This window comes from Miscanthus floridulus, chromosome 16 (assembly GCF_019320115.1).
Source record: "Miscanthus floridulus cultivar M001 chromosome 16, ASM1932011v1, whole genome shotgun sequence".
In the NCBI taxonomy this organism is placed as follows: domain Eukaryota; kingdom Viridiplantae; phylum Streptophyta; class Magnoliopsida; order Poales; family Poaceae; genus Miscanthus; species Miscanthus floridulus.
The window spans coordinates 31317768-31606125 of NC_089595.1; the positions used below are offsets into that span (position 1 = coordinate 31317768).

A 288358-nucleotide genomic window follows, 5' to 3' on the forward strand; every position below is an offset into this window, starting at 1 on the left:
TACTAGTGACAGTGACAAAAGCTACCATTACATGTTCACTGGCAAAACAGCAGATTAAGGCATCATATACAAGGTCTCCACATGTAAATCAGAAATGTAGCCTGCTCCATTCCCTACTATACCTGCCTCCACATCACTGTATTACTTTTTTTTTCATAAGCATTTCAATTTGTGCTACATTTTTCCGTTCTGTTACCACCTTTCTGAGACAATTCAACTTGCTTATTTCTTACAGTCAATGATGGGAATATAGCCAAGGTAACGAGTGATTCCAGCTACTCCGTTCTTGTCAGCCACGCCTCGTCTGAGCTTTGCGAAGCCCCCATCACCCCACCAAGTACCCCAACTATTCTTAATCTTCCAGAATTTGTTTCCCTCTTTGTCGGTGCCATACCCAACTACCCGTACAGCATGTGAGCGCGCTCCACGATCACCATCAGCAGCAGGGCGGCAGTTGTGATATTCAATTATGCCATCACCTTTGAATCCTCGAAGATATGGGCAAACATCAATAGGTACTGCTACGGGTTGTTTCGCCACCGCTCTCATCAAAGCCTTTTCATTTGAATTTACATAATCGTAATCATCGATCTTCAAAACTACATCTTTCTCTCTCGAACGGCATTTCCCATGCCACAAGAGACGCGATGGGTATGCCTTGGCAGCCATGAGTCCATGATTTTTGGCATAGTCATATGCGTGGTACAGTTGGCCACCAGCACTGCAACCTTTGCCAAGGATAACCCGGACATCACCTTTATGCCTCATGACCCTCTTAGCACAGTCAATGTTAAGATAATCTACTGCTACCTTGTGTGAACACAATAAGAGAAGGCGGCGCCGAAAAGGCCTCCTGCTGTGATACTATAGCCGCTGCAGGTGCAGGCGCCGCACGGCTCACCTGCAGCACCGTAGCTACATGCAGAGGCCGGCGTAAAGTCAGTCATGTATGTTATCTAGTTACTGTTACAGCATGTGCGCTGTCCTAAAACTAGATAGATAGAGTTGTATAAATAGACTACTACGGCAACTCAGTAAAGAGAGCTCAGATTTGCCATCTTCCAGACAAGGCTTCAGCAAACGCTGGTGTCTTGTACTGTGTGTGTATGCTCTGTTCTCCCTTCTTCTTCTAGCTCTGGCCATAGTGTGTGGGGACGATCAACGCTTGTTCGTGGTCGGCACGGCTAGTGGGTGCTCGGCAACACTAACGGGTACTCGGTAAGACCGGTGAGTGGTTCACTCACCTGAGCCGGTGATCCTATGGGTCAACAAGTGGTATCGGAGCCGTACAAGCGCCGTCGCCAGACTAACTGCTAGCGATGACGGGCGGTTCGGAGATGGGCGACAGCATTGGCACTACTGTGGCTACCCAGCCACGACCGAAGGTCGTTGTTCGCACGGTGCGGGAGGTCAGTGGCACCAATTGGCCGACGCTGACTCGCACTAACTATGGAGAGTGGTCGGTGACCATGAAGGTCAAGCTCAGAGCTCGACGGGTCTAGAATGTTGTTGATAAGGGCACCGACAATGAGAAAGATGACATGTCAGCGTTGGAGGCTATCCTCGTTGCTGTACCGGTGGAGTACAAGGAGCCGTTGGGGGCGAAGAGCTCGGCTAAGGAGGCATGGGAGGCTATTGCGGCGATGCGCGTCGGTTCCGACCGCGCAAAGAAGGCGACAACCCAACTTCTGAAGCAGAAGTACGCCAACCTCAAGTTCAAGGATGGTGAAACGGTGGAGGACTTCTCCCTCCTGAAAGGTCCTAATGGCTAGAGGGGGGTCAATAACCTAATAAAAATTTCTACAACAATACTTAACAAAATGGTTAGACAATTATGAGGCAAAGCAAGTATTGCGCTAGCCTACTCAAAATGCAAGCCACCTATCACAATTCTAGTTTAGATAGTGTCTATTCACACAATAGTTATGACACTACCCTATGTTAATGTGCTCTCAAAGGCTAACTAAAGAGCCACACCGAGCAAGCTCTCACAACTAGCTACACTAAAGAGCTTGACAACTAGTTTGCGGTAATATAAAGAGAGTGATCAAGAAGGTTATACCGCCGTGTAGATGAAGGAACCAATCAATCACAAGGATGAATAACAATGAAGACCAATTACCTCATAATCAATGATGAACACAATGATTTTTACCAAGGTTCACTTGCTTGCCGGCAAGCTAGTCCTCGTTGTGGCGATTCACTCACTTGGAGGTTCACGCGCTAATTGGCTTCACATGTCAAACCCTCAATAGGGTGCCGCACAACCAACACAAGATGAGGATCACACAAACCATGAGCAATCCACTAGAGTACCTTTTGGCTCTCCGCCAGGAAAAGGTCAAGAACCCCTCACAATCACCACGATCGGAGCCGGAGACAATCACCACCCTCCGCTCGATGATCCTCGCTGCTCCAAGCCGTCTAGGTGGCAGCAACCACCAAGAGTAACAATCAAATCCCGTAGCGAAACACGAACACCAAATGCCTTTAGATGCAAACACTCAAGCAATGCACTTGGATTCACTCCCAATCTCACAAAGATGATGAATCAATGATGAAGATGAGTGGGAGGGCTTTGGCTAAGCTCACAAGGTTGTTATATCAATGTAAATGGCCAAAGGTGTGAGCTTCAACCGGCTATGGGGCTTAAATAGAAGCCCCCACGAAATAGAGTCATTGTACCATTTCACTAGGCACAGCGCGGGGTGACCAGACGCTCTGGTCCGATCGATCGGACGCTGGCCCTCAGCGTCCGGTCACGTGATTCACGTCACGTGTCCCCTGCTTCAAATACTGCCTCATGCACAGCAAGGCCGTCGCATCGAAGAAATTGGTGAGCCGTTCTACGGGGTTGCCGGCGCGCCGCTGCAGCGCGGCATCCAGGCGCACCAGCGCGACGCCGGCCTGGAGCCTGTCGGCCGCCATCGATGGAGAGGACACACACCTCTCCCGTGTTGGCGGCTGCCCATGGGGGCCGGAGGCGGAGCGGCGGCGCTCGCCCATGGCAGCCTGCGCGTGAGTGGAGCGGCTCTTGTCCGCAGCGGGCACCGCATGAGGTGGAGCTCGTCTACGGCAGCCGGCGTGACGGTAGCGACATAGCAGAGAGCGACGGTAGGCTCATTCTAATGGAGGCTGCTAGGACTTTGACGTCCATACACAGTTATGTATGTGTACTAGTCTGACAGTAGGCCCATGTACATTGGAGATGTAGGAAATGGCATCGACGAAGGATAGATAGAATTATAATAATAATTTTCTAGATAGACAAATTGTAATAGCGTATCTTCAAACTTGAAAAAATTGCAATGGCAGTGGATTCAAAAAGCCCTTTCTTCAAAACAACTACACAAAAGGTGGTTGTAGGAAATGTGGTGCCTACAAGCATGTGATCGTGATCCAAAAGGGAGGTGCATGAATTGGGTTAGGTAAAACTTTTCTCCTATCGCTTTGTTAGGCTTAGTACCAACACTGAAATTTGATGGTGGGGAATAACATGGAAGGTGGGATAACCCTACTTATGAGGCTAGTATTTGGGTCAAGTTAGGTCCAATGCCTTGAGCTCCTGTTCACCTCCAGTCCTTTCTCAAGTGGCCCTAAACCATCGCCCTTCCATTTGGCAAATTATCAAGGAGACATGGGAGGTTGGTGGCCAACTATGGAGACCGGAGACGGTAAAGTTTAGCAGAGTTTAGAATAATTTATCTCATGAGTTGGCGCAGTATGCCATTAGGTCTAGGAAGTGTCAATCCTTTTTTGCTTGTTTTTCAGAGTGGGTTTCTTCACTCTCTTGTAAGGATGTTACTTGAGGTTTAATAATTTTTCCCATTTGTAAAAAAGTAGAGGTAATACAAACCTCCCGGTGCAAACTACACAAGTTGGGAGTTCCCAGGCAACACCTAGCTGGCTAGGGACAAAGCCCCAAGAATAATAAACAAAACCGCATAGGCTTAGCAAAGAACTCAAGTGGTGAATCTTAACTTTTCTAGCGAATTCCCTTCCCTTCTCATAATCTAAAGCAAGATCTCACTTAGAATCCAAAGGTGAGAAGAGAGGGAGCTTTATGAATTCTCTTCAATGGCTTTAGCTGAAGTTTGGTCCAAGTAAATGAAGTGAGCAATGGTTGGGAGAAGAGTATATATAGTCCTCACTCAAACTACTCGTTTTTCTGAGAAAGTCAAAATTTTCGATCAACTTCCAACCAACTTCCGATCACTAGTATAAAAATGATTTTTAGCGTCAATCAAAATCAATCTTCAGGGGCGGTTCAAAAAACCGCTACTATGCCATCGATTGTAAAGATAGGTGTTTGTAGCATCGGGCATCTAACCGCCCCTGGAAAGTATTTCTAGAGGCAGTTCCATTAAGATATCTGCTCCTGAAAATTGTATTACCAGGGGGCAGTTGCAATATGAGAACTGTCCCTGTAAACTTATTTTTAGTGGCAGGTGTTGCACTGCCACCGTCCTTGAAACTATTTTTTAAAGACGGTTGTGGTAGTCCAACCGCTTATAATAACACATTTTTAGGGGATTCTACTAGCAAACAAATAAGTCCATCAATATTTGAACAATTTTAAGCTAGGCACCATAAGATATAGCATTTAAAAAAGACCGAAAGTAGTTTCATAATTTTTCCGAGCTAAAACAATTTTTCTATGAATTTCTAAGAGTAAACTAGATTTTCATTTTTTTTAATTGCATTATTTTTCTACATAAAAATATATTTGATTTTTGAAAATTTATTTCTATGATTTTTAGATTTTTTAAGTAAAAAATATTCTAGATTTGGTATTGGTAATTGAGACAGCTAATGGGCTAACCTTTTGCTAAGTGTTGATTAGCTAGGTTAGGTCCTAGAGCGAGGTGGTGAGCAAGGCTTGGACATGAATGAAGGGTGATTAATTCAATTGGAGCAAGCACATACTTGGAAATGAAGAAAGAGAAAACAAAACCCTATGTTGAAAGCAGAGGTGTATACTAGGGATTTTGTTTGCTGGCCGAGAGCAAGTGCATGATCGGGTTTAGGATAGATAATTGTATTATTAAGAGGGGACTAAAGCTTAATCAGTTATCTAAGTGCCACTAGGTGTAAAACGAATTTGCATATGCATTGGACCTAGTGACGTGGTGAGATGCAAGTGAAAATCCTTTAACTAATATTTGAAAAATGCTAACTCAGGGCCAAAGATATTGTTGTCATGTTGCACAATATTTGGAAAGTTGGTGCATTTGAAGAAGGGTTTGAAATGGAGCTTGGGGAAGTGCTTTTGTAGGCACTGGATTGGTCTGGTGTTAGCCTAGGCAGAATGCACCTAGACTATGACAGGTTGTGCTGACGGAGCTAGCTAGGGTTTACCGCTGGATTGGCCAAGTAGTCACGCACTGGCAGGGCACCTGACCATGCATGGTCATTGTTCACAGAGGGGGGTTCTCATAGTACTCATCGGATTGATTCGGTGTGAAAGCACTAGACCAATCTGTTGGCCTAAAAACGTTTCTAGACCTTCTCTAGTGAACATCGAATTGGTCTGGTGGTGCATTAGGGGTCACCACTAGAGCCGTTGGGGAGGCAATGGACTACTTTTCTATGGTCCAGCGGTTGCGTAAGCTACCGGATTAGTCTAGTGGTGGTAACATGGGGCACCAGACTATGAATTCTACAGGCGATACACGTAGTTTATAGTCCGATGGCGAAAGTCTGGCAGGCACAAGACCAATCTACAGCCTATTCACTTAAACTTATTAGCCTGGCTTACCAGCCATGGTACAACATTTTCTCTCACAACAAAACAACCGTAGCTAGCTTATCAGCCGCTAAAACGATCAACCGAACGGTCTGCTAGTTCCTATGCAGGCTGCCCATCTTGAGGTCTATATATATGGGATGGCCAGTACTTTGGACCTCTCTCTTGGTTCTCCTAATATTTTAAGCATCCTATAGCTTGTGTGAGCATCCAAGAACAACTTCCACTCATCTCCTTGCTAGTGATTGATTCAAAGATTAAGAGAGATTTAGTGCATTTTCTTTCTTGATTTACATCTAGTGGCACTAGCTCTTTGATTGAGCCTTGGTTTTCTTGTTACTCTTGGTGGTTTCTACCATCTAGATGGCTCGGTGGATTGGAGATCATTGAGGGGCGGTGATTGTTGTCAGCCTCTGATCAAGTGACTATAAGGGGCTCTTGTACTCATCTCCTAGTAGGGTCGAGACGATGGACTAGAGGGGGGTGAATAGTCCTTTCTTTAAATTAAATGCACCTGGCTAACCGAAACAAATACGGAAATAAGACTATCGGTCTAGCCAAGACTAGACCCCTCTATCTAAGTTCACAAGCACCTTATGAAGATCTTAATTAGGCAACAAAGGTGTCCAGGCTAGCTAGAGCTCACCTAAACAATTCTAGAGCAAGGTCACACAAACCTATGCATCTAGTACTTTGCACAACCGAGGGAGCTCCTACACAATCTAGTAAGCAAAAGCACAAACCTTATAAGCTCACTAGCAATGCTTAATAACAAGGCTACACAAGCCTAAATTATAGAGCACAAATTACTTAGCTACACAAACTAAGCAATGTGACTAACAAGGTTACTCAAACCTAAATTAGCCACGTAAGGGAGCTACTTCTATGCTACACAAGCAAGAATGGTAACTAGCCAACTACACAAGTCAATTAATTACAAGAGCAACTATACAAGTACAATGTATATGAAAGTAATTTTAAGCTTGTGTAAAGGGGATGCAAACCAACGGGAAGACAAGGATGACACGGTGATTTTATCCCGAGGTTCACGTGCTTGCCAACATGCTATTCCCCGTTGTATCAACTGCTCACTTGGTGGTTCGGCGGCTAATTGGCATCACCCACCAAGCCCGCACATCGGGCACCGCAAGAACCAACCCTGAAAGTGAGGGTAGCTCAATGACACTCTCTACTAGAGTTGCTCTTCGCAATCCCCACGAGGTGTGCACAATCCCCCTCACAAATCCTCCTCTAGGATCACCGCATAATCTTCTCACATGCTTCAATGGAGTCACAAGCCACCAAGGCATCTAGGAGGTGGCAACCTCAAGAGTAACAAGCACCACCGGCTTGTAACTCAATCTCACAATGCAATCGCACTAGAATCACTCACTCGCAATTGATTCACACTCTTGCAAGCACAAGTAAGTTAGAGGCTTTCCTAGCACTCCCTAAGCATGGACACCAAGTCCCAAGGGTGCCAAGCATATGCCAAGGCCGGCCACACACTCCTTTTATGGCCCCAAGGGCTAAAATAGCCGTTACCCCCTTCATCCTGATTTCTGCGCACTGATCGGACTCGCTGACCAGACTCACCCTAGAGTCTAGTCCAGAGTCTGGTGGCAGAGTCCAGTCGCTTCTCAAGCGCCACGTGTACTAGCCGTTCGAAGATGACCGTTGCTCACCAATGGCTAGCTCCCGCACGTGCATACTCCTTACCTAACGCGCCTAGGTCCAGCAACCGGACGCGCCAAGGCCGAGTCCAGTCATCAACACGCCTCTGCACAACTGACCGGACTCCCTTTTCTACTATGACCGGACTCGACTCTCCCAGAGTCCAGTCACTTCTAGAAAGGTTCTAGAGAGCTCTTTTGATGACCGGACGCGTCAGTTCATCACTGACCGGACTCTCCGTGCGTACGGTCATTCCTAGATGTGTTAAAAACACTGACCGGACTCTCAATCGGACTCATTGGTACTGACCGGATGTGTTCGGTCGTAGAGTCTGGTCACAGACCTTTCATCGCTAAAACGACTATAACTCTTAGCTCTAAATTCTGATTCGATGATCTTGGACATTTTCGAAAGCTTATTCAGAGGGCTACACAACACACTTGCATATTTGATCGAAAGCACAATGGATCAATGCAGAATTCCAAATCAAGAGCCATCCTATAGTTCGGAGTAGACCAAAAAACCTCTCTCTCTCTCTCTCTTCTCCAAATTGATCTAATTCAACTCCAACAAGTTCTCCTTTGCAAATCTGCCAATACCACCAAGTGTACACCACCAAGTGCAAGTGTGTTAGCATTTTCACAAATATTTTTCAAAGGATTAGTCACTCAATTCACCATGCCACTCGATCCTAGCAATGTCGCAAAGTTAGATCGCTCAAGTGGCACTAGATGACCAATATGCAAACAAGTTTGCCCCTCTTGATAGTATGGACCATCTATCCTAAACCCGGTCATCAACTTCTCTACACGCCTATGACCGGTGAAATGAAATACCTTAGGTTATACCTTGGCCTTACGCATTCCATTCCATCTCCTCCATTGTTGATGCAACACATGCACCAACTAATCACCAAATGATATGATCCACTTCATATCATCACGTGACCATATTGATTCATCGATCTTGACTTCACTTGCTCTTCACCATTGCTTCGGTCCATCGGCGCCAAGTCATCACTCAACTTGCCCTTCACACTTGCAACCGGTCCATCGAGCCTAAGTCTTGTCTTGATCTTCTCCACCTTGATCACATGACTTCATGTCATGTCTCATATGCAATGAGCTCCTCAATCACATGTGTGAGCTTTGCAACATCTCCAAGCCATTTCACCTCCATGGCAAAGGTTGCTTACACATGATGTACCTGTGGACTAATCACCTGTGTATCTCACATTAAACACTAATTAGTCAACCTAGGTTGTCACTCAATTACCAAAACCAAACAAGGACCTTTCATCCCCACAGGGGATCGTGAAGAGAAACTATAGTGGAATGCTCGTGACTTGTTGGAGTGCTCCTCGTGCTTGATTCTTGTAGCACCAAAGTTGTGGGTCTAACTTGTCACACTAGTGAGCGCGCGAATCGTCACCTAGGGACTCGCCACAACGTGGACTTATGTGGCCGGCGAGCAACTGAACCATGGTGATAAATCATTGTGTTCATCTCTCTTTCCCTTGGTGGTTTGCTACTACTCACACTTGTGTGTGTGTCTATATATATATATATATATAATAATATTGCTTGTGTGGTAGTTGCTAGCTAGTTGTTCTTGTTAGTAGTAACTAGTTGTTAGTTGCTCTGTTAGCTGTTGGTAGCTCTTGTGTGGTGTTTTAATATAGATTAGAAACCATTGCTAACAATTGTGTAGGCGATTGCTTGGGTGAAGCAGAGCTAGAGCTTATAGTTGCCATTAGGGTCAGTTTGTTATACTAATCAACTTTGCTTTACTCTTGTGCTTTTGTAGAAGAATTTTTTTATAGGCTATTCAAATCCTCCTTTAGTCATCTAGATCCTTTCAAGCCCGCAAAGCAGTAGCAGTGAGCTTTGGCCCGTAAAGCACCAGCACGCAGCGCAACAGTCAAGTCCTTTGCCATCTATTCTCTTCTTTGCCGTTGTCTCTCTCACCCTCCTCTCTTTCTGTCGCCAGATTGCATAGGCTCAGGTTGGCATGTTAATATTTCACTTGTCCGAATTCTTATGCAGTACTCCATCCGTCCCAACAAAAAGTGATGTTCTAGTGATTTAAAATTTGTCCCAGAAAAAATGATATTCCTGAGTTTTAGACACGTTGTTGGCCCACAAATCCGACACCAAATTACCAATTGAAGATGCGCTACTGATTGTTGCTTGCCTCGGATCTCTGCATGCTTGCATGCATCGCATGTTAATTAGGAAGTAAACCACGCGACATCCCTTCTTTTAAGGGAATCATGTGTGACATACTAAGGGTATTAAGGACATTTCTCTTCTCCACTAATCTGTCTGAAAAAATCCCAGAACATCACTTTTTCTGGGATGGAGGGAGTATGTTGAAGCAGGTGTCTTTGAACTCCGTAACTATAGAAGATACCCAAAATGAGCAACCAGTTTGGTGATGCTTGTAATGTAACAATTGATGATTCTTAGAGAAATTTTTCTGCCTAAAAAATTCCCTTTTCATCCTGAGAAGAAAAGGCCATAATAAGAAGACGAATGTTATATTTGTGCTCAATTATTGACCTCAGGTTACAATGGAAAGTATGTGTGTGTTTTTAACAGGTGGGCACAGGAGCCCCCTACCTATTTTTTTTCCTTTTCTATTAAATATGGTTATGTACGAATATACAGCAAACAGGAAGTACAAGGCTTCTAGGCCCAAAAAGGGAAAAATAGATGAAACTCTAGCTGTAACTCTCTCTCTCTCTCTCTCTCTCTCTCTCTCTCTCTCTCTCCACAACAAATGGAAAGTATGTCTGATTTGCTCTGATAAATTGTATTCAGGCATGACCTACATCATGTATCCATGCTTGCTTATCAACAAATTATATAATAAAAACTCGCTTTCCTGTGCTCCACTTCCTCCATTGAATATTCACCTTTTCAAGTGCTAGAAAATTAAAGGTAAATTTACCATGCTAACATTTATTCTTCTTTCTGTTGAGAAATTTTATAATAATTGGAATGTCCACACTAGGACTAGGAGGGAAGCAATCCAGTCACTCTTTCATCTCCTCCCTCCTCAGGCTCCGTTTCACACCTTCTAAGCAAAAATCAAGGGAGAATGAACCCAAGGAGGCATTTGGTTGATCCCCAACCCTGCAATCAACCCCCTTCCATGCCGGGGTTTCAATCCCTTCGCTATTTAGCTTCATTTGGACATAACAATGAGGGGGCTAGATTGGATTGTGCTTCTACACAACTCGGTGGCTATTGGAGTTGGGCATCTCTCCATTATAAAATCTTGCTTGCTTGGAGCATGAGTTCTTATGGAACCAATATGGCTCCAATATAAAATATGTCCAGTACTACTAGCGCATCTGTATACTCTATGTCACATTTCTTCCACGCAAAGTGCAAGCAGATCAGCCCTTTGTAAGGTTATTCATGTTTCGACTTCAAATTAAATAAACTTCAGAAGGAAAAGATCTACAGGTAACTGGCATCCCACGGGGCAGAGCAATGCTTTCAGGAGTAATATGTAATATGTAATAGGGTGTTGCCGAACCAGCGACCACACATGCAGGATTCAGAGAATCCGAATGGCCCAGGTTGCATTGTCCCGAGTCCCAAATATAGATACTAGAAATAAAGCACGGCCCAAGAGCAAAAGCGAAGTCTGCTTACATGTGCAAGTGGCTGCTCAATGTCACAGCCTCCAATGACTTGGTTTTTTCGATTACTATTAATAAGGAGCACAAATATGACGGTCTCCAACATTCACAAATGAATGAATATATCCAAACAATACAGACTCATAGTACTTACGAGACCAGATTTCCCCTTTTAAGGATAAACAAAGTTTACTTATGAGGCCTCTCCTCTGCTGCATCTCATCTAGCAACACAGTTACAATCTTCACGCGTTCAAAAGCAATAGGCAAATTCGAGATGATGAGCCAGGTTACTTTTAGCGTCGTGTTACTACTCCTAGGCAACAACTGGACCTCTGGCGCTCAGAATGAATTGGAGGGCATGCTCGCACCGTAGTAGTACGTTCTTGAGACAGACATGTCCTTTCTTAAATTGAGTTCAAAATTTTTGAATAATCAAGCCAAAATCTGGAGCAGTAAAAAATCTTTGGATGATAGCGAAGCTAAAATTTTGGCAAAATTATAACTTATAAGTATGACACAAAACGAAAAGAGAGAAAAAAACCGCAAAGATCATTGGCAGCTTATGTCAACCAGTCACCGTGGTTTTTTCTTTTGAAGGCAGACACAGGGGAGAGAGAAACGGTGTGAAAGATCATATACGAAGTAAAGCCTGGCTACGATTAAACAAAGTTTTTTCAAGTCTGTTTTTTTGATTGGGACGACGACGCAGCGTAATCTTTCAGGATGGACTCGTGGTGAAGAATGAATATGGAGCTGGAGAGCGACGAGGTAATTGATCACTTCACTGTTGTTCCTGACGACCTCCTCCTTCTTGGCATGATGAAGATCCTACATAGAGCCTGATAGTTTGAGTTTCTGGCAGAAGACTAGCTTAATTATCAGAAAAGCTACCAAGGAAGTCTGCTTTTGAGGAAAAAATATTTTTGAAAGCCGCTTGCTTTTCAAATAAATATATGCAACTTTTGCAACTTGTTTCTCAGAAAGGTTCTTTTTTATTTGACCACTGCTTTGGAACTTGTGCGAAAGCCACTATTAGAAGCCCGAACAAGCAGGGCCAAATGTAGACACTATCAATGGATCAATGCTTAATTTGGTTGTTATTCTCCTCTGGAAGTTTTCAAATGCACACCATATTTTTCTGTTCTAATAAACAAAGATTGTGTATGCAGAACTTTCTAAAGCCCTATTTGTTTTAGCTTAGGATTTTGGGTTGTACTACCTTCTTACAATTCCAAACAAACGAGCAGCTTTCTACACAGATTTTAACAAACTAGCTTGCCGGGTTAGGGTTATTGCAATCCACTCTCCAATGGCTTCTAACAGACTGTAGCATAGTACATATTTATCCCTAGTACTATTTATTAACAAGTGCCAGGGGAGTGGGGTTTGTGTTCTCTGCAATATTCTCACTTTAGAGAGATAAATGGGCTACGGTGCAAAAGTAAACACATCATATATATATATATATATATATATATATATATATATATATATATATATATATATATATATATATATATATATATATATATATATATATAGTGCTACTAGTTTTAAGATTTCGCTTGACTGCATGGAAATTGGAATATATAAGCACATCCCATAAGTCAAACAAATGCAGCAAGGAAGAAATGTGGCCAGTACATTCAGGACAAGTGGAGAATGAACTGCCAAATAATTTACTTTTCAATGGATAGGAGACCCAGAGCGCAAGCAGAGCAGAGGAAAACATTACCGGTGTCTGACGAGGATACTTCAACAGCCGTGGCAACGGAACCAGGGTGGTCGTCACGCAAGGAAAGGCTGTTGAAGGCGCTGCTGAATGCATTTGCAAGGCCGTCATGTTGCGACGGCTCGTAACAGTCCATTGCCTGTCGTTCAGCTTCAGCATTGGGAGGTGATCCAGAACTGAATGTGAAGCACGGCGGCACGAATGGCCCCTGTTGCTGAGGAGCAGCGATGAGTGGAGGCCCCAGAATATCAGAGGTTGGGGCGGCGGCCCCTGCCAAATGATTAAAATCAAGTCAATGGCATTATCAAGTTTGGAGCATGGACCGTGTAAGGCACTCGACAGTAGGAGTGTAGGACATACGAAGCTGAAGGAATAATCAAATAAACGCGCCCGGGAAGAGTTTGTTTGGCAGCGTCGGGTACCGTAAAAAGGGGTTCCCTAAGCAAGAACCGAAAAAATCACTTATACCCTGTAAAAATCGAAGCCAAGGGACAACTACCGGCAAACCCCCACCTTATCCGAGGCTCGGCTGGACCGCCCGGCCCACCTCGAACAATATCTGGGCTCACCCGAAGCGGGCTCGGCCCAAAATGAGAACGTAAGGCCTCGGACGAGGTACCGATTCTCCGATTCGCCCGAGGCTCCAAACGTAAGGCCTCGGACGAGGTGCCGATTCTCCGCCTCGCTCGAGGCCTCGCCCGTAAGACCTCGGACGAGGTGCCGATTCTCCGCCTCGCTCGAGGCCCCGCACGTAAGGCCTCGGACGAGGTGCCGATTCCCCGCCTCGCTCGAGACCCCCGCACGTAAGGCCTCGGACGAGGTGCCGATTCTCCGCCTCGCTCGAGACCCCGCACGTAACGCCTCAGACGAGGTACCGATTCTCCGCCTCGCTCGAGGCTGGCTCGGCAACTACCCCCGTCACCGCCGCCTCGACCGGGACGTCACGTCCAACTAACGCAGCCAACCACTCCCGCGACGTCAGCCGAACGACGGCTCGACACAGCGGAGTGACCGACGAGGTGGGAGTCGCATCAACGCCATGCCGTCCGGGACAGGACGGGGCAGGGGTTACTTGCTGTTGTGCTCGACAATGTGCCCACGACTGACACCTATGCAGCACTGTGATGCCTAACCCCACCTGCTCCAAGGACGGCGCGGCGTGGGGAGTCAAGTCCGGGTCCCTGTAGCATCGGAATCAATGTACAGGACCAACTGTTCCCCCCGAGCCTCGGCTATCCGCTTCGGGGTCTCAGTAGCCTCGGGATTCGCGCCCGTCGAGCCCCCACAATGGTTCAGCCTCTGCACCAACTGGGCCTCGGCTCTCTACGCTGTCGACATGCAGCGACCGGCACGTCATCCACAGTATGCGCCATGCCCTGCGTCAAGCCATCACAGGAACTCCCACGTCGCACAGGATCGGGCGTGACCGGCGCGTCGCTCCAGTGCGTCAAGGACAAAGACCGCTCCGTCGACCATGCCGCCATAGTGACAAGCTACAGGACCCGGACACGCCACCACTACTCACAAAACGCCACATAGCAATCCATGTACCCGCCCCCGTGCCTCCCTTTAACTATAAAAGGGAGTGACCGGGACCGCTTCTAGGGACGGGGAGAACACACGGACACACGCACACACAGACGGAGACATCACTCAGACAGACACACACGCGCAAGCAACGCGCAACGCTCTGTAATTCACACTCCTCCTTGCTACAAGAGATCAACATCTCAAGCAACCCACGCCGCTCCACGCAGAGACCTAGGACTAGCTCCCTCTCTCGTCCAGCTTGTAAACCCCTACTACAAGCACCTCGGTGCAAGGAATACAAAATCGCTCTCTCAGACTAGACGTAGGGCACCCATTGCCTGAACTAGTATAAACCTTGTGTCTCTTTGCATCACCATCCGGGATTATGGGCACGCAGTACACTTTCACTAGCCGGTTGAGGGCCCGCCGGTCCAAAACACCGACAGTTGGGCGCCAAGTAGGGGCCATACTGCGTGTCAGCTTCGTCATCCCAACAAGTTCCGGATAGCAGACCCCGTGCGACCACTGCGTCTCGGCATGGTGATCTAGGTTCGGGAGCCTAGAGTTCATGTCTCTAGGATGTGAGTACGATATGGTACTCTTCACACCCAGAGCCCCACCAACCGACGACGACACCACGCACCAGCAGCCCAGGCACAGGCGGCAACCGGGCCGCCGCCCTCGTCACGCTCGCCAGGCACGACGCGGGTGGGACCACCCTGACATCGCACAAGCTCAGGGCGACGCACTACGCTCCGCCGGTGCCCCATGCCTGGCTGTTGGTACAGAGTCCCTGGTTGGGGACCTGTCCAGCCTAAGCCTGGGCAAGGGAAAGACGCTGGTGGCACGCAGCGACGCCCCGTCATCAAGCTCTACCCCACCACCTCCTGAGGAGTCGCCTCCGACGGAGCGGAGCCCGGCGATGACACCATCCCCGTACCCCTTTGAGTTTGGCAATACCGCCGCCGCCTACCAACATTTTGCCCTCGACCTCATCACCACAATGTCGACCCACACCCACGCTGACTCCTCGGAGGAGGATGAGGCGTGGGTCGAAGCGGACTTCTCCAGGCTTCGTGACCCTGAAGCCATGCGCCGCTTCCTAGCCGGGAGCGACTACTGCTTCAACTACTCTGACTCCGATGACGAAGACACTTATGACCCCACTCGTGAGTGCTTCCATGTTGAGCTCAGGATGCTGAGCATGGGTGATGAGGATGAAGGGGCAGGTGCTCACTCCCCGACCCCCGAGGGGGCGGGCGACGCCGCACCTCCACGCATCGAGCCCCGGGCAACGTGGAACGAGAACCTTGCCCCCGAGGAACTTTGATGTCTAGACCTAGAGCAACTCCATGAGCTTCAGGCCAAGGTCGAACAAGACCGACTCCTTCTGCAGCAGCTCCGAGACACTCTCGAGCAAGAGCAGCGGGGTCGCGGTGATGGCGGAGCAGCCCGACGAAGGGCTCACGACGTCAACCGCCGCATTAACAACGACGAAGGGGACAATCAACCCCCTATCTTCCATCACGCTAGCCAGAACGTCGCGGCAGCGGCGATGCTACTCCGAACAATGCCCGAACCCTCTACCACGGAGGGGCGATAGGCCCGCGGTGAGCTCTGGGACCTCCTCGAGACCGCCACGGTACAGCAGGCCGAAAGTTCCGCCTCTCGACGGTGCGGAGGCGCCTCAGAACTTCCCACGGCACCGCCTCGGCAGGATAGGGAGGCCTCGGTTTGTCCCGAGCCCGCTCGGGCACCGACAGCCAACAAGGCCCCCTCGGTGCACGACCGCCTCGGCAACCGACGCGAGGCGCAAGGCGACCACGATGTGGTCAGCAGGCGACGGCGCCACAACAACGAGGGGCCCGCCCAAGGCTACCCCCGCACCTAAGGCGGTTGCTACGATAGTGAGGAGGACCATAGTCCTTCTCCTAGGCCACCTGGCCCTCGAGTCTTTCAGCAAGGCTATCCACGGCGCTCACTTTCCTAGCCCAGTTTCGACAACCGGCCAACCTCGCAAAGTACAGCAGCGAGACCAACCCCGAGCTTGTGGCTGGCTGATTACCGCCTAGCTTGTCAGCTAGGCAGCGTGCGGACGATGACCTGCTCATCATCCGTAATCCTCCCCTTGTTCTTAGTCAGACTCGGCGTGAGCCTGGCTCGAACACCTCCCTCCCTTACAGATCCACAACTGGCGTGACTAGGTAAAGGTCTTCGTCGGGAATTTACAGGGATACATACATGCACCCCGAGAACTCCTAGGGACCTCAAGAGTTGTCGCTAGAAGCCGGGCGAAGTCTCTCTGAGACTTCATCCGACTGCTTCTCTAAGCAGTGCACCGAGTTGCCTCGCAGTCGATGACTCAGGAAATTGTCCTAGGCGTTCCTCTCCGGCACCTCATGCCGAGACCTGGTCCGAGAGTTAGGCCGGAATGTGCCGACCTCGGTGGCCGCGCTCCTCGATATCGCCACCAACTTCGCTTCGGGCGAAGAGGCTGTCAGGGGCCATCTTCCCCGACAACGACGCCAAGGGGAAGCGGAGGGATGAGGCCCCTAGGGCCTCTGGCCCCCCACCTCCCCAAGAAAAAGAAAAAGGGTGCCAGGGGAAGCAGGAGGTCCTCGAGGCTGGTCTGGTCACTGACCGCAGATCGCAAGAATCCCCGAGGCCCCGCCAGAGGCCCCTGAGCTCTTCGACGACATGCTTAAGAAGCCCTGCCCTTACCATCAGGGCCCAGTGAAGCACACCCTCGAAGAGTGCACCATGCTCTGGCATTACTATGCCAAGCTCGGGCTCCCCAGCGACGATGCCAAGAGAGGGACGCCGGCGATAGGGACAACGACAAGGACTGACTGGATTCCCTTGAGGTGCACAACGCCATCATGATCTTTGGTGGGCCTTCGGCGTGCCTCACGGCGCGCTAGCGAAAGAGGGAGCACCAGGAGGTCTTCTCGGTTAAGGTGTCCACTCCCCAGTACCTCGACTGGTCTCGGTAGGCGATCACCTTTGATCAGGATGACCACCCCGATTATGTCCCAAACCCCGGGCAGTACCCACTCGTTGTCGACCCGATCATCGGCAACACCCGGCTCACCAAGGTGTTGATGGACGGAGGCAGCGGCCTCAACATCCTCTACGCCAACACCCTAGAGCTCCTAGAGCTCGACCAGTCGCAGCTCCGGGGTGATGCCGCGCCTTTCCACGGCATCATGCCGGGGAAACGCACGCGACCCCTCGGGCGCATCGACTTGCCCGTTTGCTTCGACACTCCCTCCAACTACCGCAAGGAGGTCCTCACCTTCGAGGTGGTTGGGTTCAAGGGAACCTACCACACCATCCTAGGGCGCCCGTGCTACGCCAAGTTCATGGCGGTCCCCAACTACACCTACCTCAAGCTCAAGATGCCGGGTCCCAACGACGTCATCACAGTCGAGTCCACGTACGAGCATGCATACGACTGTGATGTTGAATGCATCGAGTACGCCGAGGCTCTCGTGGAGGCCGAGACCCTCATTGTCACCTCAACCGGCTTGGTAGCGAGGCGCCTGACTCCAAGCGTCGCGCTGGGACTTTCGAGCCCACAGAGGTCATCAAGCTCGTCCCGGTCGACCCCACCTACTCCAACGACCGGGTGCTGAGGATCAGCGCCACCCTTGACAGCAAATAGGAAGCCATGCTCGTCGACTTTCTCTGCGTGAATGCAAATGTATTCGCGTGGAGTCCCTCGGACATGCGGGCATACCGAGGGAAGTCGACCGAGCATGCCTTGGACGTCCGGCGGCTCCAGACCGGTGAAGCAGCGCCTAGCACTGGTTCGACGAGGAAAAGTGCAGGGCCATCGGCGAGGAGGTGCAGAAGCTTTTGGCGGCCGAATTCATCAAGGAAGTGTCCCATCCAGAGTGGTTGGCTAATCCTGTATTAGTTAAAAAGAAGAATGGGAAGTGGAGGATGTGTGTAGACTACACTGGTTTGAATAAAGCATGTCCAAAAGTTCCGTTCCCATTACCTCGAATTGACCAAATCATCGACTTCACTGTGGGATGCGAAACCCTATCTTTCCTTGATGCGTATTCCGGTTACTATCAAATCAAGCTGACAGAGTCCGACCAGCTCACGACTTCTTTCATCACCCGATTTGGCATGTACTGCTATATGACTATGCCATTCGGCCTTAGAAACGCAGGGGCCACATACCAGCGGTGCATGACCCAGGTCTTTGGTGAGCACATCGGGTGAACCATTGAGGCCTACGTGGACGACATCGTGGTCAAGTCCAGGAAGGCCAGTGATCTCGTCGGCAACTTGGAAATAGCCTTCAAATGCCTTAGAGAGAAGGGCATCAAGCTCAACCCCGAGAAGTGTGTCTTCGGGGTCCCCCGAGGCATGCTCTTGGGATTCATAGTCTCGAAGCGTGGCATCGAGGCCAACCCAAAGAAGGTCTCAGCCGTGACCAACATGGGACCAATCCGAGACCTCAAGGGAGTGCTAGAGGGTTATGGGATGCCTCGCGGCCCTAAGCCGCTTCATCTCGCGCCTTGGTGAAAAAGGCTTGCCTCTGTACCACCTCTTGAGAAAATCTGAACGCTTTTCTTAGACCCCCGAGGCCGAAGAAGCCCTCGCCAAGCTCAAGGCACTGCTCACCAATCCTCCTATCCTGGTATCAGCCGGCCAAGGGCAAGGACCCTCTTACTCTACATTCACCGTAATGACCCAAGTGGTCAGCGCGGCCGTGGTAGTCGAGAGGTAGGAAGAAGGGCATGCTCTACCCATCCAATGACCTAGTTTACTTCATCAGCGAAGTGCTCTCCAAGACCAAGACATGCTACCCCCACATCCTAGAAACTGATCTACACCATAGTCTTGGCTCGACGCAAGCTGCGTCACTACTTTGAGTCCCACCCGGTGACCGTGGTGTCGTCTTTCCCTCTGGGAGAGATAATACAGAATCGGGAGGTCTCGGATAGGATAGCCAAGTGGGCCATCGAACTCATGGGGGAAGCCCTATCTTTTGCGCCTCGAAAAGCAATTAAATCTCAGGTCATTGCCGATTTTGTGGCTGAGTGGACTGACACCCAACTGCCACCTGCTCAAGTCCAGGCGAAGTGCTGGACCATGTACTTCGATGGTCCCTGATGAAGACCGGGGCAGGCGCGGGTCTGCTCTTCATCTCACCCCTCGGAGTGCACATGCGCTACATGATTCGGCTCCACTTCGCCGCCTCCAACAACGTAGCCGAGTACGAAGCCCTCGTCAATGGCCTATAGATTGCCATCGAACTTGGAGTACGGCGTCTCGACGTACAGGGCGATTCACAGCTCGTCGTTGATTAGGTGATGAAGGAGTCAAACTGCCATGACCCCAAAATGGAGGCATACTGCAAGTTGGTGCATCACCTAGAAGACAAGTTCGACGGTCTTGAACTCAACCACATTGCGCAAAAATTCAACGAGGCCACGGACGAACTAGCAAAGATGGCGTCGGCATGGGCCCCGATCCCCCTGAGCGTCTTCGCCAGAGACCTCCACAAGCCTTCCATCGACTACGCCTCAGCAGCGGAAGAAGGCCCATCGGTTGAGCCCATCGCAGGGCCCGAGGCCCCCTCTGTCACCGAGGCCCCCGCGGCCGAGCTCGAGGCCATGGAAGTCAACGCGGAGCCTCCCGAGGCCAACCAGGGCACGGACTGGCGAGTCCCGTTCCTTGATTGCCTCGTTCGAGGAGAGCTTCCTGCAGACAGGACCAAAGCCCGATGGCTTGCTCGACGAGCCAAAACTTACGTCCTCAGCAACGGTGAGTTGTACAGACAAAGCCCATCTGGCGTCCTCCAATGATGCATCACCACCGAGGCAGGCCAAGCCCTACTTTGGGACTTGCACGTGGGGACCTGCGGGCACCATGCGACGCCTCGGCCGCTCATCGGAAACGCCTTCCACCAAGGGTTCTACTGGCCAATGGCGGTTGCTGACGCCACCAAGCTCGTACGCTCCTACGAGGGAAGCTAGTACTATGCGCGACAGATGCACCTCCCGGCCCATGCCCTCCAAACCATCCCCATTACATGGCCATTCACCATGTGGGGGCTCGACATGGTTGGGCCTCTGTAGAAGGCCCCCGGGGGCTACACCCATTTGTTGGTAGCAATCGATAAGTTCTCCAAGTGGATCATGGCTCATCCGATCATTCGAATCAAATCTGAGCACGCGGTGTTGTTCTTCACTGATATCATCCACAGGTTTGAGGTTCCAAACACCATCATCACTGACAATGGGATGCAATTCACTGGCCACAAGTTTCTGACATTCTGCGATGACCACCACATCCGTGTGGCCTGGTTGGCCATAGGACACCCTAGGACAAACAGCCAAGTAGAACGTGCCAATGGCATGATCCTACAAGGCCTCAAGCCAAGAATATACAACCTGGCTTGAAGAAATTTGGCAAGAAATGGCTTACCTGAACTCATGTCAGTCATCTAGAGCATGAGGAACACTCTGAGCCGAGCCACTGGGGTTCACACCTGTTCTTCCTGGTCTATGGAGCCGAGGCCATCCTCCCCACTGACTTGGAGTACTGGTTCCCCGAGGCTATAGGCCTACAACGAGCAAAGAAACCGCACTGCCCGTGAAGACGCCCTCGACCAACTGGAGGAAGCCCGAGACGTTGCGCTGCTACACTCGGCCAAGTACCAGCAAGCCCTACGACGCTATCAAGCCCAGGGCATTCGAAGCCGAGACCTAAAGGTGGGTGACCTGGTGCTGAGACTGAGGCAGAGCAATAAGGGCCGCCACAAGCTGACCCCGCCAGTGGGAAGGACCGTACATCGTCGCCCAAGTGCTAAAGCCTAGGACCTACAAGCTAGCCAACGAGAAGGGCGAAATCCTCACCAACGCTTGGAACATAGAACAGCTACGTCGCTTCTACCCTTAAATTTCCAAGCATTGTATACATTGTTCCTTGAAATACAATAAAGAAGCGTTCTTTAGTTACCCTAATTTTTTGAGAAACCCCCCGAACCTATCGATGGGGATCAGCGTTACGATAACGCTACAAGGGAAACTCGGCTCTGCCTCTACAGAGGTGCCCACCACGGGGCTCGAACAAGACTCAGCTCTGCCTCTACAGAACCGAGCCTCCCTCGGGGCTAGAAGGGGGGACCAGGCACCATTTTTTAGTCGTTTTTTGAAAAAAAAATTCTACGCCAAACTCTCTCACGTACCTTGACAAATCGATTGTAAAAAACCTAAGGACCAAAAGTCTGCCTCAGGGCCGAAAGGCCAGCCGAGCCGCGAGAGGGCCTACGCCTCCGGGCTACGGCAACTCCCTCACCACCTTTTGCCCGAGGGGCAGCTTAGGCTCTGAGAAAGTTTTTTGCAAGTGATATGTTCAGAGATGAGACAGAGGGCAGAGGCTTGGAAATACAATAAAAAATGATTAAAAAGCATATACACATGAGCACTTTAAAAGGACTCGATGGCCACAAGCGTTATGATACAGTAACATAAGTCCTAATCCAGTTACATGGCCCCTTTGGCCCAGGTCAAGACTTCGGATCGCCAACGTCGGCGGATGGCATGGGGGAACCACCTCCTCTTTGAACCGCTTGGCCAGCGCCGTGCCAGGAGCCTCAGCCGCCTCCACCAGCTTCATGACCTCCTCCTCGGCCTCCTCGTCATCCTCAACCAAGACGTAGCCATCGCTGATGGCCTCGAGGTCGATCGATGCCGGCATAGTGCGAGGAGACGACGGCCAGGGCGAGCTTGACACCCATGTGCAGCACCCCCTAGAGTCGCTCGTGCACTTGGCCGCTCAACGCGATCAAGCGGCTCCCAAGGGAGCTGCCCGACTCAACCCCCTCAACCTCCAGGGCCTCGCAGGCGGTACGGGCAGCGCTCTGCAGTGCGTTGTGCTCCCCGATCTCGGCCTCGAGCACCGCCTACACTTCGACGGAGGCCTCAGCTGCTCGGGAGACCTCCTTCTCCAACCCTATGCCAGGACAAGTGGGATGGGGTTAAACACAAAAGGAAATAAGCCGAACAGGGGCGAAGGCCTATGGGACTCACCCTTGGCTTTCTCTTTCTAGCTTTGGACCTCGACTTGAGAGGCCTCAGCCATCCTAGAAGCCTCCTTCTCTAGCTCTGCATCACATCGGGGAGTTAGGGGTCGAACGCAAGAAGAACAAATAAAACAAGAGGCGCGGCTCAATAGGACTCACCCTCGGCCCTTTTCTTCCAGGCTAAGGCCTCGACCTAGGAGGCCTCAGCCACTTTGAGGGCCTCTGCTAGGGCACCCTTCATCAGCAGGTGCGCGCCCTGCTTTGCCCCTAGCTGCCCAGTGATGGCCTTGGCAGAGGCTGTCGCTTCTTTAGCCTGGGAACTAAAGGTGTCCTGCTCGCTGGCCACCCAGGTCAGCTCCCTCCTCCAGCTCCTTGATCCATGCCGCCAAAGGGATGGCCTGCTCCCAGGCCGTGGCCGCCTTGGCCTTCATATCAGCACAGCGAAGGCAGAGGTCCTCCACCTCCGTGCTCCGCGCCAATAGAAACTCATTAGCATTGGTGAGCAAGTCCTTCTGCTACCGGAGCTGGTCCTAGACGTCCCTCTCCCACTAGAGGAACAACGACTTCCTAAGGGACCGGGCCTCGAGCTCCTAGGTAGGCAGAACAGGGGTCAAGTACTATGAGAAGACTTAGACAAAGACAACACTGCACAAGAAAAGAAGGCGCGTACCTGGACAATGTTGGGTAGATCATCAGCCACGATGGACAGCGCTGTCCGTAGCGACTGCTCCGCCAGACAGCGGAATTGCTCGAAGGAGTCCCAGCGCCCCCCTCGGCCGCATCCTCAAGGGCGAACAGAGGCTCCCCCTTAGGGTCATCCCGGCTCCGCCACAAGACACATGGGTGATCCCACCCGTGGGGCTCGGGTTGTACCCGGACAAGGGCCGAGCTTCCCGCGCCAGAGGTCGAAGCTGGCTGCTCCACGGTGCTGGCCACCTCGGCATCCACCACCTCCTTCCCCTAGGAAGTATCGTCAGAGGAGATCGAATGGACCTCTACTTCCCGGGTGCTCTCCTGCGACGGCGGCGGGCCTTGGACCGGGAGGGGTACTGAAGCTTGCCCCGCCTCCGTCTCCGCTTCCTAGGTCACCGGCTCCGCCGTGCCCACACCGGCCCCCGCCACCTCGGCCTCGGTGGTCCTGGACGTCCCGACCTCTGTTGCCTCGGCCTTGGAGGTCTTAGGGGCCTCGGCCTCACCCTCAGTGGCCTTAGTAATTGAGGGCGCCTCGGCCTCATCTGACTCACGGGCCTCGGCCTCGAAGGACGTAGGCGCCTCCTCCCCCGCTCGCTTAGTGGCCGCCTCGGTAGCCTCTCCTTAGGTGTCCGGATCCTTCAGGTCAGCCCTGGCCAAGGCCGCGCCACGCTGTATGGCGGCCTGCTCCTCCACCACCCATTGGGCAGTGGAGCTGGTGCTCACCTTGAGCGCCTTACGTGGCGCCAGGGCAGGCGCTTTCGCCTGATGCTTCCGGCTGAAGGCAAAGCACTCACAAGGTCAGCATATGACTGAGGGATGAGCGGGAGATGCTGCAAACTCCACTGACAAAACACTTACCTCGAACGGGGATACAACCACTTCCGCACCGCGTCCCTTGTCTTCTACAATGGCGGTGGCGGCGGCTGTGGCACGGCCTCCGTGTTCACCGGTGCCGGCCGGCCCTCGCCGGACTTTGGTGCCCCTTGACCCACAGTGAAGGTGGTTGCGTCGCCCCCACTGCCGCCTGCTCCACCTCCGCCGTCGAGCCCATCGGGCTAACAGCGTGCTTCCCTAATGCCCGTGCCTCGGGCGCATCGGCCTCAGCCCCAGGGCGGGCGATCGCCAGCCCCGAGGCATCCTCTCCTCTTCCTCCTGGAGAAGTCAGGCCGCTCGCCGACGCCCCGGGCGCAGTCCCCCCGACGTCAGGGAGATGGTTCAGGGGACCCCGCCCTGCCTCGCTCTCGTCATCACCGCTCGAAGAATCCATCGACGGAGATGGCTCCTCCGGGAGACCATCGTGCCTCTGCTGCCGGCGATGTTTCTCTAGCTCCTCACGCTCAAGGTTCTTCCTCTTGCGCCTTGCCTCCTCGGCATCCTTCCGCTTCTTCTGTGCCTCGACATGTGCCCTGTTCACCGCCCACCGCTCTACGTCCTCGGGAACGGGCGGTGGGGAGGCTCGCACATCCCTCATCCCCTGCAGGAACAGCGAACACAAATAAGGGAACATGAAAATGCAAGGAGCAAGGAGGCCTCGAGGGCAGCAGCGGCGCGTGACTCACCAAAGAGATGTACCCCCGCGTCGGGCGCATCGGGAATGGGGACAGACCACTGCTCCTCAGCTGGCCCTCCACCGTCTCTCTCACCCGACGTAGAATCTCCTCGTCGGAGAGGGCGACGGCAGACAACCGGACGCCATCGATCGGCTCATCCGATGTCATCTTGAACAGGCGCTGCCGCCGAGCCATCAGTGGCAGCACCCTCTGGTGATGGAAGGCCGCCACGACCATAGTTGCCGTAAGGCCACGGCTACGTAGCCTCTCCAGCTCCTCTAGGAGCGGCCACAGCTTGGGCTGATCGACCGTCGGGACACCGTACCTCCACTTCTCCGACTGGCTCTCCACGACCCGCCCGATATAGGGGGGAAGTCCGCCGTCATCATTACGGAGGTAGAACCAGCTATTGTACCAGTGACAATTGGACGACGCGAGCTGGGCCAGGATGTAGAGGAGCTGCCGGTCTTGGCGCACTTGGAGAGTGCAGCCGCCAGCCCTCATCGCCTTCCGCGTGCCCGCCGTGCCCGTCGGCTTGGTGGTGAGCCCTGCCCGAAAGAGGTGGAGCCACAGCTCCTAGTGGGGGCAATGCCCAGGTACCCCTCGTAGACGGCGACGAAGATGGCCGCCTGCGCGATCGAGTTGGGGTTGAAGTTGTGGAGCTCCACGCCGTAGTAGTGCGGGAGCGCCCGCATGAACCGGTCCGCCGGCAGGTCGAGACCACGCTCGTGGAAGGCCTCGAAGCTCATGATGTAGCAAACGCGTGGCCTCGGCTCCGGCTCGCCCCCCGGAGCAATCCACTCCGGTCTGTTGGGTTCGGTAACCGGGCGGAGGAGGTCGTCGTCGATAAGCGACTGCAGCATCGTCGGAGACACGTTGGACTGACCCCAAGGGTCCGCTGGGACGACAACAGTGCCGCCGGCCATGGATGCGGTGGAGAAGGCGGCTATGGTGGTAAGGCGAGCTCTCGCTATCCCTCTCTCTCTCTCTCTCTTCCTCCTCCTTCTCCCTTCTTCTCCCCGACGCTCTCTCTTCTTAGCAACCGCTCGAGGGTAGAAAAGTCGAGCGTATGTAGGCAAGGTAAGGAGGGGAGGGGCGAGGCTCATCACGTATTTATGAGGGAAGGAGGCGAAACAGACGGGCGACGAAACCGGGGATGTTTCCCTCAGATCTGGCACAGTTAATCCTGGTCCGATTAAACCGCCCACGCATCCACCTTTTCCTTATTAACCGCGCACGCACAGTAACGTCCCATCCGCAGACATCGCGTCGCATCCGACCGCAGGGACGGCAGGCACCGTTCCGTCTCCCTGAGAAACTGCCTCAAAAGGCGCGCCCGCCGTTGTCAGCCGATGGGAGGGGAATATCCTCCACCTGATTCCTTTCATACTAAGGAACTGGGCACTGAGCCCGTTACGGTCCAAGGGTTCGAAGGCTGGGCCCCTGAGGGTCTCGATAGCCGCCCTAGGACAACAGAGTCAGGGATGACTATGGGCGAGCATGTACATGGCTGAGGCCCGAGCAAGCGATCGCTCGGGATGCCCTAAGTCATGTCCGAGACCAGCAGGGAGGTCTCTGAATGGGATCCCACCGTAGGGAGGCACCGAGCCCCCGGGGCCAAACGAACAGCCCTAGGACCCACTAGAGAAGCCCTCTGGTACTTTTGGAGTGCGTCTCTAGACCACTTGCCGACCCCTATTGAATGGGGCATGGGCCTCCACTTGGACTTACCCGATAACAGCTCACCGGAGGTGTCACTGCTCGCACCCACCGAGGGTAGCCTGGCATACTCCACCGCTCCTTCCGAACAAAAAGGATGTGTGAGGGCCACACAAAAAAGATAGGGAAACTCCTGATCGCCCTCTTGCTTTGTGCAGAGGCTTGGGGGCTCTTCCTGCATACACGCTGAGGCCTAGCAACCTGAACTCGCACTCGGGGGCTCGGCAAAACGCGAAAAAGGGCACCGAGCCAGTTATGGTCCAGGGGTTCGAAGGCTAGGCCCTCGAGGGTCTCGACAGCCTCCCCAGGACAACAGAGTCAGGGATGACTATGGGCGAGCCTGTACATGGCCGAGGCCCGAGCAAGCGATCGCTCGGGATGCCCTAAGTTGTGTCTGAGACCAGCAGGGAGGTCTCTGAATGGGATCCCACCATAGGGAGGCACCGAGCCTCGAGGCCAAACGAACAGCCCTAGGACCCACTAGAGAAGCCCTCTGGTACTTTTGAAGTGCGTCTCTAGACCACTTACGGACCTCTATCGAATGGGGCACGGGCCTCCACTTGGACTTACCCGATAATAGCTCACCGGAGGTGTCACTGCTCGCACCCACCGAGGGTAGCCTGGAATACTCCACCCCTCCTTCCGAACAAAAAGGATCCGTGAGGGCCGCACAAAAAAGACAGGGAAACTCCTAATCGCCCTCTTGCTCTGCGTAGAGGCTCGGGGCTCTTCCTGCATACACGCCGAGGCCCAGCAACCCGAACTCACACTTAGGGCCTCGGCAAAATGCAAAAAAAGGGCACTAAGCCCGTTACGGTCCAGGGGTTCGAAGGCTGGGCCCCCGAGGGTCTCGACAGCCGCCCCAGGACAATAGAGTTAGGGATGACCATGGGCGAGCCCATACATGGCCGAGACCCGAGCAAGCGATTGCTTGGGATGCCCTAAGTCGTGTCCGAGACCAGCAGGGAGGTCTCTGAATGGGATCCCACCGTAGGGAGGCACCGAGCCCCCGGGGCCAAATGAACGACCCTGGGACCCACTAGAGAAGCCCTCTAGTACTTTTGGAGTGCGTCTCTAGACCACTTGCCGACCCCTATCGAATGGGGCACGGGCCTCCACTTGGGCTTACCCGATAACAGCTCACCGGAGGTGTCACTGCTCGCGCCCACCGAGGGTAGCCTAGCATACTCCACCCCTTCTTCTGAACAAAAAGGATGTGTGAGGACTGCTCAAAAAAGACAGGGAAAATCCTGATCGCCCTCTTGCTCCGCGCAGAGGCTCGGGGCCCTTCCTGCAACCAAGCCGAGACCCAGCGACCCGAACTCGCACTCGTGGGCTCGGCAAACGCGATAAAACCCCTCGATCAACATGAGAAAAGCCCCTGGAGGAATAAATCCACTCCTCCAGGGCCTCGGGGGCTACACCCGGCGGGTGCGCTCGCGCGCACCCACCGAGGCCTCAAGTACGAAATGCCATCCCGCCAGGAGCTGCCGTGAGCCAAGTCTCGTCAAAACCTCAGGGAGAGCGCTCACACTCTCCCCAAGGCTCGGGGGCTACTGTCGGGTACCATAAAAAGGGATCCCCTAAACAAGAACCAAAAAAATCACTAAGACCCTGTAAAAATCGAAGCCAAGGGACAACTACCGACAAACCCCCACCTTATCTGAGGCTCGGCTGGACCATCCGGACCACCTCAAACACTATCCGGGCTCACCCGAAGCGGGCTCAGCCCAAAATGAGACCGTAAGGCCTCAGATGAGGTACCGATTCTCCGATTCACCCAAGGCTCCAAACGTAAGGCCTCGGACGAGGTACCGATTCTCCGCCTCGCTCGAGGCCTCGGACGAGGTGCCGATTCTCCGCCTCGCTCAAGGCCCCGCACGTAAGGCCTCGGACGAAGTGCCGATTCTCCGCCTCGCTCGAGGCCTCGCCCGTAAGGCCTCGGACGAGGTGCCGATTCTCCGCCTTGCTCGAGGTCCCACACGTAAAGCCTCAAACGAGGTGCCGATTCCCCGCCTCGCTCGAGACCCTGCACGTAAGGCCTCGGACGAGGTGCCGATTCTCCGCCTCGCTCGAGACCCCACACGTAAGGCCTCGGACGAGGTACCGATTCTCCGCCTCGCTCGAGGCCGGCTCGGCAGCCACCCCGTCACCGCCACCTTGACCGGGATGTCACGTCCAACTAACGCGGCCAACCACTCCCACGACGTCAGCCGAACGACGGCTCGACACAGCGGAGTGACCGACGAGGTGGGAGTCGCATCAACGCCATGCCATCCGGGATAGGACGGGGCAGGGGTTACCGGCCGCTATGCTCGGCACTGTGCCCACGACTGACACCTATGCGGCACTGTGCTGCCCAACCCCACCTGCTCCAAGGACGGTGCGGCGTGGGGAGTCAAGTCCGGGTCCCTGTAGCCTCGGAATCAGTGTACAGGACCAATTGTTCCCCCCGAGCCTCGGCTATCCGCTTCGGGGTCTCGGTAGCCTCAGGATTCGCGTCCGCCGAGCCCCCCACAATGGTTCAGCCTCTGCACCAACTGGGCCTCAGCTCTCTACGTTGTCGACATGCAACGACTGGCACGTCATCCACAGTATGCGCCATGCCCCGCGTCAAGCCATCACAGGAGCTCCCACGTCGCACAGGATCGGACGTGACCGGCGCGTCGCTCTAGTGCGTCAAGGACAAGGACCGCTCCATCGACCATGCCGCCACAGTGACAAGCTACAGGGCCCGGACACGCCACCACTACTCACAAAACGCCACATAGCAATCCATGTACCGCCCCTGTGCCTCCCTTCAACTATAAAAGGGAGTGACCGGGGCCACTTCTAGGGACGGGGAGAACACACGGACACATGCACACACAGACGGAGACATCACTCAGACAGACACACACGCGCAAGCAACGCGCAACGCTCTGTAATTCACACTCCTCGCTGCAAGAGATCAACATCTCAAGCAACCCACGCCGCTCCACACAGAGACCTGGGACTAGCTCCCTCTCTCGTCTAGCTTGTAAACCCCTACTACAAGCACCTCGGTGCAAGGAATACAAGATCGCTCTCTCAGGCTAGACGTAGGCCACCCATTGCCTGAACCAGTATAAACCTTGTGTCTCTTTGCATCACCATCCGGGATTAGGGGCACGCAGTACACTTTCACTGGCCGGTTGAGGGTCCGCCGGTCCAAAACACCGACAGGTAGGCATAAATAAATGCATATAAAACCATACCTAAAGTTCCCTTGACGCGATCAGGAATAAGTGGTGCACCCTGAACCAATTCTCGGATGGTGGCGCTCTGGCGAGCTTCCGATCGGCGCCGCCGTGGCTGGCCATGTCGACTGCAAAGTTCAGGGGAGGTGCCGTGATGGTGGATGGTGAAGGAGAGGTCCGCGGGTAGAGTCAGTGCTGCAGTCCGTGACTGGCCGGAGTTATCGTCCGTGATGGAGGAGCCCACCTTGTCATCACCACCTGCAAATTTGCATAAACACACGGCGATTTTAGTATAGGAGCAACAAGCAAGCTAGCAAGTTCTTGTTTCTGTGACTGTGAGAATGAAGAATCCATACCTGAAGCGCAGATGGCAACATCGTCTGCTACCTCCTGAACAACTTCTTGTTCCGACAAGTCAGCTGTGGAAGGAGGCTTTGGCTGTGTTGTGTTAACTGTAGACTGGCTGCGTCTTCGCGGCCTTAGGCGTTCTCGGTGGCTCCTCTCGCCTTCGGTTGAAAGGAAATCACGCTTTACGAATCGTGGAAGCTTCGAGTGGTTGTCAAGTGCTTTCTTAATGGCAGTTTGTAAAACGCTTCTGAAAAGTAGATAAATATTTTTTTTTATATTTCCGTTGCAATGTAAAAGCTTATTATCTTCTAATTAAATTTGAACCAACGGGAGAATTGAATTTGAAGAGTAGTCATTTTTAGTCAGTAAATTATAATATTGTTTTTTTTCTGACCAATGTTGATAATAGCAATATTATAATGTTTATTCATAAGTTTTCCATGCATTAATTCTATTTCTGCCCAATGGTGATATAGAATTAGTGTATAAGAATGTTGTATGTTTTAATTTTGACCAATGTTAAATTAAGGCATGCAATTATTATGTCATATTTTTCTCACTATCTCTGACAGTGTTTTTCAGAACTCAACCTAATGGCTTTTATCTCGCACATACCGCCTCTTGAAGGGGCAACTACAGGGTATGGCGAGAGAAGTATGAACTAGCAATTGCGCTGTCTGAAAATGACCTAGCGCTTACCTTCCCGTGTCCGACTGAGCCAGTGGACCCGGTGAGGGAAGATAATGAGACTGATGCTGATTTCACTGCTCGGCAGCGAGATCATGCCGAAGTGCGGATGAAGTATGATCTCGAACGCAAGAAATGGGATATTTTAAACTACAAGTGCTTGATGGTGGCTAAGTCCATAATTTCAGATGCAATAAGAGGGTCTATCCCAGATTGTGATACCGCCACAGAGTATCTTAAGAAGGTGGAGAGTCAGTTCACTGGCTCTTCAAAGGCTTATGCCAGTACTTTGATCAAGAAATTGTTCAATGAGAAGTATAATAGTGGCGGTATCAGAGAGCACATACTGAAGATGAGCAACACGGCTTCGAAGCTGAAGCCAATGGATTTGGGGCTCAAGGATGAGTTCCTAATTCATTTGGTTTTTGCTTCATTGCCAAAGGAATATGAAACTTTTGTTGTTAATTACAATATGCAGCCCGATAAGTGGGATATAGAGAAGCTCATCGTAATGTGTGTTCAAGAAGAGGAGATGCTGAAATCCTTACAGGGTGACTCTGCTAATCTTGTCAAAGACAACAAGAAGAAGAACTTCAATAAGAATGCCAAACCTCAAGGGAAAGCCCCTCAGAATGACCACCATCCGAAGAACAACAATGCTCAAGTTGAGAAGGATCAGTGTAAATGGTGCAAGAAGCATGGACACTACCAGAGGGACTATCCAGACTTTCTGAAGAGGGGTGAGGATTTCATTATATTCATAGATGAATTCTTGTATTTAAATTATGCAAAATCTACTTGGTGGATTGATTCAGGTGCAACTGTTCATGTTGCAAATTCATTTTAGGGATTCTGTACGAGGAGGACCCTGCAAAGAGGAGAAAGAAGAATTAAAGTAGCAAATGAAGTTGAAGCTGAAGTTGAAGCCATCGAAGATCTCTCTCTAGAATTAGTTGATGGTTTTGTACTTAAGCTTTCAGATGTTCTATATGTACCCTCTTTGCGAAGAAACTTAATAAATGTTTCACGTTTAGATGACGATGAATATAATTGCCACTTTGGAAATGGCAAATGTCGGATTATGATTAATAATAAGTGTGTTGGTCTTGCCTTCCGACAAGACAAGCTTTATTTATTATCACTTTCTGAGAATGTGAATGATGTGAGCACTGAGCATGAGAATGTCTCCTCGTCTACGAATGCTAATAATAAGCGAAAGGGAGTTCATGATACATCATCGAAATTATGGCACTGTCGTTTAGGCTATATTTCGAGGGGAGAATAGAGCGATTGATTAAGAAATCACTTCTTCCGCCTTTAGAATTTTTAGATTTAGAACAATGCATAGATTGCATAAAAGGAAAGTATGTTAAGAAAATAAAGAAAGATGCCAAATAAAGCGCATGAATTTTAGAAATAGTTCACACAGATATCTATGGTCCTTTTCCTGTGAAGAGTGTGGATGGTTATGATTCATTTATAACATTCATAGATGATTATTCTCGTTTTGGTTATATTTATTCAATTAAAGAAAGATCAGAAACATTAGATAAATTTAAGATATTTAAGGCTAAAGTAGAAAATCAGCACAACTTAAAGATTAAGGTAGTAAGGTCCGTCCATGGAGGAGAGTACTACGGTCGACACACCCTATATGGCCAAGTTCCTGGACCCTTTGCCTTACAGGAAAATGGCATAGTAGCCTAGTATTCTACACCAGGCGAGCTTCAGCAGAATGGAGTAGCTGAAAGACGCAACCGTACCTTAATGGATATGGTGAGAAGCATGATAAGTTACTCTACCCTACCGATAAGTTTATGGATGGAGGCGTTAAAAACCGCCATTCATATACTTAATCGAGTGTCAAGCAAGTCGATGCCCAAAACACCGTATGAGTTGTGGACAGAAAAGGAACCCTCACTTAACTATTTACGTGTGTGGGGTTGTCCAGCTGAGGTAAAAGTTTTTAACCCAAACATAGGGAAGCTAGACTCCAAGACAGTCAGTTGCCATTTCATTGGCTATCCAGAAAAGTCAAAAGGTTATCGCTTCTATTGTCCTGACAAATAAACGAGGGACAAATAAACGAAGTTTGTAGAAACAAGACATGTTGTTTTTTTGGAGGATGATATGATCTGGGGGAGCATGGCAACGCGATAAATTAGTTTTGAAGAGAAACGGGTATACGTGCCCACTCCTATGGTTCAGGAGCCATTCTTCATGCTACCTGTTGTTGTTGTACCAACAGTGCAAGACACTGTAGTAACAGCACCTGTTGTTAGTTCTCCTGTGGCAACAATGAATGAACATGATGAACCTATCCTTCAGGATCCCCAAGAACCCATTGTCACACATGAGGGAGAGCAACAATAGCCTCATATAGAACAAGCGTCATCTAACGAGGCCCCTAGAAGGTCTCAAAAGAGTCAGGAGATCAGTCATTCCTAATGACTACGAAGTTTATGAATGTGAGAAATTTTAAATGGAGGGTGATCCCACCTCATTGAAGAAGCCATGAGAAGCGCTCACTCATCCAAGTGGCTTGAAGCCATGGAAGATGAAATGAAATCAATGAAAATCAACGGTGTTTGGGACTTAGAAATAATTCCTAAAGGAGCCAAGACAGTAGGTTATAAATGGGTCTACAAAACCAAACATGACTCCAAAGGGAATATAGAAAGATTCAAAGTGCGACTTATGGCGAAAGGCTTCACGCAAAGAGAAGGTATAGATTATAATGAGACATTTTCTCCAGTCTCATGTAAGGATTCTTTTAGAATCATAATGGCGCTTGTAGCACATTACGATTTAGAATTACATCATATGGATGTAAAGACGGCGTTCCTAAACGGGGATCTGGAAAAAAATGTTTACATGGCACAACCGAAAGGTTTTGTTGTGGAAGGAAAAGAATGTATGCGATGCCGCCTGAAGAAATCCATTTACGGATTAAAATAAGCTTCAAGACAGTGGTATTTGAAGTTTGATAGTACAATAAGAAAGTTTGGGTTTCAAGAAAATGTAGAGGACAATTGCTTTTATGCAAAGTTCAAGAATGGAAAATACATTTTCCTAGTCTTGTATGTGGATGACATCTTGCTCGCTAGCAGTGATGTTAATCTACTACTAGAAACAAAGAAGTTCTTGTCCTCGAAGTTTGATATGAAGGATCTCGGTGAAGCTTCATTTGTTCTAGGAATAGAGATTCACCGAGATAGAGAAAAGAGAGTTTTAGGATTATCACAAAAGACATACTTAGAAAAAATTCTAAAGAAATACAGTATGTAAAATTATAAGTCTTCACCTGCTCCCATTGTAAAGGGCGACAGATATGGGGAATTTCAATGTTCCAGGAACCAATATGAGATCGATCAAATGAAAGCGGTTCCATATAATTCAGCTGTCGAAAGTTTACAGTATGCTCAAGTGTGTACTCGCCCTGACTTAGCATTTGTTACCGGGTTACTTGGCAGATATTAGAGTAATCCAAGAATAGAACATTGAAAATTAGTAAAGAAAGTTTTGTGTTACCTCCAAAGTACAAAGGGTCTCATGCTAACGTACAGAAGATCTGATTCCCTGCACATAGAGGGGTATACAGATTCTAATTATGCGGGAGATGACAGAAAATCCACGTCAGGATATATATTTACTCTCGCAGGAGGAGTTATATCGTGGAAAAGCTCAAAGCAAATTGTCACTACATCGTCCACAATGTATGCCGAGTTTGTAGCATGTTATGAGGCCACGGGGCAGGTGAATTGGCTGAAGAAATTCATGTCCGGGTTGAAAGTGGTAGACGACATACATAAACCACTCAAGTTATACTACGATAATAATCCAACAGTATGTTATGCTCACAACAATAAGTCAAGTGGTGCTGCCAAACGCATTGACATAAAGTATTATGTTGTGAAAGACAAAGTCTGGGATCATATAATTAGTCTTGAGCATATAAGAACAGAAAAGATGCTCGTAGATCTGCTTACAAAAGGCTTACCACCTAGCGTGTTCAGAGAACACTTAGCCAGCATGGTTTTAAGGGAAAGCATATGATTTCTGGACAATAAGGGTCTAGTTGAGAATCTGTTTCAAAACAAAGAGGTGCATTGTAGCTGTTTAATCTAATGGCAACTGACCGTGACGATGAGGCACGCTCTATGCATTGATCTGTGATGGAATGGGAACAAGATAAAGTAAGTAAGTTGAGTTTAAGTCATAAGGTGAGGTCAAGGGGAAGAATGTTAGATGATATCCACCAATTGGCCGGTCAATTGGGCCCTTGGATCCGCGCCCTGATCGGAGGTGCCCAACCGTTCCATGGTTGGTGGACCCCCGTCGCACAGCGCCATAAAAAGGGAGGTGGGGGCTAGGGCACAACACATGAGGTTCACCTGAGCCACCAGACGCCCCACCTACGGTCCCTAAACCCTAACCGATCTAAGTGGGGGTGCTGCCAGCGACGGGAAGACCGCCATCGGACACCGCCGCCTCTACACCGCCGTCACAGCGATAGCGCCCTCACCGTCGGTCTTCACCACGCCACCGTCAAGCAAACCCCATGGCCAGTTCGTCTTCCACGAAGGCGGCTGATGGTTTGCACCTCCTCAACCCCTATCTCTCTCTCACTCTATCTGTTAATCTCGTACTAGTACATGTTCTAGGGTTTACACTTCATCAAATGTCAGTAGGTATGCTAGATCTATGGCTAGTGATCCTGTAACGATTCTATCAAATGGATGTGGGTCAAGGACAGTGTCCCACACATCATCCTCTTCTCTTCCCTTCTTTACCAGCTTCTCTTGTCTCCTACTAGCTTGCTCTGCTCACCACCGCCGGAGATCCACCACGCCCCAGAGCTCCACCCGCCGGAGCTTCACTGCACCCCGAACCTCCGCCGGCCAAAGCTCCGCCTGCCGGTGCTCCACCATGCCCACAAGCTCGGCCCCCTAATCACCGCCCTGACACCACACCCCACAGCTTTGCCCCCGAGCTTTGAGCCCAACACCGTGCCCCAGAGCTCCTCGCCCCGATGCCGCCCAAGCACCGCCCAGTCCATTGCCGAGCGTAGCCGCTCCGCCCCCGACGCCCGACCCCGATGTCGCACCCCCGAAGCACCACTGCCGACACTACGCCGCCCTCAAGCATGCCTGTTCCGCCCCCGACATGTGCCTCCGAGCTCCGGGCTCGATGTCAAACACATGCCAAGTGGATACATCGAAACTAGGATTTGTAAAACTAAAGCTCCAACGCTTAGAAATTAAAACCTACATAAAATTTATCTAGATACGCTCTAAGATATTCTAGTGTATCTATTCTTACAAGGAGGTGGCAAAGTTTTGCAACCTATGTTCCTATTTGACAATAGTTTCTTGTATTATAGATTTGTAATGACAACTCACTAAAGAACCTTTAGAACGTACTTAGGCAAAACAAAACTATAGCATATATGCACTGCTACTTGTGGATCAAAACTTTGGTACATTTGGCCCCACAATTAGTCGTGCGGAAACTGTACTATTATATTTATATTACAGGAAACTGGTAACTTGTTTTCCAATTTTTAGCAATATATTGGGAGAGAAATACTTAGTCGAACTAACTTATTATAAGTGAAAAGTCAAGTTGCGCCTTATAAATGCTCTTAGTTATAATCTAAGGGATTTTCTCCTTATCAAGTGACTAATACTTTGTATGTGTACTATGCACATTTTCAAGCCTATCAGACAAAGAAAAAGCATTTATGATAATTTAACTATCTCTCTAACCATCCGCTTCCTTCAACGGCATGAGAGCAGCCAATTTCTTGCAGAAAAAAAAGAATGATGCCCAAAGCTTTACTAGAAGGAAATTAAAATAGGTTTCTTAACCGAATGGATGTGGCATGCTGAAAGTATACACCCGTGTGTACCTTTTTGTCCGAAGGAATTCATTGATTTCCATGATCAGCTGCTGTATGCTCCCTGCTTCTGTCATATGATAAGGTCGACCTGTCACCTCGCTGAGAATGGTTCTCAAAATCTTAACCATATCAGAAGTCCGTGACACCGACAAGAAAGCACGGCACTGGAACTGATTCTTCAACTCTTCATACACTCTGTTTGCAAGGGTTGTCTTTCCAATTCCTCCAATTCCCACAATAGAGACTATCTTCGGTTGCTGTGATGAAATACCACCATCATCCTTCGTGAGAAATGAAATTAACTCTTGTTTTGCTTTATCGATACCCACAAGCCTTGAAGCATGCTCAAATATGGCAAGAGCTCTCGGATCTACGGTCACTTTGCTTGTGTTCATGACAGTCTCACGCATCTTGTATCTCGCATTTCTTTCACTCACCTCCACTTGGACTTTCAGGTCTTGAATCGCCTTGGCGATTTGACGGCGGGCCTTGGTCTTGGCCAGTAGGTTCTTGCATTTGCCGATGAAGCCATCTGGTTTGGTTGACTCCTCATGGATACGGATTCTGAACTCGTCGAGGCTGTCCTCGATGTCATAGGAGAGCTCTCGCACCTCCTTCATCCACGCCCTGTCTTGCACATCAGGATCCTCCCCTTCCGACTTCTTCAGAAGGAACGCGTGCATAGCTTCCAGTTCCCGAATGAGGAACTTGACCTCACCGCGCACGCCTTTGAAACGCTTGTACTCATCGCTGAGCAAAGCAGCAAGCTTGTCCAGGACGGGGCCCAAGGCCCCGTCGCTGCGCTCACCAGGAAATCCAGCATGGCCGCTAGTAGTAGAACAAGCTCTAAGCTTTTGTTCGGTTCAGTTGGCGTGGTTGCGTGGATACTGGATAGGATGCAGGGAGTAGCTCTGGTTCCGGTCAAGCGTGGGGCCCTCATTTCTCCATACGCCACTCATCCATTCCACCTACAGTTCACTAGTCATTTGCGCGCGCCCTTGGCGCGAGTGATGATGGAAGATGTTTTTTATAAAAAAAAAAAACAGATGGTGAACAATAAAACAGCGAGCACATATTACATGAAACATGAGGGTTGTCCAGACAGCACGTAAATGTTCTAGGAGGTAAGGCCACGGCAGGACCACAGGTGTCTTACATAATTATACATAAAAGTGCTAGGAGCAGACTGCCAACGAGGCATACACCCCATTCGCTTGTTGGTTTCATCCAGGCTTATTCATCCAGCCAACAGTATTTTTCTCTCACAACAAATCAGCACCAGCCAGCTCAAACCAGTCTAGAAACCAACCAGCGAAGGCAGGTAAGGCAAAGCAGCGCATGCTTAGATAGAAGACCGAAGAAAGAGGTGCCAGCTTCTGAGGTTTCACCCATCTTTGGCAGCTTCAATAAAGGTGCCAGCTCCGATCCGACTCAAAGCCACGAGCGGGTGAATAATCTGAGAAGTGTGTGTATAGATGTTAGTGTGTATCATGCTATTGCAAGCGTGTTGGTAGAAAGGCAGAGGTGTAGCTGCTGGTATACCTCAGGGTAGGTAGAAAGTCTCCTACGAGGAAACGCTATAGGAGGAAGAGCTGCTGTCGGATGCATATCCGAGGTACCCTGCACGTTGAAGCCTTGCATTGGCTGCAAGCCATATAGAAGCATGATCACTAAACTATCAAGACGGCAAACTCTTAGTTTGTTATGAATGTTACCTCTATGCTGCCAAGCATAGGCCTCTTGAAGCACTTCCCTGTCGTAGCCCAGCTTCGCGACTAATTTAAATAGTGGAGGAAACAGCGATGAAAATAAGGCAACAGAAAAGGCAGTAATGAAATGTTCTGTTAGTGCAATCAAAGGTGGAACACACGATTATCACCTGTGTCAAAGGATGCATCAGAAGCAGCTGAGCCGAAATTAGCTGGATTGGCATGGACCTCGTTCTCTACAAATTCTGGTGCCTCAGAATGGTTGTAGGCCGACATTGTGACAGGAAACACCACGTTGGTCACCTCGTGCGGGCCTGGATACTGTAAACCGGCCTCACCAGATTTTGGGATAGAGTCTTTGTTGAGTGCGTATGCATCGACACGGCATACTGTAATCAGATAGTGAGAAGATACAGAATCTTTGCAAACTATAACCAACTACCCAAAACAGCATGACCAACAAAACCACATCTCTGCATATTGAGGTTGCAAAATGAAGGCAAAAACTTTCTAGGCCACCACCAAAAAAGTCAATCTATGTTGTGTAAATAAGTAGAACTAAGCACGGGCGACAGCCGGGGCCGCCGAAAATATCTCACGGTAAACAATGTTCTGTGTCTCATCTGTGCATTCACCGTCTTTGTCCTCTATGACCATGACCATGTTTTGAAGTAACTCGGGAAACAGCAACATATAGCTGGCCATGGCTGAAAACTGGATTTTTTAGGTAGATGCCAACATTGGACAGGGTCTGTCCTTGACTCTTATTAATTGTCGTGGCATAGCAGACCTTGATCTGAAACTGACATCGCTCTAGGGCAAAGGGTAATCTTGTGTTCTTAAGCGTTAGGCAGATCCTTGGTATATGCACAATATCCCCAGTATGTGTTCCAGTTATTATTCGTGCCTCTATCAACATGTCACCAAGATTTGTGACAATGAGCCTAGTGCCATTACACAACGTACCCACCAGATTGGTCAAGATTTCTAAGCATCATTATGGGGAGACCTTTTTTAAGTATGAGCCTATGATGGGGAAAATTGTTGCCATTCAAAGAATTCAAGAACTCAATGGGATATAACAAATCATAAGACTCATGGGTCCCCAGGGATTTAGCTATTCTATCAGAGCTTAAGTATTCCCTCTCTTTACTAGGTATCAAGGACACAATATGCGAGTTTATATTTTCTGCAGCTTCATTGGTCGGAGTCAAAATAGCACGGTTCTGGAGATAGTGCTGGTCAGAGTATCTTGTAGATAGGTCTGGGTACACAGCCTCAACGATGGAGGCAATCTTGTCTCCCTGTGGCATAAGCAACAGGTCACGAGGTATCCTAACACACGATGCCTCTGTCTCGCTGTCGTTTCTAATGGCTTCTACACTGCCCTCACCAATATCTAGCACCCACTTACTGAATTCAGCAATCTCTTTTTGTGCCTCTACGCTCAAGTCTGGACAGCGAAGCCTCATATTTATAGTTAGAGACAAGACCTTAACATGTTTCCACAGTGGAGAATTAACGATGGCAGCATGTACAACCTCTGCTCTTCCACCACCCTCAACAATAGGGAGTATTTGCCTCAAATCACCGCCAAGCACAACAACCTTGCCACCAAAAACCAATTTTTCAGCACCCTCTGCCCCACGCGATAAAAGGTCTCTAAAGGTTCTATCTAAAGCTTCAAACGCATGGCGATGCGTCATTAAAGCCTCATCCCAAATGACCAGTGATGCCGATTCGATAAGCTCACAAAGCATAGAACCACGCTTGATGTCACAACTGAACAGTCATCTAAGTCACATGGTACCTTAAAGCGTGAATGGGCAGTACGACCACCTGGTAACAGCAAAGCTGCCACACCAGATGAAGCAACAACAAGAACAATTTTCTGGTGTGCACGCAGCCAAGCAACTACAGCCCCCCAAAGAAAAGTCTTACCGGTACCCCAGTAACCAGACACAAAGAAGATGCCTGGCCTATCATTCAAAACAGTTTCTGTGATCGATCTAAAGGCACTAAGCTGCTGTTCATTTAGCTTGCTTACTAAATCCTCGACCTCACCCATCAATTGATCTGTACCATACGGCAGTTCTTCCTGTATGAGTCTATTACCAGAAGCAGATTCTAAGTTTACAGTCATCTGAGGTAAATTACGGTCCCTCATTCTTGCCCCATTTCTCGAAAAAAGATCCGAAAGCTCCTCAAGCAAGTAGTTTTTAAGGTCTGCATCAGAAATCTGGTACTGAGTGTTACCTACAAGCTCTCTAAAGCGGTACTGTATGTCATCAGCTAGAAGTCACCAAACCTTTTCAAAAAAAGCATACTCATCATTGACCTCGCAGAAAAGTAACATAGTGACAAACAATTTCCTAAGTAGCGAAGATGTTGCCCAGGCAGCCGCTTCGTCGAAGGCATCATACCATTCCTTATCATCGCCAAGAAGGCCACGAGCGCCACAGGCCAACTTGAACGTAGGATAAAGGACACCGTTGTATCTCCTAACGTCTTCATAGCTCTGCGCGCCTCTAACTACAAGCAGCAGCATCCTAAGGAAATACCTTTCACCAACAGACGGGTGAACATAATAAAGACGACCTATCTTGACAGTGGGCCACCGCCTACAGTCCCAGGATTTAGATGAGGAATCCCGCTTCCACTTGGAAGGGAACTCACAGTAGGTAAGCTGCCTGCCTGCATCGCTATTTTGGTTGGCCACAAACCATTCAGTTAGCATTGTTTTGCGCAAGAATTCCTCAGAGGCAATATCTGCTACATCCGCATCTGGGTCATATACTATGCAGTTGTCATCTGGAAGGTGCACCGGCAACCGCTCGACAGATGGAGTGTCTGTGGATGTCAAAACCAAAAATCCGCCAACATGCATCTTGTTCACATATATATCTACAGTCCAAATATTCTTTGACCTCATCAACTGGCCTAGGCTGACCATCACAGTTGGCCGCCTCCCCGCCTCTCACTCTCTGTATATAAACCTTGCCACGATCAGCGCCTTTGGTGACACATTTGAATAGGTATTTAATAAAAAAATCCTTTGTTGCACCACTCTACATTGATATGAGCTTGATATTTTTTAAGCAAAAACATGTTATAAGGCACAACCCAGGCATTGTCTAGTTTTGTGTTACCTTTTTCAATGTATCTTTTATTATTGGACCTTTTATACACAGCAAAACTATTCTCTTCAACGCTTGTCTCATTCTGATATGGTTTTGGAAATCTCTTTGAACACTTACCATTCTTCATGCATGGACAGGTCTCATGGCCTGGACCACACAGGCCATGGATCATATGTTTAGCAACTAAAGCATACACAAGAGGGTCTCTTCGTGGGTCGGGAATCTCAGCACTTATGAACTCATCGATGATTGCGGGCGATGGGTGTGAGGTGTCCCGAACAAGCCACACGATAATATGGGCATGGGGAAGTCCACGCTTTTGGGACTCAACAGTATGCAGCACTGGGCAAGCAAAAAAAACAAGCATCAAACACCTACAAATCCACTACATCGTATCCCAACAGAGCCTAAATTTCCAGGTAGCAGTAACACATACCAGCAGCGCTTACGGGACCAAAAACGGAGCCATTTCGTATGTCACCGAGAAGCTCTTCAAGCTTCATATTGTACACCCTAACCACTATATCTGCTCTATCTGTTGGTTTCTGACCAGGTTCAGACGATAACGCCCCCGCGTTCTTGCCACGTGCAGTAACACCGTTGTAAACCACACCAACCTGATAACCACGCTCACCATAGGGGAACAGAAGCGGGTATTGCAGGGACATAAACGCAGGATGCAAAGAAGAAATATGCTGCAAATGGCCGGATTTTGCCTGTATAACTATATCACGTTGAAAGGTGTCTAGGGAGAAATCACCAACAACAAGCATGGCCAGCTGTTCGGTAGTGGGCAGGTTGTACTGAACAGGGTCCCCCTCCCTCGCCCCTATGATCCTGACTACGAACTCTTCATCGCCATTTTCTTCTAGCCTATCTCTTGCCAATCTAAACTGCTTAGCCAATGGGTTGTGTGCGTCCAACATTTCGAGCAGGTCCCCTATAACCGCAGGCTCCAGAGGCTCAGAGGGGCGTTCATCCGGGTGCAGTGCGCGTATCCTATTCCTGACCTCGTTAGCAGTATCATATATATAGAGCTGGATAAACTTCGGACGCTGGCCACTATCTGGAAGAAGCGATCCTATACGATGGTGAACCTGGCCAGATATCTTGAAGGCAGGGAGACCACGTCCATCATTCATCGACCTATCTATGTTCGCACCCATCGATGTAAATGCAAATAGGCAGTTGTATGGTCGTATGTTTTTTAAGAATTTTCTACACCGAGAGTCACCATCGAATCTGGCAAGAGATGCAATTGGTTCGGGCCGCTGTTTATAAGGGGGCAGGACAACCTTCCCACCCTTACAGCACCTATTATAAATAATCTGGCCACCTCTCACGCTGGACTCTGATTTTACGCATTCATGCAACCAAAACATAGCATGGCAATATCTACATTCATAATCCGGTGTCCCATAGTCAGAACGGCCAGAATACGTTGCTACCCACCCCAAGCAGTCGAACCAGGCACATATAAAACAAAACCAACAAAGAGCAAGCACACAATTAGCAAACAGCACCATACAATACATGGCTGACTCTATCACAAAATGAACAAACCTTTTAGCGCATCGATATAATCCTGCGTGAAGCGACCACAGCCCTGAGCAGCATTAGAACAACCCACCAACCCTAACACAACACACTCGACAATACAACGAGAAATATCAATGCGGACCGCACAGGAAATAGAACAGCCAGAAGGAACACTATTTTTTTCTGGTCTAGGTACTTTTTCCTCTTACAACGTGCCTCCGCAGGCGAGAGGATGGCTGGCAAATAGCAGGCACCTTCGGCTGTTCCAAATAAGCAGTTAACCTACAGCCCGAGACAGCGAACTGCATAGACAAGACACGCTAGACACTACATACCCTTCCTTTTACGGGATCGGGAGGCACCGACCGCCACGTTAGGCTGCGAAGAAGCTATGAATGGTAGATAGTGAATAAATCAAAATAGTTCTATCCGCAACAAATAGATCATAGAATCCTTAAAAGCATCAGGCAAGGCAACGTACAAGGACCTGCATGAGCACCATAGGCACCAGGCATCACACCAGCTGTCCCCACCAGAAGACCTTAACAAGGACAAAGCCAGGAAAGACTGTTCATTCCTGTGTCTCAGAGCTGGAAAAATTGGACGCCACACACCGTCAGAGCTACACACTCCCCAGCACACAACATGCTGTCAAACAAGGAGACTCAACAACGACACTTCCTTCATCAGGCAGTCAGACTGCACAGCCAATTCTTGTCGCTCTCTTGCCAACCTACCAACCATCCCTGCTGCCCTGGCAGCAATCGAAACGGACGCGCTGGAAACCTTCCTATACATAACTGTTAGATTTATAGGATCATTAAGAGCATAGATCTAGCCGGCAGAATGGTTCTATTCGGGATAAAAGATGTAGTGCATCTTAGTACATATAGAACTATAGAGAAGGGTGAGAGGTGAGACGTCACCGGGCATCGGAGGGTTTGGCGGTGGAGCTGGAGCCGTCCATGGCGATGTCGGTGATGTTGTGAGGGCGGTGAAGTCCGGCGCAGCGGTGGCGATGCAGAGACGACGGTGAAGTCAGTGGCGGCTTCCCGTCGCTGGCAGCACGTTCTCTTTAGATCGGGTTAGGGTTTCTCTCCTCGGAACTGAAATAATGTGGTGATGAACAGAGATAAGACATGGATCCAAAAGGAGCAATTTGACGGGGTCGTTGGACATATCCAGCATCAACAAGTTCCTCTGGAACATAAATCTGTGATCCAAGTGCTTGTAACTCAACGAGCATCTCAATTGTTGTGATACAACAGATCTGACGTGATTTTTCATTCACATTGAGTCTCTCGAGATTAATTTCACAGTCAACCAGCCAACCTTGCTTGCCTTGCAGAATGGTGTTTTTTTCCCGAGGCAATTCTACCATCTAATTTTTCATTGTGATAAAATCCAATGTCCCTATAAAACTTCAGCAGTCTATTGTTGAGACTGAGTATACGACCTGAGCCAGTAGAGAACCCTTCCGGAAAGGAGAACTTGACAGGGAGGGTTCTCTACTGGCTCAGGCCGCATACTCAGTCTCAACAATAGACTGCTGAAGTTTTATGGGGACATTGGATTTCATCACAATGAAGAATTAAATGCCAGAATTGCCTCGGAAAAAAAACATCATTCTACAAGGCAAGCAAGGTTGGCTGGTTGACTGTGAAATTAATCTCGAGAGAGTCAATGTGAATGAAAAATCACGTCAGATCTGTTGTACCACAACAATTGAGATGCTCGTTGAGTTACAAGCACTTGGATCACAGGTTTATGTTCCAGAGAAACTTGTTGATGCTGGATATGTCCAACGACCCCCTCAAATTGCTCCTTTTGGATCCATGTCTTATCTCTGTTCATCACCACATTATTTCAGTTCCGAGGAGAGAAATCCTAACCCGATCTAAAGAGAACGTGCTGCCAGTGACGGGAAGCCGCCACCGACTTCACCGTCGCCTCTGCATCGCCACCGCTGCGCCGGACTTCACCGCCCTCACAGCATCCCCGACATCGCCATGGACGCTCCAACTCCACCGCCAAACCCTCCGATGCCCGGTGACATCTCACCTCTCACCCTTCCCTCTCTGTCTCTCTATAGTTCTATATGTACTAAGATGCACTACATCTTTTATCCCGAATAGAACCATTCTACCAGCTAGATCTATGCTCTTAATAATCCTATAGATCTAACAATAACTACACCCTGAAAATTGTAATCAACGACAACAAATCCATACATTGTCTGCAAAAAAGCTATAGCCTGTAGCGCAGCCTGCTCGTAACCAGGGCCAGAAAAATTATCCCCGGTGCCTAAAAGAAAAAAAATGTGGCATGGCGCTACAGCTCCAGAGCAAGGCACGTCAACTTCGACTCCATAGATAGGTGATCCATCGCCGGTCCTCTCGAACACCACCGACGCATATAGCAACCCGCAACGAGCTGCCACAGCCTGCAGCGGCGCCAGATATGATGCACGCACAGCAAACATCGCACCGCTGCGTGTAGGCTAAGAAATGGGAAAATCTGAACCGAGAAAGAAACGAGAAACGAACAAGCATCACAGCATCCGCCCAATGTGGGGAAGAGAGAGATAAAAAAAAGGAAATAATCACAATGTCAGACACATCTACGGAACTTGAATCCCAAGGGAAGGACCATACCTACACGCAAGCCGTCAAGCGCAGCCCCGGGCGGACTTCCGGCGCAACTCCGGACGAGCTCCTCCGAGGTCCGGTGCACCTCGAACCGAGTTCTTCCGAGATCCGCCGCAGGCGCACGCTCCGCCGAGACCCAAATCCCACTCCAATACCTACGAACCAACCAAGACCATCCGCGCGGAGGGGAGGACCATCAGACGCAGAGGAAAACCGAGGACGGAGAGAGGCATAACGGAAGGCGAGCCGTAACGGAGGCGTTTTCCTCGCCTGGTCTCCGTCGTTCGGGGGGCGGAGCCGAGCGGGCGCACGGCGCCTGTAGCGCGCCGGCTCGGCCTAGCCCCAAACGTGCAATGTTTCACTGATCTGCGGGCCATCCCCCGTACGTCCCTGTACATGGGGCCTCCTCTACAGCCTTCCAGGGCCGCGGCAAGCGGGCCGCGAGGCAGACCGTTTTCTCCGGCGAAAAGTGTCGACCCTTTTCCCCGATGGAACGGCGCAGGCGGCAGCCGTTTGGCCCGCTGCAGGTGGGCCCCATGTACCCCTAGCCAACGGCAGCTCACCTGCACCGTTCTCTGCCCTCCGGTGCAACGCAAAACGAGGCAGACGTCGCACCACTGCTCGCGGGACCGGCGTACTCTGAACCAATCGCAGGTCGACAACGGCCAGCAGCGGCCAATGGGAGAGGAAGGGAGTCAGCGGCACGGGGCCCGCCTTGGCAGCAGCGGCCAATCCTGAAGCTAGGATTCCAGCAAGACGGGTCCCGCTTGACCGTACCGACGACGACGGCCCACGGTCAACGAAACCACCACCGTCGATCTCCAGACAAACGGCCGGCACATTCGTCCATCGACGTGGCCACCGTGAGGCCGCGCTGGCTCCAGATATTCTCTTGTCTTTAGATATGGGATGGGATTGGGATGAACCGAGCCCATAGCATAGTGCGCACTACACGCAGCAACAGGCGCCTTGGGCCCACCTCTCAGCTTCATGGACACCATGCCCCCAAAAAGTGGCAACCAGAAGTCGATTTTAACCCTTTTCATCATCATATCATAATAACAAAAGATCTCCAAAAGTCCCATAAACTCATAGGAACCCATCTAAACACTCTTTACACTTAATCCAAAAATAAATTCGTATCCAATTCACGGGGATCCTTTTTTTGGTGTAGACAATAATTGATCTTGAAATTCTTTATCGATCCTCTACCCTAAACCTTTATTTTAAATTGGATTAAGTCCTTTTTTAGCTCCTCAATTTTTTCCTTTGTCTAATTCTAACCTCCAACTATAAAACCATCTAAATTTGACACCTCAACTATCAAAATCGTTTAATTTTGACCTCAGCGCCATGTAAAACCACTCAGAGCTGCCTCATTGGTCAAAATTGAATAGTTTTGATAGTTAGGGTTCTAAAGTTAGACAAAGGCCAGAGTTGATGGGTTAAAAATGGACTTAATCAGGTACTTTGGTTTTTTAAATATTTATAAAAAATTTATATATTTAGATTCTCTCACTAATAAATATTTTTTTGAACAAGTTACTAATAAATATTTATATGTATTATTTTTTCTACACATTATTAGATTTTTTCATGAAAAGAATTTAAAAAAATATATATCATAAATTAAACTTTAGTACCAAACTTTTCTAAGAACATAATCTGTTTCATCGATATCTACAACTTTAATTTGAGTTATGTCTCCATCCAAGTTCATTCAAAAAATTTGAATTTCAAAATATGCGAACTTGAAACAATAGTCAACTATAAACTTGTAGATCTTATTATCAGGATCTACAACTTTAGTGTTGGTAATTTCTTCATCTGAGATGTTTGAATAATTTGAAATTTTTGAGAACTTTAAATAGAATTTTAGGACCGTAAATAATTTTAATGAAAAGGTTGTCAATTGCAAAGTTATACATCTCATCGAGATGTACAAGTTTGTTGTTTGTTATTTCTCCATCTGAGTTCGTTCAAACCATTCGAAAAAATTCAATTTTAAAATATGAGAACTTCAAACACATATATTATATATTAAATAAATTTTGAATTCATATTTATAAAAAAAGTCTAATATATGAAATCCAATAAAGTGTAGATAAATATTATAAAGCATATAAATATTTATCAATAAGTAAATCTGAATATATAAAAATTTTCATAACATCTAAAAACTAAAGCACTTGATTAAGTCTATTTTTTGCTCTCAACTCTTGCCTTTGTCTAACTTTAGCACCTCAACTATCAACATGTTCAATTTTGACCCTCAAGACGGTTTTAAGTGGTTTTCAGATGGCTTTGAATCAAAATTAAATGATTTTGATAATTGAGGTGCAGGTGCGAAAAGTTTGACAGTTTTCTAGTTGCGGGGTAAAAATTAGACAATGGAAAGAGTTGGAAGAGCTAAAAATAGATTTAATCCTTTTAAATTATGTGTGTGATTGTTTGTACACTACTTCCTCCTTCCTCCATCCTAAAATAAAAGAAATCCAGAGTGAGCATATAATAGATGCCAAAGAAGTGAAAGGTTCAACAATCCTGACTATGAAGAGGAACTGCTGGCGGAGAACATCATCGAAGAGAAATTCTAACAATATTCCTTAATTACGTTGATTCTATTGAGTGAGTGAAAAGGTAGGAGACGAAGAACCCAAAAATAAGTCTCTGTAAATGAGAGAGAACCAAGGGTCAGTAAATCAGATCCACGTTACAGTACCTCAGCTGCACAGGATGACAGGAGGCTCATCCCTTGTAAACACACACACCCCGAAAAAAAAACACACGCGCGCGTCCGATTTTTTTTATTTTTCAGCCTTTTAAAAATAAATTCAAAATAGACCCTGGTGGTTTGATTAATTATTATTTTTGCTTACTTAGTTATTACTAACGTTCTGGGTTCCACCAAACTTTGTTATTATTAACATGAGAGAACACTATTCACTAATTTGTAATTTGTTTTGGATGAAGGATACATCTCAAGGTGCATTTATTTATATATTATCTAAATCCAAATCGTCCTTATATTAACATAATCATGGATGTATTTATTTATTTATTAGTTTATATACCTCGGTAGTAGTGTTTTTCTTATGAGGGGGAGATCCTCCTCCGTTCCTCACCAAATTTAGTTGAACAGTCCAAATAATGATAATATGGAGCTCTTAGTTAATACATTAAGCCCATTCTTCTTGTTAATTCTATTTCATGTAAAATAGGGAGGTATGCAAATTAAAGAGCTCAATAATGAAATAGGGAGACAAAGAAAATTACACTTACTTAATGTAAAATAAATTATTTTATTTTTTTACTTCTTGTCTCGGAAGCCTTAACTTATATATGATGACAAAAGCCATATGCATATAAGTAAAAGGACGGCCAAGCAACAAGATATATATAAACACGTCACTCAACTCAACTTGGTCTAGGTACGTAAAGTTTTAAAATCAAATAAAAAATAAATTAAATATACAGTGTATGGTGGAACAATGGAACAATAATATACCGTGTGCGGTGAAACCCAGGACCCTAATAATAAAGAAATAATATTTCTTGTTGTAATTGCTTATAAAAATAAAATTTTAACAAAAAATATTTGCTACTTGGGTTCGAGCCCAGGGCTGTGGGCTAAGACCCGTGCGTCCAAACCAACTGGACCACTATGGCCCCGTTCGGCTTATCTTAAATCCGGTTTGTTTGACTTCTTTTTTCAGCCACAACAGTGTTTTTCAGCCAATTTCAGCAAGCCAAACGGGGCCTATGGGATCATTGCATGTTCCTCGAAATAATTTTTCTTGTTCTATTGCATATAAAAATATAGCAAAAAAAGATTCAGCGCACGAACCCAGGCCTTTGGGCTAAGTCAGCGCGCGTCCTAACCAGCTGAACCGCAACAGCGTTGTTGCATGTTCCTCGGAACAATTATACTTGTTTCATTTCAAACGCCAAGATCTATGGCATCGAGGCCTTGTCCACGTCGACACCAGGTCACCGCCACGTCCGACGCCTCACCAAGACCTCAGCACCATTGGCCATGGCGCAGAGATGTGTTTTCTCGGCGTCAAAAACCATGGCGCCAAGGTCAGGGTCCATAAGCAGAGCTCGGATGGCTAGCTCAGCCGGTGGGTAGGCAGCCGACGCGAGTTCGATTCTCTGGAATCGCACTCGCGTCTCTCACCAGGGTTCGTCCCCAAATAAATTATGTTGCCTCTCGCGTGAAGCCACAAAGGGAATGCAACGCACCTCGTCATCCACAAGTTCATGGTTGGACCTGGTAATCTCACAAAGGACGCGATCCAGTGATCTGAGTATAATTGTAGGTTTGCTTGTGGACATGTGGTGTGAGTTTAGTGTGCGTGTGTAGGGTTGATGTGTATGTGTACATTATACCCAGATGAGAGGAGAAAAAAAAACCAGCAGGAGTCTATTTGTGAATATTTTTCAAAAGATGGGCTAAAAAATAAAAAATTCAGCACGCACGCGCACACACCAATCTATCTTCCTGTTTCGGCAGTTTACACTGGGAGCATCTCCAACAGATTACTCCTTTTATCCTCAGTACCAAAAACATGCAATATAAGAGATTATATATAGTTGCCCCAACACTCATCCTACACATCCAAGAGGGATTATTTCCAGATGAAGCTGAAAACACATGGTAGTAACAGAATTGCACAGATGTGCTGTCGTAAAGTCAGACAGATCACCGATTTTCAGATTTTATTAACTACATAATTTAGTAAGCGGATACAGTTCGGCAATTTCATAAACTTCAGTAATCAAAAGTAGACGATGGGAATCAATACTATAGCTTTTACAGATCCACAAGATGGAGCTATTCCACCTTCATACTTCTATGTGACCATGTCCCTCTTTAAGAGCAAATGCTCTCTTCAGGGAAAACACTTCAATGTTTACAAACCCACCAAGCTAAAACATTGCCAGAGACGAATGCATAGCATGACAGGACGGAGACCAGGCCCACAAACTAGATTTGACTAAAACTTTCTAAGTCATCAGAATTCAGCAAGGAACGCTCGGCACAATCGAAACTATCAGCATCAAAGTCTCAAGGGCATGGAAGACATTGTCATCACCACCAAAGAGCGCAGTCACAAGACATAAGGGGAAATGAACATGGCCAGAGGAAGTGGGTTTCAAAATATACATAGCAGACTAAAAGAGAGACAAACTTCAAGGTCGAATAACTTCATAACCCACTTTGGCAGCACTCCAATATGATCTAGATAAGCAGGCGGCGTCAAACTGAAGACTACTAGATAGTGACAGTAGCATCTTTGGATGACCAACAGGATCTGCATGTAGAGAGCCTTCCTCAGTTGTGTGAATTGCTGGAACAGTACAGTTTCCAAAATTATCAAATTAAGAAACATGGTAAGTACCGAGAGAACATTATAGCTCCCTTAAAAGAAAAGTAGAGCCTTACAGTGTGAAGCTATTATTTGCCAGCAATATATACAAAAATATGCCCAGGGATCTAGCAGTCATTTTCAAAATCTAGCAGAGATTGTGAATCATTCATAATAATTTATGTAGTCTGCATGGTTGGCAAAAGAAATAAAGGGTTCAAGGTTTCAAGTGGATGGTCAATTCAATATGATAGGGCATCAAATTGTTCTGCATAAAAAGTGCCTGACTGTGAGATGGTACCTTTATATTTACACTACCAACTTAGAGTCAAGTGCTGCTGCAACGTTTGCCTCTCCAGGGTCCTGCTTTGGAACAGATTGCTCAGCATTTTATATACACAGGACAAGATTTTGATTGCATTAAACTTACCTCCATTCCCCATTTAATGTAGTCTGGTGACTCACAGGCCTTGTATTCATCAACTAGGCTCTCTATTATCTCTCGAGATTCATCAAATTCAGAGAGATCATTGTCCTGCATGCAGAGGTCAGAGATCAGCATGTCGCATAAAAGAATGAAGTCATCCACAAGGTTGTACACAGTTGAAAGTACTGTTCTCAAGAAAATTTACATATGCCTGTCGTTACCAAAGGAACCATGTTGGCAATCATAGTCTTTGTAAGTAATAATGACACAGTACCTAAATTTCTTTGCAACTGCAAGATTAGAGTTTTAGTTGAATCGGCATCGGAAAGGTTCCTGAACTTGACAACGCCAACTAAGCAGGGAATAGAGTACTTTCCAAACAGACAGCTAAGTAAGCAGCTCAAAATATGCATGTAAGCTAAACAATTCAAAGCAATGAGCTAGGAGATTAAAAACTTGTTGAAATATGTTCTTACCGCAAACATTGGGAACTTCCTGTAGTTGTCAAGAAAAGCCTGCTTTTTCCTTAGCTTCTCATATTGCCCCAGGCATTTGCTGAATAAGTGACGGATGCTCGTATGATTTGCTAACATCAGACCGCTAACCTGTAGCACAGCGTTAATTAGTACAGCATCATCCATTTTCTTCAAAAGAAATAAAAGACTGGAATCCCACCACAAGGTGAGGGAAGGAGGGAAGGTAGGAGGAAGAGATCATTGTACCCTGTGGGTTGTTTGAACATATGGGGATTTTCTTGACAAAGCAACCTGTTGCAGTTGAGATGCTTACAAATTTTAATGACAGACAAGGAAACAAAAAGGTATTTAGTTGTGCGATAACCTGAATGGTTACAAAAATAAAAGGAGAACCTGAATGCTTGCAGGTGCCCAGTCTATAAAGTTAACAAGCTTCCTTTCGCGTATTCTTTGCAGGCTCTCATGAACCTAAATCCATGACAAGACCAAATAAAATAAGACAGAACAAACAAATAATTTCATGGTACACAAAAGGGAAAAACTTAAACCATATCTTACTCCAACTAAAAGTTATTAACTAAGAAATAACATGCCACCATGCTAGTATGTATGAAAATCCGTTTACGGATTTGTAGTGAAAGTTCATGTTGTTTTCAGCCAATGTGGAGTATATAGGAGAGTATAAGGAGAAAGGTGGATACAAATGTGCTTTGTTTGATGTAACGATGAAATAACACATCATAAACTTTCATATGTTTCCAGCAACTTCTAGTAAAATGGGAAGAGAATGAATGGTATGAAACTACCATGTTTTATCATGAATTCTTTATTTAGAATTTCAGATGACCATTCCAAGTATGTAACTCCTAAGTCTCACTACACTTCAGCATTTGGCAAATCTTATCTCATGATGCCAAATGCGTTCGGAAGGTTGCTTCAAAGGTGCTTGGAGTGACCAAAGGGAGCGGATGCGACTCGAAAGACACTTGGTGGTGGAATGAAGATGTGCAAAAGGCAATTAAGGAAAAGGAGTGCTATAAACGCTTGTATCATGACAGATGTGCAAACAACATAGAGAAGTACAAGGTGGCAAAGAAGACTGCAAAACGAGCGGTGAGTGAGGCAAAGGGGTAGGCCTATGAGGACCTTTACCGACGTTTGAGTACGAAGGAAGAAGAGAAAGACATTTATAGGATGGCTAGGGCTCGTGATAGGAAGACAAAGGACTTCAACCAAGTCAAGTGCATAAAGGATGAGAGGGAGCAACTCTCGGTGAAGGAGGATGAGATCAGACATAGATGGCAAGAGTATTTTGATAAATTGTTCAATGGTGAGAACGAGAACACCACCATTCAGCTAGACGACTCGTTTGATGACACTAACAGGCGCTTTGTGAGGAGGATTCAAGAATCGGAGGTCAGAGAAGCCTTAAAAATGATGAAAAGGGGCAAAGCGATGGGCCCTGATGGTATCCCAATTAAGGTGTAGAGATGTCTCAGGGATATAGCTATAGTATAGCTAACCAAGATGTTCAACAATATCTTTTGATCGAACAAGATGCTTGAGTGGAGAAGAAGCATATTGGTACCAATTTACAAGAACAAGGGAGATATCCAAAGTTGTACTAATTATCGGGGAATTAAGTTGATGAGCCACACTATGAAGTTATGGGAGAGTCATCGAGCAACGCCTGCGAGGAACGACGTAGATATCAACAAACCAATTTGGTTTCATGCCCGGAAGGTCAACCACAGAAGCAATCTTCTTAATAATACAAGTTATGGAGCGGTTTAGAGAGCAGAAGAAGAACCTCCACTTGGTTTTTATTGACTTGGAGAAGGCTTATAACAAGATAACAAGAAATGTTATGTGGTGGTCTTTAGACAAACATAAAGTCCCATCAAAGTATGTGACCCTCATCAAGGACATGTACAACAATGTTGTGACTAGTGTTCGAACAAACGATGGTAACACAGATTACTTCCCGATTAAAATTAGACTTCATCAAGGGTCAGCCTTAAGCCCGTATCTCTTTGCCTTGGTAATGGATGAGGTTACCAGGAACATACAAGGGGATATCCCTTGGTATATGTTGTTCGCTGATGATGTAGTGTTAGTGGACGAAAGCCAGGCGGGAGTAAATAGGAAACTAGAGTTATTGCGGCAGACCCTTGAGTCTAAAGGTTTTAGATTGAGCAAAACTAAAACCGAATACATGAGATGCGACTTTGGCGGAGTTGTACAGGAGGAGGGAGATGTGAGTTTGGAAGGTCAAGTAGTGCCTAAGAATGATACCTTTCGGTATCTGGGATCGATGCTACAGAGGGATGGAGATATTGATGCGGACGTTAGCCATAGAATCAAAGCAGGGTGGATCAAGTGGCGACAAGCTTCTGGCATTCTCTGTGACAAGATGGTACCACAAAAGTTAAAAGGCAAGTTCTATAGAACGACGATTAGACCGGCTATGTTGTATGGAGCAGAATGTTAGCCTACAAAGATTCAACATGTTCAACAACTGAGTGTTGCAGAAATGTGTATGTTGCGATGGATTTGCGATCACACAAGAATGGACCGAGTTCAGAACGATGATATACGTGATCGCCTAGAGGTAGCACCAGTTGAAGAAAAGCTTATTCAACATCGGTTGAGGTAGTTTGGCCATGTCCAAATGAGACCTCCAGATGCACCAGTGCATTATGGAGTCCTAAGCCAAGCTAATAATATGAGGAGAGGTAGAGGAAGACCGAAATTAACATGGGGGGAGGCAATAAAAAAAGATTTGAAAGCTTGGGATATATCTAGAGATTAGAGATCTATGTTTAAATAGGAGTACTTGGAAAGCAGCTATTGAAGTGCTTAAACCGTGACTTGGGGCTCTTGGTGGGTTTCAACTCTAGCCTACCCCAACTTGCTTGAGACTGAAATGCTATATTGTTGTTGTTGTTGTTATCTCATGATGCCGTCATTAAATTTGACCAAGATATATCCACACTTCAGAAGAAAATTCATTTGACAAAACTGTACCTGTGTAGGGTCCACCTCCCCTTGAATGATGTTCAGTATGGAGATGTATTTAGCTTGGCTAGCTTCTTTTGTCCGAGCATACGATGACACCATTATATTCTTTGTCTGCAATATTTCATAAATAAAGGATTCAGACTTCATGAACACTTGATAGTTACCCCCCCCCCCCCCTTCTACAGTAGCAGGTAATACCTGCAGAAGTCTTCTCATAACATCCAATACCGTCGTTTTGCGTATCATGTTAACCTGCCACATAGCACATCCAATATAACTGAATTGTTCAGCAATTCGCCCAAAACAAACACCAATTTTACTACTTTCCCTGTTTATTTTGATGAAGTGTCCCAAAATTGCAGTCAATGGACAAGCACAGGTAACTACAGATTCCACAAAGGCTACAAAATGTGACATAAAACATGCTACATGAACCAATGTAACAACTGAGGCAGAGGATATCAAATTACCTGGCGCTCAACAGTCAATGGAGTATAACCTGTCATCAAAAAATGACACCTTGGAGTGGGGATCAGGGAGGCAAGAAGGCCAACCAGATCATTGTTCATATATCCAGGATACCTCAAAGTAGTTGTGCTTGCAGACATAACTGTGGAGACCAAAGAGTTTGTTTGTGCAAAAGTAGGATTTGATAAATGAAGACGCTCGACGGCAATCCTATTAAGAGCCGTATTGTCAAGAACAACCACACAGTCAGCATTCAGTGTCAGCCGCTTCAGAGTTAAAAGTGAGTTGTAAGGTTGGACGACAACATCACTTGTTTCCATCTGATTTGGGAAAACACTATATGTCTGCACAAGCTTTTTACTGTATCGATCATTCAGTGTCTCCAACAGATAAGAACCCATACCTGAATGAACATGGGCAACAGGACAGTTAAGACAAATGGTAGGAGAATAACTGTTACAATGTTTCATAATAACAAGGCAATATCCAATCTACAGTGAGTCAGATGGTAGGCACCACGAAATACTAAGTACAATACGAAGTCATCAACAGAGAAGTGAGAGTAGAATAGAAAAGTGAAAAGAAAGGAAATCAAAATATGAGAGCGAGATAGCCAACCTGAACCAGTTCCACCAGCAATAGAGTGACAAAGGACAAAACCCTCAAGGCTATCACTTCCATCTGCTTCTCTGTCAACCATGTCCATGATATCATCAACAACTTGTTCACCCTATGAGAATATCAAAAGGCATTTGAGCATTTTTCTAAAACAAGAAAAAGGAGCAATTGGCCTAGTGACAAAACAAGCAAATCTACAAATCCTGCAAGATTGGTTCATCCGGTGGAAACTGCAAACCTTAGGTGCAAACAGAGATACATGGCGCAGCTATACCTGATGATACCCACTGGCCCAGTTGTTCCCGGCACCACCACCATGCTCAGCAACAAATATGTTCTCATGGTTGTATAGGTTCCTGTACTCGCTGTTCTGAATTCCATTGATCACTCTAGGCTCCAGGTCAATAAGCAGAGACCTGGGTATGAAGTGCTGATCATCAGCCTGGTAAAAGAAGACGTCCTTCCTATCGCCCCCCTGCAGGTAACTTAAATTAGAGCTGGCTCTTGCTTAATTTAGCCTTCCCAGATAAACAGAAATGGCAAATCCTGTATCCACCCAGTACAGACTGAAATGTAAGTGTTACAGTGGATGCTTTTAAGGGCTGCACAATTAGGTCGGAGAAGCAATTTCCAGCATAATGAGCACATGATACATGGGTGTTGTAAGTTCAAAATGTTCATTTAATTTCTTGTATGCAGTTCTCGTTAATTCCAGCTAAATCTATCACTATACACCGATACCAAAACCACTTAAACACTAATCCATTATGACTGAAAAAAAAACGTGTTCACACTTCAATGAAAGCTAAATTTCGCACCAATACCAGTTGAAATCTCCGAAATTTTCACAAAGATTTAAGCATGACTTGTGAGAATTCTACTAGTGCGCAACCTACAGCAGAGGTCTGAACACAAGCCACCTGGCCTCGCCGCCATATCCACAAACAACACAGATCAGTGCACCCGCGGCGCTGATCTCGGGCAACCCAAAAACCGCCATCAATCCACTCACCGAGGCCAGCGCGTGAGGGAGAGGAGCACTCGGACAGGTCACGCTGACGTAGGCGCAGAGAGCCGGGGAGAGAGGGGAATGGGGGGCGTGGGACGTACCTGAGTGGCGAAGTCCTCGAGGAGGCCGTCCTTGCCGATGCCGTGCTCAAGGCAGAGCTGCTTCCAGAACTCCATCCCGATCTGGTTCCCGCATTGCCCCACCTGGATCGTGATGATCTCGCGCGGCATTTTTTTCTCCCCTGCTCCGGCGGCGGCGGGAGAGGGAGAGGGGAAGGGGAAGGGGGTAGGGTTAGGGTGCTGCGAGGCTAGGGTAGGCCAGGGCCGGAGGGAAGAAGCCCGGCCGGTGGCGGAGGCTAGGGTTTTGGGGGTTTGCTTGGTTTGGACGCGAGCGCGCGCCAACTGCGAGTGCGATTGGTGGCGGTGGGAGCGGGAGGTGACGACTGACGAGTGACGAGGCGGAGGGGAAGCAGAAGAGGGGCGGACCCGGCGGAGATTTTGGAGGAACGAAACGAAATGGGCGCAATTTTCGAATTTCCATGGGTTTTATGGAAGCGGTCCAAGCAAATTCATTTTTTGTTGGGTAGGGCTCCGATTTTTATGGGCTCCGGTTTAGCTCCTAGCAGCTTTTTTTTAAGCTAAAACCGTTTAAAAAACATTTGGTAAAACAGTACTACCGGTAGTTTTATAATAATTCGCATTCCATTTGTGAGGAGCCAGGAGAAGCTATTTATTTTGAGTCTGGCTCTTTTTTAAAAAAAAATAGCTCTAACTTCTTCAGACTTTTTGTAAGAAACCTTTTTTAATATTGTTTTGTAGGACTCTTTGTAAGGAGCCGAGAAGCCGGAAGCCTGGAACCGAAACCCTACCAAATGAGACCTCATTTGGTTATATCTGCAGTTCTAAGTTTCCATTGCCCCTTTTCATATGATTCACATGTATTTTGCATTTTGCCAAAGCTTCAGCAATGTCCCACGTTTGTCTTGGCACAAAATTCTTTAGAACATCCAAAAAATTATGTATATATATTACTTCCTCCATCCCAAATTGTAAGTCATTTGACTTTTTTGACACCAAGTTTGACCACTCGTCTTATTCAAAAATTTGTGCAAAATATCACTTCTTTTGTCGTGGCATATTTTGTTAATACAAGTTCTTCAAGAATGACTTAAATATGACTATATTTGCACAAATTTTTTGAATAAGACGAGTGGTCAAACTTGAGGTAAAAAAAGTCAAACGATTTATAATTTGGGATGGAGGAAGTAGTATATATATAAACTAAGCACTCGCATCGTGTGGACCGAGCCCTCTCTCGGTTAGTTGAAGGGTCCATCCAAAACTATGCTCATTTGGACTCTAGCCGAGGAATCTTCATGCTTCTTCAACAGAGATCATGCCATTGTTGTAAAACATCATTAACAATGAATGTCTCTGAGTCAAAGATACTATGCTCGAAGGTCTTGTTGAAATTTTTATAAAATTCGATTATGTTTATAAAGAAACATTATAAACACTTATAACTTTAAATAGATGTATACTATGAAATATTTTTTGCGACAAATCTAGTGGTATGTATTTAGTATGATAAATATTAATATCTTTTATATAAATTTGATCAAACTTAAAATCCTTTATGATAGAATTTGCATCATTTCTAAATGGAGGGGGCATTGTTTAAGAAGTAACGCCAGTGTGCAGTTAAGGTAATGATCGATTGGATCTAGACATCTTGAAACACATTCTATATTTACCACATCACGTTCTTGTTACTGGATCATGTCTCTCTTGCATTTTGTAGCCCTGGTTGTTTGGTTCATGCTTTGGTTTGTCGGACCTTTTGAAAAAGTCCAAATTACTCCCCTCAAGTTTGGTCTCTCCCTCCCACCTCTGCCGCGGAGGTTGTTGTTGTTGACCTCGATCAAGTGGTCGACGAGGCACTTGAGCTCTTGCAGCGGGAGGAGGACGACATCGGCGAGGCGCTCGACGTGGTGCATGCGCGCCAACAGTGCCGGGGTCGAGTACACGGCGGCAGCTCCTACGCCAAGCCAACACTACCGCCTCAGGTCATCCAAGGGCAATTTTTTATTTTTAACACTTTTTTAAACTATTTTTAAATATGTCACTATTTATTTTTTTCAAAACTAACACTTTTGGACACGCCTATTGCCGTGGCGTGGTGAAATAACGCTGCCACGCCATGCATGGAGGCGCGGCAGGAGCGGCGACGTGGCAGCGAGCAGGGCCGCTGAACGCTGACATGGCCGGGCTGACGCGGCGCGGATCATGGCGCGGCAAGGCCTCCTCTTCCCTTTCTCTCCATTCCTTTCTCTTTCTCCTCTGTCTCATTCGCCGCCGCCCAACACCGCCGCCACCCGCCCGACCGCGCCGCCACCCTCCCGTCGTGCCCGCCCATGGCCTTGGGCCCTCCACCGCGCCTCCATCCCTCCCTCTCTCTCCCCATTCCCCTACCCAAGCAAGGCCGCACCCCCTCGATCGCCCGCGCCCCTCCTTTCCTGTTTGCCCATACGGGCACGACTAGCAGCCGGCGAGGCCGCCGGGAGGCCTCTCCGTCTCTTGGGGTGACCCCCAGAAGGTCCCCCGTCGTAACTAAGGTATTTCCCCTCTCCAAGACCCTAAATTTCGTGATTTTGGTTTTTTTTATTAAACTAATTATGGTTAGTGATTTAATTTAGTTAGTTAGTTAGGTTTTAGGGTTTATGTTATATGTTGTAGTCTAGTTAGGGTTTAGTGTTTGGTTAGGTAGATTGGGTTTAGGTTTTTGTCAGTTAGGATTTAGGTTTTAGGGTTTTAGTTAAGGTTTAGGTAATTCGTAGTAGTAATTGTAGTTAGTATACATAATATGTTTTTAGTGTTGGTACTTAGTTAAGGTTTAGGTAATTCGTGGTACGACGATTTTGACGACTTGATGAAGTTTGTTGAAATGCTTTTATAGATGGATTGATGTGTTAGAGTTTTTTATGGAGGAAGTGTTAGGAGAGAATATGGTATATTTGAGGAATGGAAGAAGAATTGGAATGGTTTGATGAACCTCTTGGCTTCAGCGATCATTGTGTCCGTTTGAAGGGGAAGTTTGGTGATGATTTCATACTAAAGGAGAGGTTTAATAGTGGAAAGACTAGGGCACGCTACATGCTGATGCCCTTACACGACCATGCTCACTGGTCCCACTACAATAGGGTAATCCAAGGTTCCAATGTGGCCATAGCTGAGGTGGTGGTGGAGAATGGGTACAGGATGCATGGTGTCTAGGAGGGGCTGTCCTTCGACGGTGATACTCAACAAGAATGTGGGGTCCATGTGGAACCAATTATGGGTACTATGGATTTAGACGGTCAGTTGACGCAGAAGCAGCTTCATTCAACTCCAGTAGGTTGTATAAGCAATGACTTCGATGTGAACGGGTTCAAACGGAAAAGAGGAGGAGCAGGAGGAGGAGGACAGGATCGGTGATGTAGTTAGCAGTGATTCAGACGATTTAGATGATAACTAAGGAGGTAGAGATGATATGCCAACACCGGTTGATGCCATGCCAGTACCGGTTCATGCTATGCCATTACCAGTACCAACTAAGGTACTTCATGCTATGCCGGCTCAGGGTAAACTAGTCACAAATTTGTCAGAGGATGATACCCCTATGATTTATGGGCTAGAATTAGCGAAGCACAGCAGTACGTTTCACCACCACCTTACACAGCGACATAGCTTATGCAACTGAGGTCGATGAACATACCTTTCAGTGGCGTTCCGAACTATAGAGATGTCAGCATGACAGATATGGTAGTTTGTGACACCGGTTTGTAGATGTGTAGGAAATCATTATATGACCATGAGAATAAAATCCTTAGCAAGGGGATGATATTCAATATAATGTCAGAGATGAAGTTGTTCCTTCAGGACTATGCTGTCTATCACCATAGGCCATACACCGTCACTCATTCGGATCAGGAGTTGAGGTACCACATGATATGCAAAAATAGTTGTATGTGGAGGTTAAATGCACGAAAGAGATAGAATGGTACGCCCAGCTCACGTTCTGTGCTCATGTAACTTCTTTTCCTGAAACCTTGCATGAGCCACCTCTATGGCATGGTCCTCGCTGCATCTAATCCCTTCATGTATAAAATACAACCAGTTAGCAACGCGATTATATTACATTTAAAAGCAGGCAACGAAAATAATAAGGCTTTCAATCACTCACTGGCACATAATGCAATAACATGGTCGTTCAAGACCTACATCTGTACTCTTGCCTCTTCCCTTGCCTCCTTCCTTGCCCTCTCCTCCTCTGCCTTCCTCTATCTCTCCAACTCTTTGTCAAGCCTAACACCGATCGGGTTACGAAAACCGCGCTATCTAGCAAACTCACGCTTCTTTTTTATGTGGTCTTTAACGAAGAGGTCGACGAACTAAGGTCCATAACCAAACTTCTGTGTAATTACTTGTTTCGCCTTAATTTGATCCAGGAACTTAGCTTGACCATCATAAGATTCCCACTTGCATTTTCTAGTGCTATGTTCAAACGAAAAATTAGATTATAAGTCTTCATAGTAGAAAAATATGATTTCATGTTTTCCACAACAATAATCAACCTCGTCATAGTCAACCATATGGCCACACCAATGGTCTATTCCAAGCTCCGAAGGGACTAGGCCGTAGTTGGCTTCGACACCACATTCACACATGATAGGAGGTGCTTCGATGATTATCCTTTTTTCTTCCTTTCCTTTGCCTTTGGCGGCTTCGGCCATTGATTCTTAGGACCATAGAGCCACTCCTTGAAATGACACTTCGTAAATCCAAAGCGCTAAAAGAGAATAGATTAGTACATGCACACATAGAGCTAAACATTTAAATAGATACACTTTCCATTTACTTCGTGCTTATTGGGACACACAAACTCCAACGTATTCTCATGGTTTATCATAGCTCTATCTCCGCAATCGCACAGAGAAGATTCCTCGCGTCGTCATTGGCGAGGGGTTACGGGGAGGTGGAACCCACCGCTCAAATTGCTCACGTGGATGTCTCCCTCTCCATCAATCATCGGAAAGGAGGTACCTTGGGTCAAACTTGTCTCGATCGTCGATCCACTGAAAGAAAAATCACCTCTTATGGTCCTACACAACAAGATTCCACCAAAATATTAGTAATCTACTAACACAAATGAAGAAACAATGATACAGAGACAACTACTTACATAAAAACGACTGCATGTGTAGAAGCAACGCGCAGCTGTGTCTGGAAGTCTCTATTGAAACACATCGGCCGAAAAAAAACATAGTCACAGTTTAGGACAGGGAGGTCAGGTGGGACGGGGCATCTTTGCTAGACACGTCGGGGTATAATTCTCTAGGATGACCCCATTTTCGCCACAACTGCTCCCGACACATGTTTTGCATCTAACAAAACGGTTGAAATTTAACACCAATAAAAACATCAAAAATTAATGTAGCATCACAAATAAACAAAAAATAACCAGCACTTACGAACAAAAATATACCTTACACTAAACATGGTAAACTTACTTCTAACTAACTAAACCTTAACATTGATAATCATGATCCTTATCCTTGAATCCAACATTCTAACAAACTAATATTTTCCTATAAACCATAGCTACCAATTCAAATCCTTGAATCCACCGTTCAAACAACTAATAAGAGTATCATTACCTTGACCGAGGCCGAGGAGGAGCTTGGGGAAAGGTAGGGTGGGAGGCGGCAAGGGAGGGCAGGGAGGGCACCGAGCTCGGGGGAGTCGAGAGGCGTCAGCGTGGCCGCCTCGAGTAGGCTCAGCTCCAGTCGAACAAAGGCAGACAGAGGGAGAGAGCCTGCGACGCAACAGTTAAGTCGGGCCTTGTCGCGCCATGATCCACGACGCGTCAGGATGCGACACGTTATCGGCCACAGCGCAAACCCTCGGCAAAAGTAACTGAGAACCAAAAACCGAACCGAAATAACCGAAACTGAAAGAACCGGAACCGAAAAATTCGGTTCCTGATATTGAGGAACGGAAATAACTGAAAAAAATTCGGTTCCTACTCTCAGGTAACCGAAAGAACCGAATTACATGAATATACTTCACTTACTTATATTTTTTAAGTTTATATTTAGTTTATATGTGGTGTTTTATATTTGACCTGCTATATATTTGTGTTACTATATTGCTATTGTTTTCTTATAAATTATTATTATTATTATTAAGAATTAATATAGTGTTGCATAGATTTGCCTTATAACACATATATTTATTGTTGCCTTGAGGTCTTCTCAAAAAGTTCGGTTAGTTCAGTTAGAACTGGAACCGAACCGAAATAATTGAAAACCGAAATGGGGTTCCGAGAATTTTTAAGAACCGAACGATTCCTATTTTCTAAGAACCGAATTTCTTTTAAAACCGAGGAACTGAACCGAACTGAAACCGAAAACCGAATGCCTAGGCTTAGCCAGCGTCTCGGCTGACTGCCACGTGGCCACTTTACCGCGCCGCCATGTATGGTGCGGCAGTGTGATTTTGCCGTGCCATGCGAATAGGCGTAGCCAAAAGTGTTAGCTTTGAAAAAAAAATTAAACAGATAATTTTAAAAAATGTTAAAAATAAAAAAAAAATCACCAAGGGCGCCCTGATGCGGTGCGTCCTCGCGAGCGCGTCGGCGACGAGCCCGCGGGCGCGCGCCGCCTGGCCCCACGTGAGGTGCACGAAACCGTGGCTGCCGGGGAGGGCGACGTCGAGGTACCCGAACCGCCACCAGGCGGCGCTCTTGGGGCGCGGCCGCAGCGCGCCGGCCGGGTCCACGGCCTCGGCCACGTTCTCCGTCATCTCGTGCAGCGCGCACGAGAAGCCGTACGAGGATGTGGACATGACGCCGCAGAGGTCGGGCGTCCGGGCCCATCGCCGCCGCCGGCGCCAACGCCCTCTCCACCCACCCGTGTTTCTGGCGGTGGTCCAGCCAGCGCGACTGCTGCACGGCGCTCAGGTGGTGCGACAAGTTGGTCAGCCTGACCGCGCACACCGGCACCCAAGAGTACTTCTCTTCCTCTGCGGCGCTGCTGCCGCCGCCGGCGCCGCCACCGGCAGCTCGATCTCCTCCTTCCATGAAGTCGAAGCCGACTCCAACAGAACGCGCGAAAAAGAAGAGCTTCTCGATGAAATCGATTGATCGGATCTCGGGGCAATTGCACTCGATCTGCCTTTACATACACGTACGCCGCCAACCGAACGTACCAGTGTCGGATGTCATGCCGATTGTTTAGGACCCGTGTTTTTCAAACCAAACAGTTTTAACTCTATGCACATGGTTTGAGAAAAAAATGTGGAAATATAAGAGCACCTGAAGAGATGCTTTTTGGGTAAAGCTGCTCTATGGTAAAGTTTGTAGAGCAGGGTTCACGAAGCAATCCCAAACACACCCTGATTCTGGTCCCAAAAAGAATCTTGACCCCAAAAAGAAACATTTGTGTGCTTGTATGTATTTTCGACACTGATGAATAATTTCTTTCCTCAAATCTGTAACCTACAGATACTACCTACAACAATACCCTCCCCCTTTACAGTTGCCGATCTCGTTTTGGGAAAGAAAACAGGGTCGTGAGGAAGCTGAGGACCTTCAGCAGCGGTTGGGGTGGCTACTTGGCTTGCTATCCCGCCCTTCTCTAGGCTGCAACTGGTTCATTTACAGAATGAGAAACACCGGAATTAACCTGTTGGAGACAGCGTCGCTTGCACTTGTTCAGATTTGTGGGCCAAGAAATGTGATAGCAACAAGAAATGAGGGCATCGATCAATGTATAATACCTTGGCTGCTTTGAAGAGCTCATCCAGGACCTCGGACAATGTGGGGTGAGCGTGAACAGCAAACTTGATGTCCTGCAACACAAACAATTTGTACCGTTCAAGATGAACTAGTTAGTATGACAGAATCCAACAAAGGTGGATACTTAATAAAAAAAATAGATTGTCAGCAACACTCACTTGCACACGAGTTCCTAGGGCGATGGCATTGGACGCCTCGTGGATGAGATCAGCAGCATGCAAACCCAAAATGTGAACCCCAAGAATTTCACCCGTGTCAGGTCGGTAAATCAACTGCAGTGAGGAGCACATATTGTCAAATTCTGTTAGTGCAAAATTGCGAAAGCACAGGTGTCAATTCTGGAGAAAACACAAACTTGAAGTAGCAAACAGAATGACCTTAGCAATCCCATCTCCTTCATTTTCTGCCAAAGCTTTAGTGTTTGCCTTAAAGCTAGTCTTCACAATATTTACCTCAAATCCTTCTTTGTCTGCCTTCTCTCTGGCTTGTGGCTGAGAAAGTTTAAAAAACAGTACATTAAGCAAAAAAAAATAAGGCGTTGCCTATTTATAGCCTTTCATATGTATACTATTAATTGCAGTCAAATGAGCAAAATACGACCATTAAGAAAATGATGCCCAAATATTCAGCCAATGAAATTCATGAACATTGATTAGACGGGAATGCACGAAAAGGACATGTCTAACAACTTCAATAAGAAGATAACTTACCTCTGTCAGTCCAACCATACTAATCTCTGGATGAGTGAAACATGCGGCTGGGATGCTTAAATGATTTAGGATGTGATCCTTTCCAGAGATTTGTTCAACAACTACATTTGAATAGGAATTCAACATAAGACAAGTACACAAATAAGCTTGCTCCAAGAAACCACAAGAAAAAGGAATTCTCAAGTACCTGAAATTCCTTGTGCACTGGCAGCATGGGCAAGCATGAGTTTGCCATTGGCATCTCCAATGCAATATAAATTGGGCACCTATATAATATTATATGTGAATTATGCGGAAATCTTGAGGCGACACTTGTTCTAAAGAAAGAAGTCGCGCAATAAAAGGTGCAAAGAAGTCGCGCAATAAAAGTTGCAACATACCACATTGCCATCTGCATCCATGACTCGCATCCGTTCATCAACAGGCACAAAACCACGTTGTGTAACGACATTGATCTGAAGAAAAGGAAAATAAGCTTCAGCATTCTTGTATTTTAAAATGTAGTAAGATCTGGTAGCTACTAGGTTCAATTTCTAGATACTCACGTTTTCCAAGCCAAGCCCTTTGGTGAATGGTGCCCTTCCTGTGGCGATAAGAGCTGCATCAACCTACACAAATTTCCAACCTCCCCAGTGAGCCATTGTGGTTAACTTATAAAGAATCAAATGGTAAATTGGAAAGCTAGCAGAAATGTTTTATGTGCACTCCAATGAGATTTACAGAATTACAGTGCACTTGGTCTTGCTTACCATATTGTTGCTTCTGATGACTATTTGCATTTGCAAATAGACTTATGACTTTGAATATCTTAAATTTATATGGATTGACATTACTACATTCATTATAGAAGCAATTTCATAATATATAAATGTGTTCTATATAAAATAATATATGTTCTATAGATGCTGTTAGTCAAAGTGTCACCTTGAAGATTGTGTCAATGTCCTAACGGACATACATTTCTGTTCGAATGAAGTACAATCATAAAATATTATTGATACAAAACATTTCTACTACTTGATTTTGATTACAATGCTTGTAACAAGTAACTGTAACAGCATTCGTGCCCAACCAACTATACATATGGCAGGTATAGGACCAATGAAGCATTCACTCAGTAAAGCCATGCAGCTCTAGACAACGAGATAATAAAAGATTATGTTTGTTGTACTTGCACCGGTGTACCATAACAAAGAGATGACTGGCAAAAGTAATCCACAAGAACAAAAGCAAGTTGCCAAAGATTGAAAGATATCAGAAATATTACCTCAAGGGTTTCTTTGTGCTCCTTTGTCTTTGCATCAATAAGCTCGATGAGCACAGGTTTTCCGTCCTTTGCTGGAGTAATCTAGTGAAAATCCATAGACCATTCAACATACAGATTATTCAACCATGTAAAAAAAAGTCTGGAATACTTTCAGAAAGCTAGACCAAAGGTGAACCTTGTTTGCAAAAACACCAGTGTGATAGTCAATTTTCCGAGGATTGATAAGAACTCTCTGGGCTAATTTTGCAATTTCAGGATCAAATCCAGGCATCAGCTGGTCAAGAGCTTCAACAAAAGTAACCTGCCCAATTTTGAATTGAGTAAATTCAAGTGACAATTAACTCACAACAACCATGTTCAACAGGCAACTGCAGATGATGTGTAAGGAGCATCCTAGAATCCATCCAGCTTATCTGAATTATTTAGCATTTACTTTGGTTCAAAATGATGGAATCATATTTTGCACGATAGCCAAACAATCAGTGGAGTAAAGATGAAAAATCAGAGAAAATAACAGCAGATATATTTAAAGAACACCAGAACACTGCAAGTTTCATAGTTTCTCTGGTGCTGTGGACAATGGTTCTTGGAGAAAGCAACCTAGCAAATAATTTCAAAGCAAGAGCTTCTAATGTACCTCACTTCCAAGAGCTGTGTATACATCACTGAACTCAAGTCCAATGTAACCACTTCCAACAATAGCTATCCAGTCTGGAACTGACTCAAGTTTCAGTGCATGATCACTGGTAAATACAGTTTTCCCTGCAAATAACCATCCGGCAGAATTTTGTGAGAACAAACAGAACAAGGAAAGTACACCAAAAATGACAACTAATACACCACATGTTACAATAAAGAATGCACCCAATGTTTATATCTCTAATGCACTAAACTTCTAGGCTTGTTTGTGATGTGACAAAAATTGTGCCAGCAACAACAGAATGGTCACAAGGATCACATATCCAGTTTTCGCTCTCAAAATATGAATTCAACACTGAAAAATCTCTAGAAACAGGCATATGACTGTATGGATATTCAAGACATAACAAATGGCACCTTATGCTTTGCTTTTTGTCCCTCGTGATTCCAGATCCAACCTAAATCAATGTGGTGGGATTGGATTCTTGGTGCTACAACATTATAACATTTGGGTCTTTCTAACTGATGAAAAGCAAAATAGCCAGAGTTGAATTAAACAAACAGACAAGCAAAACAGCATTTCGTGTAACACTGAATTAGGAATGACTGCATCAATATGAACCACCAGAAAGTTTTGAAAAGCAGAACAGTGCCGAAAGTCACAAGGTGCATTAAAAATGGCTATCACACTACAATTCACGGCCATATCTATATCCTCCTCATTATGGGTATTGAAGTTCAATAGAACTGAAATGAATAGTTTTTTTATAATAAATCTCCAGCAGGCACCATAAGTCCATAAGTTTCCTAAAGTAATGAGTTTTCAAAATTCAAAGAGAACTCAAACAGAGAAGTGTTTACCATCAATCTCAATCCCTTTGGGAACAAAAGGAACTGAACCAGTGGCAATTATGATGTTCCTGGCAGTGATTTCTTTATCTGGGAAACCGGCTTTTCCATATCGTACCTTTTGCTTTCCCTGATCAGGACATCAGTGAAAACATGTTAGAACATGCACTTTGTATAACTACAGAGAGCTCATTTTTCACATTCATAGATAAGATCTTGTTACACATTATCTCACTGGACATAATTAATGTCATAATCTTCACCAGAAATATTCAGGTTGTTTCATTTCTGGTTAGGTCATGCAGTTAACTTTTAACTGATCCATACCCAACTAGTCTTCAATCTGCTCATAGATTACAGATATGTGATTTTGCTTAAGTTTATGCATATTAAGAAAAATTCAACATAATTGATTTTTTTTTAAAGTAGGGACAAACATAGTTATTAACAAATTAAAAACAGTATATAGGGCACGCAAACTAAATATTTAGCATTAACAATTGGAAAAAGTCTACATAACCCCCTCAACAATTCAGGGTGGACTACACCCCCCAAACTATAAAACCGGATTTTCTACCCCCTGAACTTTCCAAAACCGGTCAAATAACCCCCAAGCGGTTTTGGACAGTGGTTTTGGTACAGTGACCGTGGTTTTATCTTTATCTTTTTTATTTATTTGTGCTGAATCTTTGAAAAATCATAGTAAATCACAGAAAAATCATAAAATGGAAAATCCAATTTTGTTGGACTCCACATGAGTAGATACACAGTGAACATATAATATGGTATGCTTTAGTATAAAGTTTTTGCTGTAACTTTGGATCTATGCTTTTCTGTAATTAATTGGAATAATTCATACCTGCAGCTTCTATGGACCAATTGTAGTGAAAGTTTTATGGTGGGCTAATTATTGTATGCTTGAACTGTAGTAAAAATTTCATATTCATTCGATCATGTATAACTTAGTTATAGATTTATTTAGGTTTATGCTTGTTAAATCTATGCTTTATCTATAACTAAGTTATACATGATCCAATTAGTACGAAATTTTTACTATAGTTCAAGCATACAATAATTAGCCCACCATAAAAATTTCACCACAATTGAACCATTGAAGCTGCAGCTATGAATTATTCCAATTAATTACAGAAAAGCGTAGATCTAAAGCTACAACAAAAACTTTGTACTAAAGAATATTGTATTATATATTCACTGTGTAAATCTACTCATGTAGAGTCCAACAAAATTGGATTTTCCATTTTATAATTTTTTTGTGATTTACTATGATTTTTCAAAGATTTAGCGAAAATAAATAAATAAATAAAGACAAAACCAACGTTACTGTAGCAAACCACCGTCCAAAACCACCTAGAGGGTTATTTGACCGGTTTTGGAAAGTTTAGGGGGGTAGAAAATCCGGTTTTATAGTTTGGGGGGTGATGTAGTCCACCCTAAATAGTTAACGGGGTTATGTAGACTTTTTCCATTAATAATTCCTCCAAGTGTTGTCGAAGTTCAATAGTACACAGCAAAGTTTATATACAATTTTACAAACACATGCAACTCTGAATTATCAACCTCCGGCGAAAGAACAGGGACAAGATTCTCATGTACATAACGGTTTGTTCCACATCAATCGAGGACTATAGATAACTTACCACAATAGTGCCAACACCTGTCAATATATCCACTCCCAGAGCTTTCATTGAGTTAGTCAAGTTGCTACGGATTTTCGAGGCAAGATTGTTTGCGTGATCAGCAACACCTTGCCTGTCATATCCAGGAGAGGAAACCTGTTACAAGGTAATATGCCTAACAATTCAGCATCAATCAGGATAATAGATATAACATGTTCAAGTAAGAACTGCTAATGACCATAGGAAATGGTTGAGACCTTCACGTGTCTCCTAAGAACATGCAGAGTCCTTGTTTAAATTGTTGATTTTTTTTAGTGGGGGGTGGGGGATTACTTTAAAAAAGAGTAACATGGGCATATAGTAACTAAAGCCTTGCATCCATACGATTAATGCATTTGACTAATTCAAATTTAATTGTTAATTTTACACTTGTGGAGGTAAATATAACCAGGGAACCTGAATCTTGCACTGTATGTTCTTCCCTTTCTATTACAGCTTTACTTTGTCCTGTCTATTGGGTTCCGACAAACACCAAGAAAGATTCGACTCTAAATGAAGAAATTGGAATTAACAAATTAAGTAGAATTCTACTAATTGCCATTAACATGGATACAGTTAGGTGCTAGAATGGACAAAAGTACTCAGACAAGCTCCTAGATGTAGTTTTTGTCAATTTTGCACTATATATGAGCCAATTGGAAACAGCAAATCAAGAACTGCTCTTGCACAATTCATCTGACCACATTACCTGTAGACCCATAGACTTCATATGATGTTCATCATGAAGCTCCCGCATTCGACCACTGACAGCAAGGAGTGCTTTCGATGGGACACAACCTCTGTTTACACAAGTCCCACCCACAACATCTCCCTCAATTATGGCTGTTTTTAAACCCTGAACAAATTAGAGCAAAGTGAAACAAGATCAATATAGAAGCAGTGCCAACTCTTAGAAATTCCAGTGTTTTCCTAAACGCTAAACGGTAAACAGTCGGTCACCCACCGTTTAGCCATTATTCAGGTAAAACGTCCCATTAAGCGGGCTAAACGGCCAATTAAACGGGGTAAACGGGTGATTAAACGGAAACGGCGGACCACCGTGTAGCGTTTACACGGTGTTTAAACGGGCTAAACGACCGTTTAGGCGAACAGTGAGAAATTCATTGTATGGTTAATGTTTGGCATCATTCTTCTTTGCTAGTGTCATACGCCCAATGAAGGCTGAAGGGCCATCAGTCCCATGTGCCGGCAGCAGCGGCGGTGCCGCCCCCAAGGGGGCTGCCGCCTAGGGAAGCAGCAGCGCCGCCAAGGGAGGAGGCGCACACAGCAAGCGCGGGTTCCCCGCCGCTCCACTATCCATACCCGGAGGATCTTCAAAGGAATAGGATTAGCTAAGATAGGAAGGAGTCCACATCTATAAGGACTTCCCTCATTAGGTTACTTAGGAGACAAGTCTACTCAGGACTATAAGTAGAGGGGCTATGTAATCATTGCAATCAAGAAAGAACAGCCTCAGGCTTATCCTTCCTCTCTCCTCTCCCCTTCTGTCAAGGGCCTCGACGCCCAGGGTAGCCGGCCCTTGGCTACGGAGGTTGTAGCCGCGGTCCGTGTCGTCTCCGGTGAGGTTTTGCCCCTCCACCGTGAGTTTGGTTAGAGAAGAGAGAGAGATTAGGGATAATGATCTTTCTTAATTTGCAAAGTGCCGGATACAATAATAAATAGCCCCATGGCTGGAACGGCCATGCCTACAATCTAGGAAAGCCAACAAACTAATAGGAAAGCCAAATAACTAATTGATACTTGCTAAACTTAGCCACTAACGGTGGCCTTCCCAGCCGAGAGCTGGGCGCGCTCTGCAGCGCGGCGCACGTCACGCGCACGGCGTCTCACGTACGTGCGCCCCCACATGACATCTCCCCCTTCCTCGAGAGCCAGCGCGTCCTCGAGCTGGAAATCTGGGTACTTGGCGGAGAAAGCGTCGACGTCTTCCCAGGTTGCCGAGGCAGGCGACTCGCCCTTCCAGTGAATCAACACCTGGCGCACACCGCGCGCTAGGCGCGTCTTGACGGCGCGTTCTGGCTCCGGAATAACAGCACCATGGCGGACAGCAGGGAGCGGTGGTGGTGCATCCGGCGGTGAGCCATGGAACGGCTTGAGTAGCCCAACATGAAACACGTCGTGCAGACGGGCACGTGGCGGCAGAGCGAGGCGAACCGCGACGTCGTTGATGAGCTCGGTGACGCGGTAGGGCCCGTAGAAGCGCGGGCGCAGCTTGCCGGTGACGGACTGGGGCATAGAGGCCGTCGGTCGATGGCGTAGGCGGAGCAGCACCCAGTCCCCCACCTTGTACAACACTTGGCGGTGGTTCTTGTCGTATTGATGCTTCTGGACCAGCTGAGCTTGCTCCAGGCGGGCGCGGATGTCGGCGAGGAATTCATCCCGCTCTTCCAGGGACTGCGCGACAGCGGCCACCCTGGTCTCTCCGGGGGATCCCGGCCGTAGACGACGCGGAACGGCGTATCCCGCAGCGAAGACTGGTAGGCGGTGTTGAAGACGTACTCCGCCCATGGCAGCCACTGGAGCCACTGCCTCGGCCGGTCCCCAGTGAGGCATCGCAGGAACATGATGATGACGCGGTTGGCCGACTCGGACTGCCCGTCGGACTGGGGGTGAAAGGCTGTCGTCATGTGGAGCTGGGTGCCCACCAGCCGCATCAACTCGCGCCAGAAGGTGGAGGTGAAGACCGTGTCCCTGTCCGACACGATGGACTGTGGCACGCCGTGGAGACGAACGATCTCGGCGAAGAAGACTTGGGCGACCGACTCCGCGGAGTATGGGTGGGACAGCGGGATGAAGTGGCAGTACTTGCTGAACCTGTCCACCACCGTCAAGATGACGGACTTCCCCCGGACCCGAGGCAGCGCCTCCACAAAGTCGAGGGCGATGTCAGACCACACACCTTGGGGCACGGGCAGCGGAAGGAGGAGGCCTGCCGGATGGAGATGTTCCGACTTGTAGCGCTGACATGTAGGACACGCCCGCACCCAGTCCTGCACGAGCTGTTTCATGTTAGGAAAATGGAAATCTCGCCGCAGTCGGTGCAGCGTGCGTTGAACGCCTTCGTGGCCTTCCGCGTGAACGGCTGCCAGCAGCTCGGGCAGTAAGGGCGAGGCCGGTGGAATGTACAACCGCCCGCTGAACTGGACGAGCCCATCCACCAGCGCCCATGGTGAGCCTCTGGAGCCCGCGGCGAGCTCTTCCTGGAGGGCGACGAGGGCAGGGTCAGAGGCCTGTGCCTGGCGAAGCCTGTCGATGAAGTCAAAATGTGGAGCCGATAGCGCCAGGATAGAGCCCTCCGTTGGTGTATCACGGCGTGACAGCGCATCGGCCACCGCATTCGCCTGGCCCGGCTTATATTCGACCGTGAAGTCGAAGCCAAGCAGCTTACCCACCCAATGGTGTTGAGGTATTGTCGCGAGCCGCTGATCGAGTAGGTATTTAAGGCTGTAATGATCAGTTTTGACGGTGAAGCTCCGTCCCCAAAGGTACGGCCTCCAGTGCCGAACAGCGTGCACGAGGCCGATCAGTTCACGCTCGTAGGCCGCAAGCGCGCGATGGCGAGGTGCCACCGGTCGACTGAAGAAAGCCACAGGGTGGCTGTCCTGGACCAGCACGGCCCCGAACCCGTGGGAGGACGCGTCGCACTCGACGATGAAGGGCTTGGAGAAGTCCGGCATGGAGAGAACCGGGGCGGTGGTGACTGCTTCTTTGAGGGCGTCGAAAGCCGCCGAGGCCTCACTAGACCACAGGAAGCCTTCCTTCTTCAGCAGAGCGGTGAGCGGCGCGGCGATGGTGCCGTAATTATGCACGAACTTGCGGTAGTACCCCACCAAGCCGAGGAAACCGCGAACAGCGCGGGCCGAGCGCGGTGTCGGCCAGTCCCGCACCGCCTGTACCTTGGCCGGGTCCATGGCGACGCCTGCCTCGGAGATGACGTGGCCCAGGTACGCGACGGAGGTACTGGCGAAGGCACACTTGGTGCGCTTGAGGAAGAGTTGTTGGCGCTGGAGCTCGCTGAGGACGGCGCGGATGTGTCGAAGGTGGTCCGCCCATGTCCTGCTGTAGATTAGGATGTCATCAAAAAACACAAGAACGAACCGGCGGAGGAACGGGCGTAGGACGTCGTTCATGAGCGCCTGGAACGTCGCCGGCGCGTTGCACAAGCCGAACGGCATGACCAGGAACTCGTAGAGGCCGTCGTGGGTGCGGAAGGCGGTCTTGTGGATGTCGGCTGGCCGCATCCGCACCTGGTGATACCCCGAGCGGAGATCCAGCTTGGTGAAGAAACGCGCCCCATGGAGCTCATCAAGGAGCTCGTCTACGACAGGAATTGGGAATGCGTCCTTGACCGTAATTGCGTTGAGGGCGCGGTAGTCGACGCAGAAACGCCACGACCCGTCCTGCTTCTTGACGAGAAGGACAGGGGACGAGAACGCGGAGTCGCTGCGGCGGACAATGCCCTGGGCGATCATGGCGGCACACTGCCGCTCCAATTCATCCTTGTGGGCCGCCGGGTAGCGGTAGGGGCGAACGGCTACCGGCTGCACACCGGGTTTGAGGACGATGTTGTGGTCCCGGCCACGCTGTGGAGGTAGGCCAGAGGGCTCAGCGAAAACCCCCTGGAAGGAGTCCAACAGCTCGTCGAGGAGGTCCCCTGCGCCGGCTGTGGCTGCGAGAGACGGAGCCGGGCGCGCAGCCACATCTGACCAGCACACCAGTCGGTCCTGGCGAGCGAACGACAGGGTGCGTGCCTTGAAGTCCCACGTGATCGGCCCCAGGGTAACCAACCATTGAGTCCCCAGGACGACATCGTAGCCCGCCAGCGGCAAGACGAAGAGATCCACCTCGAACGCCTCGCCCTCGACGGAAATGGGCGCCTGGCGTAGGACGCCGGGGCACTGGAGCTTCTCGCCGTTCGCCACAGTGGCGGTAAGGCGCGGCTTGGGCTGGATGGCCAGTTTGCAGAGGCGCGCCGCTTCCTCGGCGATGAAGTTGTGAGAGGAGCCAGTGTCAAAGAGGGCGGTCAGCGTCACCGCGCCCACCCGCACCCGGACTTGCATCGTGTCGCAAGGCGGCACACCGGCCACGGCCTGCAGCGAGAAGACCGGAGCCTCCGTATCGGGCCCGTCCAGGGCGGCGTCTTCGTCGTCGTTGAGCGTGACCCCGGCTATGTAGAAGAGACGGCGGCAGACCCGATTATGGCCGCGGGAGTACTTCTCGTCGCAGTTGTAACACAGCCCCAAGCGACGGCGTTCCGCCTGCTCCTCCGTCGAGAGGCGTCTCACCGGCTTGGGCTCCTGGCGGGCACCCCCGGCGGCCAAAGGCGGTGGTGGCGGCGGTGCAGGAAAGCGCGAGACGCGGAGCCGGTGCTGGGAGCAGGCCGCGGGGTGCCGGTCGGGCAGGAGCCGGCGCCAAGGCCTGCCTGTCAAGCTCCATCAGCTCCACCTGGCGGGCGAGGCTCATGGCGGCCGCGAGCGACTGCGGATTGTGGATTCGCACCGCATGGCTCAGCGGCGGCAGGAGACCCCCCGTGAAGAGCTGGACGCGCTGCGTTTCCTCCAGGGGCCCGGCGCGGGGTAGGAGCGCCTGGAACCGGTTCTGGTACTCCTCCACGGTGCCTGTGCGCCAGCACTCCGCGAGCTCGAAGAGGGGTGCAGAGCGCAGGGGCGGACCGAAACGCAGCTGGAGAAGGTCCTTGAAACGGCTCCACCGAGGAACGCCCTCGTCATCCCGGAGCTAGAGGTACCACAGCTGGGCCACGTCCTCAAGATTATACGAGGCCATCCACACCTTCTCCTCTTCCATGATCCGCTGTTGATGGAAATAAGATTCACAGCGGCTGACGAAGATGAGCGGATCGACCGTACCATCATAGCGCGGGAAATCCATCTTCTGGAACCGCGGAGGGCGATCGTTGTGGTGCTGGCCGTCCATGCCCGCGCCCAGACCTGAGGACGACGAGGACTTGTCCTTGTCCTTCTTCAAGGCCGCGACGTCGGACTGCAGGGAGGCGATCGTGCCGGTGAGGCTCTCGATCATCTTGGCGATGTCGGCGTTGGAGGGATCCGCCATGGGAGATGTAGCGGAGGCGGCTGATGGTGGGGAGTCTGGTGCGCTGGGAATAGGCGCGACAGAGGTGGGCAGCGTGGCAGCGGAGGATGAAGCGGCGGCGGCGGCGGACGAACGGGATCGGTGTGACCGTGATACCAGGTTGTCAAGGGCCTCGACGCCCAGGGTAGCCGGCCCTTGGCTACGGAGGTTGTAGCCGCGGTCCGTGTCGTCTCCGGTGAGGTTTTGCCCCTCCACCGTGAGTTTGGTTAGAGAAGAGAGAGAGATTAGGGATAATGATCTTTCTTAATTTGCAAAGTGCGGATACAATAATAAATAGCCCCATGGCTGGGAACGGCCATGCCTACAATCTAGGAAAGCCAACAAACTAATAGGAAAGCCAAATAACTAATTGATACTTGCTAAACTTAGCCACTAACGGTGGCCTTCCCAGCCGAGAGCTGGGCGCGCTCTGCAGCGCGGCGCACGTCACGCGCACGGCGTCTCACGTACGTGCGCCCCCACATGACACCTTCCCTGCGCCGACTCCCTACCTCTCTCCCTGCCCTAGTGAAAGCTCTAGTTTGGTTTTGGTTAATTGATGAAACCCTAAGTGCTAACCTAGTTTATCAAGATGATTATGAGATAGGTAGCACTACTCCAAGTGATGAAGCAATGACGAAGATCATGACAATGGTGATAGCATGGTGATGATCAAATGCTTGAACTTGGAAAAGAAGAAAGAGAAAAACAAAAGGCTCAAGGCAAAGGTATAAAATGTAGGAACCATTTTGTTTTAGTGATCAAGACACTTAGTGAGTGTGATCACATTTAGGATAGATAGCCGTACTATTAAGAGGAGTGAAACTCGTATCGGAATGCGGTTATCAAAGTGCCACTAGATGCTCTAACTCATTGCATATGCATTTAGGATCTAGTGGAGTGCTAACACCCTTGAAAATATTTGTGAAAATATGCTAACACATGTGCACAAGGTGTTTGCAGGGTTGAGATGGGTTCGGCGCTTTTGGAAAAATGAAATGTCTATTTTCTATTGCGCCGGATGCAAAATTCTTGGTGGTTGGCACATTTGAGCAAGGGTAAAGAAGTTAGAGTTGAAATGGAGTTGGTCGAAATGATGCTGGCGTCGGTCTACTGACCGGACGCTGGGTCACTCAGCGACCGGACGCTGAAAGGCTGCGTCCGGTCGAGCTGTCAGACGGCACAGTGGGTAGGGTTGAGCACCGGACGCTGGTCTGCGTCCGGTCAAGGTGGACCGGACGCGTCCGGTCGAAAAAACATGCCTCGGGGAGCTTACTGGAAACGACTGGACGCTGGGGCTTCAGCGTCCGGTCAGTTTGACCGGAGCGTCCGGTCAGCTTCGTAGCCGTTGAAATATGACGAACAACGTTTGAAGCTGGTGACGCGTGGCGTCCATCGGGCGACCGGACGCTGAGGGCCAGCGTCCGGTCGGTATGACCGGAGCGTCCGGTCAGAGCGTGTTTTGCCTAGTGAAGGGGTACAACGGCTCTATTTGATGGGGGCTCTATTTATAGCCCCATGGCCGGCTCAAGGGACAACTCTTGCACATTTTCATTGACATAGCAACCTTGTGAGCTTAGCCAAAGCCCTCCCACTCATCTCCATCATTGATCCATCATCATTGTGAGATTGGGAGAGAATCCAAGTACATTGCTTGAGTGATTGCATCTAGTGGCACTTGGTATTCGTGTTGCGCTGCGGATTTCGCTTGTTTCTCTTGGTGGTTGCCACCACCTAGACGGTTGGAGCAGCGGTGAAGGATCGGCACGAGTTGGTGATTGTTCGTGGCCGCCTTCGGTGATTGTGAGGGGAGTTGTACCTTCCCCGGCGGAGCGCCGAAAGGTAACTCTAGTAAATTGCTCGTGTCATTGAGTTACCTCACTTGTGGGTCGGTTCTTGCGGTGTCCAATCGTGTGGACGAGGTTTGTGAAACACCTCTTAGCCGCCGAACCACCAAGTGTTGGTCGACACAACGGGGACGTAGCGTGTTGGCAAGCACGTGAACCTCGGGAGAAAATCGATTGTCTCTCTTCTTTGTCATTCTCCCGGTGATTGGCTATATATTCATCTTGTGATTGGTTCATCCCCTACACGTCGGTATAATCACTCTACTCACTCATTTACATTCTTGCAAACTAGTTGATACAAGCTCTTTAGTGTAATTAGAATTGAGAGCTTGCTTTATTATTTACATTCATCTAGTTGAGCTCTTTAGAGTAGCAAGGTTGAGAGCTCTTAGTGAGTACTTACATAGCTAGTTTGTGTGCCTAAGTATTCATTGCAACTAGAATTGTTGGATAGGTGGCTTGCAACCCTTGTAGAGCTAGAGCAAGTTTGCATTACGCTATTTGTCATACTAATCAAATTGCTCTAGTTGATTTGTAGATTTTTAAATAGGCTATTCACCCCCCCTCTAGCCATATTAGGACCTTTCACCTAGCGCCGCCGCCCCCTCTCTCTGCCCGCCGCCCTCACCCCCATCAACCCTAGTCGCCGCCGCCTAGAGCCCCCCCCCCCCCCCCCCCCCCCCCCCCGCCCTGCCGGATTCTTACACTGGTATCCGGAGACCAGACGATCCATGGACTCCAACCCCACCATGCAGCAGCTGATCGAAAACCTCGCCACCGATCTTCGCAAGAACTTCGGAGAGATGCACCGTCAACTCGTCAACCTCGATAATCGCCTGCACGCTATCGAGCGCGCACGCACCCATGGTGACGCCGCCATCACCGGCGTCCAGGCCAGGTTGGACAGGGAAACCACCATCACCGACCTCGCCGCAGAAACCAAGCGAGTCATGATCACCGTCGGCAAGTCGTATCTCAAACGCGAGATGGACGAACCCCAGTCCTCCAAAGCTCCGGAGATTATCCTGGCTGTATCAGACAGCCTGCTTTCGGCTCCACCTCCATCACCACAGCCACCATTGGCGCCGCTGTTTCCCCCACGGGAGGAAACCCCAGTTATCCGTGCGGCTACTCCCCAACCCTGAACGACAACAACTCGGAGCCAGCAACACCTCCAACCGCGTCTATGCCAGCAACACACCACCAACAGTTGGCCATCGACCACCAGGAGCCACTGCCGTGCACGACACCAGCGGCAACACCACCAGCAGTCCAGCGTCAACCACCGCCTGTGCACGCAGCCAGCCGGCTACCAGCTGGCCCGGCGGCCGTACAGTACATCAAGGCGACACCACAGCAGCAGCCGGCCACCTGGCCGTCGGCATCGAGGGATGATGCGCCCCAAACACCGTTGCCTCGGACGACACCGACAACGACAAAACCACCACAACATGTCCCTGTCAAGATACAACTCACAACTCCAACATACGATGGCTCGACGAACCCGAGGCCATGGCTCTCATGCATACAACAAATCTCCAACTTATACCGTCTGCCGGAGACACAATAAACCTGCTACGCGGCCTATCATCTGACAGGTGAAGCACACCAGTGGTACATGCGCGACGAAGGATACACCCATGACCGAGTGGGCGTACTTCACCGACAGCATCATCCGCAACTTTGGCCCCAACCGCAACATCACCAGCGACCTCGCACCACCGCGTCATATCGGCTCTGTGAACGACTACATCAACAACTTCATCGCCTACGCTCTACACATCGACGTCACCAGCGAGCAACACCAAGTCAGCCTCTTCGTCAACGGCCTTCAGGACGCACTCCGAGTGGCGGTTATCCCTCACCATCCGCGCATGATAGAGACGGCCATTGACCTCGCTCGTACCATGGAGACCCCGGCGCCCGCCACCACCGCAAACACAGGACGATCCATCCCCGCTACCGGCAACTACAACACCGGGTCGGCCAAGAAACCGTCACCCCCCCGTGACGGCCCCTACACCGCCTGACAACCCTGCTTGTCCTCAATCAGCCAACACCAACACCAGAGCAGCCGCCCACATCGAACCTGACCAGGAGATCCTTGCCCAACTCCATGTCGCCACCACGGAAGAGCGCGAACTCCAGATTATCTCCGCCACCTTGGAAGTCCAGGCATCAGCAGCTTGGTCCCTACAACAAGGCATCGTCCGCTACAACGAACGATACTACATTCCGGTAACTTCACCTCTGTTACAGGACCTGCTCGAGTCGTTCGGCAGTTCATCTCTGCATCTTCTAGCCATCGGCCTCCACACGGCGACATCTACACCGACAGCATCCTACTCCTCGAGGCGTGGCCACAACACATCCTTCTTTCTGCAACGATCATCTTCTTCGACAACAACGGCCAGCAGTTCCTCTCCATCGAGGACACCTACATCTGCAGGCAGCACGCCAATGGTCATCTACAGGTCTCTCCAGCAAACTACAACACTGACGACCTCCTCTTCGGCATGCTACAACACTTCACCACGACACCTCCGACAATCGTCGCTACAGCATTATGCCGGCGCATAAGGGGACAAGTTGATGCCGGACAGGTGCAGTCGCTGCCACGTCCTCCACAGGTGATGCAGACACTACACTTCCCGAGAACGCTCCCCGGCGCCGCCATCTACGCAGCCCGCTGCATCCATGAACCAACTGATGGCTTAGGGACCAGCAGCTACTACATCTCCGGCCACTTCGTCTCCTGCGGCTACTACTTCTAGTTCTCCGACTACCACATCAACACCAACCAGTTCAATGATACCTTGGGGCACCTCACTGTTGAAATTGTACAACGACCAAGGGATACCGGACCACCACCAGAGGCTGTCAAAGATTGGACAATGATTCAGCGCGAGGACGCGCTGATCGGAGAAGGGGGAGTGATGTCATACGCCCAATGAGGGCTGAAGGCCCATCAGGCCCAGGTGGCGGCAGCAGCGGCGGTGCCGCCCCCAAGGGGGCTGCCGCCTAGGGAAGCAGCAGCGCTGCCAAGGGATGAGGCGCACACAGCAAGGGCGGGTTCCCCCGCCGCTCCACTATCCATACCCAGAGGATCTTCAATAGGAATAGGATTAGCTAAGATAGGAAGGAGTCCACATCTATAAGGACTTCCCTCGTTAGGTTACTTAGGAGACAATTCTACTCAGGACTATAAGTAGAGGGGCTATGTAATCATTGCCATCAAGAAAGAACAGCCTCAGGCTTATCCTTCCTCTCTCCTCTCCCCTCCCTCTGCCCGCCGCCCTCACCCCCATCAACCCTAGCCGCCGCCGCCTAGAGCGTGCCCCGCCGCCCTGCCGGGCTCTTACAGCTAGTCTATCATAAGACATGAGGTTAAAATGGGAAAATATTGTTCTCTTGAAATTGACTCAGACTACTTAGAAGATCAACTAACAACGGTCCAACAACAATGGTATACAGGGCACCAAAACCTCCAAATTCACCCAAGGAACCAATGCTTGTCCCTGAACAAGCACCCAAATTAAAATTTGGAACTGTTTGTAGACTAGGCATAGGTTGCAAATAGCTTACTCTGTGCACTAGCACCAAAACTAACAAGTATTTCAAGTTTTAAATTAACTGCTAGCAAGAAAGTTTGCGCCCCAAATTACAGGTACACGCCTGGGATTTCCACCAACCTCAGCCTAATGGCACCTCACGGCATCATCGATCTAAAATCCTTATCAAATACACAAAGATCAACGATCATCCAATTCAAGCAAAATTTCCATTTCTAACGCCAAATTACCAATCAGGCATCACGTTCTATCGTTTCTGGTCAGTACTAACGCATCTCATGGCAGAACAATTTCGCAGCTCCACTATACCAGGATTACTCGTTAGCTTATGCTTACTAGCCATTCAACATCCTAACAGAACACGACTCACTAAAGCACCGTGTTGATGCTACACCGAGCACTTAATAAAAAAAACGCAGACCTCTTCAACGGCGTGGAGCGCGGCGCCGTGACCTCCGACGCCCGCGCCGATGATGACGAGGTCGTAGTCGAAGCCGCCGCCGCTCCCCGCCACCGCGCCATTGGTCGCCGCTGCCGCCCTCGCCACCGCCAGCCTCGCTGGCGCCTGCGAGATCCGCAGCGAGGGGCACGTGAGGGCCTCGCCCCGGAGTCCGCAGACCCGGACTCCACCTGGCCGCCGCGCAGCCTCGGATCTGGCGCCGCCGCGGGACGCGGTCGCCGAGGCGGAGACGGAGACGGCCGCGGTGGACTGCATAGCGACGAAATGCGACAATAGGCTGGGGGCTAGTGCGCGGTGAGCTGGGAGAGGGAGGCGTATAAGTCAAAGAGGAGGAGGCAGGCGCGGGCGGAGGAGGCGAGGAGGGGTTTATGCGACGGGGCGGAGGTTTCGAAGTTGGCAGATGGCGGAGGCCGAGGGAAGGAGAAGCTGGAGGCGTTGCGGGCTAGCGGCGATGGGACCCGCATGTCGGTGTATTAAGCTGATGAGATGAGTGGGCGCCAGGTCAGCTGCTGGCGTGGCTTATGCTGGTTTATTTACATGGCCTGTCACATGCGTAGTATTGGTCGATCCTAATCTCTAGTCTCTACTACCTCCCGTTAAAAAATAAAGGCACTGTATTTTCCCTCCAAACACATCAGTATAAGCTACTGTATTTTCTCTTCAAATAAATCAGTATAAGTTAAATTTTAGCGAAACGAACAGGGCCACAAGCAATTTTATGTTTCGAACAAGTTGTTTTCTAGTTGATCAAGAAAATCGTATCTAACATTTATGTCTCTGAGTAGCTTTACTAAAATGCAATCCTATGTTTGGAGCAAGTTATTCTTAACCTCGATCAAGTTTACCGAAAATAGTATCAACATGTATGGCCCTGTTCGCTTCTCTTATAATCCGTACTTTTTATCTTGTTTTTTCAGTCAGAACATTGTTTTTCTTTCACAATAAATCAGCCGAAACAGTGTTTCAGCCTATTTTTTTAGCGAAGCGAACGGGACATATGTCCCCAAATAGGTTTATTATAACAATATATTACATAATTGTTTCAATAATGCTTATTTGGTGTTATAAACGCTAGTGTTTTGTATAGATTTGGTCAAACTTAACATTATTTGATGACTCGAAAATAAGAATTGCATTCTTTATGAAATAGAGGAAGTATCTCAGTTTTCTTTGTTTTGTCATCTAAATTATTTAGATTAGGGCATGTTTGGATCATTGGAATTGAATTCATTCTAATAATTATAATTTAGGCATAGATTAATTAAGCTAATATAGTTATATATGGAATATATTTGTATATTTTTTGTTAGGCATACAAGGGACATACGTATATGTTGCATTTCTATTATAGGAAAATGAGTTGAAGAGTATGCTATAAGTTGGAGAATAGAATTATAACATAGTGATATATAGAATCCATTTTCATCTCCCACCCTATTAATTTGAGATAGGCTTATTTGTGAGCTTGGAAATGTTATGGAATATTAAATTCTAAGTCAAATAGCCTAATTTATTATGTAAATTTCAATTCCTCTAAAATGAAGTGATCTAAACGACCTCTAAGTGGATTTTATTTTCTTGGTTCTGAATTGTTTTTATTAAATGAGTGTTTTCCTATTTAATGCTCTAGATAAAACAAAAAATGCATTCCGGACTAGTAAAACTTAGCTCCTGCTACTTCAATCTAGACAAACATGTTTCTAAATTCTCAAATTTGCTACTGCCTAATGTAACTCATGGGTCATCCAACCTATACAACTGTTGGCATCCATTTTGCCCCTATTAATATACATGGATGTTGTATGAAAAATTCCTAAGCTTTCAAAAGAAGCAGAAGAAGTTTCTATAAAGTATTTTTGTTTATTTTACTTTTTATATTTGCAATGGTTTGTTATTTATGGACAGTATGCACCATTACAAGGTATCTTCACCATACTTAGTTAAGATTGATGGTGATTTAGACTTTGTACCTAGAAGTATGTTTGGAAGCAAAAGCCAAAACTGGAATAATTTTTTGGAACCCAATATGATAAAAGAATACTTAGCATTTTTCACTGCTACAGATTTACTTTTCACTGTCGCCACTTTCACTGCCGTAGCGATAAAAGCGTCGGTGTGATACTTCCACCGTCAGTTGGACTGATATGGAGGCCTCGTAAAGAATAAAATCGGTCGTTGAAAACTATCAATGTGACGGTGGTAGTGGGGTTGAATTCCACTGTCGTTTGGAACGCCAAGCCGACTGGGATAGGCGTTATGGCCGCTGGCCCTACATGCCCGTTTAGTGTACTGGCGATAATAAATTCAGCGTGAGTTATTTCCCCATTTCCCAACTACCCACAACACAATTGCATCACCATTACTTTCCTACGGAGCATGCCTTGTCTTCCCTGATGCTTATATTAACTGCTCCTCTCTGTTTCTCCATCTTCAAGGTTGGCCTATTTAAGCCGGGGATGGATGCGCTTCTTGGCAATCCACACACTCATTTCTCCTTAGATACATATAGATACAGACAAAGCTCTTGAGCCAACCATCTATATTTTCTTCATCGCCATGGTGCTCCTTCTCCAACTCCTCTAGCAGCAGCGGCGGTGTTGGGAGAAGGCCTTCAAGATTGGGTACTACCAGCATCTAGGCGCAGCGGGGGCTACTCAATCTAGGTGCTAGTGAAAGTTTTGCGAATAAGGGGGTTCGCTTATTTGGGCAAGCCAAGGGCTACTCAATGCACTTTGGTATCCCTGGTTTGACCTACGCATTTCTTGTGTCGATTCACCATCCCGACACCCTAGCGATCCTCCTTCCTCTGGAGCAGCAGCGACGACGGCGACGCTTCTCTTCCACGCCCTCCTCGCAACCATGAGATGTGAGCACTATAACACCCCAGTGTTAAGCTTGCATTTTTCACTTGCATTGCTTGAGCATAAGCATCATCCATTCATTTGCACTCATGAGCATGAAATGATACATTTACTAATTGTGATTCCTTTCATAAAATGCTTAAATTGCCTTGTGGATGCTTAGTGATCATGCTTGATAATGCAAGTGAGTGTTGGTTGGTCACCAAAACAACTTAGACACACTTAGAATGAAAAATGGAACCAAGTTTATATTCATGAGTTGGTCCAAAAATGCTTCTAAGTGATGGTATTACTAGAAATGCCCTTTATTAGGTTGATTGTTTGACCTGTCTTGACTAATTACTTAAAGGATTGCATGGCAGTGGGACTTAAATAAAAGTTGTAGTTTAGATCATGTAGACCAAACTTTGTTTAAGGGTCAAGAGCTGAATCAGTGCCTAGTTTAGTCAAACAAGGCTCACAAAATTCAACTTCCTGTTGTTTTAGAACAAAATTTTCCTGTCTTAAACTGCTTTATAGTTTCAATGTACCCGCCTTTGGTGATTTTTAGTTTGCAAACTAGTTCGAATTAGATGAAACTTTCTTAAGCAATCTTGGAGTACTCCTGTAGCTCTACCAAGTGGTGAAGTTGGTTTGCCAAAATTCATCATGGATTAGGAGTTCTAGTGGTTCAAAAATCAAGTTTAAGATGTTGTTTTCAGGCCTGAAATCGGACTCGCCACGCGCTATGGTGGCTGACCAGGTGTAGGCCACGCGCACCGCGTGGTGGCCATACGCCGGTGCCGGCCTACCCTATCAAGCTAGATGGGAGAGCACTCGGTCACCCACACTCCCGTGTGCTCACTCTCTCGCTCTCCCTTTCTCTCACCCGAGCTCTCCGAAGCAGAGAAGCACAACGCCACCGCCGTTGCACCATCACCGACCACGCTAGCAACCTACGCCACACTGTCGCTTGATTCATCTTGCCCATAGCTCTGCCATGTCACGCACTACCTCATCGACCCGCTAGCAGCCCCATTCGAGCACAGGTAAGGCGCCAATACGCCCTCGCCATAGTCGCCATGGCCATAGTGCGCCGCCGAGCTCGAGCTCACCGTGGCCAAGCCACCTCGTGCATGCACCGCTCTTGTAACAGAACCAACCAATTATACGAAATTAAGTAAGAAAATCATCCGCCAGAGTAGATGATTTAGCAAACTTAAGCCCGTATAACCCGGTAGTCCATGAAATCACGAAGGATTTCAAACCAACTTCCATTCTAGCCAAGATCATAATAAGTTTAGCGGTCACCATCACATATTACATAAAAGTTCGCAATCTCAGATACATCAGAGTTTCAACATAGTTATTACAAAATAAGTTCGAATAAAAGTAGCGAAAGTCATTTGTTCAAACCACACACACACTCACACGGAGTTTAAATACAGTGCCAGCGAATGATCATCTCCAACAAAAGCATCAGATGAGACGTAAGGAATGACCATGCCCATGGTCCTAAGCATCACCCATCGCATGATAAAGGCAGTTGATACAGTAGCCGTAATACATCTACCCATCTGCAACAAGTGGGAATAAAACCCTGAGTATAAGAAGGTACTCAGCTAGACTTACCCAACATAACCGAAAATAAGTGACACCAAGGATTATGAAGGGCTTTATAGTAGGGTAGCTGACTCATTTGCAAAAGAAGCATTTTTAGCCTTTCAAAAACCTTCCTAAAAGCATTATTGTCAATTTAATTATTATTAACCTGTCGACTAGATTTGCACCTATACTAGAGCAAACATATAATTAAGCAGATAATGATAACCAATGATCATTAAACAACTTCCATACTGTCATATTCACTATAACTATCCAAGTGTTCCATAAACATTTACTACGATGAAGTAACTCAAGTCAAGTGCTCACTATCCAGGAGCGATGGCGATTCGAATCGATTCCTAACCAGCTGGTGATTTATTCCTTACACAAACCTCACTCACCCGCTAAAGTGAGATATTGATCACCGAGTCAACTATCCAGGAATCTCGAGTTTGCCAGGAACCACATGTACTCGGGGGTCGACCGACTGCACTTTGGTCTTATCATCTCGCCCTCGTGTCCTACCACACCTGCTCTGGCACAGTGCGTTGCGGGTAATCTACTCGGCCCGAATAATCTTCCAGCTTCGTGGTCGGAAGGTACTTTATCTGACCAGCTAAATGTAAGGCATGCGTTCAACATGACTCGAGGCCCAACAACGGTCGGTCCTTAATCGACACAGACGGAAACACTACAGTCCAAAACTCTGCAAGTCTCCATCCGGTCTCAATTTCATTTAACACTTAGTTATACCATGACTTCATAGTCATCCAAGCAGATCCAGGTAACCACCTATATCTCGTAGGTGACAGGAAATCACCCGACTTCTACCAGTCTAAGCCAGCTAAGCATTGACTCGACTGCTCCTGATCTCGCTGTAAGTTCATATCAGCCAACTGCTCCTGCAAGCTAGCTATAGCACATGCCTGTCTCTTCTTATGCTTTCTCCCCTTGAGCTTATCCTCACCATGCAAGCCAGTCAAAGTCTAGTAGGTACTCTCGAGACCCTCATACGCTCTGATGGCGGTGAACATAGCACTCATTGCCTGGTTGTCGCTAGCCTGTCCTTCAGCTGGACCTCTGACCAGGGCACTTCCCTGAGGCTGAACCCAAATGGCATCATAAGGATCATTCCTAGGAAAAGTGCCAGCTAGAGCTGCTGCAAGCTCACTGTGAAATCTGCTCATAATGTCCCTGATGACACGGAAGGCTGCTCCCTCTGCACCCTCAGCTGGAGTGCGACCCTCAAACTCCAAATGCCAACCATCCCAATCTGGAGCATCACCGAGAGCAGGAACCGTGATCTCCACCACTGCGAGTCCATCCTCTGCTAACTGGCTCTCATTCCAAGAGTACACCAGCTCTTGACCCTCTGGGTACCCCACATCATGGAGCACTCTCCAAAGCAAGGTTGGCATGCCAAACTCGCTCAAGAAGGTGTCCGTGGTGCGGTGCTCCCTCAGGGCCAACGGACGTCGAGGTGCTCTTCCTCCGGTGGACTTACGGGCGGTCTGCTTCGTGCGGGCCATCTGTAGCAAAAGTTCTTTTATTACCCCAGGGAAACATATTTTAGGTGATACAACTTTTATCAAAAGGAGATAATCAATTTATAAGGGGAGGAATGTATGACATGAATGAAATGCACAAGTAATATGATGTATGTACGTTCTACACGATAGCGTTGTTATGTACCTGCAGAAGATTCATTTTAGCCCAATTCCCAATGAATGCATAAAAGCAGTAAATTTTTATCTACACGCTCTACACGAATCCCCAGATACGTGTACAACGGTAGTAACTACCCGAACCATCATCTTATTGATGGCATCGCCTCCACAGACAGAAGACCCATACATGAGATACCTTTGTAAAACATGCGTAGAACATGTAATTACTCCAGCATCATATAAGCATTCACCCTAGATCGGCGGTGTATCCGATCATGCTCTCACAACTCACACTTACCGAGGCGTAGAGGCAAATGATCCATTCATTACCACTCAAACAAGTGGCACTCATACAATAGCACGCCGTATGATCGACGAAAGAAAAATATGATACAAGAACCCCAAGTCAGTACTTAATTAAGCCACCTAAAGTCCTTAACTGGGCATAAAGGATATGATCAATGGCACACTTTATATTTTGAAAATCACGTTTTCTAAATGCCTTTTTATTTTAAATACACTTGTGAACAGTAACACGCTAAACCATGCTCTGATGCTAGCTGTAACAGAACCGACCAATTATACGAAATTAAGTAAGAAAATCATCCGCTAGAGTAGACGATTTAGCAAACTTAAGCCCGTATAACCCGGTAGTCCGTGAAATCACGAAAGGATTTCAAACCAACTTCCATTCTAGCCAAGATTGTAATAAGTTTAGCGGTCACCATCACATATTACATAAAAGTTCGCAATCTCAGATACATCAGAGTTTCAACATAGTTATTACAAAACAAGTTCGAATAAAAGTAGCGGAAGTCATTTGTTCAAACCACACACACACTCACATGGAGTTTAAATACAGTGCCAGCGAATGATCATCTCCAACAAAAGCATCAGACGAGACGTAAGGAATAACCATGCCCATGGTCCTAAGCATCACCCATTGCAGGATAAAGGCAGTTGATACAGTAGCCATAATACATCTGCCCATCTGCAACAAGTGGGAATAAAACCCTGAGTACGAGAAGGTACTCAGCTAGACTTACCCGATATAACCGAAAATAAGTGACACCAAGGATTATGAAGGGCTTTATAGTAGGGTAGCTGACTCATTTGCAAAAGAAGCATTTTTAGCCTTTCAAGAACCTTCCTAAAAGCATTATTGTCAATTTAATTATTATTAACCTGTCGACTAGATTTGCACCTATACTAGAGCAAACATATAATTAAGCAGATAATGATAACCAATGATCATTAAACAACTTCCATACTGTCATATTCACTATAACTGTCCAAGTGTTCCATAAACATTTACTACGATGAAGTAACTCAAGTCAAGTGCTCACTATCCAGGAGCGATGACGATTCGAATCGATTCCTAACCAGCTGGTGATTTATTCCTTACACAAACCTCACTCATCCGCTAAAGTGAGATATTGATCACTGAGTCAACTATCCAGCAATCTCGAGTTTGCCAGGAACCACATGTACCCGGGGGCCGACCGACTGCACTTTGGTCTTATCATCTCGCCCCTGTGTCCTACCACACCTACTCTGGCACAGTGCGTTGTGGGCAATCTACTCGGCCCGAATAATCTCCCAGCTTCGCGGTCGGAAGGTACTTTATCCGGCCAGCTAAATGTAAGGCATGCGTTCAACATGACTCGAGGCCCAACAACGGTCGGTCCTTAATCGACACAGACGGAAACACTACAGTCCAAAACTCTGCAAGTCTCCGTCCGGTCTCAATTTTATTTAACACTTAGTTATACCATGACTTCATAGTCATCCAAGCAGATCCAGGTAACCACCTATAGCTCGCAGGTGATAGGAAATCACCCGACTTCTACCGGTCTAAGCCAGCTAAGCATTGACTCGACTGCGGATACCCGGGTAACAAGGATATAGTATAACAAAGGTAGACAAGGTATAATGCAGCAACGATTGCAAACAACTCCTGAACGTAATGCATCAATTAAAGTAAAGCATTGAATTAATAATTGCAAATCGGGAGAAAATGCTCCGGGGCTTACCTCTCTCGAAGGAGCTCGGACGGTGATCGGGGCACTCCGGAAGTTCCTCAACGTCCTCCTCGTCGGCTTCTGGCACTTCCTGCGGCTGTACCTCGAACTGCTCCTCGGGCTCCTTGGGTATAATGACTGGATTCTCGGTTTGCGATCCTGTATGATGCAATGTGCGTAAGTGCTTATGCAATCGGTGCATCGGATGAGATGAATACAATGGATATGTTTGAATGCGAGATAGTCAACATCATCCAAGAAAATATACTACAAGCACATGTCATCTACTGCATTCTCTTCTACTACTAATATGTTAAGTCAACATATCTTATTAAATGCTTCAAAGATACACCAAAGCGAACATTATTAACTAACTTGCATTAAAGAGGATTATTTTATTTCATTTTAAACTAGGGCTACAACAGCAACCTATATTTCTGGTGCTTATAAAAATCTAACAAAATTACAGTAGCATAATACTACTCTAAGTAGACTACCATAAAATTTTCATGGCATTTGGATAAGTAAAACAGTCTACACAAAAATGACAAGGCATAAGTGCTTAAAAAGGCATAAATAGGAAACCTTAGTTAAAAGTGTCAAGCAACAGATTTCTCATTTTTCCTAGTATCACTCTAGTATAAGAATAGCACTCACCAAATTTTACCTTTACTGGATCTATAGAAAAATTATGAAAATTCACACAAGTATTAATCAATGATAAAAGGAAAATCTATAACTCAAAAACTACATATGCACTAGATCTGAAATTTTAACTAAAGCTTCTACTAAGCAAGACTAGCATACCCACAAAATTTCATAATTTTTGGACCATAGAAACTCAAGATAAAATTTCAACAAGTTTGCATGCATCTAAAAACACATTTCAAAATCCTATTTAATTCATCCAAAATTTCTAAAACCTGTGCTCATATAATATTTTTATTAAATACTAGACATTACCAGGAACTCAACAAAATTGGAACCATAACATTTGGATCTACCAAACTTGATTTACACATTTTTGAATCATGCACACAAATCTGTGAAAAACAAAATAAACAAAACAAAAGGAAAACCTAATCAGCTACTGGGCCAGCCCGAACGGATTAGGCGGCCCACGACTACGCGCACACATAGCCCAGAACAGCGCAGCCCAGTTCCGTCTCCCTCTCAGCAGCGGCGACTGACAAATGGGACCCGCGCGTCAGCGAGAGAAAACAGGGGACGGAGAAAGACGACGGCGCGACAACTACGAAATTCGCCAACAGCGATTTCTCCGGTGGAACCGAGGGCAAAGGCATGCCCACCTCGACCTCCCGCATCCATAGCACTCCTAAAACTAGACTCTAACGGACTCCAGGGACATCGGCCATGACCCACGGCGGCTCGGCCATGGCGCACGGTGGTGCTCCGGCGAACCCAGGCGGTTGGTGGCCATACAAGGCGCGCGTAAGCTTTTAGTGAACAAGACGGACCTTCCTATGCTACGACTACCGGCTATGGTGAAACGGTTAGGCGGGACCGCGTGAGATCACCGGCGGCGACCATGGTGGCCATGCCGCGGTGGCGCATGGTTCGGCAATGCCGCTCACCTACAGCTTGGCTGGCTCCGTGAGGGCGCTGACGAGGTCCGTGAAGCGATGGCGGAGCTACGGGTGGGATGGTGGTGGCTGTGGCACCGCAGCGAGCTCGAGCGAGCTCAGCGGAGCTGATGGCGTCGGTGGTGCGCTGCGGCTATGAATGGGGAAGGCAACGGAGGAGTGGATGAGTGCAGAGCGCGTGCGGAGGGCAGCAGGGCGCGCTCCTCTTCAAGCCAGCCAGCGCGCGGCGTGGTCAGGGCGAGCCGAGCGCATGGCGGACACGCGGTGGCCGCCATCTGACCTCGATCGGCCATAACAGGTCTGAAGCCAAAACACTGTAGCGTGATTCAGATAACAAGAAACTGACTGACAGCGCCAAATGGTGATGCTCTATCTCCTAATCCGTTGATTGTTAGCGAAAGAAATCAAAACATAAGTTGTACACCTACATACCAGCTACAAAACTCATTTAGAGGTCAATGTCTAGTTTGCAAAGGACAGAGAGTAAAATCATGCCAAAGTCGTGTTCAAGAAACTAAAAAGTGGAGTTTGTACTTAGAAAATTTCTAAGTGTTGAACCCAACCTAATTTCTGACTTGTGGGACCATTTAGAGCATGTTGTGCACATTTTCATGTCTTGGTCACAAAATAACTTTTGTTCCTTATATAATTTGCTACAACTTTGTTTTAGGTTGCTCAGACATGCAAACATTCTAAGTGGTACTTTTTGAATAGTCAAACCAAAAAGTCCTAGGGTCAAAACAAGTCAAACCATGACTTGAAAACTTAATTAGGCAAAATAATCAACATGAACATTGTTCCTAATGACCTTCTAAGTATAGCTAAGTTGTTTAACAATATATTTAGCCATACCACACGTTTGTCATACAAGAATCAAGCACTGAATGTACTGAAACGATGAAAAACAATTGAAATGTTACTTTTGTTTCATAGTCATGTTTCACATGTTTCATGATCTTGTTGCATTACAATAACTAGCTAGGTTCCACTAAAGTGAGTTGCACATGTTGCACTTGGGTGTTGCACACTCTTTAATTCACAAAAACAACACTCATGAAATATACAGTACATTGCAATGTTTCGATAACATGTTTCATGTGATATATGCTTGTGAATGGATGAATGATGCTCATGTTCATGAAATGCAAGTGTAATTAGGCAAGCCTAACACCAGGGGTGTTACAGCTCTCTCTCTCTCTACTATTCCATGGTCGCTAGGTCTAGTGGATGTTGTAGCCATTGGCTTTTAGCTAATGCTGGCCGTGTCAGAGGAAGAACGCTGCATCCACCACCATGAGCCGGTTGTGCTGCTACCATGTGCGCCACTGTGGCCGTGCTCGCTTTGCCTTCTTCCTCTCTCTCTCTTTTAGGTGCTAGGGCATCGCTTAGGGACGGTGAAGCTCATGGGGAAGATGGATGCATGATGTTGTCACCCGGCTCACCGAAACATCGTAACGCCACCGTCGCGCTCACGCCGCTATGCACGCGGTCGTGCTTCACCGGTGCCTCCTAGAGCCCAAATCCTAACCCTATATCTCTGCTAGGTCACCCTCAAGCTATAGCCATGCTCGTTCGAGCTCGCTGTGGCCAGAGATAGCCAGAACACCACCATGCGCCGCCATCAAACCACCATTAGTGCCGCCACCATGCCTAGCCGCTGGTAGAGCTTCCACCATCTAGCTCATTTGGTGCAGAATGAAGAGGGGAAGCTAGTGGTGAAGACCGCATTGCTGGAGACCTCACCATCGGTGACTTCTTCGCCGGTCAAACGCTGCCCCTGCGCTGTGCTTCTGACGAGTGGGGACGGGTTGACTGTAGGACCCTAGTGTCAGTCATAGTGGGGTGTACGGCGCCGGGTGTGCTTAGCAGTTTAACAGAGTTTTGATGATTTTCTTTAATTGTTTTTTAGAAATTGCTGCAAACTTGTAAAATCCATAACTAATTCTAGGATTGTTCAATCTAAGTGAACCAAATTTTGTTAGCTTCATCTTAATGAGTGCTATCTATTAAAAATATGAAACTTGGTATGTGCTACAGTTTTATACCTTGTTTAAATTATCTTATTTATTACCTATTTAATCTTATAAAATGCATAACCTGAGTTTAGAAGATGCTAAAAATATGATTCTAATTTTGCTAGTCTTGTTTTGACATGTTGTAGCTAGGAAAAATATTAAACCTACAGTAAGCATGCTTGGAATATGACTTCTTGCTTTAGCTTGATTAAATGCTAGTTTCTTGTGAAATTAATTATGGTAGATTTATGTAACCTATGGGCATGAATTAATTCCCAAAGTATTATTATGTTATGAGGACTATAGGAAAATAGTAAATCTGTTGCTTGACACTTTTCACCATGCTAAACATATTTAAATTGCTATAAACCATATAAGTTGTCATTTTTGTAGAGGTTGTTTTACTTGTCTAAATGATATGAAATTTTAATAGTAGTCTCTTGGGAGTATGTGTAGGCTGCTGGAATTTTTCTAGAATTTATTGAACACTAGAAGTAGCAGTTCCAATTTTCATCTAAATTAATTGATAAATTAATAAAGGCTTATATAAAATTGATTTGGGTCCAACTATCATACTTTTTAACATGTTGGTGATATATATAACCTGCTGGTACAGTTGGTTATGCCTAGTTTTGATTGGTTGTATGCACATTATTTATTGCTCTATAATTCACTTGAATCTAGTTTCTTGACTTGATTGCTTTGTGTGAGCTTGATGCTTGTTATTTAGATGCTTAGGCTAATTAAGATGAGTTGTTAGTTATAGGTTTTAGGCCTCTTACTAATGATGAACAACTTTATCTTAGGTTGCTAGAATGTGATGAGTGTATGTTTACTTTGCTAGAGAAGAGATATGCACCTACTCGGTAAACAAAAATTAATCTACTAGATATGAGATATGCACCTACTGCATAAAGCAAAGTAATCATGTCATCAACTTGTTATCTTGTTGCTAAGGATGTGTATGTATATGCATTTAGTCATACCATACTTGCACTTCATTCCTTGTGCATTCTCTGTATTTATCTATATCTTCATGCATATAGGATTGCCAGAGGGAATAACACTTCTGGAGTTCGAGGCTGTGGGAGAGGACCAGCAGGAGACCCAGCCACGGGAAGTTCCAGAAGGTGAAGAATAGGCCTAGGAAGAACTACCTGAGTGCCTAGACCATAAGCCCTCAGCCTAGTTGAAAGGCAAGCCCTGGAGCATTCTAAGCCTCCTACATTTTACAAATACCAATTTGAGTTCCTTATGTTTGATGCATTAAGTTGTAGGAGTTGTTTGTGAAACACTTGATGCATATAATCTCCTTGTCTAGAAATATCTACCTTGAACCCTATATAGGTCTAGGATCGAATAAATGCTTAGTCATGCTTAGTTCAGTAGAAGTCAGGTGATTTCCTATCTCCTGCGAGCTATAGGGAATACCTGGTCACAGTTGGCTATATCTGCTATCGTGGAAAAGAACCATATGATGATGTAATTGGAGGTCGAACAGAGTATATGTTGTAGGTTGACTCATGTGATTCCATCTGTGCCGCTTAAGGACTGCATCATTGTTGGTCCTCGGTCATTTTGAACACAACCTCTCACTTAGTTGGCTGGATAACTCGTTCTGACCATGAAGCCGAGTAGCTCAACTCAGGTTGGGCCTTGTTCTGTTTGAGTGCGCACACTAGAGATAGTAAGGATGTGCGGGGAGCCAGATGTGAGTCCAAGGGCAGGCCGGGCCTGATCGTCCTAGCAGCTGACCAGTCCCTGAGTGTGCGGCGCTGATCGTACCCACGACATATGACCTGAGTTGTACCAAAGGTGACCTAAGGCTGCCTTGGCGCAAGTATGTATGGCTTTGTGTTAGGATTTCTGCCCAGCTGGTTGCAATCGATTCAAATCGTCGTCTCTCCTAGATAGTGAGAAACTTGACTGAGCTTCCTTCTATCGTAGTGAGAACATGAAAGTGAAATGGCTATGATGATAATATAATAAATGGCTATGGTTACTATTGCTATGCTATATAATTGTATAACACATGTTTGGCACATGATAGTTGCTAATCTAGAGTTGAATAGCTATAATTAACTTGAAGACTGAATTATAAAATGTGTAGTTCAACTAGTGGCTTTTTATGCAAAATATTGTCAAGCTAGCTCCACTTATAAAGTCTTGCATGAACCTTGGTGTCGCTTTATTCTTGGTTTATGATGGGTAAGTCTAGTTGAGTACCTTCTTGTACTTAGGGTTTATTTCTCACTTGTTGCAGATGGTACGGTGTACCATGGTTATTGCAAGAACTGCTTCTCTCCAGCTATGGACGAGGAGTGAGGCCACGTGCACAACCCTTTTGTGTTGTCTTACCTATGATGTTTTTGTCTGACTTGATCAAGAACTAGCATGTATTTGAATCGTGTGTGTGATGATGGTTTCAAAATTATATTGCTTCCTCTATTGTAGTTGAACTTGGTGTTGTAATATTTATATCTGAACTCCGATGTACGATGAACTATTTGTGAGCCTTATGTAACATGTGACGTATATGTTGAATCATGTACGATATTGGTTGTATGTTGACGATTATTCGAGATCCTTTGTGATACTCGACGGACTACCGGGTTTATATGGGCTCAAGTACGATAGTGCTATCGCTCCAGTGGTTGCTATTGTACTTATGCTCTTATAAATTGGTCAGTTCTGCTACAAGCACCACCATATCCTAATCGTTAAGGAAGTTACTACACAAGAAAGGTGGACAAAAAATGGTTTCCTTCATTTTTTTCTACTGCTAAACTTACATGTTGACAATTAGTCATCCTATGCAGAAATACACATGCTCGTGACCATGAGAGGTGGAGATGCTCCTCTTGCTCTGTCTCTCGACCGTGAGAGGCACAGTGGGGAAGGTAAAGCACCTCATTGAGGTGCTCCTCTTCTTGCTCTCTCTCTCGACCATGAGAGGTGTTGATGCTAGTAGAAGCTTTGCAAGGTGTTGCCTCGTCCTTAGCTTGCACTGCCTGTCTCCGGACTCGACTATGGAATGTACCAGTACTCAATAGGTCTTTATTATTGTACACCCAGTAGTCTTTGATAGGTCTTTGTTATTGTACAACTGTGGAATGTAACTGAAATTATGAATAAAGTTGCTGTGATGATTGTTACTATGTCGTTTATATATAGTTTTTGCCTTAAAAATAATTAATAACTAAATGGCGACGCTTGTTACTCTATTTTTTAAGTGTCATAGTATTTGCCTTGGCTACACTAACATGAGATAAAGCACCTCACTAAGATGGTGCTGGGGTGAAAGTATTTGCCTTGGTTAATTTGTAAATTGGTTTGCTGTGTTTGCAAATTGTCATTATTACAGCTCCCGTTGCCGTTTCATACGGTGATTCAGCGTTAGTGTTATATCACAAAGTGCAAGGAATCAAATGGTCTGTGTCATCTTCCCTGCTTCATCGTCCGTGACTCGTAGGGGTGGTCGTGGATGTCATGGACCTTGACTGCCGCCTTCCCCGTTTGTGTTTATTAGTGGAGATGACTTGAATAACTTGTATTAAGAAATTGAAAACAATTGACTATATTGAGGTATGGTCAACTCTTGACTCATATCTCCTGTGAACATTCTCTAAAATGATAATTGCAATATTTGGTCTCATATTGAAGTATTGGTAAATTATTTTCTATTGATATTCTATTTTTAGCTTCCACTACCATGGGATGATGTGAACATTGCTTCACACATGTAATTGGATTTGATTTCTGTTAGTTGATCTCCACCATGGCCTATTGGGCCCTTGGATCTACGCCCTGATCGGGGACGCCCAACCCTAATATGGTTGGTGGGCCTCTATCGCACAACACTATAAAGAGAGGTGGGGATCAGGGCTCTAACTACGAGGTTGACCGGAGCCACCGTAACCCACCAACAGCTAAACCTAACCTGATCTAAAGAGAGTGCTGCCAGTGATGGGAAGACCCATTGACTTCGCCGTCATCACCTCTGCATCGCCACCACTACGCTGGACTCCATAGCACCAAACTACCACGACATCGGCGTTCACGCAGCTACGACGCAACTGCGCCAGGGTGAAGTAGAGGAACCGATTTCTACATCTAAGTAAGATGTTTACCCCTTGATCTATGTTTCAGAGGCACTATGTATGCTAATAATGATATCAGAGCTGGGTTAACAGTGTATAGATCTAGTATGGGGTAGAGCATTGAAAAGAAATCGAAGAAAAGATCAGACGGTTCGATCCGGTTCGAATTGAAACCCTAACCCTAACCGGGTAAAAGAAAATGAAAAGAGACCGGAGAGGTGGCGGGCATCACTTAACTACTGGTCACCACCGCCACCGCGTGGGAAAAGGTGCCGCATGGTCGTCTTCGCCGGCGCGCGGCAAGAAAAAATTAGAGGATTCAACCGAACCCAAACCGAGAGAAAAATGAATCGAGTTAATCCTAACCCTAACGAAACCCTAACCCTAACCCTAATCCCTAATTGGCAAAGAACTAAGAAGAACACAGCAAGATCTGAAGACAAAGAAGGGGAAAAGGGGAAAGGGCATGGGAGGCGGCTCATCGGAGCTAGACCGACGGCCACCGATAGCTAACCCTAATTGGGTGAAGCATAGAGAAGAGAAAGGGTGTCGATTTTTGGAAAGGATCTCAAAGCCGAACCCTAACCCACAAATTAGTCTCAGGGAAGAACAACAATGAACCAAACCCTAATCCCCAAATCAGACAAATCCGAGAAGAAAAGAAAGGAAAATCAAAATGTAGAAGAAGAAGGGGAAAGGGGAAAGAGTCCTACCTCGCCGTGCATCGTGCTGTCGCCTCATCGACGTGCGAGAAGAAGTCGCCGCTACCTCTAGGGCACGACACCCACTGACGCGGCTGCTGCAAGGCCTCTGGAGTAGGGCATCGCGGTCAGGCTGCTCGACAGTGCCGCGCTCACCCGCTAGGGAGTGCGCACGCCGACGACAGCGCCATGGCTCTGCCGTCGTCGCTCACTCTCGCTCAATGTTGACTCAACATGAGAGAGCAAAGAGAGAGAGAAAGGAGAGGAGGAAATAAGGTTCTAGGGTTTGGGGAGGCAGGCCAGGTGGGGGTGGAGTTTTTGTTCACCCTATCGGCGTGCTCGACCGTCTGATCGGAATGGATAGGCGATGATGATAGGGCCGGCTTATGGCCCAGGCAGAGTGGTGCGGGGTGCGCACGTGTGGGCTGATTTCCCGTCCTAGGCCCAGGTTACGGCTTGGGCGTGGGGGCCGCGCGGCACGCGTGGCTGCTGAAAGCTCTAGTTTGATTTTGGTGAATTGATGAAACCCTAAGTGTTAACCTAGTTTATGAAAGTGATTATGAGATATGTGGCACTACTCCAAGTAATGAGTAAATTGTGAAGATCATGATGATGGTGATGCCATGGTGATGATCAAGCGCTTGGACTTGAAAAGAAGAAAGAGAAAAACAAAAGGCTCAAGGCAAAGGTATAAATGGTAGGCGCTATTTTGTTTTGGTGATCAAGACAGTTAGAGAGTGTGATCACATTTAGGTTTGATAGCCGTACTATTAAGAGGGGTGAAACTCGTATCGAAATACGGTTATCAAAGTGCCACTAGATGCTCTAACTCATTACATATGCATTTAGGATCTAGTAGAGTGCTAACACCCTTGAAAATGTTTATGAAAATATGCTAACACATATGCACAAGGTGATACACTTGGTGGTTGGCACATTTGATCAAGGGTGAAGAAGATAAAGGTGAAAAGGAGTTAGTCACTGGTCACGCAGTGACTGGACGCTGTAAGGCTACGTCCGGTCCTACTAACGTGGCAACACACAGTGTTGAAGGTGACTGACCGGACGCTGACTGTGTCTGGTCAAGCATGACTAGACGCGTCTGGTCGTGAAAAGTCGTCTCTAGATGCTTACTGGAAATGACCGAACACTGGGGTTCAGCGTTCGGTCACTTTGAGCTGCTGCGTCTGGTCGTCACTTGGCCGTTGAGATCGGGCGATCAACATTTGAAGAAAGGGGACACGTGGCACACATCGTGTGACCGGACGCTGAGGTCCAGCGTCCGGTCGATATGATTGGAGCGTCCGATCACCCCGTGTTATGCCCATTGAAGGGTACAATGGATCTATTTTGTGGGGGCTTCTATTTAAGCCCCATGGCCGGCTCAAGCTCACTCTCTTGGCCATTTGCATTGACATAGCAACCTTGTGAACCTCCAAGTGAGTGTATCGCCACAACGAGGAGTAGCTTGCCGGCAAGCAAATAAACCTCGATAAAAATCATTGTGTTCATCATTTGATTTCGTGGTGATTGGTCTTCATTGTTATTCATTCTTGTGATTGATTGGCTCCTTCCTCGACACGGCGGTATAACCTTCTTACTCACTCTTATTACATTACCGTAAACTAGTTGTCAAGCTCTTTAGTGTAGCTAGTTGTGAGAGCTTGTTAGTTTGGTTAGTGTTGCTCTTTAGTTAGCTTTTGAGAGCATACTAACTTAGTGTAGTGTCATAGCTATTGTGTGGATAGAAACTATATACACTAGAATTGTGGTAGGTGGCTTGCTATTTTAGTAGCCTAGTGCAACACTTGCTTCGCCTCATAATTGTCTAACCGGTTTATTAAGTGTTGTTGTAGAAATTTTTAATAGGCTATTCACCCTCCTCTAGCCATTAGGACCTTTCAGCTGTTAGGCCAAAGTTTTGCGCTGGGCCACGCTGCGCAACCGGGCCACGCACTGTTGCTGCTGGGCCGGTACCGTAGCTACAGGCCGAGCCACAATGAATAGTAAATAAAGTTCCGAGTTTATTTAATTTTTAGAAGCAGATAAATTTAGTTTTATATCTCTGTTAAAATTTGAAGCAACGAGATAATTTTTCAGAGAATAGTTGAGAAAAGTTTAATGCTTCTGAAAAATAGATAATGAATTTTTCATGTTTCCGCTGCTAAAGAAATTGTTTATTCTCCAGTTATTTTGAACCAACGTGATATTTAATTGGAGAAAAAGAGATTTTGACATAATTATGATGTTGTTATTTTCTTACCAACGTTGTTAATAACAATATCGTAATTTTAATGATTTTATGCATTAATTCTATTACTACCCAACGGTGATGTAGAATTAGTGTATAAGAACAATTGTATGTTTTAATTTTGACCAATGTTGGAATCAAGGCATGCAATTGTTGTTATTATTTATGTTCTCACTCTATATGAATTGTGTTGCCAGGCGGATACATCTTGATGGGTTGTATCAAAGAGATCCCCACTCTCAAAGGTGACAACTACACGGAGTGGAAGAAAAAGATTGACCTGGTCTTCATCTTAGCTGAGGTGGACTGGGTAGTCACCTCACTATGTCCCACTGAGCCTGTGGCATCGGTGAGGGAGACAAATGAGGCAGATACCGCTTGGGCAACTAAAGAGAGGGATTTTGAATCCCAAAAGATGTCCTATGACCTTGAGCATAGGAAGTGGGTCACTGCTAATAAGAAATGTTTGACTATAATAAAGAACACGATTGAGCCTACAATTGTGGGCTCAATCCCAGAGTGTGACACGGTTACCGAGTACCTCGATAGAATAAAGAGTCAGTTCACTGGCTCTTCAAAGAAATATGCTACCTAGCTGATAAAACAATTGGTGATATAGAGTTACTCTAGAAATAGTGGCATAAGAGAGCTCACGATGCGTCGTCGAAATTATGGCACTGTCGTTTAGGCCATATTTCGAGGGGGAGAATAGAAAGACTAGTTAAGAATGATATTCTTCCTCCATTAGAGTTCTTATATTTAGAACAATGCAGAGAATGCATAAAAGGAAAGTATGTAAAAAAATTAAGAAAGACGCCAAACGAAGCGCAAGAATTTTATAGATTATTCACATAGAAATTTGTGGTCTGTTTCCTGTAAAGAGTGTGGATGGTTATAATTCCTTCATAACATTCACAGATGATTACTCCCGTTATGGCTACATTTATCTAATCAAAGAAAGAACAAAAGTGTCACAGAATCGACCAATTTATAAGAGCACAAGTATAAAAACAATCGCCGAAACGATCAAATTCTCGAACTTAAGCCCATATAAACCCGGTAGTCAACTAAAATCTCAAAGGATTTCAAACCAACTTGCATACAACCAAGATCACAGTAATTCAACATAACATATCGTATGTTACAACATTTTGCAGATGTTCACAAATAGATTACATCATCACAGAGTCATTGTTATTACAAAACAAGTCTTGTAAAACATGCGGAAGCAATTAGTTTAACTTACACACCTGAGTTCAAATACAAATACTGGTTTGCTGATCAGAACCCGCAAAAGCATTCAGATAAGAGAACAGAGATCATGCCCATGATCTAGTCTTCATCACCCGCCGGGTGAAGACAATACTTACAGAATCCCTTATATAGAAGGTCATCTGCAACAAGAGGGAATAAACCCTGAGTACGAGAATGTACTCAGCTAGACTTACCCATCGAAAACTAAACAAATGACACCAAGGATTATGCATAGCTTAATGTAGTGGATCTGGCTGACACATTCTTTTTGTAGAAAAGCATAAGTAATAATGATCAACTCTTAACCCATCGAAAACCAAACAAATGACACCATGAGTGCTCAGTGACTTAACCTACCGTTGGGCTTATGCCAATGGTTCCCTGCACATCCTTACTTCCATCCAGATTGTGGACCCCTGCTCGTGTTCCCGGCCTGAACCGAGCTACTAGGCTTCATAGTTGGAACGACTTATCCAGCTAGCTAAGTGTTAGGCTGCGTTCAACATGACATAAGGACGTACAGCGTATCGGTCCTTAAACGACTCAGACGGAGTCACTATGTTCAAACCTACACAAGACCCAGTCCGGTCTTAATTCATTATTCACATGGTTCTTTTCCACGATAGCAAATATAGCCAACCGTGATCCACCTCATCCTAAAGCTCGCAGGTGACAGGAAATCACCTGACTTCTACCGCACTAAGCATGGCTAAGCATTTAACCCGTTCCTAAACTTAAATAGGATTCCAGTGCGATATCTGGACAAGGAGGGATATATAATGCAGCAATTGGTTCCAACCAATTCCTATACTTAATGCGTTATCAACGAATAAAAGATACTCAATGTACTTGTAAAAACATGGGAGGCTTAATATGCTCTGGGGCTTGCCTTTCAGGAACGAGGAAGGCTGGTGGTCAGGGCACTCAGACAACTGCTCCGCGGCGGCTGCTTCGTCGGCTTCCTGCACCTCGGGCTCCTCCTCCTGGTTGGCTCCCTCGAACTCCAGCAACATCACTCCCTCTGGCACACCTATTGCATGAATGCGCAAGATAAATATCATGGATGCACATGAACGAATGTCAGGGATGCTGGGGGAATGCACATGTTCGCTGTAGTTTGCATATTCCAACTTAAGCCCTATTCAAATCACTTTCACTTACCAAGTTTATACAACCTAATGTATAATTGCTCATCTTCAATTAATGACCTAGCACCTGCACCTAAGCATATTCTCAAGTTAGGCTAACCCCTAAACAATCAACGAGAACATTGCATCAAGCATACACTCAAGCATTTGTATTTCAGAAAAATGAAGACTATATAGCGGTACAGTAAACAAGCCATAACTGGAGATTTATAAATCCAAATGACATGTAACAAGACAATATAGAAAGCTTATGAAATTGTCTACAATTCATTTTCAGACCTCAAAGCATGATTCAATACTTTACCAAGTCGAATTCTTTGATCAACAGAACTCTGTCCTCACAAGACAGAGAGTAAGCAAAACTATAACCTAACTTTAAACAGCTGTAGTTTCTAAACTATTGGGCCAAATGCCCTCAAATTTTGACAGGAGCTAGATACATAAATTACCTACAACTCTTGTATTCATCAGATTCACAGCAAATCAAAATATCATGGGGAACTTTCTAAAGTTCCCAGATCTGTCCAGAGGGACATAATGCAATCAAAATAACTATTAACTTATGATGTAAACAAATAATTGGACAAAACTAACTCTACTCACTTGTTACACATATCACAAGAATACCAGAAAGTAGGGTGTTCATCACCAAAACATTTCTTTTAATACATTTCTTAATTTATTTAATTAATTAGAGGAAATGGTAAACATATATGAAAACTACACCATTAAATCTACAAAAATTACAGTAGATACTACATGCTCTAGGTAGACTACCATAAAAATTTCACACCATTTGAGTAAGTATAACAGTCTACACAAAAATAATAAGGCATAATGGCTTAAAATGACATAATTAGGAAACCTTAGTGAAAAGTGTCAAGCAATAGATTTCATATTTTTTCTAGCATCCTTAAGGTACTAAGATACTACCCACCAAGGTTCATGGTCATAGGATTCCTAGATAATTTATAAAAATTCACATAAGTATCCACCAAGGATAAAAGGAAAATCTATAACTCAAAAACTATACATGCAATGACTCTCAAATTTTAACCAGAGATTCTACTAAGCAGGACTAGCTTACCCACAAAATTTCATAATTTTTGGATCACAGAAACTCAAGATATGATTTAAACAAGTTTGCATGCATTCAAAAACACCTTTCAAGTTCCTATTTAATTCATCCAAAATTTCTACATCATGTACTCAAGACATATTTTTCTTAAATACTAGACCTCACTGTGAGTCTAACAAAATTTGAATAACAGCATTTGGATCTACACATTTGGAGTTACAAAATTTACAAAATAGTATTCAAAACTAGAAATTTGAACTATCCTATGGAACAAGCAGTCACTGATGTGTGGGACTCGGTTGTTAGTCGGACCCGCTTGTCAGTGAGACAGAACAGGGGAGGCAGCTTCGACGGCGCTGAACATGGCGAAGCTCACCGATGGCGGCTCCTCCGGTGAAACCACGGCTACCTACTTGCTCTGCGTGAGGAGAGGAACTGATTGGTGCAAGTGGCACGACCTAAGACCTAGCGGAGGGGGCTCGTCGCCAGTGATGGCGGCACGGCAAAGCTCCGGTGCGAGCTGTCGGCGACGGCAAGCCATGGCTGGCTCAACCGAGCTCGGTACGAGCTTCAGGAGGTCACTACCGTGCTACCCAAGCAAAGAAAAGGGGATGGGAAAGCCTCGGTGGTAGTTGGCCACGTGGAGCTCCAACTCCGGTGAGACCCCATCATGGCGGCGGTGGTGGAAACGGCAAATGCGCCCTTACCAAGACCCAATTGGCACGGCTGAGAGGTGGAGGAGATAGAGGAGAACACGGTGGAGCTATGGTGAAGACGTAGTTCACGTTTTTGCGGCAGCGGGCAAGCTCTGCGACGGCGTGGTTTGCTCGGCAATGGCGGAGCGGCTGAGCTCGCTTGCTGCATGTGGTGGAAGGCGACTGGAATGGAGAAAATGAAATGGCGAGTGCGTCAGGCAGGCGGGCGCGAGTTCAAGTCATGGCCAGCAGCGCCAGGATGGCCGCAGCGCGTGGCCTGCACGTCAGGCGACCGGTGACGAGTGGCGCCACACGGCAGTGATTGTCTGAAAACGGTCAGGTACTGTAGCTTTGATTCAGTGAAAATGATCAGCCTGACAGCCAAGATTGACAGCGTTTGATCTCTTAAACCGTGACGAATTAATGGAAGAAATGTACATGAAAGTTGTAGAATTAAGATAGGGCTCCAACAATGCTTGAGAAATCAACAACTAATTGTCCATGGATCATGAGTTGTATCAAGCCAAAATTGGCTCAATCAAACTGAAACTGCATTAAGGACTTAGGAAAAATTTTCAAGTGTTGAATCCATCTTCAATGCTGACTTGTGGGTCCTTTTTAAACATGTTGTGCACATTTTCATGACTTAGCTTCTAAACAAAGTTTGTTCCTTATCAAATTTGCTACAACTTTGTTTTAGGTTGCTCAGACATGCAAACATTCTAAGCTACACTTTTTAAACAGTCAAACAAAAGGGTTTAGGGGTCAAAACAAGTCAAACCACTTTTTGAAATCCTATTTAGGCAACATGATCAATATGAACAATGTTCCAAATGGCATTCTAGGTGTCACTAAGTTGTTTGAAAGAATTATTAGCCACACCACACCTTGGTCACATAAGAATCAAGCATTGTATGTACTGAAACAATGAAAAACACATAAAATGTTACATCTGTTTCATAGTCATGTTTCACATGTTTCATGATCTTGTTGCATAGTATGACTAACCATATTTCACTAAAGTGAGTTGCACATGTTGCACTTAAGTGTTGCACACTTTTCATTTCATAATAGAAACAACACACATGAAATATAATGATACGTTGCAATGTTTCATAAACATGTTTCAGGCAACACAAGCTCATGAATGGATGAATGATGCTCATGTTCATAAAATGCAAGTGCAAATGTGGAAAGCAAACACCTAGGGTGTTACAGCCCTCCCCCCTTATAAAAATCTCATCCCGAGATTTGAAAAGCGTACCATTGTTGATAGAATTCCTTATAACCATCTCTCAAATAATCTTCCCTTTCCCACGTTGCATCAAGTTCACTACCCTGATTACTCCACATGACTTTGTAAAACTTGACCACCCAACTTCGAGTCACTCGCTCACGAGTGTCAATCACTCGGACCGACTTTTCTTCAAAGGTCAAATCTGATTTTAACTCGATATCCCCCAATGGAACTCTCTCTTCAGGGACGCGAAGACATTTCTTCAATCGGGATACATGAAAGACATTGAAGATAGCACTCATCTTAGGAGGTAATTGAATCTTGTATGCCACCTTACCACTTTGTCCAATGATTTCAAATGGACCAACATATCTCGGCGCAAGCTTTCGCTTCACACCAAAGCGTTGGACACTCTTCATGGGTGAGACTTTCAGATAAACGAAGTCTCCAACTTCGAACTCAATAGGTTTTCTACGTCGATCAGCATAACTTTTCTACCTAGCTTGAGCTACGGCCATGTGGGTTTGGATAGTACGGACTTGTTCTTCAGCTTCTTGAACAAAATCAATTCCATAATATCTCCTTTCACCGGCTTCTACCCAGTTCAACGGGGTTCTACACTTCCGGCCATACAAAGCTTTAAACAGTGCCATCTTGATACTCTCTTGATAACTGTTATTGTACGAGAATTCAGCTAGGGGCAACCATTTTTCCCATGAGCCCTTAGCCGAGATGACACATGCTCTCAACATATCTTCTAAGATTTGATTTACTCATTCAGTTTGCCCATTGGTTTGCGGATGATAGGTAGAACTTCTTACTAGCTTAGTTCCTAACAATCCATGTAAGTGCTCCCAAAAACGAGCAGTGAATTGTGGTCCTCTATCCGAGACAATAGTACGAGGGATCCCATGAAGTCGGACTATCTGATTAAAGTACAACTCTGCATAGTCGGTTGGACGAAAGTCTATGCGGACAGGAATGAAGTGTGCAGACTTGGTTAGTCGGTCTACAATAACCCAAATGGAGTTAAAATTCCTTTGAGTAGTAGGGAGTCCAACAATAAAATCCATACTTATCTCCTCCCATTTCCAACCTAGAATAGAGAGTGGCTGAAGTAATCCAGCTTTCATGTGCGCGGCCTTAACCCGACAATAAGTGTCACACCTAGCCACATAAGCGGCTATCTCTTTCTTCATTTTGGTCCACCAAAATTGAGGCTTCAAATCATGATACATTTTGCTACTACCAGGATGAATAGATAATTTAGAGGAATGGGCTTCGGATATGATTTGATTTCTAAGCTCTCTATCCTTCAGAACTACCAACCTATCCTTGAACCATAACATGCCTTCCTCATCTACTCGAAAATGTTTGGTTTCTTGCTCTTTCATCTTACGCTTGATGTGAAACACACCTGCATTTGTCTTCTGTAGCTCGATAATTCGACTCTGTAGAGTACAACTGACAGTGATGTTGTGAAGGACTACAGGATGAAGGAGCTTTGACAAATGGACATCACTCTCAATCAATGAGTGGCAATGAGACTTCCTGCTCAAGGCATCCGCTACGACGTTTGCCTTGCTAGGGTGATAGTGCACTTGGAGGTTATAATCCTTGATCAACTCGAGCCATCTTCTCTAACGCATATTCAACTCTGGTTGAGTGAAGATGTACTTGAGACTTTTATGATCAGTGTAGATGTTGCACACATTGCCAAGTAAATAATGTCTCTAGGCCTTCAAAGCATGAACAACAGCAGCGAGTTCCAAGTCATGCATTGGATAATTTACTTCATGCTTCCGAAGTTGGCGAGAGGTATAAGCAATGACTCTACCCTCTTGCATAAGAACACCTCCTAACCCAATACCTGATGCATCGCAGAAAACATCTAAACGTTTCTCGATATTCGGTTGTGCCAAAACCGGAGCCGACGTTAGAAGAGTTCGCAGGGTGTGGAAAGCCGCATCACATTCAGGAGTCTAGACAAACTTCATGTCTTTTTGCAGCAATTGAGTCATAGGCTTGGCTATTTTAGAGAAATCCAAGATGAAGCGACGATAATAGCCAGCCAACCCCAGAAAACTCCAAACCTCATGCACTGAGATTGGAGCCTTCCAGTTCAACACTTCTTACACCTTGGTGGGATCAACCATAATTCCACCATCGAACAACACGTGTCCGAGAAAAGGTACCTCACAAAGCCAAAATTCACATTTGTTGAACTTTGCATATAGCTGGTGTTCCCGCAATCTAGTGAGAACCACCCGCAAATGTTCAATATGATCTTCTTCATTCTCAGAACAGACCAGGATATCATCTATAAATAGCACCACAAATTTGTCCAACTCGGGCATAAACACCGAATTCATCAGACACATAAAATGTACAGGGGCATTGGTCAATCCAAAAGACATAACAAGATACTCATACAAACCATATCTTGTAGAGAATGTGGTTTTTGGGACATCCTCAGGCCAAATTTTGATTTGATGATACCCAGATCTCAAATCAATCTTGGAAAAGACTTTTGCTTTAGACAACTGATCAAATAAGATATCTATGCGTGGTAGAGGGTACTTATTCTTGATTGTAACCGCATTCAAGGGTCTATAATCTATACACATGCGTAGAGATTGATCCTTCTTCTTCACAAAGATAGTTGGGCACCCCCACGGAGATGAACTAGGATGTATAAGGCCTGTCTTTAGAAGTTCATTCAACTGGGTCTTAAGTTCGGCTAGTTCATTGGGAGGCATTCTATATGGCCTTCTAGAGATGGGAGCTGTGCCAGGAAGCAACTCTATCTTGAACTCCACTTCCCGATCCGGGGGCAATCTAGGCAAATCATCGGGAAAAACATCTAGAAAGTCACACATGATAGGGATATCTGCCAGAGACTTTGCTTGCACCGCATTGGTCGTGCAAGAAGGATTGATGTCTCGGGGTAACTGTACTAGAAAACCCTCCTGATTACCAGGATCTCTGAGCATGACTACCATAGTCGATGTATCAATAAGCACTCCATGACGGCTCATCCAATTCATTCCCAATATCACATCGATACCTAGCCCCGGTAAAACTACCAGGTCAACCTGATAACTTCGCCCCTCTATCTCAAATTGTACGTCCCCAACTACCAGCTTGGTTGGGATAATACCACTGGCAGCCCTAATACAATAACCCTCACCCTCAATAGTATATGTTTTCTGCATAAACTTGGATGCAAATGCTGGACTAATAAAGGAATGCGAAGCACCTGAATCAAATAGTACAATTGCGGGGTGTTGATCAATCAGAAACTTACCAGCAGTCACTACCTCTCCTGAAGGAATCTTAGTAATATTAGTGTGGTTCACTTGCCCCTAACAGCCACCTTGGTAGTTGTTCTTCTTAGGGTAAGGACACTTCCTCGACCAGTGACCTGGCTTGTTGCAGTTTCAGCACGGCATGTTTCTTGGTGGCACACGGGAACTGCCTTGACTGGTAGTGCCCTTGGGAAGAGCAACTGTAAACACCTTGTGAAACCCAGTCTTGGCGGTATTCTTCTACAGCGGTGGGCGAAACTTAGCGGCTGACATTGGAGGACGGAATGGAGCCCTTGGTGCGACTGGAGCCTTGGATTGTGAGGCGCCCACCTCATAGGCCCGCTTACGACTTTTTGAAGCAGCATACACAATATTGTTGTTCTCTTGCGATAAGGCATCACTCACAAACTCATTAAAAAGAGCACACTTGCAATTTCCCATGGTCTTCATCAATTTGGGGCTAAGGCCCCGCTTGAAACTAGCAATCTTTTTGGCATCGGTGTCCACAAACTCGGTAGCATACCTTGCAAGGTTGTTGAAAGCCTACAAGTATTCATTCAAGCTCTTGTTCCCTTGGGTCAGCTTCATGAACTCTGTATGTTTGATCGCCATGAGACCAGGAGGAATGTAATTTCCCCTGAAAGCAGACTTGAACTGATCCCAAGTGATTTGGGCATTAGCGGGCATAGTGGACCGATGATGACTCCACCAAATGCTAGCTAGCCCATGCAGTTGGTGAGATGCGTACTCAATCTTCAACACCTCAGTCAAGCGGAGCAGACGGAACTTCTGCTCGAGAGTATTCAACCACTCATCAGCTTATAGAGGCTCCTCAGCCTCCTTGAAGATCGGGGGTTTCGTGTCAAGGAAATCCTTGAAATCACTGTATTGATTTGGTTCCGGTCCTTGGCGTGGACCTCGACCATCCCGATTCGCAATCGTACGAAGGGCCTCGGCCATAGTGCACTGTCCTTCCGCAAGCATTGCTATTAATTCTGTTGGTGTGGGTGGTGGTGGTGGAAGATCATCATCATCACCCGCACCGGTGGAACGAGTACGAGGCATCTGCACAATGCGTAACCAGTAATTATTGATGATGTCAGCACATTGGAGAGGAATAATATAATCGTGCCAAACTGAATTTACTGATGAGAATGAAAACTTCATACAATAAACAGAGGCAATAATTCATTCTCCAACACATCATCAAGTAGATTACTAGCGCCATACGCAGTGCATTCCAACATGACAACTTTTAAACTTAACCATTACGATACGCATTCTGAAGGGAGCGAATTAAAGTACATTACATGCTGAGTTTGAATTTAAAAAGGTACATCCAACATCAGTCTTCGTACTTAAGTTCATTACATCAATGACTGCAAAAGCTTAACTAGTGAGACTTGCTAACGAACTACTTGTCGAAGTGATCGCTGTCCACATCGGAGACACCTTGGACTTCTTCTGGGTCTTCCTCTTCTTCGTCGTCTACAGGCTCAGCTGCATTGTCATCCATCTGTATGTCCTCTTCTTCCTCATCGGCCTCAATCACTTGAGGTCCACCCACATTTGGGTACCTTGGTATGGGGCGAGGAATAGGAAACAGACGGTTGTGTAGCTAATGGTGTTCAACCTGAAGCTCTTCAAGCTATTCTTGTAGTGCTTGCTCCCTTTGAAAGGCGTTGTGGTTAGCCAAAATCCAACCCCGACGTCTTTCTTCTGCTAACTCTAAAGCTGCATCCCTGTGACGGGTCACACGATCCAACTCTTGTGTAGCCTCATCTCTCTCAATAGTGAGGTTCATCAGCTGGTTATGAAGCTCGTCTCTCTCGCGTGCTGTTTGACCCCACTGTTGTAGACGATAATTTGCAATACCGTGAATCTCCTCAACTTCTTGCTGAGCTCTCCCACATGCATCCGCCCTACGGCGATACTTGCGGGCACGCAACCTAAACTTGTGCTGGGCTGCCATTGCCTTGCTAGCTTCGTCTAGCGCACTAGAGAGGGTGTTTTGCCTGACTCGACAAAGCTTCAAGACTGCCATCATAGCACTCATTGTAGCGTTGTCACTCTGCACACGTTCGCCACGGCCTCGAACCAAGGCCTGACCAATGTCCTGAGTCCACTTAGCCTCAGTAGGAGACACTCGGGGAATGGATGAAGCAGGTCCACCCACTAACTCATCCCCAAAGCTCTATGCTATATCCATCAGCACATCAAGGGCAGCAACCTGAGCGGCTTCCCATGGGCTTCGTCCATCAGTCTCAATGCTCCACCCATGCCACAATGGTCTTGTGGGGTTTTGTGGCACTACAAAGCTCACGATGTACCATGGTACATCTCCCAATGGTACCGCCTGCCTCCATGTGTAGCTAGGTGCCTCCGGGTACCCAACTGAACTGAGCACCCTCCAGAGCAAGGTGGGAGTACCGAACTGGTCCAAAAAGGTGCTGCTACCAGTAGGAAACATGAGCACGGCCATCTGTATCAAAAAGGGATGCAATTCACGTGAGAGGATTATTTTGCTGAGAGATTGCACTTTACACTTGGGATAAGCAATTATAAGGGAGGAAGTAATGCAATATGAATGACATGAGTGAATATGATGCATGCGCGTTCCGTACGTCCTCACAAACCTATGAAAATTTAAGCTTTAGCGGAATATACGGTGGCATACATACGTTCTCTCAATTAGCGGTAACTAGTCGATCTACATGGTGCGTTGTTAGCGTACCTACAGAAAACTTCATTGTAGCCCAACCCCAACAAGATATAATGCTAATAATCACAAGTAGTAACTAAGATACTCTCCATATATACATCCCCCGATATATATACTTAGGTATCCAAACTACCCGACAAATGTACACACAATTAAGTACCTTCATATATACATGTATGCAATATGTACATACTCCAGTAACCACAACTAGCTCTCCCCTAGACCGACGGTTGGACGGTCATGCTCTCGCAACTCACACTTACCTTAGCGTAGAGGCAACTGATCCATACATTACCATTCAAATGAATGGTATACATGCAATATCACGCCGCATGGACGACGAAATAGAAACAATCAATTCCCCCAAGTTAGTAATTATATATAAGCCACCTAGAAGTCGTTTAGTGGGCTATAAGGGATGTGATCACCAGTATACCATAAAAATTGTGATTTTTGAACACTTATATATAACTATAAGTTGGAAAACCGTTTTAACAACAAAAGCTTTTGTTTTAAATAGCCGTAAGACATGTTTAATGTTGAATCTAGCTCTGATACTAGCTATCACAGAACCAACCAATTTATAAGAGCACAAGTATAAAAACAATCACCGAAACGATCAAATTCTCGAACTTGAGCCCATATAAACCCGGTAGTCAATCGAAATCTTGAAGGATTTCAAACCAACTTGCATACAACCAAGATCACAGTAATTCAACATAACATATCGTACGTTACAACATTTCGCAGACGTTCGCAAATAGATTACATCATCACAGAGTCATCGTTATTACAAAACAAGTCTTGTAAAACATGCAAAAGCAATTAGTTTAACTTACACACCCGAGTTCAAATACAAATACTGGTTTGCTGATCACAACCCGCAAAAGCATTTAGATAAGAGAATAGAGATCATGCCCATGATCTAGTCTTCATCACCCGCCGGGTGGAGACAATACTTATAGAATCCCTGATATAGAAGGTCATCTGCGACAAGATGGAATAAACCCTGAGTACGAGAATGTACTCAGCTAGACTTACCCGTTGAAAACCAAACAAATGACACCAAGGATTATGCATAGCTTAATGTAGTGGATCTGGCTGACACTTTCTTTTTGTAGAAAAGCATAAGTAATAATGATCAACTCTTAACCTGAACTAACAGTGACTTTTAGCCATTAACCTGTCAACTATATTAGCACCTATACTAAGCAATCATTTTATTAGGGTGCAAACATTAATAACCATATCAGGTATTCATTGTGGCAACCTTATCATCATCATCCATTTAACCATATCGTTAAATTACTTGAATCTACGTTGCCGCTGCTCAGTCAAGTTCTCACTATCCGGGAGAAACGGCGATTCGAATCGATTCCTATCCATCTGGAGGGGTATTCCTAACACAAACCCTGCTTCCCCCGTCAGGGTCGCAAACAAGTCACCGTTGGTACAATTCAGAAGTCGTGAGTCCGAACAGTGTCGCAAAATCAGAGAACCACTCTGCCATGAGTGCTCGGTGACTTAACCCACCCTTGGGCTTACGCCAATGGTTCCCTACACATCCTTACTTCCATCCAGATTGCGGACCCCTGCTCATGTTCCTGGCCTGAACCGAGCTACTAGGCTTCGTGATCGGAATGACTTATCCAGTCAGCTAAGTGTTAGGCTGCGTTCAACATGACATAAGGACGTACAGCGTATCGGTCCTTAAACGACTCAGACAGAGTCACTATGTTCAAACCTACACAAGACCCCGCCCGGTCTTAATTCATTATTCACATGGTTCTTTTCCACGATAGCAAATATAGCCAACCGTGATCCACCTCATCCTAAAGCTCATAGGTGACAGGAAATCACCTGACTTCTACCGCATTAAGCATGGTTAAGCATTTAACCCGTTCCTGAACTTAAATAGGATTCCAGCGCGATATCTGGACAAGGAGGGATGTATAATGCAACAATTGGTTCCAACCAATTCCTATACTTAATGCATCATCAATGAATAAAAGATACTCAATGTACTTGTAAAAACATGGGAGGCTTAATATGCTCCGGGGCTTGCCTTTCAAGAACGAGGAAGGCTGGTGGTCAGGGCACTCGGGCAACTCCTCCGCGGCGGCTGCTTTGTCGGCTTCCTGCACCTCGGGCTCCTCCTCCTGGTTGGCTCCCTCGAACTCTAGCAATGTCACTCCCTCCGGCACACCTATTGCATGAATGCGCAAGATAAATATCATGGATGCACATGAACGAATGTCAGGGATGCTGGGGGAATGCACATGTTCACTGTAGTTTGCATATTCCAACTTAAGCCCTATTCAAATCACTTTCACTTACCAAGTTTATACAACCTAATGTATAATTGCTCATCTTCAGTTAATGACCTAGCACCTGCACCTAAGCATATTCTCAAGTTAGTCTAACCCCTAAACAATCAACGAGAACATTGCATCAAGCATACACTCAAGCATTTGTATTTCAGAAAAATGAAGACTATGTAGCGGTACAGTAAACTAGCCATAACTGGAGATTTATAAATCCAAATGACATGTAACAAGACAATCTGGAAAGCTTATGAAATTTTCTACAATTCATTTTCAGACCTCAAAGCATGATTCCACACTTTACCAAGTCGAATTCTTTGATCAACAGAACTCTGTCCTCATAAGACAGAGAGTAAGCAAAACTGGAACCTAACTTTAAACAGCTATAGTTTCTAAACTACTTGGCTAAATGCCCTCAAATTTTGACAGGACCTAGATACATAAATTACCTACAACTCTTGTATTCATCACATTAACAGCAAATCAAAATATCATGGGGAACTTTTTAAAGTTCCCAGATCTGTCCAGAGGGACATAATGCAAACGAAATAATTATTAACTTATGATGTAAACAAATAATTGGACAAAACTAACTCTACTCACTTGTTACACATATCACAAGAATACCAGAAAGTAGGGTGTTCATCACCAAAACATTTCTTTTAATACCTTTCTTAATTTATTTAATTAATTAGAGGAAATGATAAACATATATGAAAACTACACCATTAAATCTACAATAATTACAGTAGATACTACATGCTCTAAGTAGACTACCATAAAAATTTCACACCATTTGAGTAAGTATAACAGTCTACACAAAAATGATAAGGCATAATGGCTTAAAATGACATAATTAGGAAACCTTAGTGAAAAGTGTCAAGCAATAGATTTTATATTTTTTCTAGCATCCTTAAGGTACTAAGATACTACCCACCAAGTTTCATGGTCATAGGATTCCTAGATAATTTACAAAAATTCACACAAGTATCCACCAAGTATAAAAGGAAAATCTATAACTCAAAAACTATACATGCAATGACTCTCAAATTTTAACCAGAGATTCTACTAAGCAAGACTAGCTTACCCACAAAATTTCATAATTTTTGGATCACAGAAACTCAAGATATGATTTAAACAAGTTTGCATGCATTCAAAAACACCTTTCAAGTTCCTATTTAATTCATCCAAAATTTCTACATCATATGCTCAAGACATATTTTTCTTAAATACTAGACCTCACTATGAGTCTAACAAAATTTGAATCACACCATTTGGATCTACACATTTGGAGTTACCAAATTTACAAAACAGTATTCAAAACTAGAAATTTGAACTATCCTATGGAACAAGCAGTCACTGACCTGTGGGACCCGGTTGTCAGCCAGACCCACTTGTTAGTGAGACAGAACAGGGGAGGCGGCTTCAACGGTGCTAAACACGGTGAAGCTCGCCGACGACGGCTCCTCCGGTGAAACCACGGCTACCTACTTGCTCTACGTGAGGAGAGGAACTGATTGGTGCAAGTGGCACGTCCTAAGACCTAGCGGAGGGGGCTCGTCGCCGATGATGGCAGCATGGCAAAGCTCCAGTGCGAGCTGCCGGTGATGGCAAGCCATGGCTGGCTCAACTGAGCTCGGTACAAGCTTCAGGAGGTCACTACCGTGCTACCCAAGCAAAGAAAAGGGGACGGGAAAGCCTCGGTGGTAGTTGGCCACGTGGAGCTCCAACTCCGGCGAGACCCCATCATGGCGGCGGTGGTGGAAACGGCAAATGCGCCCTTACCAAGACCCAATCGGCATGGCTGAGAGGTTGAGGAGGTAGAGGAGAAACACGGCGGAGCTATGGTGAAGACGTAGTTCGCGTTTTTGCGGCGGCAGGCAAGCTCTGCGACGGCACGGTTTTGCTCGACAATGGCGGAGCGGCTGAGCTCGCTTGCTGCACGCGGTGGAAGGCGACTGGAATGGAGAAAATGAAATGGCGAGTGCGTCAGGCAAGCGGGCACAAGTTCAAGTCGTGGCCAGCAGCGCCAGGATGGCCGCGGCGCGTGGCCTGCGCGTCAGGCGACCGGCGATGAGTGGCGCCACGCGGCGGAGATTGTCTGAAAATGGTTAGGTACTGTAGCTTTGATTCAGTGAAAATGATCAGCCTGACAGCCAAGATTGACAGCGTTTGATCTCTTAAACCGTGATGAATTAGTGGAAGAAATGTACATGAAAGTTGTAGAGTTAAGATAGGGATCCAACAATGCTTGAAGAATCAACAACTAATTCTCCATGGATCATGAGTTGTATCAAACCAAAGTTGGCTCAATCAAACTGAAACTGCATTAAGGACTTAGGAAAAAAATTTCAAGTGTTGAATCCACCTTCAATGCTGACTTGTGGGTCCTTTTTAAACATGTTGTGCACATTTTCATGACTTGACTTCTAAACAAAGTTTGTTCCTTATCAAATTTGCTACAACTTTGTTTTAGGTTGCTCAGACATGCAAACATTCTAAGCTACACTTTTTAAACAGTCAAACAAAAGGGTTTAGGGGTCAAAACAAGTCAAACCACTTTTTGAAATCCTATTTAGGCAACATGATCAATATGAACAATGTTCCAAATGGCATTCTAGGTGTCACTAAGTTGTTTAAAAGAATTATTAGCCACACCACACCTTGGTCACACAAGAATCAAGCATTGTATGTACTGAAACAATGAAAAACACATGAAATGTTACATCTGTTTCATAGTCATGTTTCACATGTTTCATGATCTTGTTGCATAGTATGACTAACCATATTTCACTAAAGTGAGTTATACATGTTGCACTTAAGTGTTGCACACTTTTCATTTCATAATAGAAACAACACACATGAAATATAACGATACATTGCAATGTTTCATAAACATGTTTCAGGCAACACAAGCTCATGAATGGATGAATGATGCTCATGTTCATGAAATGCAAGTGCAAATGTGGAAGGCAAACACCTGGGGTGTTACAAGAAGCATTGGATAAATTTAAGATATTTAAGGCAAAAGTTGAAAACCAACACAATTTAAAGATTAAGATAGTCAGGTCCGACCGTGGGGAGAGTACTACGGTCGGCATACCCCATATGGCCAAGTTCCTAGACCTTTTGCAAGGTTCTTATAGGAGAATGGCATAGTAGCCCAGTATTCTACACCGGGCGAATCTCAACAGAATGGAGTAGCTAAAAGATATAATCGTACCCTGATGGATATGGTGTGCAGTATGATAAGTTACTCCACCTTACCTTTGAGCCTATGGATGGAGACGTTAAAAACCACCATTCATATTCTCAATAGAGTACCAAGTAAGACGGTGCCCAAAACACCGTATGAATTGTGGACATGAAGAGTACCCTTACTAAACCACTTACGTGTGTGGGGGAGTCCTGCTGAGGCTAAAGTATTTAACCCAAATATTGGGAAGCTAGATCCCAAAACAGTAAGTTGCCATTTCATTAGCTACCTAAAAAAGTCAAAAGGTTTTCATTTCTACTGTCTAGACAGACATATAAAGTTTGTGAAAATGAGACACGTTGTCTTTCTAGAGGATGAAATGATGAGGAGGAGCATGGTAGCTCGAGAAATTGACCTTGAAGAGAAGCGGGTGTATGCACCCACTCCAATGATTCATGAGCCATTTTTCTCACTACCTACTGTTGTTGCACCGACAGTGCAAGATACTGTGGTGCCAGCACCTATTGTTATTCTGTCTATGGCAACAATGAAAGCCGATGAGGAACCTGTTCTTCAGGATCCTGTAGAACCTATTGCCACATATGAGGGGGAGCAACAACAGCCTCAAACAGAAGATGTGCCAAATGTGGAGGCCCCTAGAAGGTCTCAAAGAGTTAGAAAATCAGCTATTTCTACTGACTATGAAGTATACAACACTGAGAAATTTTAAATAAAGGATGATCCCACCTCATTTGAAGAAGCCATGAGAAGTGATCATTCATCAAAGTGGCTTGAGACTATGGAAGATGAAATGAAATCTATGAATACCAATAAAGTTTGGGACTTAGAAATAATTCCTAAAGGAGCCAAAACAGTAGGCTGTAAATAGGTCTATAAAATAAAACTTGACTCTCAAGGGAATATAGAGAGATATAAAGAGCGACTTGTGGCAAAAGGCTTTACGTAAAGAGAAGGGATTGATTACAATGAGATATTTTCTCCAGTCTCATATAAGGATTCCTTCAGAATCATAATGGCATTAGTGGCACATTACGATTTAGAATTACATCAGATGGATGTAAAGACAGCATTTCTCAACGGGGACTTGGAGAAAAATATTTACATGGCACAACCGAAAGGTTTTGTCATGGAAGGAAAAGAACGAATGGGATGCCGCCTAAAAAAATCTATTTATGGGTTAAAACAAGCTTCAAGACAGTGGTACTTGAAGTTTGATCAGACAATAATGAATTTTGGGTTTAAAGATAATGTAGAGGATAATTGTGTCTATGCAAAGTTTAAGAATGGAAAGTTTATCTTCCTTGTCCTGTATGTGGATGATATCTTACTTGCTAGTAGTGATGTCAGCTTACTACTGGAGACAAAGAAGTTTTGTCCTCAAAATTTGATATGAAAGATCTTGGCGAAGCTTCGTTCATTCTAGGGATCGAGATTCACCGAGATAGAAGTAAAAGGATATTAGGACTATCACAAAAGGCATACATAGAAAAGATCTTAAAGAAATTCAGTATGCACAAATGTAGTCCCTCACCTGCTCCTATAGTCAAGGGCGACAGATAAGAGGATTTTCAATGCCCCAGGAACCAGTATGAGATCGATCAAATGAAAACAGTTCCATATACTTCAGATGTCAGAAGCTTGCAATATGCTCAAGTATGTATCGCCCTGACTTAACATTTGTTACCGGGTTACTTGGCAGATTCCAGAGCAATTCTAGAACAGAACACTGGAAAATGGTAAAGAAAGTCTCGCGTTATTTGTAAGGAACAAAAAGCCTCATGATGACATATAGAAGATCAGATTCACTCCATATAGTGGGATATTCTGATTCTGACTATGCGAGAGATGATAGAAAATCCACATCTGGATATGTATTCACTCTCGCAGGGGGAGCTATTTCATGAAAAAGCTCAAAGCAAACCATCACTACATTGTCCACAATGTATGCCGAGTTTGTAGCGAGTTATGAGGCAACATGGCAGGTGAACTGGCTAAATAAGTTCATACCTGGTTTAAAGGTGGTTGACGACATCTATAGACCACTTAAGTTATACTGCGATAATAATCCGGCAGTACAGTATGCTCACAATAATAAGTCAAGTGGTGCTGCCAAACACATTGACATAAAGTATTATGTTGTGAAAGATAAAGTCTAGGATCAAGTAAGTCTTGAGGAAATAAGTACCACAAAGATGCTCGCGGATTCGCTTACAAAAGGCTTACCACCCAACGTGTTCAGAGAACATGTAGCTAGCATGGATTTAAGAGAAAGCCTAAAATTCCTAGATAAAAGAAGACCCAAAGTTAAGTATCTATTTTAGAACAGAGTGGTGTGTTGTAGATGTTAAATCTATTGACAATTGACCGTGACGATGAAACATGCTCTATGCGCTAATCTGTAATGGAATGAACAAAAGTAAATGATATAAAATTGAAAGATGGTAGTGAGATCAAGGGGGAGAATGTTAGTTGATCTCCACCAATAGGCCCAATGGCCTATTAGGCCCTTAGATTTGCACCTTGATCAGGGGCGCTCAACCCTAATATGGTTGGTGGACCCCTATCGTACATCACTATAAAGAGAGGTAGGGATCAGGGCTCTAACTATGAGGTTGACCGGAGCCGCCGTGACCCACCAATAGCTAAACCTAACCTGATCTAAAGAGAGTGCTGCCAGCGACGGGAAGACCCACTGACTTCGCTATCGTCGCCTCTACATCGCCACCACTACGCTGGACTCCACAGCGTCGAACTCCCACGACACCGGCGTTCACGCGGCTACAGCGCAAAGTAGAGGAACCGATTTCTACATCTAAGTTACAAGATCATGGCTTTAGTTAAGCACTAGCATCATACTACCCAATGCAATAACCCAAAGGTATCAAGGTATAGGGTAACAAAGTACTAGGAAATCCTTAGTGGCAGTCAAGGTAGACACATACAGTATGAATTAAATGATTAAAGGTGTATAGGACAACAAGGATGATCCCATCTATACTTGTCTTAAAACACCGATTCTTCGGTAAGCTTTAATCTTCAACGTTCTTCTTCTTCTTGATCACCACGTATATCTCACCGACTGGACGAAATCATAAAGTACCACACAAGCATCCATGCAATCATACATGAAGCAAACAATAGATCTAAATTAGAACAGTACACCAATCATAGAAAAATAAGTAAAAGAGTTTGAAACACGATTCTACGCATCGCTACGAACACACAGACGCGAGAGGCACGTTAATCAGAGCTATGGTTAAAAAGATACAACTACCGAAAGATCTGCTTTATACGTGGAAAAGAAAATTATGGGCTTCATTTATTTTAACTATGGAAAATAATATAAATTGAATTAAGTCAAATTGAGATTTGATTTATAAAACTAAATTAAAACAAATCATATTTTATTTATAAAATCCAATTGCATAATTATTATCCAAATTATAAGTTAAACCATAAAATTCCAGAAATAGTGACATGGTAACAACTGTTACTAACACATAGATCTCATTGCTATGAATCTAACGCAACTTGAATGGGCTAAAACCGAGTTAAAACGTAGAAGATATGATTTAAACAATATTCCCTTTATTAAAATAATAGATTAAATCTAACCTCGAATTTGAAAAGTTGAAAACATCCTTAACAGTAATATGAACACATAAACAACGTAAATACGAAACGTAATTTGAACTGGTCAAATCGAAGTTAAAACGGAGATTTTATGGCTAAAACAAGATTAAAGGCAAAACTGTAAATAGATGAAAACGTATTTTGGATCTAAACCGAAGAAACTACGCTTTCAAAAGAAGGAAGTGTATCATGAAAATACACTTTGGATCGTGGGTTTGAAAATAGAAAACTAGAGGGGCTCTTTTGCAAAAGTACTAGCCGAAAGGGTACGGGCTAATCTAAGCCGTTGAATCCAAGATGGATAGCTAAGATTAGAAAAGAGGGGGGAGAGAGGAGGCTGCCGGCTGGCTACAGTGACCGGTGCGGTGGAACACATGGCCAGCGGTGACTTTCCTCGCTGGAGAGACACAAAACCAGCCCTAAAGACCTCGGTTAGGTTCAGAATTTGAACGGAGACCAATAGGGGAAGATGGGTAACTCACCACGGTGGTTTTTAGTGGCTAGGAGCGGACAGAGATGGCTGGCGGCTCGAAACAGCGGCGTCGGAGCTCCAATAATCGTCGACGACGAGAGACAAGCGACCGAAAGCAAAAGAAAGAGGGAAAAAGACCTCGGCGGCTTCGCAAACTCGTCACTAAGCTCGAAAGATGGCTTACGGTCACAGTGAAGCGGCGGCACCGCAAAATCGAGCTCAGCAGCGGCGTCGCCAAGGTTGCGGCTGCTGCGGTTGGCTTGAGGCGAAGTGATGGCTTGCGATATGGTTCGGGGAAGGCGGTGCGGAGGCATGGCCGATATTTATGAGGGATAGCGGCGTGGGGCGCATGCCACAGAGAGGAATCGGGATGGAGACGGACACGGCCACAGGACAGAGTCCGCGATGGAGAAGGAACGAGGTAGGAGACGACCGACAGGTGGGGCCAGGCGGTAAGCCAGAGAGAGGAGAGGCGACGCGTGAGCGTGCTGCCGCAGAGCGGGCCGCGGCGAACTAGGCCAAGGAGAAGGGACTAGGCCTGAGCCAAGGGAGAAAGGAGAGAGCGTGCTGGCCAGCCTGCAAGCAGAGGCGCAGGCCTTCAGAAAAATGGCCAGCTGGGCCGAGCGGGAGAGAAAGCTGAGAGAGGGAGGGAGCAGGCCTCCGACTTCTTTGGGCCGATGAGGAAGAGAAGGAGGGGAAGTCTGGGCTGCTCGGCAGAAGGAGAGTGGGAGGGAGAGCTTTATTTTTTTTTCAAAGCCATTTTGTAAATCGAATTCAAATCAGTTTTGAATTTTTTTTGACAAAGACCACTCACTACAAAAACACACATGCAACAGCATGAATGCACCACATGTTTCTAATCCTAATGATAAATTTTAATTTAATGATTTTTTTTATTTTCCTATATTTCATGTGCACAAAATTCACAAAATAATCATGTTAATCCTATTTTCAAAAGTGAAAATTTTAGGGTGTTACACTTTATTATATCTCCACAGCCCAAGGCTGAAGCATTAAACAAAACAACAAGCTACACATTGCTTGAACATATCAGCCTCATTGTTTGAACTATTAACGATGCATAGCTTGAAGTTTGAAATTTAGAGAAGTGATATATTTTTTTGTATGCATGCCTTGGTGTTTTTTTTTAACCTTTTTAAGTTTTATATTTGTCATATGTAGCAGGATGAATTTTTCCCCAAGCTAGTGGACCTTTTCAGAACGTGCGAGGGTTCAAGAAACATGGATGATCGCCACATGATCTTCAGACTAGTCAAGAGAATCAGTATGTAAAAACCTGTTAAACATGACCGTTTGTTATTTAGATTGCAGCTCACATTATTTATTCTTTTGCAGTATCATTGAACAATCCTGACATATTTCACAAGATTTTCTCTGATGATTTTATCCTTGACATAATTGGGGCCCTTGAGTGTAAGCACTGTACAACTCATTGTGCTCCACCTCAGCAGTTTTAAGAAATTCGTCTAAAAAACAGTTTTAAGAAATTGTTCTGTGTCCATTTTAATTGAAACTTTTACACTATCACATACCTATAAAATTGCATGCATTGTTCTTTATAATGCTTTCTTGTGCGAGCAGATAATCCAGAGGTTCCCAATGTGCAGGGTCATCGTGAATTCGTGCAGAATCAAGCCCTCAATGAGGTAATGGAGTTCTTATGCATATTAGCCCGAGCCTGATTGAGATATATTTCTTATTTGTGTGAACTTTTTTTTTCACATAGGCCATACACATTGGAAATGTTTCTGTGGCCTCAAAGATTCGTCAAACATACATAATAGGTTATATAAAGGTCAGTCATACCCCACTTTGCCCCTCCCTACTTGGAGTTTATTTATCTTCTAGCTATCTTTTGTGCTCAACCATTTCAAATTGGAATGCTTGCTACTGGCAGGATGTTATATTACTGAATGCACTGGATGGTCCTACTGTGTCAAGCCTGAACTCAATTATTGAGGGGAACAAGCCTTTTGTTAGTGTTTCAACACTTCAAGTTTTCACATGCTTCAAATCAAAAATTTCTTTTGCCAATTGAATTATATAATCCGTCTGTAGGTTGTTTCTGTACTAAAGAACGATGCTTCTTTTATCCAAGATCAGATTGCAAGGATAACATCTTCGAATACCTCTGCTGAATCAAAAAGCAAACTGGTGAGACTTGTATCGTGTTCTACTGCCTTTTCATTTTCCGTATTGAGACATTGCCTTCTTTACGAGAATCTTATGTTATATTTGTTAGACATAATAATGATTGATTTAGCATATTATGAATTAACAATGATTTTCTCAGAAGAAATGTCCATTTTCTATTATACTGCTGAAAAAGGGAAAATGTTTCTTCTTACAAATTGTTAGTCATGCATGATTGACTGCTTGTCTTGTGGTGCTGTTACTTGTTAGTACATGATGAACAATGCCATATTGATTTTCTTGTTTGTTTCTTGACAACTAGGATGAATTTTACATTGAACTTTTGCATGTTTACTTAACTCCATGTGTACTACCAGGGGCGGAACTCAGTTGAGGTGAAACTGGGCTCCCGCCCCTGCTTGCTTCCGACAAAATTGTGAAGAGACAGTTAGCTCCCTAGCCTATCAGTTAATAAGCTTAACAGATAAAACCTGTCACACCAGGACCTATTTTGTCAATGATGCCTAGCTGCTTCTTGTACTCAGTTCTCAGGTGCAACAGTCATACCAGCTGTTCATAGGTTCTGCACAAAATACAGGCAGCATGGAGTAGTGTTGTAACACGGCCTCCGAGAGTGGCGGAGACCTACGCGGCCAGCAGTTCGCAAAGACGTCTCCGACCAACTACCTAAGCAAAGGCCCAGCTACCACGCCTCCAGACCCAGAAAGATGACGGTTTCTCAGACTGCTTGCAGGACGCTGCCGGTGACCCTGGCGTAGCCTCCGCCCGGTTAGCTCGTAGGCGTCTCCGGGCGGAGGGGGCGGAGGCCGCCCCGCTGCAAGGCTAATCAAGTGCCAACGATACCTACGTGTGTGTGCAGGTAACCAGAGGAAGGCGCTCGTGGAAGGCGCGGGCGCGTCGGTTCGGCCTCCGCTCGTAGGGGCAGAGACCCAAGCAGGAGGACAGCAATACTGGGCGTCGGGGGTCTGCGGCCTCGGCGTCCCAGGGGCGGAGACCGATGGCGGAGGCCTAAAGGCCCTTCGCCGAATCCTGAGGCCCGATGGGGCGGAGACCGACGGCGGAGGCCCAAAGGCCCGTCGCCGAATCCTGAGGCCTGATGGGGCGGAGACCGACGGCGGAGGTCCAAAGGCCCATCGCCGAATCCTGAGGCCTGATGGGCCGGCTGATCGCGCAGGCCCAGTACCTGAGGGCGGCATGACAAGATTACCATCGAGAGGAAGGGCGAGTAGCGGAATATTCCGAGAATGTACTGTAGCAGTTGAAGGGTACTATTGTAAACTCTGTAAAAGTGGTAGTTGAGCCCTATAAATAGGGAACACTTGTAACAGTACGGGAGGTTGGTGAAGATATTAATGAAACCACTGCATTGCGTGTCACTCCCTTACACGCCCACTCGCCGTGCCAACTCATCCAAAGCCTCTGCCCGATTACTGCACTCATCGGGCGGAGGCCCCTACCAATTCCCCACTGTCTGAGACCGCAAGTCTTAACATTGGCGCCCACCGTGGTTTGGCCAAGGCAAACCAACGATGGCAGGGAAAAGAAAAACCACAACCAGAGCAGCAACGACCACGGGTCAGAGAGGAAGGCCTAGGCGCACCACTCGTAGAACCTACGCAACCTCGCCAGCGGAGGATGACACCCGAGCAGATGCCCAGGGTCAACCACCAGAACCCCAAGATCTAGAGATTCAAGATCCGGAGGCCCAACCAAATTCAGGCACAACACTCGAGCAAGAACTGCAACAGCTGCAAGCATAGTTGCAAAGAGCGCAACAAGAAACGGACAGAATAGCAGCAGCATTCACAGCTAATCAGCAAGCTACTCAAGCGTCAGCACAAGCAGGTAGCAGTTGGCAGTCCTACATGCTTAGATGCTAAGTATGCAGCATGCAGTACCAGCGTCAACCTCCGCAATCCCAGCCTTCGCAGCAACACCAACTGCAACCATACCTCTGCCAGTGATCAGTCCGACCACAATGCCATCTCAGGTGATGCGGAGGCCTATCGATCCCAAGTCCCTACTCTCTGAAGGCATACAACAATCGCCATGGCCAACGGCGTACAAGCCAATCACACTACCAAAGTTCAACGGAAAGACAGACCCCCATCAGTTCATTATGAGTTACGAGGCAGCAGTAGCCTCCGCCAGTGGAGACGACGCCATCTTGGCAAAGTCATTTGTCATTGCAGCCGAAGGCGACGCGTTGGCTTGGTATTCTATGCTCAAACCAAGCACAGTCTATTCTTGGGAGAACCTCCAGGACAAGATATTGGCAAATTTGAAGGGGCTAATAGCACAGTCGCTGACTTCCACAGATCTGTTCCAGTGCAAGCAAATGCAGGGAGAGACACTACACGACTACTTTCGGAAATTCATGCAACTAAAGGCGAAGGCACCAGACGTCCCAGACGAGATCGCCATTGAAGCAGCGATCAAAGGCCTCCGAATCGAGCCGTTCGCAGCACACCTAGGAAGAAAGAAACCAACTTCCATACAGCAGTTGTATGACGAGTTTGAGAAATACTGCGGATCAGACAATGACCTCTGGAAAAGGCTGGAGGAGCAAGGTCAAAACAGACAGTAAAACAGCAGCAAAAACTCCCAGAAAAGCTATACAAACCAGAATGCATCAAATCAGAAACCAGGCCAGGGGCAAGTGCTCAGCATCGAAGGTCAACCTTACCCCAAACAAGGGCAACTGGCAGCGCCAGCAGGGCCGGAGACCCAGACCAGGAACCATGGTCGACAAGGTTACCAAGGCAAAAACTGGAACAAAAACCACAACCAGAAACAACGCAGGCCATATTGCGTTTTTCATGGCGAAAGCACAGGGCATAGCACCAAAGATTGTCCGGAGACAAAAGAGACATAGGAAAGGATGAAGAACAAGCAGACTGCCCAACCTCCGACACAGCAGAGCGCAAGAGAGGTCAACACCACCTACACAACTGGCCACCAGCAGTACTGCCCAATGTACCCAGCGCTAAACGCAAACCAAATATATCCCTCCACACTGGCCTTTGCCTATTACCCAAACTTCCTACCAGCATGGCGGTCAGCGCCTTCGCAGCAGCCTTCGGCGGGTAACTACAGGTCGGAGGCAAGCCTGACCTACATAAACCCAAAACCTCCCCACATAACTTACCTCGAAACAAACCCACCACCACAAAACCAAAGCTGGTTCGAGCATCCGCCACAACAGCAGCACATGCAGCAACTGCCTCCACTGCCACCTCACAACCAACCCCCAACACCAAAAAATGAGCCAAACCCAGAAAACCAAGTCAACCCTCATGGAGCACTACCAACAATAGGCATGATACTACCAATCACCGGAGGATCATCAATGGAGTTTCAAACGAAAAAGCAGAAAAAGGATCACCTCCGCCTGGTAAACAACGTAGTAGTCCAAGGCCCAGCAAAATACATAGATTGGTCCAGAGTCTCAATCACCTTCACAGAAGAAGATCTCTAGCTAGAAAGCTACCCTCACACAGACGCAATGGTAATCAAGACAAACATAGCAGCATGGGAGATAAGCAGAGTGTTGATTGACACTGGCAGTTCAGCAGACATCATCTTTGCAAATACCTTTGACCAAATGAAGCTCAGCAGGAATCAACTACAGCCCTCCGAATCCCCTTTGATAGGATTTGGAGGCAAGCAGATACAAGCACTAGGAAAGATATCACTCCCAGTGTCGTTTGGAACCCAAGCAAATGCTAGAACCGAATACATAACCTTCGACGTCGTTGATCTGTATTACCCATACAATGCCATCTTGGGTAGAGGATTCGCAACCAAATTCAACGCAGCCCTGCATATGGCCTACTTGTGCATGAAAATACCAGCACTCCATGGTATTATCACAGTCCGAGGCAGCTAGAAAGAAGTAAGAAACATAGAAAAAGCAATCTATAGAGCCCAAAGAAACATCAATGCAGTCGAGTCGGCAGACAAAGAACTAGAGCCTCTGGATATGCCCAGAGGAAAAACAGATATGGCCGGTCAAGAAGAGACAAAGGTGACCCCTCTAGAAAGGGAGTTACCAAATAGAAAAGTAACAATCAGCTCAGAATTAAGCAAAGCAGAGGAGGAAGAGCTCATGGAAACTCTAGTAAAAAACAAAGACATCTTCGCCTGGTCAGCCTCCGACCTCTAGGGAGTCAGCAGGGACATCATACAGCATGAACTAGATATCAATGAAAACATGAGACCAAGAAAGCAGAAACAGAGAAAAATGTCGGAGGATAGAATCCTGGCAACAAAGGCGGAGGTGCAAAGATTGCTAGATGCAAAAGTCATCAGGGAAGTCAAGTATTCAGAATGGCTTGCAAACATAGTACTGGTACCAAAGAAGAATGGCAAAATGAGAATGTGCATAGATTTCACAGATCTGAACAAAGCTTGCAAAAAAGACCCTTTCCCATTGCCAAGAATAGATGCCTCCGTCGACAAGGTAGCCAGATGCTAGAGGTTTTCTCTCCTCGACTGTTTCTCTGGGTATCACCAAATCTGGATGAAAAAAGAAGACGAAGACAAGACAAGTTTCACCACTCCATTCTGGACATTTTGCTACACCAGAATGCCGGAGGGCCTCAAAAATGCCGGAGCAACCTTTGCTAGAATGACAAAGGAAGTTTTGGGCTCACAACTAGATAGAAACATCATAGCCTACGTCGACGACATAGTGGTCATGAGCAAGAACAAGGATGATCATGTCTCCGACTTATAGGAGACCTTCGCCAACCTCAGGACAGCTGGCCTCCACCTCAACCCAGAAAAATGTATCTTTGGAGTCACAAAAGGGAAGATGCTCGGATACATCATAAGCAGTGAAGGCATCAAAGCGAACCCAGACAAAACCAAAGCAATAATGACAATGGCAGAACCCAAAAACAAGAAAGAAGTGCAAAAGCTGATAGGAAGAATAGCATCGCTCAACAGATTCATCTCAAAATCAGCAGAACACAACCTACCCTTCTTCCAAGCCTTGAGGGGCGGAGACAACTTCGAGTGGGGGTCCAAGCAGTTGGAGGCATTTCATAACTTGAAAGAGTATCTGGCAAACTCACTGGTGGTCTTCGTCCTAGAATCAGACAGCCACCTATTGCTATATGTGGCGGCCTCCGACCATGCAGTCAGCGCAGTCTTAGTTCACGAGCTGGAAAAAGAATCAGGCAAAACTCAAAAGCCAGTTTATTTTATCTCAGAAGCACTGTCCGGAGCCAAGCTAAACTACACCGAGGTAGAAAAAGTTGCCTACGCAGTGCTGATGGCATCAAGAAAACTAAAGCATTATTTCCAAGCCCACGAAATCTCAGTTCCAACATCGCTGCCACTGCAAGACTTGCTCAGAAACAAAGAAGCCTCTAGCAGAATAGGCAAATGGGCTATAGAGCTATCATAGTTTGGTATCTCGTATGTCCCCAGAACAGCAATCAAATCACAAGCACTAGTCAATTTTGTAGCAGATTGGACACCTCCGACAGAGCCCAAGGTACAACCAACCACTCAAGGCTAGATAGCATTTACGGATGGAGCCTAGGGCCAAGCCGGAGTAGGAGCCTCCGCCATCCTAACGGCACCCTCCAGCGTCAGACTGAAATATGCAGCAAGGCTAGAGTTCAAATCAACAAACAACATAGAAGAATATGAAGGCCTGATCCTAGCGCTCAGTAAAGCAAAGGCCCTAGGGGCAAAAACATTGACAGTCAAAATAGATTCTCAAGTGGTTATTGGCCAAGTAGAGAAAGAATACACAGCAAGAGAGCCAGAACTCATCAAATACCTATCCGTTGTAAAAAATTTGGAGCGGAGATTCGAGGGATTCACCCTGAAGCACATCCCAAGATCAGAAAATGTAGAGGCAGATGAACTAGCAAAAGCTGTGGCAAATAATCTGCCACTACCACCAAACACTTTTTACTAGATCCTAAAGTCTTCGGCAACTGCGAAGACATCTAAGGCACCTAAGCCCATACTACACCTGCAAAATGAAGATTAGAGAAAGGCGATAACAGAATTCTTAGAAGGCAAATCCACCGAAGAAGATAAAGCAAAAGCAGTAAGAATACAGGCCAGGGCAAGAAATTACACAATCATAGATGGTGTACTATACAAGAAATGAGTAGTCCAGCCTCTCCTCAAATGCATATCGCAAAGCGAAGGCATAGAGTTGCTTCAAGAAATACACTCAGGAATTTACGGGTCGCACATTGGCTCTAGAGCATTATCAACAAAGGCAATAAGGCAAGGCTTTTATTGGCCAACACACATACAAGATGCAGAGCAGACAGTCAGAACATGCAAAGCATGCCAAACATTCTCTCCCGGGCAGTCAAAACCATCGTCGGAGACCTAGCTTATACCTCCGACATGGCCGCTACAAAGATGGGGTATGGACCTGGTCGGCCCATTACCACCATCCCAAGGAGGAAACAGATTCACAATAGTGGCAGTAGAATATTTTACAAGATGGATAGAAGCAAAGCCACTGGCGAAGATAACCTTAGAAACTGTCAGAAAATTCTTGTGGCAAAACATCATTTGTAGATTCGGTGTACCGAGGATTCTGACAGTAGACAATGGAAAACAATTTGATTCAGAGAACTTCAAAGAATTCTGCAAAAGCATTAGGACAAAACTAGCCTTCGCCTCAGTATACCACCCAGAGTCCAATGGTGCTGTGGAAAGAGCAAACAGAATAGTGTTTTCAGCAATATCAAAAACATTGCTGGGCCTACGCAAAGGAAAATGGGTAGATGAATTACCCAGAGTGATTTGGTCACACAATACATCTATCTCAAGAACAACAGGATTCACACCATTCAAACTGCTTTATGGAGAAGAGGACATCATGCCAGAAGAAATCAAGCATGAAAGCCTCCGCACAATGAGACAACTAATGTTGCAAGATGAAGAATATGCAAAAGAAACAATAGAAGCCATAAGACTAGAAGCAGTCGAAAACATTGCAAAATATCAGTCCCAAACCAAGAAGTGGAGAGACTCTCAGGTGGTAAGGACAGACATAAAACACGGAGACCTCATACTCAGAAGAAAACCCAACGCACAACTTGTTGGCAAACTGCAACCGAAATGGGAAGGCCCATACACAGCAACGACAGCAGGCCGCCCTGGCTCTTTCCACTTGACCGACAACGAAGGTGTCATGACAACCCACACCTGGAATATTGACAGCCTCCACAGATACTACATCTAGGCAATGTACCAAAGGGCAACCTCCGCAAATAATAAGCGGAGGCCCCTCCGTTCATTTACCTTTCAGCTCTTTTTTCTTCAACCCAAAAAATGTAAAAGAGCCTATACTCTTTTCCTCACAGGGGAACTCCAAGCGGAGGTGAGGTTTTTAACGAGGTAGGCTCAATGTAAAAATCCTCTAGAAGTATAAAGAGGTAATTCCCCAAAAGAACGCTTGAAAAGTCTAAAACCAAAAGCGGCCAGCTCTGGCGCCGCAATATTCGGTGAACAAAAATAAGCATAGGTCCTTTCAAAGCGCCGACCTCAGGCATTGGTAATTTGAAACGACCTCTATGGCCAAATAGGCCTTCGACCTTGACAAAAACATATCCAAATTCAGGCATCAAGGCAGAAACCACCTTGGCCAAACAGGCCTTCGACCTTGACAAAGACCTGTCCAAATTCAGGCATCAAGGCAGAAACCACCTTGGCCAAACAGGCCTTCGACCTTGACAAAGACCTATCCAGAGTCACGCATCAAGGCAGAAACCACCTTGGCCAAACAGGCCTTCGACCTTGACAAAGACCTGTCCAAATTCAGGCATCAAGGCAGAAACCACCTTGGCCAAACAGGCCTTCGACCTTGACAAAGACCTGTCCAAATTCAGGCATCAAGGCAGAAACCACCTTGGCCAAATAGGCCTTCGACCTTGACAAAGACCTGTCCAGAGTCAGGCATCAAGGTAGAAACCACCTTGGCCAAACAGGACTCTAACCCTTGACGAAGACCTGACCAGATTCAGGCATCAAGGCAAAAACAACCTTGGCCAAACAGGCCTCCGCTTGATGAAGACCTGAACAAATTCAGGCATCAAGGTAAAAACAACCTCGGCCAAACAGGCCTCTGACCTTAACAAAAAACCACCCCAAGCATCAGGGGCAACACCATTATGGCGCTAGAACCAGGAAGAAGGTCTCCGCCATCGAAAACAGCAAAATGAGGAAAAGGTCTGACAAAACCCTATCACTTAGGCACTAGGCCTATTTACTTCAAAAGATCTCAAAAGGCACGAATAATTCAAGCAAGATATAGGCCATTAAAGCCAAGATACGTTCCAACAAACAACGTACCAAAAATTTAACAACCAAAAGCCACCACCCCGCTATAAAATGGGTTCCCCCCACGCCCTTAAAACCTCAGTCAGCATAAGGCGCAAGGGGGGAAGAAGGCAGAGCACAAGCACAAGCCACAACAATGGCCATGGAGGCAGGGGTCTCCTTAGATATCTAAGTTGGCCGTAGATATTGTACGAAAACTCGTAAAATCAGAGGCACCAGTAGACGGTTGGAGACAGTGGGAAAAGAGACAGGAACTACGACACAGTGATGAACAGTGCAGGCCTATGGAAGAGGGGGGATATCGCACAAAATCTCGTAACATCCCCCTGACGCCGGAGACCTAACCTGCCATCTCCACAAATGAAACATGTCCCATGGGTGTGCAACATCGAAGGCCCATACCACCAGACAGCTAAAACACCTAGCTAAAGAAATACCAAAAGTCTCCGCCGTCTGCACAAGCCACGCCAAACCTCCTATCGGATTACACACCGATTCAGCAAGCCTCGCCAGGTAGACTTCAAGTACGCCTCCGCCGACCAAAAAACTGCCAACACTTCTACCCCGGCCATCAAGCAAGCAAAGAGAAGGAGAGAACATGGGGCAGAGGTCCTGGCCACCACCTCTATATCACGCATGTTCGCCCAAGCAAAGGCCCATGGTGTGCAAGCTTGGGACTAGACGAGATATGTAAACTAGCACAACAGACATAAGCCCTCGCACAAACAATCAAGAAAGTGAACCTGTTTTGTATTCCATAAAACGTCAAGTAGCATTCTTACAGGACACAAACTTACAATAAAATCTAAACTATTGTGGCGGAGGCCCACGCCAAGCAAGCACGTGAGTAAACCCAGCGCGCTCGTCGTCTATGTCAAACTTAACCGACTCAAACACATTGCGCGCAACACTGTGGGGAAAGGCCGAGCGCCAATACTCCCAAAGCTCTCTGCTCACATAAATACTGTCGTTGTAGAGAGTCAAAGGCGCAACATCTTGTGTAGGCTCCCGATTTGGAACCTGCGCAAGATTAAAATTTTACACAAAATCATTCAGAACAAAAGAAACTTTATTTACAAGAGCCCAACTGGACTACAATATACAAGTCAAAACAGCTAAGTCCTACAAAGATCCTAGACCTCCGACGCCTCAGCCGTAGCAGAAGTCCCTGGAACGGAGCCCGCATCAAGTGTGGGCGGGGATGGCGCCTACGGCCTCCGACCATCACCACCGCCGATCGTAGCGCCCACCAGAGCGCCATCGGTGGCGGAGGCACCGCCCGCGGTCGCCAAGCACGGAACTAGCGGATGCCTGCCCGTAAGACTCTTCTGCGCACCCTATAGCACAGGCTAAAATGTCAGTGGCACAGGCAATGAAAGCCTTTGCAGCTTCGCAAAAAAGCAAGGAGAGAAAAATAGCGGCTACAAAGACTAGAAATACCTTCGCCCTCTTTTCCTCCACCAGTTTCTGGGCAGCAGGTCTCCCAAATGGAGCCCAAAAGTACCCAATGAAATTTCTCAAGGTTTTTCGCAAACCAAGAGAAGTCTCACCAAGCTCCTCCGGGCCCAGCAGCGCTCCCTCTAGAATACTTTAGGTATGCGTACACCCACCGTGCACCAAAAGCTTGGCGTAATTTGCTACTCCTGCCAGCGCCCCGTAGTCCGTGCAGCCATTGATCAGACCGGGGAGCTTCGCAAGGTGATGCTTTAGCTAGGAGGCGAGGGCGTAGACGCTGTCTTCCTCCGGAGGAGCGGAGGTTTCACCTCCGAACTCGGCGATGATGGCCCGGTAATGGCCAACGGTTGAAGCAAGGACCCCCTTGACCGAGTCCAAATGCCTCGTCATCAAAGACAGCTGCTCCCCCACCGCAGCTGCAGATTCCTTCTCAGAGGCCAGCTCTCGTCGAAGACCCTCGGCCAACTCGTTTGCCCTGCGGTCCTGCTCGGCGGACAAAACTTCTGCATCCCGGGCCTTGGCGAGATCGGCCCTCAAAGCCTCCTTTTCTTGTTCCTTCTCCGCCAGAGAAAGGTGGAGAGCTACAAGGGAGTTGGCCAAACCCCCTTTTTCACCTTCCAGGCGCTCATTCTCCGCCTTGAGCGCTTCAATCGTAGTATCTCGGTCGAAGACCTCGTGAGTGCAGCGCTCTTCCATAACAACGGTCGTGTGATACCCCTACGATCAGAAAGAAGAAGACCAAGGCGATCAGCAATAAAAACAAAAACAAGTCTAAAGGCAAACATACACCAAAAAAGGCAAACCACCAAAGACGCACCAAGCTCTGGTGTTCTAGATGAACACGGAGAAGTTGGAAGAAATCCATGTCCCTCAGACGCTGTTTGAAGCGATCTGTTCAAAGAAGAACAAACAAACACAAAACCATAAGGTGAGAAAAGCAAATCTCACAATAAATACACCAACTGCCAGAGACCACCTCCGACGTCTCCAAGAACCCCAAGATAGCAATCTTCCCAACCTGAGATAGAAGTGTCGGAGGAGCCTGCGTAGCAAAAAAAAACAACAACAACAACAACTCAGGTCAGAGGGCCGATCAGAAATAGGCAATAACAATAGGCCAAAAGACGAGTAAGATAAAAACACTCTATACTCACTCGGACCCGGTGCTATCGGCCTCGGCTGCCCCGGACCAAACCCAACGCTGGCAGCGGCCGCTCGCTCCTTTGGGTTGAGGAGTCCAGCCATGACATCACCTACAAAGCAACAAGTACACAGTATTAGCACTTGATAGAATACATAAACAAATAAACCGGGCGAAGACAGTAAACACAAAAATGTGCGCCAAACAAACTCATAAAAAGCCAAGGCTAGGCCGCCTGCCGAGCCCCCAGGATAGAAGTCTCCACCCCATCATGCGGCGAAGGCCTAAAGGGCCGGCTCTCCTCAGCCAGCGGCCTGGCGGGTGGAGGGCTCAAAGAAGACCGAGCCGCCAGGGCCTGCTCAGCTAGCACGGCCTTCGACGCGAGAGAAGGCGCAACAATGGTGGGAGATGGCACAACAACAGCGGGAGACGAATGAGCGTGCTCCAAGACAACCTCCACGCCCTCTTCAGAACTTGAATACAGCCCACCAAAAATGTCAGGCATAGGATCGGTGGCGCTAGCCTCCGGCTGTTCGGCGACACTCACAGCATTGTGCAAGGAGCGCGCCGGAGCAGCGCTAGCCTCCAGAAGCTCCGCACCGCTCAAAGCGCCGCGCGCAGGGCGTGACGGAGCTACAGGAGAGCCACGAACCCCGCCGCTCGTGACCTGCATGTCCACTGACAGGACGGAGGAGCTCTAAACATCTTCACTGCCGGCGGAGGCAATGCCCGCACTACCGACCGAGGACGCGGCCAGCGCGATCACCAGAGCACTGGTCTTCTTCTTCTTTTTTGTAGGCGCCTGAGCAACAGCGGCGCCCTTCCTCTTCTTGGACTCGGCCTCCATCGTAACATTCTTCGCGGACGTCTTCTTCTTCTTCTTGTCAATCGAAGCCAGGACCTCGGCGGGAACCTCGCGCTCCCGGTAGACGATCCCGAGCTCCTCAAAACTCGATTGAGCCGCGGCATGGTACCTGCCATGGCTCTTTGAGATGTGTACTCATGCTCAGAAATTTTGCCAACCAACCCGACAGTGGCCTCCTCAACATCGGCAACGAAGCTATCCTCCGTCACCCCCTCCCCCAAAGACCGGCCAAAGCAGGGGAAAGGAATCCCGGCCTTCGGCCCAAAAACGGGAACCTTCACCTTTTCTAGCTGAAAGGCTGGGTTGTCTCTGCCCAGGGGCCAGTAGTTGGAGGCCATAATCTCCTCCACCAGGTCACGGCCCCCGGAGTAGCGGCACGCCACCGCAAAAGCCCGGTCGCAAGCCTTCCTCGCTGGAGACATCTCCTCTGACGGATCCACGCGCGTATGTGGCGCCATCACCTCCATTCTTGAAGTCAATGGATACTCCACGACCTCTGCACCATCCTCGGTAGTGCTGTGGACCCCATAGGTCTTCACGTAGAACCACTGCTCAAGCCAGCCGTGGTCCCATTTGCCTTTCTGGCAAAAAGAAATCTCCAGGCGGTCTACACCTTGGTTCCTCTTTGACATGAAGGTGCAACTACCATACTGGTAGATCACCTCCACCTCCTTGCCCTCCCACATCTCCTTCTTCTTTGGCTGCTTCTGCAGCTCGTAGTAAGCGCAGAAGGTGTCCACATCTGGCTTGGCGCCATAAGAAACACATGCCCAGCAGAATTTGCTGAGAGTGAGGAAGGCAGTAGGAGTCAGATGATGGAGCTGAACATTGAAAGTCTCCAACACCCGGTGGAGGAAGGGGATGTTAGGAAGTCGGAGGCCGCAGGTGAAGAAGTCCCGAAACACCACCGCATATCCCTCCTCCGGCTCCGGAATGGTCTGGCCGGGCGGAGGGATCTTTACCCTCGAAGAAGGAAAATACGATTCCATCAACATCTCCACGACCGCCTCTTCAGTAATGGAGGAGGGGCTGAAATCCCATGACTTTATCGCCATATCTCTAGAATCCATAGCGATCAGGTCTCCGACGGACGTGGAGACACTCCCCAAATCCTCCTCCACTAGCTTTTCAAATTCCAACGCGAAGGCGGAGGCAAGCATGCACTCCTCAAAGCGTGCACTCCAGCCAGCGGCCCTAACGCCGAGAAGGTGGCGATAGGGTCCGAAGAAGGCGGGCCAGCGAGTATGGGCGGAGGCGGAAAAGAAAGCCACTGCGGCGGTAGCCTAGGCGGAAGACGCAAGCGGAAAGACGGAACGCGTGAAGGCAGCTCAGGCGAAAGCAAAGAGAGCAGAGAGCGATTTCTCAGAGGCAAGGAAAGCGAATGAGCAGTGCGGGGGGGACCCCGCCCTTATATAGGCCGCGGGCGGGTGGTTCGGCTCCCGCCGTACAACGGTCATCTCCGGAGAATTCGCCTGCCGCCCAACGGTCATCTCCGGAGAAGCTGCAAGGTATATAACGGAAAGCAATACGGCGTAAATGGCCACAGCGTAGGACAACGGCTAGTTTTGCAGCCTAACGGCTACTATGACAAGACCAGCGGCCACGCCAGAGCAGGCCAGGGGGGAACCTATGGGGATCGGTCGGAGACGTGACTACGCGCAGTCTCCGCCCCCGTGGACGTCCTTGCTTAGGGCGTTTTGAGCTCACGACACGCTCGGACGGACCATGGTCTTAAAAGGGGGGGAACTGTTGTAACACGGCATCCGAGAGTGGCGGAGACCTACGTGGCCAGCAGTTCGCAAAGACGTCTTCGACCAACTACCTAAGCAAAGGCCCAGCTACCACGCCTCCAGACCCAGAAAGATGGCGGTTTCTCAGACTGCTTGCAGGATGCTGTCGGTGACCCTGGCGCAGCCTCCGCCCGGTTAGCTCATAGGCGTCTTCGGGCGGAGGGTGTGCAGGTAACCAGAGGAAGGCGCTCGTGGACGGCACGGGCGCGCCGATTCGGCCTTCGCTCATAGGGACAGAGACCCAAGCAGGAGGACGGCAATACTAGGCGTCGGGGGTCTGCGGCCTCGGCATCCCAGGGGCGGAGACCGATGGCGGAGGCCTAAAGGCCCTTCGCCGAATCCTGAGGCCCGATGGGGCGGAGACCGACGGCGGAGGTCCAAAGGCCCGTCGCCGAATCCTGAGGTCTGATGGGGCGGAGACCGACGGCGGAGGTCCAAAGGCCCCTCGCCGAATCCTGAGGCCTGATGGGCCGGCTGATCGCGCAGGCCCAGTACCTGAGGGCGGCATGACAAGATTACCACCGAGAGGAAGGGCGAGTAGTGGAATATTTCGAGAATGTACTGTAGCAGTTGAAGGGTACTATTGTAAACTCTGTAAAAGTGGTAGTTGAGCCCTATAAATAGGGAACACTTGTAACAGTATAGGAGGTTGGTGAAGATATTAATCAAACCACTGCATTGCGTGTCACTCCCTTACACGCCCACTCGCCGTGCCAACTCATCCAAAGCCTCCACCCGATTATTGCACTCATCGGGCGGAGGCCCCTATCAATTCCCCACTGTCTGAGACCGCAAGTCTCAACAGAGTAGCAAGCCAGCGACATGTCACCAATTGGCACAATACTCGGTTGTCAGGCGCCACCAAGATATATACTAATGCTAGGAAATCCTTGTTCTAAATCACTCTTTATTTTCATGAACACACATGCTGTAGTGCTTACTATAGAGATTAGGACAATAATGTTTATTAGTGGATTAGCCTCCCCTTGATATTCGGTCACGCACTCATGCTCCATCACTGTGTACTACCTACACGAGCCATTTTTACGATTTTTTAAACACTGCAACATGCTGAATTGGCTAATGGTAATGGGTATACTGGAAACCTTGGACGTGAAATCTGCACTCATATCAGTAGGTCTCTACCTTACTGTTCCAAAAAAAGAGAAGTATTTGTGGAGTGACCTAAAAAGGCAACAATATGCATTATATAAAAGTAGGGATATCTAAATTCTTGTCTTGCAACTCATGGACAAAAACCTATCACCCATCAATTGATGAGAAAAATGTTAGCATGGGCCAAAATTCAAAACCATGATAGCCTTGCATCAATACTGTTGATAGAAACTAGTATCAACAAAGTTTAAACAAAAGACAAAACTGAGTTGAGTCATATCTCAAATCAAGTCAAGTGCGGTGTTACGTTTTGTGGCAGAACCGTCTAATTTAATGCCTCACGGGAGTGCTTGTCTTACATTAGACACTAAGCACTCAAGGGAGAACACTAGATTACTCGGTTCCATCGGGCACACTGTCGATGTTTCACCACCGATAGCCTGCCACGGGGGTACCCAGGGCAGTATGTTCGGGCTTCGGCGTATGCCGAACTCGATGGTTAACGCGAGAGACAGCCGATTTATCCTGGTTCAGGCCCTCGATCTTAGATCGAGTAATAACCTTACGTCCAGTCGGCTTTAGCCTTTGCGTTGGATTGATTGTCAAGTGTTGTGTTGTATAATTGTCGTCTCTCTGCCTCAGGAGCCCTGTCCTCCTTTATATAGTCAGGAGGCCAGAGTCCTAGTCGGTTTACAATGAGATTTCCTGGTAGGATTACTTAATAGTTCTACTACTAAGATTACATGGGAAGAATCCTAGTTGGACTAGATCTTCTCTCTCCCTTGCGGGGTATCCTGTGGGTCCCGCATCGACAAGCCCCCGAGCACTTCATGGTTGAGCTCTGAAAGTCTCGCTTTGCTCTTTCAAGTCTTGTTGAGTAGGAACAAAATGTCATCCGAGTGCTTTCTGGAGTGAAACCTTGTAGCGCTTCTTGGAATCTTCGAGTGGTGAGTGCTTTTTGAAAAAAGTACATCCATCTGGTTGTAGCCCCCGAGCCTCTTGCTATTTGGAACAAGGAGCTGGAGGATCTTGTCTTGAAGTTGCTCTGATTGTTCGTTGAAGTTTTATGAAAAAGAACTCGAATATGGCTCGTTCCGGGTTCTTTTTGTCGTAATGTCTTGAAGTGGTCTGCGTTGAGGAAGTCTTTTGGTGACGTGCGCTTTTTCGAAGAAAAAGTGCACTCACTGAGTGTAGCCCCCGAGCCTCTTGCTATTTGGAACAAAAAGTTGGAGGGTCTTGATCCTTTATGTTGTTTTAAAATTTGTGTTCTGAAGTAGTTCCCGAGACTTGGATTATTTCATCATCCGAGTAGTTACGCGGCATGCAGCCTCCGAGCTTATGTCCGGGTTCTTTTTGGTTGGGTGCAATTTTTTGTAAAAATTGCACTCACTGAGTGTAGCCCCCGAGCCTCTTGCTTTTGCTTTGCAAAAGTTGGAGGGTCCAGATTCTTGTCTTCAAAAAATTCTATGGTTATGTATCCTGCTTTCTCCAAGTTCTTCTTTTTTTAGAAAAGAGGTTGGATGAAGAGTCTTGATGTGTCTTGTATTCTTGGTCCTTTGTCTTTGGTTCCGAGCCTCCAGGAGTAGTTGAAAATGAAGGCCGAGCTCCCTAGCTTAGTGTTGATTAAGCTATGATGCTGGCCGAGCCCCCGAGCGTATATCCGTGTTGTTTTGTTCAGGAAGAACTCGGATGCGAGGTCTTGGCGTATTCTTTTGATAGTCTGCTGTTGTCAGATGTAGTTGTGTGGTGGTGGTTGAGTGTAAATGCCTTTTGTTCACGGGTTGTACTGTGCTGGTATATTCTTCCGAATATGCCCGTCTTCGAGTACCGTTTCTTCTCGCCTGAGTCATCCATTATTGAGTCATGTCTTTTCACTGTGTCCTTTGTTAGGCTTATTTCGTTGGTACTCCTGGTCCATGTGCGCCGATCCTTTGGCCTATAAATACTGTCCCGGAGTGCTTGTTTTCATCCATTAGACATTCTGTTGAAACCTTCGCGGTTGTGAACATGGTAGTTTGTGAAGTAGAGCAGCCCCCGGGCGTATTTTGTAGTTCCTGTGTTTCTTGTCGTAGCTGGAGGAAGTCTTGTGATAGGGATTAGAGGTAGGCTAATCCCGCGACAGCATTGTGCCAGGATGTACGTGGTGGTAGTTGGAGGAAGTCTTGTGATGTGGGCTTCGTTCCTTCATCCGGCAGTTCTGGGTTGATCCTCGTCGCCTGTCTTGAGACCGTCCGGTGCAGATCAACACCATATCCAGCATCACATCGGTCTTGGGTAGACAGATGCCCGCCGGCCTTCTCTGCTCCATGTTGCCCTGCCGTGCTGCCGATTTCTGCCTTGGATGCACTGCGTCCGTCCTTTGAAGAAAACAGTGTAGCTGATGGCGGTCTATCCTTCCGAGTAGCAATTTGGGACACGTAGTCGTTCCAGAGCCTAGTCGTGTCTGTGTTCCTCTTTGCTACTTTGCTTTTCGTGGTGCCGAGTTCGTTGGGTCTTGTAAGATTTGTAATCTTCTATTTTTGAAGTCGCTTGTAATGTAACGAATCTTGTCTTCTGAGTTGTCTTTGACTTTTCTGTTGTGATCCCTGTCATTCATGAGACTACCGAGTTCTTTCTTACATAACCGGGTTCTTTTGTTCCTCGTGAGGTAGCCCTTTCTTTCTTCTTGGTTCAACGAGTTGTTCTTGTGGTTATCTGATAACCCTGCTATGGTGCTGTGCGGATAAGTCTGAAATCTGCCCGTTGGTTTGTACCGTTGTGTGGATTCGTGCCCTCCATCGTTTTAGCTGCGTCGGTAAATGGACCGTTGCGTTCCCACGCTGTGCTTTAACGGGCCTTATGGGCCGTTTGTATCACTGAGAAATCTATTTAAAGACCTTTTATCTTCCTTTCCCTTGTCGCCCAGCTCTTGCCTTTAAACCCTAGTTCTCAAAAACCCGCCGCCATCATTGTCGCCATCGCCCGAGCACCATCATTCTAGCTTCATCCTCCTTAGCGCCTTTTTTGCTTCCGCCAGTTCATGGGAAAGAAGAAGACCGCAAGCAAGTCTCAGGCGACCTTCGTGGACGAGGAGTCATCCCTGTCTTTGATTGAAAACCAGGAGTTCGTGGCCATGAGGGCAGCTCAGAAGGTTTGGCCGGCTCCAACAACCAGCGAAGACCAGCTGCGCGAGCTTGTTAGTGATGGCTTGATCCAAAGCAAAGTCATCGCTGAATGGAGAGTTCCGGGCGAGCATCGGGTTCCGGCCCCGGGTCCTGGTGAGATTGTCCTTTTTGTTTCTTTTGTCCACGCTGGACTTTGTCTTCCTGCTTCCGCCTTCCTTCATCAGTTTCTTGGTTATTTCGGGGTTAGTCTGAACCATCTAACCCCCAATGTCGTTCTCCATCTTTCTGTTTTTGTTCACCTTTGTGAAGCCTTCCTTGGGATCCCTCCTTCTCTATCTCTTTTTCGCTTTTTCTTTCGCCTGAAACCTCAACCCCGCCGTGAGGAAACCAGTGCCCTCGGCGGTTGCGGGATTCAGTTTCGCCAGGGTCTCAAAATTAAGTTTTTTGATTATGACCTGGTCGATTCTGTCAAAGATTAGCGTGCCGAGTGGTTTTACGCTGCCAATTTGATCCCTTCTCTTGTCGTTCACTCCGGATCCGGTCCTGTGGTGAATGACCGATGGGACAAGAAGCTTGAGTCACCTGCTGAGATTCAAGCGATCCAGCCACTCCTTGATAGGATTAGCATGCTGAAACAGCAGGGTTTGACCGGCTTTGGTATTGTTTCAAGTTTCCTTCGTCGCCGGGTTCAGCCCCTGAAAGAGCGGGAACATCTCGGCTTTGAGTATTCTGGGGCCGAGGATCCTTCACGCATGGTCCCAGCTCTTGAGCTGACCGGTGAGGAGGTACTCGAGCGCCTTTAGAAGATGCTGAAAGGAGTGAGCGTCATTCCTCCTGCCATCTCTGAGTTCTCGGCCATCAACCCGCCCCCAGCTGTGAGTTGTCTATCTTTTTATTTGAGTTCTTTATGTACTCTTGCTGCGTCCGTTCTTGCTTAGCTTTTCCTTGTCTCGGTGTTTTGTCTTTTTTCGTAGGAGCTTGGGCGGAACTTTGTCGATCCGATCCCCCTTGATGTTCTCCCTGCCGTGGCGGAGACTGGGGATCGTCTAGCTGGTACTTCTGCAATTAGTAAGTCTCAAACTTTTACAGCCCTTCCTGGGGTTTCTTTCAGATTTGTTGATGTATATGAAGAGTATGTTCCTCGTCTAGTCCCTCGCGGTCCTCGCAGTGTCCCGAAGAGGGGGCGAATGGACGGGTCTTCATCTGGCTTGCCCGTCTCCAAGAAGCCTCGCAAACCAAGTACTCCCTCAGGTACTCCAGTTGTTGCTAGCATGCTCTTAGGTGAGCACATTTAATACTCTTTGTTCTTTTATTTTCATGTTTCTCTCTTGAACCGAGTACTTTTCATCTCTTTTTCAGCAGGTGCTCTGGTTTCGTTGGCTGAGGAAGAAGAGGATGATGAAGTCCCCCTCATCATGCGGCGGTGAGTTGTTCTTTATATTCTTGTTGCATTGAATTTCTCCTCTTTGTTTTGAATTTTAGTCTTGAACTTTTTTTTGAAGTAATCGGAGGTCGGGTGTGAGTTCTTCCGAGGCTCTCGCGCCGACTTCTTCTGAAGCTCCGGGGTCGAGTTCTTTGGTTGCCTCTGTCCCGAGCTGTACCGCTCCTCCGGTGCGGAGTTCTTCCAAGGCTCCAGCCCCAGCTTCTTCTGCGGCTCTGTTGTCGGCTGTCCCGCTCCCGTCGCCGGGTGGCGGGGACGTCTTCGCCGTCGTGGTTCCCCCTGCGAGGCTTTCTCTTGGCTTCGCGAAGAAAAAAGTAGTCGGGTGAGTAGATTCTAGCTTTATCTTTTTGGCTTTTATCTTCCTTCCTCTGGTTCTTATTGGTGCTTCCTTTTATCACTTTTCAGTGTTTCGTCTTCTCTAATTTCTTCATCGACTTCTTCTCTGCCTCCCACCATGCCAACGAGTTCTGAGCCTTGAGACTCACAACATTCTGTTGATGAAGTTGCGGCGGGGGCTTCAGAGCTACCTGGCGGAGTCGCGGACTTGGTCGCTCCGGAGGTAACTGTGGCCGTCGCGCCGGGTCCTTCTGGGGGTTTGGCTCTGGCTTCTCTGGAGGTTGCTTTGGTCATTCCTCCTTCGCCCCAGCCGGCTTCTCTTTCCCCTTCTCTTGCCTCCGGCGGCCCCTCCTTGTCCGATGACGTGGTGCAACAGTTCGATGCCACTCATCGGTTATCGGAGCTGACCGCAGCCTGGGGGAGCTTGTCGACCCTCGCGACTTCTTTTGGTGAAAAGCTCCAGGTAAGTTTTACTGCCACTCCTCTTTTGCATGTTTGTTTTTCTTCTATCCTTATGCCTTGTTTCTCTTTGCTTCTTTCTGCTCAGTCTTTTTCTCGTGATCATTCTGGCTTCTTTTTCTCATCTGAAAATGAGAGGAAGTTGTCTTCGGAGGTGGATGCTCTGAAAGCCGATCTTGACCTCCTCCGGGCTGAGTTGGAGACGGAGCGTCAAATGTACCAAAAGGAGGAGAAAGCCCTCGGCGCCCGGGTAGTGGAGACGGAGAAACAGAGAGATGCTGCGGTGGAGTCTGCGAGGAATGAAAGCAAAGGTGCCGCGGGTTCTGCCTGTTTCTTCTTGTATTTTGACTTCTTTTTCTGCTGACTTGTTCTTGGGTGTCCTGTCTAGCTCTCCGAGTTGAGAAGCAGAAGCTCTCGGAGAGTATTGATGAAATGAGGGCCCTTGTCCGTTCTAGTCATAATAGAGCTGAGGAGGTAATTACTCATGCTGAGGAAGAACTCGCCCTTGCTAAGCTAATTAGGCACGGAGCTGACAGAGATCTTGTGCAGGCCCAAAAAACTATTGAAAGCTTGTTCGGGAAGCTGGCGACGGCTACTGAGAATTGGAATGCTTTGTGGAAATCTTTTCGTTCAGTAGCCGATGTCCTCCGGACTTCGGCGGATGACGGGCAATCTTGGGCGCAGTTCATTCCCCGGATTCCGACTCGTTTCCAAGAGTTCGCGAAGAGGTGTGCCCAAGTATGTACCAAGAATGTGCTGGCCCAGGTCCGGGTCCTTGCTCCAGAGGCGCCTCTCTCCAAGATAGCAAAAGAAGCTGAAAGCCAAGAATATCTTGACGCCGTTGAAAGGATGGAGCCTGAGGTCGAAGATTTAGCCAGTAGGGTTGTAGATAGTCTAAATATTGACATTTCCCTTTCTGATGACAACGCCTGACTCGATTGAGCATCCCCTTGTAATATTACACTCCTTTTTAAATGAAGATTCTTTATTTTTGTTGATGTATTCTTTGCCTGGGTGCGGTTGAAGTTATTTGACTTGCTGAGTACCTTGTCCTGTTCCCGTCTCTGCTCCGTAAAACAACTCTGTGCGTTATTCTGACGAGGCCCCTCGATTTGTCGAGTACTTTTCTTTTCTTTCTCCCTTGTGATCCGTCGAGTGCTTTTCTTTTCTTCCTCCCTTGTGATCCGTCGAGTGCTTTGTCCGTGCTATGACTTGTTAGATGTAGATCTTTGCGTTAACAACCTTTCTCCTGCGCTATGTAAAACGACTCGGTATAGAATGTTGCCTCGACAAACTTCGGCATCCGAGTGCTTTCTTGAGTGGCGCTTGTGCTTTTGTGAGGAAAAAGTATTCCTATCTGGATATAGCCCCCGAGCCTCTTGCTTTTCGGAACGAAGTGCTGGAGGGTTAAATTTTGGTCGACTCAGCCAATTTGCTTTTTGTTAGCTTTTAGCTACCCTCATCAGCAAGTTCAAGCGTTTTTTCAGCTATTTTGCTCTTGGTCGGGATGCTCAGGCAAGTTTTTAGCCATTTTGCTTTTTTGTTTCGGGTGTTAGCTTTTAGCTACCCTCATCGGCGGGCTCAAGCGTTTTTTCAGCTATTTTGCTCTCGGCCGGGACGCTTAGGCATGTTTTCAGCCATTTTACTTTTTTGTTTTGGGTGTTAGCTTTTAGCTACCCTCATCGGCGGGCTCAAGCGTTTTTTCAGCTATTTTGCTCTCGGCCGGGACGCTCAGGCATGTTTTCAGCCATTTTGCTTTTTTGTTTCGGGTGTTAGCTTTTAGCTACCCTCATCGGCGGGCTCAAGCGTTTTTTCAGCTATTTTGCTCTCGGCCGGGACGCTCAGGCATGTTTTCAGCCATTTTGCTTTTTTGTTTTGGGTGTTAGCTTTTAGCTACCCTCATCGGCGGGCTCAAGCGTTTTTTCAGCTATTTTGCTCTCGGTCGGGACGCTCAGGCATGTTTTCAGCCATTTTGCTTTTTGTTTCGTGAAAACAACTCGTTGGAAGTCATGACAAGACATGCTGCAGATGAATATCATCTTTATTGATCATGAGTATAAACTAATACATATGTTGTTGAAGAGTATTGTCTTTCGTTGATTGTGAACGTAGGTCCCTTGTGGCTTGCATATCTGCTTTTTTTTTCTTGAGTTGTTTTTACGCGTAGAATCTTCTTAGATGGCTGATGTGCCATGTATTGCTGACTTCTTTTCCATCTTCGGTCATTAACTTGTATGTGCCTGGTCCGGTGACTTTTGTGACAATGAACGGGCCTTCCCATGGACTGAGTAGCTTATGTCGTCCATCAGTCTTTTGTATCCTTCTTAGTACTAAGTCTCCAACTTGTAGTGATCGAGGTTGGGTACTCTTGTTGTAGTGCCGTCTTAAGCCTTGTAGGTATCTGGCTGATTGGAGGGTAGCGTTTATTCTGACTTCTTCTGAGCTATCGAGTTCTAATCTTCTGGTGTGTTCTGCTTCTCCTTCATCATATTGTTCTATTTTTGGGGATGTCCAGATCAAGTCGGCGGGTAGTACGGCCTCTGACCCGTAAACTAGGAAGAAGGGTGAGTGGCCTGTTGCTCTGCTTATTTGAGTTCGTAGCCCCCATACTACTTTCGGTAATTCTTCAATCCATTTGGACCCATAGTCCACTAGTTCTTCGTATAACCTTGGTTTTAATCCGGCTAGTATGAGTCCATTAGCCCTTTCTACTTGTCTGTTGGCTTCTGGATGTGCAACAGACGCATAGTCTATACGGAAACCACAGTCTTGTGCCTAGCTCTTGAATTCTGTAGCTGTGAAGGGGGAGCCTAGATCTGTGATGATTCGATTGGGCATGCCGAAGCGGTGCATAATGTCTTGGATGAACTCGACTGCTTTGGTTGCGCTGTACTTCGCGAGTGGTTTGTATTCAATCCACTTGGTGAATTTGTCGATTGCTACGAAGATGTACTCGAAGCCGCCTTTTGCTTTTTTCAGGGGTCCTACTTGATCTAGCCCCCAGCAGGAAAAAGGCCAAGCGGGTGGGATGCAGATAAGATTGTGAGCTGGTACATGGGCTTGTCTTGCAAACATTTGGCAACCTTTGCATTTTCTGACAAGCTCTTCGGCGTCTTTCAAAGCGGTTGGCCAGTAGAATCCGGTGCGATATGCTTTGCCAACCAGTGTCCTTGAGGCGGCATGATTTCCACAGCAACCTGAGTGTATTTCATTTAGGATTTCTTTGCCTTCTTCAAATGAGACACATTTTAGTAGTACTCCTGATGATGCTGCTCTTCTGTAGAGTTTATTCCCTACTAAAACATAGTTTTTGCTTCTACGAACAACTTGTGTGGCCTCTGCTTTATCTGCTGGCAGTTTATTTTCTTTGATATAGTCAATGAAAACTTGGGTCCATGAAGTGTTGATTATCAAGATCTGAACGCCTTTAGCCTGAATTTCATGTGTTGTTTCACCGGGTTGTTTGATAGAGGGAACTGATAGCTCTTCTATGAATACGCCGGGTGGAACCTTTGCTCTGTCTGATCCGAGCTTGGCAAGGACATCTGCTGCAATGTTGGAATCACGTAGGACGTGTAAAACTTCTAATCCTTGGAAGTGTTTTTCAAGTTTCCGTATTTCAGCACAATAAGCACCCATGTTTTCTTTGGTGCAGTCCCAATCTTTGTTGACTTGGTTGATGACCACTGCTGAATCGCTGTATACGAGTAATCTTTTTATTCCGAGGGTAATCACGACTCGTAGCCCGTGGATGAGGGCTTCATATTCTGCTTTGTTATTTGTAGCTTGCCATAATATCTGAAGAACGTACTTGAGTTGTTTTCCTTCTGGAGAAATGAGGAGAACGCCTGCACCGGCCCCGCCTAGTTTGAGTGATCCGTCAAAGTACATCTTCCAGTGGTCGAGGATTGTATCTGATAAGGGCTGTTGAATCTCTGTCCATTCGGCCACGAAATCGGCGAGGGCTTGAGATTTGATTGCTTTCCGTGGGGTGAAATTGATGTCAAGAGCTCCAATTTCAACTGCCCATTTGGATATGCGCCCTGTGGCGTCTTTATTGTGTAGGATGTCTCCGAGTGGAAAATCTATCACTATGGTAATCTTGTGGCTTTCGAAATAGTGGCGAAGCTTCCGTGAGGTAATGAGTAGAGCGTAGAGTAGTTTTTGTACATGTGGGTACCGGATTTTGGATTCTGACAGTACTTCGCTGATGTAGTATACTGGACGTTGCACTTTATACATGCACCCTTGTTCTTCTCTTTCTATGACTATTGCTGTGCTGATTACGGTGGGAGTTGCTGCGATATATAGCATCATGTCTTCATCTTTCTTTGGAGGTGTCAGGATAGGCGATGAAGTGAGGTATTCTTTAAGTTTTTTGAAAGCTTCGTCGGCTTCTATTGTCCACTCGAACTTGTCTGTCTTCTTTAGTAGTTTAAAGAAATGTAACCCCTTTTCGCCGAGTCTTGATATGAAACGGTTGAGGGCCGCCATGCATCCTGTTAGTTTCTGCACATCTTTGACACTTCTAGGTGGGCCCATTTCTGTTATAGCTCGAATTTGCTTGGTGCTGGCTTCGATCCCGCGCTGACTAACCAAAAATCCGAGTAGTTGTCCTGAGGGAACTCCAAATACACATTTATTTGGGTTCAATTTCCATCTCCATTTCTTCAAGTTTTCGAAGGTTTGCTTTAAATCTTCAATTAGAGTGTCTGGGTTCTTTGTTTTCACCACCACATCGTCCACGTATGCTTCCACATTTTCACCGATTTGATTCCCAAGGCAAGTCTGGATAGCTCTTTGGTACGTGGCGCCAGCGTTCTTTAGTCCAAACGACATGGTCTTGTAGCAGTAGGCACCAAACGGGGTGATGAAAGATGTCTTGCTCTGGTCTTCTTCTTTTAGTGCGATCTGGTGATACCCTGAATAGCAATCGAGAAAAGATAATAACGCAGATCCTGCTGTCGAGTCAACTATCTGGTCAATGCGTGGTAGCCCGAACGGATCTTTTGGGCAATGTTTGTTGAGATCTGTGTAATCGACGCACATACGCCACTCGTCCGTGTTTTTCTTCTGTACAAGGACCGGGTTTGCTAGCCAATCTGGATGAAGGATTTCCTTGATGAATCCGGCTGCCATCAGTTTTGTTATTTCCTTTTTAATTGCTGCCTTCTTGTTGGGTGAGAATCGTCGTAGCCGTTGTTTTACAGGTTTGGAGCTTTCGTTAACATCAATTCTGTGCTCAGCCAACTCCCTTGGGACTCCTGGCATGTCGGCTGGCTTCCAAGCGAAGATATCTTTGTTGTCCCGAAGAAAGTTGGTGAGCGCGAGTTCCTATTTTGCCGAGAGGTGAGCACTGATAGTTGCTGTCTTGGAGGTATCGCCTGTGCCTAAGTCGATTTGCTTGACGTCGGCTTCTTTTGGTGGTGCGATGATACTGGGTTTTTTAGCCGGTATTTCTAATTCTTCTTGGCTTGTTTCTGCAGCGATTGCGGCTATTTCTTTTCTTCCATTGTCGGCTTGTGCTTTAGCTGCAATTTGGATCGCCTGAACGTCACAGTCAAAAGCGCGCTTTAAATCGCTTCGAAGAGAAAGGATACCGTTGGGTCCTGGCATCTTAAGCAGTAAGTATGGATAATGTGGTATTGCCATGAATTTTGCCAGTGCTGGACGTCCGAGGATTGCATGATATGATGAATCGAAGTCGGCGACTTCAAATTTGATAAACTCTGTTCGGTAGTTTGAAGGAGTTCCAAAGGTAACAGGTAAAGTAATTTGTCCGAGTGGCATGGCTGCTTTGCCGGGTACTATTCCATAAAAAGGTGTGCTTGTTGGCGTGATCATTCCGGTGAGTTGTAGTCCCATTTTCCTTAGAGTTTCTGAAAAGATGATGTTAAGCCCAGCTCCTCCATCGATTAGTACTTTGGTGACGGTCATACCAGCAATAGTCGGATCCAGAACCAATGGATAATGGCCTGCGTTTCCCACGCTAGTCCATTGGTCTTCTCTGGTAAATTGGATAGGATACTGTGACCAATTGAGGTATCTTGGTGTAGCCGGTTCTGCTGTTATAATGGTCCGCAGTGCTAGTTTTTCTTGATGTTTGCTTCTGCAATCCGGAGCCCCTGAGAAAATCACTGCTACCGTTCCCCTAGGTTTTTGGAATCCTTTGTCCTCGTGGTTGTCTTCTTCTCTTTTCTGATTGTCCTCTTTGGTGTTTTCCTTACTATCTTTTCTTGTGTATCGATCATTGAAAGTATAGCAATTTCCGATGGTGTGCCTCCCACTAGGGTGCAATGGGCAACGTATGTTTTCAATGTCATCATATCTTCTAGGTTTGGGAAACTTCTTTGATTTGTCGGCCATTGCCACAGTATTGTCTGGTCTACGTTTTCTTTCTTGATGTCTGCTATTTCGATGATTTTGCTTGTCCGAGTTGTCCTGGTTGTTTCTGTCTGGGAACCTTTCTCGTATTTTTTCTTCTGCAGTAATCATCTTTTCTACTGTTCGTCTGAATTCTTCATTGTTTCTCGGATTTTCTTTGCAGAAGTCTTGAAATTGCCACCTAGCCATGATTCCGTGAGAGAAAGCTTCAATTACTTCTCGTTCGGTTATGTCATGCACTTTAACTCGTAGTTCGCCGAATCGTCGATAGTAATTTCTGAGACTTTCACCTCCCTTTTGCTTGAGTCCTTTTAGTTCCGCATGAGTGATTGGATGTGTGATGATTCCTGCAAAATTCTCACAAAAAGCTCTTTGCAAATCCTCCCAATTTCTGATAGATCCTGGGTTCAGTTTATCGAACCATTGGAGAGGCATGGCTTCCAGTGCCATGGGAAAGAACAGGGTTTTGATATCGTCGTCTCCTCCGGCTAGTTCAATTGATTGTGAATATATTCTGAGCCATTGCCTTGGTTCAGTTTTGCCATCATACTTGGAGTGGTTAGACGGTTTGAATTTGTGAGGTAATCGTACCAATGCAAGCCTGTTCGCGAAACAGGGGAATCTGTCGTGTGTCTTGGTTTCTTTGAATTCGGATTCGGCACCTTCTTCTGGCCAACTGTCGTTTTGATGGGAATAATCTTGCGAGGTTGTCTGGGTAGGTACCCTACTCCTAGTCTTCCTTGGTTGTTCAAATCGGTGGCCTTGATTATGTTCCTTCCTACTTCCTCCGTCATGGCTTCCACCCGGCCCAAGTCTTTCGAAAGCGGATTTCCTTTGATTTTGATCTTCTTGCCTATGGGTTGTTGATCTGGCGGGTAGTCTTGATCGAGCCCTCTCTTCATGCGTTCTCGGGATCGTCGATCGGAGCAAGTCCTGGAGCTGTTCATACTTCTCACCGGGATGTGAAGTTGTTCCGAGTTCTTCTAATGCTTCTTGAATCTTATCGTAAGGTGTATTCGCCGTGCGTCTCCCCTCGACTTCTCGTTGCGATTTTCTTTTGTCGTACTCAGCCAATTCTGACTCGTATCTGATCCAAGCTTCCCTGCGCTGCCTAGCACGGTGTTGATGCCCTTGCTTCAACTTGTTTTTTCTTTCTCTAGCTTGTCTCTGACTATCTGTTTTTCCGTCGTAGCCCTGGGCAAAAGGTGATATGTTGGATTCTGATTCATCTGATGATCTGACATCGGGTGCTTCCGGGGGATTTAATGGTGACCGCGGTCGTCGAACCATGAGCACTTCTCGCGCATGAGTTGTTCTGTTATTGGCGTTAGTTTTCATGCTGTCGGAGTCGCTGATAACTTTAGTGGATGCCTTGGTGTCGTAGATCGAGTCTCCTTCTTGGTAGGATAGAATTGCTGTCGTCGTCGTGCCGACTAGTTGGGTACCGCTGTCCTTAGGAACAGAACCTGGCCAGTGGATGATGTAGTCTTGGGATGTTATCGTTAGCACGAGACCCTCCTGAGCTCCTGTCAGTGGTATCCCGAATCTTGGATTGAAAGATCTTTCGAACTGTCCCTGATAGGATTTTGCCATGTTGTCGAGCCCAAATGGAAAAGAACTCGACTTCTTGAAAGAACTTGAGGGCAATCCGAGTTTGTTTTGGGTTGTGCTCTGGAATCTTGCCAAAAAAGAACTCGGTTTCTTGAAAGCACTCAGATAAAACTTCGCCTTGGAGCTTGAATTCGAATTGAATACGAGTGGTTGTGAAATCTGTTTTGAATAGGATACTATGAGCTACGCGAATCTTTTGGTGAGCTGATCCGTTGTAGTTGTTGAAATAGGAAATTCTTTATGATGATCTGGATCTTTGAGGAGATGGCCTTGAAGCTTGCCGTTGTTGTCTGCCTCGCAGATCCATGAGCCGAAGATGAAAGTTGATCCCGTCGGGAAGATTATGTTGTCGAGGTCCATCGAGTTCTCGGATGCAAAGTCGCCGAAGGCCCCTACCTGGCGCGCCAGCTGTCGATGTTTCACCACCGATAGCCTGCCACGGGGGTACCCGGGGCAGTACGTTCGGGCTTCGGCGTATGCCGAACTCGATGGTTAACGTGAGAGACAGCCGATTTATCCTGGTTCAGGCCCTCGATCTTAGATCGAGTAATAACCTTACGTCCAGTCGGCTTTAGCCTTTGCGTTGGATTGATTGTCAAGTGTTGTGTTGTATAATTGTCGTCTCTCTGCCTCAGGAGCCCTGCCCTCCTTTATATAGTCAGGAGGCCAGAGTCCTAGTCGGTTTACAATGAGATTTCCTGGTAGGATTACTTAATAGTTCTACTACTAAGATTACATGGGAAGAATCCTAGTTGGACTAGATCTTCTCTCTCCCTTGCGGGGTATCCTGTGGGTCCCGCATCGACACACACCCCAGGGAAGAACCCGAAAATCCACATTTTTGCCATCAGGATCACAAATGAGAGAATAAAACTTACATCATTCTTAACCAGTTCTTACATCACTTTTAATACAACATCAGAGTATAACATTTATTATTATAATAGCGGAATGTAATCATATTATCAGAGTTATAAACAATTTAATTAAACAGCGGAATATAAGCATGTGATCAGAGTTACAGCGAAAATAAACATCTATTAACGACATGATGAAGTATTGATATATAAACTACGACAACAGATTATTAAACTTTTATTTATAAAAGTATTTGGTGAGAGTTATAAATAACAACTACGATCGTAGCATAAAGGAATCCTCGCTGAGCCCACCAAGAGGGATCCACACACAAAGGTCAGCTCTAGCATCCACCTAGCACCTGCAACAGGGGGAATAAAACCCTGAGTACTCAATTGTACTCAGCAAGACTTACCCGACACGAGAAAAGAAAAGACTCTAAGGATATGCAAGGCTATCTGGCTTGTGGGTTTATTGCACTTGCAGGAAGCATTACTAAGCGTGCGTCCTTATGTTCGATTTTTATTAATAGCCACATTGGTTCATTAGCTAACCATTCTATGTAAGCACATGTGCTACTTTCAAGCAGGTGGTAAGCAATCAGATTTCCTTTTTCCATCTTCCATCTTTCAGTTCTTACTACGATGCTAAACCGTAGACAAGCCATACCGGATAGCCCGGCGATTCGCGAATCAATGCCCCTAGCTGGGTACCCCAAAAACACACGCCCCGCTTGTACCCCAGGCACAAGCAGGACCAACCCATCACTCTCCTGTCCTAGGTGTCTAGGTCCCCGTCCAAACTGGGACTCCAAGCCCCCGCCCCTAAGTCTCGGACTCAGTGCGGTGCAAGGACCTCCTCCACCAAAACAAAACCCTGACAGTCGATCCGGAAAGAGCCGGATCCGCAACAAGAGAGCAACAAGTCTTCCGAGCGCCCATACACAAGTATGTGCTTGGGATAATAAGTCTGTGACCTGCCTAGAGTCATATGCAGCGATCGGTCCTTAATCGACCAGACAGGGGAAAATGGTGTAACCAAGCTATGACCCGCCTCCGCGACGACACAACTTCTTACACCCACCAATACCCAAACCATATCCCTGCCTGGTCACCATTTTTCCTTTCCACCATTTTTATATTTTCCAAGTGATAGTAATCCAATACTAATATATTTCCTATCTCTCGCGAGTGACAGGCAATCAATCGGCTTCTACCGGAGTCCTGTAGCATAGCATTCTACACGATCCTATCATACTAGTAAGACTCATAGGAATAAAGATGTATATGCAAGTGGGTTTCATTCAACTCCTTAAAACTTAATGCACAAATATAATTTAAACTGCAGAAAGTAGGGGGTTATGCACCGGGGCTTGCCTAGGTAAAATATAATCATAAGTTAGCTTTCCATCATGGCGACATGATCTCCAAAAGCACCATTTCTCCAGCAACTCCCGATGAGTCCGTGATCCATCGACGTCCCTATCATGATATGCAATGTAATGAATTGCAAGGGTATGATCAACTGACTGCAATCGTGACTCGTATAACTACGCTCTACGTCTCTCAAGTGAACAAGCTAGTTCTAACGATGACCGTACTTAGGCTACATATCCATGTTGTCGCATAAGACGTTATTTCTCCATAATTCTTTTAGTTATATAAACCAACGGTGTTTCTTTATTCGTAATAGGACATCATTATTTATCTAGCAACTGATTATTCTAGAGCTACAAAAATTACGGTGAGCAGCTAATATCGCTAGGAACCTACTGTAAAGATTTCAGATCTAATATTATTACCAATTTATCACGGAAGTTCCAACAAGTTTATATTTTGCCATATTAATTATCCAAATTTAATTATATAGATCCCAAAAATAATATCACACTATGTGAACCAACCATACTAACAGGTAGATCATGATTTTAGGAGACTAACAAAACTGGTTTGGCATTTTTACGATTTTTCTATAATTTACTACAAATTTTACAAGTCTATTTCCGCAACTAAATTAACAAGTGCTTCATAAGACTAAAGGCCCGCGGCCACCAAATCGGCCCAGTGGCCAGCTCGGCCCGGTCTAGCGCAAAGACGGCCCAGGTGGGGTGGCAGGTCGGCCCAGCAGCGACGTCAGCAACGCGGGCGGCCCAGGCGACTGAGCGGCCAACCCACGCGTGGAAATAGGCCGGCCCAGCGGGGACGCGGCCGGCGGCCCAGAGCGCTGGCGCGGGCGGGGCGCACGGCCCAGTAAGCCAGCCCGGCGTGTGAACCGCGGCGACCGGCCCAGCGCAGGCAGCGGCCGATCGCGGTGAACGGCCCAGGCGCAAGGCAAGGCGCGGCATATACGCGAAATGGCCCCTACGCTTTTCACTAATCAATTCTAAGTGCAGAGTACTGTTCAACGTGCCATGTATTATTGCAGTAAAAACCCCGTATAACGTTTTTGCTTGGATTTATACCCCTTCCTCACCTTATCTTCTTCCTTCGATAGCGAGCAGAGGCAGAGGGGCTCCAGCCGAATGCGGCATCGCGGCCCGACGGCAGTGGCCGAGGAGCGGGGAGGGGAACCAGCGTTGCTGGCACGGGCAGCGAGGACGCAGCCACGTTCGGCATGGGCGCGCAGGCTCGGCGCGAGACGGCGCGGTTTTCGGCAGGGCAACAGGTGCCGCGGCGGCTCGACACGCCGCCAAGGCGTGACTGGAGGGGAAAGCCGTGGAGCAGCGGGCAAAGCTGCGCGTGGGTCGGGACTCGCTCGCGGGGAGGACCAGTACCGGCTGGCGGGAGGCACGGCGCATGGCCAGCAGAGGAAAAGGAAGCACGGCTGCGAGATGGAGCGGTCCAGCGTGGTTGGGGCCGAGGGGCGCGCGCTGCGCGGGAGAAGGAAGAAGGAGGCGCTGGTGCTCGTGGCAGAGAGGAGTTGCGCGCTAACTCGACGCTACAGCGGGCGCACGGGAGAGACCGGCACCGGCGCGGACAGCCAGCGAGGCACCGAGGCACGGTGCGGACGGAAACGCGGTGCAAGGTTCCAGGCATGGGACTGCGCTCCAGGCGTGGCGGCTGCGCCTCGACGGAGGAGCAGAGGAGGCCCGGCCGGCGGTAACCGAGCACGGGCGGGCTGCGACGAAGGTCATGAAGACGAAGAGGAGCAGCGCTATGGCAAGGCACCGGCACGGCAGTGGAGATGGAGGAACAGCGTGCTTGCGCGCTGAAGACGCAGCGGGACACGGGAGAGAGGATGTCGTGCGAGACGCGCGGGTGTTCGCAAAGGAAAGCCAAACGGAACTCCAGGGCGAGGTGGCTACGGCTCGGCCGGTGCTGTGGCAGCGGGCGCGGCCACGTCCGGCCGGGCGCTCAAATGATGGCGAGGAGAGCGAGCAGGGGCGTTGGTGCTGGCAATGGCCGGCCACACACACGGCGACTCCGGCGTGCCGCGGCGCTGCAGCGGCCACGGCGAGACACTGCGGGCCGAGGAACGCGCGGAGCAGCGAAGCCGCGCACGGGCTCGGACGATGCGGTGGAGTGCGCTCGCGCGCACGGTGGCGGCGGTGGAATCCGCCACGGCAGCGTGGAGGAGCGAGGCGAGGTACGGCCACGCGCGGGGTGACGGCTCGAGGAGGCGCAGCGACGGCGGCAAGAGCGCGGGGGAGCCGGGGAAGGCACGGCCGCGGTTGTCCACACGTCGGCGACTGGCGTGCGGTGGCGCTGGAGGCTCGGGCGCCGGTGCGGGACGGACTAGAGCAGAGAAAAACCAATGCAGACGGACAAGCCGAGGCAGACAAGGATGAGACGCTAGCTTCACTGGCCAAGGCGATGGGGATGCTGTCAAATGGGTTGCTTGGCTCGGTACCGAGGCAGTCCAGAGACAAGCGAGGACTGAGCGAGTGCAGACGAACACGTTGTCCGGCCGGTGTGGAAAAACAACCGAAGACAGACAAGACAAGCGAAGCAGAGTGAGAGCAGCAGCTTTGATTGCTCGACGTGCCAGGCAGCAGCAAGTCGTGGCCAAGGCCCCTCCAAAAGCAGCACGTCGATTGCTCAGCTCGAAGAGCAAATTTCAGAATTCAGAGACAGACACAGACGGGACAGCAGAGGCATGGCGCCAGGACACGGGACAGTGCAGCACAGCAGCGTCCAGTGATGTTCATGAGCTTATTTAAAAGTTTTTAAGCACTAAAGAAAAATTGATTAGCACTACTTATGTTGATTTTTCTCAGCCACAAGGGTGAAGTCACAAACGGTTCGTTTATCATTTCATGATCATAAAAAAAACTTTAAAATTAGAGAAACTCGTTTCGAAGGTTTTTACTGAGGCCTAAATCGCGGCGCTAAAAGAATCGTAACACCAGGGTGTTACACGTTTGGTGTATGAGTTGCATAGACATGAAATGTAGTTATTATGTACTACTGTGGATGCATATCGACCCGTTGCCACTTTAACTCACTACAGAAATATTTTTTATAGGAATAATGAGTGAGAACCCTACTGAATATGTAGTAGAAACTGTACAGACCAAACTTTTACAAAAAATATGGGATGGAACCTAATACTTGTCTGAAATAAAACTAGCAGAGAAAGAGAAAGAAGGGTACAAGTAGTCATTTGTATTGGTATGACCTCTCATTTGTGATATGTTTGTGATCATGTTTATTAATGGTCATGCTGTGTCTACATTGACAATATCCTGTTCTTTGTAGGTCCTGTTTTTGCGTGAGCTTTGCATTCTCAGCAAAAGTTTGGAGCCTAATGGACAATCACAGCTGTCTAGGTTAGTACTTACTCTTAAATTGAACGCAAGTTATGATTGTGATGGCCAATTTTGACGTGTTGACGTGATCAAATACTGAAGAGTTATTTCTAGGATCAGTAAAAGGCAGGATTAGTATTTCATCTATCTCAGCCATGAATGCAGGAGGCTCACTCTCTACTAGCCATTCCATTTTATGTTAGAAGTATAATTAGGATACTTTTTTCTCAAAAAAATAATTAGGATATACTTCATAAGTTCATATTGTATTCATAACCATAAACATGTCCTGACGTTCTGTAACTGGCTTTTATTTTCTTTTTTGTCTTTTTCTCTTCTAATATAAATTACGGCAAATCTCTTGCTGTTCTTAAAAAAACATATTGTATTCATGAGGGGACTCATTTATCTCTTGTCAGTATTGCTTCTCATGTTCTTTGATGCACTATTGAAAATGGGTGGATCAGAATGCAGGCAATTTTCCAATGACACAGCATTCAAGTACAATTTGTTTTGATATCGACAGTCATCAAACTTTTTATTTTTTCTCCTTTGTCTAAGGGATCTCATTGATGATGGTGCGCTCAACATAATTTCTGATGTGTTACAGAGTCAGGATAAAGAACTCTTTTCGGCTGGGTAACCTATAGAGCAATCGACGGATTCTTTGCTCTTCTTTGTTTAAACCTATTCTTTTTTGTCCCTCTGATTGCACTATTTGTTTGGGAAATGCAGGGCAAACATACTTGTGTATTTTGTTGATCTGCATCCTGACTTAGTTAGAAAATTTATTGCCAATCATGAAGAGAACTACCTAGAAGGCAATTCTCTTCTTGAGTTTCTGGTAAGTTTGCACCCTTTATTTTGAAGTAATTGTACAACATTCATATGTGCTTTTAGTCCAAGTAGAGAATTGTATTTCTAGAATCATCTATTCCTATGTGTATTTCTTCTTGTTTTCTCGAACACTTCTTCTGTAGAGTTGTACTTTCTTTTAGGAGAATTGCACTATCCTTTGGTCATTACGTTTTTGCTGTCTGAGCTTTTGTTGGTCCCTGTTGAGCTTGAGCATGAATAGCTTGCCCCTTCTCCTTTTGTCCTTCAACTTTATGTGAATTCTTCTTCTATTGATGTTTGTAGCCATTGCCAATAACTGCATGATTTGACAGTTGGCACTGTGATGTACATCTGCTTCAAATTACGATAGACTCATGTAATAGTTTCTTTAATTGGTAGCCATGAATAGAAGCTTATGTTTACCTTATGTTCCTTTTGTTATGTGCCTTGGTAGTTGAACTATCAACTTAAGTAACCGATGGCTGAGTTGTTTTTTCTCTACTGCAGGCATTGCTTACTGTTCTCAAAATAATGTTTAGTAGCGTTGAGCATTTGTCATTCTGATTAAATTACATGGATATCTGTCATCATCACTGCCTCATCTAGCAATATATATTTATGGTTTTCTCAAATTCAGGTTCAAGGGATGGTAATTGACTCTGCTGAGGAAATGCTCTATCAGTCTTGTCTAAAGATACTGTTGGGTTCTTCCGATACAACTACAAATCATGTAAGATGCATTATCGAATATGATTTACTTCTTCTGTTACTTTGATGTAAAATGCGATCACTGGATAGTAAGTCTTTTTGGACTAAGAATGTTAGGCACCTATAGGATAGTGAAACTATTTTTAGAATAGGAAAATAGTGTATTTGCCATATTATTGCTAGTTTTCTATCCTCATTTTGATTTGATTTTGGATGCATATGAGTAGCTTTATGATAAATTCAAACATTGAAGTTTGGATTGCTGGTATTCAATGAGATTGCATTGGTGTGAAGGTCTTCTTTTTCTTCTGTTGCAGCAAGATGTTGTTCTTCTGGTTTTCTTTGACAAGCATATTCAAAAATTGATTGACGTAATAGCTTCGTCCTGCGCTCCAAAGGGCATTGCCAGATCAACGTCAGGTTCAGCTGGTGTTTGCACAATGGTTGAACAGCATTCTGCTATGCCTGAAACATTATTGAAAATTTGTGAGCTTTTATCCTTCTGTGCACTTCATCTTACAAACAGGATGAAGTAATCCTCTATCCAAAAGCTTCTCTTTTCCCTGTTTTCTCATTCAGTCGTGCTGTTGCTTTTCTGTGTTGCCGTTTTTTTTTTGTTTCTTTGCTAAAACAAAGCTCTCGATGTTCCAGGATAATTTTTGCAACCAATGCAATGGAGAAAGTTCTTACTTTAACCCATCGGAGAGAGAAGGTTTTGGTTGTGGCAGCTGTCCAGTTCATTCGGACTGTAATTGGCAGAAAGGTAAGAAATTTACTTTGTTCCATGAAGTAGGTCACGTTGCAGCATTGAAGGCTCATTTTGCATTATGACAGGAATAATCAAAATTCAAAATAAAAAACTTTGTTCTTCAGTTGCACTATTAAGCTGATTGGTGCTTGACCACATTTTCCGGGGACCAGCAAGCATATTCTAATTGCCATGTTATTAAAATTTACCATATCGTCTTATGTTTGGTCTTGAGTTGACAAACTTGTCTGTGTTCTGTAGGATGACTTTCTTGTTGACCGTGTTATCAAGCTGAACTTGTTGAAGCCAGTTATTAAGGCATTTGATGAAAATGGCGATAGAGACAACATGCTACAATCTGTGGTCCTTGAACTGTTGGAGTACATAAGAAAGGTATGTACTGGAGCTGTTTGCTTATTTGCAAATCACGATTCAGCATGCTATGTCATAATTGTCATTTGATGTTTTTTTGTGTACAGGAAAATCTTGAGCCCCTTATTGAATATGTTGCTGAGTCTTTTTGGGGCCAACTTGTGAAGTTTGAACGATTGAAGAGTATTCAGGCCTTCAAACTTAAGTACCACCTCATGTCAATAAAATCTGATGTTCCAGAAAAGGCATGTAACTCATTTGCTCCTTATTTTGCAACTTATTTGCTCCTTATTTTGCATGTATGCAACAACAACTTTTGCCGACCAGAGGTAGTATGCTAGTATGCTTGATAAATGAAACTCGAATATATCACATTGTCATTATCAATCAACCTTATGAATATTTAGCTATTTGATTGAAGGATGATTGTACTTCTGTACTTAGCTAAATGAAACCATTATATTTAATTGTGGCTTAGGGTGCCATGTACTACTATAGAGTCAGGCAATGATCGGTTGGCCTGTGTTCTTGTTAGATTGTGGAGAGTGCAGAAACAAAGCAAAGTACTGGTGTGGTTGGCATGAGAAAGAAAGCAGACGAAAGAGGTGCTGATAAGGAACAGGAAGGTTATTTTAATAAGGACAGGTTTGTTTGTTTCATTTTCCTTGTCTGCTGCCTATTTTATGTTGGTGGGCCCAATGAAGTTTTGGATTCCATTGTTTACTTAACCAACATGAAATTCCTTTTCTTTTCCCTTTTAGTGACAGAGTAGATTCTTCTACACCAACAATGCATTCACAGGAGCAATCTATCCCTGCAAGGTATCTCAATCTTCTGCAAGTGCAGATGGATGTCCAGTTCACTTTGTATCTAACATTTATTTACTAGCTTTTTGCTGGTTAGATTGATGATAATTTGTCGAGTGTCGTTTTCACTGCACTATCTGTAGTTTCTGAACTTTGTATCTTGTATCTCACTGATATTTTGTTATTTCTTCTGGCATGAATCTGGTGGGCTTGCGGATTGTGATGTTCATGATAAATATTCGATCCACCTCCCAGAAAGCCTGTTAATGCTGATGAGGCCCAAGTGGTGGGGAACAATCCAGATGGTGGCAGACATTCATCTCACAAAAAGCTAAAGAGTGTTGCTTCAGCCTCGCCTTCTAGAAGCACGAAAAGTTCTGAAGGCAGTGGCGAAGGGGATGGAAGCCAAGGCTCTTAGAAGGAATAAAGAGTGTTGCTTCAGCCTCGCCTTCCAGATGTACAGTTAATCCCGGAGAGAAGGTTTGGAAGTTGAGTATGAACTCCTTTTTGTGCAGCATTATAGAAGGAAAGCTCATCCTCGTTTTATTGAATTAACGTAGTAAGACTAACAAGCAATAGGGACGAAAAATGCACGCCCCCTGCTCGAAATTGTTTCCTCTGGGACCATTGGCTAAGCTGTTACTCTTGTAGAAGTGGAAGGACAGGTTAGTTTGGCGTCAGTTAGCATTGTAATCTCACAGAATTGTGATTTGTTGATTCGTGGATATGGCATGATGAAAAATCCAACTGAGGCATTGTTTGGCTGGATCTAATACACCTCAATCCATATGTATTGAGTTGGATCGGGGATGGAAAACTAGTCCATTTTTCATGGATTGTGGTGGATTGAATTGCAGCCTGAGGGCACAGGAATGTTAGCCACCTTCTATGGTCAGAAAGCAAACCCTACATCTCAGGGTATCTGTTTCATATGATTGCTCAATGTGGGGTGATACCGCACCAGTCTGGTGATAGACGGATGACGATTTTCAGTGTTGTTTGTGTTTCTATCTTTCGTGACCAGGTTAAGGTCATGTTTATAGAAAACTAAAATTTTCTCCAAATGTTGTAGGAATTGAAATGTTCCATGGAGAAATGCTGGAATTTCTTTAGGAACCAGTCTCAGGTTACGCTTGCCACTTCTCTAGCAGGCAGTAGGTCAGCATGTTCGCTTCGCAGCATACCGAACATATTCAAGGGTAAGATAAGAGGGCCAGACATGAATACTCCTCCAACTCTGGTGATCTGGCTGTTAGTTTGATCTCCACCAATTGGGCCCTTAGATCAACGCCCTGATCGGGGACGTCCAACCACTCCATGGTTGGTGGGCCATCGTTGCACAACACCATAAAAGGGAAGTTGGGGCCGAGGCATGAGGTACGAGGTTGATCAGAACCTCCAGATGCCCCACCCCTATCCCAACGCTATTCGATCTAAAGAGAAGGGTGCTGTCAGCGACGGAAAGCCCCACCGACTTCGCCATCGCCTCTGCACCACGGCGCCGCCATCTCCCTCAGGCCGTCACTTAGGGATGAAAACGTTACGGATATTTTCCGACCGTATTCGAAACCGAATCCGTTTAGATGGGTTGAGATCTGTCCGTATCCGAGTCCGAATATCCAACATCTGATACCATATCCGTATCCGAATACTCAAATCGCATATTTATGATGTCGATATCCAATCGTATCCTATCCGACATAGTTGACACTATCCGTATTCGAATCCGAATCCGGACAGAAATATGAAAACAAATGTAATATCGGTGATATCCGTCCGTATTTGATCCGTTTTCATCCCTACCGTCACTGCACCGTGCCTACACCTGCGACGGCCTAGCGCGTGCGTCACGGCTACCACTACTCCAACACGATGCGGCCATCGTGACGGCTGCCGCGGGCGCATTAGCTACCAAGGTACACCAACTAGTTGTTCATACCCGCTAGATCTACACCTAGAGGTTGAGAAATATCTATCAATGGTACCGGAGCCGGGTTCTAGTGTAGATCTAAATTAAGGGTAGCAATTTAGAAGGAGATGAGAAAGATCCAATTCGGATCGAGACAGAGGGTTCCGAACCCTAAACTCAAAATCGGGGAAGAAAAGGAATGAGAAGGGCCTCGGGTTTTGAAAAGCAACCCTAACCCTAACCCGCGCAAAAGCTCGAGGAAGAAGAACAGTACGAAACCCTAACCCTAACGCAACTCTAACCCTAATCGGGTGAAGCATAGAGAAGAGAAAGGGGTCTCAACACGCGAAGCCGAACCCTAACCCGCGAAATCGTCTCGGGGAAGAAGAACAGTCTCTAACCCCGACCCTAGAAAACCCTAACCCAAGAAACAGATCGGACGAATGAGAGGAGGACCTACTGGACTCTCTTGCCGCGCGTCACCACCGCTGTCGCGTGGGTTGTCTCCTACCGGCGCGCGGGAAGGAGCTCCGCCGCCGCCTCATCGGTGAGCGGAGAGAAGTCGAGCCGCCGCCGCTCCTCGGGGCGAGCCGTGCGAGCTCCGGCCAAGGGCGCCGCCGCTAGTCCGCTCGACGGCGGCGCGCTCAACCACGTGGGGAGCGCGCACGCCAGCGAAGGGGCCGGCAACGGCGCCATGCTCTCTCCCTTTCGCTCGGTCGGTTGCTACTGCTGCGCTGAGGGGAGAAGAAAGGAGTGCAGCGAAGAGAGAGAGGAAGGGAGGCAGACGAATGAGTTAGGGTTCGGGGGAGGACGCTGCGCCGGGCGGTTTTGTTCGAGCGAAACGCGCGCGTGATCGTCGGATTAAGATGGACAACGGAGAGTAGCCGGACCGGAGGCTGGCCCAGGCGGGCACGCGCGGCCGCGCGGCTTTGCCGGCCTAGGCCCAGGTTGTGGCCTAGGTGCGGGCAGCACGCGTGCAAGGGAGCTGAGCCGTGCGGTTTTGCTGTTTTGGGCCGAGAACCAGTCAAGATTGAGCCTAGTATTTTTTTTTCTTTTTTTGTTTTCCAGTAAATGGTTATTTCTAGAAAATAAAAAATAGCGCAAATAAAATAGAAGAAATGTGAATTTTCCTGTGGGTAAAATTCATAAATTATCTTTAAGTTCCCGCTGCAAAGTTTATTGCTGATTATCTTCTAATTAAATTCAAACCAACGGGAGAATTTAATTTGAAGAGCAGTTATATTTAGTAAATTATGATTATGTTGATCCTCTAATTAAATTGGAACCAACGGGAAAATTTAATTAGAGGAGTAGTCCGTTTTTGTTTATGTAAGATTATGGTATTGTTATTTTCTGACCAACAATGATGACGACAATATTATAACGAATTTAACTTTGAAGTTTAAATCTCGGATAAATTTTACACCAATGTGGTGAATTTTTCGAAGAGTAGATAAGGACCAAGAAATGCTCCTGAACTAAAAGAATGTATTTTATTTAGTTTTCGCTGCAATGAAGTTGATTATCTTCTAATTAAATTTGAACCAACGGGAGAATTTAATTTTTGAAGAGTAGTTATATGTATTTCAAGTTGATTTATGAGTTCCATGCATTAATTCTATTTTCTACCCAACGGTGATGTAGAATTGATGCAGAAGCACCTTGTATGTTTTAATTCGACGATATCACTCGGCTACATGCCAACGGGCTACAATGTTGGGGTATGTGAATGAAAAGACTTGAGTCAAGCCAGTTCAGGACAGTTTTTGCTAATTTACTAATTTTTTTATTAAATTTGAACCAACGGAAAGATTTAATTTGAAAATGAAGTATCAGTGAATGTTTTAGTCGTCATGACTAAGTTTTTGTATAGATGTATCCCGCATGGGGAGAAGTTTTGGCATAGTAATTATGCTAGTCCATCCAGCATGGCGGGCGAAGTTTTGTGATGATTCACATGTTTTGTATCCCGCATAGTGAGAGAAGTTTGTGTAGCTCTTATGTTGTCCTAGTATTGACCTTGGCACAATAGAAATGCATAGTCATGGTCAATACTAATCAAAAGATAAGAAAAGATGCAAGCATGACTTGCAAAAGTGTCGCTAATGAAAGACCTCGTTGAGTTCTTAAAGTGAATTAAGGAAAGTGTACTCCTAAACGGATCAAAAAATAACTTTATTTACATGACACAATCATGTGAATGAAGTAAGTTATAAGTGTCTCCCCGTTTACAGGCTTTCTGAATAGTTATCGAAATTATGGCAGTAAAGTTCATGCCATATTTCGAGGGGGGGAATATACAGATCAATTAAGAAATATGCTCTTCATTAAGAGTGAGATAAAGATTAATTAAGATGAATGTGATCGTCGGAGGAGTACAACAGTTACAATAATGATACCCCTAAGCAGAGAAATAGCTAAATTCCTAGACTTTTTAAAGTTCCGACAGAAAAATAGCGTAGTCAGTCTCAAAGATGTTAAGGTGGTGCTTAAAGCGTCATATGAGATTTTAACGGATTAAACCCAAAATAAGATATTTGAAGATACACTATCTTTAGAAAAGATAGGAAGATCTAAGGGAGCATGGTATGTAGAGGTATGTAGAGACCTAAGACTTGAAGAGAAGCGAGACTGAGTGCCCACTTCAGTGATTCAAACAATAAATTTCTTAATACCTGTTGATGTTGTATGACTTATACAACACCTGTTGTTGGCTCTTCGTAGAAGATGAATAATGTAAACAAGGATCTTATGATACAGGAGCCTGTAGAACCAATTGCCTCTTGGCAATGAAGGGCAACAACAGCCCCAAGTGAAAGTGCCAATAGCTGAGGCCTCAGAAGGTCTCAAAGAATTAGTAAATCAGTTTTTTCTGATGACTATAAAGTCTATGTTAGTAAAGAAATTCAAATGAAGGGTGATCCCACCTCATTTCAAGAAGCCATGAGAAGCGTTTACTCGTTTAAATGGCTAGAAAGATATAAAGTTGAAATAAATTCGATGAATACCAACGATGTTTGGGACTTAGAAGTAATTCCTAATGGAGCAAAAATAATAGGCTATTAATGGGTCTACAAGACAAAATGTGACTCTAAAAGGAATGTAGAAAGGTATAAAGCACGACTTGTGGTAATATGCTTTAAGCAAAGAGAATGAATAGATTACAATGAGAGTTTTATCTCCAGTCTTATGTAAGGATTCTTTTAGAATCATAATAGTATTAATGACACATTACGATTTAAAGTTACATCAGATAGATGTAAAGACGGCATTTCTCAATGGGGATTTATATGAAAACGATTACGTGGCACAACCCAAAAGGTTTTGTAGTGGAAGAAAAGAATATATGGGATGCCGCCTGTAGAAATCCATTTATGGGTTAAAAGTAAGTCTTTAGACAGTATCATTTGAAGTTGATGAAATAATGACAAGAAAGTTTGGGTTTAAAGAAAATAAGGACAATAACGTTTATACGAAGCTCAAGAATGGAAAATTCATTTTCCACATCCTGTGAATAGATGACATTCTACTCCTTAGTAGTGATGTTAATCTGTCATTGGAGAAGAAGTTTTGTCCTCAAGTTTTAATGTGAATGATCTTGGTGAAGTGTTATTGGTTCTAGGAATCAAAATTCACCAAGATAGAAGAAATGGGGTATTAGGACTATTGCAAAGGCATACTTAGAAAAGATTCTAAAAAAATAAAGTATGCATGCGAGTAAACCTATGACTGCTCCTATAGTCAAGGGTAATAGATAAGGGAACTTTCAATGTTCTAGGAACCGATATGAGATTGATCGAATGAGCATGGTTCCATATGCTTCAGCTGTTAGAAGCTTGATGAGTGTACAAGTACAAGTAAGAACTTACCCTGACGTAGTTTATGTATCCGGAATATTTTGGCAGAAGTCCAGTTCAGATGTAGATCACTGAAATTGAGTTGAGAATGTCTTGCAATTTTGTAAAGTATTATAGGCCTCATGCTGAGTAAGAAAGAATAAGAACTCTCAAATAGTTGAGGGTATAAAAGTTATGTCTTGACGAGATGTGTAGTGAAATCCACAGCAGTTGCTAACTCTCGCAGTTGGAGTATTATTGTGGAAAAGCTCCAAAGAAACAGTTATGGTGTCATCAGTGATGCATACCATAGTATAGCTTGTCATGAGGCTTAAGGAACAGGTAAAAGAGGTTAAGGGAATATGTACCCGGATTTAACAATGGTAGACAACAGCAATAACCATTTAAAGTAAGTTGACTCCTAAGACAACAAGTCAAGTGTGCTGCCAAACACATTGACACTAAGGTATATATTGTAAAGGAGAAAATTCAGAATCATTTTAAAAGCATTGAGCACATAAGTACCGAGTAAGTACTTGCGGATCCGCATACCAAAGGCTAACCACCCAGTGCGTTCAAAGAACACACAGTCGACATGGGTTTATGGGAAAGCCTATGATTTCTAGATACTAAGGGCCTAGTTGAGTATCTGTTTTAAAACAGAGAGGTGCGTTGTAGCTGTTTAATCTAATGTCAACAGACCATGGCGACGAGACACGCTCTATGCACTGATCTGTGATGGAATAGGAACAAGATAAAGTAAGTAAGTTAAGTTTAAGGAATAAGGTGAGATCAAGTGGGAGAATGTTAGTTTGATCTCCACCGGCCAATTGGGCCCTTGGATCAACACCCTGATCGGGGGCGTTGAACCACTCCATAGTTGGTGGGCCCCCGTCGCACAGCACCATAAAAGGGAACTTGAGGCCGAGGCACGAGGTACGAGGTTGACCGGAATCGCCAGATGCCCCATCCCTATCCCAACGCTATCCGATCTAAAGAGAAGGGTGCTGCCAGCAACGGAAAGCCCAACCGACTTCGCCGTCGCCTCTGCAGTGCCACCACGGCGCCGCCATCTCCCTCAGGCCGTCACTGCACCGTGCCTGCACCTACGACGGCCTAGCGCGCGCGTCACGGCTACCACTACTCCAACACGACGCGACCACCGTGACGGCTGCCTCGGGCGCACTAGCTACCAAGGTACACCAACGAGCTATTCATACCCGTTAGATCTACACCTAGAGATTGAGAAATATCTATCACTGGCATCACTGGAACTTGGCACCGATCGACACCATTACTTGTTACATTGTTGCAAGCTAACATACACGACGATTATTCTTACTGACTGATGATAACCGCAAGTTCAAGAGGCGGCAAGCTACACACACGACGATTATCGATTATTCTTACTGACTGATGACCGCAAGTTCAAGAGGCGGCTCGCCGCGACAGCCGGCGCCTTTGTCATGGAACGGCAGCAGCATGCTAGCATGCATTGATCATCAGATGATCAGAGGTGGTCGAAGATGATGCCACCGTGCGCGGCAAAGAAGGGCGCGAAGACGAGCGACTCCACGGCCATGAGCTTGATGAGGATGTTGAGGGACGGGCCGGAGGTGTCCTTGAGCGGGTCTCCGATTGTGTCTCCGATCACCGCCGCCTTGTGCGCCTCCGATCCCTGGGGCCCCAGCGACCTCGCTTCCTCAGACATGCCGGTCTGCAGTAGAGACAATGATTGCTTGGTCACTCCAATGGAGCACAATGCCAGCCGCATCATAACAGGTCAACTTGCATTGAGATGAGAGGGGTATAAGATATTCAATCTAGCTATGACCTCGATGTACCTCTTGGCGTTGTCCCATGCACCCCCGCTGTTGGAGGCAGAGATGGCGACCTGGACGCCGGAGACGAGTGCGCCGGCGAGGAGCCTCGCGCCCCCGCGAGCGTCTCGACCCCAAAGAGCATGCCGGCGACGAGCCATCATCTTCTTGAGCGAGGCGTCGGTGGAGATCCTAACGCAGGTGGCGTAGTCCGGCACGGCGAGGCCCTCGGCGAGGCCCGGGATCGTATCGAACTGGCGGCGCACCTCCTCCACCATCCGCAGCGCGGCGCTGCCAACGCTCCGCATCGTCATGGCCGAGAACTAGTAGGGGAGCATGGCGCCGACGAGGAGCCCCACGAACACGCGTGGGCTCAGTGTTGGGGTTTAGTCCCACATCGTGTAGCGATGGTGGGAGAGCACAACATATAAGGTGGGAGAACCCTCACCTATCAGGCTAGTCTTTTGGGTTGGAAAGGCCCAAGGCCTTATATGTTGTAGCTCCGGTGGACCTGAGACCTGTGGGAGCGTAGGCTCGTGGTAACGAGCCGGGCCGGCTGTAAGCCAGCTTCAAGATCGTGAACTCGGTGGTCACCACCGGTTCCAACAATTGGTATCAGGAGCCCATGGTCAGAAAAGCTAAACAAAAAAAAAGCTAAACCCGATAAAAAATCTCGAGCGTCACATATGGCGGGGGCACCCCGATGTGTGACTAAGGGGGAGATTGTTGGGGTTTAGTCCCACATCGTGTAGCGATGGTTGGGGAGCACAACATATAAGGCGGAAGAAGCCCTCACCTATCAGGCTAGTCTTTTGGGTTGAGTAAATCCAAGGCCTTATATGTTGTAGCTCCGGTGGACCTGAGACCTGTGGGAGCGCAGGCTTGTGGTAACGAGCCGGGCCGGCTGTAAGCCAGCTCCAAGATCGTGAACTCGGTGGTCACCACCGGTTCCAACAATTGGTATCGAGCCCATGGTAAAAAAAAAGCTAAACCCGATAAAAAATCTCGAGCGTCACATATGGCGGGGGCACCCCGATGTGTGACTAAGGAGGAAATTGTTGGGGTTTAGTCCCACATCGTGTAGCGATGGTGGAAGAGCACAACATATAAGGTGGGAGAACCCTCACCTATCAGGCTAGTCTTTTCGGTTGAGTAAGGCCCAAAGACCTTATATGTTGTAGCTCTGGTGGACCAGAGACCTGTGGAAGCGTAGGCTCGTAGTAACGAGCCGGGCCGGCTGTAAGCCAGCTCCAGGATCGTGAACTCGGTGGTCACCACCGGTTCCAACACTCAGCACGTCCACCGCCGTGATCCCGGCCCGGCTGACGTACGCGCCGAAGAGCGCTAGCGACACCAGCGCCGCGGAGCCGATGGCGAACCCCTTGCCGATGGCGGCCGTGGTGTTGCCCGCGGCGTCGAGCGCGTCCGTCCGTTCCCGGACCCGTCGCGGCATGCATGCCGGCCATCTCCGCGATGCCCCCCGCGTTGTCGCTGATGGGCCCGTAGGCGTCGATGGCCAGCCCCTTGGCGATGGTGCTCAGCATCCCCAGCGGCTCCAGCGCGATGCCGTACATGGCCGCCAGCCGGAAGCTGGCGTAGATCGCCGCCGCGATGGCCAGGATGGGCACGATCACCGACTTGTACCCCACCGCCAGCCCGAAGATGACGTTCGTCGCCGCGCCCGTCCTGCACGACCGCGCCACCGCCTGCACCATCGACGTAGCCGATCACCAGCCCCGCCCACAGACCGGCCGACACGCAGATGAACAGGTGCCTGTGCATACATTTTCATGCAGGATTTCATCAGCTAGATAGCAGCAAATCTCAAATCAAATAGACTCAACACACAAAACATACACACGTACCAGTTCTTGACGTGCTTGTCGTTGCCGAAGTCGAAGAGGGTGAAGCTGGACGAGGAAGGTGACGGCGGCGACGCCGGCGGTCATAAGCACGGCGGAGATGAGGATCTGCCGCTTGAGCACCGGCCCGACCTCGTCGGACTCTTTCACCTCGGTGACGTCGGTGGCGACGACGGTGGTGATCGCGCACACGAGCAGGCCGACGGCGCTGATGAGCAGCGGGTACATCATCGCCGTGAGGTCGTGCTCCGCCCCGAAGGAGCAGATGGAGGCCACGAAGAGCTTGGCGCAGGACGACTCCGCGTACGACCCGAACAGGTCCGACCCCATCCCGGCGATGTCGCCGACGTTGTCCCCCACGTTGTCGGCGATCACTGCAATTCATCACACATGCGGCACGGCATCACGTACATTGTGGGCGACCATCATGCTGCTCACACATACTACGTGTACGAAAAGCATGTGCAAACACACCGACCCTCATTTCTAACTGACGTCATATATATCTCTAGCAGAAAAAAAAAGGAAACACGAGTAGTCGGTGCATGCAAGTAAAGGTGATCGATTTTGCTTTGAGATACGTGTAGGACATGATGAAGCAAAGCAAAGCAAGCAACCACCAGCCAGCAGGACGTTGCATGCAGAGAGCGTGACAGTGACGTGCATGCGTACCGCGGGGTTGCGAGGGTCGTCCTGGGGGATGTTGCGCTCGACCTTGCCGACGAGGTCGGCGCCGACGTCAGCGGCTTTGGTGTAGATGCCGCCGCCGACGCGGCCGAACAGGGCGACGGAGGACCCGCCGAGTCCGTAACCCGTGATGGACTCGTAGAGCCCGCCCCAGTCGTCGCCGTAGTAGAGGCCGAAGAGGTTGACGGCGGTGTAGAGCACGAGCAGCGCTCTGGATGCGAGGAGGAAGCCCATGGCGGTGCCCGACCGGAAAGCGGCGGCGAAGGCGCGCCCCACGCCGTGTCGGGCCTCCAGCGCCGTGCGCGCGTTCGCGAACGTGGCCACGCGCATGCCCACTTAACCCGACAGCACGGACGTCGCGGCGCCCAGCAGGAACGCCACCGCGCTGAACGCCGCGTTCGCCAGCGCCGGCCGGCACTCCCGCGACGGGTCGTACGAGCACGGCGACGGCCGCGCGCTGAACCGCTCCGCCGACCCCAGAAACACTAAGATCACCGCCGCGAACGCCGCCGTGAACGCGGCCAGGTACTTGTACTCGGTGAGCAGGAACGACGTGGCGTCGATGGAGATGGCGCGCTGGATCTCGGCGCACCGGGCCTCCACGAGTAGGTAGTCCATGCCGTCCTCCTCCCCTTCCTCTTCCTCCCCCTGCACGTCGCGGCCCTGCTTACTGCCTTCGCCGCCGCCGCCGCTGCCCTCGCCGGCCTGCGAAGGCACGGGGACTCTGGCCACCACGTACCACTGCAGCATTCGCGAAGGCGATGCAAATCAACGCCGCCACCGGGATGAGCGCTTCAACCGCCGCGGTGCCGAGCTGAGGATAGCCATGGCTGCACACGCCCTCTAGCTCACCAAAGCCTTTTTGCTCTTTGAGCTCCGATGTAGGGAGTGTTCTTGGGATGATGTTGTGAAGAGTGGTGATGACCCAACAGGGGGTTTAAAAAGAAGGGAAACGGCTGTATAACAACTTACGGCCGCACACCTTGGTTTCAACGTGTATCACAAATATCAGTCCTCTGATGAGACATTCTGAAGATGAGCAACTACTGAGCACTAGTATAATGCCCGTGCTAACGCTATGGATTTTTCTTGAGAATATCTCTTAAAACAATAAAATTATTTTTGCATAGTCTAATGTAAAAACAATTGTACTTGAGTCTACATATCACTAATACAGAGATGGGCTTTACTCCCGGTGGGGAACCCCCTCTAGTCCCGGTTCCCCACCCGGGAGTAAGCATCCGGGCTTTACTCCCGGCCCGGGAGTAAGCATCCGGGCTTTACTCCCGGTGGGGAACCCCCTCTAGTCCCGGTTCCCCACCCGGGAGTAAGCATCCGGGACTAAAGGGTCTACCTTTAGTCCCGGGTCAGAAACCGCGCGTAACACCGACCGGGACTAAAGGTCCTCTCAGCTTTAAAAAAATAATGCCTCCCACCGTTGCGTCCCGTGAGATTCGAACCCAAGACCTCATGCATTGTCTCGCGCGTAGCTTACCACTCCACCTACACAACACATTTAACAATGGATGTGATGCTTCCCTTTTGAACTAACCCATCAGGGAACCTTTAGTCCCGGTGCGTAACACCAACCGGGACTAAAGGTCCTTTAGTCCGGGTTGGTGTTACCAACCGGGACTAAAGGTTTGAGGACTTTTAACCGTTGGGCAGGGACCTTTAGTCCCGGTTGGAGACACCAACCGGGACTAAAGGTCTCTCTAGTCCCGGGCGCAAAAAATACCGGGACTAGAGTCCATTTTTGCCTCGGATAAAAGGTCTATTTTCTACTAGTGTATAATTTTCTAATATTATGACCATCTAAGTTACATTTTGCCTAACTCCTTGATCATCTCTTGATAATATTCTACATTGAAGGCGACTGTTTGTTGTAGATACAGTAACAGTAGTGACTGTACGGTGTATGCTTCGTGCTGTCCTCACAATTTATTTGCTTATGCAACAATTTTTGCCACTGCCTCGTGCTTTCTGGAGAAAAAGTAGCCTAACGTGTCTGTAAGATGATACCGGGCCTAGATTTCTCTACGGTGATATACAAGTCCGAACCTATCTCTATATATGGTTCATGAAGGTGAGGTGTTTCATTAAGCCTTAGGACGGCAAGGGATGATGTCACATCTTCGAGAGCTCAAAGCTTTTAGGCACCGAACCCTCTCTACTACTCATTCACCAAAAGGAGGAGGAAACAGAATGAACCCCTAAATAACATTGTTAAGGTATGTTCATGTCAAGTTACTGCAACCACATATATACATGGTAGATGCATGAACAACAACTGTCTCATGTATAACACTTGTAGGATGAAGCCATAGTTTAAAGGGGGAGCATCCGGAGAAACACATCGGATGCGACAAAACTCTCGTCCACTTTCTTCTTAGCGTTTCTCTCCTAGACAGGTCATTATAGCTATCCTTATGCATGCATTCACATCTTCTTCGGGTCAGAGAAGTTCCGTGGACTGCCTTCTTTCTAGCCATCCCTTTCGAATAATAGAGAGTTCTACGTGACATGTGGTCTAGCTACTGTCCGCTTAAACGGTCATGTAGCCTGTTTACACATCGTTAAACACTACATAGTGATATGTCACACTTCCGTTTAACCCGCCGTTTATCTCATTTAAACGTCCATTTTGCCAGTTTGAGTGTCCATTTAGGCCGACTAATGACTAGACGCAAATTACCAACTATTTACAGCTTAGCGTTTAAGATAACACTGGGTCTGGCTAACGAATCACTATATAATCATTCTTGTAACTTCTATTGATAGGATCGCATTGCAAATTCGTAGCTCAGTTGGTTGGGTTTCTTGTGGTAGGACATATCCACTCGGGTTCATAGAAGTAAAAATTGTATGTGTGCAATCACATTTTCTTCGGGTCATAGAAGTTTCATAGACCACCTTGTTTCTAGCCATCCGTTTCAAATACTAGAGAGTTCTTCGTGACAGTATTCTAGTTTATTCAGGGACTCACATGTTGCCACATCCTATTATGACATTTTCACCTTTTTAGTTGGCCACATAAAGTTGGAGTGATATATACCTTGGAGGACCATGGAATGCCTATTCTTGTACGGTCATACTTCTTTTTTTTTAAACTTGTACAATCATACTTCTAGAACACTTTTATGGGTTCTCTGTAGAGTTCTTTTTCACCATTTCCAAACAATTGAAAATATGGAACTTTTAGCCTCTTTATATCTATGACTCTTTCAGCCACTCCGGTGTCTCCTACTCTATACTTAGTCTCCCAAAGCATATCCAGAGAGCAACAAAAGCAAATAGAATTTGTTTCACCTAAATAGTATTTTGTTTGAATTTGGAGGACCACAAAACACATTTGAGTTAGTAATAGAAATTAATGGTAGGTATGCATGTGAATGCTGCCTTTTTTAAATTGTTGGAGGGTTAGCTCACCTAGAATCCCTTATAATTTACGATAAATTTTGAACGCTTATATACCTTATATTGCAAGACGAAGAGAACAATTTATAAGTTTGGAAACCTTTGAAATAAAATAACCTTGTCATATGTATTGACATATGTCCAAGTCATGCCAACGATTCAAATTTGTTAAAAAAACTAAAAACTAAAAGTTTTCTTTTTTTCGAAAATTAAGTAAGAGTAGAATTTGAGCTCCTAACTTGAATTCAACATAAGTCTATTTTTTTCTTAAGTAACAAATGGGTGCATCTCATGCAAACTTTTATGCATGATGAAGCGTGTAGGCATGATTTGGATTTCTCCTGTATTGATTGACTGTGTGACCAAACGAATTCCAACCAGTAGTTCGAATTTCCTTGAAAATTACCTTGGAAACACTTTTAAATAAAAGGAAAAGGTTTTCCCAGCTTCCCTGGTCACCGAGACGAATCTAGCCCGTGTCCCCTTTTCACATTTTCTTCCGCTGGCCCTTCCTTCTCCTTCTAGTCCGGTCCGACCCAAATGGCCCTTACTTTTCATGGCCCGAACCGCTTCGCCTATGGGCCTTGGCCCGCAGGAGCATCAGCGGAAGCTAACACCCCTCCTCTTCTCTTTCACCTCCAGCTGGACCCCGCCCCAGGCCCCGCTAATCAGCCACCCAAGCACCCACGCGGCACTTCCACAAGGTGGATAGCGAGTCCTCTAAGGGCTCCTTTGGGTACGCTGATACCCGCGGGGATACCAGTCCCAACCTTGGGGAGAATGAAGCCCGCGATTCTGCTCCCCCTTCCAACCCAGGTGCCCCTTTGGATACGATGCAGGGCAAAAAAAAACACGTGCCTTTTCAGTCATTCCTCGTCGATCCACGGGTGTCAGAAAAAACGTCTACCACCTCATGTTTTTCTTTCCATTCTCGTTCTCTCGCGCGGCCTCGGCTGTTCCTCTCTTGCGCGGCCTCCGCTATTCCCTCTCTCGCGCGGCTGTACGTTGCCCAAATGGTATAGATAATAATTTTCTTCTGATGGGGTTTCCCTCACCCAGCGGGAGGGGGGTGGCAAGTTCATGGAAGGTAATCCCATTGGGGATCAAACCCACGTGCCTTTTCCAACTCTCTATCCAAAGGAGCCCTAAAGTCGACCGAAACGACTTCCCTCTCCAGTCGAACATCTGAACCATCCAATATGCATCCAACCGTGAGACCAGCAAACACTGCAAACAAAGCAGGCCTGTAAGGCTGTAACCGGCCCATATGAGCCCAATGCCTAGTGACTAGTGAGTTCGGGAGTTCCTGGGCGCGAGTCCGTGCTCCTGCGGTAATTTTTCTGGCGCGAATCCTCCTCGCTGGTTTGGCGGCGGCCTCACGTTTTTGGCGCGAGCGGTGAAGGTCGTGCGGCGGCGGCGATCGATGAAGGTCGTGCGCTGGGCTCAGGTTTCTGCTTGTGCTCTCCATCAGCAAACTGGTGGCAAAATCTCTACACTAGTGTCATGTCATCTATTGCTCTCCATCGGCAAAATCTGCTTGTTCTCTAATTGGATTATTTTTTTTAGTCCTTCACTACTGGATTTGTGCTCTTGATTGATCATGAAGGATAGACGGATATAGGAAGCTCTTGAATCCTCACGGTCATCCATATCTTCTCTGAACTATTGATGGTAATATTTCAAAGTAAAAAATCTGCTTATGGCCTGTTCGGAGGTATGGTTTGGAGGATTGATGGTTTGGAGAATTCGAGGAAATTTGGAAGAGAAAACACTGTTTCAGATGAAAAAGAAGCGGATTCAGCGAATTTAAGGCACCGAAGGGGGGCCTATGGTTGAAATAGTATTTTCATTTTTCAAGGGTCAATGACGATCTTTTTGGTGAAATTCTAGGAGTAGATCCAGATATATCCCATCCTTGCATCAGGAGTATGGCTCAACAGCCCTCCTTGCCATCATTTTCAATAGTTTTGGTTTTCTAGTTCTGTGCAATAAGCCATACGAAACTAGTCTTCGATAGTCCACCGACGACCATGGGGCGACAGGGTCTGCAGCCACGAAGCCGGAGCGTCGCGGTGGTACAGATGTGAGCGCCGGCGAGGCGAGGAACGCTGTCGCCATAACCAGCCACGGGCCGGCAGCGTCTGCGGCGCCGGCGCCGTATTGACTGCGATGGCGGGGGCGGGGAAGGGGAGCGCTGGCGAGGTAGGAGTCTGCTGACGTGCCACGCCGCCGGATCAGAGAGGAGAGGGGAGGGGAGCGCCGGCGAGGTAGGGAGCTCGGAGCGTCGCGGTGGCGGATGGCTGGGAAGAGGAACGCCGACCCGGCCATCGGCGGCGGCGACAGAGTCGACCAGGGATACGTGCGTCGCGATGTTGGGCCGGCCCAGCAAGCAAGTGCAGCAGCGTATATTTTTGGCTCCACCGTCGGATAGAAGTGAACGGCTAGATGCACAGCGACTGCAGAGACTAGTGGCTTCGGTCGACTCCAGAGGATCTTGTTCCCGTCTCACGTCTCTCTCTCTCTCTCTGCGACGACTGGGTGGACGACTGCCGCCGCCGCTGCCGCCGTCGCCGCCCTACGCCAGGTGCCGAGGCCTTCGTCGGTGTCTTCGCCGGCGACGGGCACTCACCAGGTATTCCCATCCCTTCTCTTCACTTCCTGCTATGCGAAAGTCCAGCGCCAAACCCTAACTATGTGGCTATTCAATGCCTACTAACTTCGAACATTTCGCAAAAATAATATCAGATTTGTCCCTTTTCTGGATCCGCCTCTGCTCTGCGACACTGAATGATCTGTTGTTGGGTTGGCGTCATACAGGCAGGTCCAGTGAGTAATTGAGACTAGCACGAGGGTCTGCGTTGGTCTATCTGAAATTATTACTTTGGGTTCATCAGGTAGTAATGGAAAGGAAAATTTCGTACACAAGAAATCAGGTCTAGCTTCATTCTGCTTGTGCATCTACAATTAGAAACTAGAAATGATAATGTACCCATGCTGTTTTCCGTATTAATTTGTTCGGTTGTTTCATTGCTTCCGTAGGTTGCTGCTGCCATAACTGTCTAGGAAGTAGGAACGATTCGTCTCATGTATTGCGCTAGGATAGCTCAATTATAGTACCCTAGTAGAATTCAACTGTTTGTACTCCAGGTATTGCTGCAATGGGCATGTCCTCAGAGCTGGTTGATGGGGCCTTTAGGTGTCAGGGCAACCATCTCGTATCCATAGTCTTCCCTGCTGGCTGCTGCCACCGCATTCGGCATACTTTGTTATGTGCTAACAACTCTGTAGCACTACATGTCTGAAATGCCGAAAGTGTAAAATATGAACCTTACATTATTATAACCCCAATTAAAAGAAACTAACTGTACATGTCTTATTTTATTTTGAAGTCATCTTCGTGCGAACTTCTCTGGGACACAGTATAGGGTGGGCTGTGAGGAAACAATTGTAAGTAGATAATTGCTGTTAGATTATATGATGGCTAGGTTCCAGCATTGTTTTGATTCCAGTAGTTTCTGTAAGCTGTTAATAGGTGGAGTCCTCTACGTAAGCCTATAGAGGAGAATTGTTTCAGACTATAAGCCTAGGTTCCAGCATTGTTTTGATTCTAGTAGTTTCTGTAAGCTTTTAGTAAGAGAAGTCCTCCATATTAGAAAAGAGAACTGTATTATCAGACTAAAAGCTATACTTTCCCTATCTCTGCCATTAAATTCTTGTGATGATGATGGAGGATGATCCTCTATATAAGCCTAGAAAAGAGAACTGTATCATACTAAAAGCTATCCTTTCCCTATCTCTGCCATTAAATTCTTGTGATGATGTGGAAGCATCCTCACAGTACATGTGCGGCTGTGCCAGCATCCTCGAACCTTTTGATATTTCCTATAATCCATAACAGAAGCCATGCTACATAACTATGTCTTCTACGAAAATTTTGATATTTCCTATAACCCCAAGCAAATTTTAGTTAGCGTTGCCTCCCAACATAGTTTTGTTTTATATCATTCTAATCTACTGCATGACAATGCTGCATTCACAATTGTATGTCTTCTATGAAAGAATATTTTACCCCAATTTTACCTGAAATGATCTAATACTGCATTCACAATTGCATGTCCTTTGTTCCAGCTGAGTTTTACCAAGCCCCTAAAAGGTATCTTGTATCTTTTTGGCAGGTACTCAGCCATGGTTTTTCTTGAGCCAGAGATGTCATGGAATGTGTTGATCTCACCTAGCCAGCTGGACCGCAAGGGCCTCCTGCTCCGCAAGGCTATCATCGTGCGTCTTCTGGAGGATGTCACAAACAGGAGGGCCTCCAAAGAGCATGGCTACTACTGTTGCCGTTAGTCAGCTGAAGGCAATATCTGAAGGGAAAGTGCGTGAACTAACTGGAGATGTTCTATTCCCAGTTTCATTTACCTGCATCACGCAGAAGCCTATGAAGGGTGAGGTTATGGTTGGCCACGTGGACAGGATCCTCAAGCATGGTGTGTTCCTGAAATCTGGACCTGTGGAGAGCATCTTCCTGGCTGAGAAGTCGATGAGCGACTACAAGTACATAGGTGGGGAGAATGCGATGTTCATGAATGACCACTCGAAGCTGGAGAAGGACACTGCTGTGCGCTTCAAGGTCCTGGGGTTCCGCTGGATGGAGGCTGACCGCCAGTTCCAGCTCCTTGCTACGATCGCTGGTGACTTCCTCGGGCCACTGTGAACTGCTTCCACAGATTAAATGGGTTCCAATGTACATTGCTCGTTCGATGGTGGATGGATGGGTGGATCTGATGTGTAGAATTAAACTTTGCTACCAGTAGTTTGCTCTGTAGCGCCCGAGACATGGTAGGTCTTCTAGATGCTGATGCTGTTGGACATTTGGCTCTGGTTTGAATGTATCAGTGTACTGTGATGAACAAGCGTTGTACATGGATGTTCCCTTTCTATGCTTGCTTGGAAGCTCATGCTACATGGTGCTCCCTGATCTGGTCAGTGGTTGAATTTGCATCTGTAGTGCTGCTTGACTTGCATTGCATATTGATACACCCATAGTTACATGTACCCATAACATCTGTCATCATATACTCACCCGCCGGAAAGCTTCTTCCTCTGAGCATGTTCATCTATCTGTCTGAAATATACAGTCCTTCGATTTTCATAGTCAAAATTGAAAGGGATTTTTTAAGTACCAGCATAGACATCACATAGAACAGCAGAAGAATAATAGGATCCACTTCTTCAAACCCTCAAAGATATAAACATCACTCGTACAGCAACAAAAGCATAGTACATCTACTCTGGTAAACAGTCCTATTACATAACCATGTCCTTCATAAGGTAGTTTGTCTATTATTACAATAGAACTGCCTGGTTCAATATGTTTCAGATAGCTAGAAACTAGTTCATGTTCTTCATCAGGCCGACCATCTTTAGTATAACTACACATTCAGGCATTTCGGTGATGAGATCAACCTTCGGTGCTTGATGACTTGACAACGGTGACAGGGCAAGTTGCAGTTGTTCACGACATAAGTCGCTGACGCTTCCCAAGAGCACCCTGCAGGAAGATATCAGAAGATCAGCACTGCTATTTGCAAAGACAGTATGCCCAATTGCCCAGAAGTCACAAGATGGTACAACCTCTTGAGCTTGCCAAGGCCCCTGCTTCCTATAACCAAGCAGCTCAACGGGGTGTCATGGATAACTTGACAGAGCTTCTCACGCGGATCTCCCCACAGGACTTTCACAACCACCATAATCTATTTGTCAAAAGAAACTCAAAACCTCAATAAAGCAACACTGAGAAGGAAATAGCAGATAACACAATCAAAGGCTTGCCGTGCTCACCTCCTTCTGGGTAGCTGTAGTGTTCAGGAGGTCCAAGGTTTCTATGTCGGGTTTTGCTCCATATTTCTTTCGCGATAATAGGGTCAGAGAATTCCGAGAGGGGAATCAATGCTATTATATTTAACAAAAAAGAAAGTGCAGTGAGGTTATTGAGCATTCAGACCATCACAAAATAACGACATTGATGATGTTAAATCATGTTAGGTTGAAAGTAACATCAACATTGAAAATATTTTGCCCTACATTGATGCTATGAAATGGCAAAAGCACAGATAGTAAGCTGAACCATATGGATTACTGGAATTGATCACTCAATCTTAAAGCGGCAGAATAGGATGAATGGAACAGATAAAAATAAAATCTGAATTTCACTTTATGTATCCGAAATCCGAAATATATACTGTCTGTGTAAGAATACCAGGTCCTGTTCCTTACTCTAGCATCATCATCTCTAACGAAATTTTGATGTCACAGGCTAGCCAGGTTAATACTTCAGAGAAGATGAAAGTGAACGGCCCCTGAGTAGTTTGCGATGTTTACTAGCAGCAAATTTACCGACTAGCAGGCTAAAAATCAGTTGAAAGCAGTGGCCTCTTTATGAAGAAAATGGAAAACAGCTTTGACCTCTGAGCTGAACAAAAGCTTATAGTCAAAGTGACTGCATCAAGGCAGCATATGGTAGTTAGCAAGTCTTCCATATAGGAAATGGTACTGAACTAGCAGTAGCATCGACTGACGGCCGGCCATTAGAAAATCAAGTAAACTGATGATGAAGTCGACACAGATTTAATTTGAGGCATGATTAGTTAGCAGGCACACACCTCACACCAATTTCCCCTGTGTCATTCTATTTCAACCCCCAAATCTTTAGGTTAAAGGTAGGCCGTGATCCAGCTTTAGGAAAGCATGGTAAACCGAATAAAGGAAATGAATCAGTCCAGACTAGGAATATAGCAAAGATACTGCCAGCTTCTAACAACACACATAAGATCAACGACTGTTACTCCGAATCCCAAATCTAGAAGATTAGATGAGCTCCCTACTTTCTCCAAACACAGGAGAGGAGCACCAGTAGGACAAGGTCATTTCTTTTCTGAAAATTGTTGCCGACAAGAGTAAGCTCTGCAACCTTTTTTTTTCCAGCAGAAACAGGAACTCCCAACATCGGCAAGCAGGTTGTCTCTTAAAAAAAACATCCGCAAGCAGGTAAGGCAAGAAGGCCAAGAATCACAACCACCGCGCGCAGATTGACGGGCAAAATCAGGCGTTATAGTCAATCAGTCGCCTCGTACATGGCACGCACGGTATGGATCATGGAGCAGCAAGTAATCCGAGGCTTCGCGGATCTTTAATGGCCGCGAAATCGTCGTAGTGCTTGCGTTTGTGTGTGTGTGTGGGGGGTGGGGGGGGGGGGGGGGGGGGGGGTGGGGGGGCGCTCGGGGGCGCGGACTGAACGGCTAGGTAGCAGTAGCACTAGCACCTAGGAATTGCAATTGCAAGCACCAAGCAAAGGGTAGGAGGAGGAGGTAGAGATTGGAGAAAGGGTGCGTACGGGAGCCTGTGGATTCCCAGAGGATGGCCTCGCTCTGCTCGTAGTCGGGCTCCTTGATGACGTGCAGCAGCAGCAGGTGGTCGCCGGCGCGCAGCAGGTTGGCCGCCGCCCACCGCAGCGCCGCCCGGCTCCCCTCCGAGAAGTCCGTCGCCAGCCCCACCCACCTCTCGCCCTCCGCGCCGGCCATCTCCTCCTCAATAACCTCTCCTCCTCTTACAGGTTCTTCCCTCTCCTCGTACAGGTTCTTGACCTCGTGGAATCGTGGTGGCGGCGTCGTGGGGGTCACTGTAACTCGTGCTGTTCGCTTGGTGAGGGCTGATTTATTACTAGAGAAAAATACTATTTATAAATTGAAAAAATGTAATTTATAAGCCAAACGAAGGCGGTGGTGGAGCCGTGGAGGTGGCCTCCGATCTATATGATTTTGATTGATGCCGATGGTTACGTTCGCTCATTAGCCCTGGTTTAGTTCGCGAAAAGTTTTCGCGAAAAGTGCTACAGTATCCATTACATCGAATCTTGCGATACGTGCATGGAACATTAAATGTAGACGAAAAAAAACTAATTGCACAGTTTGATTGGAAATTGCGAGACGAACGTTTTGAGTCTAATTAGTCTATGATTGAACACTAATTGTCAAATAAAAACGAAAATGCTACAGTAGCCAAATTTTTAACTTTTCGCGAACTAAACAAGGGCTTAGTCATACTTTTTAGTCTCAAAATAGTAATTTTCTCTTACAACAAATTAATTCTATAAATCAGCCATAGCCACGATAAGTCCTGTCGAACAACCCTGGTCTCCGAATGCTGCAACTTTGCTTCCTTGACCTCTGGATTCTACGGTTTCCGTATTTTTTAATTTGTTTTTTAGTTAAAATAGTATTTTTCTTTTATAACAAATCAGTTGAACAATATTTTCAGCATGTTTTGCCATAAAGGCGAGAGGCATTACGCTAGGCTACAGAACACGTCGTCTGAAAACGACGGCTGCTGCTCAAATTTGTCAAAGGTCATCTGCAGTTTAATCTGCAGTCTGCAGATGACCGTGCCTGCATAATGATATGATCAGGCTGGTCGGCCAATTGGAAAGGCAGACACCAAGCAACTTGCTCCACATGTAGCACATTTTTTTTCTTTGTTACAGAGAATTCAACTGCTACATCTACAAAGACAGAAGGAAACGTGAGATGTTTGCAGCACCACGGCACTACAGATTCCACACCCTTGATCCATCTGGAACGAACGAGCGATGGACCAACAGCTAGCATTAGATTCCTCATCCAATGATCACCACATTGACCTCACTTGCTGGGAGATTTAACTTTTTACCGTTATAACAAATGTCATATCCTCAAATAGCACTTTAATATATGCCAATACATTTTTACCAGCACAGAGAGAAAATAGCTACAAATTTATCACTTTTGCTTACGTGGCATACCAGCTCCTCGTGCCAGCGTGGATTCGAGTCAGCAGGACGTGTGAAATGTCCCTCCTGCCCTTTTCCTCTCCACCCACGCAACTGGCATTTTCGCCCTGTGCTCTTGGCGGCCGCGGCAACTCGCGTGCCCAGCGTTGGCCACGTTGGTAGCCCCAGGCACTTGCAGCGCAACACCTCATGCCCGACGGCGGCGGTGCTCCGGCCAGACGGTGCGCGCGCTCGCACCGTGCCTCGGCAGCTCGCGCCCTAGCGGTGCCCGCGCTCGCAGCCCAGAACGCGGCAGCTCGTGCCTAGCGGCGGCGGCGCTCCGGCCAGGCGGCGTTGCCCGCGCCCTGGCCTGACGACGGCGACGACGACCGCACCTGGCACGACGCCTGCAACAACCAGCTCTCCGGGCGGGTGCTCGACGCCATGCGCGCCACGTTCGGCCTTGCCTCCTTCGCCGACAACGCTAGCCTCCGGAGGTCGGCGAGGTCTGCGAGACTGCGACTAAGTGCCAGAGCGCATACTCGTGCGCGTAGAAGGAGCCACGAGTGACACGCACGCCGCTAACGGGCCCAGGGTGCGTGGCCACACAGCACGCGAGCGCGCGCACTACGGGGACGTCAGAGGTCCCGCCGACGCCGTAAATCAACCTGTTGTCGGCGGACGTGGCCCGGCCGTCCACGGTCGCCAGCCCCCGCACGAAGCACGCGTCGGTGGCCGCGGACACACGCAGCAGCAGCCGCGCCACCACGGCGACGCCCGTCCGCGCACAGCTCCATGGCCAGCTTCGTCACCCTCCTGATGCTGACCACGGGCAAGGGCGAGGGCGAGGGCGAGGGCGAGGGCGAGGACGGCGGTGCGTCGAGCTCCAGCTCGATGGCCTCGTGCGTGGCATCGGCTTCCCCGACCAACACACGGTTCCGGCCTAGAGGGCACGCGTGCAGCCGCTCCAGCATCGCCACGCCGATCGCCTCCGTTACGGAATCTAGCAACCGGCGTCTACATGCGCGCGGCGCGTGAGCTCCTCGTCGTTCGTCAGCTTCATCATCCACGGCTTCATCATTAGCGTCCAGCTCGCTGTAGACCTCGACGGCCTCATCGCGGCAGCTATTGTCCGAGGTCACCGACGGCAACCACGCAGCCGCCGGAGGAGGAGAGGGAGGAGCTCCTCGCCCAGATCCGTGCCGCCGGAGGAGGAGACGGAGGAGCTCCTTGCCACGTCGTTGGAGGTGTGCTTGAGGGAGAGGGAGGGAGGATCGCCATCGGGAGGGGAGGTGTAGCGCGCCATCGAGAGGGGAGGACCGCAGAGCTACCTGCTGCTCGAGCGCGAGCGTTGACAAGGGAGGGAGGGAGAGAGAGAGTGGAGGGAGGGGAGAGGGCGCACCAAAGGGAGGGTAGCACCGCCGAGCTACGAGAGAGAGGGAGAGTGGAGGGAGAGAGGTGCGCCGTGCGACGAGGGAGAGGAAGCCACGCCGTGCGACGAGAAGGAGAGAGTAGGGGCAGGAGAGAAATTTGACGCTCGTATGCTGACTTGTATCCCTGCTGACGCGAGGGCTGGCATGCCACGTGAGCAAAAGTGGCATTTTTGTATCTGTTTTCCGTCTTTGCTGGTGAAAATATAGCGGCAGCCGTTGAGATGCTATCTAAGGAGGTGCCAATCTTTATAATGGTAAAAAGTTAAATCTTCCTCACTTGCCTGCCATAGCTAGTCAGATGGTGCTAAAATATGCTGCCTGCGCTTTTCTTCGCCTTCTGGATGGCTGTCTAGGACCCAATGCAAAACTGGGTTGGAGGCTATCAACCTGTTTGTTGGGTGGTAACTCCCAATCAGACAGACTCTAGGAAGCTAACTTCTAGCTATTTGTTGCCTATAAATAGCCTGAAATCAGACACAACTAAGCCACTTTGAAGGCCTTGGCTGGCTCCAGGAAAATGAGGGCCCCATTGAAAGCTCTAGTTTGGTTTTGATGAATTGATGAAACCCTTAGTGCTAACCTAATTTATCAAAGTGATTATGAGATAGGTAGCACTATTCCAAGTGGTGAAGCAAATGAAGATCATGATGGCCACAAGCAAGATCAAGATGGGATAGTAATAAGGAACAAAGCAAGATTAGCGGCACAAGATTACACTCAAGTTGAAGGTCTTGACTTTGGAGAAACATATGCCTCGGTTGCAAGATTGAAAGCAATTAGGATCTTGTTAGCCTATGCTTGTGCCCACAACATCAAGTTGTACCAAATGTATATGAAGAGTGCATTTCTCAATGGGTACATCAATGAGCCTATGTATGTTGAGCAACCTCCGGTTTTGAAGATGAAAAGAAACCCAACCATGTTTACAAGTTGAGAAATGCTTTGTATGGATTGAAACAAGCACCTAGAGCATGGTATGAGAGATTGATGGATTTCCTACTCTCTAAGGGATTCAAGATGGGAAAGGTTGACACCACTCTCTTCACCAAGAAGCTTGGAAATGACTTATTTGTAATGCAAATCTATGTTGATGATATCATATTTGGGTCAACAAATCAAGATTTTTTTGAGAAGTTTGGCAAGATGATGACAAGTGAGTTTGAGATGTCTATGATTGGAGAGCTTAGTTACTTCCTTGGTCTTCAAATCAAGCAAATGAAGAATGGTACATTTGTGAGTCAAGGCAAGTATATCAAGGACATGCTCAAGAAGTTTGGAATGGATGATGCCAAAGCTATTAGTACATCAATGGGGACAAGTGGAAACTTGGATAGTGATGCTAGTGGCAACATGGTGGATCAAAAGATGTATCGGTCTATGATTGGAAGCCTACTCTATGTGACCGCATCAAGGCCGGATGTGATGTTTAGTGTATATATGTGTGCTAGATTTCAAGCCTCACTAAGAGAAAGTCATTCGAAGACAACAAAAAAAATATTGAGGTACTTGAAGCATACACAAAATGTTGGTTTATGGTATCCCAAAGGAGCAAGATTTGAGTTGATTGGATATTCGGACTCCGATTATGCGGGATGCAAAGTTGAGAGAAAGAGCACATCGGGCACATGCCAACTATTGGGAAGATCACTTGTGTCTTGGTCATCAAAGAAGCAAAATAGTGTGGCACTTTCAACCGCTGAAGTGGAGTACATTTCGGCCGGTAGTTGTTGTGCTCAATTACTTTGGATGAAGGCTACTTTGAGTGACTTTGGGATCAAATTCAAGCAAGTGCCATTGCTATGTGACAATGAGAGTGCCGTAAAGCTCACCAACAATCTAGTTCAATATTCAAGAACAAAGCACATTGATGTTCGCCATCATTTCATAAGAGATCACCAACAAAAGGGGGACATTTGCATTGAGAGTGTGGGCACCGAAGATCAACTTGCCGATATCTTCACCAAGCCACTTGATGAAAAGAGGTTTTACAAGCTAAGGAATGAATTGAACATATTGGATTTCTCAAATATGGGTTGATGCACCCCCATTATATGACATGCCTCTCCTTCGAGCAATCCAAGGTAAAAATTAATTGGCATGGCATACATCCTTGCTAAGGACATGTTTAGTGCATCTAGACATCTTTTCTCATTCATGAAAATCAAATGAATTTGATGCTTGTATGGTACCACTATTGCTTGTATGCTTGAAATGATCTAGTGGTAGCATATGACATGTTTGTGGGCTTGTAAACCTAGTGTTTGTTCTAGAAAATGAGTTGTAAGTGTTTAACTCAACATGGTACAAGATAACCCTTATTTGGAGGTGTGAAGAAGCTTGTCCTTGGATCAAACTAAGTTAAATATCTTTTACAAGTAATCTAGATTGAACCAAATTGGGAAAATAATCCTCACTTCACATGGTTTCACCCCAACCTATCTATAATTTGAGCTTGTCTTTTGTGCTAATTGTTGACAAAGGGGAGAGAAATTCACAAAGATAGTAAGATAGGAGAAGCAAACAAATGAAATAACATTGTAAGGGGATCAATCAATCAAAATTGCACACAAGTAGGAGAGAAATTCACAAAGATAGTAAGATAGGGGAAGCAAACAAATAAAATGACATTGTAAGGGGATCAATTAATCAAAATTGCACACAAGTAGGGGGAGCAAGCTCATAAACTTGTATGTTGCATTTTAAATGTGTATTTCATATATTTGCTTGCATAGCACAAGTCTTAAATTTCAATATCCATGCTTGTGTGGTGTATGCTAGTTATATGTTTGAATGATGAAATGAAAAACTAGCATGCATAGGTTAAGTAACTAGACTCATGCTCACATTATGAAAACTAGACCCTTACTTCTAATGTTGATCTCATGGGGTATTCTAGTTTTTTTTGTATGTCTAGTTACTAATGGTGCTAAGGATGATATATTGGTGCACTCTGATTGGTATCATGCTTTAAAGGTCCATCTCTTATACCTTAGCATCATTTGGTAGAAATTGTCTCCTATATTTCCTATCTAAGCATATGTGCAAGCTACAATCCAAACCCTTAGCACATATGTAGGGGGAGCAATTGCTACCATTTGGAGTTCATGAAACCTGTCCATATTCTTTTACACATGGTAAATATGCTTGGGCAAGCAATATGGATTCAATTAAATTTCAATTCATATCTTTGTGTAAGGGTTGTCATCAATTACCAAAAAAGGGGAGATTGAAAGCTCTAGTTTGGTTTTGATGAATTGATGAAACCCTTAGTGCTAACCTAATTTATCAAAGTGATTGAGATAGGTAGCACTATTCCAAGTGGTGAAGCAAATGAAGATCATGACAAGATGATGGTGATGCCATGGTAATAAACAAGTGCTTGGACTTGAAAAGAAGAAAGAGAAAAACAAAAGGCTCAAGGCAAAGGTATAAGTGGTAGGAGCCATTTTGTTTTGGTGATCGAGACACTTAGCGAGTGTGATCACATTTAGGATCGATAGTCGTACTATTAAGAGGGGTGAAACTCGTATTGAAATGCGGTTATCAAAGTGCCACTAGATGCTCTAACTCATTGCATATGCATTTAGGATCTAGCGGTGTGCTAACGCCCTTGAAAACATTTGTGAAAATGCTAACACATGTGCACAAGGTGATACACTTTGTGGTTGGTACATTTGAGCAAGGGTTAGGAACTTCACTAGCGGAGTGTTCGCCCATAGAGTGCGGACAGTCTAACGGTGCCACCGGCGCTCTATACAGAAAAGACGGAGATCACTGTAAATGACCGGACGCTGGTCTCGGTAGGACCGGTGCATCCGGTCAGTGAAAGTGTGAAGATGCTGGCGTCGGTCTTCGACCAGATGCTGGGTCACTTAGTTACCGAACGCTGACAGGGTGTGTCCGGTCCTGCTGACATGGCAGCCCACAGAGGAGACGTCGAGTGACCGGACGCTGGGTGTGTCTGGTCGAGCATGACCGGACACGTTCGATCATGTTTTTTTCGCTTCTAGATGCTTACTGGAAACGACCGGACAGTGAGGTCCTGTGTCCGGTCACTTTGAAGCAGCGCGTCCAGTCACAACTTAAACATACTGATGACCGTTGAGATCGGACGATCAGCATTTGAAGTAGGGGACACGTGGCACACATCGCACGACCGGACGCTGGGGTCCAGCGTCTAGTCGATCTGACCTACGCGTCCGGTCATCCTGTTTTTCAGTGGACTGAGGAGCCAACGACTCTATTTCATGGGGGCTTCTATTTAAGCTCCATGGCCGGCTCAAGCTCATGTTCTTGGCCATTTGCATTGACATAACAACCTTGTGAGCTTAGCCAAATCTTCATCATTGATCCATCATCATTGTGAGATTGGGAAAAAATCCAAGTGCATTACTTGAGTGATTGCATATAGAGGCACTTGGTATTTGTGTTTCGCTGTGGGGTTCACTTGTTTCTCTCGGTGGTTGCCGCCACCTAGACGGCTTGGAGCAGCGAGGATCATCGAGCGAAGGTTGGTGATTGTCTCTGGCTCCAATTGTGGTGATTGTGAGGGGTCTTGTGCCTTCTCCGGTGGAGCACCGAAAGGTAACTCTAGTGGATTGCTCGTGTCATTTAGTTACCTCACTTGTGAGTAGGTTCTTGCGGTTGAAAGCATCTAGGCCCCAAGTTGGGTTTCGGCGATTAATGACAATACGAGATTACTGTGACTAACGTGTGTTTTACAGATGCAATTAAGTGAGGTCATGGTAATGATAATTGATTGGGCAATCATGGTTGTCATGCCCCTACGATGGAAATCGTTTTAGTTTTCAAAGGATGGACGGCAAGGTTAAGGATGGACTAGTTCTAAGTGTCATTTGGTGTTGAAGAGACACTTAGAGTAGTTTAGGACTTTGTTTTCCTTTGTCCGTACTATTAAGGGGGGTATGGATGGGTAGCTTGACCTAGGTGATTCTAGTGGGTTAGGTGTGGTGCACACTTGTCTAATCTAGCACTAGGTAGCTCCTAAATAGCCCTTAGATCAATTAGAGCAAACTTCATTCATATATGATTGTGAGTTGGAAGTGAATTGTGGTAGAACCGCTCGAAGTAGCACACTTATGGAGGCGCTTATCTTCCACCAGACACTAAGCACCCCGAAAGCCAGCTACATCGGGCGGTATCCGTCGGGCACACCCCAAGAGAGAACCCGAAAGATCCACATTTTTTCCAAGGATCCAATAATGGGAACGAGTTACAATACAAGTCCATTTCATACATCAGAGTTTCTTAAAAAGTACATTATTACAATACCAAATACCAGAGTGTGGAATGATAAACAGCTGAATTTAAAAATATACATCTAGCGATAGGGATGAGGATCTATCTGAGCCCACTAGAAGAATCCTCCACACAAGGTACTTCTCAAGCATCACCTGCAATAGGGGTAAATAAACCCTGAGTATACAATATACTCGCAAGACTTATCCGACTAGTGGGAATAATTTCCTGACTCCAAGGAATATGATAGGCTTTATGGTTTGTTGGTTTTCTTTAGCAGAAACAAACGCTAATAGTGAGTCCTTATTCATGTCTTATTATTAGCCGTGTTAAGTTATCATCTAGCCAGTCTATATAAGCACCTGTTCTACTTTCAAGCAAGAGTTGAGCAATTAGTTCCATTTCTTCTCCTTTCAACTTCCAGTTCTTACTGTGGTGCTAAACCGCAGACAAGCCATACCGGATTTGTCGGTGATTTGTGAATCAATGTGCCTAGCTGGGTGCCCCAAAAACACACACCCCGCTTGTACCCCAGGCACAAGCAGGACTAACCCATCACTCTCCTGTCCCAGGTGTCCAGGCCCCCATCCAAACTTGGACTCCAAGCCCCCACCTCCTGAGACCCGCGCGCGTCGGCAACATGCAAAAACGTCCCCGAACTACTCGGTATTTACAGCGAGCTCCAAGGCACTATTTCTCTACTCTATGGTTTTACAGCTGCACCCTCCCCTTTCTCCTTCTTTATCGTGGTGATGTCCCCTAGCACCCATGCGCGCACTGGCGCGACGGCACGAGCACCGAGCGGCCAGGCCGGCATCACCCGAGCCTCCAAGGCCTAGCTACGGGGCCAATGATTACCTCCACAACAACGCGCAGCATCAGGAAGTGATATGGCAAACAGGGGTGTCGTCCCAGGCTCCCTCCCCAGCGGTGGTCCTTGACCTACAATGGCAGGTGCGTTCCCGTGAGCCTCAGTGAAAACGGAACAAACCAAATAGCTGGCGAGCTCGAGGCACTACCCACGGAGACCCTGGAGGTGACGGTCTGGCCGGAGAAGGGTAGAGCTGAGTTGGCCACGTGCGCACCGACGAGGCGACGACGCACGGCGATGGCACGGCTATGCCAGGGACTGCTATACGGTGGTAGGGCTTAGACTATGGTGAGCATGGTGATGACTAGCTAGAGGGGAGGCTAGTAGAGCAAGGAATTGGAACGGGATGCCTTGGTTGCATGGTTAGCCAACGACGCTTGTCCGTCTAGTCTTATGGACCCGGTGGGGGCGGCGATTCAAAATTGAAGCATAGGACGAAGCTACAGGCAGCAATGTGGGGTCGGTAGGGCTATTGGCTACCTAGCAGAGTCGAGGACGTAGTCAATTTGAATCACGACACTGCCACTATGGCGAATTTGAAAGAATAGTCCCGGTGGCCATGGCGACAGCGGAGGCAGGGGAGGGTCCTAGCGTGGCTTGGCTCGGTCCGGCTATGGATGTCAATGCAACAAACAAGCATGCACAACAATGGGGGACAACGGGACATGCTCCAAGCGGTCATCCACATGGCCACGGCTACAAACCAATGAGGCTCGGCATGGCGTCGCAGCGGGTAGCGCCAGACAAGGGAAACACAGTGCAATGCGACGCGGAGGTGATGGTGGAGTAGGCTGTCGTCCTTCGCGCGAGCAGCCAAGGTGGGTCAATGGAGGAGTGCCGGGCATGGCCGCTGGCGGCATGCAGCACGGGACCTGGTGCGCCTCCGGCCAAAGCAGGGCAGGACATGGCAGGGCAGTGGGACACGACCGGCGTGTTAGGACAACAGTCGGCGTCCCGGACACAGTGCGTCAGGCACAGCGAGGCGACCCACGCGCCAGCGAGTGGCAGTAGGCAGCCAAGGCAGTAGCGCCTGGGCTTGCACGCATCGCAATCACGGCGACACGAAGATGTGGACTACGCCTCGGCACGCTGGGTGGGCCAACAGCGGCGGCATGCAAGCAGCAGCGGTGGTCGCAGTCAGCGCACGATGGCAGGCGGCCTTGGCACGTAGTGCAAGGGCCATGCGCATGCACAGGAGCGGTAGCGGGATGCAGCCGGCGTGGCAGCGTGCGTTGGCCAGGCCAGCAGTAGGTGGTGACCGCGCCCAGGGCTCGGCCATGTGCCGTGCACACTTTTTAAAGCAGTTAGAAAACTTGTACACAATGCTCCAAACGCCAAACTAATTGTTCGATGCGCAAGAGGGTACATCAAGCTATCCACCGAAGTCATGACATCGCGCAACCTCCTAAGCCGATCGCCCTACAAAACTTGCCAAAAGCGGCTTCGTCGACCCCTTTTAAAACTTACTAGGAATGACATCGATTCAAATGATTTCGCGTCGAATCCCAAATCCAACCTACTGGATGTACTAGCTAGCTATCCTTGTCCTCGACCGCACATGTTTTATCGCCGTTCGCAAAACGTTCTATAACATTTTTGTTTCGACAAACAGTCGATTAGAATACTAAACAATATTATGCGACACGAAACGTAACATTCGTTTCTTGTTTCATATAAATGTTTCTAGTGCCGAACATTGATTTGTAATTCATGTCATACACATTTGCAGATAAGTAAGATGCTCATGCAATGTTTTAGCAAAACGGTACAATGTAACACCCAGGGTGTTACAAATCTACCCCCCTAAAACAAAATCTCGACCCGAGATTTCGTGTACCTAGGGTGAGAAAGAGATAGGGGATACATTTTTGGCGCAGCAACTAGCTATGCGAGCCGACGAGAAGGTGAGGGTAATGCTGCAATAGTTAACTCTCTTGTTCCCAAGTGGCTTCAGCCTCTGAATGATTTGCCACTACACCTTGTAGAATTTTACCACTCTGTTCCTAGTCACTCTCTCCTTCTCATCCAAGATTTTGATAGGGTGCTCCACATACGTTAAATCTAGCTGGAGAGGAAGTCCTTCCATTTCCACCGCTTCATCAGGAACCCGCAAACACTTCTTCAGTTGTGATACATGGAACACATTGTGCACTACAGATAGAATATCTGGAAGTTGTAGACGGTAAGCAACTGGACCACATTGCTCCAACACCTGATATGGACCCACATATTGAGGGGCTAGCTTGCCATGAATGCCAAACCGATGGACCCCTCTCATAGGAGACACCTTGAGGTATACATAATCTCTAGCTGCAAACTCCAAGGGCCTTCTCCGTTTATCAGCATAAGCTTTCTGTCGGCTTTGAGCTGCCTTCAAGTGACTCTGAATAATACTCACTTTCTCTCAAGCCTCTTTTATGAAATCAGGCCCAAAGTACCCACGGTCTCCCACTTCAACCCAGTTCAGTGGCGTTCTACACTTTTGCTCGTATAGAGCCTCAAATGGTGCCATGCGGATACTCTCTTGATAGCTGTTGTACGAAAATTCTGCTAACTTCAAGCACTTATCCCACGTCTCAGGAAAAGAGATGGCACAAGCCCTCAACATATCCTCGAGCACCTGGTTCACCCTTTCAGTTTGACCATCAGTTTGTGGGTGGTATGCTGAGCTTCTAAGAAGATGAGTTCCCAGACAGTGCTGTAGTTGCTCCTAGAAACGAGAGACAAAGATCGACCCTCTATCAGAGATGATAGTAAGGGGAACTCCATGAAGGGTCACAATCTGATCGAAATATATCTCAACATACTTCTTGGTTGTATATCTTGTGTCCACCGAGATAAAGTGAGCAGACTTGGTGAGGCGGTCCACAATGACCCAAATAGAATCAAAACTCGTGAAGGTGTGGGGTAAACCCACAATGAAATCCATGGAAATATCCTCCCATTTCTAAATAGGAATGGGCAAGGGCTGCAAATATCCTAGGGTACACATATGATCTACTTTAACTCTACCACAAGTGTCGCACTCTGCGACGTGTCGGGTGATGTCCTGCTTCATGTTAGACCACCAGTACAAGTGGCGTAGATCATGATACATCTTGTTACTGCCAGGATGAATAGACAGTTTTGAATGGTGAGCTTCATTCAAAATCTTTCTTTTCAGCTCTTCATTGGATGGAACCACCAGTCTATCCTTATACCTCACCACTCCATGCTCATCAACACTAAAGTGAGGGCCACGCCCTTCAGCCATCAACTTCCTAACATGAGGAATCTCTTCGGGGTCTTCCTTCTGCTCCCGAATAACCTGCTCTAGCAATTCTGAGGTCAATGCAATATGAGCCAATATCTCTGCATGGTTGAGAGATAAAGGTGGTCCCTCAACCTGGTGTGACTTTCGGCTCAAAGCATCAGCTACAACATTAGCCTTTCCTGGGTGATAATGAACTTCCAAATTGTAATCCTTTATCAATTCTAACCATCTCCTTTGCCTCAAGTTCAACTCAGACTGAGTAAAAATATACTTGAGGCTCTTGTGGTCTGTGAAGATGTGCACTTTGTTGCCCAACAGATAGTGCCTCCAAATCTTTAGAGCATGGACAACAGAATCCAGCTCTAAGTCATGAGTGGGGTAATTCACCTCGTGCTTCTTTAGTTGGCGCAAAGCATGACCTATCACACGCCCATCTTGCATAAGCACACACCCCAACCCTATCTTCGAAGCATCACAGTATACATCAAAGGGCCTATCAATATCTGGTTGGGCCAACACAGGAGCAGTGGTCAGAAAAGTCTTTAGAGCTTGAAAAGCTTCTTCACAGGCTGGGCTCCAGTCAAACTTAGCTTCTTTTTGGAGCAACTTGGTCATTGGCTGGGCTATCTTGGAGAAATCAGGAATGAAACGCCGATAGTATCCAGCCAGACCAAGGAATTGATGAATCTGATGCACAGACTTAGGAGACTTCCAATCCAATACATCTTGCACCTTGCTGGGATCTACAAAAATGCCTTCAGGTGTCAACACATACCCCAAAAACTACACTCGATCTAACCAAAATTCGCACTTGCTGAATTTAGCATATAGCTTGTGCTCCCTTAGTCGAGTCAGTACTATCCGAAGGTGTTGTGCATGCTCTTCATCATTCTTGGAATAGATTAGGATGTCATCAATGAAAACTACCACAAACTTATCCAGCTCTGGCATGAAAACTGAATTCATCAAGTACATGAAGAAGGTAGGAGCATTGGTAAGACCAAAAGACATCACTAGGTACTCATACAACCCATACCTAGTAGAGAAAGTTGTCTTTGGTATATCATGTGGCCTGATCTTGATATGATGATAGCCTGATCAGAGATCTATCTTTGAGAACACTTTAGCACCAACTAATTGGTCAAACAAGGTATCCATGCGGGGCAAGGGATACTTGTTCTTAACTGTTACCACATTAAGGGGGCGGTAATCCACACACATCTGCAAGGTACCATCCTTCTTCTTCACAAAAATAGCCGGGCAACCCCATGGTGAAGAACTAGGACGGATGAAACCTTTGTCCATCAACTCTTCTAGCTACTTCTTCATTTCTGCTAGTTCCCTTGGAGCCATGCGGTATGGGTGTCTAGAGATAGGGGCAGTACCAGGTTCAAGCTTAATGGAGAATTCTACCTCTCGGTCCGGTGGCAACCCAGGAAGATCTTCAGGGAAAACATCCGGGAACTCACCTACTACTGGAATGGAGGTAAGATCAGGAGAGGCTTCAGCATGGGCAACAACAGGTAAGACTGGGTCTGAGGGTACCACAAGAGACATCCTATCCTCAGAAGAAGGAAGCCATAACTCCACACTTCTCCTATTCATATCCAATACTACCCCATACACCCGCAACCAGTTCATTCCAAGAATAGCATCAATGCATTGCCCAGGCATGACCATGAACTGTAGACGGTAAGTGTGGGTGGCTAATACTAAACTTACTGTATCTGTGTGGGTATTGATGAACAATTGTGAACCCATAGTACGGATCTTATAGGCATACGGTATAGCCATAAGTGATAAGTTGTGCCGCTCTATAAACCCCATGCTCATAAAGGAATGTGATGCACCAGAATCGAACAACACCAAAGCTGGATGGGAGTCGATGGTAAACATACTAGCCATCACCGGCTCCTACTGTAGAATCTGCTCAGCATCTGTGAAATGCACCTGGCCAGATCTGCTGGGCACTTTCTTCTTGATTATGGTCCTCTTGACAAGCCTGGAATTTGCTGACGGTTGAGCGGGCTAAGCTGGCTAGTTCTAGGGGCAAGCTCGAGCATGGTGGCCATCTTTGCCACACTTGAAACAAGCACCTGGCTTGTTCTTGAACCCCTGATGAGGTGGGACCTACTGTCCCTGAGACTGCTGAGGCTGCACCTGCTGCGGGGGTGCACGGTACTATGTAGAGGAAGCTTGTGAAGTCTGCTGGGGCTGCCGGAACGAAGGCCCACCAGATGGTTGATAGGACCCCCGCCGGACAACCTATATCTTCTGTGTGTGAGAGTGGCTAGGGGATCTAGCTACCACCCGCTTCCTCTTCCACTCAGCCTAGGATTCCTACTGAAAACCCTCCATGGCAATGGCGGCGTTCATCAGAGCCCCAAAGGCCTAATAGTTCACCGTGTACAGCTTTTCCTGAAGGAGGGGGAGCTAGACCATGAAAGAAGTGGTCCTTCTTCTTGTCATTAGTATCCACCTGACTACCAGCATACTGAGCCAAGTGATTGAACTTGTTCATATATTCCATCACTGTCCTGTTCCCCTAGCGCAGCTCCAAGAACTCAGTCACCTTCTGGTTGATGACACTAGCAGGGATAAAGAACTCTCGAAATGCAATAGTGAACTCCTGCTAGGTTGCTAGATGATTCGGCTGCTCCATGGCCTAGAAGCTGTCCCACCATGCACCTATGGACCCCAAAAGCTGCTACGCTGCAAAGCGCACCTTCTGCTCATCGGCCACTCCGAGGAGCCAAAATTTCTGCTCCAGAGTGTGAAGCCAGTGCTCCACCTCTAGGGGCTCATTAGACGGGGTGAAGGTGGGGGGGTGAGTCTTGAGGAAGTCCTTGTAGGAGGATGGTCCCTCAGGACGACGGGCACCACCCCTGTTCCCACCGTTGCCCTAGTGGCCTCCACGGGCGAGGCCCGCGACAACTTGTGCCATGATGTCCATGGCATAAGCTGACTCCCGGCAAGCAGCCAATAGCTCAGCCATCATCTCGGCATGGGTCATCGAAGGCAGCGGTGGCGGTGGAGGAGGAGGAGCCAAAAGGGGAGCCCCATGGCTCTCCCCGTTGTGCTCATGGGCCTGACCACTATCGCCAAGGCCCTCGCCAAGCCCATGAGCTACCCCAGCACTGGTGCTTCCACGTCCATACCTTAGGTTCATCTATAAGAGAAAGGAATCATCCATTAGAACACCCTTCCGATCAGAATCAAGGGATTAGAGAAATGACAGCACATTTATTAAAGCATCCATTTAGTTAGTCCTATCAATTTACTAATTCCATTATACGTGAAGGGGGGAAATTTCAGTTGAAGTAAGGTGCTATTATCATGATGCATGCTTTGGCCTATACGTTCACTCAAGCCAGAATATAGCAGCATTCGCAAGACTTTTTGGCACATCGCACACTCACTTTCCGTATACAAGCGATTTCTTACGCAACGTAAGTCAGTGTACCTATAGAAAATTGATTAGATAAAACTAGTGCCGCTATCCTAGATAGACCATATTGCTAGGGCTTATACTTATGTAACTTAACTTAATCGCATCCTACTTTTCACAAAACTTTTGTTGGTCAAATTTTTAAGTTTTGAAAAAAAGGTGATGCACTCGTAACCGTTATTGGCTCTGGTACCAACTGTGGCGATATCGCCTGATGTAGCTGGCTTTTGGGGTGCTTAGTGCCTGGTGGAAGACAAGCGCCTCTGTAAGTGTGCTACTTCGGGTGGTTCTGCCACATGAATGGAGGGTCAAATGTTGACCGGACGCTGGTTCCGGTGTGACCGAACGCTGGCACAGAGTCCAGTCAGTCATTTGATCAAGGTGAAGTCGTCTGGATGCGACCGGACACTGAGAGGTGAGTGACCGTACGTAGGGCACTAGAGTCCGGTCAACTCCAGTAAGGTCCCAGAGAGGAAGAATCCTGATCGGACACGTCCGGTCAGTGCTGACCGAACACTGCTTAGGTTCTGGCTACTGACCGGACACTGAGCAGCAAAGTGATCGGACGATGGGTGCCAGAGTCTGGTCCACATCAGTAAGGTTTTAGAGGGTAGTTTTTGTGATCGGACACGTCCGGTCAGTACTGACCGAACACTGGTCAGTGTCCGGTCACAACTTAAACTGCTCAGTGGCGGGTGAACTGATCGGAGCGTCCGGTCACCCCGCAGAGGCACATAATGGTTCATTTTGAACAAGAGTGTATAAATACTTCCTCTATTCATGTGAGGGATTACTTTTGCTCATTACAAATTGTAACATAACCGCCCAATTTATACAAGATCAAGTACGGCTGTCCTCGCTAACACGTTGACACACACATACTTTCACTCATATAAACCCGGTAGTCCGCCGAGTGTCCCGAAAGACCTTGGTAAATCAACATCACAACCAAGATCGCGTGATTAAGCATATACACATCACATACACAGGGTTGCAGCGGAAATAATATTACAAATGGGTTCACAATTAAAAGTACAAGTTTGGGTTTCAAAATCGATTAGTGAAAACAACATAGCTTTCAAAAGATTACATTAATATATGTTCCAAATACATTGCTAGCATAAGTGACATCATCCGACAAAAGCATATAGATGAGAAGTAACTATAGAATCACCAAGCCACCGGTGGTTAGCCACCATCTTCATAGGCCGAGAACTCCTTCTGCAACATGGTGGGATAAACCCTAAGTACGAGAAGGTACTCAGCTAGACTTACCCGTCAAAACCAAAAATAAAGGACACCAAGGGTCATGCAAGGCTTATGAGGTGGGCTAGCTTGACACAGTTGCATAAAAGAGCTTATGAATATAGTGACCAATTTAAACTTAGCATCAAGTTTATCATCATTTACCTGTCCACTAGATTAGCACCTGTACTAGAGCACTCACTTATTAGGAGCAAACAATATTAACCATAGCAGGTATAATAAGGCTGTCATCATCATACAATTATTCCTAAACCATTATGTTATTTAGTGTATCTACTTTGGAGATAAGCCCATCAAGTTCTCACTAACCGGTGAGAGACGGCGACTCGAATCGAATTACAACTCAGCTGAGGGGGTATTCCTAACTCTCACCCTGGCATACTTTGCAAGGGTAGCCATGGGTCACCTTTGGTACAACTCAGGAACCAAATTCGCGGGTTCGATCAGCGCCAGCACTCTCAGGGATTACCCTTCTGCCAGGACGATCAGGACTTTTAAATCACCTGTCCTTGGACTCACGCCTACGGCTCCCTTCTGAGGCGTACTTTATACTTATCGACTCCCAGCCTGAGGTGAGCTACTCGGCTTCGTGGTCGGTCTCTAGACCCGGCCAACTAAGAGAGAGGCATGCGTTCAACATGAACAGGAAAGGCTCCAAGATTCGGTCCTTAAGCGACACAGACGGAGTCACTACAAACCGGCAAGCCTCCGCCCGGTCTTCAATTCAAATTAAGCCAGGTTCTTTTCCACGATAGCAAATATAGCCAACCGTGACATATGTATGTCCCTATAGCTCGCAGGTGACAGGAAATCACCTGACTTCTACCGCATTTAAGCAGGGCTAAGCACTACACGAGCCTGAGCTACATAGGATTTAGGGTATCAATATCTGGACAAGGATTGGATAACCAATGCAGCAAGTGGTTGCATCCAACACCCAAACTTAATGCAACAATATATATGTAACAATAATACTTTAATTGCATTTTAGAAATTAAGAGGCTTAATATGCTCCGGGGCTTGCCTGGGATCCCACACTGAGTCAGTGTTAGTTAGACGACACTCGCTAAGTGAGCATCTCCCGTCCTAGCACTTGTCCAGTCCTTCCACCTTCAGGATAGGTCCACCATACACTGTCTTCGGGTTCGGCTCCAACATCCCGTCCTTCACGTGGTTCATCTAGCGCACCTAGATGAGATGCAAGATGCAAGTGCATGAATATGAAGAATGGTAATACAAGAGGCATCACATAAACATTCAAGACAAACACAAGATTATGCAAGACATAGACATCAATAGCTATTTAACTAACATCACACAATCTATCATGCTAAGATGGCAAAGAAGACGACAACACCAAGCATGACACAAGTTTCCCAAGATCTCAGGTGCTCTAACTCAGTCATCATTCAAGGCATAAGTCACACTTAACAATATACAAGCAAACACTATAATTGGAATCTGCCAATTTCTGGACATGCAAACAACAGCTACAAGATTTAGCTATAACTGGAGTTACACAAATCCAAATGACTTGAAAGAAGACATTTTGGAAAGCTTATGAAATTATCTATATTTCATCTATAACCCATAGAGAGAACTTGATCCTTGCGTGGATCAAGGGGGAGCTACACCCTTGCGCGGGTGCTCCAACAAGGACTAGTGGGGAGTGGTGACTCTCCGATACCTCGGCAAAACATCACCGTGTTCCTCCTTCTCTCCTTACTTTAAGCATTTACATTTGATCAATTCAATTCTTGTCTTTACATACTTAGAATTGCCATGCTAGAGTAGGATTGGAACTTAGGGTGCTAAACTTTTGTGCGGTAGAACATTAGAAACACTTTCTAGGCATAAGGGGTGAAGTGGGCTAAGTGTAGGATTTAATTATTGCAAAGAATTTTAGAATTAGCCCAATTCACCCTCCTCTTGGGTATCTTGATCCTTTCAATTGGTATCGGAGCCTCGTGCTCACGTATTTAGGCTTACCCGCCTAGAGAAAGATGTCTTACGGGGATGGACCTCCTCCGATCTTTGAGGGGGATGATTTTCCTTATTGGAAAATCCACATGGAGGCGTACTTAGAAGCTCTAGATGTTGGAATACTTAGAGCCGCCTCACAAGGATTCCCAAAACCTCGGGATCCCACGCACCTTCAAGGCGATGAAGTGAACTATGAGAAATGGAATGCAAAGGCTCGAAACACCATCTTTAGAGGCCTTTGCAAAGATGTGTTTAACCGGGTGAGAAACCACAATGACGCCCATGCACTATGGTCGGACATTTGTGCGCTCCATGAGGGAACTAAGAGCGAGCGTGAGGAACGCTCTCATCTCGTAATGAAAAAGCTTAATTCTTTTTGAGATGCTTCCTAAAGAGAATGCTAATGAAATGTACTCAGGCTTGAATGTTCTTGTAGAGGAAGTCAATGGGCTTGGACTCACTCAAATGCAACCATCCGACGTTGTAAGAAAAATCTTGAGTGTCCTCCCCATTGACAAATATGGGCATATTATGACCGTGCTTCATCAAGGTGATCTTTCCACCGCTACACCAACACAAATCTTAGGAAAGATCAATGCTCATGAGATGTACATGAACATCGCACCACAAGATGACTCATCCTCTACCAAGAAGAAAGACAAAGACTTAGCATTCAAGGCTAGCCAAGAGAAGGGCAAAGCAAGAATTGAGTATGAGAGGTCAAATGATGATGAAGTTGATGATGCAAGTCTTGCTCTCATGGTGATAAGAACCACCAAGATGCTAAAGCAGCTCAATAAGAGTGGCATCAAGTTCAATGGCAAGAAAAAGAAGTTCTTCACTAGCACTAGAAGGAAGCCAATCTCGGAGATGGATTGCTACAATTGTGGAGAACTTGGTCATCTAGCACATCAATGCACCAAGCCTAAGAAAGACAAGTACAAGTGAAGGGACCGTGACGCCTAAGAGGGGGGGGGGTGAATTAGGCAACTTAAAAATCTAACTTCTAAAAACTATGGCCTCTTTTGCTAACCCTAGCAAAACCTATGCAATAGATAAACTATCTAGATGTGCAACTATGGTTTTGCTAGTGTGTTGCTATCTCTACCGCAAACGTAGTAAAGTAATCAATGTAAATGCGGAAGCTAAAGAGCAAGGTAGAGATATGCAAACTCCCGTCGACGACTCTGGTATTTTTACCGAGGTATCGAGAAGCGCGCAAGCTTCCCCCTAGTCCTCGTTAGAGCCCCTCGCAAGGAATCCCTCGCAAGGGCCAAGCTCCTGGTCGGGTAACTCCGTGGATAGCCTCGGGTCTTCCCCACACGCAAGTGGGTCTCTGATGTGCCTCTCGGCAAGCCTCTCCCGGAAGCTCCCCGCTGTCTTCACTATCAAGCTTCCGGCCAAAATGCTGCGGGCCTTGTTCCCTCTGGTACACGGTGGCGGCCACACCACAAGCGCGGTTGGTGTGATCTCGCAAGACTTCAAGCCCCTCCGATGTACAACACTTGTGCTCGCAAGCATGGGGTGGCAAGAGGTATGCAAACCTCACTAAACACTAGGCATACACCTAGAGCAAGCGCATAAGCGGTGGTCTAATCAACCTAAGTACTTCTCAAAGCACTTATGCTAATCACCTAATCAAACACTAAGCACTATGCATGTGGAGATCACTAAAATGGCGTATCAACACCCTTGGTATGTTTCCTCAGCTCCACACACCTCAAATGGCCGGTTGGGGTTGTATTTATAAGCCCCACTGAGAAAGTAGCCGTTGGGGTCGAACTCCCGCGAAACTGCTACTGATCGGACGCTGAATCGTCCTGACCGGACGCGTCTAGTCATCCTGACCGTTGAGCTGGCAGTTTACTGATCGGACGCTGGCTAGTGTCCGATCGCCTGCCACCGAACATGTCCGGTCGTAGATTTGCCGCTCTAGAACCTTACTATAATCGATTGGACACTGCTGTCCTACGTCCAGTCGGTTGCCGCCAGTGTCTGGTCTAGCGTCTGGTCACCTGTCTACCGAGGCACTTGCCCATCGTCTGTTCGCAGCATCCGGTCGCATATCCAGCATCTGGTCACAGCGTTCAGTCGCTTATCCAATGTCCGGTCCTGCATCTGGTCACCACAGTGAGCTCATTTCTTCGCGATCTTTTATACGACTTGGTTCCAATCTTCATGCTTGGACTTTGCTTGATCTCTTGGGTCTTCTCTTGTGCTCCTAAGGTCTTGCTTGAGGTGTTGATCATCGGATCATCACGTCGCCTTCGTTCAAGTTACGTCTTGCACCCTATTGAACTACAAAACAAGCACTTGCAACTTCATTAGTCCAATTTGGTTGTGTTGATCATCAAACACCAAAATCCAAAGTAAATGGTCTAAGGGTCCATTTTCCTTACAATCTCCCCCTTTTTGGTGATTGATGCCAACACGACCAAAGCAAGCATATAATGAGAATTTGGAAGTTAAAAACTACCTACTTGCTAGAATGCAATGCAAAGGGCAAGGTTATATGATACTAATTGATAGATACCAAATGACACTTTACTTAAAAGCTTGTCTTGCCCTTGCAAATGTCCCCATGTGATATTATGGATCTAGCTTTTTTTTAAAATCTCCTATTACTTAGACTAATCCATAATTCACTTTCCTCCCTTTCTCGGACCATTACCACTTGTAGACATCAACGTGATGCTTGCCTTTGGTCCTTCAAATTCTCCCCCTTTGGCATCAAACACCGAAAAGGAAGACATTAGTAGCACAAGGGAGGGTCAAATTTCATGATCCTTTGTATATAGAGTGAAATGGATCACAAAATTTGACTCTCACAATATATAGACTAAGCTCCCCCTAAATATATGCATACATATGGTAGAAGACAAAGTATATGCATAATTAGCAATTTATTGTACAAGAGAGTTTAATCTTTATAATGCATGGAGAAAGCATATAAATATGTAAAATAGATCAACATGATGATGCTAAATGAAGAATGATGCTTAACTCCGGGGACTCCATTTTCCTTGCAATGAGACTACTACACACAAGATAATCTTGAAAAAATGTTAGTCTCAAAGCATCCAATTTGTAGATAAAGCTTCCCCTAAATTTGTGCACACAAGTGTTGAATACTTGTAAAATTTGTGCACATTGATTTAAGTATCAAAATACCACTTGAAAGATGATATTTGGGAGAGATTATCTACAATTTGGACTTTGGCACATATTAGATAAGTGATTGTAATACAAGCTACGTGCCGTGCTCATAAGCAATTTTAAACCATGTAGGTTTGCTCCAAGGGTTGATAATGAAACCGAGCAAGCCTACCATATGATATACCTATTGAATGCATGACAGAAGATTGAGCATGTAAATACAAATATAGGCATGAAAAATAACTAGATGCTTTAAGAGTATATCAATTGAAAAACAATATTAATTGAAAAGAATAATAATTTAAAGTAATGACATCTAGTTACCTAACATGGGAAGGGGAAATTGGGTCCAATAGTATTCACTAACCTACTTGGCAATTACTTTGTCCATCATGATGCACCCCATGAAATGCACCCAAACTTTGCCAAGTCTCCAAATTTCCCGTTTGGTCCGACGGACTTCTCACTTCCCTTTCGGGATCCAAACCTTTATGGTGCTCTTCATGTTGGAAATGATTTCCTTTGGCACCCAAAAGCGTTTGACCCCATTGTTGGCTTGCTTGTTCACCTTGATGGCCACCACCTTGTCATTTTTCTTCTTCTTCAAGAGATAAGGTGTGGAGGCCTTCTTGTCCACCTTGTTGGTGTAGGTGTTGGAGAGCTTGCTTGTTTGCTTTTTCTCCTTCTTCTTTGCTCCTTCCCCATTCTTCACCTTGCACTCATAGGACTTGTGGCCTTCCTTGTGGCACACATAACAAACCATGGTTTGTCCTTCATCAAGCTTCTTCACTCCCTTGACGGTGTTATCTTGATGAAGTTGGGTTTGCTTCGCCTTGCCTTTCACTTGAGTCAAGTCCTTGGTGAGGCGAGCTACTTCTTGCTTGAGTTGCTCATTCTCCTTTGCAACCTCTTGTGTGCATGTATCTACAACAATTTTCTCAACACAAACTTGGTTGCACAAAGGTGAGTCTAAACATAAATCATTACAAGAAGTAGAGGCATCCTTTTTAGACATGTTAAAGATAGAACTTTTCTTTTTAGATGCCTTGGTGGAGGTTGTGCTAATGGCTTCAAGATTATCAACTTTATTAGTTAGCTCATCACAATGTTTGCACATGGTTTCCATTTTAGCAAGCAAACTATTATATGCTTCTTGTGAGTTAGCTAACTTTTCTTTTAATTTTTCATTTTTCTTTAAAAGTTGCTCATCATTGATTGTGTATGCATTTGTTGTTGCACTAGCCTCAAGTTGCTCAATTTTAGTAGATAGTTCAACATTGAGATTTGCAAAGTTTTCATATTGTTCAAGCAAATTTTTGTATGCTTCTTGTGAACTACCTAGCTCTTCTTTTAAATTTTTGAGCTTCTTTTGTTGACTAGTGCAAACTTTAGCATATTTAAGATTTTGTTGCACAATTTTATTATAAGAAGGCAAATCATCATCACAATCGCTCTCACTAGAGGATGAGCTTTCATTACCTCGTGCCATAAGGCACACTCGAGAAGAGCTTGATGATGAGTGCTTGCGCCCTCGCCTCTTGTGATGATCTTCTTCACTTGAGGAATCATCCCATGACCTTATTGATGTGAGGGCTTTGTTCTTGCACGCCTTCTTCTTTGCCTTGGGTGTGGGCTTGTTTGGACAAACTTCCACAAAGTGCCCCAACTCGCCGCATCCATAGCATCCTTTCTTTCTTTGCTCGTCTCTTTGATTAGTGAAAACGAGGTCTTGAATTTGGATGGGCACACCCTTGACATTGAGCCTTATGATCATCTTCTCCACCTTTTTGATAAGTTTGATTGATTCTTCATCAAGGTCGGAGGTGGAGGAGGAAGATTGATCATCATCACTTGATTATTGTTCATCATCATCATCATCATCATCTTCTTCTTCATCTTCACTTGAGGAACTTGAGCTTGAGCTTGACTCAACTTTCTTGCCCTTCATCTTTTTCTTCTCGCTACAAGCGAGAGCTTTGCCTTTGCTTGATGAAGAAGTTTCTTCTTGACCCATCTTGCGTGACATTTCAAATGCCACTAACTTGCCAATGACTATGCCCGGGGTCATGTTGCTCAAGTACTCCATGTTGTGAAGGATGGTGATGATGCTTGCATATTTCTTTTGTGGTAGCACGGAGATGATCTTCCTCACATTGTCTGCATCATCTAGCTTTAATAATCCTATTGAATGGAGCTCATTGATAATTAGATTCAATCGAGAATACATATCACGAACAAGCTCATCATCATTCATAGCAAAGGAATCATAATTTTGCTTGGCTAGACAATGTTTTTGCTCACAGACATTACTTGTGCCGTCATGGAGCTCTTGGAGTTTTAACCAAATTTCATGTGCCATATTTAAGGTGAACACTTGGTTAAACATGTCCATGCTAAAAGATTCAAACAAGCAATTCTTAGCTCTAGCATTGAAATGCATTTCTTTTTCGTCACTCTTTGTGGGCTTTTTAGGATTCTTAATGGGTTTCATCCCATCACGAGGGACTCTCCATACACCTAAATCAACCGCCTCAAGGTGGCAAGCCATTCTAGCCTTATAGTAGAGGAAGTTAGTGCCATCAAATTGTGGAGGCCTAGCGGTATCCATCCCAACCACTCTAAATAGCGTCGGCTCAATGGTGGTTAAGCCAAAGGTCCAAAAATGAGCCAACTGGCTCTGATATCAATTGAAGGGACCATGACGCCTAAGAGGGGGGGTGAATTAGGAAACTTAAAAATCTAACTTCTAAAAACTATGGCCTCTTTTGCTAACCCTAGCAAAACCTATGCAATAGATAAACTATCTAGATGTGCAACTATGGTTTTGCTAGTGTGTTGCTATCTCTACAGCAAACGTAGTAAAGTAATCAATATAAATGCGGAAGCTAAAGAGCAAGGTAGAGATATGCAAACTCCCGTCGACGACTCTGGTATTTTTACCGAGGTATCAAGAAGTGCGCAAGCTTCCCCCAAATCCTCGTTGGAGCCCCTCGCAAGGAATCCCTTGCAAGAGCCAAGCTCCTGGTCGGGTAACTCCATGGATAGCCTCGGGCCTTCCCCACGCGTAAGTGGGTCTCCGATGTGCCTCTCGGCAAGCCTCTCCCGGAAGCTCCCCGCCGTCTTCACTATCAAGCTTCCGGCCGAAATGTCGCGGGCCTTGTTCCCTCCGGTACACGGTGGTGGCCACACCACAAGCACGGTTGGTGTGATCTCGCAAGACTTCAAGCCCCTCCGATGTACAACACTTGTGCTCGCAAGCACGGGGTGGCAAGAGGTATGCAAACCTCACTAAACACTAGGCATACACCTAGAGCAAGCGCATAAGCGGTGGTCTAATCAACCTAAGTACTTCTCAAAGCACTTATGCTAATCACCTAATCAAACACTAAGCACTATGCATGTGGAGATCACAAAAATGGTGTATCAACACCCTTGGTATGTTTCCTCAGCTCCACACACCTCAAATGGCCAGTTGGGGGTTGTATTTATAAGCCCCACTGAGAAAGTAGCCGTTGGGGTCGAACTCTCGCGAAACTGCTACTGACCAGACGCTGAATCATCCTGACCGAATGCGTCCGGTCATCCCGACTGTTGAGCCGGCAGTTTACTGATCGAACGCTGGCCAGCGTCCAGTCGCCTACCACCGGACGCGTCCGGTCGCAGATTTGCCGCTCTAGAACCATACTGTAATCGATCGGACACTGTTGTCCTGCGTCAGGTCGGTTGCCGCCAGCGTCCAGTCGCCTATCTGCCGAGGCACTTGCCCATCGTCCGGTTGCAGCGTTCGGTCACAGCGTCCGGTCACTTATCCAATGTCCGGTCCTACATCCGGTCACCACAGTGAGCTCATTTTTTTGCAATCTTTTATACGGTTTGGTTCCAATCTTCATGCTTGGACTTTGCTTGATCTCTTGGGTCTTCTCTTGTGCTCCTAAGGTCTTGCTTGAGGTGTTGATCATCGGATCATCATGTTGCCTTCGTCCAAGTTACGTCTTACACCCTATTGAACTACAAAACAAGCACTTGCAACTTCATTAGTCCAATTTGGTTGTGTTGATCATCAAACACCAAAATCTAAAGTAAATGGTCCAAGGGTCCATTTTCCTTACAACAAGAACAAGTACAAGGGCAAGAAAGATGACTCAAGTAATGAAGAAGAAGATGAGAAGAAGAAAAACAAGCCATACAAGAAGAAGGATGGCAAGAAGAAGGACTTCCACGAGAAAAGAAGAATGGCAAGGCATACATCGTCGGTGATTGGCTCATGGACATTGATTCATCAAGTTGCTCATTCGATGATGATAGTGATAATGAGAAGGTGGCCGCCATTGTGATTGACTCTTCATCATCTTCACCAACACCACCGCCATCATCCTCTACACACCTATGCCTTATGGCCAAGGGTGAATGAAAGGTATCAAATGATGATGATAGTAGTGGTGATGATCATGCTAATAATGATGATAGTGATAGTGATGATGATGAATTTGAATCACCTTCATATGATGATCTTGTTAAATTGCTAAATCAATACACTAAGATCATTAGAAAGACTAGAGCTAAGAATGAAAAGCTTGAAATTAAGAATGACTCTCTTTTAGCTAAATGTGACATAGCGGAAAAGGCTAGTGTTGAGCTTAGAGAAGCAAATGATGCTATGTCATCCAAACTCAAGGAGCCCAAATCTTCTAAGAAAGAGCTTAAAGAAAAACATGATAAACTTGAGAGGATACATAATGAGCTCATCACTAGCCACAATATACTAAAAGAAGAATATACAACTCTCAAGATCAATCATGATAATCTTGTTATTGCTCAAGAATTTTTATCCAATGAGCCACATGATGCTACTAACAATGTTGTTAAGATTGATATAGCTACATCATGTGATAATTTAATTGTTGAGAGCATTGAGCAAGGATCTAGTAGCAAAGACAAGCAAGTGGTTGAAATCAATAACTATGATGAGTATGTCAAGCTCAAGCATGATAATGAAAAGCTCAAGAAAGATCTTAAAGAGCTCAAAACCACCAACAATATAGTGCTAGAAACTCTTGATTATGATGGTGATTTGATTCTTGAGAATGAGAAGCTCAAAGAAGAGAATAAGAAACTCAAGGAAGAGAAAAATAATGATGCACTCAAGGAAGAGAACAAGAAGCTCAAGTTGGAGAAACAGCATCACAAGATTGGATTGAGCAAGTTCATAAGAGGCAAGCATCTTCAAAGTGAGCTACTAATGAACACCATCATGAAGATGGATAGAAGTGGCATTGGGTATTTGGCAAACCAAAAGAAGAAGGTTCAAGCTCAACAACAACAACAAAAGTCAAAGCCAAAGCCAAAGAAATGTTTTGAGTGTGGACAAGAAGGCCACTTTGCCCATGAGTATCAAACTCCACCACCACAACCCTTGCCCAAGCATGCTAGACCCTTTGCTTTCAATGCTCATTATATGCTTAGGAAGGACTCTAATGGAAAAAATGAAAGTCATGTTCTTAGGACCTCCCAACAAGAATAGGCCTAAGAAAATTTGGGTTGCAAAGTCACTTGTTAAGAAAGTCAAGGGCCCTCAATAAGTTTGGGTTCCTAAAGCTTGATCTCTTGTATGTAGGTGAACTACAAGACCATTGGAAGTCATTGGGAAATTGATAGTGGTTGCACACAATATATGACCGATGATCCTCGTATGTTCACCTCACTAGATGAAGAAGTAGATGAACAAGAAAGAATCACATTTGGAGATAATTCAAAGGGAAAAGTTAAAGGATTGATCAAAGTGGCAATATCAAATGATCATTCAATCTCAAATGTGCTATATGTTGCTCCATTGAGCTTCAACTTGCTATCCGTTGGACAATTGTGTGATCTTGGCTTTCAATGCCTATTTACCGAGAAGGAAGTGGTTGTATCCAAGAAAGATGATGATCAAGTGATATTCAAGGGATTTAGATACAACAACCTATATCTAGTGGACTTCACCTCCGAAGATGCTAACTTAAAGACATGCCTACTCGCCAAAATAACACTTGGGTGGCTATGGCATAGAAGACTTGCTTATGTTGGGATGAGCTCACTCAAGAAGCTAATGAAGAATAATTTGGTGAGAGGGTTGAAGGATGTGAAGTTTGAGAAGGACAAGCTTTGTAGTGCATGTCAAGCCGGCAAGCAATTGCAAATACTCATCCTACAAAAGCTTTCATGTCAAGCACAAGAGTGCTAGAGCTCCTTCACATGGACTTATTTAGACCAACAACATACAAGAGTTTAGAAGGAAATCTTTATTGTCATGTGATTGTTAATGACTACTCAAGATACACATGGGTGTTCTTCCTTCATGACAAATCCGAAGTTGCATCATGCTTCAAGAAGTTTGCCAAGAGAGCACAAAATGAGTTTGAAGTGAAGCTCAAGAAGATTATGAGTGATAATGGGAAAGAATTTGACAACACAAACATTGAAGCCTATTATGATGAAGTTGGGATCAAGCATGAGGTCTCCGCAACATATACTCCTCAATAAAATGGTATAGTTGAGAGAAAGAACCAGACATTAATCACACTAGCAAGAACAATGCTTGATGAGTACAACACACCCGAAGCTCTATGGGCGGAAGCTATCAACACCGTATGTTATGCATCCAACCGCCTATTCCTTGAAAAGTTTCTTGGCAAGACACCTTATGAGTTGCTCAATGGGAAGAAGCCGGACGTTTCTTTCTTTAGGATGTTTGGTTACAAATGCTACATCTACAAGAAGCGGCAACACCTAGGGAAGTTTCAAAGACGTTGTGATATTGGTTTTCTTGTTGGTTACTCATCAAAGTCCAAAGCATATAGAGTATTTAATTATGCCACTGGCTTGGTTGAAGAAACATATGATGTGGAATTTGATGAATCTAACGGCTCCCAAGGAGCACATAAGAATCTTAATGATGTAGGTGATGAACCATTGAGGGAGGCCATGAAGAATATTCTGGTTAGAGACATCAAGCCTCAAGATGATAAAGATGATGTACAAGTGATTAATCCACCTTCTTCATCAAATGTGCCACAAGATGGTGATAAAGATGAGAGAGTAGAAAATGAAGACACTCATGTCTCTCATGAGCAAATGGTGACATAAGCATATGATGTTGATGCTCCACAACCTCCCCCTCAAGTGGTTGATAGAAGAAATTTACCTCTACTACAAGCTCATCCACAAGATCTCATCATTGGGAGTCCATCAAAGGGTGTAATGACTCTATCTCAAAAACTTGCTTCATTTATTGAACATCACTCTTTTGTCTCTTGCTTTGAGCCTACTAAGGTAGAAGAAGCTCTTCAAGATTCGGATTGGATAAATGCCATGCATGAAGAGTTGAACAACTTCACCCGCAATAAAGTTTGGACTCTTGAAGAGCGACCACAAGGTGCGAGAGTCATTGGAACAAAGTGGGTGTTCCGCAACAAGCAAGATGATCAAGGTGTTGTTGTGAGGATCAAGGTGGAACAAAGTGGTTGTTCCACAACAAGCAAGATGATCAAGGCATTGTTGTGAGGAATAAGGCAAGACTAGTTGCAAAGGGGTTCTCTCAAGATGAAGGGTTGGATTTTGGAGAGACCTTTGCACTGGTTGCAAGACTAGAAGCCATTTGTATCCTCCTTGCATATGCATCACATCATGAAATGAAACTATATCAAATGGATGCAAAAAGTGCATTTTTAAATGGCTTTATAGATGAACTAGTCTATGTTGATCAACCTCCCGGGTTTGAAGACCCTAGATATCCTAATCATGTTTATAGGTTGTCCAAGGCGTTATATGGGCTTAAGCAAGCCCCAAGAGCTTGGTATGATCATCTTCGGGACTTCCTCATTGAGAAGGGCTTCACCATTGGGAAGGTCGACACCACACTATTCACCAAGAAGCTTGATGGAGAGATCTTCATTTGTTAAGTATATGTTGATGATATCATCTTTAGATCATCAAATGAAGATTCTTACAAAGAGTTTGGTGAATTGATGTCGAAGGAGTTCGAGATGTCTATGGTTGGAGAGCTTACATTCTTTCTTGGTTTTCAAGTCAAACAAATGAGAGAAGGGATTTTCATCTCTCAAGAAAAGTACACCAAGGATCTTCTCAAGAGGTTCAATATGGATGAATGTAAGCAAATCAAGACACCAATGCCATCTAATGGACATCTCGACCTAGATGAGGGAGGTAAATCGGTTGATCAAACTCTCTACCGCTCTATGATTGGTAGCTTGTTATATTTAACCGAATCTAGGCCCAACATCATGTTTAGTGTGTGTATGTGTGCTAGATTTCAAGCTAATCCTAAGGAAGCTCATTTAAGTGCTGTTAAAAGAATCCTTAGGTATTTTAAGCACACACCAAGTATTGGTCTTTGGTATCCCAAAGGAGCTAGATTTGAATTAATTGGCTATTCTGATTTGGATTATACCGATTGCAAAGTTGATAGAAAAAGCACATTCGGAGGGTGCCATTTGCTTGGTAGATCACTTGTGTCTTGGTCCTCCAAGAAGCAAAATAGTGTGGCTTTATCCACCGTCGAAGCGGAATACATTGCCGCAGATGCTTGTTGTGCACAAATACTTTACATGAAGCAAACTTTGCTAGACTATGGTGTAGTTCTAGAAAAAGTACATCTTTTGTGTGACAATGAGAGTGCGGTAAAACTTGCTAATAATCTGGTTCAACACTCTCGCACCAAGCACATAGATATCTGCCATCACTTTCATAGAGATTATGTTGCTAAGAATGATATTTCACTAGAAGGTATAAGAACCGATGATCAATTGGCAGATATCTTCACTAAACCACTAGATGAGACAACTTTTTGTCGATTGCGGAATAAGCTCAATGTGCTTGATTTTAGCAACTTCACTAGAAAATGAGCTTGTGTTGTCCCTTGCATTGCATTGTAATATACAATATGTTTACTTTGTGGTAATGCACTTAGGGCTTGTCTAACATGGTTAAGATAACCGCCGTAAAGCGTGTAAAGAAGCTTAACCTTGGATCAAACTTGACAAGCAACTAGATTTACTTTCAAGTATTGCATTGCATATGCATGAATGTTGTTTTTGTCGTTTCTCTTCAATCACCCTTTTATTGCCTATTTTCTTAAAAAGAATTATAGCCTAAGGCAAAATATTTTGAAAATTTGAGGGTTTGAGAGAGGTCACTCACATCAGTCCCAATTGGTGTTTATTTGGGTCTTATTGAAGTTGAGACTTGATTGGGAATAGGCAGCATGAAGGAACTTTGAAGATTTGCTGAAAAAGAGTGACCGGACGCTGCACCGGACTCTGATGTCCAGCGTTCGGTAAGCTCACAGGAGGTGAACCATTGCTGCGAAGGAGTGACCAGACTCTGATGTCCAGCGTCCGGTCAGATGGCGTTCCTACATCCAGTTGAGCGAAGACGAAGAAGACAGGTTGGACCGGACTCTAGCTGTGTCTGATTAGTAGTGATCGGACGCATCCGGTCGCGACTTCAGGCGATTTGGACCTCTCTGGAGTCGATCGGACTCTGGGTGGCAGCGTCTGGTCGTTGCCACCAGACTGTCTGATCAATAGAAGTCGTGCGAGATTCCAACTCTTATCCGTTTCCTTTTCTATTCCATCTGGGGGCCACCATAAAATTGGGCCACGCCGTGACCTAATCTCCATCCCACGACCTCGCTACACCGACATCGCCCACTCTCCCATGCCCTAGCCGTGCTGCATTGCCCGAGCCATCGCCTCCAGTGCCACCATGTTGCTCCGCCACGCCTGCACTGCACCTCCCCGTGCCACCGCGTCTGTGCCATCTGCCCGCCGTCTCACCGCCGTGCCCTACTCGCACTGTGCTCACGATGGCTCCTGCGCCACCATGCCCTGCCACAGCGCCGCCACCACACTAGCAACTACGCACCCGAACCCTAGCGTCACCATACCTCGCCACTACCCTAATAGTGCCGCTAATCCACTGCACATTGCCAACCCTAGCCTCGTATTGCCGATCCGGTGGTTGCCCGATTCATTCCTCTTCTCGTCGATTCGCCGGTTCATCAGGTAGCAAGCCCTCGCTTTTAATTTTGTATCTAATGCTTGCTTCTTAGGGTTTTGTATCTCTAGATGTATATTGAAATTATTCATATATCCAATCCATTCTAACATGCAGTGAGTCGGTGTTGTTGAGGATACTTTGGCAGTTGTCAGTTAACTCAGAGCCAAGCTCGCGAGTACGGATCGAGGCCAAGCCTCGGAAGTGATAGTTGGCAGTTGTTTCTTGTCCGAGGCAGCAGTTCATTTTAGATGGCTCGTGTCAAGAATGCCGGAGGTGGTCCCGATGATGAGGATCTGAGGCCCCCACCTCGCTTGCCAAAGAAGCGTAAGTATCCAGATGCTGACATAGAGAGAGCAGCAGCAGTTGTAGCCGCCGCAGAGCGTGCAGAGAGAGGAGGTGCTAGGAGTGGAGTCCAGATCGCAGATTAGCTTTCACCAGCACAGAGGGTAGCTATTGAGCAGGTTGAGCGTCATCATGGTAGTCCAGCTAGGACTGTCATGCTTGAGGGATGACGTGTTGCTTTGGAGGAGACTCAGTCTCAGGGGGAGCCACAACAGTAGATAGAGCAGGCTCAGGAGGGAGAGCCAGCAGAGAAGACTGAGCAGTCACCACAACTTTGTCGCTCTAGTCGTACCCATACCCAGGTGACACCTAGGCCAGAGACATAGCGGAGGGGTTCTCGTCCGCCTCCTAGACCATAGGGTCTGCCTCCAGTGACTCATCTGGATTTGAGGGCCATCACGGCCAAGCAAGTCCAGCAGCTCAGGTTCGTCTAGTTTGAGGACTAGTTCCCGCCTAGGAGGGATGAGCGTGCTTCAGAGGGCTTCTACACACCACTGTAGGAGGATTTTTATAATGCACATCTTAACAGTGGGGTAGCTTTCAGATCTCACAGAGTCTGTTCCATTGAGGCCATTGTTGCAGCAGGAGGAGAGCAGGTCCGTCCTCACCTATCCTACCTATCAGGGTTAACAGACCTACTTAGACGGACTAACAGATATGTACCATCATGGGTCCATGAGTTCTATGCTACACTATGGATTGACCCGCAGCACAGATTTATTCACTTTGCATTCAGAGGCAGAGACTACAGGCTGATGAGCTTCAGGGTTAGAGAGATTCTCAGGCTTCAGGAGCAACCCATCCGGCTACATGAGGTGTGCTATGGCCAGACAGAGCCTCCCAAATGCCCTCACAACAGTCTTGTACCTCCTATAGATCTAGTCCGCCAGTGCTTCACAGAGCCTTTCGGTGAGAGGTCGAGCAGGACACCCACAGACCTCACTCCTATAGTTAGACTGCTCGATGCTATCATGAGGAGGACGTTGCTTCCGAGGATGGGATATCACGAGGGCTTGACTCGCATACAGTTGTCCTGAACTCTCTGATGCAGCAGACTGTGTTTGATATTTGGGATCTTATTCTATCAGAGATGGAGGACACTCTTGTAGAGGGATTCAGAGGTCACCAACAGCTGTCATATGCTCACTGGATTACTTTCTTGATGCACAGGGCAGTTACAATGAGGCCTCCAGAGATATTGGTAGAGTATTCTGGTGCTACTACCGAGTTTCCTGCATATAACTTGACTCAGATGCTCCGCCACAGTGTAGTGAGGACACCCAGCCAGCCGAGCCATCGCCCAGAGGTGCCAGAGTCTACAACCCAGTAGGATGAGACTATCAGGGGCATTGTAGCTACAGAGGAGGAGCAGCTTGATGCTTAGCAAGAGGGTATGGTCAAGAGCGACCCCAGTTACAGCATAGATGAGGATTACCAGGATATCCCTCAGATGCCTCCTCGACGACATGATCATGAGGCCGGTAGCTCTACTTACTATACTTGAGCAGATAAGGCAGGATCAGGCTCGCCAGGCCTAGAAGACAACAGCTGCTCTAGCACAGTTATAGGCTAGACAGGACAAGTTCCAGCGTCAGCAGCATGCTATTCAGCATCAGCTTCTTATTCAGCAGTAGTTACTTGGGTTTATGCAGCATGTTGTTATTGCCATTGGGGCTCCACCGCCATAGCCTTCACCCAAATAGGCTAGCCAACCACCACTTCTATGACTCTAGCTTTACAGCCCAGTGGGCTTCAGAGTCAGGGATAGCCAGCAGCACAGTTTCCTTCACCTATAGAGCAGGTGTCCTAGTGGTTTGCCTCCCTAGTGCCAGCCCCGTAGTTCACACCTCTACAGATGGGCTTCACACCGGCTCAGACTTCCTCGCTGCTTGTACCAGATACCCTAGTCTCTAGGAGCCTTGGTGCTACCTTCAGTGAGTTGACAGGGCAGCCTACTCTACCATATCTACATGTCCTTGGTCCTTCCACAATTGCTCCTATTACTGGGACTATAGAGATACTCCCTTCTTCAGTTACATCATCAGAGCTGCCTACTTTAGTGATATCTGCAGAGTCACAGGCCGCACCAGTTCCTGATCTGACCTAGACCGCTTCAGCGTCGCTTCTAGCTACATAGGGTCAGACTGCTCAGAGCTCAGGATCAGATGATGATGGCACACAGTTCTAGATCGCTCATCGCACCTCAGCGCCCGACTTGTCCGCTGCAGCCCTGTCGACCGACCCTTAGGTTTTGGTGTTTGATGCCAAAGGGGGAGAGGGATCGAGTATGGTAGACTTAGGGGGAGCGATACATTTAGGAGGAGCTTATCTATTACATTTGGAGTTTTATGTGTGATACTTATTATGCATTCATGTTTACTTTTATGCATTGAACTACATAAGTGTGATCGTAATCGTGATATCTACGTGGTGTGATATTTATGCGATATGTGACATGTGTGCTTTCTACTTTGATATTTATATATGTCGTGTCACTTAGTTATGCTCATTTGCTTTTGCTTCCGTGTTTTACTCCGATGCAAATAAACTTTATTACTTGTACTCATGCTTATTTCATATTTATTGAGTACATCATGATGGCTTGGATCATATAAGCTTGCCTAACTCTTTTGTTCTTATTGTCAAAAGCTTATATGAACCAAGCATGTTGAAAACCTCATCTCTTTTATATACTCGAGGTTGTATTGTCATCAATCACCAAAACGGGAGAGATTGAAAGCATCTAGGACCCTAGTTGGGTTTTGGTGATTAATGACAATACGAGATTATTGTGACTAACGTGTGTTTTACAGATGCAATTAAGTTAGGTCATGGTAATGGCAATTAATTGGGCAATCATGGTTGTCATGGCCCTACGATGGAAATCATTTTGGTTTTCAAAGGATGGACGACAATGTTAAGGATGAACTAGTTCTAAGTGTCATTTGGTGTTGAAGAGACACTTAGAGTAGTTTAGGACTTTATTTTTCCTTTGGCTGTACTATTAAGGGGGGTATGGACGGGTAGCTTGACCTAGGTGAGTCTAGTGGGTTGGTGTGGTGCACACTTGTCTAATCTAGCACTAGGTAGCTCCTAAATAGCCCTTAGATCAATTGTAGCAAACTTCATTCACATATGATTGCGATTTGAAAGTGAATGGAGGGTCCAATATTGACCGGATACTGGTTCCGGTGTGACCGAACGTTGGCACAGAGTCCGATCAGTTTATTTGATCAAGGTGAAGTCGTCTGGATGCGACCGGACACTGAGAGGTGAGTGACCGAACGCTGGGCGCTAGAGTCTGGTCAACTCCAGTAAGGTCCCAGAGAGGGAGAATCCTGATCGGACACGTCTGGTCAGTGCTGACCGGACGCTGGTCAGGTTCCGGCTACTGACTGGACGCTGAGCAGCAAAGTGTCCGGACGCTGGGTGCCAGAGTCCGGTCAACATCAGTAAGGTTCCAGAGGACAGTTTTCGTGACCGGACGCGTCCAGTCAGTACTGACCGGACGCTGGTCAGTGTCCGGTCACAACTTAAACTGCTCAGTGGTGGGTGAACTGACCGGAGCGTCCGGTCACCCCGCAGAGGCACATAACGGTTTGTTTTGAACAAGGGTGTATACATACTTCCTCTATTCATGTGAGGGATTACTTTTGCTCATCCCAACAACTAAGAAACACCTTTGAGAGTGCCAAGAAGAGCAAGGTCCTAGTGAGGTGATTGTGATTTAAGAATCCAAGAGAGTGGCCTCATTAGTGAAAGCAAGAGTAGCAAAGTGTGCATCCACCCTTCTTATTAGGCTTGTCGTGGTCAAGTAAGAGTTCGTGCTTGTTACTCTTGGTGATCACCATCACCTAGACGGCTTGGTGGTGATTGGGAGCTTGGTGATCATCCGGCGGAGCTTGTGCATGATCCAACTCAAGTTGTGAGCGGTTGTGGGTGATTCACCGCGACGGAGTATCGAAGAATCAACCCGTAGAGAGCACTTGATCCTTGCGCGGATCAAGGGGGAGCTACACCCTTGCGCGGGTGCTCCAACGAGGACTAGTGGAGAGTGGCGACTCTCCGATACCTTGGCAAAACATCGCCGCGTTCCTCCTTCTCTCCTTACTTTAAGCATTTACATTTGAGCAATTCAATTCTTGTCTTTACATACTTAGAATTGTCATGCTAGAGTAGGATTGAAACTTAGGGTGCTAAACTTTTGTGCGGTAGAACATTAGAAACATTTTCTAGGCATAAGGGGTGAAGTGGGCTAAGTGTAGGATTTAATTATTGCAAAGAATTTTAGAATTAGCCCAATTCACTCCTCTCTTGGGCATCTTGATCCTTTCAGCGATGTTAAATTGTGTAGACGAGGTTCGTGCAACACCTCTTAGCCGTCGAACCACTAGGTGTTGGTCGACACAACGGGGACTAGCGTGCCGACAAACACGTGAAACTCGAGAGAAAAATTAGTTGTCTCTTGCCCGTTAGTATTCTCCTAGTGATTGATTTAGTATTCATCTTGTGATTGGTTCACTCCTCTACACGACGGTATAATCACCCTACTCACTTATTTATATTCTTGCAAACTAGTTGTAGCAAGCTCTTTAGTGTAACTAGAATTGAGAGCTTGCTTTATAGTTTAAGTTCATCTAGTGGAGCTCTTTAGTGTAGCAAGTGTGAGAGCTCTTAGTAAATAGTGAAATAGCAAATTGTGTGTTTAGTGATCATAGCAACTAGAATTATTGAATAAGTGGCTTGCAACCCTTGTAGTGCTAGAGCAAGTTTGCATTTTGCTATTTGTTATACTAATCAAATTGCTCTAGTTGATTTGTAGATTTTTAAATAGGCTATTCACCCCTCCTCTAGCCATATTATGACCTTTCACCCGTTCGCTTCGCTGAAAAAACAAACCGAAATACTATTTCGGCTGATTTGTTGTGAGACAGAAACACTATTTCGACTTAAAAAACAAGCTGAAAAGTAAGGATTATAAGAGAAACGAACAGAGTCGAGATGGGTATACGTTTTTTCATGGCCAGGCTTAGCTAAAGGGGTGTTTGGATCTAGTGACTAAAATTTAGAAGATGTGTCGAGAGAGTATTGCTGGGGTGTTCGGATACTAATAAAAAAACAAATTACATAATCCACCAGTACTCCACGAGACGAATTTTTTAAGTCTAATTAATCCGTCATTAATATATGTTTACGGTAGCACCATATTGTTAAATCATAAACTAATTAGGTTTAAAAGATTCGTCTCGTAAATTAGTCACAAATTATGTAATTAGTTTCGTAATTAGTCTATATTTAATCCTCTGTTCATGTGTCCAACATTCGACTAGCCCCCGTCTCGCATCTCGTCACCTCCCGGTCGCTGCCGCTCCTCCTCGCTCCCGGCTCCTCCACGCTAACGCTGCCGCTCATCCACACTCACGACGATGGAGACGCTGCGGAGGAGGACGACGACGCGAGCTCTGCCAGATCCCTGGCGGGCCACATCCGACCGAGCCCCCGTCGGCCACCACGCGAGCTCCTTCCAAAACTCCGGTGGCCACATCCGGACGAGCTCCCGTCGGCCACCACTCGGCCCACATGCGAACTCCGACGAACTCCGCCGGCAAGATCTCCTGTGGGCTCGCGCGGCACGGGGCCAGACGGCGGTGGGTGTGGTGTTGGCGGTGCGTGCAGGGGTGGCGATGCGTGCTGTGCTGGCGTGCGGTGGTGGTGGTGCGCGGCCACCACGGTCGAGTACGAGGCGGCCAAGGAGCTGAGCGCAGGGAACACGCGAGCTCCGACGAGGTCCACGCGAGCTCCGACGAGGTCAATCCCCGCCTTGGATGACCTCGCGGCGGCGCCTCCCGCAAAGGGGTTCTTCTGCTCCCTGCCACCGTCGTTCCGTTCCCCACCGCAGGCTGTTGCTCCTGCGTTGGCTCCCAAACATGGAGCGATTGCATCCGGCAGCCACAATTGCAATCTAGGGAACGACTTCAGGATGGAGCGATTGCAATCTGGGGAATCAGTTCAGGATTGAAGAAACCCCATCCTCATCGCCTGCCATGGGAGAGAACTCGTTGCTGTGCACGTCTTCCACCTGTTCGACGAAATGCTCAAAGGACAGCAGGTGAAGGTAAGCTCACCTTTGTAAAGATGAGGTGAGTGCACCCGAACAATTCTTGCAACCAAACACTGCTCTAACTAAGCCAGGCTTACCTAAGCGTAGCAACCAAACAAGCGGACCTTGCATAGCACTAGCCAGGCTTCGGATGCCCTGGCTTAGAAAGCTGGCCAGGCTAGGAATAAACGGAGAACCAAACAGACCCTATATGCTGCGCCTTTTCTACTTCCTATTGTCTGTCCACTTGTTTTATGAACGGCTTGGAAGGACTGGATATATAACCCTTCACAGTTCCTACTAATGACATGGCTTCTTGTAGTGCCTCCAGTAGATGATCTGGGTGTTCCTCGATGCGCACAGGACCAAACTGTTCTGGTATTTTGCGCAAAGCCCGTCCAACGATCTGCGATGTATGCAGGGAAAAAAATTATGAGAAAACACCACATACATGTACCGATGTACAAGCACATGTGAGCACCGTGTTTTCAGTATGAGCAGAATTAATATAACAGTAAAGAAACAAATTCCAGAATAGGAAAAGTAAGACATGCTGCATCATCAACAAGTCATGGGGAAGTTACTAGTTGTTCGGTGCAACAAATGACTTTTCATGCTACCAGACTATTTGAGGAACATTCAGAGATCATTCCTCTAGGAAAGGGATGAAGATTTAAATATCACTAGTTCAAACCTTGCGAGCATAGCCACCATAAGCAATCCCTCCGATTAAAGCTTGGTGAGAACTGGCCATTTCAGAAGCTGCGGTCCCTGAATTTCAATTCAATAAAACAGCCTTTTCAGAAAGACATTCTCCCCATAATGATAGGTTGTATAAGTTTTTCTAAAAATTACAAATTGAACAAGAAAAGGAATGTAAGAAACAAATTACCAGCAACAGAAATAGATTGGAAAAGACCAGCTTTCTTTAAGCAATCAATAGTGTATGCGTTGGTGCCACCAGCCAACTGATAGAAGCCTTGAAAACCATAGGCACAGCAATACTCAGAAAATATAAGGTCGAGAGAGCCACAGCCACATAAGGAAAAAATATTTCAATTGTTGGCTTCATTTACCAGGAGGTCTTTCTGACATTGAAGCCACATGAGCGGCAAAAGAAACTGTCTCCCTTGTTGCACCTCGACCAATGTCGCCACTCATAGGTCGGCCATCTAACTGTTCCGAAAGAAAAGCAATTTATTAGGAACTCCCAGCAAAAAAAGAACATTACTTTACAAGATCAAAATTCAAAAGTAGTACATAAATCATATTTATGCCCGGTTCCCACCACATCAAGATGATAGCATTTCAGAAAATGTAACAGCAAACTGAATAGATTAAAAACTACATAATCAAGACAATCTCAAATATCTAGTTTGAAGCTAACATGATTTTTTTATAAAAAATGTTAACAAGGTCACGAACAAGGATGCATCTAACACTGAAGTATACACACAATACTGGAAAGCAGCAATTTTTTTCGATCAATGGAAAGCAGTAATTGAGTAATCATTCTCTTGAGAACTAACCTGCCAAAGATTATACCCTTTAAAATGGGACTCCATTATTGTGTACATTGCGTTCATGAGATCAACAGTTGATTCACCTATATCAGGAAGACTAACCTGAAAAGAGCAAACTTTCACATTAATAATATGGAATGGAAGATTTTTTTTTTCAATAAAAAGACACGGTTAGCCTGAAACCAATTGTGGAACCTACTGCAACCAGCTTCACATTATTGATGGACCCACTCAAGCTGTCCCAGAGGGTATTGAACATATCAGTTCCCCTACAGTGGTCAGAATCTATAAGATCAAGTGTAATATGAAATGGAGAAAAGTCAAAGGTAACTCAACCAACAAAATAACTGAGACAAGCAAAACATACTTTCCAATGGTATGTATCTCTATTGCATCAACATCATTACTTTTCAATAACTCAGCAGTCATAGTAGGGTCCCGAACATAGGACACAGCTCCTGAAATGGTTTCAAGCAAAGCTTGCAGCTTCTATAAGATACACAAGGGAGGAGGGATCAGAATTAACAGGAGGTGACTTTACATTTGAATCCAATGAAGGCTATATGCAATCAAAGGTATTGGTGGTTGTCTACTTCACCTCCTCACCTATAAAACCAGGTATTCTACCTCTTAAACTAATGAAAACCGTCTAAATAACCTCTAAGGCAGTTTTGAAAGTGGTTTCGCTGACGTCTATAAAACCTGATATCATAGCCCTTGAAGCATCTAATATTGCTTGTCTTACTAACACCAAGTGAACTATTCAGATGATGACAAATGGACAGGAATGGAACGAAGAAGAAAATATAGCACTCACTTATTCTGTCATACGGGCAAACTGGCAAGCATCGACCGCATCCATAGCACCGCTCTGTAATTACACCACCCTACACAAGGCAGACTCATCTCGTAAGGAAAATGGAGCCCATGAAGACGATAACAGGAGCAGAATAAAAGAAGTAAAGAACCAAAGCAACTGATACCTCATATTTACCACGCAAAGGATCAGATCGAGTGTGCTCTCCACCAACCACGGAACGCTCTAGTGATATTGCATCAGCCGGGCAAACTTTCTCACATGGCTTTGAGCAATCCGGTGGGCAATCCTCAGGATCAAACTCTAGAGAATAAACAAAGTTTTTCATACACAACGACGTTCAAAGTTAACAGGCTGGCAAATATTTGTAGTGAAGGCAAGAAACTAATAGCAATATCAAATGATAATAATTAAAACAAAACAATACTTTTGAAGTGACATATATAAAGTTAAACAAACAAGTATAACAGATAATTTCTGAAACAGCATGTTCTTACCAGCTTTACGGAAATGAAGATCTCTGCAATCATCATTAACACTAATCATCACCCATGGCCTTTGAACTTCTGGTACAATTGATGCTGCTACATCAATACCCTCATTCACTGCACCCACCACAGATGCATCTGCTGCACAATCAATGCAATCCACTGCAGGCACAGAACTGTCTGTAATTCGTAAGTGTATAACACCAAGTTTTGTCTTTTTTATTGGTAAAATCACTGCAGGAGACTGTTCACTTAGCAGAAATATATACCCACCGCAAACTTTTGTTTTTTATCTAATAACTCAAATATCGGATGAACCAATCATTAATTTTACTTCCATGAAGCTTTGAAGTTGTCATGAATTAACAGAAGTTTCTCCAATCACTTCATCAGGACATATTGAATAGGAGCTTCATAACAAAAGTTGCAATACGCATATGTTTAGCTTGTATTCCATTTGGTGTGTATTATGTACAGTACTGTAGTCCTATCTTGCCCTGCTTTTCAAAATTGGTAAGTCCTTGTGTTCCATTAATGCCAGTGTTTTAAGTTTTTTTTATGCAATTGGGTTGTTAAACAAAAGGTCAAATTACAAGTAATTAAAATCTCAATTCTTGACAGAGTGAAGGTATATAAAGAAAACATGTGGGCTACAACTATAGTGTGGACAGTTACAATGTCAATCTAAAAATGCTCAAAATAACCAATTCCAAATGAATGGCTACAGTTAAATTAACATGCGTACCTCCAGCAAGAGTGTAGACAAGGGAGAGATTCCTGACATCAGCAGCATCCTGCATAAACAAGTGAGGATTATAGCGCAGCCAGTCTGTAATAATTCTTCATCGCGGCCACTGCTACTCTCACTGTGCTAGAAATAAAACACCAACTGCACCAGAGAATTGTCCTCCACATGTTAAACCTGATTCGCTTTTCCTAGCTAACACCAGCATAAAGTGCGTAGCCCCCTCCCCCTCTGCCTTTCAGGCTTTCAACATCAGATGGAGATGAAGCACCCGCTGCACTTCCTGAGTTCCTGTCCATTTGATCCTACTGTGCACAGCCAGTAGTCCCCGGAGCCCAATCTAGTGACGGGTGAAGAAGCAAGGTGGAAGGGGCATGGACGCATGGTACCTCGAAGCTGGCGCCGCAGATGAGCTTGACCCAGTCGCCGCGCCGGAGGGCCGCGACCTGCGGCGGGTGGTCGCCGGCAAGGCGGACCCGGCCGGAGTGGGATACGACGGAGGCCGCGGCCCGGACGGCCGCGTGGGAGACTAGAAGAGGCGGCGGCGGGACCGGGACCGGGACGGCGGCCATGGCTGGCTCCTCGCGCGGCCACTTCACAGCGGCGCTGGGAAATATCTCTTGTGTGGATGAAGAAACGGTTCGGGTTCGGCCGGTGGTCAGAGGATCTGACATCCGTCGATTACGAGATGGACGGTCGATATGGATGTTAGCTGATTCTCAGACCGTTGGCTTATCCGATGAGGTTTTCACCGTTGTGGCATTGTCAAAAAGGTTAACCAAAATAAGTTAAAAAAAGGTTAACCAAAATACCTGACAGCACAGGGTGTAAAATCTTAAAATTAATCTATCGCTAGTCTTGAGGATTACTAGTTACTAGTATGTTTGACAAACCAATCAAGAATTTAGACCGTAAAGTAAGATTTGAATAATCCTTTTTTCGCATAAAACGATATCTATCTTAGGTTATCAAGATAATGGAATCATTGTTGCTCTATTAAACTTTCTCTAAAATGGACGCATGAACCTTTAGATCCAAGACATTGAATATTTAAGTTTAAAGTGCTTGAATTTTAAACTTCTAATTATGAAATATAAATTCCAACTTATAATTTAATTTTTTGAGTTTTCAATTTCCATTTTCTTTTCTTTTCATAATTTAGGATTAAAAATTTTGAATATAAAAAAACAGATTTTAAACTTCAATTTTTAAAACCTAAGTTTAGTTTTTTTTAGTTTCAAAACATTTTGTATCAAATTTAAAAATCTATCATGCAATTTGAAGTTTTAAAAACCAATGAATTTGAGCTTGGAATAACAAAATCTGGAATGCAGGATCCTATATTCTAAATGGACCTAAAAGGTGTTCAGAGAAGAGGACAGCATGTGTTTGAGGCCCATGCTGAAATGAAATGCATGGCCTTGTTCGTTTCTCTTATAATTCATATTTTTTAGCTTGTTGTTTTAGCCAGAACAGTATTTTTCTCTCACAACAAATCAGCCGGAACGGTGTTTCGACTTGTTTTTTCAGCGAAACGAACGGGCCATATATAATATTCAAGGTTTTGCTAAAAAGATATAGCCCGTGTTTAGTTCCAAAAGAAGTTCCAAAAAAGTGCTACAGTATCCATCACATCGAATCTTGCGATGCATGCACGGAACATTAAATGTAGATGAAAAAAAACTAATTATACAGTTTGGTGGAAAATTGCGAGACGAACGTTTTGAGCCTAATTAGTCCATGATTGAACACTAATTGACAAATAAAAACGAAAGTGCTACAGTACTCAGCTAAACAAGAGCATAATATTCAAGGTGCACTCACTACTGTTACCATTGAAGAGTACTAGCCTGTTAGGCGCGCTCCGCTGCGCCGGTTTTGTGCATGACGCATTAATCAGCTGCAATTAGATAGAGCTAAACTGGTTGGTTGTTTACCTTAAGTTCAATGCGTTGCTTTTGTCTAGCGTTCAGGTCTCTCCTTACCCTGTACCAGTGGGGAGTCCCAATCTCTAAAACATACGCATAAATAGAAATCTAATAATTCAAATCGTATTTCTCTAACGATAGACATGGCGCGCATGTGCAATAACCAATAATGCATTAATTTGGTTTCCCAGGCTGCGTCCATATCGGGCCTGTTCGGCTGGTATTGAAGTCGACTAATAAGCCGACTGAAGCTGATTTGTTGTGAGAGAAAAATACTGTAGATTCTAACTGATAAGCCGACTGGTATTTGCTGCAAGTAGAGTATCATTAGGTACTTTGTACATGCACACATAATGGATCTTCGTAGATTTTATTTACACTGGGCACAAGGTTTAGGGCATCACAACTCACAATGTGTCATGGCCATTATAACAATAAAAGAGCCAATAAAACTGAGTGATTGGTAGTTGTTGACAGTCCACAACACATTTGCCAAATCATGGAGGTAGGTCTTTGCACCATATACCTGCAAGATATAACCAGTATGTGTTAGAGTGCAAGATAACTCGTATTTATTAGAAACATCAACAGAATGACTTGGAGGCAACTGTGTTCACTAATTTATCAAACATGAAAATTACTTTGACCAAATTTGTGAAACCAAGGCACTGAATTTACTCTGTAATTGGCGGTAATCTACTGGAATCACCCGATACATAAGATAAAATAAGTTATGATCAAGGAAATTGAACAGCCTGCATTTGACACCTAAACACTGAAACGGTTAGTTTTCCCCTAGGCTTCTTATGAGCAACATGGCTAATGTATGGTACAAATGTTACAACATATTCAATAAGAACACCAATTTTACTATAGGCACACTTTGTTTTGAACTTACATTATAGTAAATTCATGTCACATGCTCTGCTCTTACATGCTTTGGTATACTGATGTAATCAGACATGGATTTTTGTAAATATTAATACATTATGATTCCTCAGTGTCTCTCTATGCTAGGACCATGTTTGCCTTAATCAGCTTTGTTCTTCCTAGCAGATGACAGCGGCCCTAACATGGCAGCCCAGATATAGTCAAGGATGTCGCATCACTACTCTGCCTGGAGATGGTGGTATTTTAGCTCTTACAGTGGATTCAGGTGTTGGTGCTAAGGGTTACAAACTTGTGAGTGGTTCAGCTAGATGGCTCCCTTCAATTTCGTTGGTTGCAGTGCTACTGCTATCTCTTGGCGAGCACTGTTCTTCCCTCATCATTTGCGTTATGCTGCTTCGGATAATATAATTGACATTGTGGCCTTACTGTTATTCACTCGCCTTTATTCTTAATATTTGTTCCTAAACAAAGGGATATAGGACATATGGCACCCACGAGCTTCACATTTATGTTATATTATATTCATATTCCAAATATTAGAGTTGCAAAGAAATTCATACTCAAAGTTTTAGGTATAAAGCTAGGTAAAGCATAATGTTCTTGCTTATCAGATGCGTGATTAGGTAACTCTGTTTACAGATATTGCTTACAAGTAGGCAGGACAGCTACAAATGTTTCTCTATCTTGCATAGCTTGCTCAACCAAGGTACCTTGCCACTCAAAATAAATAAGTAGGCAGATTTATTATATGACTTAGTTACTTTACATGGCAAATGTATTTAGTATATTCATTCAGCCCCCCTCCCCCCTACAAATATCAGTCTTAGCTTACTGCACCAGAGCAGGGGCCCTTGCACCTGCAGGCCGCACGTAGCTCACCCGCCTGTGTTGGCCGTCTGCTGTGCAGGGACATCCGGTGGCGATGGTTCTATGCCACGATCCGCCATCCGGCACGATTGGAACCCAAGAATAATCAGATCGGAAGAAATCAGATGGAGGAGAAAGAGAGGGCGCTTGTACCTTTGCTTGAAGGACGACGGATAGTAGAGGCGATGGCCCCGGCACGGCTGGAACCCTAGAAGAACCAGATCGGGAGAAATCAGTGTGAGAGAGAAGGCGCTGCACCTTGGTTGAAGAACGCGTGGTTTGCAGGCCCCATCCTGCTGCGCGACGATGTGGTTTTGAGGGAGATGCGCAGGCGCACCGGGCAGAAGAGGCAAGAGACAGGCGAGGCGTACCTCAACCGCATGTCCTCTTTCTTCCTAGCGGCGCCGCTGGCACCGCATCTCGCACCAGCGCCGCCTCGCTCTCCTCGCCGGTACTGGCGGCGGGGATCTGATCCGAGCGGAGGGAACGAAGAAGAGGGCCGCACCGGAGAAGGCCGCGGCCTCGACGAATCCGCGTATATGGACGAAGGGAGAGGGGGCCACTGGTCAGACGAAAAAAAAGGAACGCTAACACGCGTCAGCTTCCCGTTCGGCGGAGGCGCGCGGAGGCACGGACACCCGCAGAAGCTCCGAACGTGCTGCTCGCCTAGTATTTTTCTAAAAATACAAATCAGCTATATAAGGGGTGTTAGGTTCTTTAGTCGTCCCTAAAATTTATATCACATCAAATGTTTAGATATTAATAAAGAGCATTAAATATAGATTAATTATAAAACCAATTACATAGATGGAGGCTAATTTACGAGACGATTTTTTAAGTCTAATTAATTTGTCATTAACACATGTTATTGTAGCACCATATTGTCAAATCATAGACTCATTAGGCTTAAAAGATTCGTCTCGTAAATTAGTCATAAGTTGTGTAATTAGTTTCGTAATTAGTCTATATTTAATACTCTATGCATGTGTCTAAACCTTTGATTTATCAAGAATTTTAGGAGCGCCTATACAAACCAAACAGAGCCTAAATCAGCGTAAGCGGCTTATACACCAGCCGAACAAGACCGGTGACGATTAAGAACAGTCGCTGATAGCCTGGTAGACCTCCCATTTATTCGAAAGAGCTGGGCTACAGACAAGTGTAAATTTTTCATATGGCTAATTGCGCACGGGTCAAGCTTTTTGTAGTGCTCTTTGCATAGTACATTGAGAGGAATGCAATGTAGCTTCGCAAATCGCAATACTAGATACATAAGTTTGGAATTGTCGTGGGCCATGTTAGCGCCTCGACATTCAGACAGACACATGAGTCCGGACACCCGCGTGCTGCTGCGCCCCGCGCCTTCTCTTACTGCTGCTACGCTCCACGTCTGCCCTGCCCACGCTCAGGAGAGATACTGGTCCTTCCTGTTTACATCTACACTAATTTGAGCATGTGTGTGGGCATGCCTAGCTGCATGTGAGGGAGGGAGAGAGAGCATAGCGCGCGTACCCATGTGAGCATGATGCATAGTGGGAGGTCGCACCTGGTGGTGCAGGGCCTCTGGTTCTGCATCCATTGGGTGGTGGCCCGCTGGCGCTCTACATGCGCGCATGCACTTTGGCAAGGGAGTGCTGGCCGTTTCGCTTGCGTGCACGTCCAACTGTTGGAGCTGGCCCACATGACATAGATAGACAACGCTGGCTGGGTGCGTACAACGCGTGCGTGCCTGCGAGTCTAAGTACATGGGGAGCAACACTTACGGCAACATACTGAAATAAGGTGAAACAAATTGAAATATACGCTTACAACATATGTGTATAGCCACTGCAACATATACAACATTAAATAAAATACTTGCAACATACGTCTGAAACAGGCAAACATTTGGAACATACACTTTGCAACATACGTGTATAGCCACTAGCAACATCCAGATGAAAACATGCAACATCAAGATAAAACAATTGAAACATTTAGAAGATACACATGCAACATATGTATATAGTCATTGCAACACATGCAACGTCCAGATAAAACACATACAATGTCTAGATAAAACATACACATGAAACGCATACGCCGACGCGAAGCTCAATACCCACGGTCACCCGTCTTGAGAGCAGCAAATGGCACATGTAGATGCGGGCCCCACAGCCGTGCACCTCTCATGAATTCCCATTCTCTCTCTGGTCACCGCGCGTGCATGCACATCACACGCGCCGCATGGCGCCACTGCATTTTGCATATGCACATCACTGTCAGCACAAAGACGAAGGCGGTAGGGCTCTTGCTGTGCTCCTGGCCGAGATTATTATAGGCTTTGGATGTTTGCTGGCGCGTCTCGAGACTCTGCCCTCCACGCTGAGCGAGTCGTCACACGCGCTCTCATGCGTGGACCCGCAGAAAAGGTGAGTGCGGCCCTATAACTACAACAGGCACCCCTCTTTTCTTTTCTTTTCTTGGTCATCACGCCGTGCGGATCGGTCCGCCGAACGGACGTCCTCAACAAGCATGCCTTACCTTGGGTAGAGGTTTAGGGTCCCTTTGGCACGGCTTCACGAGCAGCTTCTCGAGCGGCTTTTGATGAAACCGTGCCAAACGGACAAAACCAAAACGGCTCACGAGCGGAAGCCGACGAAAGCCCCTAAAATCCCGCTCTCTACACTTCTCCACCGGGGAGAAGCCAAAAATAGCGGCTCATATCGGCTTCTCCTTGTCCCAACAACTCATTTTCCATCTTTGTCCCGGGAGGATGAGCAGTGGACGACGTCGATGCGGGGCCGCAGCTGCCGCCGACGGCGCGACGCGGCGGCGGCCATGGGGCCAGGCGCGGTCGCGGCAGTTGGCGGCGCGGCGGCGCGCAGGCGCGGTTGGGGCAGCTGGACTCCCTGCTCCGCCCCGCCGCCCCGCCGGCCTTCGGCTCCGCCCCGCCGGCAGCCTCCTGCTCCGCCCGAGAGAGAGAGAGAGAGAGAGAGAGAGAGAGAGAGAGAGAGAGAGATGGATGGAGGGAGTGGGTGCTAGTAGCTCCTTATCCGAACGCTCGAGAGAGAGAGATGGATGGAGTGAGGCCGTTCGGATAAGGAGAAGAAAAGAAGGGAGAAGGAAAGAAAAAGAAAAAAAAGAAAGAAAAATGAAGAGAAAAAAGAAAAAACAAAAAAAATATATAACGGTATTTTGGACATTTCACGTCTTCTTTACACTAGGAGAAGCCGTTTTGCCAAACGTTTTCGTACAAAATAAGCCAGAGTCAGAAAAAGCTGCTTTTCCATACGAGCCAGAGTCAAAGCTGTTTTTCACGAGCCGGAGCCATGCCAAACGGGCCCTTAGAGGAATGAAACGGTGGCGCCGACATTGCCTCGTCGGGCCAGACGATGGGCGGGACCAGGCTGCGATTTCCAGCCCAGGTTAGATGCGGCCCAGGAAAAAATGGCGTTGGAGTTTTCTTTCCCAGGCCGACTAGATGTATGACCAGGTCTATCCCAAAAAAATCACCAACGTGGAAATAAACTGCCTTCAGTTTACGAACACTCAACGAGTGAGGTTCATGCAAAATCAGGGAGCTAGGCGCCAGAACTGGCAGTTGGGCCATTATGTACCCAAACTAGTCGGATGGCTTCAAATTCCGGCCCATCTATCAATAATTCAGGCCTCGGTCGAAGCAAATAATAAACATAAAAAAAGAGGTTAATCACTTGTACAAACAGACATGAGGAGCTCGCCGAGGAGCAATGTAAAAGAGGCGCCTATTTCACAATATATATATACTAGCTAGGTAAGAACTTTGAGAATAAACACGCCAGCACGAACATAATACAACAACCACACAAAGCAATAACCTACGTAAACAAATGCAATTAGCTTACATTAACTCGGCTAAACTTGCATCCATGTGCGACGTCGGAACACCAACCGATAAACGCGTACGGGAACACAGTTGTGCAGGTCAATTTTAAAGCATCTCCACTAGATTAAGGATATCTAATCCCCTGTATGAAACTAAAGGGATTGAGAAAACAGACTTTTAGAGTATAGGGGAAAAATGTTGCTTGCTCCTCTCTATTTGAGGGATTGAGGGGAGGATTTGAGGGATTAAAAAAATATAAGAAAAAAAGATTGATGAAGGGGATCTACTGGAGTGTTTTTTTTTCTTCACCTCATTCCCCTACATGACATTGTTTAGGGAAAGGGGATTGTTTTCCTCAATCAGGTGGAGTTGCTCTTACTCTCCTATCCTATAAGTAATACCTGATGATGATCAACTCATCCATACAGTCTCCTCAACCGTTGTTTGATCTAGGGCGCATGATGATTAGTCTAATCACATGCCTAGCTTACTAACTAATAACCAACACCTGGTTGCTCAACTGCTGTCATATGCACATCAGCACATGAATGCAACAGAAAGATTAATAACGAAATACATTCAATATAATCGCTTCTCCCCTCATCAGGGATCTTCACGGAAATTGCCCAATTTGAGCGTGCTAACCACTAATCCTGTACCGGAGATCGCGGTGCCCATCGACGGCTGGCTACACATGTCATGTTGATACATACATACGTGTGATCGAGGATAATGATGCACACATCATGCATACTTCCCGTTGACATATGTCATGAGGGGGAGGAGGGGAACATGGCCACAAATCAAGGCACCCCAGCCCTAAATCATGGAGATTAATTGTTACATGTGCAATGCATCCCATTAGTCCAATTGATTGTTTCTCATAAAAAAAAGTCCAATTGATTGAAGCATTTGCGTCTATCATAACCAGCTCCCCACCGGGGAACATGCTGGCACATTAGAGCCTGCTAATCCATGCTGTTTATTTTAATATATATCCCTAGCTAACATACATATATGTAGGGATCGGATGCACCACGGGCGTGAACACATGATGCAGGGAGACTTTTCTTCGCACATGATGATGATGCAGGCGAGACTTTTCTTTGCTGCACTTTTGCTGAGGTGGCAGGCTGGCAAAGGAACTGGAGGAGTGTGTGGGGCCCCACAACAAATCACACACATGCATGCATGGGATAGGAGAGGGCCCGGGATGGTAAGGGATACAGACAGATACGTTACAGAGTGTTCTGACGAGGAAAATCGAAAGCCAAGTGAAGTGCATAAAGGGTAGTAGTAGTGCATGGTTGGTGGCGTTTGAGAGGTGTCTGCTTCTGCTTGGATCGAAGATAGATAGAGAGAGAGGTGTGTTGTTGGTTGGTTGGTTAAGGAATCATGTGGTGGCATGTCACATGTGGCCTTGAGTTAGGAGAACATGCATGCATGCCTGCCCTCACCTTCAAGCAATGCACTGCAATGCTTGCATCCCAACAACATGCCATGCCATCTCCCTGTCAATGTGCACCGTATCGTATCCACATGCATATATATATGATATGATCTAGCTAGCTATGTTTGATCACTACAGAAACAGAAGTTAATCATTCCTGATCCGCCTTTTGTCATGCCAATGCATGCCACCTAATCCCCCACACACATATCTTCTCTTCCAGCCTATAGCTCCTATAGCATCTATATAAACACCCTTTGCCCCCTCTCTCTAGCATCCCATCATTCTCATCTATCTCTCTCTAATCCCTGATTCTTCATTTCTCTCCTCATTATCCCATAGTTCGTTGCAACTGCAAGTAGCTACAGCCTACAGCGGCTGCAGTTTGCAACAACAACGATTGGTCATGGGTGCCCACACCGGCAACCGCCGTTGCAGCCCGTCAACATCGACGGCGAGGAGAAGAACGAGGCCGCCGGCATCCTCCGCCGCCGTGGCTGCCAGAAGGCCGTCGTCGCCGACGACGAAGCCGATAAGCAAGGACGATGCCGCGGAAGGCAAGGCGAGGACGAAGCAGGCCTGCAGCAGGCGACGGGACATGGAGGTGAGGAGGAAGATGGAGGTGCTGAGGCGCCTCGTGCCGAGCGGCAGTGGCGGCGACGACGAGGTCGACGAGCTCCTCCTGCGCGCCGCCGGCTACATCACGCGGCTGCAGGCGCAGGTGACGGTGATGCAGTTCATGGTCGACGTGCTGGAGGACACAAAGCATTAATCATATTTTTATTATTAGGCTTGAGAATTGAGATGACACATGTGTAATACATACCATATACATGATATTTACTTTTGTACTGAACTTCTTGGGGTTCATGTGGTTCTTTACTTCTTTATTATCTCTTTGTTTGATTGATGTCGCCCTGAGGATGAAGCTTGAGCAAGAGCCGCTTGCTGAACTGGATAACCATTATTTTTCAAAAAGCTACCAGCGAGCATGAATCGATAAAGGAGTAAAATACAACAGCACAACACCACAAAACTTAAGAGATGGACTTGGGGTAGATGTTACCGTTGTCTTGTGCATGATCACCAAGTCAGTTCATGCAAGAATTTCTTTGCAATGCACATTTATGTTACCACTCTTTACTGTAAACCGGAATTTCCCTAAGGGTTTCGATATTTTTATGATTATTGCGTACACTAACAGGATAATTATAACTATCTTGACGGTTTTCAAAAAACACACCCGAAAATTAAATAACCGACAGGATATTACAATTATCTTGACGGGTTTTGGAAAACACACTGAAAAATTAAATAACAGACAAGAAAATTCTGAATTAACCTATATAGCTGCGTGTAACCGACAGGATAATTAATTATGTTATCAGTTTACTAATAACACACAGGGAAATTGTGCATTGTTATGTCGGTTTGTGCATTTTCTTGTTGGTCATGGAGATAACACATATGGAAATTAATCGAAACGCGGACACAGGAAATATATTGCCCAAGGAAATTGATGTTTGAACACCTCATACCAAATTTGAACTTGTATGCACCTCAAATTTGACAAAACCTTACATTTACCACAAGTTAAGGAAATATGAGATTATGAAAATAATTCACTATTTTTTATAGTTAAATGAATTTCTGCGTGCTATTTGAAATTGAACAAATTCCAAAATGAACTGTGTACACTTAATAAGATCGAAAAAATTACATAAAAATATATTTGGGTTCATATGGTCCATTCAATAGTTTGTGGTAGAGATAGATGAAAAATTCAATTGGTGTGTAGGTATAATTCGACCTTCTCTCTCCATATTACTACAAAATAATTCTAATAATACCTAAAAAAGGTTCAAAAAATCTAAAAATTTGCATGGAGTCATATTTTGGGTGTATATGCTTGTAGTAAATTTTCAAATAATTTTCATAAAGGGAGCTTATCCATCATTCACAAAATGGATACACCTCAAACATATTTCAATGTAAGTCAAGTGAGACTTTAAAGTTTGCATACCTCACATCAAATTGAACTGTTGGTGAGGTCGAATTTTCCTGTCGTTTGAAAACGACAAAGTTAGATTTGTAGACTTGTCGGTTTCAAATATTTGTGTCGGTTTTTTGCCGATAGCGAAATTATTTTTATTTTTTCTGACGATTCATCGTCAATCATTTTCTAATTTCCCTGTTGCTCTATCCCTGGTGGTTATTGCCTTACGGTGTAGGAAATTGGTTTTGAATTTTCCAATCAGCATTTTCTATTTCCTTGTCGGTAATCGCACCCTCCGGGAAATTCCCGTTTCCAGTTGTGTTTAGACATCGAGAGTGTCATTGTTCGTTTTGATCTGCTGATCCTACTTCGCAAGTTGTTTCCAACTCTGTGAAACCTCACCATCCCAACAAACAAAGAGTTGGGCTAACGTTGTTGCCATGCCTACTCTAGGTGGATGTCGCTCTACTATGTTAGCAAACTCCATGGCTTTGTGTGCACCGCAAGGACTTGTCAATGGCTATGTTTGCACCGCAAGGGCATGTCAATTCCATCATCTAGTAGGAGACCTTATAGCTTGTGTGGTAAGGATGATGCTTGTCCCGTTTACCACAACTGTTGTTGTGTCCCTCCTACTTCGATGCTTTTGAACCTCAAGTCTACGATCACGCCTTTGGTGGAGTCCTTGCGACCAGAGCTCAAAACCTTGATTGCAATTCGTCAGGAAGAAGTGATGCATCCCCTCAAGGAGGAGGCTTCTACCATCAAGTTATTGCTAGTGCATGTGGCCAACCATTTGGAAAATATTCAGAGCATATTGTCGTTGTTGACATGGCCGAGCTCTTTTTGGTCCCTGTTCTCTGTCTCGATGCTCTCCGACATCATTGATCCTTTCTTCTCTTATGGCAGCTTGGATGCCTGTTGACTCCTCGTTGTCTAAGGACACGTGTGTGGAAGCTACTGATTCCGTCGTACATGACGTGACCACAAGTATCTCTGTTAAGGAGATTTACAAAAGACGAACTAAAGGACGCTTGACATAGAACTTGACCAAAAGATGCCCCTGGTGCATGCCATTTAGGTGGCCTCTGGAACCTCCATTGTTCATATGATCAAACAAACACTACTACAAGTTCTATCTCAATATGCAAGACATCTACATCATCTTCCACTAACTATCCACATCACCTTCCACTAATAGTAGTCATGTTATGCCACTAACTTCCAACCCATTAATGTAAGCCATACACATCATCTCTACTTTATTTTATTTCAAATTCTTCACAATTCCTACAGCAACACGCACGGTATCTTGTAGTTTATTCCAAAATCTCACACAATCTAGGACACCAAACAAGCTAGGCACACTCCTCCATGATCAATCGAATTGGTGAAAATTGGTCTAAAATGAAGGAAGAGCATCTCCATGAACCATCTCAAAATGTAAGACAATCTACACAAATGCAACAAGCTTGAAATGAAAGGGAAGCTAATTACCAACCATGGTATGCTTTCTTCAAAAATCACCACTCTCCAGTCTCCATGAGCTTGACGGTGAGAAGCCGGTTGGAGGAGGATGGGAGGTTTTGTACTGTACATTTTCACCGCCAGGTTGATATAAGAAGCGAGAAGGATGTCTGTTTTCACCGCGTTCTGACCTATGTGATGTGATGGAATTCAAAGCCGATTATGATAATTTTTTTCACCTCTGGCTCCAACCATGATGAACCTTCAGTGAAAATAGGCTCTCCTTTCATTATTGGTCCGTGGTTTGTACTAACCGGCTGTGATATACATTTTCACGGTTGAGTCAGGCATCCACTAGGCTCACCCACTTCAGAATCAGCAGTGAAAATGCATCACGTGGACGACGTGTTGGGGTGGTACGAAGGGGAAGAGCTAGAGGAAGATAGTTGGGCCCAAATTAAAGCCCATTATATGTATATCATTCCTTTGTTATCTGCAGTAGAGACTGCTAAATTAATCTGAGAGTATTCAAGCATTACAGAGTTTCTCATTCTCCACAGAACCAACAGAGGGAAGCCTAAAAACACAAGGCGAGGGCATAAGGCACTTAAAAGTTTTTCACATACGGTCAATACATATGCAAAATTAGATAGCTATTGCTTGGAATCACAATCCGATGCCAAGGTCTTCTGGCGCCAGCAAACGACTTGTCACTCACCACCTTGATTCTTCTAAAGTTACATGTGTTTCTGGCATAGCAAGGCTTAGCAACTTTTCATGTACTTTCTTCGCCTTGCTTACAGTGACCGAGTGATACATTACTCTCAATTTTTTTAGCTTCACTGCCCAACAGAATAGTCGTTTCATAAAAGTAAGTTCATGATCTGATCCTTTCATCTCACTGATCGCTACTTCTTGGAGGCGTTTGAGAATGAGCTCCTCAGTCTTCCAGTTTGTTGGTTCATCACAAATACACACTATGGGATACAGTAGCTTTGCCGAGCACTCGGCAAAGGCCCAAAAACACTTGGCAAATGCTTTGCCGAGTGTAACACTTGGTATACAACACACAGCATTTGTATGTCGGCAAACAGTAGTTTGCCAAGTGTTTTTTTATCGCGCACTCGGTAAATAGTTTGCCGAGTGTCAAATTTTACACTCAGCAAAAAAAAAAAGTGGTTTGCCGAGTGTTTTTCCAAAATACACTCGGCAAATGATTATTGTTTGCTGAGTGTTTTTTGGAATTACACTCGGCAAACCTATTTTTCAAAAAAAAAAAATCATCAGCATACCATTATTGTTTGCCGAGTGTTTTTGGGAATTACACTCGGCAAACCTATTTTCTAAAGAAAAAAATAATATTTTTCTCAGCATATCTGTGCACCTGCTTCACAACTCAAGAGAAAATTTAATCTTATCCAAACTTGAAAAGAAATATCTTACAAGCTACCTAGAAATAGTCCAAAATCAATGGTAACAAGGCCACTGAAATGATATACATGTTGTACAGAGTTATAGGCTGGGTAGCTAATTTTGCCAACATAATGAATGCTAATGATTCAGGGTATAATTACAGTGAGCATGTAATCACTAATCATAAAATTAGAAATACAAGCAGCATGACAAAAATAGTATCAATCACTAAAACATTGCAAAAGAAGAAGAAGCAAATCTTATAATACTATGATATATACTCTACCGAATACAGGGTATACACCTATTGCTGTTGTGAGCTAGCATTTGCCCAATTAAAGTGACAACCATTGATTAAAGAATAAGTATGTGCTGACAAAGTCTCAATCAATGGAATTTCAAAACATAAATTCTGAGCAAATAAACAAATTTACATAAGAATGTGGCATATGTAAGCTAAACATGTATGTGAGAAGTTCCAAAGCAAACTGAGAAGGCCATTACCAATCACCATGCTTTGGCTGTTTCATCGTGAAAGCTTCCAAGTAATTTGGCCCAGTATGTAAAAAAGGTGAATTGAGATTCAGTCTACTGAGTACGGTAAGATTTAAAAGGAGATAAAACATTGGAAAGAGATATTTACCTTTGCGCTAGCAATATGGCCTCGTTATACTTCTGTTATAGTGAGAGACAAAATTAGCAACTCATAGTTAAATAGTGAGTACAGATAAGCAAAATTACAAAGCACTGAAAAGAGGCTCTTACTATCTGAGCCCCTACAGTCACATGCACCGCAAATTCTAGATGTAAAGCTACCTCTTCTCTGCATATAACCCTCTATGAAGCAAAACATAAGATATAAATCGCAATTTTTCCCACTTACCAAGCTCCTGGATGAGAATATGTGAGCAGTCCATCTTCATTACCTGCCGGTGATAAGCCTTGTTTTCCTGAAAACGCACAGGATTTTGATAGTTCTATAAGCACTGTTGTAGCATATTTCTCATTACTAATCCATAAACGCACCACAAATTAAAAGTGCTAAGTAAAATCAATTTCCATCATTTTAGAAACTAAACATGAATGCTCAAGACCTCTTATATGGAAAAACAATATATGTAATACTCATGCACTGAGTCTTAATGCGAAAAATTAATAATAATAGTAACACTAAGGCCTAGGTTTAGTTAATTGTCATGATTAGTCACGGGTTAATGCATTTTATGCCCAATTTAATGCTTAATGTTCTACATTAAGCCAAGTTCATGCCTTAATTAGCCCCTGTTGATGATGTCTTTTGTTAAGACGGTGCATATTAAGCCACTAGGGTTCGGATTAGCATGTAGGAGGAGAATTTGCAAATCATGGCCAAATTGAAACTTCCCCCAAATTCCCGAAACCCTAGATCATGATTTTAGCCCCTTTACCCCAAATTTCAAAACGGAAACCCTAATTTCTACTAAGTTTGGGCCTTGGGACCTCTTACCTTAGCTCGGCATCGTCACTGCCATCATACTTGGCCATGGTGGCGCCACTGACGTGTCCTCACCCTGACACCACCACCTCGCATCAGGACCCATCATGCCACCGCCGTGGATGAAGAACACGGCTCGCTGCGACGCCCGTTACGGACCGCGCCACCTCACCGGATTGCGCCGAGGAGGCCGCCGAGGTGACGACCATGATTCACCATCGCTGCCTCTGCGGAAGAAGCCTCGCCGGGATCGATCTGTGAGGGAGAGGGTGAGGGTGAGGGAGAGTTAGGAAGAGGGAGAGAGGGTCCGCCAGCCACTCACCTAGGAGATGAAGCTCCACCTTTAGAGCCACGGCTATGGGTAGATCTAGGCCATCGTCGAGCAAGGGGAGGAGATCCGGAGGCTAGAGACCCAGAGCGCCATTATTGCGGATAGGGAAGGGGCGCAAACTAGGAGCGAGGCAGATCCGGGGGAGGGGCACCGCCGGTGAGGGAGGGGAGGGAGGTGCCGAGGAAGAGAGGGAGGGGAGGGGCGGGGAAGAGAGGGAGGGGAGGGATGGCGGATCCAGGGGAGGGGAGCCGCCGGTGAGGGAGGGAAGGGAGGGGCCGGGGAAGAGAGGGAGGGGAGGGGTCGGCCGCCGGTGGGAGGAGGGGAGGGGGCCGGCCGCCGGTGGGAGGAGGGGAGGCGCTGGCCGCACGCGTGAGAGGATGGGAGGGAGCGAGCTGGGAGGGAGGGGAGGGGCGGTTGTGCGTCGCGAGGGAGGGGAGGGGCGGGTTATTTTTTTCTTTGCCGAGTGTTGTTTCTGGACACTCGACAAACTTCTCTTTTTGCCGAGTGTTTTCTTGTGACACTCGGTAAACCCTCTATTTGCCGAGTGTTTTTGTTTGACACTCGACAAACCCTCTATTTTTTATTATTTATTTATTTTTCTCTTTTCATGGGAGGGAAAAAATAGCAAGCTCAGAAAGTTTGAGCTCAATCTAATGTATAGAAAAAGTTTCAAGGTCAAACGATGATTGAACCATCACTTCGCCTTCAAACTTGTTCCGTTCTCTCTCGATACCACGATTCTTCCTTAGAGATGCTTCGGTTTCTAAGCAATGTATGTTACAACTTTTTCGAAATCTTCTCAATTTTTTACCATAGCCTCTACGTATCATATCACAATACAATGGCAAGTCCTATGTTTTTCAGACTTTGTTTGAATTTTTTATAATTAAAAAACCAATAAGCTACATGTCAATGGTCGAGTGTTGGCACCCAGATGTTTCAAATTTCTTTTCATTTCTTCGGTAAGACCAAAAAATAGACTTGACACCATGAATATGATTTTTCTACCCATTTTATTCTATTATTTCATGCACTTATAGATCAAATTTGAAGTAAATCAATTAAATTCCTAGAATGCATTTAATGAATTAAAACTAGCAAATAGATCCAAAAAATGCTAAATTTTAACATGGATTATGCTATGTTGTTTGTTGAGTAAAAAAAAGTTTTAAGGTCAAATGAGAAAAAAATAAATAAATTGTTTGCCGAGTGTTGCCCAACGGACACTCAACAAAAGGGCAATGGAGGGACACGTGGCGCGATGTTTGCCGAGTGCCGTAATTTGCCGAGTGTTTTTCCTATATTTGTCGAGTGCCAGAGTTTGCCGAGTGTTTTTCAGTAGAATTGCCGAGTGTCAGAATGCTTGCCGAGTGTTTTTTAGTAAGACACTCGGCAAACATATAGTTTACCGAGTGTCAAATCTTTGCCGAGTGTTTTTAGTTTGGCACTTGGCAAAGAGATGGTTTGCCGAGTGTCCGATAAAATACACTCTGCAAAGAATATGACACTCGGCAAACTATTCAATTCCGGTAGTGATAGCCTGATGGACAGGCTGAGTGTGACTGTGCCTAGAACAAGAAGAACCAGTTCTACTGTCAGGTATTGTCAAATGCAATTATATGAAGAAAAAAAAGAGTAAAGCAAAAAAAACTATCAATGCATAGATATATAATTTCTTACTTGCTGGAAGCCAATTAGTAGCAGCAATTTGGCACACACAAAGACAATGATCAAACAAGTAATTTTAAAATTGCACAAATCCGAAGGTACCGTCACTACCGGAAACAGTGGCTTTGTCGTGTGCCACAGACACTCGGCAAAGCCCACAAAATACTCGACAAACAGCACACAACATCTACAGTACCGGCAAACGTCTCTTTGCCGAGTGTTTTCTATCGGGCACTCGGCAAATACTTTGCCGAGAGCCGAAACCGACGCTCGGCGAAAAAAAGTAACGCGACGGTGAGGAGACGGTCACGACGCGTTTGCCGAGTGTCCTAGACCTGACACTCGACAAACCTGCCATCTTTGCCGAGTGTCAAATCCCGGGCACTCGGCAAACCTGAATTCTTTGCTGAGTGTCAGATACAGGACACTCGACAAAGACTGATCCAAAACGTACAAATGTTGGCTTCTTTGCCGAGTGTCCAGTATCTGACACTCGGCAAACATACCTTCTTTGCCGAGTGTCAAATCCTGGGCACTCGGCAAACCTGCCATCTTTGCCGAGTGTCAAATACTAGACGCTCGGCAAAGACTGGCCCAGAACGTTTAAATGTTGGCTTCTTTGCTGAGTGTCACAGCGCAGACACTCGGCAAAGAAGCCATTTTAGTCCCAGAATGCACAGATTTTGGCCACGTGTCCTTTTTGCCGAGTTTTTTTTACCCTGGCACTCGGCAAAATGCCTCTTTGCCGAGTGTAACACTCGGCAAAGCGACCATATATTCCCTGTTTTTATTGTTCGGTCACGTACAACGTACCCCACTCATATAAACATTACATGCATCACACATAGTTCACAATAAGCGTCATGGGCAGTTTATATAGACATATCGACAACACATAAATGCAAATAAACTTTAGAATCACTAGTAGGTTCATTCACAACCATAAATAGTCACAAGTAGTCACAGGTAATACACAAATGCAAATGCAAATAAAATCACAAGTAGTCACTTAGGCCACGAGTTCCACTGCGACCACGCTGGGTCATGAGGCTCATTCGATGCTACCGATTGATTCTGCACAAAGGAGAAGAGATTGCATGTGTGAGACAAGATTGAACAACACGTATGGTCTCTATGCTGCCTACCTAGTATAACCCTTGCAACTATCAACAATATCTTCTCAGTTGCGTTGTGCTCTAGTATGATTGCTTAAGTACCAGTTGGTAACAAACATATAACATTAGTCACTAAGTTTCTAGTGTCTGGGCATCTTTGTAAGATTGATTCTGCATAAACTAGAAACGGTGATTATAAGGTTGTAAAGTGATTCACAGTGCCTGAAATAGTATTTGGAGCAGGTTGAGGAGGAGGGAATGGCATCGGTGGTGGAGGTGGACCGATTGCAGCGTAAACACCCCTCATATATTCAAACATTTATAGCCGCTCTGCCTCCATCCTCTGCCACTCTGCCTCCGCCCTCTACCGCTCTACCTCCATCTTCGCTTCTAGCTCCTCCCGATGCCTCGTTTCTTGTTCTAGCTGAGCCTATAATATTTTATCCCAATGTTACAATGCAATGCAAAAGTATGTAAAAATTAATGAACGATGAATAAAACATAAATAACCTAGAGTGCGTTCATTTGGAACCATGTAGAGTCTGGCCGTGGGCGTATCGCCGGTCTGGAATGACTGCTCCGTGGTCGAATCTAGGAGAGAGTGAGAGTACTGGCCGTGTCGATTGTGCCATCGCCAATCCAGAACCGGCCATGCTTCTTTCCTCCTCCTGCCCTCATGACCACTTCTCCATCAAGGTCATGGGCGCTCGGATCGTACTCTGGGCCATAGACCACCCTTGCCATTGATGTGTATCCATCGAGGTGGCTGTGGACGGACTCATTGTTGTACGCTGAGGGTGGGCCCTCTAGGTTGTAGGTGACGTTGGCCATCGCCTTGCCCTTGTGGGCCAAAGCATATGCCATGAACTGGGAGCAAGGCTCGCCACCATGTGCTGCCGACTACAAAAAAAGCAATATGATTAGAAATTATGCAGAGTTGAGCGTTAGAATAAAGAAATGAATTCACATACCCATCTAGCCGCGTATTCTGAGAGGTTGAGGTTGCCTTGATGGTGTGGTGCACCCGGCATCAGCAAACGCCACTTCCAGCAAGCGTTGTGATTCACCTCCCACGCGGGGGCGCACCACCTGTCCACTATCCAGGCCCAACACTGCAGATCGTAGGCGCACCACCAGGGAGGCACCTACGTCATCAAGTATATGACATATAAGAAGATGAAATTAAGCGTAATTAATCTCATAAAAAATAAGTATTAATATTCTATATTTACCTTTAGGTATTATTCTGGGGTCAGGCTCATGGTTCTTGCCTCACTTTTCGGTAGCCTCACTCTAAGAATTTCCACATGGTATTGGATCACGGCCTGGATGTGGGCCTCGTAGTGCATGTACTTGATGAGTTTCTTGGCGGCTTTGTCAGCCACAACATCCACCTTAGCCTCGTATCCCTCCTCGCATCTAAAGAAATCCTGTATATAGACATGATGTATCCAGTCATTATTTCAAGAATGTCCAATCAATACGATGTATTGAGCAATGTAGTGCGAGAAAGACTTACCCAAAGCTCAGCCTTAACACGCCGTGCCTTGTCGGTGAATACCCTGCCATCCCAATTAGGGGTGTCGGGGATGGTGACATAGTGGGCCCATATGTAGGTTGGCTCAATAGTTCCGCTGAACTGCACCAGGCCAGGGAACTTTTCCTTGATCAAAAGACCAAGGATGCCGTTCACATGGCGTGCGTGATCACCCCCACCGACTTTCCTCCAACCCCTGCCCAAATGATTAATATAAATTATTAGTTTCTATTGTAATTTTAAACATATCAAACAAAAATTAGTGATAACATCTAAAGTTACTTGTCTCCATCGGGTCGAATCGGTGTGCGTCTCTCAAGAGGTATCGGTCGCCTCGGGAGGGTCGAGGGACCTCGCAACCACACACGCGATGAAGTAGAGGAAGATCTCCTCCTCCACCCCTACCTATACAAAAAGTTTTGAAGTCAAACCCTAATTCGATCATCACTTTGACTCTAAAACTTACCGAATCATTCTCAACGCTATGATTCTTCTTCTGAGATACTTTTGTTTGTAAACATCATACATGACAGATTGTGCGAAACCTTCTCAATTTTTTACCACAGCCTCCACGTATGATATCATGAGATCTTGATAAATCTCACGATTTTTAGACTTCGTTTGTTTTTTTAGAATTTAAAAACCATTCTGCCACACGATCGTGGTCGTGTTTCCTAAACAAGATGTTTGAAATTTATTTTCATTTCCTAGGTAAGGCCTCACACTGGACTCAATAACATGAATATCATTTTTCTACCCATTTTATTCTATTATTTGAATCACTTGCAGTTTAAATTTGACTTATACCAAAAAATTCCTTAAAAACAATAAATTAATTAAATATAGCAAACGGATCTAGAAATATACCAAATCTTAGCACGGAGTACTACATGTTCCATGTAGAGAGTAGAAAAATTTTCAAGGCCAGAAGTGAAAAAACTTATTATTTCATGCAGTTCTAGCTCAAATTCAATGTATATAAATAAAAATTCTATAATTGCACTTAATAAATTAAAATTATCAAACGGATCCAAAAAATTATCAAAATTACACATAAATCAATCTATGTTCTCTATTGCCTATATAAAAAGTTTTAAAGTTAAACCACAATTCAATCGTCGCTTTGACTCTAAATCTTACCGAATCATTCTCAACGCTACAATTCTTCTTCTGAGATACTTCGATTTGTGAACATCGTACATGATAGATTGTGCGAAACCTTTTCAAATTTTTACCACAACCTCCACGTATGATATCATGAGATCTTGACAAATCTCATGATTTTCAGACTTCGTTTGCTTTTTTTAGAATTTAAAAACCATTCTGCCACACGTTCGTGGTCGTGTTTCCTGTACAAGATGTGCGAAATTTCTTTTTATTTTTTGGATAAGGCCTCACACTGGACACGATAACATGAATATCATTTTTTCTACTCATTTTATTCTATTATTTGAATCACTTGCAGTTTAAATTTGACTTATACCAAAAAATTCCTTGAAATACAATAAATTAATTAAATATAGCAAACCGATCCATAAATATATCAAATCTTAACATGTAGTACCACATGTTGTATGTAGAGAGTAGAAAAAGTTTCAAGGCCAGAAGAGAAAAAACTTATTTATTTGCCGAGTGTAAAAAAAACACTCGGCAAACTTATTTCTTTGCCGAGTGCTATAATAAACACTCGGCAAACTTATTTTTTTCCGAGTGCCACTAACGGACACTCGGCAAACTCCTAACGACCGACACACTAACTGACGGATGTCCACGTGGCGGTTTTCTGCCGAGTGTCTCTGTTTTGCTGAGTGTTTTTTCTTAGTTTGCCGAGTGTTTTTTTAGCACTCGACAAAGAGTTTGTTTGCCGAGTGCTTTTATTTTGCCGAGTGTGTTTTTTGCAGCACTCGGCAAAGAGATTGTTTGCAGAGTGCCTGATAGAATGCACTCGACAAACATTTTTACACTCGTCAAATCTGCTATTTCCGGTAGTGCGTGCAATCAATAGCCCATAAAAAAATTATTCAATGGACCATACATATGGCCCCGTTCGGCTTGCTGAATTTTGGCTGAAACTGACTGAAAAACACCGTCCTGACTGAATTATTGTGAGAAAAAACACTGTTTGGGCTGAAAAAAGAAACCAAACAAGCCGACTTCTGGGTAAGCCGAACGGGTATAAATGCTGTCAACTAGACTCCATGCGTACAAGGAACAAGGCTACACTAATTGCACCAAATAGACTAACACACGCCCCAAACTTCTTACTATCTGCAACATCCCATACTATCAAAACTGAGTATGCTATGCAGCAATTTAATCAACTCCACATTTATTTTCAACATGCAGATAGTATGTGAAGAATTATTACCATGGAAAGTGTCCCTTAGCTTCCTAATCAAATTAGCTTTCCAACCATATGTGGATCGTCGAAAACGGAGTCCGGATGCATCCTGGGTTACTAGTTTAAGGCAGACTGGTCCTGGAGGCCAAGGCAGAGTCGAACTTGAGTTGCTTTGGGCCTCCACCTCGAGGACTCGAATCGAATTAGCCTCAGACCTCCTTCTTGACTTAGACACCCTTGCTGGCCTCCTAGCCCTCTATACTATGCACTAAACATGGTCATATGCATGGGTGTCATGTCCTCATCATCTGATCTTGATGTAGACTAGGCCCGATCTTTTAAAAGGTATAATAACGTCGATTGGTGGAGACTCAACGTACACGATCTAGGCTTCGAACCAAGACAGATTCGAACCCCCGCAACCATTACACCACTGCTCCGTTGGTTATCAACCACGCGAACACGATTGACCTCACCGAGAAGGCTTTTCTGCATGCGAATCGAGAACACAAGCAAGAACGGGATAAACGCAATATGAAATTGCAAATAAATATGAGGCTTATGATAATGAGAAAGAGTTTAAGTCTTTATTCGAAAGGACTAATCGCCACAGGCGAACAAGATCAAGAACTGGGGCCCTGGTTCACAGCAAGCAGCCTTGGAGGCACAGTTGCAGCAAAACAATGTCTGTTTCACATGAAAATCAAGAACTAAATAAAACCCAAACCCTAAGGAGAGCGACGACTGATATTTATAGAGTCTTGGGCGTCACCCCCCTGGACCACCCCCTAATGGGCCCAAACATGATACACGGTCCAACAGACCAAAAGATGGTGTCGGAGCACCCTGGCAGATTCTGGATGCTGACTTGTTTCGACGATTCCCATTGATTCCGAAGGTCTTTTAATGTGAGACCACTTGTATTGGCTTTCTTATCAAATTAACTTTCCAACCATATGTGGATCATCGAAAACGGAGTCCGGATGCGTCCTGGGTGACCAGTTTAAGGCAGACTGGTCATGGAGGCCGAGGCAGACTCGAACTTGAGTTGCTTTGGGCCTCCACCTCGGGGACTCGAATCGAATTAGCCTCGGGCCTCCTTCTTGACTTGGACACCCTTGCTAGCCTCCTACCCCTCCTAACCATGCGCCAAACATGGTCTTAAGCATGGGTGTCATGTCCTCATCATCCTCCCCTTCTTGATGAAAAGCCGTCCTCGACGTCGATTTTGTTTGAAGTTGATCCTGCACAACATGAGGACAAACGAGATTTCCAAAATAATGGGAGTGGACAATGTTGTGAGAAAGAATATGACCACATATCTATGTTTATAGCATGTCTTGTCCTACAGACATGTAGTCTGTTCGATTGAAATACACATGATCTTTGCCAATACTATCCTGCAAAGGATTAGTACTAACAAGAAACATATGCTCCCTTTCTTTGGATTCCACTTGTGTTCGAAAAGCAAAACTAGAGGAATATGGCATAACAACAGTGTTGATTTTACTATCCTCTAGTTGATCATTACTTTGCACAACAAAAGGAGAATTTGGATTTGTACAAATATAAACTCGTTGTATCAAATATTGTCCTTGGTTGTTATATTTACCAAAAACATGATATGTATGTCTAGAGAACCATGGCAAATCAGCATATGCATAAAGTTTCTCCTCTAAAGAACTAAGATTACACAGAACATCAAATTCAATGTAACCCAAAGTATTTAAAGAAGACAACAATTTTAGCTCATCAACTTTATTAGCATTATGAATAACAAGTCTATTTTCAGCACAAGTGCTCGATTTCAGCACATCAAGAGAACTCTCACCTTCCCTGAGTTTAGCATCATGGGCATTACCTTTGCTCTCATGTTCAGTAGGAGTAATAGTTGATGGTTCTAAATTTTCACATGAGGCTGTGAGCTCCTCATTTTTTTCCATGTCATCCTCTCGCTTATGTACATTATCCTACAAAAGGTTAGTCATAGCAAGAGAAATAACAATAGACTCTTCCTCTAAATAGTGCACCTCAGCATATGAAGTCAAAACAGGAGGTGGATTAACAAAGGTTTCTCGCATAAGGAGTTTCATATCATTCCAAGTTTGAGGTTTGTCAGAAGGATCTAAAAACTCCCACCAAGATAAAGCAGAATGTCACAAAACACTAGCTGCATTTTTTACCTTCCTCCTTGGACACATAAAGCAAGTAGCAAATATGTTATCTATGGTAATTTCCCACTCCATGTACTCATCAGCACCTATACCATCATAAGTCGGTGGATATGAACAACCTGTCATTGTTAGAATCAAACAAGAAAACACACAATTATGTATTTTTCTATCAGCTACTATAGGATGTGGTCAAGGAGTAAAGTCACACACTCTCAAGCGTCTTACCACGATCTTACAAGTGTTCTTACCAAGCAACAGGCGATGCAATCGGTCGGTGACTGTGATACCGTTGTAGCTTGAGTGTAACAGTTGTAAGGCAAACCTGTACTTGGTTAGAAGAAAGTGGAGCTTGGACATGCACAATATAGTAGCAAGGAATAACAATAATTTAATTCAGAAATTGCAAGATTGAAAAGTAGTCCCAAGCTAGTCTATGTCGCCAGCCTAGACTCGTCCTGGACCTAGTTCAACAAGCAACAATATCTTAGCCCAAGGACTAAACAGGATGCAAGCACTTCTGGATTTTTTTCACCTTCCTTTTTTTTTCTTTCCTTTTTCTTTTGGTGCTGCTTTTTTTCTTTTTTTTGCACCTCTTTGCCTTTTGTGTTACCTTGTTTTTATCTTTTTTTTTATAATAACAGAATTTGCCGCAAGACAAGTGCTCGTAGATCTTCTACCTTCAATGCACCAAGCAGCAAATCTTCTTTTTTGAGATGCACAAAACCTCAGCGCTAATCAGTCTAAAACACGCATGCGTGGCTGACACAAGCTATGGCAAAATCTGGAATTTCCTTTCTTGTGGAAAATGTGACTGAGAAGAACACAGGAACAAGCTATCCCAAATATCTCGACTTTCCTTTTCTAAATCAATATCACCAAAGAAACAATGGAGATGGAACGTGACCATGCACAAGGATTATAATTTTTGTCTCTCACGTAGAAGGAAATTCTCTCCCCTACTGTTCACGACCATAATTGTGGCAGCTGGGGCTGCGAGGGAGGCGGGAGGCCGATAGGGGGCCTTGCCCACGGCCGAGCAAGAGGGAAGGGATTTCCTTCTTAATTCTTGCTTGATTAGATTAATACATCTCCTCTCCTTATATAGAGAGGTTTACTTGACTCCCAAGCAAAGCTTACTTGACCCTTGAGCAAGCGATCCTTATCTCTAATTAACCCTAACACTAGCGGGCTATACCGCCAGCCTAGGCCCAATAGGCTCATGACGTACTCTAACACTCTTATGGATTTGTCTACGGATAGATGGATTAGCAGAGAGAGACCCCAGATAGCTGCCCTTTCCTCGAGAACTATCTTAGGATTTCTTCTTGCTTGACTCTAACTGATACACGATGGTCCCTTTTATAGAGACAACTCACTTGACCCCTAAGTAATATCCTAACCGAATCAATCTAATTTATCTCTTTCCTAACAAACCAAACTAATCTAATCTAATCTGACCCGGTACTGTTCACATGCACAGTGCCGCATGGGCCCCTGGCCGGCTCCACCTGCCATAACACTACTCCACCCCTCGAAAACAACTCGTCCTCGAGCTATGGCGATTGCTGGAGCGGAAGACCTTACGGTCTAGAGAAGATCGCCATGGCAGACCTACTGAAGGAGACCAATGCTGTGGTTGTAGTCGAGGCGGAAGGCATATGGCTCCCCAAAATCAACTCTGTCCCATGGGATCTGCTTCTGTAGTGGTGCACGATCCATACCTTCCTCCTCGAGGTGCCAAACTTGGCTGCTCCATCTGATCTGCTTGGAATTGAATCCAATCCTCCTGGCTCGAATCCATGGAGCGCCTGCACGTGGAGTCGATGGTGCCCTCCACGAGCAGCCACCCCCGCTATGGGTGTAGCAGAGTGGGGCTATGCTGGAGGCGTACTCCAAGAGACCGATGGAGCTTTGAAGGCCTGCTGCTGAGTCGGCGGAGAATAAGCACATGCAAACAGCCACGGCCCTGCTCGAGGGATCAGTGCTGCGGCTCGTAGAGGCAGCGACAAAGGCACCATGTCCGCCAATGTCGGTGCATAGATGATCACCTGCATTGGTGACACTAGTGCCGGTGGGGTTGTTGGCGAAGCTGGTGATGAGACTGCCAGAGTTGTGGCAGCCGGGGCCTTCATTGGTGATGTGACCATGGCAGGGAAGAGGAGCGCAACGACGTAGCTGACACCATCGTTGTTGGTGATGGCGCCGATGCAGCAAGTGGCATAGCAGTGTGGAACTGCACTGGCACCACTACGGCTGCTGATGGTGCTGCTGGCGACGTCATTAAGGATGACGGTGCAGCAACCACAGCGGAATCGATCCGATCCGATTCGGCGAAGTGGACGGCCGCTGGTGCCTCATCGAAGCCACGCAGCTAGTTGCAGTCGGTGATCTACATGAGCTCGAGGGTCTTGTCGGTGGTGGTGGCATCGACAAGATCACGCTGATCTATGCCATCCATAGCCACGACCCCCCGCTGCAGCATAGGGTCCTCCACCAGGAGGTCTATTGTTGATGAAGGCGGTGCAACAGATGTATTGCCGTTGATGATGTCGAGTAGTGGCATCCCATACTGGTAGGAGATGGCCAGCGCCGTGGTCGCGGTCGAGGGCGGCGGCGGTAGGGGTAGCTGCTGTTGGTGTGGCGGTGGAGGAGGTGGCAGCTGGGGCTGCGGCTGGGGCGCATAGGGCCCGACGAGGAAGGCCCTGATGCCCGCCATGGCCCACCCTAATTCCAGGATTGCAGCGTCATATGCTCTGGGGTGAGGACGAGGGCGGACGACATCGGGGCAGAGGGCACAAGCACCCCTGAGGACGCCAGCGCACCCAATGCCGGTGCGCCCGCTGTGTGGGGCAGCAGCACCGACGAAGACGCTGGTGGCGGCGGGTGGGTGTGCGGCGGTGGTGGGTGGGAAGAACTCGGTAGAGGTCTGGACATGATCGAACCAGAGATCTCTGATACCAGATTGTGATGGATTTGGCTACGGATAGATGGATTAGAAGAGAGAGACCCCGGATAGCCGCCCTTTCCTCAGGAACTATCTTAGGATTTCTTCTTGCTTGACTCTAACTGATACACGATGGTCCCTTTTATAGAGACAACTTACTTGACCCCTAAGTAATATCCTAACCGAATCAATCTAATTTATCTCTTTCCTAACAAACCAAACCAATCTAATCTAATCTGACCTGGTACTGTTCACACGCACAGTGCTGCGTGGGCCCTTGGCCGGCTCCACCTACCATAACTATTATGTGGCTTCTAGGATTGAGAGGGAGAGAGCTGAGGGAGAGGCAGCGTCTGGCGGGGCTATAGTACCAGCGTCGCTACAGTAAAGCGGGTATTGTTCATGACCATAATTGTGGTGGCTGGGGCTACGAGGGAGGCGGGAGGCCGGCCGGGGGCCTTGCCCACGACCGAGCAAGAGGGAAGGGCTTTCCTTCTTAATTCTTGCTTGATTAGATTAATGCATCTCCTCTCCTTATATAGAGAGGTTTACTTGACTCCCAAGCAAGACTTATTTGACCCTTAAGCAAGCGAGCCTTATCTCTAATTAACCCTAACACTAGCGGGCTATACCGCCAGCCCAGGCCCAATAGGCTCATGACGTACTAACACTACACCCCACCTAGACATGCAGCTCGTCCTCAAGCTACAACCTAACGAACTTATAACGCTGACTCGACTCCTAACACCTAAAAACAAACCTTTTACATCTTGGCTTATTTTATTATTCTCAACCTGAAATGGACTAGGACTCTTTATTTTTTACTCCTGAACATAAGGTGGACACCATCCGTACGCCAAACCTACATGTGTGCAGCCTCCTGGATCCCATGGACACCATCTAGACGAAAGGGGAGCATGTGTATGGCCACCTGGAAGTGGTCGCAATGGTCGCAACAGCGACCAGCGGAGGCGCCCTCGCGGCGGCCAGTGGTAGAATGCGACGGCGCTACATGGTGCGCTCTCGCTGGTGACCCCACGCCTTCTCCCCGCTAGACGGCTGCTGGTCTGCACCGCACAGAGAAGAGCGGAGGGCTTTGGATGGAGAACGAGGTGGAGGGATGCGCCTCCCCAACCGCCGCCCACAGGGAAAATAGCATCTCCACCACCCATGGGGGAAACCACATGCCCAAGATCCCCGATGCAGCGGACGAGATCGAGGTCCTCCGCGCACCGAAGCGCAACGTGGAGGAGTTGCGAAGGGGTGCAGGGTTGAACCAGCTGCAGATCGCGCATCTCCCGCACCGCAGCCGACACTAGGCAGGTAAGCATTTTCCCCATGAACGGATCCGGCAGTGGCTCATCGAAACCTAGCATCGGGAACTCCAACTTGTAGAACTTGGGTGGCGGCGGGTCCTATGCGGCGGCCAAGGGCGCCGCGCCCGTGTTGTCCAGCGAGGGCGACGCAGTGGAGAGCGTCGGCATTAGGCTACCGCCGTGGAACAGGGGGCCATCCACCCCGCCGTAGAGGATGCCCGGAGCCGGGGCGCCGCCAGGCGCCATGACAGCCCCAGTGGTCGGGAGTGGCGGTAGGTGCGGCTGGGGACTGAGCACCGTGTAGATGGGTTTCGATGAACCGGCGATCCAAGCCAGAAGCGGTGACGGCGACGGCAGGAACTTGATCTGCTGGATTGGAATGCCTTGGGACGGCGGCGGGCGGCTAGGAACGAGGTCGTCGCAGTCCCGTCGTAGGGCATCCCATACTGGTACGAGATTACTGGCGCCGTGGTCGTGGCTGAGGGCGGCGGCGGCGATGGTAGCTGCTGTTGGTGTGGCGACAAAGGAGGTGGCAGCTGGGGCTGTGGCTGGGGCGCATAGGGCCCAACGAGGAAGGCCCTGATGTCCACCACAGCCTGCCCTAATTCTAGGATTGCGGACGTCATCTGCTCCGGGGTGAGGACGAGGGCGGACGGCGCTGGGGTAGAGGGCTCAAGTGCCCCTAAGGACGCCAGCACGCCCAATGCCAGCGCGCCTGTTGTGTGGGGATAGCAGCGCCAACGAAGACGCTGGTGGCGGCGGGTGGGAGTGCGGCGGCGGCGGGTGGGAAGAACTCGGTAGAGGGCTGGACATGATCGAACCAGAGATCTCTGATACCAGATTGTTATGTGGCTGCTAGGATTGAAAGGGAGAGAGCTGAGGGAGAGGCAGCGTCTGGCGGGGCTACAGTACCGACGGTGCTACAGTAAAACGGGTACTGTTCACGACCATGATTGTGGCGGCTGGGGTGCGAGGGAGGCGGGAGGCCGGCGGGGGGCCTTGCCCACGGCCGAGCAAGAGGGAAGGGATTTCCTTCTTAATTCTTGCTTGATTAGATTAATACATCTCCTCTCTTTATATAGAGAGGTTTACTTGACTCCCAAGCAAGGCTTACTTGACCCTTAAGCAAGCGATCGTTATCTCTAATTAACCCTAACACTAGCGGGCTATACCGCTAGTCCAGGCCCAATAGGCTCATGACGTACTAACTCTCGTCGGCGGCGGTGGCATCGACAAGATCACGCTGATCTATGCCATCCACAGCCACGACCCCCCGCTGCAGCACAGGGTCCTCCACCAGGAGGTCTATTGTTGATGAAGGCGGTGCAGCAGATGTATTGCCGTTGATGATGTCGTGTAGTGGCATCCCATACTGGTACGAGATGACCAGCGCCGTGGTCGCGGTCGAGGGCGGCGGCGGCGGGGGTAGCTGCTGTTGGTGTGGCGGCGGAGGAGGTGGCAGCTGGGGCTGCGGCTAGGGCGCATAGGGCCTGACGAGGAAGGCCCTGATGCCCGCCACGGCCTGCCCTAATTCCAGGATTGCGGGCGTCATATGCTTTGGTGTGAGGACGAGGGCGGACGGCGCCGGGGCAGAGGGCGCAAGCGCCCCTGAGGACGCTAGCGCGCCTAATGCCGGCGCGCCCGCTGTGTGGGGCAGCAGCGCCGATGAAGACGCTGGTGGCGGCGGGTGGGTGTGCGGTGGCAGCGGGTGGGAAGAACTCGGTAGAGGGCTGGACATGATCGAACCAGAGATCTCTAGTACCAGATTGTTATGGATTGGCTACGGATAGATGGATTAGCAGAGAGAGACCCCGGATAGCCGCCCTTTCCTCAGGAACTTTCTTAGGATTTCTTCTTGCTTGCCTCTAACTGATATTCGATGGTCCCTTTTATAAAGACAACTTACTTGACCCCTAAGTAATATCCTAACCGAATCAATCTAATTTATTTCTTTCTTAACAAACCAAACCAATCTAATCTAATCTGACCTGGTACTGTTCACATGCACAGTGCCGCGTGGGCCCTGACCGGCTCCACCTGCCATAACAGTCCCATTCCGATAGAAATATTTACTTTCACTAGGAGACACATAAACATGAATATATGAAAGACAAACTTTGAAGCAACTGTCGGTGTAAAAGCAAAACAGAAAATAAGGCTACACAAAGATCAGGCTCAAGATGTGGCAATACAGTAATGCAGCGTCGATGTGGCTTTCTGTCACTTGCTTGGAGTATTTAGATTTTACATGAATAAATAATGGTTTACCTCATATAGCGCCAGCCTCAGTACACCTAAACAAGTACACATACTGAGAATATGAAATACGCTGGCTCCAAAGTTATGTCCTTTGTTGCTTAGGATGAGGGTCAAGCCCTTAATCTGAGGGAGCACTGTAAGGCGTTGCATCTGCATCGAGTATTGAGAGTTCCTGATGTCCTGTGTATTCACAACAAGCCATGTTAGCTTTGTTAACTTGCTTACTAAAAAAACAGCTTTGCTGGCAAGCTACTTTGAGGACTTAAACTCTACTCCAATAAGAAAGCATGTGAACTCACCATGGGATAGACAAGTTTTGTTTGAAGGCTGCGGATGACTGGAAACCGTCCCAAGAGCAATAGAAAGGCACGATTGGTTCTAGAGTCCTGCCTCCCATATACAAGATAGTAATTTGTGCCCAACCGTCGAACTTGCCCCAAATTGCCAAGCTTGACAGAGCTTGGATCATACGGCTCATTCCACGAGAGGTACTGCAGCTGAGGGGTTGAAATGTTGGCAACCGGCTGGCGGCCAACAAAGCAGCCACACACTATCAACCATTGGAGTGCCACATTTCAACCCCGCTAGTCCGACCGTCCGCGGTGGCGGTGCGGAGGCGGAGGAGGATGAGGACCAGCACCTCGTCGGGGAGCGAGCTCAGACGGTCCTCCCCGGCGGCGGCCGAGGGCTTCGTGCACTTGGCGGCCATCGCGCCGCCGCTCTGCTCCATTTCTAGGGAGGGTTTTGGGTTCTGCCTACTCCCAACAGGCTATTTGTCGACGGGACGGTTCTCTCGAATTGGGCTGTTTGGACTTTGAATTCCTCAAATTGAGCTGTTTGGACTTTGGATCCCTCAAATTGGGCTGGAACAGCATTTCTGGGCCAGCCTGTTTGGATTTCTCAATGAAATTCCGAAGCCCAAATGGAGACCCGCATCAAGATTCCTTCCTCGTCCTGGGCTAAAAACAGGAATGGGTGCTGTCACTGTGAAGCCAAAAATGCGAAAACTCCTCACTCAATTAAGAGCTCTCAATCCCCTAAAAAAAATTAATAGCCCTCAAATGTCGCTGAAATATGTTCATGTTCAATTGGAAACGTCTTGTTCTCACTTGAGAACTCTTTTGGTATAACCTGGGAGCTCCGGAGCTCATTTGGGAAGCTTTGAACTCATTTCGCAGTCCAGCATTTAGGGCTCTTTTGGATCAAAGGAATCGCAAAGGAAAAGTGGAGGATTCTTATTCCTATACTTTTGTGCTGTAGCATCATTTGGAATGTAGGATTGAGGCATAGGAGAAATAAAGGAAATTTTCCTATGCTGCTGGTTTGATAGGGAAAACAAAGGATTTGTAACATCTTCTCTGGTAATTCAGAAATAATACTCCCATTCATATATATGTTGTGGAACGCTCTCGGTCGTCTCTCTCCCGAGGCGATGCGAGGGCGACCAGCGTCGCTCACCAAAAGCCCGCCGGCCCCCTCCCCTTCGGCCGTCGCTGCTGCCGTCAGACGTGGCAGCGGTGGCGAGCGACGGTGTAGCCAAAAGGCTAGCCCTGTCCGCACCCCCTCTCCTCCCTTGTTGCTCCTCTCCCACCTCTCTCTTTCACACATCGTGAGTGCGTTGAGACTCTGCTTCGATCTACATTCGGGGCTTCCGATTTCTCCCGAATCTCGCTCGATCTGCGTCGTGCCTGCGATGGCCGGTGCCTCGCTAGATCTAGGGGATGGGCGGTGCTCTAGGTGCGTGTGCAGGGCCCTGCAGCTGAGCGGGGCACGCAGTTTGGCCGCGGGCGAGCCGGCAGTGGGGCAGCGTGCCCGTACGCGTGCATATGCAGGGGTCCATCAGTGGCGCAGTGTGCGCGGTTTGGTCACAGGCAAGCCGACGGTGGTGCCGTGTCCCCGTGGGCGCCCTCCCCTCTGTGCGACTCTCTGGCCGTCTTCGGCCGCTGAGAGCCTACTCTGCCTATTGACGGGGAGGGCAGAGCGCTGGGTGGGCAGAACGAAGGTGTTGGCCATGCCTGTGCCCATGGCACAACATGGTGGAGGCTTCGGGGCGTTGCTGCTGCGATGCGGGGCATGGGGTTTGTGCCCATGTTCGACGACGCGGGAGATGGCTGGATACTCAACACATGTGGTTGCAAGCTTCTGGCATTGCGCTACTTTGCGGTTATGGTGGATTCTAGACGAAAGTCTTGCTCAGCTTGTTGCCGGTGCTGACGACGATGGCGCCCGCATGCGTCATGTTCCTTCTTGGAGGAGTCGTCGAGGTTTCATCTGCCATCCTGTTGAGTTTGATCTCTGGGTGAAAACCCAAACATGTGATCCCGGCCAAGTAATTGTGGCATCTTTCCATGTCATTCCCTTCCTGGAGGCATTGATTTGGAGATCATTGGCACCTCCCTACGCCTAGGACCCAGCCCTCCTCTGTGATGATTCTGCACAAGTTCTAACTAGCAAACTACGCTGTCAGTGTCCTAGCTTTGCCATTCTCCATGATCCTTGATTGCTTTTTCTCAACAAATGCCGGCAACGAGACCATGATCCCCTCTGTCGGCCCTCCCTCCATTGTGGTTTCCTCCCCATAATCTCCTCCTGCTCCTTTTGCCATTGCCTGCCCTGCCTGCATTCTCCCAGCTGTCAATGTGCACCGTATCGTATCCACATGCATATATATGATATGATCTAGCTAGCTATGGATAATCACTACAGAAACAGAAGTTAATTATTCCTGATCGTCTTTTGTCATGCCAATTGCCAATGCATGCCACCTAATTCCCGCAGGCATATCTTCTTCTTCTCTTCCAGCCTACAGCTCCTATAGCATCTATATAAACACCCCTTGCCCACTCTCTCTAGCATCAATCCCCTCATCCTCATCTATCTCCCTCTAGTTTATCAGATTCCATTCTTCATTTCTCTCCTCATTATCCCATAGTCCCAACTGCAAGTAGCTACAGCCTACAGCGCTGCAGTTTGCAACAACCACGATTGTCATGGGTGCCCACACCGGCAGCCGTCGTTGCAGCCCGTCGACATCGACGGCGAGGAGAAGAAGAAGGCCGGCAGCATCCTCCGCCGCCACCGTAGCCGCCAGTAGGCCTTCACTGAAGAAGCCGATGAGCAAGGACGATGCCGCGGAAGGCAAGGCGAGGACAAAGGCCTTCAGCAGGCGAAGGGACATGGAGGTGAGGAAGAAGATGGAGGTGCTGAGGCGCCTCGTGCCGAGCGGCAGCGGCAGCAGCGATGACGACGAGGTCGATGAGCTCCTTCTGCGCGCCGCCGGCTACATCGCGTGGCTGCAGTCGCAGGTGACGGTCATGCAGTTCATGGTCGACGTGCTCGAGGACACGAAGCATTAATCATTTTTTTATCAGGCTTGAGAATTGAGATGACACATGTGTAATACACACCATATACATGATATTTACTTTTGTACTGGACCTCTTGGGTTCATGTGGTTCTTTACTTCTCTATCTCTTTCACTACTGGAAACCGCCAATTTACCGAGTGCCTGCGGCACTCGGCAAAACCCGAAATACACTCGGTAAAGGCTTTGTCGAGTGCCGCACTCGGCAAAGAGCAGTCGGCAAAGAACCCGTCGGCAAAGGTTTCTTTGCCGAGTGCCACATATCGGGCACTCGGTAAAGCCTTTGCCGAGTGTCACGTCAGCACTCGGCAAAAAAAAAACCAACGTTAACTCTGACGGCCTCTTTGTCGAGTGCCACCTCAGCGGCACTCGGCAAAGAAAATTTTTCTTTTTTTTTTAAAAATCTTTGCCGAGTGCCATGGCTCTGGCACTCGGCAAAGCTGGGAAATTGGGTCTCTGCTTCCCAGCTTTGCCGAGTGCCGTGGTCACGGCACTCGGCAAAGCCCTCTTTGCCGAGTGTGGCACTCGGCAAAGAAGGGAAAAATGCTATTTTTTTGTTTTTTGCTTTCCATCAGCGCAAACAAAGAAATCACATATATATCAACACACATCACATGATATATCACATACACATCCATATTCCATCACATACACATCCATAACCCATCACATACACATCCACCATCCATAATACATCACATACAAATCCATTGTCCATAATCCATCATACATTCGCATCATCCATGACAATATCCATCATAATATATATATATATATATATATATATATATATATATATATATATATATATGTCTCTAGTAGTAGTCCAACATAAGGCTAAGTCTAACACAAGTCCATGCAACATGAAAAGAAACAAATAAACGATACCTACTGTTAGCCTTCCCACCCGGAGTGTGAACTGCCACCTTGAGGAGGGACAGTTGTCCACCCGGCCTGTGGAGAAGGGCCACCTTGAGGAGTCGGGTTCGAACCTGCCGACTATTGCTGCACAAAGGAGAAGCGAATTCATGAGTATCTACAGGAGGACCGCACAAGCTAAAGAAATAAACAACCATATATACTCACCGGAGTCCCTACAGGAGGAGGAGGAGCCACAACTGGAGCAAGTAGCAACTGTGGCACGACCACACCTGGCAAGGTCTGAAGGCTCACCATGAAGCTGAACATGTCCTACAGCCTCTGCATCTCGGCTGCCCTCTGGGCTTGTACAGCCTCCATCTCCAGCCGATGGGCCTCTGCCTGGGCCGCCTGCCGGGCCTCCAACCTCCGCAAGTCGGCCTGCAACATTCCACCTGCAATGTTTAAACAATGCAAAGGCAAGGTAGATGTGTAAAAGCAATGAACGACGAATAAAATAGTACTAACCTAGAGTTCCGCCATCTGCTGCTGTGAGCTCTGCTGCCGAGAGCGTATGGGGAGGGAGGAGCTCGTGCTCCTTGCTCGAATCTCGGCGAGGTTGGGAACATAGGCGGAGTCGACTATGCTGTCCGCCATCTAGTACCGGTCGTGCTGCTTCCCTCCTCCTAGCCTCATCAGGAGGTCTGTGTCTAGGGGCTGGGTGGCCAGATCGAAGTCCTCCCCATGGCGCTCGTGGACCGCCGAGGTGTACTTGCTAAGCTTGCTGTGGACGCTCACGCTGGTGTACGCCTCGGGCTCATCCGCCGGGTTGTAGGTGACTTCCGGGGCCGTCGCCTTGCTCTTGTGTGCCAGGGCGTACGCCATGAACTCGTTGCATTCCTGGCCTTGGTGCACCTGGGACTGCGAGGAAAACACAAAGATGATTATAAGTAATGAGAATTGAGCATTAGAATAAATAAATAAAGATGAAAACACAAAGAAGATTACCCATGTCTGGGCGTACGCGCTGAGGCTCCGGTTGCCTTGGTGGTGTGGCGCCCCACCCATCTGTAGGTGGTAGTCCTGACGGATGTTGTGCTTCTCTGCCCACTCCTCTGAGAGCCACCTGTCCACAATGGCCTCCCAGCAGAGGCGGTGCCTGGCGCACTAATCAGGACATTGCTGCATGCCATCAAGTTATTGATATGTCAGAAGATGAAATGAAGCCTACCTATTCTTCATGGAAGGAGTCAGTATTAATGTTTCGTACTTACCAAGAGGTACTGCTCCTTGGTGAGCATCCTGGTCCTGGCATCGGCCTTCCTCACCACCTAACCAAGGACGTCGGCGCTGTAGTTGATGATGCACTAGAGCCACGTCTCGTGGTACAGGTCCGAGAGTCGGGACCTACAGACCTTGTCCTACACTCGTGACGCCCGGTCCTCAAACCCTTCGTCGCACCTGAAGAAGTCCTGCATACAGACATCATGTATCGTTTCATTATTTCAAGAACAACCAAAGAAAGCGTAGTATTGACCAATTTAGTGCGATGAAGACTCACCCAGAACTCGGCCTTGATCCGCGCCGCAACGGTGCCGAACTCGCTGTCCTCGGCAGCGTAGAAGTGGTCCCACGTCCAGGGTGGCGAAGTCACCAGGCGTAGGTGACCATGCCAGGGTAGTGCTGCCGAATCAGAAGGCCCAGGGTGCCATTGATGTGCTGGCCCGTTCCGGACACAACTTCCCAGTTGCTGCAAGAGTCATTAAGAAGAATTGTTAGTCTCCAGTTCGATTTTCAACATGTCATATGAAATAGTAGTGAAATAATACTTACTTGTCGCCGTTGGGTCGAATCACCGGGCGCCGGTGAAGTGGGATCGGCCGCACCGAGAGCTGCGAGGGCCCGCGCAAGTAGACTCCCGACGAGGTAGAGCCAGAGGCAGTGCTAGTGGAACCCCCTGCTGTCGCTATCGCCGCCTCCCCGTGGTCCGATGAGTCAGAGGAAGTGCCACCCCCTCCTATGTGCAGGCCCACCGCCTAGTCGTCCTCGTCCACCGACGGGGTGGGAGCCGGCTGCACCCTTGTCCTTGGATGGCCACGGGGGCGGCCGCTCCTCGTCCTCCTCGTCGACGGCTCCGGCAAGGGGTCCTCCTCAGCGTGGGGTGGTGAGCGCTCCCTCATGTAGAGGGAGTTGACCCCCCGACGGGCCTGCCTTCCGCCCGACATTTTGTTGAGTGCCTGCAATTTCAAAGAGTAAACCAATTAGCACAGTTAAATTACAAGTACTTATAAAGAGATGTAAAATAAACGAAACATAATTGCAATAATAATAATAATAATAATAATATAGTATTACATGAATTAGAAATATTCTTCACGATCGGCAGCGGCTGGATCATAGGTGTCGTCATCACTATCAATATTGTCGAGTAAATCAGGCTCATCTCCATCGTTGTCATCATTGTCATCGCCTAACTATAATCGCTCAAGCATTTGTAAGTCCTTAGCATTTTGCACCTCTTCTCCGTCGTCCTCATCTCCATCGTCCTGATCAATGTCATTGTCTACTTCCATGCCCATCAGCGAAAACATGTCTATGTCAAACCTCCCTTCTAGCCCCTCTGGTTGATAGAACTCCTGTGTGTTTGGGTCAAAGTTGTAATCCTCATCGTTTGGGACAGGCAGTTTACCGTGCGGCGATACCAACTGCACAAGGTACCAACCGATAAGATTGGGGTCTTTTTGGCACGCCCATGGGAGATAATAAACTTGCGTGGCCTGTTGAGCCACAATATAGACATCCTCTCCTTGATAGACAGAATCCTGTCGAATTTCGACTTGTCCAATCTCAGGGGTTGTTCTTGTGACATTAGGATCGAACCAATGGCATTTGAATATGACTTGATTAGGAGCTTTGCGACACTCAAAATTGAGCTCGTATATTTCTTCTACTATGCCGTAGTAGTCGCGCTCATCGGTGCCGGGCGTACAAACTCCGGTATTCGTGGTTTTCTAATTGGGCCGACTCCGCTCATAGTTTCTTGTGTGAAAGCGATAGCCATTCACATCATAAACGATGAATGACTTGACCTTGTAGGCGAAGCCTTTGGCGAGCCCTTTCAACTCAGCATCCATTTCCCCATCCTTGCGGGCCTGCAAGGTGAGGCCGGATAGATCGTTACATTACTCGCTCGTAGAAGCAAAGTGGGATGTCAAAGATTGAACGAGGTAAATTGGACGGTGCCTTCGTATCGAACCAGGATATGAAATTGGGCACACCATCTTTGAGAAGACTATCTTCTTCTTGAGGGGAAGGAGTCATATTCCCTCTCCAGTATTTATTTAGAAATTTCCTGAAAAAACAAGAGATAAGGGGGTTCGATAGATGGAGGATAGTGACAAGGGCGTATGTAACAAGCTCATTGAGAACTTACTGCACATAAGGCTTGACTTCATCAAGGTTCAACAACACATACAGCATGATAGTGCGCCACTCATCATACCGCAAGGTCTTGGTGCCCGATGCGCTTGTCTTTCCGAGTTGCCCTTTGAAAAGGCTGAGGTTCGATGAACTCTCGTCCGCGTTGTAACGAGGGGGATGATTGTGCATGCTGGGAAGGCCATCCTTATAGTATGCTGTTGTGAAGTTTGACACCTCCTCCAGAATGAATGCCTCTACCACAGAAGCCTCAATTTTGGCTTTATTTCTACACTTTTTCCAAAGAATCTTTAGACATCTCTCAATTGTATAGCACCAATGGGCCTACACGGGCCCCCCATTCGTGCCTCGTACGGTAGGTGCAAAATCAGATGCTGCATCGCCAGGAAGAAGCCGGGTGGGAAGATCTTCTCCAACTTGCAAAGCAACACAGGTGCCACTTTCTCCAAGTCATCAATCATGTCCCGAGATAACTCCTTGGCACAAAGCTGGCGCAAGAAATAGCTCAACTCTACCAGCACGCTCCACACATGCTCAGGGACGTATCCCCGGGTCATCGCAGGAAGGAGCCGCTCAATCCATATGTGGTAGTCATGACTCTTCATCCCTAAGATTTGCATAGTGGACAAGTTCACTCCCCTATTCAAATTCGCCGCATGCCCATCAGGGAACATTAACGTCTAGATCCACTGCAGTACTTCCTTCCTTTGGTCCTTTTTCAAGACAAAATCGATCGGAGTCCTTCTCCATTTCTTGCCGGGCGCGGGAGGCTTCATCACTTGCTTTGGCCTATCGCACATTGTTGCCAGGTCCAGTCTAGCCTTAATGTTGTCCTTTGACTTATCAGGAATGTCCATGAGTGTTGCAAAAAGCGCCTCGGTGATATTCTTTTCTGTGTGCATTACATCAATGTTGTGTGGAACAAGAAGGTCATTGAAATATGAGAGCCTAGTCAAGCCCGATTTATGAGTCCACTGGTGTTCCTCACCATATCCAATAAAACCACCTTTCTCTTTATCATCTTTGAGAGCCTCTATCTCAGCACGGACCTCAGCACCGGTCATCATCTAAGGTGTAGGGTCGGTGACTTGAACCCCTTTCCTGAAGTTCTTGATGTCTTGTCTGAATGGATGGTCAAGAGGGAGGAATTGATGATGTTGGTCAAACGAAGAAAACTTGCCACCCCTCTTTAGCCAAGTGAAGCTCACAACTATCTTGCATATTGGGCATGGGAACTTCCCGTGAACACACCACGCGCAGAATATGCCATACGCTAGGAAGTCATGCAGGGAGTCGTGGTACCACACATGCATTGTGAAGTTCTTCTTTGTAGCTCGGTCGTATGTCAGTACCCCCTTTTCCCAAGCAAGGATCAATTCATCAATGAGAGGCTCCATGAACAAACCCATCTTGTTCCCCGGGTGTCCAGGAATTATCAGTGACAAGAATACGTTCTTGGGTTGAAACATGACGCTGGGGGGGGGGGAGATTGAGGGGGATCATGAACACGGGCCAACAAGTGTACGGGGCCGCCAGCAATCCATAGGAGTTGAACCCATCTGTTGCTAGCGCTACACGTACATTCTGAGCCTCCTCAGCTTTACCATGATGTATGCCATCGAAATGGGTCCATGCATCGCCATCCGAAGGGTGTACCATCTTGTCAGCATTGTATCTTTTGCCATGTTTGTGCCATGCCATCTGTTTCGTGGACTCCTCTGTCATGTATAGCCGTTGGATCCTCGGTATGATAGGAAGGTACCGTAGGACCTTCACGGGGATACCAAGCTGTTCCTTCTTGCCATCACTAGTGTAGACCTCCAGATACCTAGAGGATTTGCACTTTGGACAGTGCGTTGCTTTCTCGTGATCTTTCCTAAATAGGACGCAACCATTCGGACAAGCATGGATGTGCTCATACGGCATCTTAAGGGCACGAAGAAGTTTTTGTGACTCGTACAAGTTCTTCGGCAGAATGTGACCCTCCGGAAGCAGGGATCCAACAACTGCCAACATACCATCGAAGTTGTCTCGACTCATGCTACACTGCGACTTGAATGCCATTAGGCGTCCAATGGCATCCAGTTGTGAAACCATTGTCTTTTCATGAAGGGGCTTCTGTGCCGAAGACAGCATATCGTAGTACGCCTTTGTGGATTCCTCTGGCTCGTCCTCTAATCCTTCACCGAACCGTGCCTCCTGAAAGTCATCCATCCAGTCTGCTACCCCCGCATCTCCATCAAAAGCCTCGAGGCATGGTCTCACCACCTCCTCTCTAATACAATCGGCTTCACCATGGTGGATCCAGCAGGTATAGTTTGGCGTGAATCCATACTTGCAAAGATCTTCCCCCACGTTCTTCCTATTCTTTCTTACACGGTTGTCACATTTGCTGTAGGGACACGGCATCCGACTCGACCCTCTAGCAGCCTCGCCAAATGAATGCTCCAAGAAAGCATTAGTCTTAGTCATCCATTCTAGGGTCATGCTTGCGTGGCCCGTGTACATCCAATCACGGTTCTCCATCCTCTGGCATATACATATGTAAGCGAGTAATATAACCAGCAATTGCATCTACACGACGTTCCTACCATCTAATAGGTGAGGATAGGTCCTAATCCCACCCGCGGATGCGTAGATGAGGTCAGTTTCAATGCTCCGCTCCTATCCGAGATAGAATTTCGGCAGCACCTCCCTGTTGTTCTGCCGATACACGTCCTGCAAGGGAGAGTGTGTATCCAGAGAACAACAGGGAGGTGATGCCAAAAGTCTGTCTCGGACCGGAGCGAACCATGGAAACTAACTTCATCTACGCATCCATAGGCTGTCCAAAATACGTGAACAATCCGAAAGAGATACGGTCGCAGATATGCAAAGATCTTCATACCTCCGACCGTATCTCTTTCGAACGGGAGACGCCTAACTAGGCTATGTGACCATATAAAACATGCATGCAAAGGAGGAGGGGGTTATACCTAGGGTGGCGGTGGAGTCAGGCTAGCGGGGCAGTGGCGTGTCGGTGCAGTGGCGAGCCGATGCGGTGCAGGCAGACCAGCAACGCCGACGAAGATGATCGGGGTCGCCGAGTCCCTCCCACGGGTCCTTCTCCTACATAAAAAGGCATTAGGTTAGAATCCATTGAAAATTTCGGCAGCACCTCCCCTGCACGGGGAGGTTTCCAAAACCTGCAAGAAACGTAGGCGCGATGGCCAACAACCACATATATACCAAACATAGGCACGAAGGCCAACAAACATATATATACCAAGACGAGCCATGTACTTTAGTTCTCTTTCCATGCAGATGAAAGTATCGAAGTAGTACAACAACAAGTACTACTACCACTACAACTACTACCAACACTAACACTACTACTACAAACACTACTACTATCACTACTTACTACTAACAATACTACTAACTACTACTACTTACTAACTACTACTAACACTACTAAGTACTACTACTAACTACTACAGGTGTAGGGCATACCTTCGCGACGAGAATGGCAGCGACGAGGGTCAGCGACGACGGCGGGGACGACCGCAGCGGCGTGAGGGTCGATGGGCCTAGGCCGGCACCTTCCTTCACCTCTCCTTCTCCTTCTCCTCCTCTCTTCTCCCCTCCTCCTCTCTTCTCCCCTTCTCCTCTCTTCTCCCCTGCCTCCTCCTCCTCTCTTCTGCAGTGGCGCGGTGGCCGGGGCGGAGAGCGCGGGGGCCCGCGCGGGGAGGCGCGGTGGCCGGGGTGGATTCCGCACAAGTTCTAACCAGCAAACTACGCTGTCAGTGTCCTAGCTTTGCCATTCTCCATGATCCGGTAACGAGACTAGGATCCCCTCTGTTGGATCTCCTCGCGCTCCTTTTGCCGGCCCTCCCTCCATTGTGGTTTCCTCCCCATAATCTCCTCGTGCTCCTTTTGCCATGCCCTGCCCTGCCTGCATTCTCCCAGCTGTCAATGTGCACCGTATCGTATCCACATGCACATATATGATATGATCTAGCTAGCTATGGATAATCACTACAGAAACAGAAGTTAATTATTCCTGATCGTCTTTTGTCATGCCAATTGCCAATGCATGCCACCTAATTCCCACAGGCATATCTTCTTCTTCTCTTCCAGCCTACAGCTCCTATAGCATCTATATAAACACCCCTTGGCCCCTCTCTCTAGCATCAATCCCCTCGTCCTCATCTATCTCCCTCTAGTTTATCAGATTCCATTCTTCATTTCTCTCCTCATTATCCCATAGTCCCAACCAGGGAAAAATTTATCGGCCGAAATCTCCCGATATTTCCGATATATCCTTTTTATCCATAGGTGCCGATAAGAAAATATCTATCTTTTTCGTACAAATTTTGTTTAATTTATTTAAATTTACTTAAATTCAAATTAAATTTTATTTGAATTTGGTCCGATATTTCCGATATATCATGTTTATCCTCTTTATCTGTGACCCCCGATAAATTTTAATTTCCGAAAATGAAAACCTTGGTCCCAACTGCAAGTAGCTACAGCCTACAGCGCTGCAGTTTGCAACAACCACGATTGCCATGGGTGCCCACACCGGCAGCCGTCGTTGCAGCCCGTCGACATCGACGGCGAGGAGAAGAACAAGGCCGGCAGCATCCTCCGCCGCCACCGTAGCCGCCAGTAGGCCTTCACTGAAGAAGCCGATGAGCAAGGACGATGCCGCGGAAGGCAAGGCGAGGACGAAGGCCTTCAGCAGGCGAAGGGACATGGAGGTGAGGAAGAAGATGGAGGTGCTGAGGCGCCTCGTGCCGAGCGGCAGCGGCAGCAGCGATGACGACGAGGTCGATGAGCTCCTTCTGCGCGCCGCCGGCTACATCGCGTGGCTGCAGTCGCAGGTGACGGTCATGCAGTTCATGGTCGACGTGCTCGAGGACACGAAGCATTAATCATTTTTTTATCAGGCTTGAGAATTGAGATGACACATGTGTAATACACACCATATACACATGATATTTACTTTTGTACTGGACCTCTTGGGTTCATGTGGTTCTTTATCTCTTTGTTTGATTGATGACGCCCCTGAGGAGGGATCGATCCTGAAGCTTGAGCAAGAGCCGCTTGCTGAACTGGATAACCCTTTTTTTCTTTCAAAAAGCTACCAGCAATAGCTTTGCCGAGCATGCATTGATAAAGAAGTATAAAATATCAAGGTTTTAAATCTCCGGCTATAGCCTCCGCTATCTCCGGCTATAGCTGTTTGAGAAGGATTTAGCTAAGTTTTTCCATGTACAAGTTAGCTCTTAGCTGCCGCTATAGCTGGCTATAGCCTGTTTTCGGATATAGAAAGCTAAATGGCTTAGCCGGCTATTTAAAACCTCGTAAAATATACAACACAACACCACAAACCCTTCAAGAGATGGGCTTGGGCTAGATGTTACCGCTGTCTTGTGCATGATCACCAAGTCAGCTCATGCAAGAATTTCTTTCCGATGCATCCATCGTTGACGCTCTAGACATCGAGAGTGGCATTGTTTTTTTTTTTTGATCCAGCTGATCCTACTTCTCGCAAGTTGTTTCCAACTCTGTGAAACCTCACCATCCCTCACAAACAAAGAGTTGGGTGTCGCTCTACTATGTTAACAAACTCTGTGGCTATGTCTGTACCGCAAGGACATGTCAACTCATCATTGACTACAAGATCTTATAGTTTGTGTGGTAGGATGCTAGTCCCGTTTACCACAACTGTTGTTGTGTCTCTCCTGCTTCGATGCCTTTGAACCTCAAGTCTATGATCACGCCTTTGGTGGAGTCCTTGCGATCGGAGCTCAAAACCTTCATTGCAATTATTCGTCTAGAAGAAGTGATGCATCCCCTCAAGGAGGAGGCTTCTACCACCAAGTTATTGCTAGCGCGTGTGGCCAACCATTTGGAAAACATTCAGAGCCACATTTAGAGCATGCTTTCGTTGTTGACATGGACACATGGTCGAGCTCTTTGGTCCCTGTTCTCTGGCTCGGTGCTCTCCTGTATCATCGATCCTTTCTTCTCTTGTGGTAGCTTGCACGCCTGTTGACTCCTTGTTGTTTGAGGACACATGTGTGTGAAAGCTATTGATTCTGTCATACATGACGTGACCACAAGTATCTCTGTTAAGGAGATTCACAAATAAACGGACCAAAGACTTTGACATAGAACTTGACCAAAAGATGCCCCTGGTGCATGCCATTGAGGGTGGCCTCCGGAACCTCCATTGTTCATATGATCAAACAAATGCCACTGTAAGTTCTATCTCAACATGTAAGACCTTTACATCATCTTTTACTAACTATCCACATCATCTTTCACTAATAATAATCATGTAATGTCACTAAGTTCCAATCCCTTAATGTAAGCTATCCATGCCATCTCTACTTTATTTCATTTCAAATTCTTCGCAATTCCCACAGCAACGCGTGAGGTATCTTCTAGTTTATTCCAAAATCTCACACAATCTAGGCAACCAAACAAGCTAGACAACTCCTCCATGATAGATTGAATTGGTGAAAAATGGTCTAAAATGAAGGAAGAGCATCTCCATGAACCATCTCAAAATGTAAGACAATCTGCACAAATTAAATGCAACAAGCTTGAAATGAAAGGGAAGCTAATTACCAACCCTGGCGTGCTTTCTTCAAAAATCACCACCCTCCATGAGCTTCATGGAATCACGGTGAGAAGCCGGTTGGAGGAGGAGGATGGGGGGTTTTGTACTGTACATTTTCACCACCGAGTTGATATAAGAAGCGACAACGACGATGTCTGTTTTTACTGTGTTCTAAACTCTAGGTGATGTGATGGAACTCAGAACCGATTATGATAAATTTTTTCACCTCCGGCACCAACCACGAACTGCCAGTGAAAATGGGCTCTCCTTTCACTGTAGGTCTGTGGTTGGAACTAACCGGCTGTGATACACATTTTCACGGACGAGTCGGGCATCCTCTGGGCTCACCCACTTCAGAATCAGCAGTGAAAATGCATCATGGTCAGTTCGCTGGAAACCGGTAGTGATGGACTGCATGGAAAATGGTTTCTGCAGTAATGTTTGTTAAATCTATCACATATATATTTATGCAAATTTTCTACTATTCATAGATTTGATTTAACGTTTAAAAAAATGCTCGCATTGAAATGCGTGCAAATTTATGAGGCTAAGGAGTACAAGTATTTTTTTTCTTTTTTCTCGAACAGGAGAGTAAGTATTTTTTTTTCAATACACATACATATATATATTTGCTAGTTAATATCAAAATACTGAAGTATACATATTATTGTAGATATAGAAGCATAGAAGCATAGTGATAGAAAATTGATACAGGGGACGAGGCGAGCCTGATGCCTCGTTGGCTTTGTAGCTGTCGCAGTTTGCCGGCTGGAACGACAAAAGCGATCTGCGGACGTCGTGCAGGACGAGGTAATTCTTCTGCATGACGTTGCCCATAATAGACAGGCTGGGAGACTTCTGGACGACCCAGCACACTACGCCGTCGCTCACTTCCACGACGTAGTTTGCCATCGGCAAGGCCATGTCAGCGCCGCCGTCGAAATGCAGCACCATCGCCGGGACAGCGCTCGAGAGCAGCCTGCCATTGCTAGGTTTCCGGTAGCACGCCTCGAATCCGTCCCAATCCTCTACCTGGGTAAGGTTCGTCTGCGACAGGAACGCCGCCTTCGCCTCCGTGTACGCCGGCTCAGCAAGATACGTCAGCGTCGTGCCGGAGTCGAACACGACACCATTGGGTCCGCCAACGCCGGCCGTCGTCGCCGAGCCGATCGTTATGCTACGCAGGTTCACGGCGTAGAAGGTGGTGGACGCGAGGAGGCCGGTGGACTGCACACCGGCGCCTGTCATGGTGGCTAGTGAGCCGAACAGCAGAGGGCTGGCCTTGGAGGCGTCACCGGTGAGGCAGTACATGAAGGTGCCAGCGTGGAGCTGGGAGACGAGGGACAGGGGCCCGCGGCCGAGCCCGACGAGGCCGGAGCCGGTGCCGTAGTTGCCCTCCGACGCGGTGGTGCAGCCGAAGCCGACGCCCGGCACCGCGTCGCCGCCGAGAGTGAAGGTCTCGCTCCCGAGGAACCCCTGCGTGTACTGGGGACGGTCGCCGCCGCCAAGGCCGTAAGAGTACGTGTAGTCGCACTCGGTGCCGCCGGCGGCACACCGTGCGACAGACCGCAGGGCGGTGCACAGACGGTGCGAGCACGGGAGCTTGGTGAACGTGGACGACGTGTCGGGGTGGTACGAAGGAGAGGAGGAGCCCCACGCGGCGCCGGCGCCGCACTTGGTCCAGATCAGGTCGCTGCCGGTGTCGGCGAGGGCTGTCAGCTCCTGTGGCGGCGTGCCGATGGAGAACTCCATGTCGTAGGCGCCGACGACGCCGTCCATCCACAGGGGTACTGTCTCTGTGTTACTATTATTACTGTCCAAGTGGCTCGCCGAGGACTGCTTGTCGACTTGGGACCGGGCGGCGAGGAATGACAGCCGACGGTGAGACTCTTGAGCGGCCTGCGTGAAGTTGATGGCGGTGGTATCAGTGCGGGCACGGCGGATCATGGTGCCGCGGAAGCCTCGGCTTTCAGCATCGGCCGGAAGAGCGGGAACGACGAGGAAGAAGATCATGAACGACGCGAGGATAATAACTATGTGATTAGTAGTCATTTTGGATTTTCACAAGACGTGCCGCCTGTGCTTATTCCTTGATGTTTGCGTGGAGCATAGATTGATATATAGCAACGAGCACGTCGACTGCATTGTGGATATTGCTGAGCAAATACTTGGAAATTTCTCTTCAAGTGCCGTACGGCCTTCTTGTTGCACCCACGAACAAGAAGAACTTCTTGTTGCATTGCATTGTTTCAACCGCGCGACCTAGGTCGTCGCTGCAATGGATGAGCCTCGGGTTTTTCGTCGCCTACACAGCGGGAGCTGCATCCTCATTCGTCCGATCCCCAGTGTCGGCTACTACTTGAGCACTAGAATAAGCTAAGTTTATGCTCGGTATTTCTTAGCATGGTATCTTGCAAACTTTTTTTTTTCTGTGTAGCCTCGATCGCGTAACAACGATGATTTAATATAAGAAAGTACTAAATACATCTTTCGTACGTGTAATAGATGGACGTTGGTCCGTTCTAAAAAGACAAATGTTATCGCCATTCTGTTACTGAGTGTTTGGTTTAAGGATTTAGTTGATATGATCAATCATTTTTTTACTTCTCATTTCTTGTTTGGTTTGGTAGAATTAAATGAGTTGATCCATTAACGTTTAAATTCTGGGTATAGGGCGTCCGTCTGCTCGGGCGGTGCTGATAGTAGGCCGTGACGCAGCCCAACAACCGCATCTTATCTGCTCATCCAACCATTCTAAAAAAAAGAAGAAAAACTCACCTCACCGTAGTGCCGCGACAGCTCTCCGCGACGGTGCTCCGCCGTGCCGCCTCGGCGAGCCGCTCTCCACTGTGCTTCCCTCTCCATCGCGCCTCCGCTACGCCAGCCAGCATCTCCTCAGCGCCAGAGCATATGGCAGCTCGTCTTCCTCCCTCTCCACCGCGGGCTTCTCCAGCGCACGGACCCGCCGTAGCCTTTTTCATTGTAGCAGCGAGCTCCGCGCCACCGGTGAGACCTACATCGATCGGTGAACTCCACGCGTTGATGAGCCTCCATTCCCAAGTAGCAAGGAGATGTTGTGCTGAACGTGCATGTTGCAGACGTATGCATGAAGTGTTTCATATATTTCAGAGGTATATTGCAAGTGTTTCATATAGATGTTGCGAAAGTTGATCTGGATGTTGCATATGCTGCAAGTGTTTCATAGGCATGTTGCAAGCGTTTGTTCAAAGTATATCATCTATTTCAGACGTATGTTGCAAGAGTTTTGATCTGGATGTTGCATGTGTTTCACACATATGTTGCAAGAGTATGTTCCAAATGCTTCAGCTGTTTCATGAATTCTTATGTTACAAGTGTTTTATCTGGATGTTGCATATGTTTCACACATGTTGTAAGTGTATGTTCCAAATATTTTATCTGCTTTAGACTTATGTTGCATTCAAGTGTTTCATATTGCAAGTGTTTTGTGTTTCAGAGGCATGTTCAGAGAGTTGTGGGGGCACGGTCCAGGCGCTAAGAGAAGGGGCGTGGCGAGCCTGGGGCCGGCTAGGTCCTGCGGACGGGCGTGCTCGTCCTCATCGAGGCTCACGGGTTCTGCTCGTGTGGAGAGAGGAGGGGTTCAGGGGAAGGAGTGGCGGGCGCAGCAGGGGTGCGCGTGTAAGGGCGTTGCAAGGCGGACGAGAGCAGAGCGAGGCAGACGGGGGACGGACGTGCATGTGCAGCAGCGATACAGCGTAGCGGCAGGTGCAGGCGGGCGGGCTAGGGCATCCGGACGTGCTCGTCTGCTCCGGACGTCCGGACGCTAGTAAGTCCCAATTTTATAAGCTAAAAACTAATTGAGTTCATAATATATATATATATATATATATATATATATATATATATATATAGAGAGAGAGAGAGAGAGAGAGAGAGAGAGTCATAATACACCATCTCGTGGTTCTCAAGCCAAACAAATCATTGGATACGCGTGACGCCCACCAATATAGAATATATGTCGATGTGGTGATGATTACGCCAGCTAGCAATAAGCTGCTGAATATATAACATAAGCATGCATGGTATCGTTTAAAGGTCATATATACATGGTTTGGCACGGTACAAAACTGGTGCATACGTGGAATTATCTGAACGCCGAACGTAGTTAGTAGTGTTAGTAGTATTATTAGTAGTAAGTAGTGATAGTAGTAGTAGTGTTAGTGTTGGTAGTAGTTGTAGTGGTAGTAGTACTTGTTGTTGTACTACTTCGATACTTTCATCTGCATGGAAAGAGAACTAAAGTATATGGCTCGTCTTGGTATATATATGTTTGTTGGCCTTCGTGCCTATGTTTGGTATATATGTGGTTGTTGGCCATCGCGCCTACGTTTCTTGCAGGTTTTGGAAACCTCCCCGTGTAGGGGAGGTGCTGCTGAAATTTTCAATGGATTCTAACCTAATGCCTTTTTATGTAGGAGAAGGACCCGTGGGAGGGACTCGGCGACCCCGATCGTCTTCGTCGGTGCTGCTGGTCTGCCTGCACCGCATCGCCTCGCCACTGCACCGAGACGCCACTGCCCCACTAGCCTGACTCCACCGCCACCCTAGGTATAACCCCCTCCTCCTTTGCATGCATGTTTTATATGGTCACATAGCCTAGTTAGGCGTCTCCCGTTCGAAAGAGATACGGTCGGAGGTATGCAGATCTTTGCATATCTGTGACCGTATCTCTTTCGGATTGTCCACGTATTTTGGACAGCCCGCGGATGCATAGATGAGGTTAGTTTCCATGGTTCGTTCCGGTCCGAGACAGACTTTCGGCATCACCTCCCTGTTGTTCTCCGGATACACACTCTCCCTTGCAGGACGTGTATCGGGAGAACAGCGGGGAGGTGCTGCCAAAATTCTGTCTCGGATAGGAGCGGAGCATTGAAACTGACCTCATCTACGCATCCGCGGGTGGGATTAGGACCTATCCTCACCTATTAGATGGTAGGAACGCCGTGCAGATGCAATTGCTGGTTATATTACTCGCTTACATATGTATATGCCAGAGGATGGAGAACCTTGATTGGATGTACACGGGCCACGCAAGTATGACCCCAGAATGGATGACTAAGACTAATGCTTTCTTGGAGCATTCATTTGGCAAGGCTGCTAGAGGGTCGAGTCGGATGCTGTGTCCCTGCAGCAAATGTGACAACCGTGTATGAAAGAATAGGAAGAACGTGGGGGAAGATCTTTGCAAGTATGGATTCACGCCAAACTATACCTGCTGGATCCACCATGGTGAAACCGATCGTATTAGAGAGGAGGTGGTGAGACCACGCCTCGAGGCTTTTGATAGAGATGCGGGGGTAGCAGACTAGATGGATGACTTACAGGAGGGACGGTTTGGTGAAGGATTAGAGGACGAGCCAGAGGAATCCGCAAAGGCGTACTACGATATGCTGTCTTCGGCACAGAAGCCCCTTCATGAAAAGACAATGGTTTCACAATTGGATGCCATTGGATGCCTAATGGCGTTCAAGTCGCAGTGTAGCATGAGTCGAGACAACTTCGATGGTATGTTGGCAGTTGTTGGATCCCTGCTTCCGGAGGGTCACATTCTTCCGAAGAACTTGTACGAGTCACATAAACTTCTTTGTGCCCTTAAGATGCCGTATGAGCACATCCATGCTTGTCCGAATGGTTGCATCCTATTTAGGAAAGATCACGAGAAAGCAACGCACTGTCCAAAGTGCAAATCCTCTAGGTATCTGGAGGTCAACACTAGTGATGGCAAGCAGGAACAGCTTGGTATCCCCGCGAAGGTCCTACGGTACCTTCCTGTCATACCGAGGATCCAACGGCTGTACATGATAGAGGAGTCCGCGAAACAGATGACATGGCACAAACATGGCAAAAGATACAATGCTGACAAGATGGTACACCCATCGGATGGCGATGCATGGACCCATTTCGATGGCATACATCATGGTAAAGCTGAGGAGGCTCGGAATGTACATGTAGCGCTGGCAACAGATGGGTTCAACCCCTATGGATTGCTGGCGGCCCCGTACACTTGTTGGCCCATGTTCGTGATCCCCCTCAATCTCCCCCCCGGCGTCATGTTTCAACCCAAGAACGTATTCTTATCACTAATAATTCCTGGACACCCGGGGAACAAGATGGGTTTGTTCATGGAGCCTCTCATTAATGAATTGATCCTTGCTTGGGAAAAGGGGGTACTGACATATGACCAAGCTACAAAGAAGAACTTCACAATGCATGTGTGGTACCACTACTCCCTGCATGACTTCCTGGCGTATGGCATATTCTGCGCGTGGTGTGTTCACGGGAAGTTCCCATGCCCAATATGCAAGATAGCTATGAGGTTCACTTGGCTGAAGAGGGGTGGCAAGTTTTCTTCATTTGACCAACATCGTCAATTCCTCCCTCTTGACCATCCATTCAGATGAGACATCAATAACTTCAGGAAAGGGGTTCAAGTCACTGACCCTGCACCTCAGATGATGACCGGTGCCGAGGTCCGTGCTGAGATAGAGGCTCTCAAAGATGATAAAGATAAAGGTGGTTTTATTGGATATGGTGAGGAACACCAGTGGACTCATAAATCAGGCTTGACTAGGCTCCCCTATTTCAATGACCTTGTTCCACACAACATTGATGTAATGCACACAGAAAAGAATATCGCTGAGGCGCTTTTTGCAACACTCATGGACATTCTTGATAAGTCAAAGGACAACGTTAAGGCTAGACTAGACCTGGCAACGATGTGCGATAGGCCAAAGCAAGTGATGAAGCCTCCCGCGCCCGACAAGAAATGGAGAAGGACTCCGGTCAATTTTGTCTTGAAAAAGGACCAAAGGAAGGAAGTACTGCAGTGGATCCAGACATTAATGTTTCCTGATGGGCATGCAGCGAATTTGAGTAGGGGAGTGAACTTGTCCACTATGCGAGTCTTAGGGATGAAGAGTCATGACTACCACATATGGATTGAGCGGCTCCTTCCTGCGATGACCCGGGGATATGTCCCTAAGCATGTGTGGCGCGTGCTGGCAGAGTTGAGCTATTTCTTCCGCCAGCTTTGTGCCAAGGAGTTATCTCAGGGCATGATTGATGACTTAGAGAAAGTGGCACCTATGTTGCTCTGCAAGTTGGAGAAGATCTTCCCACCCGGCTTCTTCCTGGCGATGCAGCATCTGATTTTGCACCTACCATACGAGGCATGAATGGGGGGGCCCGTGTAGGCCCGTTAGTGCTATACAATTGAGAGATGTCTAAAGATTCTTCAGAAAAAGTGTAGAAATAAAGCCAAAATTGAGGCTTCTGTGGCAGAGGCATTCATTCTGGAGGAGGTGTCAAACTTCACAACAGCATACTATAAGGATGGCCTTCCTAGCGTGCACAATCATCCCCCTCGTTACAACGTGGACGAGAGTTCATCGAACCTCAGCCTTTTCAAAGGGCAACTCAGAAAGGCAAGCGCATCGGGCACCAAGACCTTGCGGCATGATGAGTTGCGCACTATCATGCTGTATGTGTTGTTGAACCTTGACGAAGTGAAGCCTTATGTGCAGTAAGTTCTCAATGAGCTTGTTACATACGCCCTTGTCACTATCCTCCATCTATCGAACCCCCTTATCTCTTGTTTTTAGGGCATTTCTAAAAAAATACTAGAGAGGGAATAGGGCTCCTTCCCCTCAAGAAGAAGATAGTCTTCTCAAAGATGGTGTGCCCGATTTCATATCCTGGTTCGATACGAAGGTACCGTCCAATTTACCTCATTCAATCTTTGACATCCCACTTTGCTCCTACGAGCGAGTAATGTAACGATCTATCCGGCCTCACCTTGCAGGCCTGCAAGGATGCGGAAATGGATGCTGAGTTGAAAGGGCTCGCCAAAGGCTTCGCCTACAAGGTCAAGTCATTCACCGTTTATGATGTGAATGGCTATCACTTTCACACAAGAAACTACGAGCGGAGTTAGCCCAATCGGAAAACAACGAATACCGGAGTTCGTACGCCCGGCACCGATGAGCACGACTACTACGGCATAGTAGAAGAAATATACGAGCTCAATTTTGAGTGTCGCAAAGCTCCTAATCAAGTCGTCTTCAAATGCCATTGGTTTGATCCTAATGTCACGAGAACAGCCTCTGAGATTGGACAAGTCAAAATTCGATAGGATTCTGTCTATCAAGGAGAGGATGTCTATATTATGGCTCAACAGGCCATGCAAGTTTATTATCTCCCATGGGCATGCCAAAAAGACCCCAATCTTATCGGTTGGTACCTTGTGCAGTTGGTATCGCCGCACGATAAACTGCCTATCCCAAACGATGAGGATTACAACTTTGACCCAAACACATGGGAGTTCTATCAACCAGAGGGGCTAGAAGGGAGGTTTGACATAGACATGTTTTCGCTGATGGGCATGGAAGTAGACAATGACATTGATCAGTACGATGGAGATGAGGACGACGGAGAAGAGGTGCAAAATGCTAAGGACTTACAAATGCTTGAGCGATTACAGTTAGGCGATGACAATGATGACAACGATGGAGATGAGCCCGATTTACTCGACAATATTGATAGTGATGACGGCACCTATGATCCAGTCGCTGCCAATCATGAAGAATATTTCTAAATCATGTAATACTATATTATTATTATTATTGCAATTATGTTTCGTTCATTTTGCATCTCTTTATAAGTACTTGTAATTTAACTGTGCTAATTGGTTTACTCTTTGAAATTGTAGGCACTTGACAAAATGCCAGGCGAAAGGCAGGCCCGTCGGGGGGTCAACTCCCTCTACATGAGGGAGCGCTCACCACCCCACGCTGAGGAGGACCCCTTGCCAGAGCCGTCGACGAGGAGGACGAGGAGCGGTCGCCCCCGCAGCCGTCCGAGGATGAGGGTGCAGCCGGCTGCCACCCCGTCGGTGGACGAGGATGACCAGGCGGTGGGCCTGCACATAGGAGGGGTTGGCACTTCCTCTAACTCGTCGGACCACGGGGAGGCGGTGATAGCGACACCAGGGGGTTCCACTAGCACTGCCTCTGGCTCTACCTCGTCGGGAGTCTACTTGCGCGGGCCCTCGCAGCTCCCGGCACGGCCGATCCCACTTCACCGGCGCCCGGTGATTCGACCCAGCGGCGACAAGTAAGTATTATTTCACTACTATTTCATATGACATGTTGAAAATCGAACTGCATCTCCACAATTCTTCTTAATGACTCTTGCATCAACTCGGAAGTTGTGTCCGGAACGGGCCGGCACATCAATGGCACCCTGGGCCTTCTAATTCGGCAGCACTACCTTGGCATGGTCACCTATGCCTCGGTGACTTCGCCGCCCTAGACGTGGGACCACTTCTACGCCGCCAAGGACAGCGAGTTTGGCAACGTTGCGGCGTGGATTAAGGCCGATTTCTAGGTGAGTCTTCATCGCACTAAATTGGTCAATACTGCGCATTCATTGGTCGTTATTGAAATAATGAAACGATACATGATGTCTGTATGCAGGACTTCTTCAGGTGCGACAAAGGGTTTGAGGACCGGGCGGCGTGAGTGCAGGACAAGGTCTGTAGGTCTCGACTCTCGGACCTATACTAGGAGATGCGGCTCCAGTGCATCATCAACTACAGCACCGACGTCCTTGGTCAGGTGGTGAGGAAGGCCGATGCCAGGACCAGGACGCTCACCAAGGAGCAGTACCTCTTGGTAAGTACAAAACATTAATACTGACTCCTTCCATGAAGAATAGGTAGGCTTCATTTCATCTTCTGACATATCAATAACTTGATGGCATGCAGCAATGTCCTGATTGGTGCGCCAGGCACCGCCTCTGCTGGGAGGCCATTGTGGACAGGTGGCTCTCGAAGGAGTGGGCGGAGAAGCAAAACATCCATCGGGACTACCGCCTGCAGATGGGTGGGGCGCCACACCACCAAGGCAACCGGAGCCTCAGCGCGTACGCCCAGACATGGGTAATCTTCTTTGTGTTTTCATCTTTATTTATTTATTCTAACGCTCAATTCTCATTACTTATAATCATCTTTGTGTTTTCCTTGCAGTCCCAGGTGCACCAAGGCTAGGAATGCAACGAGTTCATGGCGTATGCCCTGGCACACAAGGGCAAGGCGACGGCCCCGAAAGTCACCTACAACCCGGCGGACGGGCCCGAGGCGTACACCAGCGTGAGCGTCCACAGCAAGCTTAGCGAGTACACCTCGGCGGCCCATGAGCGCCATGGGGAGGACTTCGATCCAGCCACCAAGCCCCTGGACACAGACCTCCTGATGAGACTGGGAGGAGGGAAGCAGCACGACCGGTACTGGATGGCGGACAGCACAGTCGACTCCGCCTCTGTTCCCAACCTCGCCGAGATTCGAGCAAGGAGCACGAGCTCCTCCCTCCCCATACGCTCTTGGCAGCAGAGCTCACAGCAGCAGATGGCAGAACTCCAGGTTAGTACTGTTTTATTCGTCGTTCATTGCTTTTACACATCTACCTTGCCTTTGCATTATTTAAACATTGTGGGTGGAATGTTGCAGGCCGACTTGCGGAGGTTGGAGGCCCAGCAGGCGGCCCAGGCGGAGGCCCATCGGCTAGAGATGGAGGCTGTACAAGCCCAGAGGGCGGCCGAGACGTAGAGGCTGCAGGACATGTTCAGCTTCATGGCGAGCCTTCAGACCTTGCCAGGTGTGGTCGTGCCCCGGTCGCTGCACGCTCCAGTTGTGGCTCCTCCTCCTCCTCCTGTAGGGACTCCAGTGAGTATATATGGTTGTTTATTCCTTTAGCTTGTGTGGCCCTCCTATAGATACTCATGAATTCACTTCTTCTTTATGCAGCAACAGTCGACGGGTTCGAACCTGACTCCTCAAGGTGGCCCTTCTCCACAGGCCGGGTGGACAACTGGCCCTCCTCAAGGTGGCAGTTCACACTCCGGGTGGGGAGGCTGGCAGTATGTATCGTTTATTTGTTTCTTTTCATGTTGCATGGACTTGTGTTAGACTTAGCCTTATGTTGGACTACTACTAGAGACATATATATATTGTGATGGATATTGTCATGGATGATGTGAATGTATGATGGATTATGGACAATGGATTTGTATGTGATGTATTATGGATGGTGGATGTGTATGTGATGGGTTATGAATGTGTATGTGATGGAATATTGATGTGTATGTGATATATCCTGTGCTGTGTGTTGATATATATGTGATTTCTTTGTTTGTGCCGATGGAAAGCAAAAAACAAAAAAAGCATTTCCCCCCTCTTTGCCGAGTGCCACACTCGGCAAAAAGGGCTTTGCCGAGTGCCGTGACCATGGCACTCAGCAAAGCTGGGAAGCAGAGACCCAATTTCCCAGCTTTGCCGAGTGCCAGAGCCATGGCACTCGGCAAAGATTTTTTTTTAAAAAAGAAAAAATTTCTTTGCCGAGTGCAAGAGTATGGCACTCGGCAAAAAAATTTCAAAAAAAAGAGAAAAAATTCTTTGCCGAGTGCCGCTGAGGTGGCACTCGGCAAAGAGGCCGTCAGAGTTAACGTCGGTTTTTTTTGCCGAGTGCTGACGTGACACTCGGCAAAGGCTTTACCGAGTGCCCGATATGTGGCACTCGGCAAAGAAACCTTTGCCGATGGGTTCTTTGCCGACTGCTCTTTGCCGAGTGCGGCACTCGGCAAAGCCTTTACCGAGTGTATTTCGGGTTTTGGCACTCGGCAAATTGCCGGTTTCCAGTAGTGCCACCAATATAGAATATATGTCGATGTGGTGATGATTACGCCAGCTAGCAATAAGCTGCTGAATATATAACATAAGCATGCATGGTATCGTTTAAAGGTCATATATACATGGTTTGGCACGGTACAAAACTGGTGCATACGTGGAATTATCTGAACGCCGAACGTTGTTAGAGTGTACAGTTAGCTAGATCCACACCAGAACCAATCTACTAACTAAAGAACACGGAATCGTAATCACCCTAGAAGAAAATATGCAAACGAGAACAAAACGGAGGCACGATCTTTTTTAATTGGGTTTGGTGATGTGTCTACGCCCTCGGGACTAGACTACATGCGCTCCTCCCCATAAAACAATAGCTACACCAACATTCGTGCATTCCCGCGGTCTTACCGTTGCCCAAACCAGCAAACAAGTCGTCTCATAGTTAAAACAGTGGTTGCCTCATATTTATGTCTCCCTAGGACGTAAAATTCGACTACAACTCTATCCTAGCCCCTAATATAACTCAAGTCCAATTGTAACCGTATTTACACATATTCGACACATATCTAACAAATTTCACCTCGACGAATATGCATGCCACCTTAAAGTCGTCCATGCCTAAACCTCCGTGTACCTGAATTGAGATGTTACCTTTGCAGCCCCACAAAAGCTGTCCAACCAGTCTGATCATAGACCCATTGCAAACAAGAGACTCTGCTATTCTTACAACTCCATACTCCATGACTCCACCTGCAGCTGTGCACTCTTCTCTTTTATCATCATAGTATGTGTTGAGTATAATGAATTCCTCTACAACCCTGACATGCCTGACTTCCTGAAGCACATCTGCTCCCTATTAAGAATCGCACGAGCTAACTGAATCTAACACCATACTCGAGCCTGAATGTGCACGTGACACCGAATTAAGCAGCATGCAATCATATTTTGCCAAGCCATGCTGCTGCCCATCTGTATAGTTTTGTGGTTATGATGTTGTGGAAGTGTATTGAGTAGTTGCAATGTGTTTGCAGCCCATATGTATGTGCCTAAGGTTCACCAGGGAATGAGGCAGCTGTAAGTTAGGTTACTGAACATTGGTACTATCTGGTTCTGCTGATGTATAGATGTTTCTATGATGTTAACTCAATCATGGAAAGTTATATGCTCGCATGTAAGTGCATAGTAGTGCACTTGAAGCATGTTTTGTATGTGCCTTGCCTAACTTATTTGCTTTGATCAATTCTACATAAAAGAAAAGTCCAAGGTTCGGACGATCCGTGAAAACGATGACTCCTGTGCGCCTCCACTGCCGAGACAAGCTTTTCTGAGCCAAGACCACATGAAAACTGCATATCACATGGATTTCAGACCACAGGTGAAGAAACTCCCAGAACTCCTGGGAGGGCGGATGCCCCTCGGGTATATTAGGGGTTGAGGTTTCGGCTGGCTCAGACCACAGGTGAAGTGCTGTGAAACTACTAATTTTTTAGCGTTCTTGCTAGGACTGCTCCGCCTGACCTCGGTTCCCCCTACCCGGCCTCGTTTGCCGGCCGACAGCCTACCGCGACCTGCTTTGGCTAGCTGCAGCTGGCTGCCCGACTGCCATGGCAGGCCAGCGTGCGGCCATGAGCGGCCATGGTTGGCTTCGATCGGCCGGATGCCTCTCTTGTGGCCGCACACGCTACATGGCCATCGTGGCCGGACTTATCAGCGGTTATAAAAATATCGTGAGATCAATTCTACATAATTCATTGTCCCTTATAACAAGAAATTTGATCCTCACCTAGAATCTGCCAACCTTCTCGCATTCTCTCATGTGATTTAGAGGCTACAAAGGGTAGAACTTCATTGGTCGCTTCTGAGTTCTTTGATCGATGGGTGGTCCCTTGTGAGGCACACCTGCTGCTTCTCTTTTGGGGAAATTACTCCACTCTTGCTAGAACAATGAAGAATGAGGAGATTGATGACATAGGCCTGATCGGTAAAAAGCCCAAAGGACAACAGAATGGTGGCTGCACTCGTACATGGCTTAGAGATGCCTTGATTAAGCAATATACAAGGGCATACATCCTCTCTCTCTCTTTGTGGTTGTACGCTATTCCCAAATTCAAATCAGAAAATCAACTATAACTTGCTTTCCCTTCTTGAAGATTTTGAAAAGGTTAGTAAATACAGTTGGGATATGGTCTCTTGGCAAATCTATATTAGGAGCTGAGCATGTGCTGCCAAACGGGGAAAAATAGGAACACCAACCGTTGTGGAATGCATGCTATTTCTCCAGTTGTGGTCTTGGAACCATCTGCCTCTTGGTAGGTCAACACGTGTGAGCACCCTCATATGTATTGGAGAACCATGAAACATGCAATCTTGTGGTTGGGTCAAAAACTCTCACTTGTAAGTGGATGAGGTCATTATGATAGGTACCTTCCTTAGACATGCACCCTTAATTCCCTGAAAAACCCAACATGGTCATATGGACCCCATATGAGGAAGATTTGAGCGCAAATAATGAACTCCATGAACTTTGCACTCAAGATAAGAGTTTATGGATGACAAAGTTGCATTTGCTATCCTTTAACGTTGTGCAACTCCATAGCCACATAGGGTGATGAAGCAATTTGGCATGAAGCAGGTGTTGTTAAAATCGAAGAGAATGGACTTTGACGGTCCTATTAAACAAGAGTAAGTGTCCCCACCCATCTTTTCTGGATAAAATTCATTTAGTTAGACTTAGAGAATATGAAGGGTCCCATTTGGTGAAAAAAGTGGGTCAATGTTGTGTGAAAATTGGTAAGGCAGCTGCTGGAAACATGGCCGTAAAATTTAAACCTGATGTTAATAAGGTCCAGATCCTGAAACAAATATTTAGCTATCATTCTGTGTGCAGATATGCCAAACATCATGTCTCATTGGAATCTCCCAAGGTTACCTCAGCTGCATGTATACTTTATTTAAAATCAATAGCCATGGCTAAACTGCAGCAGAAAACCTTTCAGATTTTTGTCCAGATGTGTTGGAAAACACCTGCAGAAAGCAGCTTAGAATTCACTTTATTTTCTTTAACATGCATGATTTGTTTTTGTAGGAGACCTAAAGCCAAAAAAGAGGTGAATCATGGACTGATATTGGATTTATAAGAAAAATAAAACTTGGGAGAACTAGAAAAATGGCATCACTCAACCTCCTCTGATGGACTGCGACTCTGATGAGGGTATATTGAAGATTCAGCATATGTTAATCTTTCATATATCTCAAAGGTTTAGTTATGACTGTTAATTTTTAAATAAAGTATACATGTAGTTGAGGTACCCTAGGGAGATTCCATTGGGACATGATGCCTGGCATATCTGCACACAGAATGATAGCATTTATTTAATTGTTTCAGGATTTAATTTGGATCGTAACATCGGGTTTAAATTCTGCGGCCATATTTCTAGCCGCAGCCTTACCAATTTTCACACAAACATTGACCCACTTTTTTTCTTTACCAAATGGGACTCTTCATATTCTCTATGTCTAACTAAATGGAATTTATCTAGAAAAGATGGGTGGGCACAACGTTAAGGGATAGCAATGACACATTTGTCATCCATAAAGCCTTATATCGAGTGCAAAGCTCATGGAGTTCATTATTTGCGCTCAAATCTTCCTCATATGGGGACCATATGACCATGCTGGGTTTCAGGGGATCAAGGTTGCGTGTGTAACGAAGGTACCTATCATAACAACCTCGTCCAATTTCAAGTGAGAGTTTTTGACCCGACCACAAGGTTGCATATTTCATGCCTCTCCAATACATATCAGGGTGCTCACTCGGTGGTGATCTGCCAAAAGGCAAATGATTCCAAGACCACAACTGCAGAAATAGCATGCATCCCTCAATGGTTGGTGTTCCTGCATTCACCCTTTGGTAACACATGCTCAGCCCCAGATCTAGAGTTGCCAAGAGACTAGATCCCAACATCGAGAAGGGGAAGCAACTTATAGTTGATTTTCTGGTGATTTGAATTTGGGAATACCATACAGCCAGAGAGAGAGAGAGAGAGGATATGTATGCCCTTGTATTCTGCTTAATCATAACATCGGATGCATCTTCTGGCAATGAATTAAAGGCATCTCTGAGCCATACACGAGTGCAGCCACCATTCTGTTGACCTTTGGGCTTTTTACCAATCAAGCCCATGACATTAATCTCTTCGTTCTTCATTGTTCCATCAAGAGCAAAGCCATAGATGGGCGGGCCAAGGATCATATACTCACATCTCACAATGTTGGGTAATTTCCCCTAAAGGGAAACAGAAGGTGCGCCTCAAAAGGCACCACCTATCGATCAAAGAACTCAGAAGCGAGCAATCAAGTTCTACCCTTTCTAGCCTCTGGATCACATGAGAGAATGCGAGAAGGTTGGTAGATTCTAGGTGAGGATCAAAATTTTGTTATAAGGGACAATGGATTCTATATAATTGATCCCGCGATATTAATTTTTTAACCAGTGGTAAGTTTGTTATAATCGTTTTGATGTTTTGAAAGGCATCTCGTGGTGATTTAGGTCTGAGAATCTTGAGCTAGATTGTGGTTGTAGATTTTTGTACGGTTCACTAGAGTGCTCGCTTGAATTGCGTGCCTAGCTGCCCAAGTGCATGACTTGTGCTGCATGCATGGGGCATTGCGGTTCAATTTTTTATCAGTGATTTTAGTGATAGACGACGTTGACAACGAAGCGCCTGTGGTGACTTCGTCAATTTCGAGATCTGCCGGTCCCTCTAGGGTTTGCGTGCGTTCGTTCACAGGGGTGAGTGTGCGTGTGTTGTGTCTGTGTCTGTACTATGTAATTCACAACAACAAAAAAAGACGTCCAAAATAAAGCCATATCACCTGTTTCAGAATTCCAAAATCTTTAACCTGTTCTATCTTGTGCCTTGTGCCATCACTCCATTCCGTGGCGGTGTATGCCTGCACTGCATGCATGCCTTCACACTGTGGCGGCAGATGGGTGGAGGTCTGGAGGAGCTGCAGGTTTGCTTTGGCCTTTGGTTCCCTCGACGCCAGCATCAAGATTGAAATCTCTCTGCATTGATTTTGCATACTGCTGCCATGGATTTATGGTATTTCCTATCCGATATCCGACGAGGAATTGAACTTGCCTCTCCACCGTGTATGGATGCGACCACCCAGCCGCGCTGCCTGCGCCCGACCACCCCACGCCGCTCCGAGTCCAGGCCTCGTACCTGGCGCCAAGAGTTTCAAACGTAAAAAAAAAGATTAAGTCCGCTTTTGGTCCCTCAACTATTAGGTTCGTCTAATTTTGATCCTCAACTAAAAATCCGTCTAGTGCTGATACCCAAATTATCAAAACCGTTCATTTTTTGCACCTGAGCACGGGTGAGACTGTTTTGTCCTACGTAGAGCAGATTTGACCACGCTGCACTGGCGTTGACCGCCACGTAGGATGCCAACCTCTATCTCAGTGACAGGTGGGACCCATGCGTCACCCACTTGTCGGGGACCAATACTAGGGTACCCCAAGAGGAGTAGCTAATGGTCATCAACATTGATTCAACCGAGCAGTCAAGAGCGCACCTACAGCTCCAACCGACCCCAGGTGCGCGGGCTCCGCCTCGCCCGACACCAAGGCCGCGGGCTCCGCCTCACCCGACCCTGAGGCTACGGGCTCCGCCTCACCCAACCTCCGGGGGTGGGCTCCGCCTCGTCCGACCCTGAGGCCGCAATCTTCACCTCGCCCGACCTATGGGGGCAGGCTCCGCCTCACCAAACCCCGAGGTCGCGGGCTCCGCCTAGTCCGACCTCCAGCCATGGGCCCCACCTCACCCGACCCCGAGGCCGCGATCTCCGTCTCGCCCGACCTCTGGGGGCGGGCTCCGCCTCACCCGACCCCGAGGCCACGGGCTCCGCCTCGCTCGACCCTGATGCTGCGATCTCCGCCTCACCCGACCCTTGGGTTTGTGCTCCGCCTCACCCGACCCCAAGACCATAGGCTCCGCCTCGCCAGACCCCTTGGGTGCGGGCTCCATCTCGCCCGACGGGGACCCATACTGTCGCCAACCACTCCAGGTCTAAGCGTATGCGCCTGGGTCAAAACTCTGACACCAAGGGAGAGACCGGCACGCCCCGATGTAACCCGCGGCCAAGACGGGCCATTACACTGACAGGCACGTCAGTTCACCATGACGTCCGTCAGGATGGAGTGGAGCGCCATGACCGGTGGATGATGCCTGCGCATGGCGCCAGTGACTGACAGGACCGCGACATGGAGCCGTCCCTGTTGACATCTACAGGGTCGGCGGGACCTGTATGATAGAGAAGGACCCAGTGATCCTGGAGGCCTTCCTCTCTCTCGTTCATCATCTTTTCTTCTGCTATAGCCCACGCTTTCCCTTAGCCTATAAAAGGGAAAGTAGGGCGCCCCATGAAGGGGATCCCAAACCGATTGAACCATCAAGATCCGATATAGATCCGTACAAGAGCATGACACGAACGCACAACTGAGCAGCAATCGAGCTCTCAGCACCCACTTACTCCTTTCACCAGAGACTTGGGATCCTTTCCCTCTCTCACCCGTTTGTAACCCCTACTATAAACTTTCGGTGCTAGTAACACGAGCAGCAGCGATGAACTAGACGTAGGGACTTTCTGCCCGAACCAGTATAAATCTCGTGTCCTCTAAGCACACCATCCGAGCCAGACATGCAATAATACAAATTTACTCGTCGGTGGTAACTCGAAATACCGACAGTTGGCGCGCCAGGTAGGGGCATTTTGCACGTCTCGACATCCACACCAGGCCTCGGATGGCTATTCACGGCGTCAACTGGGTCCCGGGCATGCACGTACGCTTCAGGAACATAGACTTTTTTTGTCACGACGGAGGGAGGGTTGGTGCAGACTCCCGCCGCCGTCCAACCTCTCCACTTCACCGGCCTCGACGCTAACGCCGAGGCGCTTGAGGAGCTACAGCTACAAGCACCGGAGGCCCGCACCCTCGGCTTCAATTATGGGAGGCTAGAGCGCCAGTTCGGCGCCTTCTTAGGACCCCGACCGTCCCGGGAGGACTTGCGCCACCTCACCTTCTTGTTCGCCAACGTTATGATGCGGCTTGCCGGAGGAGAGCCGCTCTCCCCAGAATACCTCATCCGAAGCGTCCCGACAACGCTCCCGTTCGGTCTTTGCAACACCACAGAGACCATTG

At 46.7% G+C, this 288358-nt stretch overlaps 12 protein-coding genes, 1 long non-coding RNA gene and 2 pseudogenes across 25 annotated transcripts; 6 read left to right on the forward strand and 9 right to left on the reverse strand.

Moving 5' to 3' along the window:
* Nucleotides 1–36463: 36463 nt before the first annotated feature.
* Nucleotides 36464–37486, reverse strand: LOC136510526 (disease resistance protein RGA5-like). The gene is made up of 2 exons (XM_066504943.1): nt 37473–37486; nt 36464–37346 (listed from the first exon to the last, which is right to left on the reverse strand). The coding sequence occupies exons 1-2, from the start codon at nt 37484–37486 to the stop codon at nt 36464–36466; spliced, it is 897 nt and encodes a 298-aa protein (XP_066361040.1).
* Nucleotides 37487–37552: 66 nt separating this feature from the next.
* LOC136512757 (uncharacterized) lies at nt 37553–45786 on the reverse strand. Of its 2 annotated transcripts, none has more exons than XR_010773195.1 (5): nt 45543–45786; nt 38380–38565; nt 38216–38275; nt 38043–38144; nt 37553–37956 (listed from the first exon to the last, which is right to left on the reverse strand). It is a non-coding gene; the product is annotated as an uncharacterized lncRNA (long non-coding RNA). The 2 variants fall into 2 exon arrangements; XR_010773194.1 differs by having other exon boundaries at nt 38380–38598; nt 45543–45785.
* A 4512-nt stretch (nt 45787–50298) lies between these two features.
* On the reverse strand, nt 50299–57410 carry LOC136511850 (tubulin gamma-2 chain). Of its 3 annotated transcripts, XR_010772884.1 has the most exons (13): nt 57029–57410; nt 56193–56393; nt 55919–56030; nt 55303–55703; nt 55031–55084; nt 54839–54943; nt 52205–52279; nt 52058–52102; nt 51812–51940; nt 51339–51443; nt 51210–51271; nt 50986–51096; nt 50299–50890 (listed from the first exon to the last, which is right to left on the reverse strand). XR_010772884.1 is itself a non-coding variant. In XM_066505882.1 (12 exons), exons 1-11 carry the CDS (start codon nt 57155–57157, stop codon nt 51218–51220), a joined length of 1410 nt encoding a protein of 469 aa, XP_066361979.1. In that variant the 5' UTR covers nt 57158–57410; the 3' UTR covers nt 50299–50854; nt 51210–51217. The 3 variants fall into 3 exon arrangements, 2 of the variants coding, with proteins under 2 accessions (XP_066361979.1, XP_066361978.1); XM_066505882.1 differs by lacking the exon at nt 50986–51096 and having other exon boundaries at nt 50299–50854; XM_066505881.1 differs by lacking the exon at nt 50986–51096.
* A 6246-nt stretch (nt 57411–63656) lies between these two features.
* LOC136512245 (dihydrolipoyl dehydrogenase 1, chloroplastic-like) lies at nt 63657–82320 on the reverse strand. 2 transcript variants are annotated; one of them, XM_066506220.1, is made up of 15 exons: nt 81856–82320; nt 70614–70760; nt 69887–70021; nt 68241–68358; nt 67378–67502; nt 66916–67041; nt 66741–66821; nt 66019–66081; nt 65854–65928; nt 65661–65739; nt 65474–65574; nt 65141–65254; nt 64922–65035; nt 64745–64816; nt 63657–64613 (listed from the first exon to the last, which is right to left on the reverse strand). In XM_066506220.1, exons 1-15 carry the CDS (start codon nt 82147–82149, stop codon nt 64557–64559), a joined length of 1701 nt encoding a protein of 566 aa, XP_066362317.1. In that variant the 5' UTR covers nt 82150–82320; the 3' UTR covers nt 63657–64556. The 2 variants fall into 2 exon arrangements, with proteins under 2 accessions (XP_066362317.1, XP_066362318.1); XM_066506221.1 differs by having other exon boundaries at nt 63657–64650.
* A 9291-nt stretch (nt 82321–91611) lies between these two features.
* Nucleotides 91612–161482, forward strand: LOC136510527 (uncharacterized). Its single transcript, XM_066504944.1, has 20 exons — nt 91612–91753; nt 94693–94776; nt 121979–122040; nt 122969–123071; nt 123143–123220; nt 123389–123453; nt 123534–123602; nt 123705–123782; nt 123866–123961; nt 157544–157614; nt 158155–158232; nt 158329–158437; nt 159068–159160; nt 159456–159670; nt 159790–159901; nt 160148–160279; nt 160366–160503; nt 160794–160903; nt 161020–161079; nt 161320–161482. Exons 1-20 carry the CDS (start codon nt 91612–91614, stop codon nt 161480–161482), a joined length of 2058 nt encoding a protein of 685 aa, XP_066361041.1.
* LOC136513503 (uncharacterized) lies at nt 142543–152248 on the forward strand. The gene is made up of 6 exons (XM_066507494.1): nt 142543–142632; nt 142732–142825; nt 142907–143008; nt 143117–143180; nt 143260–143470; nt 152219–152248. Exons 1-6 carry the CDS (start codon nt 142564–142566, stop codon nt 152246–152248), a joined length of 570 nt encoding a protein of 189 aa, XP_066363591.1. The 5' UTR covers nt 142543–142563.
* A 6837-nt stretch (nt 161483–168319) lies between the features above and the next one.
* On the reverse strand, nt 168320–168943 carry LOC136510528 (pyrophosphate-energized vacuolar membrane proton pump-like). The gene is made up of 2 exons (XM_066504945.1): nt 168644–168943; nt 168320–168526 (listed from the first exon to the last, which is right to left on the reverse strand). The coding sequence occupies exons 1-2, from the start codon at nt 168941–168943 to the stop codon at nt 168320–168322; spliced, it is 507 nt and encodes a 168-aa protein (XP_066361042.1).
* An 854-nt stretch (nt 168944–169797) lies between these two features.
* Nucleotides 169798–171508, reverse strand: LOC136510529 (pyrophosphate-energized vacuolar membrane proton pump-like). The gene is made up of 4 exons (XM_066504946.1): nt 171112–171508; nt 170495–170865; nt 170089–170335; nt 169798–169973 (listed from the first exon to the last, which is right to left on the reverse strand). Exons 1-4 carry the CDS (start codon nt 171506–171508, stop codon nt 169798–169800), a joined length of 1191 nt encoding a protein of 396 aa, XP_066361043.1.
* A 5641-nt stretch (nt 171509–177149) lies between these two features.
* Nucleotides 177150–179456, forward strand: LOC136513476 (DNA-directed RNA polymerase V subunit 7-like; annotated as a pseudogene).
* A 348-nt stretch (nt 179457–179804) lies between these two features.
* Nucleotides 179805–182302, reverse strand: LOC136513213 (universal stress protein PHOS32-like; annotated as a pseudogene).
* Nucleotides 182303–219736: 37434 nt separating this feature from the next.
* Nucleotides 219737–228355, reverse strand: LOC136512820 (uncharacterized). 9 transcript variants are annotated; one of them, XM_066506826.1, is made up of 15 exons: nt 228199–228355; nt 227981–228035; nt 227840–227888; nt 224531–226595; nt 224142–224190; nt 223406–223558; nt 223075–223211; nt 222909–222978; nt 222459–222549; nt 222291–222360; nt 222098–222193; nt 221645–221744; nt 221461–221547; nt 221263–221339; nt 219744–220974 (listed from the first exon to the last, which is right to left on the reverse strand). In XM_066506826.1, the coding sequence occupies exons 4-15, from the start codon at nt 224813–224815 to the stop codon at nt 220801–220803; spliced, it is 1389 nt and encodes a 462-aa protein (XP_066362923.1). In that variant the 5' UTR covers nt 224816–226595; nt 227840–227888; nt 227981–228035; nt 228199–228355; the 3' UTR covers nt 219744–220800. The 9 variants fall into 9 exon arrangements, with proteins under 9 accessions (XP_066362925.1, XP_066362923.1, XP_066362920.1 ...); XM_066506823.1 differs by having other exon boundaries at nt 227818–227888; XM_066506825.1 differs by having other exon boundaries at nt 227798–227888.
* Nucleotides 228356–233530: 5175 nt separating this feature from the next.
* On the forward strand, nt 233531–233896 carry LOC136510530 (transcription factor PAR1-like). The gene has a single exon (XM_066504947.1). The coding sequence runs from the start codon at nt 233531–233533 to the stop codon at nt 233894–233896; it is 366 nt and encodes a 121-aa protein (XP_066361044.1).
* A 24253-nt stretch (nt 233897–258149) lies between these two features.
* On the forward strand, nt 258150–258515 carry LOC136510531 (transcription factor PAR1-like). The gene has a single exon (XM_066504948.1). The coding sequence runs from the start codon at nt 258150–258152 to the stop codon at nt 258513–258515; it is 366 nt and encodes a 121-aa protein (XP_066361045.1).
* An 8854-nt stretch (nt 258516–267369) lies between these two features.
* Nucleotides 267370–267735, forward strand: LOC136510532 (transcription factor PAR1-like). The gene has a single exon (XM_066504949.1). It carries the CDS (start codon nt 267370–267372, stop codon nt 267733–267735), a length of 366 nt encoding a protein of 121 aa, XP_066361046.1.
* A 2339-nt stretch (nt 267736–270074) lies between these two features.
* LOC136510533 (aspartic proteinase nepenthesin-1-like) lies at nt 270075–271484 on the reverse strand. The gene has a single exon (XM_066504950.1). It carries the CDS (start codon nt 271482–271484, stop codon nt 270075–270077), a length of 1410 nt encoding a protein of 469 aa, XP_066361047.1.
* Between the last annotated feature and the right edge of the window lie 16874 nt (nt 271485–288358).

What these genes read in the sequence shown, in the direction of transcription:
- LOC136511850 (XM_066505882.1), bottom strand. Translation starts at nt 57,157, where the DNA reads ATGCCGCGCGAGATCATCACGATCCAGGTGGGGCAATGCGGGAACCAG. An exon ending in GGGCACCTGCAAGCATTCAG is followed by an intron (nt 52,103 to 52,204) that starts GTTCTCCTTTTA and finishes CAACTGCAACAG; the next exon opens with GTTGCTTTGTCAAGAAAATC. An exon ending in ACATTAAATGGGGAATGGAG is followed by an intron (nt 51,272 to 51,338) that starts GTAAGTTTAATG and finishes GTTCCAAAGCAG; the next exon opens with GACCCTGGAGAGGCAAACGT.
- LOC136512820 (XM_066506821.1), bottom strand. Translation starts at nt 224,815, where the DNA reads ATGTCAGATCCTCTGACCACCGGCCGAACCCGAACCGTTTCTTCATCC. An exon ending in GAGATACATACCATTGGAAA is followed by an intron (nt 222,361 to 222,458) that starts GTATGTTTTGCT and finishes TGACCACTGTAG; the next exon opens with GGGAACTGATATGTTCAATA. An exon ending in ATAATGTGAAGCTGGTTGCA is followed by an intron (nt 222,194 to 222,290) that starts GTAGGTTCCACA and finishes TGCTCTTTTCAG; the next exon opens with GTTAGTCTTCCTGATATAGG.
- LOC136512245 (XM_066506220.1), bottom strand. Translation starts at nt 82,149, where the DNA reads ATGCAGTCCACCGCGGCCGTCTCCGTCTCCGCCTCGGCGACCGCGTCC. An exon ending in TGAAGTCTATGGGTCTACAG is followed by an intron (nt 70,022 to 70,613) that starts GTAATGTGGTCA and finishes ACCTTGTAACAG; the next exon opens with GTTTCCTCTCCTGGATATGA. An exon ending in CAGTGCACAAGGAATTTCAG is followed by an intron (nt 65,575 to 65,660) that starts GTACTTGAGAAT and finishes ATTCAAATGTAG; the next exon opens with TTGTTGAACAAATCTCTGGA.
- LOC136510532 (XM_066504949.1), top strand. Translation starts at nt 267,370, where the DNA reads ATGGGTGCCCACACCGGCAGCCGTCGTTGCAGCCCGTCGACATCGACG.
- LOC136510529 (XM_066504946.1), bottom strand. Translation starts at nt 171,508, where the DNA reads ATGCGCGTGGCCACGTTCGCGAACGCGCGCACGGCGCTGGAGGCCCGA. An exon ending in GACAAGCACGTCAAGAACTG is followed by an intron (nt 170,336 to 170,494) that starts GTACGTGTGTAT and finishes TCGATGGTGCAG; the next exon opens with GCGGTGGCGCGGTCGTGCAG. An exon ending in GGGCATCGCGGAGATGGCCG is followed by an intron (nt 169,974 to 170,088) that starts GCATGCATGCCG and finishes TGGTGTCGCTAG; the next exon opens with CGCTCTTCGGCGCGTACGTC.
- LOC136510531 (XM_066504948.1), top strand. Translation starts at nt 258,150, where the DNA reads ATGGGTGCCCACACCGGCAGCCGTCGTTGCAGCCCGTCGACATCGACG.
- LOC136510528 (XM_066504945.1), bottom strand. Translation starts at nt 168,943, where the DNA reads ATGACGATGCGGAGCGTTGGCAGCGCCGCGCTGCGGATGGTGGAGGAG. An exon ending in ACGCCAAGAGGTACATCGAG is followed by an intron (nt 168,527 to 168,643) that starts GTCATAGCTAGA and finishes TCTCTACTGCAG; the next exon opens with ACCGGCATGTCTGAGGAAGC.
- LOC136513503 (XM_066507494.1), top strand. Translation starts at nt 142,564, where the DNA reads ATGCTGAAAGGAGTGAGCGTCATTCCTCCTGCCATCTCTGAGTTCTCG. An exon ending in CCATCAACCCGCCCCCAGCT is followed by an intron (nt 142,633 to 142,731) that starts GTGAGTTGTCTA and finishes CTTTTTTCGTAG; the next exon opens with GAGCTTGGGCGGAACTTTGT. An exon ending in GTCCCCCTCATCATGCGGCG is followed by an intron (nt 143,181 to 143,259) that starts GTGAGTTGTTCT and finishes TTTTTTTTGAAG; the next exon opens with TAATCGGAGGTCGGGTGTGA.
- LOC136510527 (XM_066504944.1), top strand. Translation starts at nt 91,612, where the DNA reads ATGCCGCTCACCTACAGCTTGGCTGGCTCCGTGAGGGCGCTGACGAGG. An exon ending in CCAAGGTTGCGGCTGCTGCG is followed by an intron (nt 122,041 to 122,968) that starts GTTGGCTTGAGG and finishes TGTCATATGTAG; the next exon opens with CAGGATGAATTTTTCCCCAA. An exon ending in CATCTTACAAACAGGATGAA is followed by an intron (nt 159,671 to 159,789) that starts GTAATCCTCTAT and finishes TCGATGTTCCAG; the next exon opens with GATAATTTTTGCAACCAATG.
- LOC136510530 (XM_066504947.1), top strand. Translation starts at nt 233,531, where the DNA reads ATGGGTGCCCACACCGGCAACCGCCGTTGCAGCCCGTCAACATCGACG.
- LOC136510533 (XM_066504950.1), bottom strand. Translation starts at nt 271,484, where the DNA reads ATGACTACTAATCACATAGTTATTATCCTCGCGTCGTTCATGATCTTC.